At 35.7% G+C, this 265,963-nt stretch overlaps 10 protein-coding genes and 1 long non-coding RNA gene across 13 annotated transcripts; 6 read left to right on the top strand and 5 right to left on the bottom strand.

Annotated features, from left to right (window-relative positions):
- Positions 1-12,074: 12,074 nt before the first annotated feature.
- LOC132544985 (ankyrin repeat, PH and SEC7 domain containing protein secG-like) lies at positions 12,075-20,689 on the bottom strand. The gene is made up of 5 exons (XM_060208651.1): positions 20,627-20,689; positions 17,987-18,234; positions 14,630-14,823; positions 14,175-14,303; positions 12,075-13,592 (listed from the first exon to the last, which is right to left on the bottom strand). The coding sequence occupies exons 2-5, from the start codon at positions 18,162-18,164 to the stop codon at positions 13,386-13,388; spliced, it is 708 nt and encodes a 235-aa protein (XP_060064634.1). The 5' UTR covers positions 18,165-18,234; positions 20,627-20,689; the 3' UTR covers positions 12,075-13,385.
- A 281-nt stretch (positions 20,690-20,970) lies between these two features.
- On the top strand, positions 20,971-38,614 carry LOC132544978 (sugar phosphate exchanger 3-like). The gene is made up of 14 exons (XM_060208643.1): positions 20,971-21,069; positions 21,487-21,602; positions 21,781-21,873; positions 23,280-23,360; positions 24,933-25,001; positions 26,223-26,348; positions 27,872-27,931; positions 28,699-28,771; positions 29,111-29,177; positions 29,527-29,617; positions 29,958-30,052; positions 32,134-32,294; positions 33,816-33,890; positions 34,114-38,614. Exons 1-14 carry the CDS (start codon positions 21,030-21,032, stop codon positions 34,323-34,325), a joined length of 1,359 nt encoding a protein of 452 aa, XP_060064626.1. The 5' UTR covers positions 20,971-21,029; the 3' UTR covers positions 34,326-38,614.
- Positions 38,615-42,282: 3,668 nt separating this feature from the next.
- On the top strand, positions 42,283-76,925 carry LOC132544977 (thioredoxin reductase 1, cytoplasmic-like). 2 transcript variants are annotated; one of them, XM_060208642.1, is made up of 19 exons: positions 42,283-42,302; positions 49,993-50,168; positions 56,908-56,968; positions 58,089-58,175; positions 62,952-63,079; positions 63,797-63,869; positions 64,726-64,794; positions 65,662-65,712; positions 66,036-66,073; positions 66,329-66,433; positions 66,955-67,070; positions 68,219-68,444; positions 68,900-68,989; positions 70,429-70,502; positions 71,196-71,352; positions 71,697-71,804; positions 72,235-72,330; positions 72,536-72,670; positions 74,731-76,925. In XM_060208642.1, the coding sequence occupies exons 2-19, from the start codon at positions 50,064-50,066 to the stop codon at positions 74,791-74,793; spliced, it is 1,782 nt and encodes a 593-aa protein (XP_060064625.1). In that variant the 5' UTR covers positions 42,283-42,302; positions 49,993-50,063; the 3' UTR covers positions 74,794-76,925. The 2 variants fall into 2 exon arrangements, with proteins under 2 accessions (XP_060064625.1, XP_060064624.1); XM_060208641.1 differs by lacking the exon at positions 42,283-42,302 and adding an exon at positions 43,521-43,659.
- Positions 76,926-80,590: 3,665 nt separating this feature from the next.
- On the bottom strand, positions 80,591-114,415 carry LOC132544975 (copine-8-like). 2 transcript variants are annotated; one of them, XM_060208638.1, is made up of 22 exons: positions 114,348-114,415; positions 113,797-113,884; positions 112,557-112,660; positions 111,859-111,898; positions 111,461-111,537; positions 110,361-110,392; positions 108,626-108,654; positions 107,883-107,986; positions 107,561-107,665; positions 106,776-106,817; positions 106,410-106,488; positions 105,889-105,903; positions 102,780-102,833; positions 101,806-101,867; positions 99,230-99,382; positions 91,961-92,033; positions 91,658-91,785; positions 89,259-89,361; positions 87,416-87,473; positions 86,857-86,930; positions 85,713-85,974; positions 80,591-83,823 (listed from the first exon to the last, which is right to left on the bottom strand). In XM_060208638.1, exons 1-22 carry the CDS (start codon positions 114,413-114,415, stop codon positions 83,690-83,692), a joined length of 1,884 nt encoding a protein of 627 aa, XP_060064621.1. In that variant the 3' UTR covers positions 80,591-83,689. The 2 variants fall into 2 exon arrangements, with proteins under 2 accessions (XP_060064621.1, XP_060064622.1); XM_060208639.1 differs by having other exon boundaries at positions 106,410-106,485.
- Positions 114,416-129,278: 14,863 nt separating this feature from the next.
- Positions 129,279-130,232, top strand: LOC132545001 (B2 bradykinin receptor-like). Its single transcript, XM_060208665.1, has one exon. The coding sequence runs from the start codon at positions 129,279-129,281 to the stop codon at positions 130,230-130,232; it is 954 nt and encodes a 317-aa protein (XP_060064648.1).
- An 8,021-nt stretch (positions 130,233-138,253) lies between these two features.
- On the top strand, positions 138,254-153,390 carry LOC132545000 (solute carrier family 23 member 1-like). The gene is made up of 11 exons (XM_060208664.1): positions 138,254-138,493; positions 139,618-139,775; positions 144,927-145,024; positions 145,209-145,357; positions 147,991-148,169; positions 151,099-151,219; positions 151,354-151,510; positions 151,846-152,099; positions 152,308-152,581; positions 152,798-152,893; positions 153,137-153,390. The coding sequence occupies exons 1-11, from the start codon at positions 138,254-138,256 to the stop codon at positions 153,388-153,390; spliced, it is 1,980 nt and encodes a 659-aa protein (XP_060064647.1).
- A 4,763-nt stretch (positions 153,391-158,153) lies between these two features.
- On the bottom strand, positions 158,154-159,128 carry LOC132544999 (uncharacterized). The gene has a single exon (XM_060208663.1). It carries the CDS (start codon positions 159,126-159,128, stop codon positions 158,154-158,156), a length of 975 nt encoding a protein of 324 aa, XP_060064646.1.
- An 11,926-nt stretch (positions 159,129-171,054) lies between these two features.
- On the bottom strand, positions 171,055-228,426 carry LOC132544997 (cortactin-binding protein 2-like). Its single transcript, XM_060208662.1, has 23 exons — positions 228,192-228,426; positions 219,677-219,778; positions 218,807-219,046; positions 218,536-218,643; positions 217,068-218,250; positions 212,702-212,891; positions 212,453-212,462; positions 210,886-211,054; positions 197,618-197,839; positions 195,079-195,178; positions 189,243-189,393; positions 187,457-187,669; positions 186,712-186,829; positions 184,548-184,850; positions 184,326-184,421; positions 184,076-184,143; positions 183,687-183,773; positions 180,509-180,608; positions 180,238-180,387; positions 179,965-180,031; positions 178,200-178,666; positions 177,772-177,916; positions 171,055-177,597 (listed from the first exon to the last, which is right to left on the bottom strand). The coding sequence occupies exons 1-23, from the start codon at positions 228,264-228,266 to the stop codon at positions 176,934-176,936; spliced, it is 5,028 nt and encodes a 1,675-aa protein (XP_060064645.1). The 5' UTR covers positions 228,267-228,426; the 3' UTR covers positions 171,055-176,933.
- A 310-nt stretch (positions 228,427-228,736) lies between these two features.
- LOC132544987 (probable cytochrome P450 CYP44) lies at positions 228,737-242,634 on the top strand. The gene is made up of 9 exons (XM_060208653.1): positions 228,737-229,101; positions 229,945-230,182; positions 231,062-231,255; positions 232,347-232,542; positions 232,797-232,971; positions 233,394-233,560; positions 233,951-234,029; positions 240,534-240,693; positions 242,252-242,634. The coding sequence occupies exons 1-9, from the start codon at positions 228,864-228,866 to the stop codon at positions 242,404-242,406; spliced, it is 1,602 nt and encodes a 533-aa protein (XP_060064636.1). The 5' UTR covers positions 228,737-228,863; the 3' UTR covers positions 242,407-242,634.
- Positions 235,031-237,681, top strand: LOC132544988 (uncharacterized). The gene is made up of 2 exons (XR_009554023.1): positions 235,031-235,086; positions 236,909-237,681. It is a non-coding gene; the product is annotated as an uncharacterized LOC132544988 (long non-coding RNA).
- Positions 242,635-253,028: 10,394 nt separating the features above from the next.
- Positions 253,029-264,783, bottom strand: LOC132545009 (protein lifeguard 4-like). Its single transcript, XM_060208672.1, has 8 exons — positions 264,722-264,783; positions 262,372-262,493; positions 259,703-259,811; positions 259,142-259,247; positions 258,551-258,584; positions 258,153-258,270; positions 257,351-257,396; positions 253,029-256,246 (listed from the first exon to the last, which is right to left on the bottom strand). Exons 2-8 carry the CDS (start codon positions 262,472-262,474, stop codon positions 256,043-256,045), a joined length of 720 nt encoding a protein of 239 aa, XP_060064655.1. The 5' UTR covers positions 262,475-262,493; positions 264,722-264,783; the 3' UTR covers positions 253,029-256,042.
- Positions 264,784-265,963: the final 1,180 nt, after the last annotated feature.

Raw genomic sequence — 265,963 nt, 5'->3', positions numbered from 1 at the left:
GGGGAGTGAGTTTCACAAAACACTTTTATCAATTGTATCTATAGATATTTCATTGGACTTTTCGTATGTACGACATGTGCCAATTAAAAAGTAAATATGTCTTTATAAATTGATACCATGATACCATTTTCAATAATAACGACATTGTAAAAAATGTTGTCAGTAACCCCTAAAATAAAACAACTTTGTACAGTAACCCCTCAAATATAACGACATTGTACAGTAACCCCTCAAATATACCGACATTGTACAGTAACCCCTCAAATATAACGACATTATACTGTAAACCCTCAAATATAACAATGTTGTCAGGAACGCCCTCAAATATAACAACATTGTACAGTAACCCCTTAAATATAACGACATTCTACTGTAACCCCTCAAATATAACAACTTACCGAAACCCTTCAAATATAACAATATTGTTCAGTAATCCCTCAAATATAACGACATTGTACAGAATCCCCTCAAATATAACGATATTGTACAATAACTCCTAACATATAACCACATTGTACAGTAACCCCTCAAATATAACGACATTGTACTGTAACCCCTCAAATATAACGACATTGTACTGTAACCCCTCAAATATAACAACTTACCGAAACCCTTCAAATATAACAATATTGTTCAGTAATCCCTCAAATATAACGACATTGTACAGAATCCCCTCAAATATAACAACATTGTACAGTAACCCCTGAAATATAACGACATTTTACAGTGACCCCTCAAATATAACGACATTGTACAGTAACCCCTCAAATATAACGACATTATACTGTAAACCCTCAAATATAACAATGTTGTCAGGAACGCCCTCAAATATAACAACATTGTACAGTAACCCCTTAAATATAACGACATTCTACTGTAACCCCTCAAATATAACGACATTGTACAGTAAAAATGTTGACAGTAACCCCTCAAATAAAACAACTGACAGTAACCCCTCAAATATAACGACATTGTACTGTAACCCCTCAAATATAACGACATTGTACTGTAACCCCTCAAATATAACGACATTGTACAGAATCCCCTCAAATATAACGACATTGTACTGTAACCCCTCAAATATAACGACATTGTACAGAATCCCCTCAAATATAACAACATTGTACTGTAACCCCTCAAATATAACGACATTGTACTGTAACCCCTCAAATATAACGACATTGTACTGTAACCCCTCAAATATAACGACATTGTACTGTAACCCCTGAAATATAGCGACATTGTACAGTAACCCCTCAAATATAACGACATTGTACTGTAACCCCTGAAATATAACGATATTGTACTGTAACTCCTAAAATATAACGACATTGTACAGAATCCCCTCAAATATAACGACATTGTACTGTAACTCCTCAAATATAACGACATTCTACTGTAACCCCTCAAATATAACAACTTACCGAAACCCTTCAAATATAACAATATTGTTCAGTAATCCCTCAAATATAACGACATTGTTTCCCCTCAAATATAACGATATTGTACAAAACTCCTAACATATAACCCATTGTACAGTAACCCCTCAAATATAACAACATTGTACTGTAACCCCTCAAATATAACGACATTGTACTGTAACCCCTCAAATATAACCCCTCAAATATAACAATATTGTACAGTAACCCCTCAAATATAACGACATTGTACAGTAAATATAACAACATTGTACAAATATAACAACATTTTACAGTGACCCCTTTTACAGTAACCCCTCAAATATAACAACATTGTACAGTAACCCCTGAAATATAACAAAATTTTACAGTAACCCCTCAAATATAACAAAATTTTACAGTAACCCCTCAAATATAACAAAATTTTACAGTAACCCCTCAAATATAACAATGTTGTCAGTAACCCCTCAAATGTAACAATGTTGTCAGGAACCCCCTCAAATATAACAAAATTTTACAGTAACCCCCTTAAATAAAACAATGTTGTCAGTAAAGCACTCAAATATAACAAAATTTTACAGTAACCCCTCAAATATAACAAAATTTTACAGTAACCCCTCAAATATAACAATGTTGTACAGACATTGTAACCCCTCAAATATAACAAAATTTTACAGTAACCCCTCAAATATAACGAAATTTTACAGAAACACCAAATATAACAAAATTTTACAGTAACCCCTCAAATATAACGACATTGTACAGTAATCCCTCAAATATAACAAAATTTTACAGTAACCCCTCAAATATAACGACATTGTACAGTAATCCCTCAAATATAACAAAATTTTACAGTAACCCCTCAAATATAACAAAATTTTACAGTAACCCCTCAAATATAACGACATTGTACAGAATCCCTCAAATATAACAAAATTTTACAGTAACCCCTCAAATATAACAAAATTCAAATATAACAAAATTTTACAGTAACCCCTCAAATATAACAATGTTGTACAGGAACCCTCTCAAATATAACAATGTTGTACAGGAACCCCCTCAAATATAACAAAATTTTACAGTAACCCCTCAAATATAACAATGTTGTACAGTAAAGCCTCAAATATAACAAAATTTTACAGTACCCCTCAAATATAACAATGTTGTACAGTAACCCCTCAAATATAACAAAATTTTAACAAATATAACGACATTGTACAGTAACCCCTCAAATATAACAAAATTTTACAGTAACCCCTTAAATAAAACAATGTTGTCAGTAAAGCACTCAAATATAACAAAATTTTACAGTAACCCCTCAAATATAACAATGTTGTCAGGAACCCTCTCAAATGTAACAATGTTGTCAGGAACCCCCTCAAATATAACAAAATTTTACAGTAACCCCTTAAATAAAACAATGTTGTCAGTAAAGCACTCAAATATAACAAAATTTTACAGTAACCCCTCAAATATAACAATGTTGTCAGGAACCTCTCAAATATAACAAATATAACAAAATTTTGTCAGTAACCCCTCAAATATAAATATAACAAAATTTTACAGTAACCCCTCAAATATAACGACATTTTAATCAAATATAACGACATTGTACAGTAACCCCTCAAATATAACGACATTGTACAGTAATCCCTCAAATATAACGACATTGTACAGTAATCCCTCAAATATAACAAAATTTTACAGTAACCCCTCAAATATAACGACATTGTACAGTAATCCCTCAAATATAACGACATTGTACAGTAATCCCTCAAATATAACAAAATTTTACAGTAACCCCTCAAATATAACAAAATTTTACAGTAACCCCTTAAATAAAACAATGTTGTCAGTAACATCCTAGTACGTTAATTGATTTTAATTTGAACATGACATCCATCATTGACACAACAACATACCTGGTATGATATAATTTAGGATGATCATTAGTGGTGCAATATTGTAGTTCGTTCCTGATCGACCTGACCACCTCGGATTACTTGGGTACCCTATATATATTATAGGATCCTATTACTAAGTGTGTCTAGTTCACTTAGACACAAGTTAGATATCAAGTGTTGTACTATTCTTAGGAAACTGTTCACTCTACTTGTACTAGGGAAAGCACTGTACTCGGAATAGTAATTAATACAGCTTAAATGTCCATCGGCATTATATAGCGCGTGTTCTGTAGTTGTTGCTGTGGTTTTGTGTTTCTTAAGAACCGTCAGTTCCAAGTAGATGGGAAAACTATTTTGATTTATTTGTTTAAATACCGCTGGTATTTTAGACTTTAGACCCATTGGAACTAGTCAGGGTTTTTTTTGTATGGTTTTATATTTAGTTTTGTTTTTAGGTTTGTGTGTGTGTGTGGTGGGGAGGGTGGGGGAGAGAAGGAATATTTCTTAAACCTCCTCCTATTGTTTATCGACATTAGACAACACGAGTAGGGAGTGTAGATATAGATATTAAAATGTCTTGTTATGGCATTTTAAGGTAAAGGTGTAAGGGATTTTTGAAGGCAAGCGTTCTGCCATTAAAGCCCCAATATACGTAACATTCACCAAATATTTAGTGTAAAATCACACATAATTATTGAGATATTCTCTAAGATGTAGTTAGAATTAAGTTATTCAAACAATAGTTACCATGACTTTCTGCATAAAGTATTGATATATGAGCAGTTGAAACTCGCTGTCTGTAAACACACCCCCATTTTAAACACGCCGCCATCGAAATTACGATTGTTGCCGAACCACGTCGGAAAGTTCATGACCTGATCTCGCGAGAGTTGAAGTTTCTACTTATAGAGGAAGCACATGCTGATATGTCTACGGTAAGATTTTGTTTACAAGCATTGTTTACGAAGTCTTTTCGTAGTCTTAAGGTATTCCTGTGATAAACGTTCAGTTCTTGGGAAATTATTAGAAGGAATAATTAGTTTAGAAACGATACGACGCACAATTATAACGTAAAAATTAAGAACTGGCCTGATGCATGATTAGAAAAAAAGGAAGCGACTGGTGGACGTCTGTACTGTATCTGCCATGTTTACACACGCGGAATATGCGCATGCGCAATGTCATTGCTACGAGCGGTAATGTATGAATTATTGTGGGTCCCACATTGTTTATTTTCCGATTTTTTCAATTTTTATTTAAATTGAAAACAGTCAGTTTTATTTTCTTTAATTAAAGGAAAGTATTTGTTTTGTTACATGTATTACGGGGAAAATAAGATAAAGTTTGTTTTTTTATAGTGATTTTTACGTATATTGGGGCTTTAATACCTTACTGTAAAGACATATCACTCTATACCTATGCTTGAATTCAAATTGCTATTTTGTAAGTGTACCTAATGCAATCAGTCGCTGTGTGTTAGAAATGTTATAAAGTATATTATCACTGGTTATACAAACCTAACACTACTCTAAACTGCGGCTGAGTGAAACAGAATTTAAAGTCACTTAGGAAATACCTGATGATGATATAAAAACTGTTAGAATCAAGTGATGCTTTTACACGTGAGAAAATCTTAAATATCCTACATAATCGATGTGTTTTATATCATCAGGAAGTTGGAAATGTATTTTTTGTATCGGAACGAAACCCTCGGGGCTGTTTGTCATCGGACGAGTTACACGGAACACCAGCGGTATGAATCATCTTCTCAGTAAAGTGATCGCTTCGAGTGGGGATAAAGTTTGAAACGAAGCTCTTTGTTGTGGCACGGGTCAAAGGTCAGAAAGGAAGACGGTCAGGCCAACTGTATATTTACATGCATTTTCGAAAAGTGAGATTTTCCTGTGTATAATTATATATCATATCGGCTGATATAGTGTTACATGTTTAGTCAAGCTATGTTTTTTTTAAAACAACGATACAAGTGTTTTTAGACGGATGTAATGGAGTCTTGCTCAGATGCTGACAACCCCCCTACGTCTGCAACCGAACGAAATTGATGTAAAACGAAAGTACAAAAAAAAAAAAAAAACAATAACAGACTTTAATTATCATTCAATATAAAATGTGATCTTGTTTGGACTTTCGTTCAACACTTTCAGTCAGAACGTACTACGTATCACTGATCATGGACGAACGATGACTTAAAGAACTCGTCATATGGTAAATAGGGCACGATCAAATGTAGCCGAAGTAGTAACGCCATTCCTACAATAATGTATGTAATCGTTTGTTTCCGGATTTTCTGTAATCCCTTAATCCATACCTCTCACACGTGCACACGACCACAGTAAGTGTCCCCACTGACCGTGAATCTGTCGACATCCGTATTTACTGTCAAATCGGGTCAAGTGATGGAAAGTATTAAGTAGTCAAGGCTAGAGCTGACCATGAGATAGATATTTAGGATGTACACACAAATAACCACATGGAACCATTCATAATTGATAGCATACGAGAAATTGACATAGGAGGAATATTTTAGAGAAAGGCAAGCACCTAGTCAACTAAAGTTGGCAGAACGCTGACGTTACCCGGCAAAACCTGTCAACCATCCAACCTAGTTATCACACATACAACAAAATTGACAATATTGACATATATTGTGACAAGAGAGATATATAAAGATTTAAATGTAATATATATGTTACTTTTAACCCGAATAAGAACATAAGGAAAGTTAAAGGTGCTCTAAAAGTTAATGCTGTATTTGATACTTTCGCTCGATAGGCTTCTTATAGCGATATAAATACACATAATTACATAACCCTTAATCACCTCTACCTTCGCCAGAGACACGTGATCTACTGTATTAAATAGACACATGATATACTGTATCAAATAGACACATGATATACTGTATCAAATAGACACATGGTCAGCTGTATCAAATAGACACATGATCTACCGTATTAAATAGACACATGATCTACTGTATTAAATAGATACGTGATCTACTGTATTAAATAGACACATACATGATATACTGTATTGAATAGACACATGATTTACCGTATTGAATAGATACGTGATCTTCTGTATTAAATAGACACGTGATCTACTGTGTTAAATAGACACATGATCTACTGTATTAAATAGACACATGATAAACCATATAAATAGACACATGATCTACTGTATCAAATAGACACATGGTCAGCTGTATCAAATAGACACATGATCTACCGTATTAAATAGACACATGATCTACTGTATCAAATAGACACATGATCTACTGTATGAAATAGACACATGATCTACTGTATTAAATAGATACGTGATCTACTGTATCAAATAGACACATGGTCAGCTGTATCAAATAGACACATGATCTACCGTATTAAATAGACACATGATCTACTGTATTAAATAGACACATCACCTACAGTATTAAAAAGACACATGATCTACCGTATTAAATAGACACATGATCTACTGTATTAAATAGACACATGATCTACTGTTATAAATAGACACATGCATTAATGTATTAAATAGACACAGATCCACAGTATCGAATAGACACATGGTCTGCTGTGTTAAAAAGGCACATAATCTACTGTATTAAATAGACACATGACCTACAGTATTAAAAAGACACATGATCTACCGTATTAATTAGACACATGATCTACTGTATTAAATAGACACATGATCTACCGTATTAAATAGACACATGCTCTAATGTATTAAACAGACACAAAATCTACAGTATCGAATAGACACATGATCTACAGTATTAAAAGGACACAGATATACAGTATCCAATAGACACATGATCTACCGTATTAAACAGATGCCTGGCCTACAGTATTAAATAGACACCAGATCTACCGTATTAAAAAGACACATGATCTACTGTATTAAAAAGACACATGATCTACTGTATTAAAAAGACACATGATCTACTGTATTAAAAGGACACATGATCTACTGTATTAAAAAGACACATGATCTACTGTATTAAATAGACACATGGTCTACCGTATTAAATAGACACCAGATCTACCGTATTAAAAAGACACATGATCTACTGTATTAAAAAGACACATGATCTACTGTATTAAAAAGACACATGATCTACTGTATTAAAAAGACACATGATCTACTGTATTAAATAGACACATGATCTACTGTATTAAATAGACACATGATCTACTGTATTAAATAGACACATGATCTACTGTATTAAATAGACACATGGTCAGATAAATTAAATAGACTCATGCTCTACCGTATTAAATAGACACCAGATCTACCGTATTAAAAAGACACATGATCTACCATGTTCAATAGACACATGATCTACCCTATCAAATAGACACATGATCTACCATATTAAATAGACACATGGTCTGTTGTATTGAATAGACACATGACCTACCATATTAAATAGACATGACTGGGGTTCAGTACCAGAACTCTGTGCCTTTTGGGTATTGATAAGAAATCATTTGAAAATTTTAACAAATTTGTCCCTTGGTACCTTTAAAACTAGTCAAGGTCATTCCTTTGCACAGAATTGGTTTCTCTTCATTTCAGCATACTACAAAGATTGTAAATCAGGCAAAGAATAACAAATCTTGGTACAGTATTGATATATTTATTTGTGACATATAACTTGATTGTCATTTTACATGCAAATAATATTCCATTCAAACTGTTAGACAGTCTAGCATTGCCTTATGTGTACAGTTCTACTGCATTTAAACCTCTGACTTCACAAGTCATCTCAGTTCTACTACACTTCAACCTCTGACTTCACAAGTCATCCCATAATAAATAAAGTCATCAACTGGACAAGTTGAGTACAATATATTTATCCATTGTGAGATGTTATCACTATATATATTTATATGTATTTCAACACTGATAGTACATTTAAGCTGCCGACTACAGTCAGGGTTGACATTTGATGAACCCCCATTGCTCACATCCTACACTGCAGTTTTCAGTACCACTAACACTTTAAAGCAATACTGATCATTTATGTATAACATTTACAGCTTTAAGCAGGTAAATAATTAACACATACTATGACAGATAAACTAAACTTTGTCAATATCCATCCTAACATGTGTTAGGTTGTAATGTCCCTATATTAAACAGCTGTACCTAAGAAGATAAACATGATCCTACAATCATCAGTTACTGCTTTGTGATCCTCAGATTGTCTTAATTAGTATTAAACACACTTTAACAATACCTGGCAAGCGACCAATATTAATTATAAAATGCATTTGATATTTTTATCAATTCACCTATCAATTCCTATAGGTACCCTACCAAAAAATGTACACAGACGAGATATCCCAGGTGTAATACACAGACGAGATATCCCAGGTGTAATACACAGACAAGATATCCCAGGTGTACTACACAGACGAGATATTCCAGGTGTAATACACAGACGAGATATCAAAGGTGTACTACACAGACCAGGTGTACTACACAGACAAGATATCAAAGGTGTACTACACAGACAAGATATCCCAGATATCCCAGTGTACTACACAGACAAGATATCAAAGGTGTACTACACAGACAAGATATCCCAGGTGTACTACACAGACAAGATATCCCAGGTGTACTACACAGACAAGATATCCCAGGTGTACTACACAGACAAGATATGCCAGGTGTACTACACAGACAAGATATCCCAGGTGTACTACACAGACAAGATATCCCAGGTGTACTACACAGACAAGATATCCCAGGTGTACTACACAGACAAGATATTCCAGGTGTACTACACAGACAAGATATCACAGGTGTACTACAAAGACAAGATATCCCAGGTGTACTACACAGACAAGATATCAAAGGTGTACTACAAAGACAAGATATCAAAGGTGTACTACAAAGACAAGATAATCCAGGTGTACTACACAGAAAAGATATCCCAGGTGTACTACACAGACAGGATATCCCAGGTGTACTACAGACAAGATATGCCAGGTGTACTACACAGACAAGATATCCCAGGTGTACTACACAGACAAGATATCCCAGGTGTACTACACAGACAAGATATCCCAGGTGTACTACACAGACAAGATATTCCAGGTGTACTACACAGACAAGATATCACAGGTGTACTACAAAGACAAGATATCCCAGGTGTACTACACAGACAAGATATCAAAGGTGTACTACAAAGACAAGATATCAAAGGTGTACTACAAAGACAAGATAATCCAGGTGTACTACACAGAAAAGATATCCCAGGTGTACTACACAGACAGGATATCCCAGGTGTACTACAGACAAGATATCCCAGGTTTACTACACAGACAAGATATCCCAGGTGTACTACACAGACAAGATATTCAAGGTGTACTACACAGACAAGATATTCCAGGTGTACAACAAAGACAAGATAATCCAGGTGTACTACACAGACAAGATATCCCAGGTGTACTACACAGACAAGATATTCCAGGTGTACTACACAGACAAGATATCCCAGGTGTACTACACCGACAAGATATTCCAGGTGTACTACACAGACAAGATATCAAAGGTGTACTACAAAGACAAGATAATCCAGGTGTACTACACAGAAAAGATATCCCAGGTGTACTACACAGACAGGATATCCCAGGTGTACTACACAGACAAGATATCCCAGGTGTACTACACAGACAAGATATCCCAGGTGTACTACACAGACAAGATATTCCAGGTGTACTACACAGACAAGATATTCCAGGTGTACTACAAAGACTAGATATCCCAGGTGTACTACACAGACAAGATATCCCAGGTGTACTACACAGACAAGATATTCCAGGTGTACTACACAGACAAGATATCCCAGGTGTACTACACAGACAAGATATTCCAGGTGTACTACACAGACAAGATATCCCAGGTGTACTACACAGAGAAAATATCACAGATATTGCAGAAAGTTTAGAAACCTACCAATATAAACTAGCCTATATTGTTAATCTTATATGATTACATGTCACAACTCTACAAAGTAATAAAGCACCAGATAAAATAATTAAAGCTCTAAGTATATAACATAATAATATTGAAAAATTGCAGTACATAAATAGTGAAAGTAAACATATTTCAGGTACAATCAATGCTCATAAAATGTAAAAAAGTGCATGTTTCCAAAACTAATGTCAGATGCAAAATATATGAAAATACTAATGCATGGTATTTCAAAACTGAACTAAAAATTCAAATTATTGTTCAAGCATATATATGTATAACTTACAAAGTACCTTCAAATACAAAGGTATAACAGAGCATACAATTTAATACTAGACCAAGAGATCCCAGAAGGATCTCAGCACCCGACAATGTATGACTTTTATCTGTTATTTAAAAGCTGGATATTTTCCTTCCTTCCCCTTCACCTGATTTATCTGCTTACATCCATGAGATTAACAATATATTTCAAAATATTTTTTTTGTCCTAACTTTTGCATCCAGTATCATGACTTTTATATCTTTGTGACCTTTATAGGCTACTGCTGCTGCATCATTATACAATCTTAAAACCACAAATTCATCATTATAAGTAGGACTAGATAGAAGTTCATAATGACGTCCTGTTTGAAATGTACCTAACATAGTTATAGGCCAGGAACATGACATATTATACTGACAAAACCAAGATACACAAATGTCAGGATTATATCCTATACTGCCATGATATAAAAGACCATGTGACCTGATGTGGTCCTGTTTGAAATGTACCTAACATAGTTATAGGCCAGGAACATGACATGCCCTAGATACCCCAGATATCCATATACCCAAGATACCCCTGACACCCAAGTTGCCCTAGATACCTAAGATTACCCTGACTCCCAAGTCGCCCTAGATACCCCTGAAAACCCCCGACACCCAAGATGCTCTGGATACCCAAAATACCCCTGACACCCAAGATGCCCTGGATACACAAGATAACCCCGACACCCAAGATACCCCCGACACCCAAGATGCCCTGGATACCCAAGATTCCCCCTACACCCAAGATGCCCTGGATACCCAAGATACCCCCGACACCCAAGATGCCCTGGATACACAAGATATCCCCGACATCCAAGATGCCCTGGATACCCAAGATACTCCCCAACACCCAAGATGCCCTGGATACCCCTGACACCCAAGATGCCCAGGATACACAAGAAACCCCTGACACCCAAGATGCCCTGGATACACAAGATGCCCTGGATACCCAAGATACCCTGACACCCAAGATGCCCTGGATACACAAGATATCCCCGACATCCAAGATGCCACGGATACCCAAGATGCCCTGATACCCAAGATACCCCCTACACCCAAGATGCCATGGATAACCCCTACACCCAAGATGCCCAAGATACACAAGAAACCCCTGACACCCAAGATGCCCTGGATACCCAAGATACCCCCGACACCCAAGATGCCCTGGATACCCCTGACACCCAAGATGCCCTGGATACACAAGATATCCCCGACATCCAAGATGCCATGGATACCCAAGATGCCCTGGATACCCAAGATACCCCCGACACCCAAGATGCCCTGGATAACCCCGACACCCAAGATGCCCAGGATACACAAGAAACCCCTGACACCCAAGATGCCCAGGATACACAAGAAACCCCTGACACCCAAGATGCCCTGGATACACAAGATGCCCCAGTCACCAAAGATGCCCTGGATACCCAAGAAACTCTGATACTAAGATACCCCAGATACCTTGAAAAGAAAAGGTTTGCAGAAAATTTATTCTGTAATTACATGTGTATAATGGTACGCCATGGTTGTTATATACACAAGTTTTATATTGTAGAACCAACATTTACATCACAAAAGTATGACGCACACAATAATATACCATATGCATATAAATGTACTCCCTTCATGTAACAAGGGCTGTCGGAGACGGGTTATGCTCCCCAAATGGGGAAAAAAAAACTATGGTTCTTGTACACTGCACTTTCATTCATCAAAATCTATCCACTTAGGAGTTTTATTTTGATACTTCTTATAGTTTTTGTTTTATGCCCTGGACAAAATTTAAGTACAAAAATAACAAAGGGCAATAATTCCTAAATAATGCATAGAGAGTTATGGTTCTTGTACACGACATTTCTCCTTGTTGAGATCTATCTACCTATGAATGTTTATGTTGATGCCTCTTACAGTTTTTGTGTTACACTCCAGACAAGTGTACGATGGACAGACAAATTTACTGACAGAAAAAGCAGCCACTTTATGCTCTCTCTTTGGGGAGCAAAATAATCAAAATTTCAGTACAGAGAACACTTAGAAAATGTCATAGCTGTTAAAAGATGACTATGTGTATATTGTGAAATATTTTCTTTGGATTGCTAAATATATATTAAATAAAAGTTCATGTATTTCAACCAGTAAGAAAATTATGTGTGACATTTCAAAGACTACACTGTCACATTCACCAAATGAAAAACAGTGTGAAGTGTGTTTGCACCGACATATTCAGTGTTCAAGGTGGTAATGTATCAACAAAATGTTTAAGCTGTACATTGAAAACTACCTGATACACTAAAATCTTGTATTCACTTGTACAGAAAATAGTACAATAAGATTACATTAACAGAGAAAACAACAGGAATATTTTCTTCCTTACCTAAGTGGTAACAATTTGTTATCACATAAAAGTCGATTCGGCTATGCTTTGCATAAAACCTTGTCAGAGACTTCAAAAGTGATTGGGCCCCCTTGTCCCTGTTTACAAGCTCACTATTTTGGAATGTAAATATATTAACTCTATATGTAACATGTACAACATCAATTGAGCAGACATCGCAAAGACCAATACCAGTTTACTGGAGTAAAACAAAATACTGGCACAGTCCACTATTCTGATGTTATGAACCTTGCTAAACCATTTCTTTACAATCAAATGCTCCAAGATCTGCATATCAAAAGACACCATTTGAAGAACTTCCTATAACCTACTGGTATTATCTAAAGTAAATTGCATATAATGCTTAAGGCACAGAGACTAGCTAAACTCCTCCAGGGAAACGTATGCCTTCATTTTTGTTGGAATGTTCAAGGTGGTCATCTTAATCTTGAGTGGTTCACCGAGCCTCTCTCTGACTTTGGTACGACACAGCTGTTGAAGGGACGGTGGGTTCTTGGATAACTTCACAAGCCAATCACAAAACTGCTTATGAACACCAAGCTGTTTGGGAATATCACCCGTCTTCTGAAAAGTCAGACATATAACTTGCACTGAAAACTAGTATGATATAAAAGAGCTGTCAGTCGTATGTTTTTTTCGAGATTGATTTATCTCAGTCAAGGGCTGACATTCCACCTCATCTGAGGTGAAGACAAGAATGAGATGTTACAGAATGTCAATCCAAAACGGACATAAATTGATGTAGAACATATGCTGCTATAAGAATTAAATTCTTGAACATAATTTTGTCATTAATGCACAAAAAAATTCATTACCAATTTCCTCAATTGAACTAAATGATCTGCTTTTAGGTCATACCTAAGGAAAACAAATGGATACCATTTCATTGTGATGCTATTTGGCCACTGATCATGTCAAGTTACCAGATGTATATAGGACAGGGTCTCGCCTTATATCATATACAATTTCCTCATACATTTGTAAATAAAATGTTTCAGGTTTCAGGATTCTCAATATATTGTAAATTGTCAATTTTCTTTTAACCCATCAAATTATTCAGTTACCCATTTCTGGACCTTTAACTAAAAAGATCATGAAATAAGGGTCTAAATTTTCATGATTTCCAAGAAGGATGTTCATTCTTACCCTATTTCGGAATGTTGGTTTAGCCCCAGCTGCCAGTAGGTACCTGATGACCTCCAGCTGACCACTGGAGGCTGCTAAATACATGGGTGTCACACCCCAATTATCCACGTGGTTTACATTGGCTCCATGCTGTTTGAGATGAGAAAATTTACATTATTCTGGGAAAGTATACATAACATTGTTAACATAAGCCGTACTGTATATATTTAAACAGTAAATTAAATTTTCTTGAACCTGAACCTATAAATTCCATGCAGACTTCACTGATATCTTAACAGTTTCAATGTTATATATCTAACACTTATTAAGAATGGCACAACAGTTCCAGCAAAAAAGGTGACCTTGAATCTTATAACTGTTGTAAAAAGAAAATGTGACCTTAAATTCATACTTGCTTTTACCTGTAGTAAGGTGACTCTTAAGTCAACCTTTATAGAAGTGACCTTGAATCTTACTTGTATGAGAAATAAGGCACAATCAGGGTAGAGTCCAACTACTGCATGTAATGGTGTCCCTCCATTTCGACAGTGAATGTTAATTAATGCACCACATTTCAGGAGTTCCTCAACACAAGACTTGTAGCCCTTATAGGCAGCCCAGTACAATGGTGTCTTACCGTAGTAGTCTTGGTAGTTCACACTTTTGTTTCCTAGTCCAGAAAAGAAGAAACATTTTTACAATATTCTCAAGGTAAAATTGGCGTTGTAAAGCTTTTAGCAATGATTTCTATACAGTCAAAAACATAGTTATGATATGTACAACTACAATCGATATTGCTAATCAACCACACCCTATGCCTGAATTCAAAATAGGTGTTGGTGCTCATTTTAAATATTGAATCAATTCATGGAGAAATCCCAGAGGAACCTTGGCAACCATTATTGTATGATCTTTGTTCTTACAACTTGAATATGTTTTTCTTTCTTCTGTTTACCTAGTATTAATTATACATTGTATTGTAGGGTAAATTAATCATGCAGTAACATCCACTAACAAACAAAGGCAGTATCTAAAGAAAAAACAAAAACAAAATCCAAGATGGCTACCAATCGGCCATTTTGTTTTCACAATCAGTGCCAATGCAAATAATGCACATTTAAGAACAAAGAGGAAAATAAAATGAAATATGAGACTGATACATCAAGTACTTTATGAAAAAGTGATAACAAACTATCATTGTCAGAATCAAAATTATCTGCCATGGAATTTCTCCTATGAGTTTTTCAATGGACAATGCACAAATGTAGAGACAAAGAAGTTTGAAAATTATCCATTAATATAACTGCCACCTAAGAAGGCCATCTGTCTGCAATTCAATTCTTGCAATCAGTCAAAAAATATACAGTGTAAAACTAGAGACCAAGAGCAGCCAACATACATGTCAGTAATGATCCATTCAGTACTTTCCAAGAAATAGCCTTGTCAAACTATACTTGTCAAAATTCAAGATGGCCACCAATTAGCCATTTCATATTCCCAAACTCTTCTCAAGAAAAAGTGATGACAAATCATACTGTGGAAATCCAAGATTGCTACTTGTTAGCTATTTTCCTTTCTAATTAATGCAAACAAAGGACCAATGGCAACTTATATATCAAATTTAAGAATTATCCATCAGTACCTCTCAAAAACAGTGATAACAAACTTTAACTGCCAAAATCCAAAATGGCCATTTGTCAACCATTTTGTTTCTCCAACCCAAATTGGAGAATGCACAATGAGGGACCAGGGATATACGAGTTCTGAGAGTGATTCATCCAGTTTTTCTGAAAATATAACAATAACAAATATGACAAAATCCAAGATCGCTGCTTTCTTTATCATTTTCAATCGATCAATCAGTCACAAATTAGGCAATGGGAAAGCAGGTATCCATCAAGATCTTACCAAGAAATAACAACAACAAGTATAAGGACCATTGATGAAGAGTCAAGTAGGCTAAAAAAAGTGCTATCTAAAAAGTAGGCTAAAAAAGTGCTATCTATAAAGTAGGCTAAAAAAAAGCTATCTATAAAGTAGGACAAAAAAAGTGCTGTCTACATCTAAGACCCATTAAGCTCATGACCATCAAGTATTATCAAAATCCCTAAAATATAGTTCTTCAGAAAAAGGAATCACAAACTTATGTATCAAAATTCAAAATGGCTGACGATTCTAAACTTGAGCAAAAGTACTGTTTACAACCATGACAAAAGATCAATAGTCTGTCCTTTCATTGATCTAAAACAAGCTAACATAAAATGGGGGTGTTTGATATACTGTTCAGTGTATATGTTATAGGGTATGTTGATTCTACTTTCAGCAAATATTACAAAATTCAACTGCAAAGATCTCCTATAAATGGCCATATAAGTGAATGGCCATAAGTGACAATAATGTACACACAATTCAGGAAAAGGAAATTATCTTAAAAAAAACAAAACAGAATGACAAATTTCAAAATAAAGAAAAAGCACTTTCTGTGAACTTGGAAAGTAAGAATTACCTCCCTTGATATAATTACAAGTTGAAACATATTTTTACGAAGCAAATATGATTGGAGATGCAAAAAATACTTTGATAAGACACTGGCTGGATATGACAACTCTAATCTTCCTAAATTTGTTTTGCCGAAAAAAAAAAAAAAAAAAGAATAATAATTCAGTTCCAATGAAATCCAATCAGTGTCAAACTACAACGTACATTGTATTCCAATTTTCCAATTCCCTAGCACTATATGCGAGCACACTTCTAACTGTAAAAACATTAGCTGGATTTCTCAGTACATTAGTGGGAGTTATTTGAGAGTTTAACACTTTTTGGTGATCTCATGTGTACACATCTTTACTAAAGATTAAAGTGTACAAATCTTTACTGTATATTTAAGTGTAAATATCTTTACTGTATATTTAAGTGTACACATATTTAAGTGTAAATATCTTTACTATATATTTAAGTGTACACATCTTTACTCTATATTCAAGTGTACACATCTTTACTGTATATTTAAGTGTACACAACTTTACTGTATATTTAAGTGTACACAACTTTACTGTATATTTAAGTGTACTCAACTTTACTCTATATTCAAGTGTACACAACTTTACTGTATATTTAAGTGTACACAACTTTACTCTATATTCAAGCATACACAACTTTACTCTATATCTAAGTGTACACAACTTTACTATATATTTAAGTGTACACATCTACTGTATATTTAAGTGCACACAACTTTACTATATATTTAAGTGTATACAACTTTACTGTATATTTAAGTGTACACATCTTTACTGTATATTTAAGTGTACACATCTTTACTGTATATTAAATGTAAATATCTTTAGTGTATATTTAACAGAGAAACTTCTGATAGGAAGCTCTAGATGTTCTGACCTTATCTTTAACATGAACTACATATTTCTCTACAATTAGTCTACCACAGAGAGAAGGGAGGGCTGTTAAAATAATCTTGTTTTAAGGTATTTGTTTATGAAAAGTAGGTCTAGATCTATAGAAGCACCAGACTCAATACAATATTGAACATGTGTTGTCTCAGATTACTATTACAATTGTTAATGTCTCATTTTTTAACACCGTCCATGTAAAGATATACACTAAAGGTAAGATTACTCTGAGGTTTATGCGTAAGACAAATACTTTATAGCTGGTAATTTTATTGACCCAAAACCAGGATTTCTTTTAAAATAATTGTATTATTATCCAACCCAATTAAGTTTTAAACTTTCCAGTTCACATTTATGTACCACGGAGTAGCAAAATTATCATCCCTGTGAAAACAACTGATAGTGCGAGTGTTTAAGAAGATCAACCTGATTTATGTATGATTTCCTGAATTCTGGATGTGTTTCCATGACTGGCTGCGTAGTGGAGGTCAGTCCAATTGTAGTTAAAACTAGGGGGAGGTAACTTGAAGCTGTAGATATAGAATGAGTCTTTTGTACGACCGGTCTGGTCGTACCACATCAAATTGCTGGCTTTAACCCCCATCTCTCAACAACATCACTGACAATTTGGTATGGTAGCTGAAGTCCATTCACTTAAACACGTGTGTGAAAATCTGTAACAAAACATAAAATTTAAAATTATTAGAATACATCACACTTTGAAGACTTAAGGGGATTGTAGACATTTATCTGTCTACATATTAAGATGTAAATAATACTGTGTATCACCACCCCTCGGGTAAAGTTCCATCCTGCTATCACTGAAAGGAGAAATATATTAATAAATATAGAAATTATACCCACTCACCACAGCTGCCATCACAAAATGCTTATATAACAAAAGTATTGTGAATTACAGAAGTCAACAGTTGAATATTAAGATTCAGTAACATCATGATCTACAATTTATATTTTGATGATTGCTGCCAAATAGGAAGAGGTGTGGGAGGTGTACTTATCAAGGACTTCATAATGACAGATAAAGAAAAGTAGACTGTTTTTTGTCTGAGATTAGTCAGGCGTAAATAATACTATCCTTTTCATACAAACACTTAATGGGACTAAATGGTTAGATATTCATTTCATAACTGAAAAAAGGCATTATAACATTTAAATATGTTAAAAATTGTGTACTTTCTGTTCATTAAAATATTTTTAAATTTGCATAACCATTTAATTAACAACATCAAAAAATTAAAAATTAAATAGGAGTGACCCAACACTGATTCATATCATTATCGTTCGGAGAGTGTAAACAATGTCTTTGCACATGCAGTTTTAGATTCAGATTAATTCAAATTCATTTATTTCACTCTGTCATATGTATAGTGTGTAACAAGAAGTCAGTTTACAAAGTAAGAATTGAAACATGGCTAACAAATTAAGTTTTAGCTAACTGCATTATTACATGTAGTAAGAAATCATATCAAAATGTCAGGTTATTACAAGGCTCCAAAAAGTCACATGATGAACTTGACTATCTGCAATTAAAACAGCGATAGGTGGTAGACAAAACAACGAGTGTCGACTGGCGTTAGTTTCAAACTGATAATCATTTCTCTCAGAGAGTGTTATAATTCTGTGAAGAGTCTAATTTTAAGTATTACACTGCTTGCCCGAAAACAAACGCATGGTAAAAACTAATGAAATCTAACCATTAAATTTCCTTCATCTTTATAAAGTTGTGGATGGTTGACTGTGGTCAGAGTTCAGTTACAATATAAATTCTGCCACAGTTAGCTTCTATTCATCTCTTCCTCCTTCTTCTACTGTCTTCTTTCACTCAAGCAGGTCTGCAAAAAAAGGCCTTAATAGCAGGTATTTTATATGTTAATATGTAACTAAATAAATAAATAAAGATTGTCAGTGATGAGGGCTATCAGTGATATAACTAAGCTGGTCTTGATCGATACTCATCATGTGGATAGCTGTTACTGATGTGATTTCAAATTGAAACAATCCTAGACACAGTGGGTTGATGTCTCTCATTCTGCTGATTGTTGGTGCATTTATATTGTGAAAGGAAAGGGAAATACACATTCCTGTCAAAAGCTCCAACCAGGATTTGAACCTGCGTCTCCAGCAATACTTTCAGCCAAGTGACAGAGATCATATTTACCACCATGCAACAGCCAAACTGACAGGGCACTCCTTTTCCTGCGATTTATCAATATCAACTAGACTCCAGAACATGGCATGACAAATACACATTCCTGTTAAGTGCGCCGAACTGGAATTGAACCAGTCTTCCAAGGGCTCTACTAACTGATCAAGCCAAGGAAGCATGCTTCATCAGATTGGTGACAGAGACCATATTTAACACTGCAGTTGAATATACAAGAAGTACAAGATAAAGACTTAAGGTTAAGACAAGATTTAGATTACAGTTCAACTTCTTGTACACTAAGATATATATCCATTGATGCACCATGTCTAATAAGACCTAATACAGGTGATCGTAAATGTAATGGACAGTGTGTGTGTATATATATATATATAATGGACAGTGTCCTGTGATTTTTACTCGTGGAATGTCTTTACTCTTTACCTGTATGCCTAAGTTATAAGAATGATCTTATTTTCATTCCGTGTTTTTTTATGAATTTCGTAAAATCAATCAAACAGTTGCACACATGCAATAATTATCAACTTTGGGAATGAATGGAATGAAAGCTCTGTGATAAATGAAAGCCGTTCTGTTTTGAGGATCGAGAGTTTTATGAATGAATACTAAAGAGTTCTGATAAAATAATGAATACGTTATATATATTGCCATCATAATAAACGTATGCTCTATTCATTGGTAGCGCTAACAAGAGTTAACGTCAAAGTACTGCGACAGTCACGTGACTGACTGGGTACTTCATCGCGTACGTTGATAAAGTCGAGAAAAACCACAAATTTATGGCGACAACTTCACAGCTCAGAAAGAAAATCAGCCCAGTGAAAGTTATTTTCAAAACATCTATTTTCTGCGCTTTAAAGTAAACAGCAATATCAACCTACCTGCAGAGAAGTCAATGTTTAAAATGCGGTACCATTTCCTCGCGAAACGGTGTCTATTTGAGGGTATTTGCACTTAAAATGAAAATAAACATGAAAGTTCTATTTTTGGAGGTCACCTGACCAAATTATTTACTTCCGGTTTTCGTTTTGAATGTTGCAAATATACCATCAAGGAGTTCGACTGCCTAAATTTTGTAGCCTTTCCAGTTTGTAGTTAGTTTTGAAAAATATATCTGTAACTTTCAAGTACGTGCTCGAACATTTCGATAAACATTCTCAGGATATTACGACATACCGTAAACTAAATTGCACATGTCAACAAACTTCCTCTCGACCACTAACTCTCAGCACTCAATCTTGATATCCGTTTGCCTTTAATTCTAAGGCACTACAAACCATTGTCATGAATGGATCGCTTGATCGACCGAAAGGTCCAAGAGATGGTAGGGAATTGAATGTGACATATTCTGTCATGTGTTGAATTTACGAAAGTTACTGAATTGTGGGGTTATTGCATCTCCCCAACTACGCTAGATTTTGACATTTCTTTCAATCAAATTTTCGATCCTTACTGTAACTATCTAAATTTGTATTAAATGGTTAAAAGAACTTTTATATATTTTGTGACAATTTCCAAATTCTTATTTCCCAGAGTTAATCCCCTCGTTTATTTCAGTTTTAATTGCCATTTTGTCCCTGGACCCGAGGAGTGCCCTATGTGTTACAGCTGTACTTTGTCCCTAGCTATGTCCCTATAAACCACAAATGTGTTTTGGCCCTAGCTATATCACTATATTTCACAAATGTACATTGTTCCAAGCTATATGTATGTCCTTACATTTCTAAATTTCACGTTTTAGGTTGTTGTATCACTGCAACTTTGAAAAACCCACTGCACAGACGACAGCTGATAGTGTTTTGCCTAGGATGGATGGCCTATGCATCTACATACTTTCTGAGGAAGCCATTAGGGGTGGTAATGAATTACTTCTTGCTCTTTCTTACTTTTTAACAAATTTATTTACCTTCAATTATCCACAGAGCTCCAAAATAAGCTTGACGAGGAGAAATTTCTTTATTCCTGAGACATGTGATAAAGTATATTGTAATATTCAAACATGAATATGTCTACATGTTCATCTTTTATTATAAAGGTTAAAACAGATCTAGAAACAGATCTACATATCACCAAAACACAGTTAGGATGGTTGGATACTGCTCTTCTTCTGCCATATGCTGTTGTACAGGTAAATTTTACAATTATATCTCTTCTCAAGTAAGTCACAGACTACTAATTTACACATCAATAACAGCTAAATTAAATCTATTAACTAAAGTTAGAAATCGAGCAGTGAATATCAAAAGAGGCACTTGTAAGTTGATTGGAAAGGGAACTGAATAATTTAGCAGTGACTACAAAAATTTGTTCCCTTACATGTAGTTTTAATCTGACACAGCCTCATATTTATAACTTTACCACACATCCTTGTGGTGCATGCAAATTTTGCAATTTCTTATATTTATAGCTGTCATACATCATTCCATATCTTAAAGCCCCAATATACGTAAAAATCACTATGAAAAACAAACTTTATCTTATTTTCCCGGTAATATATGCAACAAAATACTTTCCTTTAATTAAAGAAAATAAAACTGACTGTTTTCAATTTAAATAAAAATTGAAAAAATCGGAAAATAAACAATGTGGGACCCACAATAATTCATACATTACCGCTCATAGCGATAACATTGCGCATGCGCATATTCCGCGTGTATAAACATGGCAGACACAGTACAGACATTCACCAGTCGCTTCCTTTTTTTCCAATCATACATCAGGCCAGTTCTGAATTCTTACATTATGATTGTGCGTCGTATCGTTTCTAAACTAAATATTCCTTCTAATAATTTCCCAAAAACTGAATGTTTATCACAGGATACCTCAAGTCTACGACAAGACTTCGCAAACAATGTTTGTAAACAAAAACTTACCTTAGACATATCTGCATGTGTTTCCTCTATAAGTAGAAACCTCAACTCTCGCAAGATCAGGTCACAAACTTTCCGACGTCATTCGGCAACAATCATAATTTCGATGGCGATGTGTTTAAAATGGAGGTGTGTTTACAAATAGCGAGTTTCAACTGCTCATATATCAATACTTCATGCATAAAGTAATGGTAACTGTTGTTTGAATAACTTAATTTAAACTACATCTTAGAGAATATCTCAATAATTATGTGTGATTCTACACTAAAGTTTTGGTGAATGTTACGTATATTGGGGCTTTAACATGCATGTAACCGCAGATCCTTTTAATAATTTTTGCTTTCATTTTGTCTTTTTTCATCTCATTGGAGTCACAACAATAAACAGTGTGCTTCGATTCAGGAAGAGCAAACTTGTACCATAGCTCTACAAACTTGTAACACATCTCTACAAACTTGAAACAAATCTCTACGAACTTGTGTCACTGCTATATAAACTTTATCACAGCTCTACAAACTTGTATCACACTTGTACAAACTTGTATAACAGCTGTACAAACTTGTAGCACTGTTCTACAAACTTAATTTCTAGACAAGTCACCTTAAAATATTTGCTTTTTCTGGTGATATGATATTGTTGATATAACAGTTCTTTCTATTTTTAGATGCTTCTAGGTAATGTGGGAGACAAGTTTGGAGCAAGAAAAACCTATGGAATATGTCTTATCCTGTCAGCAATATCAATGGTATGATATATTATATAAAACGCCTGATCTGTCAGCAATATCAATGGTATGATATATTATATAAAACGCCTGATCTGTCAGCAATATCAATGGTATGATATATTGTATAAAATGCCTGATCTGTCGGCAATATCAATGGTATGATATATTGTATAAAATGCCTGATCTGTCGGCAATATTAATGGTATGATATATTGTATAAAATGCCTGATCTGTCAGCAATATTAATGGTATGATATATTGTATAAAATGCCTGATCTGTCGGCAATATTAATGGTATGATATATTGTATAATATGCCTGATCTGTCGGCAATATTAATGGTATGATATTTAGTGAGTGGTGGGGAGGGCAGAAGTGATATCAGGCAGTTAAGGTAACTATGTAGGACAAAAATAATCAGTACATTGGCCAATCAGAGAGACAGAAAATCAAAGCATTTGACAACTATGAAGATAGGCTGCAAGGGTAATAGTGGGCAACCAACAGGAGCCTGCAAGTGCAAGAGTAATAAAGGCAACCAACAGGAGCCTACAAGGGCAAGAGTTATAAAGGCAACCAACAGGAGCCTACAAGGGAAAGAGTAATAAAGGCAACCAACAGGAGCCTACAAGGGCAAGAGTAATAAAGGCAACCAACAGGAGCCTACAAAGGCAAGAGTAATAAAGGCAACCAACAGGAGCCTACAAGTGCAAGAGTAATAAAGGCAACCAACAGGAGCCTACAAGGGAAAGAGTAATAAAGGCAACCAACAGGAGCCTACAAGTGCAAGAGTAATTAAAGGCAACCAACAGGAGCCTGCAAGTGCAAGAGTAATAAAGGCAACCAACCAGAGCCTACAAGTGCAAGAGTAATAAAGGCAACCAACAGGAACCTACAAGGGCAAGAGTGATAAAGGCAACCAACAGGAGCCTACAAGTGCAAGAGTAATAAAGGCAACCAATAGGAGCCTACAAGGGAAAGAGTAATAAAGGCAACCAACAGGAACCTACAAGGGCAAGAGTAATTAAAGACAACCAACAGGAGCCTACAAGGGAAAGAGTAATAATGGCAACCAATAGGAGCCTACAAGTGCAAGAGTAATAAAGGCAACCAACAGGAACCTACAAGGGCAAGAGTAATAAAGGCAACCAACAGGAGCCTACAAGTGCAAGAGTAATAAAGGCAACCAATAGGAGCCTACAAGGGAAAGAGTAATAAAGGCAACCAATAGGAGCCTACAAGTGCAAGAGTAATAAAGGCAACCAACAGGAGCCTACAAGTGCAAGAGTAATAAAGGCAACCAAGGGGGCTTACTGTCAAGGAAAGAGTAACAGCAGGCAACAAGGGGGGCAGTTGCAAGGGCAAAAGTAATAACAGGCACCCATCAGCAACCGTCTGCAAGTTTAACAAGTGTAATAGCAAGCAACCAAGGGCTACCAGCTGTAAGGGCAATTTGGTAAACAATAAAAGGGATTGTGTAGGACAAACTTGATAGCAGGCAACCAGGAGAATGAGTGACAGCTGGAATAATGGCAAGTAACCATTGAATGTTGATAATGTGTTAGATAATACAGACATTATTTCCTTTCAGTTTACTTTTGGACAATGGAGTAATTTTTACCTATTTGCTGGCTTACTATTCATGAATGGGGCTGCACAGGTATGTTGACTTTCACAATTATATATTATATATAGTCACAGGAATTCATGATTCTTTCTAGACATTTAAAAATTCAGTTTTGTCTACAAAATGTGACACGTTTTGCATGTTAAACAGATGTTATACATCAAATGTCGCTACATGTTATAATTTCAGTGCTATGTTTTACTGAAACACTATGTTTGTGTTATTCTGGCTGTACCTATAATTGTTCTGGGGATTATTTGTTCACTTATTGGCCCTGACAGAATGACGATTTAGTATAGTGTTTTGAGCAAGCTTGATTTGTTCAGAATAGAGATAGTTCAAAACATTTCCAAAACTTAGACCACAGGACAAAAACATATTGATTTCCTGAAAAAAGTGCCTAAAAACAGGAACTGTGTATCTAGTATATCAACTACTACAGTGTTGGTTCTATTTCTTGTATTTGCTGTCTAGATAAAGATATACCTATTTAACAACATGTAGTAATGCTGTTTTCTATCTAAACAACACCAATTCTGGGTGCTAATTTTGGCATCACATGCTACTGAATGTGTTTTCATCCATTTTTAAGTTGAGCTCATTAAACAAATAGAATGTTCCCAACAATTTAACTGTGGTTTCGTGGTTAGGGATAAGAGAGATTACATGACATGGCAGGCAAAATGTTAATTTCACGTAAGCAATATCCTGTTAATGTCACAAAAATAATATCCAGGTAATGTCAAAAAATAGTATTCTGTTAACGTCACAAAAACAGTATTCTGTTAATATCACAAAAACAATATTTTGTTAATATCATAAAAAACAGTATCTAGTTAATGTCACAAAAACAGTATTCTGTTAATGTCACAAAAACAGTATTCTGTTAATGTCACAAAAACAGTATTCTGTTAATGTCACAAAAACAGTATTTTGTTAATGTCACAAAAACAGTATTCTGTTAATATCACAAAAACAATATTCTGTTAATATCATAAAAAACAGTATCTAGTTAATATCACAAAAACAGTATCATGTTAATGTTACAAAAAACAGTATTCTGTTAATGTCACAAAAACATTATCATGTTAATGACAAGCACATTCCTGTTATTACCACAAAACAGTGTTATATGCTATGTCACTTATACTTGTCAGATATGGTTTGATATCATGTAAAGTGCTCCACAAACTATGTGTTTAAGTTAAGTTTTATATATCCTTAATCAATGGTCACTGTATCCTTGATCAACAGTCACAATGCTGGCCAAACTGCATGAAGACCTTGGGATCCTGGTATCCTGACAAAGTGAGAAATTCCATATTCGGAATGTTTGGAACCTGTGCCTTTGCTGGTGGTATCATGGGAACAGGGCTTGCTGTGAGTGACTTTCTATCTAACAATTAATGATCACTTAAAGGTGGTATGTATACACACAGGTGACACTATTTTCAATATAGCATTTCAGGTTGTGACACTGATTGCATTTCTTAAATATTGGTTAACACAGGGTCACAATTGTTGTAAAATAAAAGTTTATTTCTATGGCTTAGTTACATTTCTTATATACCTATTCAAAATTCTGTTATGACATATTTCATGAGAAGATAAAGTTTAATAATTTTACAACTTATTAAAAGCAATCTTTAGCAAGGGTATTAATGGTATAATGGTATGTATGTGAAATGAAATATAAGAAAATGCTGAGATATATAGCTTGGAATCCATCATAATCTCCGCTGATTATTAAACTGTTCAAATCACCCTACATCCATGGTCAATGGTCCTGTCATCCATAAACAATATTTGTAATCGCTATTTCTTGAGCACAACTACCCATCTTTATGAAATTTCGTGTAGGTGCCCCTTGGTCCCTTATATGTCCCTTGTCATTTTGGAATTGATCAGAAAAACGAAATGTCTGACAGGCGGCTGTCTTGGATTTTGATATTGAAAGATTGTTATCGCATTTTCTTGAGAACTACTGCATAAATCTTTCTCAAATTTCAGATTCCTCTTGATCCCTAGTTGTGCCCTTTTGATTTTTGCATTGATCAGAAAAACAAAATGGTGGACAGGCGGCTATCATGGATTTTGCCTAGTAAAGTTTGTTTTACTATGATGTCTTGAGAAGAAGTACTGGATTGATCTCTCAAATTTTATATGGAGGCTACCCTTGGTCCCTAGTGCCCATTTGATTTCGGGACTGATCAGAAAAAAACTAAATGGGTTCCTACAGACCATCTTGGATGTTTATGTTAGGCAGTTAAAGATTATCATACCCCGCACAATGACGTTCAGGTGTGGCAAGGGGGTGTTACAATGGAATCATATTGTCTGATCATCTGACCATCCGACCATCTGACCATCTATGCAGAATATTAAGTCAAGTGTATCTTCAAAAGTACTGAAGCAATAGTTCTCAAAACTTGGCATGCTACATCCTTATGATATATAGTTGTGCCCTTTCACTTCTAATTTAAACATGATCAAATACTACAGCTAATTATAACCTATGGTTTGACATATTAGGTATTCCAAAACCTTTACCAAGGAAATACTTTGGAGGCATCGGATTGTTTCCATTGGTTACCACTGTGACTAAATGAAAATTCTTTGAGGAATCGTGTTGGGATGACATTCCCAAAACTATTGTAGATTGGGGAGCAAGGGGTATTGGTCAGCTGTCCTGGTGACCGTTCTAGTCGTCGCTATTTCTGTAATGGATTAATGTTCAAATTTCTTATCATTAAAAACAAAAAAGAAAAAAAGGGAAAAGATGCACTGTTAAAAAAAACAAATAAAGATCAAACAATGGTAGGTGCCAAGATCCCTCTGTGATCTGTTGTTTAATTGACTCACTATATATAGTCACATGAAATAATTATACCTGTGTTTTACAGGTATTTTTACAATCATCCTATGGCTGGAGAAGTGCCTTCCTTTTACCGTCAGCATTTGTGGTATGTAATATTTACAGAGCATAAATACCTTTTATGTTAACAAACATTTACATGTGTATCTGGCCAAGATATACCTCAAGGAAATGGTCTGTAATATCACATCTTATAGAAACAAAGGCATGTATGAAAATATGTACATGTTTTGTTATGCAATTTACCTGACAATGAAAGTATTCACATCATATTTATTGATAACAATTAGTGTCCAACACAATTCTTCTCAAATGAAAGGAGGCATTATAATGTTACTTAATATTGACATGTATTTGTAATGTCACATCACTATCATAGTGAGAACATGTAATTGTGATGTCACATCACTGTTGTAGTGAAAACATGTAATTGTAATGTCACATCACTATCATAGTGAGAACATGTAATTGTGATGTCACATCACTGTTGTAGTGAAAACATGTATTTGTAATGTCACATCACTATCATAGTGAGAACATGTAATTGTGATGTCACATCACTGTTGTAGTGAAAACATGTAATTGTGATGTCACATCACTATCGTAGTGAAAACATGTAATTGTGATGTCACATCACTGTTGCAGTGAAAACATGTACCCCGTAATTGTGATGTCACATCACTATCATAGTGAAAGCATGTAATTGTGATGTCATGAAGTTTTCATTTTTTAATTAACCTGAAGAGAATTTTTATGATGAACATTAAAGCTACTTATGCATCTTTGAAGTACACCTTAATTGTACATGTATCTGTATAATACAACATATTTTCACAACTTGTTGAAAATTTACAGGGAATTCTAGGTGTGCTGGTGCTTCTGTTTTTTCAACAACCAGACGAAGTTGACATTGAGGTGCCTGGTAAAGGTGAGAAAATAGATACAAAGTTGTAAAGGACAATTGAATGACATCCTAACCTGGCACATGGTACAGGTACATAGTTATTTTATGATCATAAATGTGTATACAATGATTTAAGACAACATATACAGTAATGTTTAACTGTTCAATTATACAGATAAACATTGAAAATCCTTTGGACTGGCTGTTGATTTCCCGTTTTTTTCTCATCTAAACATCATTGGAGGTTACAGTTTTATGAGGGACCATGAGGAACCAGTTTTTCTTTCTGTACGCTGTGTTTTGCTAACAATTGATATTTGATAGCCAAAAGATAAGTATCTAATACAGAATTATTTGTTACAGCTCCTGTGAATGCAGCTTCTACCAAAAATGCTGGAAAGATGACCTGGTTAGAGCTATGGAAAATTCCGTGAGTAAATCAGTATTATCTTGACTTGAAAATGCCTTCAGAATGTCCAACTTTCAACATATTGTTATTTACCTTAATAAATTCAGCAAGACTGTAGAATAAATATGTGTTACAATTGAAAGTAATGAATCAAGGCAGAAGATATTGCAGTTGTATATCTTGAACATTGTTTTTTAATTTTTTTTTCTATGGATAGAAACATTTTTTCAACAATTTCAGCTCAGAAATATACTGCACAAGATACATAGGTGATCAGATTATGATAAAAATGAAGACATGTATGGTATGTTATCATTGATTGTTTTTGATTTCCTGCAGCTGATCAGCCATTTTCTTTATGAACTTCTAGGATGCTGGCAGAAGTAGCTGTTGCTGTTTTTTGTCTAAAAGTTGTTCGCTACTGTATGTACATGTGGCTTCCTCTATATCTACTAGACCATGTAAGTTACATATTGAATAAATAGCATATTGTGTGGATTATGTTTTAACTGTAATCTTCACTTGCCTTTTACAATTATTTTAGCAACAAATCATGCATGGCATATCTGAACTATAATTGATGTGCATTATCCAGTACTTCTATAAATGAGACTCAATAGATACATGTGAAATGTATGGAAAATGAGTAAAATGTGCTATGTTTGGTAATTGTTTGTTGGCCACTAAGATAAACTATGTCTGGTATTTGCATAGTTCAATTCAAGTAAAATTAAACTGCCTTCAGAGCTAAGTTTATGTACAGAAGTAGTAAAATTGTCTCATTTTTGGTTCTTGTTTTAGTTGAAATACTCTAAAGCTCAAGCTGGGATGTTTTCTACAATTTTCGAAGTGGGAGGAGTATTTGGAAGTGCAGTTATAGGCTTTGTTATAGATGCGTAAGTATAACATTTTGTAATATCATTAAGATACCAATTTCATACTTGTAGGTAAAGATGATGATTTCTTCAGTTGATTTGTAAGAAACAAAAGGAGAGTTTGAAGGTGTGTCCAAAATAAGGTTATTCCAACAAGTGTAAAATCTTCTTTTTCATCTAAATGTAATGTATTCTGTTTCTTGCATATTTCAACTCTCTCAAACACCCTTATGTATAGAAATTCAACTCTTCAACACACCCAAATAGGTGAAGATTCAACTCTTCCACACACCCATAGATATTGGGGATTCAACTCTCCGAAAGACAATCAGTACATACATGTACATTGTAGGATTCAACTCTACCACAGATCTAAGAATTCATGTTGCCCACACATCCATAGACAACACACTCATGGTCATTGAAGATTCCATTCTCCCACACATCCACAGACAACACACTCATGGTCATTGAAGATTCCATTCTCCCACACATACACAGACAACGCACTCATGGTTATTGAAGATTCAATTCTCCCACACATCCACAGACAACACACTCATGGTCATTGAAGATTCCATTCTCCCACACCTCCACAGACAACACACTCATGGTCATTGAAGATTCCATTCTCCCACACATCCACAGACAACACACTCGTTGTCATTGAAGATTCAATTCTCCCACACATCCACAGACAACACACTCATGGTCATTGAAGATTCCATTCTCCCACACATCCACAGACAACACACTCATGGTCATTGAAGATTCCATTCTCCTACACATCCACAGATATCACACTCATGGTCATTGAAGATTAACTTCTCCCACACATCCACAGACAACACACTCATGGTCATTGAAGATTCAATTCTCCTACACATCCACAGACAACACTCATGGTCATTGAAGATTCCATTCCCCCACACATTCACAGACAACACAATCATGGTCATTGAAGATTCCATTTTCCTACACATCCACAGGCAACACACTCATGGTCATTGAAGATTCACTTCTCCCACACATCCACAGACAACACACTCATGGTCATTGAAGATTCCATTCTCCTACACATCCACAGACAACACACTCATGGTCATTGAAGATTCCATTCTCCCACACACCCACAGACAACACACTCATGGTCATTGAAGATTCCATTCTCCCACACATCCACAGACAACACACTCATGGTCATTGAAGTTTCAATTCTTCCACACATCAATAGACAACACACTCATGGTCATTGAAGATTCCATTCTCCCACACATCCACAGACAACACACTCATGGTCATTGAAGATTCCATTCTCCAACACATCCACAGACAACACACTCATGGTCATTGAAGATTCAATTCTCCCACACATCCACAGACAACACACTCATGGTCATTGAAAATTTCATTCTCCCACACACCCACAGACAACACACTCATGGTCATTGAAGATTCAATTCTCCCACACATCCACAGACAACACACTCATGGTCATTGAAGATTCAATTCTCCCACACATTCACAGACAACACACTCATGGTCATTGAAGATTCCATTCATGGTCACTGAAGATTCCATTCTCCAACACATCCACAGACAACACACTCATGGTCATTGAAGATTCAATTCTCCCACACATCCACAGACAACACACTCATGGTCATTGAAGATTTCATTCTCCCACACATCCACAGACAACACACTCATGGTCATTGAAGATTCAATTCTCCCACACATCCACAGACAACACACTCATGGTCATTGAAGATTCAATTCTCCCACACATTCACAGACAACACACTCATGGTCATTGAAGATTCCATTCTCCCACACATCCACAGACAACACACTCATGGTCATTGAAGATTCAATTCTCCAACACATCCACAGACAACACACTCGTGGTCATTGAAGATTCCATTCTCCCACACATCCACAGACAACACACTCGTGGTCATTGAAGATTCCATTCTCCCACACATCAACAGATATGGAAAATTCATCTCTCAGACAAACTCACAGACAAGAAGAAGGCACATCTCCATTGATGTTTTGTATTTGATCATATTACTTGATTATTATATATTTTTTGTGTGCAGTGTGTTTTGGGGCCGTTCACTATCTGGGACAGCATTGTCGACCCTGCTGTCAGCCATCTCCTTGCTGGGTTTCCTCCTTACCAGCTCATGGGGTATCTGGTTCAATGGTCTATTCCTGTTTCTGGCTGGAGTCTTCAACTGTGGTCCTGACAGTATATTAGGTAATGTTTAAATGTTTACCATTCTGTCCATCAGTTTGAGTTATACCATCAAATCATTTTGTATGATAATACCATTACTAGTATTTCTGACCAACTTATTCTCCATGGGAGCGACTAGATGAAGTAAGACTGTGATGTAACTGTTTCATCTTTCCAGGGGAACTATGTGTATATAAACAATTTTATGCTTCTACCCTGTCAACTATGGAAGATTAATGAAAAAAATGCTTTTGAGTTTTCTTAAACAACGTTGACAGTTTGTAACCCACTTAATGTGGAATGTTTGAAGCTACCAAATTTCACAATATTAGTAATACAAATGTATAACAAGTTTGTGTCAATTTACTCTTGCAAATTCTGAACCACTATTATAAAAAGCAAATAGCATGGTCTTCATATAAACCCCTGTATTCTGTCACTGATTTTGCAATGACAGGTGAGCTTAACTAATTGAAGGACACAAATCATGAGTGACCTGCTCATAGACCAGGATGACTTTTGACACATTATCACATATAACAGCGTATGGTACAGAGGAATAAATCACTATTATGTGGTCTAATAAACTATCCAGTGCACGTCTGTGTCCACCAGGGGGAGTTATAACAGGACTAGTGCATGACTGTGTCCACCAGGGGGAGTTATAACAGGACTAGTGCACTACTGTTTCCACCAGGGGGAGTTATAACAGGACTAGTGTACTACTGTGTCCACCAGGGGGAGTTATAACAGTACTAGTGTACTACTGTGTCCACCAGGGGGAGTTATAACAGTACTAGTGTACTACTGTTTCCACCAGGGGGAGTTATGAGTTATAACAGTACTAGTGTACTACTGTGTCCACCAGGGGGAGTTATAACAGTACTAGTGTACTACTGTGTCCACCAGGGGGAGTTATAACAGTACTAGTGTACTACTGTGTCCACCAGGGGGAGTTATAACAGTACTAGTGTACTACTGTTTCCACCAGGGGGAGTTATAACAGTACTAGTGTACTACTGTGTCCACCAGGGGGAGTTATAACAGGACTAGTGCACGACTCTGTCAACCAGAGGGAGTTATAACAGTACTAGTGTACTACTGTGTCCACCAGGGGGAGTTATAACAGTACTAGTGTACTACTGTGTCCACCAGGGGGAGTTATAACAGGACTAGTGCACGACCGTGTCCACCAGGGGGAGTTATAACAGTACTAGTGCACGACTGTGTCCACCAGGGGGAGTTATAGCAGTACTAGTGCATGACAGTGTCCACCAGGGGGAGTTATAACAGTACTAGTGCACGACTGTGTCCACAGTATTAGTGTACTACATTGTCCACCAGGGGGAGCTATAACAGAACTTATATGTGTGCCATGAGGATCCATATATAACAGTACCAATACATCATTTTGTCCACCAGAGGGAGCTATATTAATGTATATATAACAATGCTTGTATGTTTTTTGTTCAGTGGTGGACCTCTAGTGGTACTTATTAATGTACTTGCACATCTTTTTCTATTTATTGCTTTGCCCACCAGGTGGAGCTGTACCTGCCCAGCTGGGTGAAATGGACGGACGGAATGCTGCTGCTGCCACTATTGGCCTTGTCAATGGTAAAGAAAACTTTTAAAATACAAGAATGAAAAATAATGTTTTTACATGATAATAGATTTGTTTGGAGCCTTGCATTGATACTAATACAAAGTAATAATTGAAGAAATCAGTCAATGAAACCAATACAAGAAAATAAATACATCATCAATTGTGAAAGTGTTTTACTCTTCACTAATCATTATGTATACAGGAACTTGTCACTTATCAATCCTCGCCTTGCAGGTTTTGGAAGTGTGGGAACTTTTATGGAAGGACCAATCATTGGTGTGATTTCCACATGGTATGGCTGGTCAGGGATGTTCTATTTCATGATAGCTCTGTCCTTCTTAGGAACATTCTCTGTGTATCGTGCTGCAGGCAAATTTAACAAAACTAGGACGAGGACAATTCCTGAGGCAGAACCTTTAAAACTTGATAGTGATGATGTTGTGTAAGAAAGTTCATGATAATGTGCTCAATTTACAATTTGTATTTATCAATGTCGAGGGAAAGTGAAATATGTCATGAAGATATAAATGTTTGTCATATTGGACAAAACCACTTAATACCTGAAAAAAGAATATATTGAAATAGTGAAATTTTCTATCAAATTTTAGTTTTAATACAGAATGTTTCCAAATTCTGTCATAATATCCATTGTTACTGTGATGGTGTCATTTTATCATGTCATATGTTAGAACCAGATCTTGGGGACTCTTTTGTGTAACTGGTACAATAACATTGATTATGTTGTTTCGTTTAGAGAAAATTCAGAGTGTTTGTTAGATTATACCAACAATGATTGTCTCTCTGTAGTGTTGTGTAGTGTTAGTCTACTGATTAATTTCTTAACGATACAGTACATATGATGTATAATATAAAATAGTGTTGGAGAGAATTTTTAGTTGTTTTTGAAAATAAAATACAACAAATAAGACTTTCGATGAGAGAATACCCTGATATGTGTGTAGTTATACAGTGTATGTGGTATCCACAAACGGGGTCTAAAATTGATGTTATTGATATTTGATGTATCTGTTGTAATGTAGTAGAAATGGATCAGAACAAACTTTTAATATTTATAGGAGGTCTATTACTTTATCAGATATTTGTGTATGTTTTGTTATAAGGTGATCAGCTTGGTGTTTATCTAACTACTACAGTTGCTCAGAGTCACTTTCACAAGTAAAATATGTAAAATATGTGTTGTTCAAACAGGAACCATGACATGCTATTTATTTCTAATCATCTGTATTTTGTTTGTGGACTGTAAACTACTTCATCATTACCTTACAAAGAGACTAATGGTGGCGGTGTAAACTATTAATAGTTTAATAACATTTACATGGCTAACATTAGTCTCTTTACAACTTGAAATATCAATCACAACAATGTCATGATCAATTGGTTTATTAGTGTTGTTGACCGGTTTTACCCATATAAGGGTCACATGTGTGACCTCCTGACCTTCTATAGTTTATTATAGTTGTTACAGTTCATCCTATGTACTTATATATCTATTATACATAGTGCCACTTAATAAACTAAATTGTTAGTCTCTCAAAATTAATATACAGATCACAAATAAAACCATCAATAAAACCATTATAGAGTTTATTATATTGAGTTTGATCATTTGCAGAATGTTCTATGTAGACGGTATAGTTTGTGGACCACTTCTATCAATCTATCTAAAGCTAACTTTGCTGCCCAAATTCCTTACGTATGGAGACTGTACGCATTGCTAATGGTTTTATATGTAAATCCACCAATTCTGGTATTTTCTCAGTACAGCTGCCTACTTATAAAACTAAAGGTCTTCCTGGGTTTTCAAGTTTTGGTGTATTTAAGGAAGAGTGTAGAAGATGGGGGTTTGGGAATTCTTTGGAGTAAAGCGCTTTAGCTCTTTATCTGTTTTCTTCATGTTTAACACTTATGGAAAGTCATTATTGACTTTTTGATCTGTGGGTTTGTTAATGTTAACACTCTCATAGTTCTACCATGTAGTTGTCTGTCTGCCTCGTTTATGTAGTCTTCCCTATTTTGGAGGTGCTACTATTAATTGCTGGAGTTAGTAACAATCTTAGCATCCTGCTTTAATATTTGAGAGCTGCCCTTTCCGTAGCTGTGAGGTTAGATCTATTAGTATTTTCTATGAGTGTTTGTGCACGACTTCCATTACCACATTGAAAAAAGTGTCTTTAAAGTATCATTACCACCTGGAGGAGTCTGGTCTGCAGCATAGGTTCTTGTCTGTATTTCAGGGTCCTGTGTATCTCGTAAGTGATGTGAATGAGTGACTATGCTATTTGATTGTTAGACCCCCAGAGTAGGGCAAAAGTTTAAACCTGTGGATGAAATATCTAATTCAGTTTTATTTAATTTCCTATCAGATAAGTTAACAATGCTACTTTGATCATTGATGTTTAGTTGTGCCTTCCTGAAATCATTCCACCGTTTGTACCCAGTTTCCATTCTGTAGTTTTCTCCTTCAGTTTTTCCTGTGCGCTGTTCTTTGATTCCGTGATGTGTATAAAGGTTAATTTTGTGAAGGACCAGGCTAGATGGGCAATGTCTGGTGTGGTAGTAGACTTGATCAGTTCTTTCACTTCATTTTCTTTTTTTGGCCAGTTCCGTAGTTCGGGCATAACTGGTCAACAACACTAATAAACCTAAAACCTACTTCTCCTGACCATGTTGCGATTGATATCTTACATTGCTTGTCCCTATTCCTCAATTTCTCTGCATACCATGTAGTATCCAAGCAAGGGATATCAGGAACACTGAACCCCTACCAAGAATCACTCTTGTCCCTGGAATTTATTTTAAAATTAATTGTTTTATCACATTCTCATCCTGATATCAACTCCAGGCTTGAGAACAGGTATATGCACTGTTATTTAATCTTTGTAAAATTAAAGGCTGAACTCAACAATACAAAACAATTCTTTCTATATGTATCGTTTTATACTCTGAAATAACCTCCCTTTGAGCTGTATATGTCATTCAGACAATGCAGTCTCCATTTTGTCCTTTGTTTACTGTATACTCATTATTCATTGTGTCTTTGGTAACATATCAGAATGCTGGAATGTTGTGTTTTGTGACGTAATTAAATGTTCCCCTCTTTGCAGTTACAGCCCTTTTTTATCTAAAAGATTATTGATTTCTTACCTTTACTGAGGTTTACTATAAGTAATTGCTTCCTCTCTATAAAGTTTAAATGTATTGTGTCCCATTTTATTTATAGTAAGTGCTAATTTGTGTATAGCAAGAAGTGTATAAACAGTGTATCAAGACTCTGAAACTGCTGAAATCAAGGATTTGTAAACAATACATGTGCATTCAGTGACTGTGATAGCTGAGTCAGTAGAGCACTGGCCTACTTAACCTGAACACCTAAAGTGCATGGTTCTGCCCAGTTTGTGTTTTTCAGAAAGTTTAAAAATGAACCAGACTGTGCTAAGTGGTTGTGTCCTTTGGAAAGATGCTTTACATGAATTGCTCTTGATGGCATATGGTTGGGCCTTCCAGTGAGGTAGCCACCTGCTACTACAAGGAGAACAAGCTTCAAATTGACCCTGGCTGTTCATGGTGCAATGAAACCTACAAACACTGGCATTCAGAATGTAGTTATCTATTTTGATTTGATAAATGATCTGTATTTCATTGTCAGATATATTCAGGCTTGTTTCATTTTCCCCCAACAAGTTTTAATTTGCTGGGTATTTGATTCTCTGAATAAATGAAGTTCTAATAACTTTTTGCAGTGGTAGTTTATTAGTGATAGCTATGAATGGCTAGTTAGTATTATCACAATGTCCTGACACACTTGTAGTAAATTTAGTGGTATTTCGTTTTTAGAATGATAGATAATTATCAACTGAATGGTGGATATTAGTACTTTACAGATTGTTTGATATGGATGATTTTGAGGGAAGAATGGTGTTTGATTATTGTCTATTTTTGACATGTCAGATGTGATATTTTTTATCCTGTCCTGCGAGTTACTGGGGTACTATGGTTTTTAGCTCACTTGCCACAAGGTATGTGTTAACTTATATTTGGGAGGCGTGATTTCTTTAGCTCACTTGACACAAGGTATGTGTTAACTTATATTTGGGCGGCGTGATTTCTTTAGCTCACTTGACACAAGGTATGTGTTAATTTATATTTGGGAGACGTGATTTTTTGTTTATGTTTTGTTTTTCATAACAATTATAGTTTACAATGTGCTTGTTAGAGCAAAAGCCTTAAATGTGTGGTTTTGTTGCACGGGTGAACAAAGTAGGGATGAAAATTATCAATATGATAATAAGTAACTCTTGCATCATATACAGTGTACATGTAGTTTGTTTATGTAAGACATTTTCAGGGTCACTGGGGTCAAAAAGGTTAAGAAATGTAATAATTATGGTCCTAATCATTTGTGTTTGTAATATCTAAAAGGTATACGCTCGACAGAGAAGTTATATCTGGTTTGATCAGAAATATGACCTTAACCAAATTTTTATGGTTCATCTATGCTAGAATTTTCTAGCGGCTTATTTAAGTATGCAGATAAATTTTATGATAATTTTCCCATAGCTAGATGGGAATAAGTTCTAGCAAATAAATTCAGGTCAATGATCTTAATCATTTTCATTGTCACTGCAGTGAAACGTATTTAAATTTTCAAAATTCTAAATATTCCATCAAAGAAGAATATCATATTTTCGGACTTTTTTCTTTTCTTTTTGTTTTAGGAGAGGGATGTGGGGGGAGGGGCGTTTCACGTGGGGAGTGATTATAGGACTTACGTATATTTTTCATCATTTGTAAAGATATCTATTTCAATTGTTAACAGTTGAAATTTGATTAAAAAATAGATTTAATTAAAATATTTTATTCAAATTAGTTGGTTTTGTTGTTCATCCTTCTACATGTTACCTTTTATGTACTGTAACATTGCAGGTAATGCCCCTGTATTAGAAAATGTCATTGTTACACAGGAATATTCTTGTACTGTCATAGAAATAATTTTGTCTACTAAATAAGATAACTATTTTGTACAAGTAATTGAAATGTTAACAGTGCATCTAATATTAAATGTCGTCCCATGGAGGATACTAACCAGAGTTTAATTAAAAGAAACAAATTTATTGTTAGTGTTGTATCAACACACGTTCTCTGCCCTGCTATAATTAGCATTTTTGAAGCAACTTTTCTAATACTTTGATTGAAACATGACATGGGAATTTTAGCTAGTTTCTAACCCATATGATATACATGTCAATTTCTTTCTGATGTATGTTTGTATCAAATGGTATTGATTAGAAATAGATTACTGATAGAAGTACTTTCTTCTTTGCAGAATTTGTCATCATCAAACAAATATGTGTTACAAATGTATATTTTCAGGCATCACCAATAAGCACTGTTGTAACTAGATATTGTGAAATGACAATTCATTAAGGGATATCTTGATTTGATGACAGCAACATGGAATACAATCAGACTCTAGAACTGATCATAAACTAACATAAGTTAAATTGTATCACATTTCAACCTAATTAGTCATCCTTAACTCAAGTTAGCATCTGGAAATCAAAAATCTATTTTTAGCAACTGTGAAATTTGTAGTTGACTTATTAACCCCAAACAATCCCACACTAGATCTACTAAACTATCATTGTATTAAGTTTCAACCTAATCGGTCATCCCTTACTCAAGTTATCGTCTAAAAACCATGATCCTTTGTCTTGGGTGACCTAACAAGAGACACTGTTAACTCAAACGTTAGATTTAAGTTGTTGTGCTGTTTAATGCCAAATAACACATATACCAAATGACCATGGTGTCATCAAAATGACCGTTCTATACCGTCCTATGGGACAACGACAGTGGGTACAAGAGAACAGGGTAGCAATGTAGTTCAGGTTGGTGGCTGGAGAAGGGAAAGAACACTGCGGTTTTTTTCACATATTGTATCGCCGGAGTTTCTCTATTCAGAAAAGACATAAGTAACGTTTTATATTTACCTATCGAGAAATGAGGACACAGCATGAACAAATCAATATTGTTTATTTTGATAATTAATTTTCTATAACTGCTCTTTTTGTGAGAGTCTACTTTTCTCTCTAGACATTGTATGTTGTGATCTGTAGCAAGAATTCTCACCTGATAGATAAAACACGAAATGGTAGTTCCCCGTGCATAGGTCGGCATTAAACTGGTATTTTATATATTTTTTAAACAGAACAATTAAGCAGCACTGATGAAAGCGACAGACATTTTCCTATTAGCCAACGCATTATCATGTAACCACTAGCACGGCGGAACAATACTAATATTCACCTGTCCTAAACGCAATATCACAATGTACAACTGGAATACAAATACATTTGAAACCATTACTTTTAATCGAAATGCTACCGGCAAAACACAATCCCATGTCATTATGATAAAGGCTACCAACTTTCATTGGAATAATTCGGCAAAAACTGAGACTCACCATACACAGGAATGCTGGAAAGTACAAAGGGCACTAACTCTTTCAAAATGTGTGAGTAAGGAATCGTCCTCACTCCTAGTACGCTCCAAACTGATCATTTATCTGATGAAGTTGACCGTGTAGTCATCGAAATCTATTTCACCACATGACTTTGAACCTTCTGTCCAAAGAGTCATAAACTGAATTTTTCAAACAAGACTTCCATCCTTCTGCCAAGGAGTAACAACCTTCGTTTATCCCACAGGACTTCCATCCTTCTGCCTAGGAGTAACAACCTTCGTTTATCCCACATGACTTCCATCCTTCTGCCTAGGAGTAACAACCTTCGTTTATCCCACAGGACTTCCATCCTTCTGCCTAGGAGTAACAACCTTCGTTTACCCCACAGGACTTCCATCCTTCTGCCTAGGAGTAACAACCTTCGTTTATCCCACAGGACTTCCATCCTTCTGCCTAGGAGTAACAACCTTCGTTAATCCCACAGGACTTCCATCCTTCTGCCTAGGAGTAACAACCTTTGTTTATCCCACAGGACTTCCATCCTTCTGCCTAGGAGTAACAACCTTTGTTTATCCCACAGGACTTCCATCCTTCTTCCCCAGGAGTTACAACTTTTATTTAACCAAAGAACTTCCATCCATCTGCCGTAAGAGTCACAATATCTATTTCTCCTAGATAACTTCAATTCATCTGCCCTAGCTAGGATCATAGCCACTATTTCTATAATAGGACTTCAGTCCTTCTGCCCTAAGAGTCACGATCTCTATTTCTCCCCAATGACTTCTATCATCTGCCCTAGCTAGGAGTCACAGCCTCTATTTCTTCAATAGGACTTCCATCCATCTGCCTTAATAGTCACAATCTCTATTTCTCTTACATGACTTCAATTCATCTGCCCTAGCTAGGATCATAGCCACTATTTCTATGATAGGACTTCAGTCCGTCTGCCCTAAGAGTCACAATCTCTATTTCTTCCACATGACTTCAATTCATCTGCCCTAGCTAGGAGTCACGGCCTCAATTTCTTCAATAGGACTTTCATTCATCTGCCGTAAGAGTCACAATCTCTATTTCTCCCACAAGATTTATATACTCCCACGGAACTTCCATTCTACTGCCTTATATAATGCACATAAGATTTATTTCCCCACATTCATGTTGAAGTTTCCTTGGAAAGCATGCAGTTACATGTTGATCTTTTAATTAACGGATTGCGACACAACCAGTTCAAAAAGACACGAACATTGCATATGCTGTCGCTGTCGGTGCTATTTACTTACTTCCGAATGTTTATTTGATTTGTAAGTAAGATAGGACAGTATACATAAAAAAAATCAAATTTAAATATCGGAATTAGTAACGTTTCTTTGACTGGCACTATACATCATGTCTATATATCTCTAAAGTCAATAACAATTGCGTGAGTGTTGAATGGGGCCGAATTTCGTCCACCTCAATATCTCAACTGAACATGCAAGAAAATAACTTCAAGTCATAAGTCTTCGCCTTACAGTATATAGCTAAGAGGCACGTTCTGATCAGTCACATAGGGACATGATCAAGCGTTTTCACTGCATTCACGTAGGAATACAAAACCATACCCTAATGTACTAGTTGCTCATGAAAGCTACATTATAAGATCTGTACCGTTTCCGACTGCGTTAATAGTAACGTAAACGCAACAAAGATAATAAAAACGCTGTTCAATAATGCTTTCCAGGTGATTATAACTATTTTGTGATTTGAAGCAACTCTCTTTACTTAATATATTACGATGGTTATCAGAGACGTAGATAAAACATTGTATGTCCTTGTATTCACAATGATAAAGCCGGATATGAGATTGCCATGACTGGACGTATCTGTTAGATCCGGTATGAGTGAGCAAGCTGATTTTAAGAGACTCAGTAGAAGATTAGAAAATTGTGTTAATTAAACGGTACGTATGATTAACTTGTTTGAAACTGTGAAGTGTGAACGTATCTGATTTTTAAAAAAAGAGACATACGTTGCTACCAGTAACAACCATTATATAATATCCTATGTTTTTTGTATGTGATGTAATTTATGTAATATTTGTGTCTTGATAAAGTGTCAGGTTGACTCAAAAATTTGACAATTCGCTTGTCCGTACTGTTGCTATTACTTCATTGATCATATATCTATTCCAGTAATACGCATCCAACGAACATTTGTTTGTTAGGATCCAGTACAAATATTGGACCATACCGTCGATATTACTTAATAAATTATATACTATATATACATCAGGGACGTATAATAAATCTGTATTATACGTCCCTGATATACATATACATATAATGATAATTTGATTATATTTGCTGTCACTCCTTTGTCAGCGTATGTTTTTTTAAATGATATCATGTATATGCAAACAATTCTTTAAAATAAAGTAATACTTGTGTGTATTTTTAAAAGACGAAAGCTGTAAATCTATTATCCTAGATATAATTTATGACATTGTGAAATTGTGTATAAGCAAGTACTTATATACTCAGATATATATACACCTATCTTATATATCTCATTCCGTGGCACAAGGTTATAGAGATTTACAATTATTTCAATAAGTACATGGTATAATGAGAATAGCACTTCGTGTACCTTTTACATGGAAGTTACGTATAATAGACACTTTTCAAAATATACCGAAATTATGAACCGTGTTCCATAAAACCAAATCTGATCGTTATGCACTAACATTATCAAATTTAGTTGATTGATGTCGTGCTATCTTAATGCATTTACTATTAATTGAAATGATTTAAAGTATGAAGATTTCCCTAGAAAACTCTTATATTTTCACAACTTCTTTTGCATAAGATGAGATATATGCTACAAAATTATTCTCGAATGGGCAAAAATTGAGAGCATTTTTGACAACTAGACTGGCTTCAAAATATGGGTAGAAATGAAAGTACAATTGTTTATGGTAAAATTGTTGGAAAATATTATTTGATGAAATAAAGAAAAAGTAATCCCTGCCCTCCTAAGTATCGAACGATCTCATCCTGTTCGATTTTCTAACCTTTCTGGGAGGATTCCCCGTACGATGAATTTGCACTTTCACTTCCGGATGACGTCATTATAAAATCAGTTCTATAATTAGAATCACGTGGTTGGCGGGATATGACAAGGGATTTACATAGCTCGGTTACGACGGTGGGTGTACAAGACAAGTATCGGTCATTCTCTATAAATAGAAGCTAATATAATAATTCGACTGTAATCCGCCATATTTACAGCGGAGAGGTGCTAAGGAGATTTTTACTCAGGTATATATATTCTGAAGTTTTTTGACCATTTGGCCATTCATTCAGGTGTTCGGCCATATTTATTGTAGAAAATTCCCACATGATTGCGTTTCGCACTCTACAGAGAAGAACGCGGATTTGTCGCAATGTTTGTTTTGTTGATATATTTCGTTCAATTTCAGAGCTGTCTGTGTTATAACATAGTATGTTGGGTATTAACTTCATGAATTTACACACACACTTTGCTTATTAACAATACCAGGGACGTATAATACTGTATTATACGTCCCTGACAATACTATACATAATACATAGTACTGATAGTTGTGTGTCATCAACATTTGATAGACCTGTATTACCAGGACGTGTTTCATGTCATTTGTACTTGTGTGAATTTTAGCTTGATCAATATCTTACCTCAAGTGTGAATTTTAGCTTGATCAATATCTTACCTCAAGTTAAAAGCAGGATTCTGACAGACATGACATGATACAATATAAGGTTTCTTTGTACCTCTTAAACTGCTGTGGTAAACATACAGAGTACATGATAGATTGGTACTATACAGCTAGCTCACCAAAATTCATCTGTAGAGTCAGTCAAGTGTTTATCCTTGAAAATGAATATGCATCTCTCTATTTCTTGAGATGTTTCTTGGTTTAGGTGTTACCTTATCCCGTGGTGTGGCATCCAACTTCTCAACTTCTCAATATCCTAAACTGGAAAAAGGCCAAGAGTCAGAATATTTGGCTGGAGAGTACCTTGGATGAAGCCCACAAAATATTAGTGGTGACCTTGACATATATTAAAGGTCACAAGGGTCAGACTTGATTGAACTGGCAGATTTTATTTCCACATATATTGTACATATAGATAGGTTCACCTATCTTTGCTAGATAAAATTTCCTTTAGGCTTGGTCAGTAAGATGGTGGGCTAGTAAGCTGAGAGTTGCAGGTTCCATGCCTGGTGAAAGCACACTACTTGCTCTCCAGTCAGATAGTTCTTCTAAGTCTCTATCACAAATTGAATCCCCATATAAATTTATCTGTTCTTTTCCACATAGCTATGTGGGATAATTCTCCCCAGTGGGTCTGATCTTGCTGATACACCCACATTGATCAATCTACATTTTATTTTCATGAGTCCTTTTCAACATTATTGCTAATTACAGTTGGTCCAATGACAGATCTTGGATATAATCATGGCTATTTATTGGAAAATATTTAAGGAATCTTGTTTCATGAATTATAGATACACACAGTCTGTCAAATGTCTATACAACAGATATTCACACTATCCGAGCATAGAACAGAAAGGAATCAAAAAAGAGAAAAGATCACACTTACAATTAATTCAGATCATTTGTGTGGTACTAATGTAATGGTCATGACATTTCAGAGAGATAACACTTTAAACTGCATTTGATTTTATCTGGGGATGCTGCCCTCATTGAGTATGATAAATACTGTTATGCTGTACACTTTGATAAATAGGATGTAACATATGTATATACACACACTTGTCTGGCTGTCGGCTGTCATCTCATTTAGTATTACACAACACACTTGTGCCCATTCTGGTATACAAATACTAATTACAGGTATTTCTTGTTTGAAAAAATTTAAATTGGAATAGATAATTATATGATTTGGCAAAATTAAATACGAGGGAAACCTTGAGAAGGTAATAGCTGTACCAAACAAATCAGACAGACCAATTAGTGTGTGATTATGAGACTTATATTTTGTGTTTAACTGGCTGTGGTAACCATTTGGCAGCCCTGTTATTGCTAGATTCAATATCACAAAGGTCAAATATTAAATCAATCAAACTGAGGATGATAGGGGCTGATGGATCTTGTTTGTACATTTTCTCATCATCCACTGACTATGCAGCAGTAACCCTTGCCACTGGTATTTCCCTATAGATTTCAATGTCAATATATGTGTACACATACTGATAGGAGAATTTGCTTGTCATTGATTTCTGATGATGGAGATTGAAATAGATGTATTAGCTTTAGTAAATATGTTCTTGTTGACTGTATCATATCAAATTCTCAAGATCAATTACTATATGAAACAGAAAGGTAACACTGCTGTATGGTATGTAATCATTCCATTTAAAAATCACATGGAAATTAACGACAAAACTTTCTCAACCCAAACAAAGTCATCTGAAGAACAGTAAATAATAGCTGACACTTGTTTTCCCGTCTAGCTACTGAATGAACCTGTCCATTTGCCACACCTACTTTTTTGAGAAGCTAACATTTGTCTGATTTTCATACTGACCAGAAAAACAAAATGGCTGCTAGGTGCCTATCATGGAAAATTTGCTATAAAATTTTGGCACCCTGAGACAAAATCTCTGGTAACCTTTTGCAATCTCCTTTTGTGGGGCAATATACCTTGTCCATTGAAAACAATTGACATTTTCAACTTTTTGGAAACCCATTAACCAGTATTGATGGAATTTTGCATAAACCTTTCATGGTCAAAGTTCATAAAAATTGTGAATTACCTGGTATATGATCCCCAACCCCAGGGTCTAAAGAGGTCAGATGGAGTCAAGCTTTAGATATCTTGTAGGATCAAATACTCTTTATAGTTGGTAAGGTTTTAGGGTGCTTTACAAAATTGTGAATTTCATCAGCCAGAATCTCATTTTTTTCCCTGGGGAGAGGTATAATTAACTTTGATATATATAGGAAAACCTTGTTTATTCTCCATTGAAAATATTTCTAACTTGGTTACAATTATTAGTATAGGAAGGTGGTTTGATGAATATACATGCATCCAGACTGTTCAACCCACAGGCGCTCATGAGAAGGACCAAAAGGTGTCACATGGATAAAAAGGATTAAAATTTCAAATATGTTCTTAATATCCAGATGTATGGTAGAATCAGATACTCTTGATGGATGGAAAGGTCTTAGCTGCTTTAGCAAAATTAGGACCACGTGGGGAGAGGGCAATGTTTTCTAAAGCATATATAAGAAAACTATATTTTTGAGTATTTGTTTCTTTTAATTCAGATGTAGTTAGAATTTTTAACATGGGATGGGAGTAAATGTTATGCACAGTTTATGTTTGCATGACATGTACAATGTAGTTCAAGTTTTCTTATTTTTGTTAACAAGATTATTTCTAGGAAAACAGCATTTAAAGAATATGGATAACAGTAAAGGGCCTTGAACCTGTGGCTTAATTTTGAGAAGTACTGGATTGTTCTTTCTCAAATTTCATACATTGTCCTTGGTAAGATGTTTCCTTTTGATTTTTGGACTGATAAAAAACAAAATGACTGACAGGCAGCCATCTTGGATTTTGGATATGAAAGGTTGTCATAGCTGTTGCATGGGAAATATTGGATGGATCTTTTTCAGATTTCATATGCAAGTCTCCTCAATCCTTAGTTCACAAAAAAAGAAAACGGGCGATATGCAACCATCGTTGATTTGCCAGTTTAAAGGCTATATCTTTAAAGGAATTTTAAAATTTCATATAATTCTGAGCAAATATGAGTAAAGAAGAGAAAAGAAGGGAAAGATCAGACTTTCAAAGAACAAATAAAAATTTTAAAAATGGTGTCAAGATCCCAGTGATCTCTTGTATCTATTTATTATCAGCTGACCATTTTTAAATATATTTTAGACAGTATGTTATGCTCATCAGATCTATCTATATATACTGCTTAGAATTGATACATCTGATTAGTAATCATAGGTAATGTTATCTTCACACACAATCTCATTTTATATTTTTTTCTTTTAATAAAAACATGATTAATGCTTTGATTTATAAAACATAAGTTATCTCAAGATAATTCTTTAATGTATTATACATACTTGATGTACATCAGCAGTGTTGTCACTTTGTTATGTGGAACTATACTACAAGCAATGAAAACATAACAGTATCATTAAAATTATCATGTATGAATATCGTTAAAAGCTTTAGCCAAGCAGATAAGCATAAGAAATGTATCTGCAAATCATCAGAGAGAGCTTAACATGGGATCCTTGTTTCTTTTTTTTATCCGTAAGATTTGTTTAAGCTCCCTGAAAATTTTTGTGGGGAGCATATATTTGCCTATTTGTCTGTCTCTGTCCTTCTGCTTTTCCGTCCTTCCTTTTGTTGAGAACATACCTTTAACCACGATCAAACAAGGATCATGAGACTTGGTGTATACATTGGTTACACTATAATGAGGTGTAATTACATGTATGCCTTACTAAGTCATAAAAATGATATGTTTATGCTCTCAGCTTGTTACTCAGTATTGAGTGGAATATACAAGGACTGGTTAACCAGGTATTGAGTTGAATGTACTTGGACTTGTTAAACAACTTTCAGTATTGCATGGAATGTACAAGGACAGGTTAGCAAACTCTCATTATTGAGTGGAATGTACAAGGACGGGTTATCTGACTGTCATTATTGAGTGGAATGTACAAGGACTGGTTATCTGACAGTCAGTATTGAGTGGAATGTACAAGGACGGGTTATCTGACTGTCAGTATTGAGTGGAATGTACAAGGACGGGTTATCTGACTGTCAGTATTGAGTGGAGTGTAAAAGGACGGGTTATCTGACTGTCAGTATTGAGTGGAATGTACAAGGACGGGTTATCTGACTGTCAGTATTGAGTGGAATGTACAAGGACGGGTTATCTGACTATCAGTATTGAGTGGAATGTACAAGGACGGGTTATCTGACTGTCAGTATTGAGTGGAATGTACAAGGACTGGTTATCTGACTGTCAGTATTGAGTGGAATGTACAAGGACGGGTTATCTGACTGTCAGTATTGAGTGGAATGTACAAGGACGGGTTATCTGACTGTCAGTATTGAGTGGAATGTACAAGGACTGGTTATCTGACTGTCATTATTGAGTGGAATGTACAAGGACTGGTTATCTGACTGTCAGTATTGAGTGGAATGTACAAGGACGGGTTATCTGACTGTCAGTATTGAGTGGAATGTACAAGGACGGGTTATCTGACTGTCAGTATTGAGTGGAGTGTAAAAGGACGGGTTATCTGACTGTCAGTATTGAGTGGAATGTACAAGGACGGGGTATCTGACTGTCATTATTGAGTGGAGTGTAAAAGGACGGGTTATCTGACTGTCAGTATTGAGTGGAATGTACAAGGACGGGTTATCTGACTGTCAGTATTGAGTGGAATGTACAAGGACGGGTTATCTGACTATCAGTATTGAGTGGAATGTACAAGGACGGGTTATCTGACTGTCAGTATTGAGTGGAATGTACAAGGACTGGTTATCTGACTGTCAGTATTGAGTGGAATGTACAAGGACGGGTTATCTGACTGTCAGTATTGAGTGGAATGTACAAGGACGGGTTATCTGACTGTCAGTATTGAGTGGAATGTACAAGGACTGGTTATCTGACTGTCATTATTGAGTGGAATGTACAAGGACTGGTTATCTGACTGTCAGTATTGAGTGGAATGTACAAGGACGGGTTATCTGACTGTCAGTATTGAGTGGAGTGTAAAAGGACGGGTTATCTGACTGTCAGTATTGAGTGGAATGTACAAGGACTGGTTATCTGACTGTCAGTATTGAGTGGAATGTACAAGGACGGGTTATCTGACTGTCAGTATTGAGTGGAGTGTAAAAGGACGGGTTATCTGACTGTCAGTATTGAGTGGAATGTACAAGGACTGGTTATCTGACTGTCAGTATTGAGTGGAGTGTAAAAGGACGGGTTATCTGACTGTCAGTATTGAGTGGAATGTACAAGGACGGGGTATCTGACTGTCATTATTGAGTGGAGTGTAAAAGGACTGGTTATCTGACTGTCAGTATTGAGTGGAATGTACAAGGACTGGTTATCTGACAGTCAGTATTGAGTGGAATGTACAAGGACGGGTTATCTGACTGTCAGTATTGAGTGGAATGTACAAGGACGGGGTATCTGACTGTCATTATTGAGTGGAGTGTAAAAGGACTGGTTATCTGACTGTCAGTATTGAGTGGAATGTACAAGGACTGGTTATCTGACAGTCAGTATTGAGTGGAATGTACAAGGACGGGTTATCTGACTGTCAGTATTGAGTGGAATGTACAAGGACAGGTTATCTGACTGTCATTATTGAGTGGAATGTACAAGGACGGGTTATCTGACTGTCAGTATTGAGTGGAATGTACAAGGACAGGTTATCTGACTGTCAGTATTGAGTGGAATGTACAAGGACTGGTTAAACAACATTATTATTTTCTATATAGCTACCACTGCATTATTTTTAAATGATGACAACACTTCTTTCTTTAGATTCTTGTATATGCTTTTATTTTATAATCCAGGGTCTGTTAAAATTGCAGGTGTTGCTGTGGTAAAATAATTCAAGATTAAGCGGTCTGGTTCTCCCGTGATCAACTCTACCCCAGTCAAGATGCCCCCTTTGGGCCCTGGTGACCTCAAGAAAGAGGTCAAGGACCAGGTGGAAAAAAACAAAGTCATGATCTTCAGCAAGACAACCTGTCCTTTCTGTGCCAAGGTAAGGTCATGTGTAGGATCACTTGTCCCTTCTGTACTAAGGTAAGGTCATGTGTAGGGTCACCTGTCCCTTCTGTACTAAGGTAAGGTCATGTTTAGGGTCACCTGTCCCTTCTGTACCAAGGTAAGGTCATGTTTAGGATCACTTGTCCCTTCTGTACTAAGGTAAGGTCATGTGTAGGATCACTTGTCCCTTCTGTAATAAGGTAACGTCATGTGTAGGGTCACTTGTCCCTTCTGTACCAAGGTAAGGTCTTGTGTAGGGTCACCTGTTCCTTCTGTACTAAGGTAAGGTCATGTGTAGGATCACTTGTCCCTTCTGTACTAAAGTAAGGTCAGGTAAATATGGCCACCTATCCCTTCTGTACCAAGGTAAGGTCATGTGTAGGGTCACTTGTCCCTTTTGTACCAAGGTCAGGTCATGTGTAGGGTCACTTGTCCCTTCTATACCAAGATAAGGTCATGTGTAGGATCACTTGTCCCTTCTATACCAAGATAAGGTCATATGTAGGGTCACTTGTCCCTTCTGTACTAAGGTTAGGTCATGTGGAGGGTCACTTGTCCCTTCTGTACTAAGGTAAGGTCATGTGTAGGATCACCTGTCCCTTCTGTACTAAGGTAAGGTCATGTGTAGGATCACCTGTCCCTTCTGTACTAAGGTAAGGTCATGTGTAGGATCACCTGTCCCTTCTGTACTAAGGTAAGGTCATGTGGAGGGTCACCTGTCCCTTCTGTACTAAGGTAAGGTCATGTGGAGGGTCACCTGTCCCTTCTGTACTAAGGTAAGGTCATGTGTAGGATCACCTGTCCCTTCTGTACTAATGTAAGGTCATGTGTAGGATCACCTGTCCCTTCTGTACTAAGGTAAGGTCATGTGTAGGATCACCTGTCCCTTCTGTACTAAGGTAAGGTCATGTGTAGGATGACCTGTCCCTTCTGTACTAAGGTAAGGTCATGTGTAGGATCACCTGTCCCTTCTGTACTAAGGTAAGGTCATGTGTAGGGTCACCTGTCCCTTCTGTACTAAGGTAAGGTCATGTGGAGGGTCACCTGTCCCTTCTGTACTAAGGTAAGGTCATGTGTAGGATCACCTGTCCCTTCTGTACTAAGGTAAGGTCATGTGTAGGATCACCTGTCCCTTCTGTACTAAGGTAAGGTCATGTGTAGGATCACCTGTCCCTTCTGTACTAAGGTAAGGTCATGTGTAGGGTCACCTGTCCCTTCTGTACTAAGGTAAGGTCATGTGGAGGGTCACTTGTCCCTTCTGTACTAAGGTAAGGTCATGTGTAGGGTCACTTGTCCCTTCTGTACTAAGGTAGGGTCACATGCGTATGTATTGTAATCAGACTCAATGAAGCACCTGCTGCGTCATGTTCACTTTTTATTGTAGGAGGCACAAGCTTTCCTGATCATGAACAGAAATTTTATAATTTTGCACAATAATGTCTTTCAAAAGTTATGTGTATCGGCTAATGGTTAGGTAGGCAGTTTTATTTTATCATTTCATGGAATTACATCAAAAAATAAAATATTCTGACTGACTAGGTGACAATAAAAAAACTTTTCTGTCTCCAAAATTCACTCGTGAGGACAATAGACAAGTGTTTTTACTGGGGCTGATTATCCTGTAATCTATGAAAGAAAATGTAGCTAAGTCAGTAGACCAGGAAAATAACTTTAAGGGTTATGTATAGATATGGACATGTTGAGAGTGATTGTGTGTGTGTCATGATTACGTTTATTTATGACACCTGTCATGTTGAGGAAAAGGTGAGACCAAATTGATATCATAGACACCATTGGACATGTGTCTCTATAATTGATATTTTTAGTCTAAACGTAATGCAGTTACAGTTTCAGCATATTGTCACAGCCCCTGGAAGTAGATGTTACTACCAATCTTTTCTGACTGGTTCAAATTGTCTGAGGTACCCAAGACTTATGGTGGCAGTCATGTGCTGTAGATAATGCTGCCATCTTTCAAATCAGTGTCATGCATGCGTATGGTCACAGTGAGACGAGCAAGTGTTACACCAAAAGGGACCGACTAGGTGTTGCTGATGCTATTCAGATTGAGATTTTTTGTCAATTGCAAACTAGCATTGTTCTGGTTTGAAGTTAATTTTCATTAGATGGGACAAGATGGTGTAGTATGCATGGGATTATGGGATCACTGACATCTATTCTATTAGTGACAAACAGCGACAGTATGACTTTCCAAATATATCTTATAAAATTATCAGAAACTATTGTGCCATGTTTCATGTTGATATTTGTAAAGTTGATTGAGTAATGGAGAGTTCAATTTTCCTTGATGGCCAGCAGCACTGTACATTGTGTATCACAATCATCCATCTTAAAATACTAAATAAACTCAGACACATCATAAGGTATGTACTTTATATGATTATAATACATTAATATATTGAGTTTCAGTTACATTTATGAAAAAAAATGACCAAGATATGATGAGTGTTGAGATCGACAGTTTGGCACAATTGTGTACACATGTTTTATACAAATTGCATGGGTAATCAGTATCTTCAAACATTGAAATACTCAAACAAATTAGCGACATCAAAAGATGTATTGTTATTGTTTATAATTCATCCTTGTACCAAGTTTATGTTGATATTTGTAAAATTGGAGGAGTTACAAAACCAAAGGTTTCCCTTGATTGCTGACTGTATATGCATGTATATCACACATCAAAGCAGCATAATCTTTTTGTTAGTTGTTTTAATTACAAGAAAGAATGGATCCCAGTGTCATTTTATGATATTTATCAAAGATGTATATAACAGATAAACATGTCCAGTTATATATTCCTTGTCATTACCAAACCAGGTAAGTACAATCTCTGTGAATGAGGTTTTCTGTTATGTCATCTATCACATCTTGTGCGAGTTGCTGACACAAACTATAATATAGGCCCCAACACTGTATTGTATGCAAGCGAGGTATGTGGAGCGTGAAATGTTGACATGTATATTTTGTCAAAGAGTAACAGTGTTTCACTACACTTTTTGATAATATCATTGCATCCCAACAAGGATTTAGTAATCATGTGACTTAATAAACACAAATGAGAGGTATTTTAATGAATGAAAAATCTGTAGTTAGAAGTTTCAAAATATGTCAATGATTACTTCTGCCAAAACACAAGCAGACATATGCTCATGGCTTCTTTGTTGTGATTCCCAACGTGAAGGAGAATAAAATGAAATGTGTCATTTCTTAACAGTTGAATATGTAAGTGTTTCAGAAAATATATATATATATAATTGACATATTTTTCAATGTTTCACATGCGTCACTGTCTTTACCGATCAGTAGTTTCCAGTCTTGCTAGTTGCTAATCATGTTTTTAAATACTTTGTCCTGGTTTTCAGTGATGTTGACTTGGATAGTTTACATTAATATATACTTTATTTATCTATTTATCATTAATTGTTGTTCATAAATAAATCATCAAAATCTTCCTCTGCTTTGGACGTTCAATTTTTCATGAGAAATTGTGCATTGTACGTGGATTTTTATGGTTAATAAACAAAACCCTTTATAATCTGTTATAGAGTTTTAATGTTGTTCTGTTTCAATTATCCAATACCAAAGTCATTGGCAATCTCTTGATTTGGGAAATGTTTGATTGAAATATATCCAAAATTTCCAATTTTGCTTTTGATAGTAATCTCCTATAAAAGTGCTTGATTATTTTTCATGTGATAGATTATATTTTGCATTTAAAATTATACATTATCAACATGTTTAGTCTTTCATTAATTTCAGTACTTTGATGACTACAGCTGAAATAATTCCGAGCTGAAACACCCACCATTTTTATAGGGGGTGGGGGATCAGCATGTCCAGCACCTTCCACCATCACATTCTGTACCAACTTGAATTAATGTTGTATACCTTGAGAACCTCTAACAGTTCTACCATAAATGGTGGCAGCATTCATGTCTTACAGTCATTTTCTTGTTGAAGAATTAGCTAGATCATCAAATCTGACCCGTGACCTCTTAAGCAAAAGTAGAAACATGTTTTACTTTGACCTGATGATTGGTTACAGGTCCTACATGTCTGTTGCTAAGGTATACGGCCTTTAGAAATCGTTTCGTATTGAGACTAATTACAATTAGTCTTGGACTACCTGAGTAATGCACGGTATGCTACTCTCATCAATTTGTGTCTTACTCTGTATCTCACGTTTAGGTTCATTAAGGAAAGTATCAGATTGTATAATGTAAATCAATATTATCAAGTGCTTACCTGTCAATACCCGGGATCTTGTGATTACCACAGTGTTTTAGGTCACATGAACTAAGGTAGGAAAAATGGATTTCTATTGTACATGGCCTGTCTGGACCAAAGCTGAAAATGAAAGGTTAATTGTGCAGAACTTAGTAGGTCAGGGTTTCATCTTCTTACAGAAAGGAAAATAAGTACAGATGTCAATATATATTGGGTATGATTCTCCAGACCAGCTTGATTTTTTTAGCTCATCTTGCCTGAAAAGCAAAGTGAGCTTATGCCGTGTACATGTCAACTTTTTTCTTTAAACAAAGTCTCAATAACCAATAGACCAAATTTTTGTATATTTTGCTGGTATGTTCCAAGGATAAAGCCAGACAAAACTTCCAAAAAAAAAAATGACCTTAAGAGCTATTCAAGGTCACAGGTAGCAGATTTGCTAAAACCTTTACACGACTTCTTCTCATTAACTAAAAGTCTTAGAGCCATGATCTTTGGATAGTATATACAAGGGGAGCGTTGCAGGCCCATTTGGACTCTTATTTAAATATTCAGGACTGAGTTGCAAGGCCAAATGAAGGAAATAAGAATTCAAAATTGATCCTGAAAATCTACATGGTCCTATACCAGATAAGAGATGTTAGCAAAGTAGAAACAATAGCATTATCAGGATCTGGTTCAGTGTTTCAGAAAATTATAGAAAATGGCCAAATATGATTGTATTAAAATTGGTATTTAATTGTTTTTTCTTGTGGCTATGGATGAAATAAATATAAATAATCTGACTCAAGAAACTTACTCCAAGTATGAGCCACATACTTCCTCCCTGTATGAGCCAGATACTGCCTCCCTGTTAAGGCAGATACTTCCTCCCTGTTAAGGCAGATACTTCCTCCCTGTATGAGCCTCCCTGTATGAGATCAGATACTACCTCCCTGTATGAGGCCAGATATTGCCTCCCTGTATGGGTCAGATACTGCCTCCCTGTATGAGCCACATACTTCCTCCCTGTATGAGCCAGATACTGCCTCCCTGTTAAGGCAGATACTTCCTCCCTGTTAAGGCAGATACTTCCTCCCTGTATGAGCCTCCCTGTATGGGTCAGATACTGCCTCCCTGTATGAGCCACATACTTCCTCCCTGTATGAGCCACATACTTCCTCCCTGTATGAGCCACATACTTCCTCCCTGTATGAGGCAGATACTGCCTCCCTGTATGAGATCAGATACTATCTCCCTGTATGAGGCCAGATATTGCCTCCCTGTATGGGTCAGATACTGCCTCCCTGTATGAGGTCAGATACTTCCACCCTGTATGAGCCTGACACTTCCTACTGTTTTAGGCCAGATACTTCCTCCCTGTATGAGGCCAGATACTGCCTCCCTGTATAAGGTCAGATACTGCCTCCCTGTATGAGGCCAGATACTTCCTCCCTGTATGAGGCCAAATACTGCCTCCCTGTATGAGGCCAGATACTGCCTCCCTGTATGAGGTCAGATACTGCCTCCCTGTATGGGTCAGATACTTCCTCCCTGTATGGGCCAGATACTTCCTCCCTTAATGAGGCAGATACATCCTCCCTGTTTGGGCCAGATACTGCCTCCCTGTATGGGCCAGATACTTCCTCCCTTAATGAGGCAGATACATCCTCCCTGTTTGGGCCAGATACTGCCTCCCTGTATGGGCCAGATACTGCCTCCCTGTATGAGGCCAGATACTTCCTCCCTGTATGGGCCAGATATTGCCTCCCTGTTAAGGCAGATACTGCCTCCCTGTATGAGGCCAGATACTTCCTCCCTGTATGGGTCAGATACTACCACCCTGTATGAGCCTGATACTTCCTCCTTGTATGGGTCAGGTACTTCCACCCTGTATGAGTCTGATACTTCTTACTGTTTTAGGCCAGATACTTCCTCCCTGTATGAGGCCAGATACTTCCTCCCTGTATGGGTCAGATATTGCCTCCCTGTATAAGGTCAGATACTGCCTCCCTTTATGGGCTAGATACTTCTTCCCTGTATGGGCAGATACTACCACCCTGTATGGGATCCCTTGGAAAAAGAAAAAAGGGGGACATGTCCCTGTTTTGGTAAAATTTTGTTCCTACTTAATACTGAATAATGCTGGTAGATAGTTCGGAAAATTATTTCCAATTTTTCTATTACAAACTATACCTTGTTTTGTTCAGAATACATGGTCTTAAAATGAATATGATGTGACAGTTTACCACTCTTTGGTAAATATTTTTAACAACTTGTGGGCAATGTTGGCAATATAGACCTCTTATCCTAGAGCATCTAATGAATTCAACTGTTTTAACATAAAATATCTGTAATGAATGAAAAACGGATAGAAGATCGATTTCATCAAGAAAGAGTCAAATTTTATCCTTATACTATATATGTATTGCACACAATGATACCTTTTTATTCTACCTGCCTCTGAATGGTATTCTCAGCTATACCTATTTTTCATTTTACAGGTGAAGGATTTGTTCAAATCCCTAAACCAGGAATATGGGGTAACAGAATTGGATAAGATAGGTGAGTTTGACTATTTCAGATATCTATAGTATTAACTAGGTTCTGGTCGGTTGCTGTACTGTCTAATACGATTAATGGATGAAGCCAATGTATAATGTGTCAATACCTTTGAGGTAGATTTACCTGTGAGCCTTGGTTGTGTGATGGCTGTGACAGATAATGGTCTTGGTATCACTTGTGAAGATTGTCAGAGTGGTAGTGATAGAGTTCATTTTCTAGGACAGATCTTGGAGAAAACATCATTATAGATTTTCTGCATGTAACTTGTATCTTCCATGATTGGATAGTTCTGTTAGTGTCTATAATTACTGCAAATTAAGGTTTGAATAACTAGTCAGCCGTATTAGATTGACATGTTGTTGTGGACAGAAAGTGTTGATTCACAGACATGTTCACATTGAGTGTTAGCGTTGATTCATGGACATGTTCACATTGAACAAAAAGTGTTGATTCATGGACATGTTCACATTGAGCGTTAGTGTTGATTCATGGACATTTTCACAATGAACAAAAAGTGTTGATTCACAGACATGTTCACATTGAACACAGGGTGTTGATTCATGGACATGTTCACATTGAACAAAAAGTGTTGATTCACGGACATGTTCACATTGAACACAGGGTGTTGATTTACGGACATGTTCACATTGAACACAGGGTGTTGATTCATGGACATGTTCACATTGAACACAGGGTGTTGATTCCAGGATTTATTCTGACCATGAAAACTTTGCACAATGTGTTCTGATATGGAGGTAGTGTAAGATATATTCAGAAATATACAGATGTTGATAAGACTGGACAGATATGAACTCTTCACACAAAAAAGTTATGGGATCTGGGACTTCCTCAACGGCTGTCTTAGCTTTAAAACTACGCAAAAGAAAGAAAATCAAACAGACATGTATGTAGGAAAAGTTCATTTCAGTCTGAAATTATCATTATCACCTAAAATATTTATTATAAATTATTTTTAAACTTTAAATGTCTATTATTTGTGTCATTGATTACTGTATGGCTTATTTTGTGAATTCTGTTTGTTATGAGAGATTTTTAAATGTGTCCTGATTTTGTTCTGATGTGTTATTAGGGTATCCTTAATTTTGTGTATGTTTTACAGCCAACGGGGCTGAAATACAAAATATATTGCTGGAAGAAACTGGACAAAGAACTGTGCCAAATGTGTTTATCAATGGTAACCACCTGGGTAAGTTGCATTCTGTTACCATTGAAAGGAGTTAAAATTCCATTATTGCATGATTAATAGAAATCTGAATTCAAATTGCCCTACATCAGTGGTCTGTCATCTGTCTGTCCATATGTCGTCCATCAAATTTCATATGTAAGTTCCCTTTGGTTTCTAGTTGTGATTATTTAATTTTGGGACTGATCAGGAAATCAAAATGGCAAATAGGTGGCCATCTTGGATTTTGACTATGCAAGTTTGTTATTGCTATTTCTTGAGAAGAGCTTGATGGATCTTTCTTAAATTTCATGTATGGGAAAAATTTAAGTGGCTTTCAGGTAACCATCTTGGATTTCACAGTTAAAAGATTATTATCACTAATTCTGCAAAGGATTAATTTCAAATTTCTTGTTGGTAAGAGCAAAAACAGGGAAGAGAAGACAAAAGAAGGGAAAAGATCCAACATTCGAAGAGCAAATGGTAGGCACCAAGATTTCTCTTGGATCTCTTGTTATATTCATGCTTTGTCTGTCTGTTAATTCAACTGAGATTGGGTAGGTTAATTCAAATTTAGATGGGACTGTACATTGTACACATTAAAAATTCATTATAAGTTTAAAAACAAATGACTTCCAATTTTTGTCCTTCGATTGCTCTACACATATCTGGTTGGATATCATGTTACCAATCTCAGACCCAACATCACACCACCAATCTCAGACCCAACAACACACCACCAATCTCAGACCCTACATCACACCACCAATCTCAGACCCAACATCACACCACCAATATCAGACCCTACATCACACCACCAATCTCAGACCCAACATCACACCACCAATCTCAGACCCAACAACACACTACCAATCTCAGACCCTACATCACACCACCAATCTCCGACCCAACATCACACCACCAATCTCAGACCCTACATCACACTACCAATCTCAGACCCTACATCACACTACCAGTCTCTGCCCCTACATCACACTACCAATCTCTGCCCCTACATCACACTACCAATCTCTGCCCCTACATCACACTACCAATCTCAGACCCTACATCACACTACCAGTCTCTGACCCTACATCACACTACCAATCTCCGACCCAACATCACACCACCAATCTCAGACCCAACAACACACTACCAATCTCAGACCCTACATCACACCACCAATCTCCGACCCAACATCACACCACCAATCTCAGACCCTACATCACACTACCAATCTCAGACCCTACATCACACTACCAGTCTCTGCCCCTACATCACACTACCAATCTCTGCCCCTACATCACACTACCAATCTCTGCCCCTACATCACACTACCAATCTCAGACCCTACATCACACTACCAATCTCAGACCCTACATCACACCACCAATCTCCGACCCAACATCACACCACCAATCTCAGACCCTACATCACACTACCAATCTCAGACCCTACATCACACTACCAGTCTCTGCCCCTACATCACACTACCAATCTCTGCCCCTACATCACACTACCAATCTCTGCCCCTACATAACACTACCAGTCTCTGACCCTACATCACACTACCAATCTCAGACCCTACATCACACTACCAGTCTCTGACCCTACATCACACCACCAATCTCTGCCCCTACATCACACTACCAATCTCTGCCCCTACATCACACTACCAATCTCTGCCCCTACATCACACTACCAATCTCTGCCCCTACATCACACTACCAATCTCTGCCCCTACATAACACTACCAGTCTCTGACCCTACATCACACCACCAATCTCTGCCCCTACATCATACTACCAATCTCTGCCCCTACATCACACTACCAGTCTCTGACCCTACATCACACTACCAATCTCTGCCCCTACATCACACTACCAGTCTCTGACCCTACATCACACTACCAATCTCAGACCCTACATCACACCACCAATCTCAGACCCTACATCACACTACCAATCTCAGACCCTACATCACACTACCAGTCTCTGCCCCTACACCACACTACCAATCTCTTCCCCTACATCACACTACCAATCTCAGACCCTACATCACACTACCTATCTCTGCCCCTACATCACACTACCAGTCTCTGCCCCTACATCACACTACCAGTCTCTGCCCCTACATCACACTACCAGTCTCTGCCCCTACATTACACCACCAATCTCTGCCCCTACATCACACTACCAATCTCTGCCCCTACATCACACTACCAATCTCTGCCCCTACATAACACTACCAATCTCTGCCCCTACATCACACTAGCAATCTCTGCCCCTACATAACACTACCAGTCTCTGACCCTACATCACACTACCAATCTCAGACCCTACATCACACTACCAATCTCTGCCCCTACATCACACTACCAGTCTCTGCCCCTACATCACATTTATTGATCATACTCTACTCAAGCTGCCAGGTTCTTGAATCCTGATATTATTACCCTGGTGATTTGTGCACTAAAACTTTATTATTATAAACACATATGAAAGTTTGTTAAAGGTCTGTTAATAGCCTTAAGCTTTTAAAGCCAGGAAGGAAAGTGAAAGTACCACATACAGGCATGAGTAATGAAAATCAATTAGAATACCCAAGAAATACCACCCACATATAGGAGTAATTATATTCAGACACAGGTATCTAATGTGCTTTCTAAGACTCCTGGTTGTTTTTTTAATGACCATGTGGAGTATTAATTACCAACAGAATTGAATGACACACCTGAAGTCAAGTGTCATATTGTTACCTTGGTTACCATGTTAACTGAATTAATGACATTTAGCTAGACATACAGTGTTAGTTATTTTATAGGCCTGATCTCAATTAGTGGGTTATTTGTGACAAATTGTTCATGGAGATACAGGAAAAGCAAATCTTTGGGATATTGGGGTATTCAAGACATACTTGAAATGCCTTTCTTGGAAAACTTGAGTAAGGTATAAATGGTGTATTTTGAAACAATGTCAAACAAAAAATAGACCCTTAATTCATCAAAAAGATTGCAAATACAAAAATTTAGTACATAGTATTTTAGGTTATCAAAAACTTCTCAAGAACCAAAGGCTAATATTTTACCTGTAACCAGGTAAAGTGCTACAAAATTTGTCCAAATGAAGACCTTGGCCCACTTTTGCAGTCACAGGGGTCAAATGTGTTCAATTGTTTAAGCAACTTCTCACTATCAGAAAGACTTGATATTTGGCTTGTAACATGATGGGATGAAGGGCTACCAAGATTGTTCAAACAAATGACCTTGACTCACTTTCAAGGTCATAGGGGTCATTTGTGCTAAAATCTCCGGATTTCAAGTTTGCAGAAATCAACTTCATGAACAAAGTCTTCTTTGAAAGCTTTAGAACAGATGAGCAATTCAGGCCCATTGGGCCTCTACCATCTACAAATATTGATAGTCTAATGATCATTAAGGTCCCTGGCTCTTGTTGGAATGGGAAATCATGATCAAAAAGTATTGAAAATTGTCTTCGATCGAAAAAAAAGATTAAGCTATATTAACATACATCAAATGATTACTTGCACAGTAACAAATTAGCTCCATAGCCTCCGGAAAGTATCACAACATTATATACAGCAGATCTAAGGTTGATTTTTCAATCAATATTTGCTTGTTGAAGCCATAGAGCTATCATACAACTTAAGTTGTCTCATTGACAGACAGATAAGATAATTACTTTGCACAATTTATTAGCTCACCTGACTTTTCCATACGACTTTAGTTCTAAAACACTGCTTAAGTCCACAGGAAGGTCTGATTGGATTTTGACTTAATTGAGATTGGGTAAAAATTTCACAATGGTGTATAAATAGTGACTTTTACTCTTAGGTACAGCAAAGTGAGGTCCAGTAAGGAAATTAGAGGTTAAATTCTTAAAATTCTTACTCTGTTGCAAGAAGGGATTTTGATGAAATATGTTCTAGAACATCATTGGGTGAAGGGGGCTCAATTTTGTATGAAGGGAGATAGACAGACCTCCCTGGCTATAGACCTGAGGGCAAAGTTTCATAATGAGAAAAACCGAATATATTTTTTAAGAAAATGTCTACATATTTATGTCTGATTACAGGATTTAGTCGAAATTTTTTCTACAGGTAAGGATCTTCATGTAAAGTGGAATTTATTTTGTGTATCTGTAAATGGTAGGTTTAGGATCACTTGGGCTGTAAGACAGGAAGGGCCCAATAAGGGAATAAAACAGGATTTATAGGAATACAAGATTTTATACATCTCAAGCATTCTCAGGCAAAATTCAACCCAACTTCGGTGTAAATAGTTGGTCCAGAGCTAGAGAGGTTGGGCTCTATATGGGAAATGGGACAAATTCTTTGAAAGCCTTGTTTTTTCAGTATGGATTATACAATTTTGTCTAAATTTGGTTCATAACAATCTTCAGGTAAAATTTAGTTCTTAGTTAAAGGAAATAGGTTCTGTCTTAAATGTTAGTCTGCACCTTTTGGGGTTCAAAAGGTTTGATGAGTGATCAGACACAGAACTGTTCTGCATCCTGAAATGTGCAGTTACTAAGGAACTGTATTAACACATTTTTGGCTGTTGCTGCTAAAACTGAGTGAGAAATTCAGGCCCTATGGGACTTTTGTACTGCATGTTATTCTATATGTAGATAAGGAACATATTGTAATACTTAACATTCTAAGTACCTATACTATAACATATGAGATAAATAAATTGTATAGTACAGGTGGTTGTGATGACATTCAGTACACGCTAGTAATTACAGATAAATTATGGATTTATTCTGTTCACTATTTCAGGAGGTTGTGATGATACACTTAAAGCACACAAGAATGGTAGCCTACAGGCGATGCTTCAAGAGGCTACCAACTATGACTATGATCTTATTGTGATAGGTGGAGGCTCCGGAGGTTTGGCTGCATCCAAGGTAACACTTTAGTTAAACAAGAAAATTAACTCCCTTATGATATTTATGATTGATAAACAAAGTATTTTTGTCTTCAGGAATCAAAGATGTCATGAATTTTTTTCTGATATATTCCTTTGCTGGTACTGGCAACAAATAGATATTTTTCCTTTACTTATAAACCTGAAATTTGTTTTTGGGGAGTGAAATTCTTTCATGATATTTTGAAACACAACACCTTGAATGGTCCATCATCCTAGGTAATATATTGTGCTTCCATTACCCATCATTTACAGATACAGTCAAACTTTGTTATCTCAAACTCAATTTACTTGAAGACTCTGTTTAATTTGAAATATTTCATCGGTCCCTGCCTAACTTTTCACAAAACGTTCGAACCCACTTAAACCAAATACTTGGTTATTTCGAAGTCCCATGGTTCTGCTGAATTTGAGACAGTGAGGTTTAACTGAAATTGTCCAGTCATTTTGAAGACAAGGGAGGTAATCCAGTTATTGTTTACATTTAACAAATAGTTTTTGTATCATGATGCTAGTGACTGGCTTATAATCCATCAATGTAAATTATTTATAACAATCATTAACAGAAAATGAAGGAAGGGGATAAGAATTGATCAAGATTTCCTCAGCAGTACGACTACATTACATATAATTATTTAGAATATAAACCTTTGTGGATCAGATGTATCTTAACATGATGATGATGGCTATCTTGTAGGAGGCAGCATCACTGGGGAAGAAGGTTGCTGTGTTTGACTTTGTAAAGCCAACACCAATGGGGACAACTTGGGGTAGGTTTATATCTCTGTAAAATTGAAGTAGATATTGTTATAGATCAATTTAAATTTCAGCACTTTGCTTGTCACATACTGGCCATAAATTAATACAATCTCTGTCCATCTGTTGATGTTATAAATTTATTGACTTGTCATACTTACTGAGCATCTAAAAATCAATGTGACAAGGAATAATCAAACTTTATAAATATCATATCATATTTGGATTTGTTGACTAATTTATAAGTATTACCATATTTAGATGAAACCTGGTTTGCAGCTTTTTCAAAATACAAAATGTTATTGATACCATATAGAGCTTTACTTTAATTGAAGTAATAGTTAAGGTATATATCTTACAGACATTCTTTTTATTCATGAAGTATTCAGCTCTAAATATGTTGTATATGAAGTTGAATTGTATTGTAAATAATGTTTGGTAAATGTATGTTGTGTGTGATCATCAGCTGACACTATATCCGGGCTGCTAGGTTATGATGAAGCTTTTTCCACTTTCATCAAACATGTAGCTGATGAAACATTTTAGATTTATACAAGAATTAAGTTTATGCTGATAACACTTCTGATAAAACTTACAAAGTTGGTAAATGGTTTCTTGGTGTTTACTTTTATACATCTGCTGATCATGTAGATAAAGATATCTATATGCAGCATATTTCTATCCAAACCCATTGTTTAATGTGATCCTTGACAATTATTTTTAATTTCCTATTTAATTAACGCTACAGAAAGTTTTAAGTTTGTAAACTTGTTTAAACCATGTTGTACATCAATGTTCATTGTTTACACTTACACTGCCAGCAGTCCTGTAATTCAGACTACACTTATAGATTTATATTTTATTAACCAGGTCTGGGAGGCACATGTGTTAATGTTGGATGTATTCCCAAAAAGTTAATGCACCAGGCAGCTATTCTAGGTAAGTCACACAGACAGCTATTCTCAGTAAGTCACACAGGCAGCTATTCTAGGTAAGTCACACAGACAGCTATTCTCAGTAAGTCACACAGGCAGCTATTCTAGGTAACTCACACAGGCAGCTATTCTAGGTAAGTCACACAGACAGCTATTCTCAGTAAGTCACACAGGCAGCTATTCTAGGTAACTCACACAGGCAGCTAATCTCAGTAAGTCACAACAGATGGCTATTTTCAGTAAGTCACACAGGCAGCTATTCTCAGTAAGTCATAACAGATGGCTATTCTCAGTAAGTCACACAGGCAGCTGTTCTAGGTAAGTCACACAGGCAGCTATTCTAGGTAAGTCACACAGGCAGCTATTCTGATAAAGTCACTGCAAAGTAATGGTGTTATGGGGATATATTGGTCCAGCTTTCAGTAGTGCCCTTGCTTTATGTGGTCTTTTTGGATATTATATACAAAATTACACATGCGAAGTGCCTGAAGATTCTGCAAAGAAGTTCTGGAGCTTTGTGGCATGCTGGTTGGTACTGCTACATGTTGTCAGTGTTTGTTTAATCTTAAAGTTTGATGGAGACTTTTCTTTATTATCTTCAGTCTGGACTAATCCAGTAAAATATTGGCAAGGACTTCCAAGTTTTGTAAAGGGCTCTCACACCTAGAATTAAATTGATAACTTGAATAGAAGTAATAGGCTGGAATCAGAATCATTGATAGAAGTGAGTTTTTTTCGTAGTCCTTCTGTCCTGGAGTCAGGTAGATGTTTTACTGGTACAGCCCTAAAATACAATTACTTATAATGCCACTTTTTAACATATATCAAATCTTATGAACAAATATATTTTGGAACTGTTGATATTTTACAGGTCAAAGTCTAGTGGATGCTAAACATTTTGGATGGGAAGTTCCAGAGAAAGGTAGTGATGATCAATATTTATTTCAATTACATGTCTTCATTATTTTCCATTTACCCTAAAATCAGAAATTGATTTGCTCGGCCTTATAAGGAAATCCTATAAAAATGTATACATACAGTAACAAAGACCTGTTGTTGCTGCAGGTGTAATTAATGGATAGATAATTGAAGTAGATTTTGTGTGGAAAAATACTCTGTACATCTGTCATTTCATTACTTCAATAGTGCCTGCATGAGGTACAAAATACAATAGTGTTGTGATGAATTGTCCGAAGCAGACTATGATTTTGAATTAAGTTTCACTTTTGATCTTAACTTTTTCAGTTGAACACAATTGGGAAACAATGAGAAATGCAATTCAGGTGAGGAACATTTTCTGTAGATTATATCTGTTAAAGTGAATTTCTTGATAAGTACCACTCTATCTTTTGTATATCTCACTTCCCGTTAAAAAGGCAAAGGAAATCCCTCAGACAACTTAATAGGGTGTTAGTACAGCCAAATATTCCAATAGAAAAAGTGGTGCAACAAATGTATTAATATAGCCAAGACAAGGACATGTTGTGACTGTTAGTTCTGTAATTAGTTTATGTACAAATCTTTTGTTTTCTTTTCAGGATTACATCGGCTCTCTCAACTGGGGATATAGGGTTCAACTTCGTGATAAAAAAGTGGACTACCAGAATTCATATGCCGAGTTTATTGATAACCACACAATCAAGGTAAAAAGGACGGAATTTTTGTGTCATGGGAAATATTTAAAGAATGTAGTGCTTTGTTCATACATCTGAAATGACTTGGAGCATGAAATTGTCAAATCACATGACTATACCCAGGTAATATTTCAGAATAGGTCCTATGAACTATTTTTGAGTTCAGTATTTGATAATGTTACCTTACATTAACAGATTACATTGTTACAATGGATACCATAGACATACAGTTGAGGACATGAAGAAGGACATTTCTGCAATATTTTCCTAAATAACAGATAATATGATGAAAAGGATTTTAAAGTCATCAATGTTCCCTTTAACATTGATTTATGAAAAACTATTTTTTCATTATAGCTTGATAGATTGGTGAAATGAAAAACCTTAAGACTCGTTTCATCAACTTTATATGAAATGGAAAGTCACACAAGGTCCTTTTATGACTTCTACAACATGAAAACGCTGGATTGATTTTCCAAAGAAGGATATTCTGGTTTGATATGAAAGCTGACTTAAGTCTTATTGTTTAGGGGGTCAACAAGAAGGGGAAGGAGGTGACAAAGACAGCTCGAGATTTCATCGTAGCTGTAGGGGAAAGACCACGTTACCCTGATATACCAGGCGCAAAGGAGTACGGCATCACCAGGTAGGTTGTCTTGATATACCAGGAGTAAAGGAGTACGGCATCACCAGGTAGGTTGTCTTGATATACCAGGAGTAACGGAGTACAGCATCACCAGGTAGGTTGCCTTTATATACCAGGAGTGACGGAGTACGGCATCACCAGGTAGGTTGTCTTGATAAACCAGGAGTAAAGGAGCATGGCATCACTAGGTAGGTTGTATTGATATACCAGGAGTAACGGAGTACTGCATCACCAGGTAGGTTGTCTTGATAAACCAGGAGTAAAGGAGTACCAAAAAAATAACCAGATGGTAACAGTGTACTTTAGTCAATTCAACTACACTTTGTTTAACACTTGGTCATAGAAATGCGAGAGTCTGTGGCCCCCCTCGTCCCTATTAAGTACTGACCCGCTGCAGAGTATCCAGATGGTTTCTTTAACTTTGTTACTATCTGGTGTATTTTTTTGTCTATTTTCTGTTTACCATCTCATTACATTATTTTGGACCTTAGTGTACATTGGATTACAGTGCAGCCGCAAAAAATGATAAATTCTGTACCATCTTGTACACTGTTTAGTCATTGAAACGTCACTCTCTAATCTTCTACTGGTGGTGTTATAAGAACTTCTATTCTAAAGGAGTACTGCATTACCAGGGTACTTGTAGGTTATCAGATGATTCTTACACCTACGGTAATGGTTTCTAAGTAGTACTGAAAGTCATACCAGTTGACTCTGATAACCATGTCTTAAATCTCTACAAATAACTGTCAAGTGCTGCCAGATCTATATTGTTTCATACCAAAGAAGCATAAAGGCATGATGTATGGGTAGATTTCTGAATGATCATTCAAAGAATGTGTTATTCTAGTAATTTGCTTTGATGTATGATATTCTGTGTGTATTTATTGAGACTGCTGTAAGCTGATAGGCTAATTCTTCTCCTAATAAGTGTATGATTTTTAGAAAAAATGACAGATTGGTGATGAAAATAAGTACTGTAGTTTTGGGATTCATGATTGAAATCTCAGCAACACAGACTTAAATATGTACCAGTTAGAATTATAAGTGAATTTGATGGCCAAATATTACACAATTCTATTGACATATGAAAACAATAACGGCACATGTGTGGAATACGAGTGGTAGATATAGATTTCTTGTTCCAGTGATGACCTGTTTTCCTTGAGCTACTGCCCGGGAAAAACCCTGCTTGTCGGAGCCTCCTATGTGTCACTCGAGTGTGGAGGATTCCTCCATGGCATTGGACTAGACGTCACAGTGATGGTTCGGTCCATTCTGCTCAGAGGCTTCGATCAGCAGATGGCAAACAGGATTGGAGATTACATGGAAGCCAGTGGCATCAACTTCATCCGACCATGTGTCCCAACTAAGGTAGGTCATGTCATAAATATACATTGATTTGTAGGTCTTAATGACAAAAGTTTTAAAAAGATTTGTCATATTTTATTCTTTAGAAAGTGTTCCATTAACAAGTTTTCCAAATTTAAGAACAAAATGCTGGTATCAAAGCCAGAAAGAACAAAAATTTGGGAAAATTTTGTATTAAATTTAGGCTATCTCTGATTTTGGATGCTGAACCTAAGTGTGCTGTGACTCTACAACCAGATTCATGATTTCAAGTTGCAGAGACTTGTTTTTCATGATGATTGGTTTCAGTATCTTACATCTGTCTTTGTTAGCATGTGTGAGTTACCAGACTGATGATACAAATTAGTCTTTCACTTTTACAAATTCATTCTGCATTACTCTTCTGAAAAACTGGGGAATTAATTAATATTTTTTATTGTAATCCTGTGTTAATTTGTATGTCTCTGGTTTCCCTTCAGATAGAGAAACTGGAAGATGGCCAGCCCGGAAAATACAAGGTGTATGGCAAATACTCTGATGGGACGGAGTACAGCGATACATTCAACACTGTAAGTCATTCCTTATTCTTTCCGACATTAAAGGCGATATAAGGGTACGTTGAGGTATCCTCACATACTAGGAACTTTGGTTACTAAGGAGATATACAGATATACAGTGAGGTGTGTTCTAGGTGGTCTGACTACTAAGGAAATATACAGATATACAGTGAGGTATGTTCTGGGTGGTCTGACTACTAAGGAAATATAGAGATATACAGTGAGGTATGTTCTGGGTGGTCTGACTACTAAGGAAATATAGAGATATACAGTGAGGTATGTTCTGGGTGGTCTGACTACTAAGGAGATATACAGTGAGGTATGTTCTGGGTGGTCTGACTACTAAGGAGATATACAGATATACAGTGAGGTATGTTCTGGGTGGTCTGACTACTAAGGAAATATAGAGATATACAGTGAGGTATGTTCTAGGTGGTCTGACTACTAAGGAGATATACAGTGAGGTATGTTCTGGGTGGTTTGACTACTAAGGAGATATACAGTGAGGTATGTTCTGGGTGGTTTGACTACTAAGGAGATATACAGTGAGTATGTTCTGGGTGGTTTGACTACTAAGGAGATATACAGTGAGGTATGTTCTAGGTGGTCTGACTACTAAGGAGATATAGAGATATACAGTGAGGTATGTTCTAGGTGGTCTGACTACTAAGGAGATATACAGATATACAGTGAGGTATGTTCTGGGTGGTTTGACTACTAAGGAGATATACAGTGAGGTATGTTCTGGGTGGTTTGACTACTAAGGAGATATACAGTGAGGTATGTTCTAGGTGGTCTGACTACTAAGGAGATATACAGTGAGGTGTGTTCTGGGTGGTCTGACTACTAAGGAGATATACAGTGAGGTATGTTCTGGGTGGTCTGACTACTAAGGAGATATACAGATATACAGTGAGGTATGTTCTGGGTGGTCTGACTACTAAGGAGATATAGAGATATACAGTGAGGTATGTTCTGGGTGGTCTGACTACTAAGGAGATATACAGATATACAGTGAGGTATGTTCTGGGTGGTTTGACTATTTAGACAGTAGTTGTTGATTTTATTCTTTTAATTTACTAAGATAACATTGAATTGTCAGTCTGATTTTTAGGAAAACCTTGGTAATGACTATGAAGTCTTATACACAGTTTTTATATCCATGACATTTCCAACTGAGAAATAGTGGGATGATAAGACAACACATGAATTAAAACCAAAAGAGGTTAAGATGATAAAAAAGGATAAAGGATGTTTCTGATGGATCAATGATAGGTTTCCCAGAAATGTTGGAACCTTTTTTAACCTCTGATTAAACTAGAGCAATATGATAAAGTCTAATTAAATAAACAACTAATTGTAGTTCCCAACTTCTGTAAGTAAATATATTCCTGTTATGGAAATAAGATATTTGTGGATGATGACCTTTCTACATTTTGTCCTGTTTTCAGGTGATATTTGCCATTGGCAGAGACCCTGTCACATCCACGATTGGATTTGACAAAGTTGGTGTCAAACTCAACAAGTGAGTTAATATACAAAGATATTGTCAGGTCATGCTCCTGTATCATTTGATAAAGAGACCATTTAGAATTGTCTGGTTTTTGTTTTTGTTCGTAGATATGTGTGATTTACACAACTGATGCTGATTTATTAACAACTAGAATTTTCCTCTTTTGTCTTTTTTTTTTTTTTTAATGATAGAAAATTGAGCGCTGTTTACAAATATTCAAGCACTTTGACTTACATTGGAAACAAGAGGATTGCCCCGACATGTTGGGAGCTTTCTAAAGTTCAGCTTTTTTGATAAATTAGTTAATGTGGTGGTATTAGATTTATTTATCATAATTAGGCTTCTTATGTCTGCTTGTAGTATATTTGATTCATGAGAAAAAGTAAGTTTATTGTGTAAAAACAGGATAGATTATATACTGATAATGATGTTTCAATCTTCTCTCAAGGTTTTGATGTTAGACAATACCAGAAACATGTTAATTATACCCTTTATAGTAAACAGGATCTTTTATTTATTTATGGTTCGATAAAATGTATTTATTTAGATGTTTCATACATCTTGTATGAATAGAACACCATGTAAGATCTTTGTACATAGTTCTGTATTGTCAATACAAATTGACAAATAATAAAGTTTTTTGTAACTAGTTTTAAGATAAGAATTGATACCCTAATGTTGCGGTAATGATACATTTGTTGACAGGAACGGTAAAGTTATTGCTGATGAAAATGAAGCTACTAACGTGTCCAACATCTATGCAATTGGTGACATACTGGAAGGCAAACTAGAGCTCACACCAGTAGCGATACAGGCAGGCAAACTCCTGGCCCGTCGACTCTACAACAACAGCAAAGTTCTGGTATGTAAGCTGTGTTTAATTGAACTGATCTGTTATTATGATATGAGGTCTAGATTTGTTTAGAAATCATTTGCAAAGATGTGGAATGATCTAATGATTTTCTATATGAAGATTTTTTGTGTATGTAAATGTACTGTAAATCTATATGTGGTATTGCAATACCCTTTGCATCCTGTCCTATCCTGGTCTAAATTATTTCAGGCTTCATGCTTGTCAACTTAATCATCTTTCTCTTCTGGTTGAGATCACCCTTTCATGTCCCAAGTACGTGAAAGATTCTAGTTATCGTCTCATTAGTCGTGATCAGAATCACTAGGCTGAATCAATGTATGGTTTCTTTTCAGACGGACTACATCAATGTAGCCACAACAGTTTTTACGCCTCTGGAATATGGTTCCATAGGCTACTCGGAGGAGGCTGCAATAGAGAAGTTTGGCGAGGCAAATATAGAGGTAGGGTGAAAGATATTTGTTCTATGTGATAATTTTGTACTCTTAATAGTAACTTCTGTTTACAGAGATGAATAGATCAAATACGGATTTGAAAAACAAAGTTTTTTGGCTCCTGAAGTAACGTTTAGAAAATATTACCAAGAAATCAGTAGCAATGTATAGCAATGTGTTGTACTTTTATTGAAAATTTCTGCTGTGTTTTTTAACCACAAACATACAGATCAGTTTCTAACTTGGACTCTGCCCAATCAGGATTTTAGTTGACAAATTTAATGTAAACAATATGTTCTTTAAATTTTTGTTAGCTAGCCAAACCCAGTGGTTCAAAGGGTATAGAACAGACAGTAATGTGTACAAATTTGTATCTATGAATGAATGTTACTTTACCTATGAAATATTTTGTTACTACAGACCTTTTCATTCATAACAGGTGTACCACACAAACTTTTGGCCGCTGGAATGGACTGTGGCCAAGAGAGAGGAAAATGTCTGCTATGCTAAAATTATCTGTCACATTCCTGACAAGGTGTGTTTTTAACCATTTTATGCAACATGTTTTTATCATATTCTGCATGTAATGACCAAATTCATTCATAAATTTACTTCTTTAACTTTTCTTTTGTTTTGGATTTGGAAAAAATATTGTGGAATTTTTGTCATTGAGCTTGAATTTGAAAATTCAAACTTTTGTCTGAACTTTCTAACACTGATTCCTCTTCATGTCTTCTAAGGAACGAGTGGTGGGATTCCATGTTTGTGGACCAACTGCAGGGGAGATAACTCAGGGCTACGCATTGGGAATAAAACTTGGTGCAACCAAGAAAGACCTGGACGACACAATAGGGATACATCCTACTTGTTCCGAAGTAAGTGAACATATTTTGAGGGAAAGATATACAATCCCAGATATTATAGAGTGGAACAGGTTAGTGCTGGTCTTCTTAATAAGAATTTGACAGAAATTTAATCTGTCATTTCAATTTTCTGTAGAATTGCTATCTCAATAAATACTAATTAGTGATGATATGATCTTAAGCAGAACAGTGACATATAATCTGTGAAACCTGTCTATAGCAACTGCCTAGAGGACCAGTAGAAATTGGTTGTCACAGACAGGGTGTTATGATCAGTGAAATCTGTCTATAACAACCGTCTAGAGGACCAGTAGACAGGGTGTTCTTATGATAACTGCCCAGATGACCATTAGAAATTGATTGTTACGGACAGGGGGTTGTTATTATCAGTGAAACCTGTCTATAGCACCCGCCTAGATGACCATTAGAAATTGACTGTTACAGACAGGGGGTTATTATTATCAGTGAAACCTGTCTATAGCACCCGCCTAGATGACCATTAGAAATTGATTGTTACGGACAGGAGGTTGTTATAATCAGTGAAACCTGTCTATAGCACCCGCCCAGATGACTACCGGTATTAGAAATTGATTGTTACAGACAGGGGGTTGTTATAATCAGGTGTGATCTATTTGACTTTGTTACGCTGAGAACTATGAGATAAATCATTACCAGGTTGGTGTCATTTCTAAACTGATGATGCATGAATATGTAGTGTATTGAATAAATCATTACACAAATCTATAAAACAAGGATCCGGAAACCAAATAAAATGAGGCACTATCTTCTGAAAACTGACAAGCTGTCACCAAAAACGTACTGGAATAGTGAATTCCTTGGTTGTAAATGTCTAATATGTATTCTATTTACAAGATAAAATCTCTTTGATAACTTTATGCATTTTGTAGGCCTCTAAAATGCCCGTTGTGTTTGTGCCAGGAGATCTTTATCTCTGAGAAGTTTATAATTCATTAAAATACTAAAATACATGTAAAAGATTTATAAGGAAAAATACTATGGAAAAAAGGTGATAAGATACTAAAAAGTGTTAAAGTGGTTTAATTTATAACTAGGTGATGGAATACTTTTTATATACTAGGTGATAAAATACTGTGGTTTAATTTATAACTAGGTGATAAAATACTGTGGTTTAATTTATAACTAGGTGATAAAATACTGTGGTTTAATTTATAACTAGGTGATAAAATACTGTGGATTAATTTATAACTAGGTGATAAAATACTGTGGTTTAATTTATAACTAAGTGATAAAATACTGTGGTTTAATTTATAACTAGGTGATAAAATACTGTGGTTTAATTTATAACTAGGTGATAAAATACTGTGGTTTAATTTATAACTAGGTGATAAAATACTGTGGTTTAATTTATAACCAGGTGATAAGATACTGTGGTTTAATTTATAACTAGGTGATGGAATACTGTGGTTTAATTTATAACTAGGTGATAAGATACTGGTTTAATTTATAACTAGGTGATAGATACTGTGGTTTAATTTATAACCAGGTGATAAGATACTGTGGTTTAATTTATAACTAGGTGATAAGATAACAGTGCTGTTATTTTGGCCTGTCACATGATGTGATGAAAATCTACCAATTTGTTAATATAAATGAAAGCTGGTCAAGAGGCCAAGGGCCTGGATATTGGCCTGTAGCATGCTTTTTCAGCAAGCATTATGTCCAGAGTAATGGCATTGGTGTAGTGTATCTATAAAGAATATGGTTTCAAGTTTGCAGAAAATGTCTTTTTGATCCAAACAAGTCTTCTATGTGAGCTGTAGTTTAGCATCTTATTTGGCATCTTTCTTATATAGGTTTTTATAGTCAGATGACCCTTACAGCCCATGGGCCTCTTGTTTTAATACTTGAGACACTCAGCATTACTTACACCCCTATAGGAACAAAATGGTGTGATGCATTATTAGGCTCTGCTGTTGTATGTATGGATTGCTGTTGACTTGTGTATCCTTTGTAAATAATCCTTTAATGAATTTTTCACAAACCAGTGCTATATAGATAATCAATTTTAATGTGAAATTTTATTATTTCAGCAATTTACCACCTTGAATGTGACGAAGAGGAGTGGAAAGACGATAGATCAAGGTGGTTGCTGAGGTTAGATCCTGCTGCTGTCTACCTAAACATTAGACCCAGAAGTTCTCTGTAAACTCACATCACATGCTGGTTCCAGTGGCTGCCCTCGACTCCTGGTTACTTTGGAGTGTGGAGAAACTGTGTATCCATTTCTGTGACTTTGCACAAGTTAATCTTACTGGACATCAATAGACATGACATGGAAAAACATTTTACAATAGTCGAACATTGTAAACAAAAACGATAGACATTTGTCGGTAGGCACATGTTTTAATCATGCCACTGGATTTTGATTATGACTTCATTGTGTTTTGTTTTTTCAAGCCATTGGAAAATTTGATGTGATAGAGATACTCTGGTCGTGTTTAGACAGCAGCAGGGTTTTTGTCAAGAGTAGTACTTTCCTGTAGTGTACTTGTGTGGTACATGGATGACGGACAAGTCTACAATCCCAACTTGGGACGGACTTGACCTGAAGATACTGGTCAGTACAGCTCAAACCATTTGTGTCCTAGGTTCATGTACTAAGGGATCCAGGTTTAATTGCCATTTTTTAATGATTATTTTTTCAGTGTTTTTTTATTTCCCATTTCTTAATTTTCAACAGTTTAACAACGACTTGAAAATGGAAATTTTCAGGTGTTGAATTGTGTATTGAAAATGATTGAAAATTGATATCTGCACAAAGTAGTTATGTAAGAATTTCTTACAAAAACCTACCTTGATATCACTATTCATCTTTCCAATACGTATAGTTTTGTTTAAGTTTGAGTTTAGAATTTTTCACACAACATATCATATTTGTTTCATTAACAGGAGCTGTGTTGTTCGTTCAATTACCAAATTAATTTTCTTTAGACTTGTGAAAGAGAAACATTGAGCTAGAGTGACGGGTTCAGGTGACTTTGCTTTTAAACAGAGACTATCATTTGATCAACTGAAGACATTTCTGAACATAAAAAAAAAACATTTTCAAAATTGCCTGAAATAATACAGAACAGATTTAAAATCCAACAAAAATAAAATAAATAGAAGTTGCAAGAAAATCTGAAATGTGTAAGTATTCACGTTTCACATATCTAAGAATAAAGTGGAGTTTCTACAGACAACCAGCAGTTTACCATCAATTTTTTTCCTTTATTAGTTTACTTTGAATTGTGCTTAAAGGCACATAGACCAATCTTGTACTTAATATTGTATAACGATATGATTGATCGTGTTTTACTGTCCAGGCATATATTAAAGAGGTATCAAATTACATTTGGATTGCCTTATAGCAAAAAAAGTGTAATCCGATTTGTAGTTTATGAAGTGCTATATAATATCAGTGCTAACTTCTAATTGTAAACATCATTGCTTTCAAATTCTTTTATAGAATAAACAATATGAGCCAATTATCCAAACTTCCATTGACTTCTGTTGATCCCAATAAACAGCATGGGGTGATACTTCACCACATAAAGGCTACAAGGCTAGAGTCATTCAAACAAGAGATAATCAGTAGTTAGTGACAAATGCTAGAACCAAATCAAACCAGATTTTAGACATAATTTGTTATTGAGCAGCAGTAGATGTGTTGAGACAGGACATATTTAGAGTTCTAATTAGGCCTTTTAATCTCGTGTTCTTTCAGTGATCAAACAAAAAAAAGAATTATTCACTAACCACCGGTTAACTCTATGTAACCTTTGAGTAACCGCGGCCAGATTGACTGCAGGATTTTAGAATATTTTCTTTGTGTTGTACTGGGGTTGGATAGTTGGCTCTCTGCTGCAATATCTAGGGTGTGAATGTTTAGGACATTATAGCATTAAAAGGTGGGAATTCTCTCCTTTATCAAATCTACTGTTTAGCATTAGAAGGGGGGAATTCTCTCCATTATAAAGTCTACTGTTTAGCATTAGAAGGGGAGAATTCTCTCCATTATTAAGTCTACTGTTTAGCATTAGAAGGGGGAATTCTCTCCATTATAAAGTCTGCTGTTTAGCATTAGAAGGGGAGAATTCTCTCCATTATAAAGTCTGCTGTTTACTCAGTTTGACTTGGTCTAACACATGTCAGTTGTTGGTTGTGATTGAACTTGTATCATTTTCCCCTGTCTCTTAATGTGCTACATCATGTACAGGCACAATAAACATTATGGTGATGTTGACTTCTCTGTTTTGTTTTTTTTAGTCTACCTTTAGCATGTGTATGATGTCAATTCTCCATTGATGTCTATTTCACTGGTTTTATATGGTACATGACCATTTGTCGTAAAATACCACAAAACCATATTGATGATGAATGGCATAATTATTCCCATGGAAGAGGTACATTAATTCTATGATAAAACCCAGTATGAATTATTGGACTCAAAACCTGGTCACTGAAGACACAGGATATTTTAATAAAAACCGAAGATCCTTTGAGTCATATATTTCTTTAGTTGTTTGAAAATTTAAGAAAAGGAAATGAAAATGATAAGATAATGAAATAGAGGACCAAAGTCTTTTCCTAATTCACAACGGCTAAAAAATAAACGAAACAATTGCTGAGAGACAAATAAACAAATGACTTCAAAATTGACTTGGTATTTTCTGGCCACCTAGGGTTTTAGACTTGATGGGCATTTCTGACATCTTGGAGCTTAGCCCAGGTCAAAACCATCAAGAAAAAAACAATATTTCAAGATAATCATAAGTCAAACTCAAATTCCATAAAACTATGGGAAAATATGAACAAAAGAAAGATTTACACAGAGACTCCTGAAAAAGTACAAGGAGAATAAGGCCAGGTGTTCTGGAAGAGTAAGCATTTTCTGTTTCATCGACGACGCCCGCCCTGTATACCTGGGTCAATTCAAGTTAGTAATATCGTATTCTCAAATGGGAACAAGATATACAACAAAGGAACCAACAGGCAAACTTACAATTTGTATGAGCATCAAACTCGTTCACCTTCATGTCGCACAAAGAAATATTTCTCAAAACTTCCCCATAAATTTCATCAATCTGCATCTTTTGAAACTCTGTGTTAAGAGTTTGTTTGACAGTTGACAACCTCTTGCACTAAAATCATAATAATGGATACTGGCACTTGAATGTTGAATCACCTGCAACATGTAAACACCAAAGGTTAGGGATGAGGGAATATTGCTATCCAGAAATGGAAAATTCACAATAGGGAAATTGAAATCATCACGTTTATCATCCAGCTTGGTGGAAAGCTGTCCATGTTGGTTTCGTTCTAGGGAAAGATCAAGATAAGCAGCTGATGTAGAAGAGTCTGTCTTATCTTTGATTTCAAGTTCTTTTCGATACATATACGATGAACATTGTCAATAAATTTTTTGTTATTTGAAGACCAGACATCATCAATGTGACCTGTTTTGATAAATTCTTTAATTAATTCAGCCTCGTATGCAAAACAAAAACATTTCAGTCAACAGAGGGGTGCAGTCAGTTCCCATATGTATGTCAATAGTCTGTTGGAAGATCTTGCTACCAAACTCGAAGATGTTATCAACCAGAAACTTGATGACTTTTATGAATTTGTCCTTATATTTCTGCTATGATTTTGACGTAAATTTAATGAAATATGCTTCAGTAAAGTTCACAACCCTTTGTTTATAGCATGGTTCAACATCCTCGGAGAAGCTCTCATATCAAGAGAACAAAGATGTTCCTTCAGTTTAGAATTGGGTATTGTGGTGTACAGGGTGGAAAAATCAAATGTTTTTACAGAAGAAATTTTGTTTAAAAGCTAGAATACAGATGCATCTGTTGGGAATATAACAAATAAGAGGGGGCCAAACACTGATCCTTGGGACCCCAGAAGTGGGATCCTTGAAGTTCACATCTGCTGTTCGTAGTGTTTATATTACATGTACAGAGAAGCCAGAATTGAATGATAAACAAATTTACAGGTACCTAAAACTTTATGAGGAATTTACACACAAGTAGTTAATTTCTGGAAGTTCTGCACCTGTTTAAAAACCCTTTCTAGTTTCTATTCAAAGTATTTTCATCTTCAAAATATCTTTACTATGGTCAGTTGTGTCAAACAATTCAAAATCAGGCCACCTAAACATAGCACAGATATCACCTGATGATTTTGAATGATTGATCTAACTGAACATTCTAAATATGTTTTACAAACCTTCATGAGTGATATGAAATCTCTGACTTTATTGTGAAACAACAGATGGCTGGCTGGCATACATTGGAAGTGCAGTTTGATGCTGGCTAATCAAAAACAGGGCACATATTTGAGAAATACTTGTGGGAACATTTATGCAATTTAAAAGTATAATTTCAATTGCAGTGAATTGCACAAAATATAAAAAAAGAAGAAAGACAAAACTGAGTCAAAATAGATCAGGTAAAATTTTAATATTAGATAAGAATAAATAAAGCATTTACAGATTTGAAAGTTTTTACAAACACAACAGTGGTCCAATTTAAGATCAAAATGAGGTAAATCCCTAAAAATAAAGACCATTCTATCACTCTTGCCTTATAGAAATCCATGCCATCTTTCTGCTTTAGGTACGGTTTCTGGGTACAAAACAATATAAATAGATAATTAAGTATAAATCATATATGATGGACCAATCCAAGAATTACTATGAAACTTTCCTTTTCAAATATGTTAGAAAAAAAACACAAAATGTCTTAAGACATTTATGCCATTGTTTTACCCCTGTGACCTTCAGACTGGATCAAAGTGATTCATTTTAACAAAATTGGTAGTGGCCTTAAAAGTGGGTTGAGGTCTTTCTTTGAACAAACTTGGGAACCTTTCAGCTCTGCATCTACAGGCCCAATATCAGTACCGTGCAGGCCTTAATTTTATGTAAAAGTTGATGCCAGACACACTGCAGGTGCCACAGTATTTGCACTATGCTCACTCGCATTTTGGGCAGATAATGATGAAGACATAAACATATTGAATTAGAAAAACATAATGATTTATATCAAATGGCAATCTACATTTCTCTGGACAAGCTCCATATTTTGAACTGACAGTTATTATGCAACAAATGGAAATGCACATTCTGTGTCTAAAAGAACAAATTATGATAAAAGAAGGATGTTCACTGTAAAATAATACATCCTGTAACATAAAGTAAGCTGCAACAGTGATTTTGATAAATAAAAGTAAATGAAATTCTTACTTAAACAAATAAATATATAAACTGAACACTATCACAAATTTTACATGAAATCCCTCGATCCTTACTTGGGTTGGAACAAAGCTTAATGGTCAGCAGAAATGCATTTCAACTTAGAGATTAACATTTGACATCCCCCAACCCCTACTTATTTCAACAATTTTTCATTACTTAAGTATATTGTATTGAATTGTAACGTATTAATTAATAATCACTCATCAATTAATAATCAATCAATTATCACTAATCAATCACTAATCACTAATCAATCAATAATCACTAATCAATCAATAATCACTAATCAATCAATAATCACTAATCAATCAATAATCGCTAATCAATCAATAATCGCTAATCAATCACTAATCAATTATTAATCACTAATCAATCAATAATCACTAATCAATCAATAATCACTAATCAATCAATAATCACTAATCAATCAATAATCACTAATCAATCAATAATCACTAATCAATCAATAATCACTAATCAATCAATAATCACTAATCAATCAATAATCACTAATCAATCAATAATCACTAATCAATTATTAATCACTAATCAATCAATAATCACTAATCAATCAATAATCACTAATCAATCAATAATCACTAATCAATTAATAATCAATCACTAATCAATTATTAATCACTAATCAATCAATAATCACTTATCAATCAATAATCACTAATAAATCAATAATCGCTAATCAATCACTAATCAATTATTAATCACTAATCAATCAATGATCACTAATCAATCAATTATCACTAATCACTCATCAATCAATAACCAATCAATAATCACTAATGATTCCGAGATTACTGGAGTTTCTTACATCAATATTGAGGTTTTTTTTATAAATTATAACCAATGTAAGATATAACAAGGTACCACCAATCCTGTGCCATGATTTATTGTATCAAAAAATATAAATGTGCTACATATATTGTTTGAAGATCAATATCAGTATCCTTTTGATAATACTGTAATAAGTTAATAATACTTGGTCTTATTCTAAGCTAAAGGCACCACCTTCCTTTCTTTTTCCAGGTAACATATATCTTATGAAGTTTTAAGAATATCTTACCTAAATTTTTTAATGAGATCAAAACAAATACTAAATTATTAATCAACAAAATTATACACAAAATGATCCATCAATTAATATCATGAAATTCTCCATAAATATACTGTATTTGCATAATTGTTAGTCTCTACATGAGGCTTACCTACATCAATGTGTGCACTTATCAATATTTACCAAGATGATTTTGTTGAGGTAATCCTTCAGGTCATTTCTTTCACCTGTTTGTAAATGCTTATATCCCTATATCTTATATAAAAATTGTTTAAACGTGAACAGACATGTAATATCATTTGATGTAATGTTACAAAGATTATTGCGTACTTCATGAACATATTATATATGTTGTATATTCCAAAGGATAATAATGAGCTACATAGAGATTGTTAGTAAATGGACCATCCTTTGAACCTCTGCCTATCCGACTTGTCTTTCTTGAAAAAACACACCACCAGCACATTTAAACATTTTGTAGCTGGACCGTTCTGCTTTAAGCTTCATGTAGATGTCTCAATCTGATGTCACAATGAAGGTGCAAGTAAACAACAATTAGAAGGCTAAATATCTGGATCCAGAAGGACAAACATAGAGCACAGATTCCAATTCTTATATAACATACCTATCCCTCTCGCACCTGACAGGTACAATATCAATAAAATCTCAGAAGTCTTATATATTCCACTTCTTATATAACATACCTATCCCTCTCGCACCTGACAGGTACAATATCAACAAAATCACAGAAACCTTATAAATTTCAGGTCTCCAGGTATGTATAAATGTTAATATTGTGGCAACAGTAATTTTATTAGCAAGAGTCCCAAAAGCCTGAACAGTCACCTGAGAAATGTTGTTGAAACATGTAATTAAGAATGACTTGAACTATGTTGTACATGTAATACGAATGTGAAATGTGCAAAACATTAAAAATATCATCCCTTGAAAGTAAATCTGACCAAGCCTGAGTTGTTTCCACTAAAAATTTATTGATAATGCCCACAATTTTGGTTACATATTCTAACATCCTTCCATTCAGGAAGAGTATTGGATTCATGAGTTAAGATTTTGAATAAGTCAATTGGATCCCTTTTTGCCCCGATCATCAGCCCATGGAGGTCAGCTATGGTGAATATGTACATACTATCAAACTGCCATACAATGCTAATAATTCTAACAAAGTTTGAATTACTCTCGTGGAGTACCAACACGTCATAATTAGCCCTGCATTGTGTACAACTCTCAACATGTGCGGACTCGCAGACAGCGAAGAATCTCATTCCTATAGATTACTTTGATTAATCATGTTTTGTCCCCCTGAAAACTTTTTATTTGAATCTGGAAATCATTGTCTCATTATGTCATAAAAAAGTGTTTGCATATGAAATATGATAAATATATCAAATATGACCTTTATCTCTGATCTTGTGACCTTGATCTATAGTCAGACAACTTCTCCTTTTATGTCACTAATAAGGCTTTATGTTGTAACAAAATATTTACCAGTAACACATTTCAACGACTGACCTGTGGCTGGGTGAATTCTCATCTGATTTTGTTCAATTATGCTCGTAAGTAGATACTGAGTGAAATTGTAATATATATTTTGCCATTTGTTTGTATGGTTAATGGTGACCCATGACCTTTGTACATGTAAACCAATTATAATTGCAATGGATGAAGTCACTATTGACACAGTGTTTTAGAAACTACCTGTGTTTTGGTTATTATGTGTTTACAGTCACCAAATTGTTGTAGATACACTTTATTTGCTGTCGTAAACAAATGTGACTGCCTCATTTTGAAATTTGTTATGAGTTTTATATTATCATTGTTATATTTAGAGGGGTTGCCCGGGGTAAGTTGAGAGGTCAGGCTCAACATCTGTGTTGGATTATGAGTATTGAGATAGCATCATGACATAGTACAGGGTGTTAATAATATGACAATTCAATTTCTAAATATTTGTTTTTATTGTGATGTCCCTTAACATAATACTGAAGTTAAACCAACACTCAACAAAACTGAATCTGTGGAACAAATAACAGGTAAGAATTGATACATAAGTTAAACTACATTGCACACCATACACATACTGATGTTTAAGTCAAATACAGAAGTACAAAGTAAGCTGAATACAGTAGTTACAGGAAGACCACAATATTTCCCACTTCTCCTGAGGAGATGACCCAGGAATCACAGGTATTCAAACGCTTATCCTTCACAGTGAGGAATGACCAGGTCACAACAAAGATTCCTTCATCTTAAGTAAATAAACATTGAACATCACTGATATAGTGAAATATTCAATTGCAATCTTAAAAATGTCCACAAGGCTAGCGACATAAAATATATTATCAATAGTAATAATAATAATGACTTTGAGTTGAAAGCTGTATAATGGGTCTTCTAGAGTGAAGACGATCACTGACAGGTAGGTACACATTACATTGCTGTAAATTTACACTGTTACACACATCACAATAGCAGACAATGGTATTACCATGAGATAAGATTAATTATATATCACACATACTATAATGAAACTAAATTAAATGTACATATTCAAAACAAGTAAATATCAACATATATGATTTAGTTAACTTTGAACTTTTAACATTGTAATCAAGCTTGGTAACAGCCAGTTTCACTCCATTCAATCTTTTAGAGTTCATTATCTAGGATATGGTGGTGCACTAGCGCCCCCTGGAGGTGGGGGCCGAGGTGGCATGGTTTTCTGTGGTCCTTCCTGGGGGTACGCTGGAGGAGGGGCTTGGGGGTAGGGACTCATTCCTTGGTTAGGCATTCCTGTTGACAAAGATTTTACAAATACATTTAAACAAGATAACACAAAGCATTACATCATTCCCCACACCCTGCTGTTTAAAAGAAAGACACACAATCATACACATATGTTGATATTACAACAAGTTTAATTTCTATTTGTTATTTTTAATTGTTACATACAAATGGTGAACTTCTACTCGAGTACTAGCTTGATGCCTGTACAAAGTTGTGAGTATCAGGTAATTACCTTGAACAATTTAAAAGAACTTGTCTGAAAAGACTGAACTTTGTGATTTGACCCATTTGTTTCCATGGTAACAGAAAAAGTATCTAAATGGAGAACTTCCCCATAGCAAAAGATACTAACTAGCTTAATAAGTGTAAAACATTTTGAGCAATTATCTTGAATGGTTTCAGTGCACTGGTCCAGAAAATGAAATTTGTGATGAGGGTTATCTGTTTCCATAGTAACAAGGGCACTAACCTAATATATACAGAAAATTTTGTGGAATGGTTTTTAAGTTGCAGCCCGGAAAGGGAAGTTAACACTCATTTTGTGTTTTTTTACTATGTTTCTATGGTAACAGAAACAAATATAGAAAATGGAATATTGTCGATAGCAAAAGGCACTACTAGAGCATTAACCTAATATATATAGAAATTTTGTGGAGCTGAGTGAAATGATTTCAAAGTTGTAGCCCAGACAGGAAAGGTAACACTAATTTTGTGTATTTTAATGATGTTTCCATGGTAACAGATAAATATAAAAAATGGAATGTTGTCAATAGCAATAGCAACTACAGCACTAACTTAATAAAGCAAGTTCTGTCAAGTTGAGTTGAACAGTTTTGAAGTAATAGCCTGGAATAGCCGTGGGAAGAAGACACACAGAGCCCAAATTAATATCATCTGCAAGTGTGTTTCACCCTACTCCTTCCCAGGTACCAGACTGTCAGTGTATACAAAAATTGTTAACATTCCACAAGGATGCTCTTGAGAAAATTTGGTCCAAATACCTTCATTAAAACAGAGAAGGATTTAAAATTTATTCTCTATTTGCCATATTGGGCCCTGCCCCTAAGGGTATAGTGTGAAGGCCCTCCATTCATGCAAAATTATTTTCCCTTCCTCTGAAGATGTCATTGTCCCAATTTGATCAAATCATCTTCATCCCAACAGAATTGGACCCTGCCCCTCTTACCCCAGACGGTCAAGACCTTCCATTTACATCAAATTGATTTCACTTTTCCCAAAAATGCTTTGGACAAAATTGGTTAAAATACTCTCTTCCTAACAAGAGAAGAAGGATTAAAGGACTGTTGGTCTGAACCTCAGATGTCATGCAGCTGAGACCCTTCATTTACATGTTAAGACATTTATACTCAAAAGGTCAAGTACTTAACAGAATAGTCTATGATAACAGCTAAGAATTTTATGCCTGGAATGTGTCTCACTTAACAGGACATCTCTCATAACATTTTTACCTAGTAAGATCTATATACAAGATAAGTGTCTCACTTAACAGGACATCCCTCATAACATTTTTACCTAGTAAGATCTATATACAAGGTAAGTGTCTCACTTAACAGGACATCTCTCATAACATTTTTACCTAGTAAGATCTATATACAAGGTAAGTGTCTCACTTAACAGGACATCTCTCATAACATTTTTACCTAGTAAGATCTATATACAAGGTAAGTGTCTCACTAAACAGGACATCTCTCATAACATTTTTACCTAGTAAGATCTATATACAAGGTAAGTGTCTCACTTAACAGGACACTTCCGGTAATAATTTCATCTCTCTAGTTCTGATTCAATATCTAATTATTTTTTAAAACAAATTCTAGATTTTAATAATACATAAGTATTGGAATGCTGTAATGAGCATTTAGTCAAGTGGATACCTTGATGTGATGGCATGTTCGCAGCGCCTCCTGGTGGTGGTGCCATTGATGGAGCGCCTCCTGGTGGTGGTGCCATTTGTGGTGGTCCCTGGCCCGGCGCACTTATATTTTCTTTGGGTGTTTTGGGTTTTATATTATTTGCTTTCATATATTGAAGAAACTGGTCTGGTATTTCCGCAAGGACTTCCTTTGCCAGGGCAGCCTGAGATATCTGCATGTTATTCCCAAATTTACCTCCCATGAAGTCACGGAAAGGAACAAACTGAAAAAGAGCGATGGAGAAGTAAATACTACATACTAATCATAATTGCAGCTTCATTTTTAATTTGCTTGATTTCCTCCATCTGGTCCTGCCCCTCAGATTCTTAGCAGTCAGACCCCCAATGTATACAAAATATGTTCCCATTCCCTGAAGAATGCTTCTGACAAAGATGCCCACTTGTCAGCCATTTTACTTTTCAATCAGTCCCACTATTAAAAGAGCACAAAAAGGGACCAGAAGGCAACTCCATATATCATTGGAGAAAGATCCATCTTGTTCTCTTCCAGAAATTGCAATCGCAAACTTAAGTTACCAAATTAAAAATGGTCACCTGTAAAACAATTTTTCCCTTTCAATCCCAAAATCAAAAGGACAAAGTCAGGGACCAAGGAAAGTTTCCATTAAAAATTTGAGTAAGATCTTTCCAGTACTTCTTCAGAAATTGTGATGACAAATATTGTGCAAGGTTGGACCATGGACTCGGAGAGATTTGAATAGCCAACCTTCATCAAATCAAAAGAAACCTACATATTGCTATAAAGTAACCCTTTCTAATCACTTAACAGGGAAACTCATTCACAATCAAATCTCATATACTTTACAACACTGAATATCTTTTAATTATACTTCAACCTGATATAAATTCAATCTTCTATAAGTCTTGTCTAGAATTTTAATTCTGTTCAGGATGCAGAGATGAAATGGAATTCTTAACAAAGGCTGAATTATATTTATTTATTCTAAAGTGGAAATGTATATATCAAATGATTTATTTTCTGAGAGTTAAAAAAGGATGAAATCGGCCAATCAGCTGTAGATTTTCATGGCTGAGAACGGTATTCACTGCAATAAAAATCTAGACCAGAGGAAGAACATTTATACCTGAACTATGTCTCTAACTGCTTGTTTTCCACGACTGGACAATCTGTTGTTGTCTGCATCTAGAACATCCATGGCTGCAGGAGAAACAAACAATGAAAATCAACTATTGTTATGTAAAAGTATAGTTATAAATCTCGATCAGATCATACCAACATTAGCAATATTTAGTAACCTTAGCTAATTATTTCCTTAAAATCAACTCTGGTTTGTTGTAACATGTTTTGAGATACACATATAAACAGAAAACATTTTTGTTTTTCAAAAGGGTTTGGAAACTATGATTTCTAGAAGATGCGGACAAACACCTTGATTTTTGCCTTAGTATTCTGAATCATGCATAACCGGCAAACTCAGCAAGCACACAAATAACCTCAGACTTATAGTAGGGAGGTGGGCTGTTAAACTCTTACCCTGGTAATCTGATCTCACTCACTCCAGGTATCATGTAAGTAATTTATGAAGCAAATTTACAATAAGACATACACAATTGTTCTCTTTGCAAAAGCTCTAGTCAACATCTGGTGTAAGATATACAAGGGGAAATTGTATTCCTACTCACCGTCAAACTCGGCATTACCCACTCCTACAATGATGATTGACATTGGAAGGCCAGAACTCTACGGAAAACAAAAATTACACATAATTACAGCTTACGTATGTGTCTCATGTGTCACTGGTTCTCAAAATTACACATAATTACAGTGTACGTATGTGTCTCATGTGTCATTGATTCTCAAAATTACACATAATTACAGCGTACGTATGTGTCTCATGTGTCACTGGCTCTCAAAATTACACATAATTACAGTGTACGTATGTGTCTCATGTGTCATTGATTCTCAAAATTACACATAATTACAGCGTACGTATGTGTCTCATGTGTCACCGATTCTTAAAATTACACATAATTACAGTGTACGTATGTGTCTCATGTGTGACTGATTCTCAAAATCATCAGAATTTAACTAGCCTTATTAACATAAAATATTCATGAAGATGGCCATGCATAGAGAAAGGTATATTTCAGGTTTTTGTTATGACAGAACATGTACTTAATGAGATATTAAGCTTTATGTAGAGCTTAACACAAAACTTATATAAAGCATAATTAATTGACAAAAATTAAATTAACAGTAAACTGTAGGTGAATTCAGGATCTGGAAAATGTTTTGGAATGGCCATACAAAGATTTATAAATATACTCAATGTTTGGTTTTGACAGCTCAAATACTTTAGGAGAAATAAAACTCAAAATAAAGCTAAATATTACATTAACAGATCAAATTTTGATATGGTCCAAATAATTAATTAAGCCCAATTTATGGTAAACCATGGGTGAAATTCATACACAGATACATGCACAAATACATGCCAGGTTTGTTATGATGACTTAAATGCTTTAAGAAAAATTAAGCTAAATTGGGAGATAAATGCAACACAGAAACATGGCACGTTTAATTAACAAGTCTAATTAATTAAACGAAGTCTGATTAATTGCTGCTGCTGCCTTCACCTCACATCTCCATCGTATTCATAACAAAAACTCACCAGAACATAAAATGTTTCCGTATAACTTGTTCATAACAAATTCCAGGGGGACCAGAGACAATATTTATAATTTGTTACAGGTTATAAAGCAGTTAATAGTACCGTTCTTTATAAACAAAGGTATTAAGACAAGTATCAAAATATGTGAATCAATCTTTGTTCAACTTTCTGAAAATCATTTGCTTTTTACTTCCATTTTTAATTTTTTTTTTTAAATACAGATCAAATGTCACCAGACTTCAAAATAGCTCTATCAGTGATCACAAAAAACTAAGCAAAGTTTTAACACATTCCACCACATCCTCAGTTTTTATTACATGTATTATAATAGGTTTGTCATTGTTGTCTTTCTTGTCATCTGGCTGGCCCATTCTTTTCTTTGATGCAATTATTTCGTCATCAAGCCGACCTCACATTATTTTCTCGTATCATTCATGTATTTGTTATCGATCAATACTTTAGAGTCCCAGCGTTCATACCCGGACCTACCTATATACCTTATTTGCATATTAAATAATTCATTGTAATGTACCCCCTTTTAAGGGCCCAAGCTTATTTATTTTTTAAAGTATTTTTAATGATGGGCTAAAATTAATACTCAGTATCAATGGAAAATGATTTAAATGCAAATAAGTTATGTGTTTGCAAAGTAAGTAATGACAAGGAAGAGCCAAATCAAGGGATTTAAATCTATTTTGTAATAAACAGTAATTTGTATCAACCCTGTACGTCTTAGGAAAAGTTTAACTATTCTTGATCATATAAAGGATACTTTTTAATTACGATGTGTATCACAATGAAGCAATGTTTTGATTACATACCAAATACAAGTCAGCTGGATTCCATCAACTTACATGTACAATAGCCTCTATCGTATTGGGTAAATCTGTGATCACACCATCAGTTAGGATCAGCAATACAAAGTAACTGTTTCCATCTCTCATAGATGATGCAAATCTGACCAAAAAAAATCAGGAATTAGTCGACCTTTATGTGATATTACAGGTCACAGTCACCCTGATATACCACATGACACTCCATCTGCCCCAGATGTTCCTGTTATGAAAATTCGGAAATCCAATATGAAGCAGTATAGGGGATACACTTAAAGACATGGTTTTGCTTTGAACAGGGTTAAAGGTCAAAATATTTTTCACACTTGACAGTGACTTTGCATACAACACTCCCCCTAACCAGGATGTTCCTGTCTAGTAACTCTGCATGAAATAGCGTTAGAGATACAGAACAACATTTTTGTTTAAACAGTTTCAAACTGACCATGGATGTAGGACAATTTCATGAAGATGGGTTTAAAGCTACCCCTAATTCAATTCTCTTGTCTTTCCTGCGAAATTGCTACATGTATTTATCTAGAACTGTATTTATACTGAACACTTATAGGTCAGCCTCAACATACAGTCAAACTTCATTGTAATGCCACCCATTAAACCGACAAATCTGCATACTGCCATCAATTTTATCAGAACAGATTTCCCACCGTGTTCATACATCCTTTGTACTGCCAAATCCACATAAATGGTTATATTAACACTATTTCACTTTATTACATACTGCCAATTAGAATCACGTACAAGTATTTGTTATTTGTAAATCATATTGTTACCAGTGAATGCCTGGAGTGAACAGAACCGATAATTGTGGTATGATTGACATGCGTGTACACATGAAATTGCTGAACCATGACTTGACTCCAACAACAATTAGTCATCTACAGGCACTAGATGCTGTGATTATGCATAGTTTTAAAAAGAATTAACACAAAATAACACTGTATTTAGTTGACTGTATACAACAAGAAGGAACCCGCTTGTGTATTTTTAGATACCACTGATCATTTTGTTAAAGTCGCCTGGGGCTTGATGACTCCCAAGACCATCCAAAACTACTGGTGTCACAGCAGTATCCTACCACTTGACAACGCAGTCAGAGATACAAGCTGATCATGAGAATCTGGATTCTGATTTAAATAATTTGCTTCAAAGAGTTTAGGACCTGACCTGGACCCTGACTTATGCCTCACAGTGAGACATGGACAAGAAACTACACCAAGCAAAGTGGAAGATGACAATGACATTATCAAATCTGTCACCACACAGACCACCTCGGACAGTGAAGATGACCATGATGACAACAACATGGACGTAAGCAAAGCCCTCCCTTCTATGATTTCCAAAACAAAGGTGGTGGTTTCGAAATTTTTGGAACAGGAAGCCTCCACAACAGTCAGACGTTAATCTTGTCAGACTTGATTAGTGACCATAAGACATAATACTACTAGAAAACCAAGTATCAGTGATTTCTTTTGTAAGAGCTTATGTAAAGTCATTTGATGTGTTCGGAACAAGAGTAACTTCACATACGTTGTACATATGTATCTAATTTGTGACACTACTATAAGAAAGTTTTTTTTCATAAATATGTCATAACAAATCCTAGTTTAAAAGTATTCTAATGTTATCTTTAGAATACAAGTATCCTGTACTTCAGACTGGTGAGTCAAGATGGTCAGTGATGATATGTGAACTCCCAGGGTCAAACAGTAAACCTGATATTCCGCCAAACTTGTTATACCACCGAACTTGTTATACCGCCAAAATCCCAAAGGAGAGAAGCTGGCCTTATGATGTTTTAGCATTAGTAAATTAATTCTCTGACATGATATTACATTGGCTTATATACTCACAAATGTCCTACTACTGGAAAATATCACATCTATCTCCATCATTCAAATATTTTATAAATAAAACAAAAAGCGAAAAATTGATGGCACATGGTATATAATATTCCCAAGGGTTCTGAATGTGTCTTCACTTCTGATTTCACATAAATATGCTTTTCAAAAGCATTTATTCTAACATTTTTTTTTAAATTCAGAGTTCAACAAGCATATCTGCTGAACAAAGTTAAATTATGTTGATATAGGAATCACCTGTAATGTGTCTGGTTTAGTCACATAAAGCACTACATAGTTACACCAAATTTCTATCAAGGGATCACAGTATACCTGCTCATGCATATTCATGATACAGGCAATATACCTGCTCATGCATATTCATGACGCAGGCAATATACCTGCTCATGCATATTCATGATGCAGGCAATATACCTGCTAATGCATTTTCATTTGCCTCTTGTATACCGATCTTTAAAATATCTCCGATATCTTTAGTTGATATGTTTTTAGAATTCATTTCCTTAAACCTATCTTTGACAATGATTTTTTCTGCGTTACCTTGCTACATGTTGTATGACGGGGGAAAAGTTTGTTGGACCGTAAAGCTGCACCTTCTGTAAAGCTCCGTAATATGCCTGCATGATACCTTGTATACCAGCACAGTAGGGGTTGGCTGAATTAAAGTTCTGAAATCGTATCAATATTATATATTATAAATATTGTTACCATAACAGTTGTTATCACTTTGACAAACTATAAGTTTAAAAGATCTACTCCTAGCTGTAAAAGCTATGAATCATCATTTCATAATCCATTTTTTCTTGACCACACAAAGGAAAGTGTTTCTTTTGTTGTACTTACTAATGGAAACTCATGGGAAACTGAACCATCTGGAAGCTTGCCACCGAACCCCAGCACAGGAAACATCTTATCACTGGAAACAAACAACTAAAATTTTATGTTTCTGTCCACAGTTATCAGTTAACAGAAGGTTTTATTCAGACAGAACCATTTTCAGTTTAAACCTGGAAATATCTTCACACAAAAACATAAATGTTTTGTGTAATGGGGTGTCCAGTGGATACATGACAGCAGAACTGGCTTCCCCATTCAAAGAATCTCAGTTAAAGACATGTATATTTTACCTATCGTAGTCCTGTATAATCCTGGGTAAAGATGTGTATATTTTACCTATCGTAGTCCTGTATAATCCTGGGTAAAGATGTGTATATTTTACCTATCGTAGTCCTGTATAATCCTGGGTAAAGATGTGTATATTTTACCTATCGTAGTCCTGTATAATCTCGGGTAAAGATGTGTATATTTTACCTATCGTAGTCCTGTATAATCTCGGGTAAAGATGTGTATATTTTACCTATCGTAGTCCTGTATAATCCTGGGTAAAGATGTGTATATTTTACCTATCGTAGTCCTGTATAATGATAATAAAGATGTGTATATTTTACCTATTGTAGTCCTGTATAATGATAATAAAGATGTGTATATTTTACCTATCGTAGTCCTGTATAATGATAATAAAGATGTGTATATTTTACCTATCATAGTCCTGTATAATCCTGGGTAAAGATGTGTATATTTTACCTATCGTAGTCCTGTATAATCCTGGGTAAAGATGTGTATATTTTACCTATTGTAGTCCTGTATAATCCTGGGTAAAGATGTGTATATTTTACCTATCGTAGTCCTGTATAATCCTGGGTAAAGATGTGTATATTTTACCTATCATAGTCCTGTATAATCCTGGGTAAAGATGTGTATATTTTACCTATCGTAGTCCTGTATAATCCTGGGTAAAGATGTGTATATTTTACCTATCGTAGTCCTGTATAATCCTGGGTAAAGATGTGTATATTTTACCTATCGTAGTCCTGTATAATCCTGGGTAAAGATGTGTATATTTTACCTATCGTAGTCCTGTATAATGAAAGATGTGTATATTTTACCTATCGTAGTCCTGTATAATCCTGGGTAAAGATGTGTATATTTTACCTATCGTAGTCCTGTATAATGATAATAAAGATGTGTATATTTTACCTATCGTAGTCCTGTATAATCCTGTGTAAAGATGTGTATATTTTACCTATCGTAGTCCTGTATAATGATAATAAAGATGTGTATATTTTACCTATCGTAGTCCTGTATAATGATAATAAAGATGTGTATATTTTACCTATCGTAGTCCTGTATAATCCTATCGTAGTCCTGTATAATGATAATAAAGATGTGTATATTTTACCTATCGTAGTCCTGTATAATGATAATAAAGATGTGTATATTTTACCTATCGTAGTCCTGTATAATGATAATAAAGATGTGTATATTTTACCTATCGTAGTCCTGTATAATGATAATAAAGATGTGTATATTTTACCTATCGTAGTCCTGTATAATGATAATAAAGATGTGTATATTTTACCTATCGTAGTCCTGTATAATCCTGGGTAAAGATGTGTATATTTTACCTATCGTAGTCCTGTATAATCCTGGGTAAAGATGTGTATATTTTACCTATCGTAGTCCTGTATAATGATAATAAAGATGTGTATATTTTACCTATCGTAGTCCTGTATAATCCTGGGTAAAGATGTGTATGTTTTACCTATCGTAGTCCTGTATAATCCTAATAAAGATGTGTATATTTTACCTATCGTAGTCCTGTATAATCCTGGGTAAAGATGTGTATATTTTACCTATCGTAGTCCTGTATAATCCTGGGTAAAGATGTGTATATTTTACCTATCGTAGTCCTGTATAATGATAATAAAGATGTGTATATTTTACCTATTGTAGTCCTGTATAATCCTGGGTAAAGATGTGTATATTTTACCTATCGTAGTCCTGTATAATGATAATAAAGATGTGTATATTTTACCTATGTGTATATTTTACCTATCGTAGTCCTGTATAATGATAATAAAGATGTGTATATTTTACCTATCGTAGTCCTGTATAATGATAATAAAGATGTGTATATTTTACCTATCGTAGTCCTGTATAATCTCGGGTAAAGATGTGTATATTTTACCTATCGTAGTCCTGTATAATGATAATAAAGATGTGTATATTTTACCTATCGTAGTCCTGTATAATGATAATAAAGATGTGTATATTTTACCTATCCTGTATAATCCTGGGTCCTATCGTAGTCCTGTATAATCCTGGGTAAAGATAGTCGTAAAGATGTGTATATTTTACCTATCGTAGTCCTGTATAATCCTGGGTAAAGATGTGTATATTTTACCTATCGTAGTCCTGTATAATCCTGGGTAAAGATGTGTATATTTTACCTATCGTAGTCCTGTATAATGATAATAAAGATGTGTATATTTTACCTATCGTAGTCCTGTATAATCCTGGGTAAAGATGTGTATATTTTACCTATCGTAGTCCTGTATAATCCTGGGTAAAGATGTGTATATTTTACCTATCGTAGTCCTGTATAATGATAATAAAGATGTGTATATTTTACCTATCGTAGTCCTGTATAATGATAATAAAGATGTGTATATTTTACCTATCGTAGTCCTGTATAATCCTGGGTAAAGATGTGTATATTTTACCTATCGTAGTCCTGTATAATCCTGGGTAAAGATGTGTATATTTTACCTATCGTAGTCCTGTATAATGATAATAAAGATGTGTATATTTTACCTATCGTAGTCCTGTATAATGATAATAAAGATGTGTATATTTTACCTATCGTAGTCCTGTATAATGATAATAAAGATGTGTATATTTTACCTATCGTAGTCCTGTATAATGATAATAAAGATGTGTATATTTTACCTATCGTAGTCCTGTATAATGATAATAAAGATGTGTATATTTTACCTATCGTAGTCCTGTATAATGATAATAAAGATGTGTATATTTTACCTATCGTAGTCCTGTATAATCCTGGGTAAAGATGTGTATATTTTACCTATCGTAGTCCTGTATAATGATAATAAAGATGTGTATATTTTACCTATCGTAGTCCTGTATAATCCTGGGTAAAGATGTGTATATTTTACCTATCGTAGTCCTGTATAATGATAATAAAGATGTGTATATTTTACCTATCGTAGTCCTGTATAATGATAATAAAGATGTGTATATTTTACCTATCGTAGTCCTGTATAATCCTGGGTAAAGATGTGTATATTTTACCTATCGTAGTCCTGTATAATCCTGTAAAGATGTGTATATTTTACCTATCGTAGTCCTGTATAATGATGATGTGTATATTTTACCTATCGTAGTCCTGTATAATCCTAATAAAGATGTGTATATTTTACCTATCGTAGTCCTGTATAATCCTGGGTAAAGATGTGTATATTTTACCTATCGTAGTCCTGTATAATCCTGGGTAAAGATGTGTATATTTTACCTATTGTAGTCCTGTATAATCTCAGGTAAAAATGTGTATATTTTACCTATCGTAGTCCTGTATAATGATAGATGTGTATATTTTACCTGTAGTATAATCCTGGGTAAAGATGTGTATATTTTACCTAATCCTGGGTAAAGATGTGTATATTTTACCTATCGTAGTCCTGTATAATGATAATAAAGATGTGTATATTTTACCTATCGTAGTCCTGTATAATCTCGGGTAAAGATGTGTATATTTTACCTATCGTAGTCCTGTATAATGATAATAAAGATAATAAAGATGTGTATATTTTACCTATCGTAGTCCTGTATAATCCTGGGTAAAGATGTGTATATTTTACCTATCGTAGTCCTGTATAATGATAATAAAGATGTGTATATTTTACCTATCGTAGTCCTGTATAATGATAATAAAGATGTGTATATTTTACCTATCGTAGTCCTGTATAATAAAGATGTGTATATTTTACCTATTGTAGTCCTGTATATGATAAAGATGTGTATATTTTACCTATCGTAGTCCTGTATAATGATAATAAAGATGTGTATATTTTACCTATCGTAGTCCTGTATAATGATAATAAAGATGTGTATATTTTACCTATCGTAGTCCTGTATAATCCTGGGTAAAGATGTGTATAATTTAACTAATCAAGTCCGGTATAGTAATCTGTAATGATGTGTATATTTTACCTTTCGTTGTCCTGTTTAATGATAATAAAGATGTGTATATTTTACCTATCGTAGTCCTGTATAATTTTACCTATCCTGTAGTCCTGTATAATGAGATGTGTATATTTTACCTATCGTAGTCCTGTATAATGATAATAAAGATGTGTATATTTTACCTATTGTAGTCCTGTATAATCTCAGGTAAAGATGTGTATATTTTACCTATTGTAGTCCTGTATAATGATAATAAAGATGTGTATATTTTACCTATCGTAGTCCTGTATAATCCTGGGTAAAGATGTGTATATTTTACCTATCGTAGTCCTGTATAATCCTGGGTAAAGATGTGTATATTTTACCTATCGTAGTCCTGTATAATCCTGGGTAAAGATGTGTATATTTTACCTATTGTAGTCCTGTATAATCCTGGGTAAAGATGTGTATATTTTACCTATCGTAGTCCTGTATAATGATAATAAAGATGTGTATATTTTACCTATCGTAGTCCTGTATAATGATAATAAAGATGTGTATATTTTACCTATCGTAGTCCTGTATAATGATAATAAAGATGTGTATATTTTACCTATCGTAGTCCTGTATAATGATAATAAAGATGTGTATATTTTACCTATCGTAGTCCTGTATAATGATAATAAAGATGTGTATATTTTACCTATGTGTAGTCCTGTATAATGATAATCCTGTAAAGATGTGTATATTTTACCTATTGTAGTCCTGTATAATGATAATAAAGATGTGTATATTTTACCTATCGTAGTCCTGTATAATGATAATAAAGATGTGTATATTTTACCTATCGTAGTCCTGTATAATGATAATAAAGATGTGTATATTTTACCTATTGTAGTCCTGTATAATCCTGGGTAAAGATGTGTATATTTTACCTATTGTAGTCCTGTATAATCCTGGGTAAAGATGTGTATATTTTACCTATCGTAGTCCTGTATAATGATAATAAAGATGTGTATATTTTACCTATCGTAGTCCTGTATAATCCTGGGTAAAGATGTGTATATTTTAACTATCGTAGTCCTGTATAATCTCTGGTAAAGATGTGTATATTTTACCTATCGTAGTCCTGTATAATGATAATAAAGATTTGTATATAATGATAATAAAGATGTGTATATTTTACCTATTGTAGTCCTGTATAATGATAATAAAGATGTGTATATTTTACCTATTGTAGTCCTGTATAATCCTGGGTAAAGATGTGTATATTTTACCTATCGTAGTCCTGTATAATCCTGTAAAGATGTGTATATTTTACCTATCGTAGTCCTGTATAATCCTGATGTGTATATAAAGATAATCCTGTAAAGTATATTTTACCTATCGTAGTCCTGTATAATCCTGGGTAAAGATGTGTATATTTTACCTATCGTAGTCCTGTATAATCCTAATAAAGATGTGTATATTTTACCTATCGTAGTCCTGTATAATCCTGGGTAAATATTTTACCTATCGATGTGTATATTTTACCTATCGTAGTCCTGTATAATGATAATAAAGATGTGTATATTTTACCTATCGTAGTCCTGTATAATGATAATAAAGATGTGTATATTTTACCTATTGTAGTCCTGTATAATGATAATAAAGATGTGTATATTTTACCTATCGTAGTCCTGTATAATCCTGGGTAAAGATGTGTATATTTTACCTATCGTAGTCCTGTATAATGTAGTCCTGTATAATGATAATAAAGATGTGTATATTTTACCTATCGTAGTCCTGTATAATCCTGGGTAAAGATGTGTATATTTTACCTATCGTAGTCCTGTATAATGATAATAAAGATGTGTATATTTTACCTATCGTAGTCCTGTATAAGCCTGGGTAATGTTGTGTATATTTTACCTATCGTAGTCCTGTATAATGATAATAAAGATGTGTATATTTTACCTATCTGTATAATCTCTAATAAAGATGTGTATATTTTACCTATCGTAGTCCTGTATAATGATAATAAAGATGTGTATATTTTACCTATCGTAGTCCTGTATAATCCTAATGAAGATGTGTATATTTTACCTATCGTAGTCCTGTATAATCCTAATAAAGATGTGTATATTTTACCTATCGTAGTCCTGTATAATCCTATCGATAGGTAAAGATGTGTATATATTTTACCTATCGTAGTCCTGTATAATCCTGGGTAAAGATGTGTATATTTTACCTATCGTAGTCCTGTATAATGATAATAAAGATGTGTATATTTTACCTATCGTAGTCCTGTATAATGATAATAAAGATGTGTATATTTTACCTATCGTAGTCCTGTATAATCCTGGGTAAAGATGTGTATATTTTACCTATCGTAGTCCTGTATAATGATAATAAAGATGTGTATATTTTACCTATCGTAGTCCTGTATAATCCTGATGTGTATATTTTACCTATCGTATTTCTGTATTATGTTTATAAATTTTTGGATATTTTTCCTTTAGTAGTTCTTTTTTATCCTGGGTAAAGATGTGTATATTTTACCTATCGTAGTCCTGTATAATCCTAATAATTTTAGGTGTATGTGTATATTTTACCTATCGTAGTCCTGTATAATGATAATAAAGATTTGTATATTTTACCTATTGTAGTCCTGTATAATGATAATAAAGATGTGTATATTTTACCTATCGTAGTCCTGTATAATCCTGGGTAAAGATGTGTATATTTTACCTATTGTAGTCCTGTATAATGATGTGTATATAAAGATAATGATAATGTATATTTTACCTATCGTAGTCCTGTATATAATCCTGGGTAAAGATGTGTATATTTTACCTATCGTAGTCCTGTATAATCCTAAAGATGTGTAGTCCTGTATAATCCTGGGTAAAGATGTGTATATTTTACCTATCGTAGTCCTGTATAATCTCGGGTAAAGATGTGTATATTTTACCTATCGTAGTCCTGTATAATGATAATAAAGATGTGTATATTTTACCTATCGTAGTCCTGTATAATCCTGGGTAAAGATGTGTATGTTTTACCTATCGTAGTCCTGTATAATCTCGGGTAAAGATGTGTATATTTTACCTATCATAGTCCTGTATAATCTCGCCTACAGCCTGAATAGCTGCTCCATACTGGTTGGGTTGATACGGACTATAGTAGTGAAGTGACGTAGGACTAGCTGGATTACCATTGGATGCTGTGAAATCAATTGCCACTGTGAAGTTGAGTTGTGTTCTGAAATGTTAAATGTAAGTCAGATAATATATGTACATAAATACAAACATCTCCTCTAACAAACTGATTATGTACGTAAAGAAATACTTCACAATGTCACTAAGACATTACTTTGAACAGCACAATAAAATAAATATAAAAGTGACTTTACTTACAGGGTGAACTAAACATGAACCCAGTGCATTTGTTTGAGTTGTCTCATCAAGAGATCCCAGAAGGAACTTGGCGTCTAATCTTGTATAATCTTCATTGGTTTTTCTTATCAAAAGGATCTTATCTCTTCTCATCTCTTTTTCACATCTCTTTAAAAATTAATTATGCCTAACTTGGGAACAAGGGAAACCTATTATTCAACATAAGAATGATCCATCTAACTATAGTGATAACCAAATAAACAGTTGTAATACAAGATATCCACCTGTCAGTCAATTTAATATTGCAATCAGTCCAATAACAGGCAATGCATGGCCTGGGACTAGGAAACCTACAAATGAAATCTGAAATGATCCATTCACAACTTAGAAGACATAGTGATGATAAACAGTGAATATCCAAGATGGCTGCCTATTGGCTGTAATATCATTCTAATCAGTCCCTGAATAGACAATGCACTACTTAAGGACAAGGGAGAACTGATATATGAAATTTGATAATGAACCATCAGTTCTCCTCAAGACAAGAGGCTCAATAGGTCTGCATTACTCACTTAATTTCAATGCTTCAAAATTCTAGGCCTTTCAGTTTATCAGAAATTATTTTAAAGTTTAAACAAATTTTGATCACTGCAACCTTGAATATGTCTTTTCTTTCTGCAATTATTGTCATGCTTCACATCAGGAACCTACCAGCCAAATATCAAAATTCTAGGCCTCCTGGTAAACATTTAAAGGTTTAAACAAATTTGATCTATGTGACCTTGAATACTTTTTAAGGTTTTTTTTCTGAACTTTGCTTGATGTTGTTCTTGGAACATATCAGTCAAATATCATAATTCTTGGCATTTTGGTTAATCACAAGAAATAATTTGAAGGTTTCAACAAATTTGACCCCTGTGACTTTAAATATGAATCAAGTCATTTCTTCTTTCAGACTTTGTCAGCACCTACCATCTAAATATCATTACTCCACACCTTTTTTTAATTGAGAAGTTGTTTGAAAGTTTCAATAAATTTGATCTCTTTGACCTTGAATAAGGTCAAGGTCAATGTTTTTCACAAACTATGTTGGGCTTTGAACAAGAGACCTACCAGCCAAATACAAATACTCTAGACCTTTGGTTCATCAGAAGAAGATGTTTAAATGTTTCAACAAATTAGGCTTTTGTGACCTTGAATATAGATCAAGGTTTCTTTTCTCAAACTTTTTTGGATTTCATATAAGAAATTTTCCATCCAAAAATCATGATTCGAAGCCTTTTGCTTATTGAGAAGAAGTTGTTCAAATGGAAGGATGACATTGGACAGATGAAGGAAACACCACAGCATAAACTCACTTAAAACAAATTAAAGATGTCAGAATTTATGATAGCAAATGGGTATGAAATTTGATAAAGATCCATTTAGTGCTTAAGATATTGGGATAACTTTCAAAATCCAAAATGATCATCTGTCCCCAATTTTCTTTTTTTTCAATCAATCCCAAATATTAGATATGCATAACTACTGCCCATGGGGAGTCAAAATAATAATGAAGTTTGGGAAAGATTAATCCAACATTTCTCAAGTGATATCAATAACGTAATTCTTCCATGGTCATTATTCAATGCCGCTGTCTCACCGCAAATCTGTCTTTTTTATTAGTCAAAACTTGCACATTACACTTGTACATGTACATGCGACCTCAGCATATGAAATTTACCATCTAGTGCTTTGCAAGAAATTATTACAACCAACTTCACACATCAAAATCCAATAACAAATATGGCCATTTGTCAGCCATTGCATTTTTACCAATCAGTCCAATCCAAAAAGGGAAACAAACACAAGGGAGTGGCCGAGGGAAGTAGGAGGGTTAGTACTTCTCTGTAATTAGCAACAAGAATCAATTAAGGACGGATAACCATTCATACAATATTTTTCAGAGACCACCAAGTGAGATACATGATTATCATAAGCAATTTTGTCAGCTAAAGAAGTTTCGCATGTGACATGTTTATAAATATTTTCACTCAGAATTAGAAACATGATCGAATCCCAAGCATAGAAATTGTTAGTATTTCAAGACAACAGACAATTCATATCAAATAAAAATCATAAACACCTGGGATAATTTTCTTTTTTTTTTACATCTTACAGCTTACTAAATACACTGTCTATTCTACCAACATTAATCCTTCCTGTCTTCCCTCTGTTTATCAATGTCTCTCATCGGTGTACATTTAACCGTACAATCACAACATCATGCCACTCAGCACAAACACTTACCCTCCTTTAACATAATCCAGGAATGACGGGTGGATCTCAATCTTACAATTCATCAGTGTTACCTGTCGGAGTAACAGTATAACAATGTAACAATGTTATTGATATTTTCCTACTTTGGTAGTGTACAAATTTCATCCACTATAATCCACTTTGAAATTATGTCAAATCAACAACAGATCCCAGAGAGATTGTGGAAACCTCTGATCTTTTTCATTTCTATGTAAGTTCAATCTTTTTCCTTCTTTTTCTCTTCTTTCCTTTTCTTTGATCATAATTATTTATTGTATTGATAAAACTTTACTATACAGCAACGAAATTAAACAAGGGAAACTGACAAATGAATTTGAGAATGAAAGGTGTCCTCACAATCATTCTCAAAACTGACAATGCACAACTGCTTCCAAGGTAAACCTCTAATTAGATTTCTGAATGATCCATCCATTTTTTATCACATCTTGGACAAGAACATACTGATATCATTGGTTAAGAGACATCACATGGTAACCCTCCAACTTTCTTTAGAGGGTTACATTGTTTCATTTAAGGGCAACATGGCAGTGCCCATGTCCATCAGTTCAAACATAAACAAGCTTGTAATATGGAATAAAGGCATCTGAAATTGTGAAACTGAACTCCGATAAAATTTAACTATTATATGGTTCTTTAGAGGGTTTGTTACTATATAACAACTGCTAAATTCCAAGATAGCCATTTGCTTGCCATTTTATAATTCTGATCCGTCAAAATATGAACAATGGACAACATGATACCTATATATCCATCAAGTACTTCTCTGTAAATACATACAGCAATAACAAGACTTATTTAAGGACAAACAATGGAAGAAGACAGAACAGCCCATACAATCTTTACAGCTGATCTACAAGACAGAACAGTCCATACAATCTTTACATCTCATCTACAAAGACAGAACAGCCCATACAATCTTTATATCTACAAACATGAAAACTTACCTGTCCAGAATTTTTATAATTTTTCTTTTTTGCTTTCTTCTTAGGATTGATTACCTGAAAGGGAAAAAAACAGAAGTCTTGCACCCACTGTTGTTTACAAGATTTTTTCCCTTCTATTCTTTTCTTTGATTCTGCTTTCAAATTTGAAAATTTTAAAGATAACAGTCTTTAACTATCAAATCAAACATGGTCACCTCTGGCGTTCATTTTGCTTTTCTAATCAGTTCCAAGATCAAAAGGGCACAACTAGGGACCAAGAGGAAATACAAATGAAATCTGAGAAAGATCCAATGTGTATGTCTGAAGAAATAGCAAACTTTCATTGTCAAAATCCAAGATGGCTGCCCTGTCAAAAAATGTCTCGCAGCCATTTTTTTTCAATTTAAATTTTCTTAATTTGAGGGTTTTCAAAAAAAGAAACTGATATTCTTAAAAAGCATACCAGTTTACAAACTTTAAAGGTTTATAACTTTTAATAAATTTTTGGTACACCACTTGATTATGGATCTTCCATCAACAATACCTCATGTTTTTTTTTAATCAGTCCAAAATTGAGACCATGCACAACTCTCAAGAAAGAGCAATAACTAAAATTGTTTAATACAGATAGACGGATGACTGGCTATTGGATAAATAGATATCTGCTCTACACTAGGGAACTTGACCTTTGGAGCACAAACCAGAATATATTATGCGATACACCTAATATAAAATGTCATCCCTCTGCTATAACTGATTACAAAGTCATAAAACAGAAATACACGTATTGAAGACAGACACAAGAAGAAACAGATATAGGGTGGTCAAATGAAATACTCCAAGTTTAAGAACTCGACCTTTGGAGTACAGACAAGAATTTGGTATATCACATATCCTCTCATAGTGATTAACAAGCATATTAAGTGTCATCCCTCTGCTGTGACTGATTATAATGACATATTTTGTTTGTGAATGTGTTTGTGTTTCAGACAGACAGACAGATCATTCAGCAAAGGGTGTCTGCCACTATGTTGTGGGACCCTAACAAGATGAAATGCTCTTTCTAAAAGAACTCTAATCATGCAGCAGTTATTTAGTTACCTTTCAGAGTCATGCAAATACCATCAGACTTTTACACCAAGAATTTTGTTATATAAAACCTCCACCATGTAAGTATAAACAGGTGATGTATGAGGGTATCTCTCCTCAACCACAGATTTTCCTGTGGGAATGCTTCCTATATATATGTATATCACTTAATTTTAATCTCAGTATCAGTACATGCATTAAAAATTTGATCGCAAGCTCAAGCTGTGTACACTATAATGACAACTAGAACAAATAATAAGTAAATTTGTGGGTATAGTGCGCAGGTATGTTATTGGGGTCATATTAAAAAAAAAGGGTATATATAACATAAATATCAATTAATGGTTACTGCAGTCCAAAAGTTGATGTTTTGATAACAAGTTGAATATAACAAACAACCAACAACTCAAAGATGTTTCCTCAGCTTCTTCAGGCGGTATAATAAAAGTTCTTCTAATGGAACTGTCATGTATAACAGGAAACACATAATCAAATACTGAAATTTGTGTGCAAGAAGAAAATGGGGGAAAAGTTTTTAATACAAACACAGATTATGAACCTTTAAACAAATCAAAAATTCAGATAAAAACATCTTTTTAACATAATTACCAGTAAATAACTGTAGTATGCTTGCAGGGTTACTATACAAGGGAACCAGAGACCTGGAGTCGTTCACCTGGTTTGGTTTAGTCATTACTGATTGATTCATACTCTATTTCTCAAACTGGACTGCTCAGAAGGGTTGGACCTTTGGTTCACAAATCAGAATCGCCTCTACCCAATCACAATATTGAAGTATTTTACAAATTTACTTTGATTTACCCTATAAGGACAGCCCTCTCTGCCCCCTGTCTCCAGGGGAGTGACTCCTCATTGAAAACAAAACTGAGTTATATTATTCCTACGAGGATTTTTTAGGATTTGTTATATATCCTATCTTGGACCCAGTCCTTCTGGCTTCAGGGACCAAGACTCACCATTTATACAAATTTAGTTAAAACATTTCATCTCTACAGAGGAACAAAAACAAAATCATATCACTGCTATAGATTTTACTATTTTGGCCATGCCCTTTTTCCTGGTTCAGACTCCATATTTACACAACACTGACTTCCTCAGCCCCAGGGTGATTCAGACTATATGCAGCCTGAATCGTTCACATGTTCTGCAGTGTAAAAAGAAGACATTGTTGGTTTTTAAAGTCAATTTTTAAATTTTTGACTCCAATAAACCTATAAAAAATCTAGGTCAATCATTTGTACACAATTTGGTAGCAGGGGGCAAAAACCTGCAAATTACTAAAAGTTGATTCCGTTTAATCCTAAGACCTTCTAAACATATTACAGAAAAATGACCGCCCTTCATCTCATACTTCAGATCAATTTGGACAAAATCCTGTCATTCCTAGAGAAGAAGTATTTCAAAGACATTGTTATGGAACCTCTTCTGAGCCTGCGCCTCCAGGTACCAGGAGGCCTAGAACCTCAATTTATATAAATTGATTCTCCTTCCCCAAGGACACTTAGAATAATAATATAGAATTAATTCTAGAAACACTTAGAATAATAATATAGAATTAATTCTATAAAAATTTCAACAGTTGACCATGACTAGTAGCAATTTTAAGAAAATGTTGACAGACAGACAACAGACAGATGCTGTCGAAAGCCATGCTAAAGCATTAGGTTTCCAGTTCTTTGGCTCAGGTCAGGTGAAAAGGCACATCAAGAAATAGCTGAAACAAACTTTTCAAAGAAATCAAACAAGATTGGCTGTTAGCAATTCTTTTTTCTGAGCTGTCCCAACAATACAATGGTACTACTAGAAGTCATTTTTTTTTCTTCTAATCTTTCTCAAAATCAAATGGACACAACTTGGGACAAAGGGAAACCTGCATGACTTCTGAAGACACAACCACAACAATATTGTTTCAAGACCGATGGATAACAGACGACGGATCCTTCACCATGCTATGAGGTCACATGCCATATAAGCTAAAAATATAACCTAATGATCTGACTAATGGAGGTGTGATACATACCTCTCTGGTGAACGGCTTTACAAACAAAAGTGAAACAATGTGTCTTTTAACATTTAACAAAATATATGACACTGCATCTATGTTATAGATTTTATACCAAGCTGTGAATCAGATTGTCAGGCATGAAATCACATAAAATCATTTCCAGGCATAAGATTAAAAGACACCCGAACATTATAGAGCTTGTTAAACATAAATGAATAAAAACATATGACAACATAACATATGAATATAAGTTAATATATTTCACAATACAGCGATATATCTGACAAATTCCACTCTATACCAATGTGATTTGTGAGTCATGTTAAAATTGCGACCCCATCGTCATCATCATCACACAATCTCCTTTTCAAGTTACCAACTACTGTTCTGAAATTTTCACACCAAGATGTTAACTAAGGTTTTTCAATGATCAGTAATTTCAGTCGGCGTTTGATAAAAAAAAAAAAAAAGTCATGTTCAATTTGTATCTCCAGACTTGAAGAGTAATCTTCTATATGACAGTGATTGTTTTGTACCTGGTAACTGCTGCCGGAGCTTCCTCCCCTTGTCATCTCTCGCAGGTTGGTGGTAAACTCACCAATTAAGTCATGGCTGCTATACAGGAACAAAGCTTTCATTAGATATGAACATTTCATCACAAAATATAATAATTTCCATTAAGTTTGAAAAAACAAAACTCAAATATTCTAAATAAATAGTGTACAGTTCTCCTTCTTTTATAGATATATTTTTCATATTTGATTTGAAATTGTCTTTAGTATCTAGATTAACATGTATGCATTTTTCTGTTGCCCATCTCTGATTTCCTAGACCTACAGGGCTATGAGACAATATTTGAAGTGTATATTCACTGTATAAAATACATTGTAAAGATCACCTACCCTCCATCACCATCCCAGTCATAGCATTCCACTCTGATGTTCCTGCATAAAAAGAAAGAATGAAAGGATTATGATAAATCTAACCAAAAAATCTTCAGGATTTACCAAAAGATACAAGAATTACACAAAATCATGTCGTCCTTGTCCCGTTTTTTTAATAGGATAATTTGTAAGAAAAATACAAAATACATAAAAATTATGTCCGTCTTTTCCCCCCTTCCCCTAAATACCAAATTTTAAAATTAATTTTGATAAATAGTATGTAACAGTCATAAATATGTTGCTGTGTTAAAATATTGATAAAGTGTATAAGATCTTTTCGTATTCTATCCCAGCCATCCACTTTCAAATAACTTTTTCTTTCTTTCCTATGTGGGCATGTACTATACAGCTGAGGTGATTTGGTTTTCATTCTCCGTGATCAAAACCATTCCGCAATCCTGCTTGAGTAATATTGCTGAACGACTTCCGTGCAGCGATGATGAATGATAGAGTTTTTCTAGTCCAACTGTAGATAATACTGTGACTATAGAACTTATCGTCAATTTCATGAATAGTCCTGCCAAGTATATAGGAAAATAGTCAACAGTGTTTCACATAATTTGCTCTCTCCACATCACGAGGCAGAATTGTTACTTGTAAGCAATATAAAATATATCCCTATATGATCTATTAAACTAGTGTTCAGTTTCAGTATTGGGCGTACAAGATTAATGTCTACTTCCAAACTACCAACACTGTTGACCATCTTTTTTATGTATAAACTTAAAAGCCATCTGCCTTACCTGTCATAGTCTCCATTACAAAGAGCTCTCGCTGGGATTGTGAACGGCCGCCACGTAGGATTGAGGGTATTCTTGATAACTTCTGTCTTATGAACTGTTGTATAACTAAAAATGAGGAAAAATACGACTGAGATCAGGAAGTTTTTAAGTGTGTAGAAAAGAAATTTCAGACTAAAATTTACACATAAATGAATTTAGGCAGATAAGACAATGTGTCAGGAATTTTGAATTCTTGGATCTCAAATCTCAGCTATGATTCTTAATCAGATTGATGTAACTGATGATTTTGTACATGTTCCTTCCTTCACAGCTTCACTCTTACCTGTTATCTTCATTAGCTCTGTAGAACACAAGGAAAGGATCTGATTTGCCAAGAAAATCTTTTTTATCAAGATGGGTAGCACAGAAATGCATTGTTACACTTTCCTGCAGAGAGACAGAAAACACCTTAAAGTTATTTATGTTTAAAGCTAACCTGATCACGTGATTGTCCCTCTATCATCATAAGTATGTCTAATGTTTCATACAAAATATACTTTGTAAACTGATATGTTTGATATTACTTTTCATCTCAGTGTTACTTCAGTTAAATTTACATTGCAGAGGTGGATCCTTGGTTCCCAGCCCCCTTGTCTGGATACCTTATGATATGCAGGTCTGTTGAAACTTAAAACAACTTTGTTGGTAGAGATCAATAACAGCAAATAAACAGGCAGATTTCATCCTGTTTTGACTTCTGCAATCAGGACACTGATTTAACTGCAATTTTACCCCTGAGATTCTAAACATGAGAAATCTATTACTGTGTATTTTGGTATATCTATACAATAGACGTTTATTACAGAAACATAGCTCTAATGCTAATTCTCTCACAGTTACTAAGAAATGAACTTGGTATACAACATAAATAGTGTTATTTTTCGGTATACCGTACACAAGATTTCTTTCTGACATTGAATTTTTTTCCTTGAATTTCGCAATTTGCGAAAAAAAAATGATAATACAGTAAAAATCCTACCGACTCACACACTAACCAACATCAATTACATTGGTTTCTTAGTTTACCTTGCAGGAGCTGATTTCTTCTGCCCTGACTGAAACACAAAATATCAACATTTTATTATACATACAGTTCTATCACTCTTAGAATCAAATTTCAAATTCTACCAACCATAGATATACATATAGAATGAGAAAAGGGAAAAATCTCTTCGATTCACATTCTCTGAATGTCTACAGTATTAAAACAGGCTAGTGTGCAACATATTCTAGTGATTTCGGTCAGTTAATTAGGGGGGGAGCAGGTACTGGCCACAGGTCTATGTTTATTTATCTAGCAAATCTAGCTTTGTTCTACCATCCAAATCTGACATATCCTTTATTGGTCCTCAGAATGTAACAATTAATAAACAGTAAAAATAAAAAATATACAGTTTAAAATGGCATCAGAGACTTTGCTAAAATCTAGTAGGATTGTAGCACTCTGAGTGATCTACAACTCTACTAACCATGATATTTGGGGTTAAGTATGCAAAAATAAACATTTTTTTTTCACAAATCTCTGTATCACTCTCCATAACTTTTCAAAGGGGAATTCTTTCATATTCATACTTCACATGTAAACCCTCCTAGTTCAACTTAAGACATTTGGCAACAAAAATAAAAAGTAGAAAAGTAGAAGTAGGAAACTCCTCAATATTGGAAGACACTACTAGACCACTCAACTGATGTCTTTAGGAACATTCATGGAATTATCTTGAAAGGTTTTTAAGATATTCGTCTGAAAAGCTGAAATCAGTGATTTTAAGTATTTGTTTCCATGGTAACAATGAAAACCTGAAATTAAAGACTGATCAAAACCCAAAGGCACTCGACCAGTCAAATGATGTGTATCAATAAAAAATAATTTGGTTGAATTTTTACAGCTGTCACTGACATTTTTATTCACAAATATAATGTTATATTTTGCCTAAAAGATAAAGAAGTTTAAAGATCCTTACATGTGACAGGTAAGCCAGTAGTGCTAATGAAATATCTTCATCCAATAAGGAAAAGAATTACTTTTCTTGTTCTTTGAATCAAGGTTCATATCTTCTTTCATTCCATTCGTAAAACCCATAAAGGTTCCACTTTCTATCACACAGCTGGTGTTATATAATACCTACTTGTACCAATGTTACACACAAATATCACACAGCTGGTGTTATATAATACATACCTACTTGTACCAATGTTACACACAAATTTCACACAGCTGTTGTTATATAATACATACTTGTACCAATGTTACACACTAATTTCACACAGCTGTTGTTATATAATACATACTTGTACCAATGTTACACACAAATTTCACACAGCTGTTGTTATATAATACATACCTACTTGTACCAATGTTACACACTAATTTCACACAGCTGTTGTTATATAATACATACTTGTACCAATGTTACACACAAATTTCACACAGCTGTTGTTATATAATACATACTTGTACCAATGTTACACACTAATTTCACACAGCTGTTGTTATATAATACATACTTGTACCAATGTTACACACAAATTTCACACAGCTGTTGTTATATAATACATACTTATACCAATGTTACACAAATATCACACAGCTGTTGTTATATAATACATACTTGTACCAATGTTACACACAAATATCACACAGCTGTTGTTATATAATACATACTTGTACCAATGTTACACACAAATATCACACAGCTGTTGTTATATAATACATACTTGTACCAATGTTACACACAAATATCACACAGAATTATTTACTTACTTATAATTTGTCCTGGTGTTCCTTTCAAACCACTGGTCAGAAATAAAATCAAATTACATGTATCATTACATTTTTTTATAAATATCTTTATATCAAAACAATACACAGATAAACTGGATTTTAATCACGATATGGGGTCTATATTTCTCACCTGGATAATTCAACTTTCACTTCTAAACCATTTTCCACTGCTAAAGTGTTGCATTTAGTGTTGCATATGTTTTGTCGGAGCTAAAGAATGGAATCTACTTCCAGAAAATACAAAAACAATACCCAAAAAAGTTAGATTCAAATCTCAAGTAAAACGTCACTTTCAAGACAAAATGAAAGAGAAACATAACAGTGATTATACTTACTATTGAGACAGATAATGGTTTTTTAATCTACATTTTGAAGGACCCCAACAGAAATAAGCGTATATTATTACGCTTTTTGGGCTATCCTTGGATAGATTTGTTTAACATATATCAGCTGTCTTTATTGTAATTTTATGTTCCGGTGTTGCATGTTTTATTTATGTCAATTTTTCACCTTATGTACTATGTAACATGTATTTTATTATCATGCTTTGTATACATTTGTGCAAATCTTTCCTGAATAAATTTATTATTATTGTTAGTATTATTTTCCGCAAAACTTGCAGAACAATGAAGCACAGGCCTAAATTTTAACAAATCCTTTCATCCTAGTAGACAAACAATGATTTTATACTCTCATATTGGGCTTTGCCGCTCTGCAGCTCCTTGATTTACAAAAAATTGAGACCATTATTTCTCAAGAAATAGGACAACAAACTTTCACTGCCTAAATCCAAGATGGCCACCTGTCAGCCATTTTGTTCTTCTGATCAGTCCCCAAATCCAATGGTCATACTAAGGGACCAAGGGAAACTTTCTTATGAAATTTGAAAGATCCATTTTGTACATCCCAAGAAAAAGTGACGACAGAAAATGTTTAAGGATGAACGATGGACAGACAGTGGATTCAGGGCAATACCATCACCAGAATGCTTTCTTATATAAATTAACAAAGAAGTTTATTGTTATTTGTTACATTTTATTACATTTCACAGCACACACATCCATCAGTTTCATACTTACGTCATCGGCTTCTCGAGTTTCCCACCAAGGGCACTAACAATTTCTCCCAAGGTACATTCAAGTCTCCCTAAGAAATCCTGTTTAAAAAGGAGGAAAAGTCTTTAAAAGAAGAAAAAATCTTTCTGATATCAAAACATTTTCGGTGAAATCACCATACAACACCAGTTTTGAAGTGACAGGGTATATATCTAGTGACAATAAGCCTATGCCTTGTAAAAGACCAATTTATATTAAAAGCTACATGTATTTAGTAACATTTACTACAAATTATTTTTTCAATGTCCATTACTTTGAGTCAGATTAAGAAGTAATTGTGTTGGCACCCTGAATTTAAAGTAGAACAAATTAAGCCATTAAATACAATTGTTAGATAAAACTTCATCACAATGAACACTTACATGTGCATCTAGTCTTTGGCTAGGAGAATCAACATCATACCTGAAACAGAAATTACCTCAAATATGTACCCAGGTAATGTATTATAAAAATGGTCAAATCTAAAACATAGGTATCAAGGTAAATTCAGTCTGGGTGTCAATTATCTGATTAACCTGTTCAGCCGAAAATCTTCAACTGAAGATTCAGTAAATATTTGTAACAAGAGGCCCAACAGGCCTGCATCACTCATCTGTCAATCACTGTTGTTTGCAAACACATTGCCTAACTGAGGTTATTTAATGACTGTTTTTTTTTAATAATAATAGGTAAACACGTTTTTTTCAGATATTGATTGACTTCCTAGGAAGGCATGCATCACATTCCTATGCCTTTTTGGGTATTTACAGGATGTTTGATCATTTGCTCAGTGCTGACAGTAGGCTAAAAAAAAAACATAGTTCTGGAATGTTAAAAACCCATAAAACAGTTGGTCATTTTGTGACGTTTCTTAGTGTTACCATGGAACACAAGAAATTTGGGAGCAGAATTAATACTACTCTGAAAATTGTAATGATGTTAACCTTTTTGAAAATTGAATGCATGCATTCAAAATTGCACTTATAATTATTTGCCCAAAGAAAGTACATTTACTGTGATGACAAAGTAAATACATTAAACGCTTAAATTTTAAAATATGACAAGAATAATGTATACATACACTTCAAATTTCAGCTTTTGACTTTCTTCAAAGAAGTAGTTCATGATGAACTTCTTCACAAATTGAGGATTGAGGCAATTCTTGATCATTTCACTTCTTCCAAACTGAAACATAATTAATGGATAACTTACATTTATTGAAAAACAATCAATATTTGCAGTAATTTGGAGATAATTCAAACTTGCAATTAACAAAATATGTGTTTTGCTACTTATCCTTGTGAGAATAAACCCATATCATATAACTTTATATGATTTCATGTTCATTTAACTGTTAGAAAATTAAATGATGGAATCAAGTTACGACATCACAATGGAGACAATAGATATTCATCTGAGTTTCAAAAAGTATTCTGAAGAATAATATCTGTTTCACATATTAAACCCTAACTATTCTGTCTCTGAGGATACCAATGTCCCCTTCATGTAGGGATCTTTGAAAACAAACTTGGATGAAATCCTGTCATTTCTATGATGGAAGAAGAGGATTGTAAAGAATTCACAAAAGAAGAAGGCTTTAAATCTTTATCTCTATTTCCCTTATTAGGGCACAACCCCTATGCCTCAGACACTCTTTTCATAAAATTGTCCATTTCCCCGAGGGAGTTTTCTGACCATATTTGGACATGTCATTCCTACAGAGGAAGATTTGTAAGAATTTGTTATAATTCATAATTAGGCCCTATATATCCCTCAGGCTCCAGGGGGTCTGACCCACCATTTATACAAAACTGAATCCCAATTACCAATAGATCCTTCTGATTATGGTAAATTTTGACAAATTCCCAGTCATTCCTATGGAAGAAGATGGATTTTAAGGAAATTACTTAATTTCTTGTACTAATCCTTGCCCATCAGACCCCCCCAGGTTCTAGACTCTCTATTTTCACAATTTGAAAAGAAATGATTTTATGAAAGACACTTTTACTTCAGGATGTTATCTCTTTTATCACTATTCAAACTTGCCTGTGTTAAGTGTCTGTGTCCCTGGAGTCACAAAAATCTCAAATGTTTCACTTCATATCAATTTTCAGTTTCTATTTTATAAAAGGATGCTTCTGACAATATTTGGTCGTATATGGCTTGTAAGTGATTTCAAGAAAAAGTTGATGGAAGGATGAGGGATGTTGTGTCATACCATGAGCTCATTTGTCATTCAGACTAGGTGAGCTCAAAATCTACTCGTTATACTTGAATGGTTCAACATTAGATTATATCAACATTGCTGAATTTGACCTTACCTCATAATATGAATTTGTTCGAACATCTTTTGTGAAAACAACAACAACTGGATCTGATTTGGAGAAAGCATCTTTGTCCCGAAGGTTTCTGAAAAAAATAGAGGGCAGAGCTACAATCAAATATTTTATACCTGATCGGAGCTGACACCACTACTGTTCATGATGTCCAAACTGATTTGAACAATCCACAAGTGTATAGTTGTTAAAGAACTTGAACTGGACGTTAAACTGTGTTGTTCTCCTTCAACTTACCATATTTCCCAGTATTTAATCAGGGGTATCATTTTTTCGTTGCACTAGCACAGGGCTGGTAGCCCGAAACATTATTCTGCTAACCCAAAATATTTCCATAACTACCACATGTCCAAAAGCACCTGCGCCTTAAGAATAGGACTGAACTAATGTTAATCAAACATGATAATATACCTTGAGACAACTTTAAATTATGTATATCAGCTGCACAGTAAATTGGCTACGTTGATTCGACTGTGCTACCATTAAAGTGTCGAGATTTCTCAAAGCCAAGTGTGAGAGAAACTGACGAAACATACTTGCATGCGACGCTAATTTCAACTTGTGAAGATGGAGCAACAGCAGTTCCTGCTTGAAAGGAAGCCATATTTTCTGAGTCTGTACGAATCGAAAGCGATCTGACGCCTAAAATGCTATCTGTCTAAATTACTTCTTCGGTGAGATAGGCCTGATACAGTCTTTCATCGGGATAATACAGGCGATAAATGGGGTCCTCGTCCGTATAGTAATAAGCTTTTTTAACCGTCATGTGGGTGAGACGATTATAGGATCGGGCAGGATCTGACAGAATCAAAGGATGAGTTACAAGATTTGGCAAAATAGGGATGGAATCGCACCGTTTTAATGTTTCCATGTGCTTATTTTAACGAATTAATGGAACAGAAAGCGATCGAAAAGTGATAGTTTTACAGGTATATATTCGGATCGCCTAGGACCTGCAAGACGTATTACAAAATCGGACAGGATTGAGCATTTAAATGTTTTAAGTGTACGACTTTTGTTTTTAAAGGGACACACTTTAATGGGTTCATTTCATATGGACTATGATTTACAGGACAGAATTTAATGAATATAATTCACTATGTTGTTAATCAATATTGACGGTTTTTTTTTTAAATTATTTTTCTTTTCATTTCATATGAAAGTCTGTTTGCAATCATTTTATTTACTCCAGAAATATTTCGGGCCAGAATGCAAAATACCGATAGTTACACGTTTAATTTTGTTTACAATACCGTATAAGATATATATTTCCATACCTCGCAAATACAGATGAATTTTAAGATTCCATTTTCCACATACAATATACACAAGTCATAATTTAGCATCTCGGTGGGGGGGGGGGGGGGTGTCTACTTACAATGTAGGTATGAACAGACAGATAACACTAAACGCATTTGCATCACGCGCTACTCCAGGGATTACAATCTCTACATCCTCGACACTCCAGGGATTACAATCTCTACATCCTTGACACTCCAGGGGTTACGATCACTACATCCTCGACACTCCAGGGGTTACAATCTCTACATCCTCGACACTCCAGGGGTTACGATCACTACATCATTGGTACTCCAGGGATTACAATCTCTACATCCTCGACACTCCAGGGATTACAATCTCTACATCCTTGACACTCCAGGGGTTACGATCACTACATCCTCGACACTCCAGGGGGTTACAATCACTACATCCTCGACACTCCAGGGGTTACAATCACTACATCCTCGACACTCCAGGGTTACGATCACTACATCATTGGTACTCCAGGGATTACAATCTCTACATCCTCGACACTCCAGGGATTACAATCTCTACATCCTTGACACTCCAGGGGTTACGATCACTACATCCTCGACACTCCAGGGGTTACAATCACTACATCCTCGACACTCCAGGGTTACAATCTCTACATCCTTGACACTCCAGGGGTTACAATTACTACATCCTCGATACTCCAGGGGTTACTCTCTACATTCTCGACACTCCAGGGGTTATTACAATCTCTACATTACCTCTACATCCTCGACACTCCAGGGGTTACAATCTCTACATCCTTGACACTCCAGGGGTTACGATCACTACATCCTCGACACTCCAGGGGTTACAATCACTACATCCTCGACACTCCAGGGTTACAATCTCTACATCCTTGACACTCCAGGGGTTACAATTACTACATCCTCGATACTCCAGGGGTTACAATCTCTACATTCTCGACACTCCAGGGGTTACAATCTCTACATTCTCGACACTCCAGGGGTTACGATCACTACATCCTCGATACTCCAGGGGTTACGATCACTACATCCTCGACACTCCAGGGGTTACGATCACTACATCCTCGACACTCCAGGGGTTACGATCACTACATCCTTGACACTCCAGGGGTTACAATCTCTACATCCTCGACACTCCAGGGGTTACAATCTCTACATTCTCGACACTCCAGGGGTTACGATCACTACATCCTTGACACTCCAGGGGTTACAATCTCTACATCCTCGACACTCCAGGGGTTACAATCGCTACATTCTCGACACTCCAGGGGTTACGATCACTACATCATTGGTACTCCAGGGATTACAATCTCTACATCCTTGACACTCCAGGGGTTACGATCACTACATCCTCGATACTCCAGGGGTTACAATCTCTACATCCTCGACACTCCAGGGGTTACAATCTCTACATTCTCGACACTCCAGGGGTTACGATCACTACATCCTCGACACTCCAGAGGTTACGATCACTAAATCCTCGACACTCCAGGGGTTACGATCACTACATCCTCGACACTCCAGGGGTTACGATATCTACATTCTCGTCACTCCAGGGGTTACAATCACTACATCCTCGATACTCCGGGGATTACGTCCACTTTGCCAAATATACATAATTCTATCCAGAAATGTTAAAGTTTGGCTTCAAGCTATCAGACACAATGGTACATTGGTGTTGTTGGAACACCAGATCGGTGGCTTCTACGCCAATGAACCGTCTGCTTTGTACGTACTTCATACTTTCGCAATGGTTATTCGTCCATTTTATTCCATCCTTTTCGTTCAAGTTCGCAGACCTTTGGCAGTAGAAGATCTTTCAAACGCATGTTAAAACCTTTCACTAAATTCAGACATGTCAATTGAATTAAGGTTTTACAGCGCTCGTCGAAACACTGTGCTGCCTGGGGATTCAGAGTCAGCACGACTCTTTCACCAGAGTTTGTCAGCAGTACTCACCTGTCGTATTTGTCTGACGGTCGTACCGCACTCTCGGCCACCGGTCTTCGAATTCGATCGTGTGGGCATAATGAATCGGAGAATCTCCCGAGTAAAGTACTTTCAAGGTTGTAATGGAATCTTAAAAGCAAACGAGCGGACATTTTTCTGTGACGCATTCACCAGTCTTCGACAGTTAACCCAAGAACAATAGGTACCTGTTACAGAAATTGCTTGTGGCGAAAGATATCCTCAACGCACCTGTTCTGAAATAATACATATCCATAAAAGTAAAGACTGTATATAAATATTGCAAGTTTCTACGCAGTGATTTTTTTGTCACCGTTTGTCCTGCTTTTAAATCAAAGTTATTTTGAAGATAATGAAAAATTAGCAAAATGCTTGGGTGTGGTTTGTGAAATAATCATTGAATGTTACCATGCATATGTGCCTTCGTGTATCTACATGACTTAGCTAAAGATGGTAGACCTAATGCACACCCAAAGAGACTTTTCGTAGAGATATAATATTTGCTTTGACACAGCATCGATCTACTGAGTTAGTTACCTGGCAAGAAGTATATAAACATGACAAAGATCTGAGAGGGATGACGTCAGAATGGGCAGGGACGTAGCCAGACAAGTGTGGGTGTGGATGTGTTGTTGTACATATGTACTGAAAGTGCAAATTAAACTTATTACAGACAGACAAACCAATAGAAATACTCAGAGATCTTGGGGTTCATCCCCTTATCATCCTGGCTCACAGTACAACAGATGTGATATTGAAGAAAGTGATCTGTCAGTCCTATCATGGAACAAAGGCAAAAAGACTGAAAGATTGACTGAAAGATTATGACCTTTTAGGTACTGTTACTGGTTTCGATTTTTTGAGTGGTCGGAAACCAGGAGATACTGACGGTAAATTTACATTTTCAATGCTTTAAACTTAAGTGTTATAATCTTGCCTATGATGATTATATCGCCATTGTTGAAAATTGCAGAGTTAGAATTGGAATGAGTCTTCTGATCATACTCCAATGTTTTCTAGTTTGAAAGCAGCTACATGTAATAGCAGTTATAAGTACTGTATGAAATGGTTATTTCCACGCATCGAATTTTTTGCGATTTGCTTCCAAAACGATTATATTTCAATGAAGTATAAAATTCACGATCGCAATTTAAAGGACTTTGGATTCACACATGTCTAATTATTTCACGGATTAAAATTGTCGCGATCACGTTCATATATATAAAACATCGTATCCGCGAAAATGACCGGCTATAGGGTATTGTGATACAAGATAATGAATCCTATTGCATTTGTTATTGAGAGATTTTATTTCGCTCAGTCACACTGACGTGTGAATCAAGAGGTCACAATTTATATATCTGTTACATGGCAGGAGTACAACGGTGTAGCGAATTATAAGCTAACAGACGGGATACTACAGACTCAGCTGATAGGCTGATCTCGCCTAATCAAGGGGAGATCATCCAAGGAAATACAACCAGATAATTATATCGCCTTCAAGATCCCCTCAAGAGCAAGCAAAAAACAGCACAATCTTCTGAGCCTGTTTACATTACATATAGTCAGTAACCCTTTGAACTTTGTCATATTAGAGTAAATAGTATAATAATTAGGTATGAACTTTCTCCTATTAGTTTGTATCGCTGGATTTTCACACAATATAAATAATGATATTATATCATCACTTACGCCATTGTTACAAAGGGGACATAACCTGTCCTCTCTTCTAATACCTGTCCACCTACCAGTTTCTACTGGCAAGGGCATGTTGGAAGTTCTTAATTTACAAAGTAATTTCCTATTTTAAGGACTCATTTTCGATAAATAGGTTTCACAACCGAAATTCTTTTTGTATAAGACATACACATTTCCCCTTGAAGCATTATTTATTTCACTATATCACTTTGAATGAATTGATCATGTAAATTCTGTTTAAGAATAACTTTCAGCTCTGGTAAACCAGGTAGATACTCTCATTGTAAGGTTCATACATAGCCTGATTCATTTAGTATATTCAGTACAAAAGAAATATATTTAAATTTAACAACATTATTTTCGTGTAGTCTGAACATCAAGTTATACAATGTACTGGACAGTTTTTCATTACATGTTATCAATTTATGCCAAAAGAAAATTGTTCTGAGTTTTATGTCATATAACACAGGGAAACGCGCTATTTCTGCATACACCATAAAGGAGGCAGTGCTTTTCCTTACATTCAGCAAACGTTTACAGAACTGAAGATGTACTCTTTCTATTATATTTACATTTTCAAAGCCCCATATCTCACATGAGTAAAGCAATATTGGAAAAACTAGAGTATCGAACATCTTAAATTGTAGGTCTACTGGAAATGATTTGTTTCTTAACTTACAATAAACAGCATATAAAGCTTTTTGAGTTTGATCACATTATCTATGTTTGGCATTTACAAATGTTCCGTTATAATTAAACAATACGCCAAGATAAGAGTCTGTAATTTCTAGCTCTTTGCCATAAAGACTAAATGTAACATTTCCCTTATGTTTCCGTTTGGAAAATATTGTAATCTTTGTTTTATCGGTATTGACTGTTAACTTCCATTGATTACAATATCTTTTAAAATTGTTCAAGGCAAATTATAGTCCTTCAGGAGATTCTGAAAGGATGACGGTGTCACCAGCAAATATAATAATAAACAGTTTTAGATAAATACTAATGTGCACAAGGCTAAGGCTATCAAGATGGTGAAGCTAATTTACATTGTTTTCATATAGAAATAATTCAAGATCATTTAAGTACAGTGAAAATAAAAATGGTGACAAATTTTCGCCCTGTTTTTTTAAACCTACACTAAAAACAAACATGTCGGATAACTCATTTCCATTTTGAACACATGATTTCGTATTTTGGTAAAGATTATGAATTACTTTAAATATCTTACCAGTTATATTATTCTTTAAAACTTTTGACCAAACACCAGTTCTCCAAACTGAATCGAATGCCTTTTTGAAATCTACAAAAAGGCACAGTACAATTTTTACCAGTTGAAAGATACACACTACTTAATACATGTAGTACAAACACATTATACGAAGTGGAATAGCCCTCCCTAAAACCTGCACGAGCATCTGTTATAATTTTAATTTCATCTGCCAATAGGTCCAGCCTTTTATTTAATATGGATGTGAAAACCTTTCCAAGACAAGATACCACGGTAATCGCTCGATAATTGTCCAAGTTCTTGGGATCGCCTTTATCTTTATATATTGGTTTTATAATTCCTGTGATCCATGCATCTGGTATGATAACTTTACATTTAATGGTATAAAGACATCTGCTGTGTTTTTAATGTATTCATTCACTATCCCATCTATTCCACATGCTTTATTGTTGGGCAGTTTATGAATAACATCTTCAATTTCACTGACACTTATATTACCATTAAGTATGTCACCATAGATGTCATTGTTAAACTCAGGGATAACAAAGTCTTCACCTTCTCTGGCGTCATCAGAATTAAGTTGTTTAAAATAGTCGTATAATTCATTAATTTCAAAATCAACATTAGAATTGCTCTTTCCATCTAGACGGTTAATTACATTCCAAAATTCTTTGCTATTATATTTAGGCAATCTTCTTAACTATGATTCAGTATTCTCTTGGTATTCTCGGTAAGATTTATTTAATTCTTTTCTATAATCCTTACTCACCTTTTTTAGATGTTTACCATTTCGGGGGGTTTTGATATTTTTATAAGTTTTCTTAGCACTGTGATATGCCCGTCTTTTCTCTGCACATTTTGGTGTGAACCATGGTTTACTCGTAATATTATAATTAGGATGTTTCCTAAGAAATTTGCGTCTCGTGACACCAAATACATCTTTTGCAGACTTCGAAAATACACATGATATATTATCAACTATGTTGTCGATATCTTCTCTACTAATTGACTCTATGGGAGATTCAACCAGTCTGTTTAATGTATCATTCATTTCATGTATTACGTTTATTTTCCTATTTCTTCTATCATCAACAAATTCGTTTTTCTGGTCACTATTCCACAGTATAATGTTTTCAGTATCTTTATGCAAAACTGAAGTAGCATTATTATTAGCAAAAATTATTTCAAAACTAATTCGACAATGGGCATCTGAATAAAGTAGATCAAAATCCATCACCTGAAAGTTGTTTACACAAGAAAAAACATCAGCTTGTAATATCAAATTATCAATAAGACTTACAGATTTACATGTGCATTTACCTATGAATTTATCCTCTTCAATTCTGCCATTTGCAATATACATGTTTAAAAATTTAATAGTCTGTTACCAAAATTGTTTGGTCGACCAGTATCTTCACTGTGTCGATCAAGAGACACATTTGATTGCCTCAGTTTATCAAAGTCATACAGATATTTATTCAATCCATCATTGTTTCTCAAATCAATCACATGAGATAAATTATCATCTTGTACAATGTAATCACTGTTACAACTCGTTCTTGCATTGAAGTCTCCTAATAGTGCAAACTTATTGTTCTTTCTGGTTAAATTTAACATCTCAGTTTCAATTTCGTCAAATGCTTCATTTGATGAATACTTACTAGTTTCAGGAGGTATATACACACACCCAGTTAAAAGATTTACATAATTATTACTCAACTCAAACCATTGTACAAATGTAGAATTGGCACTGTAAAAAATTAAGAAAGGTTTTAGCTTTTCCTTGAAAATAACAATAACACCACCAGATTTCTTTTTAACATTATTTCGATGTTTAGCGAAACAAGTGTACCCTTCTGGTTGGAACACTATATCTAAATCATCAGTTTTCGTTTCAACTGGGACAATAATGTCATGTGCTGTGATTAAATCATTAAATTCAGGAAGCAATAATTTCCTTTTCACACCACACACATTTAGAAAAGGAATGTCTAGTTTGTATAATTCATATGTAACACCCGGCGGGCGACCTCCTGTGGTGTACCCATAGCGCTGCTGGTTTCCGCTGGAGCTTGGTCCCCCATGACTCTGACCCTGTCCGGCATCAGAGGGCGCACCGTCCCAATGTTGGCCGGAAGCTCACTCCAGTGATGGAGGTGTCTTCTGTTAGGTTCAGGGGGGTAGTGAAAGTCTCTCCGTGGGACTGAGACCGGCAGGTGTGGAGTATGTGACTGTGGTCGCTGGATTTGACCGTCAATTACTAGCTGATCCGCTTTGAAGCTAACCTGTCGTTTCTACCTTTTGGCCTCTTTGAACATAGGAAAATGAACACGGCGCCGTTCATTAATTTTTGAGGGAAACTGTTCGTTCGCACTAAATCGTTTCCCCACCAGTTTCCTGGGGTCAGCGTCGAGACCTTTTCGCGGTCTTTACGATGGGTGAATACAGCTATGATAGATCGCGGTTTCCCATCACGTCTCCATCTGAGACGGTGGACTACTTGGAAATCAATTTCCTCTTCAATCTCGAGTTCCTCCCGAATAAAAGTTTTAACAACCTTTTCAGTATCCTCGTTTGGGTCACTCTTGTCCTGGAAACCCCCAATTATAAAGTTTTTACGCATAGATCTAGTCTGAGTTTCGAGCATTTGTTTCATTGAGATCATCAAATGCTTGTCGAGCTCGGTCCCGTTCAACCTCAACTTTCTCTATACGTTCTTCCAGGATAGTTTCGTCAAATTCAGCCCCATGTATTTTCTCACTATGTATACCAAGTTCTTTTTTAACTTCAGATAGCTCATTGTCTGTTTTACCAAATTGTGTTCAATGGTGGTCAATCTGTTGACGATTGTATCTAATATGTCAAGTTTACCTAGTTTGCGGGAAATATCATTTATGACAGATTCCATAGATGTTGGCATAGCCGAGGGAGGCAAGTACTTCGAGTGGTCAATTTGGGCAAATTACTGTAGTGTGTAGTAACATGGTACCGACGATCCCTGTACATTAGTTGGAGGAGATGGAAAGGAAGGAACCATAATGTCATGTGCTGTGATTAAATCATTAAATTCAGGAAGCAATAATTTCCTTTTCACACCACACACATTTAGAAAAGGAATGTCTAGTTTGTATAATTCATATGTAACACCCGGCGGGCGACCTCCTGTGGTGTACCCCTAGCGCTGCTGGTTTCCGCTGGAGCTTGGTCCCCCATGACTCTGACCCTGTCCGGCATCAGAGGGCGCACCGTCCCAATGTTGGCCGGAAGCTCACTCCAGTGATGGAGGTGTCTTCTGTTAGGTTCAGGGGGGTAGTGAAAGTCTCTCCGTGGGACTGAGACCGGCAGGTGTGGAGTATGTGACTGTGGTCGCTGGATTTGACCGTCAATTACTAGCTGATCCGCTTTGAAGCTAACCTGTCGTTTCTAACTTTTGGCCTCTTTGAACATAGGAAAATGAACACGGCGCCGTTCATTAATTTTTGAGGGAAACTGTTCGTTCGCACTAAATCGTTTCCCCACCAGTTTCCTGGGGTCAGCGTCGAGACCTTTTCGCGGTCTTTACGATGGGTGAATACAGCTATGATAGATCGCGGTTTCCCATCACGTCTCCATCTGAGACGGTGGACTACTTGGAAATCAATTTCCTCTTCAATCTCGAGTTCCTCCCGAATAAAAGTTTTAACAACCTTTTCAGTATCCTCGTTTGGGTCACTCTTGTCCTGGAAACCCCCAATTATAAAGTTTTTACGCATAGATCTAGTCTGAGTTTCGAGCATTTGTTTCATTGAGATCATCAAATGCTTGTCGAGCTCGGTCCCGTTCAACCTCAACTTTCTCTATACGTTCTTCCAGGATAGTTTCGTCAAATTCAGCCCCATGTATTTTCTCACTATGTATACCAAGTTCTTTTTTAACTTCAGATAGCTCATTGTCTGTTTTACCAAATTGTGTTCAATGGTGGTCAATCTGTTGACGATTGTATCTAATATGTCAAGTTTACCTAGTTTGCGGGAAATATCATTTATGACAGATTCCATAGATGTTGGCATAGCCGAGGGAGGCAAGTACTTCGAGTGGTCAATTTGGGCAAATTACTGTAGTGTGTAGTAACATGGTACCGACGATCCCTGTACATTAGTTGGAGGAGATGGAAAGGAAGGAACGGGCGAAGGTGGGGTTCCGTACATATCACCGTGTGCGCTCGCTAATATAGCACTAGTGGGCACGTGCGCGGTGATAGGCTGTCCATGTGTCTGTGTACCTGTCCTAGGTGTAGAGTACATATTGTTACTTGTGCCGGTCTCGGATGATTGCTTATGAGGTGTCACTGACAATTTACGTTTGTTTGACTTTTTCCCCATATAACACTTTTCAAGTTAAAATATACACCACATTCGTTATACAAAGTCTACTCCTCTAGAACTATGTAGGAAAAAGTTCACCTGAATCCCAATAGCGTCTGTATCACTCGTCATAGAGTCGGAACCTTCAGCACGCACCTGTACTCACTCTGCCATGATGTATATTCTCTGAAAATATGGAATTAACTGCTAGCTCATTAAATGGGTTTAAGTATACCACATATACACAGAACATATAAAAATACACAGTTATAACTCACTCCGAGGACAATAGTCTACCGGTACATCTCGGCCACGTTCTAAATGAGGAATTGCTTGATTAAAAATAAGAAAATGTATTGTGAAAAAATGCTAAAATGATATAAAAAATATATTGATATAAAAATATCATTTTTAATATGGTCAAATACTGAAAATTTCAATTTCCGGACTATTGCTAGTAAATGATGCCAATCTCAAAAATGAAGGAAAGCTGATGTAGTAACTAAATAAAAAGTGCAATAAATAGAGCAAGTAAGTTTATTCTAAAAAAATTCTAAACGGGGCGGATAGGTGGGTGATATTATACTAGTTGTCTCAGTGGTAGCTTGAGATGTACCGGCAGACAGATTGATTGACCGGACCTGTATGTAGTAGCAAGATCATCTCTCGTTCGTGCTGAGTGGGTAGCAGGTTTGGAATTGGTTGATCCAGTGTTGTTCCTTACTGAGGCATTGCTGGTCACCCCAACATCTGCAGTAGTCAATGGTTACCACCTGCATGTCCTGCCACGAATGACTTGGCATGTTGAAATGTCTTGCTACAGGCAGATCCGGGCGTTTCTGTTTGAAAGAACATCAGTGATTGTTGATCCTGAGATTAAGTGGTGTTTTGGTCTCCCTTACATATTGCAAATGGCATTTGGCATATATAATCAAGTATATTACATTGGCCGATGTACATGATACAGACTGGAGGATGTGGTAGTTTTGGCCGTTGACCTCAGAATTGAATGCATTGGTACTGTGACAAAACCTGCACCTCTTACTGTTTCATGTTTTTGAAACAGCCAGTTGCAGGAGTGTTGGAAGTTGTTGGTAGCTTACGGGTCACCACCAGGTCTTTGATGTTTTTCGGTCAGCGATAAGCTAGTATTGGTGGTTCCGGGGAAATATTCTGCAGTTTAATGGACGACAGCACGATTTTCCAATGATTCTGGAAGATTGTTGACAGTGGTGGCATGCTGGGGTGAAAGGTTACCACACATGGTACTCTCCCAGGTTTTGGTCTGACCTGGCATTCAAATGTCTATCGTGTCGACGTTATAAGGAAGGAACTTTTATTGAATATACATATATATGTAGTAATCATATTCCTTGTAGGAGTTAGTGTAACCCTACCATGAAATTATATATTTATTTGATAAGATTGTCTTCTGATCCTCAACAGCGTGTGGCCAGTGTGTTATGTTTATGGACTGTACATGGCCTGTATTTGCTGGGTGATGAATCCAATATCACCAAATAGCTATGCTTACCAGTTTACAACAATAATGAATGTCAGTAAAATGTGTACTTTGTACAATATTCAATATCAATCATGCATTAATCTTGATGAATTAAATGTCCTTAGTCGAAGTGTTACTATATGTATATTATATGTGATTGACCTATTCTATAAACATCAAGGAGTTACTTCCCCTTAACTCTACCTCAATACTTTATATATATTACATGTCTCTTACTTTCCTTTTCCTGTACTACCTGTTCCCACTATTAGGCGGTTCATTCTCACTTAGCCAACATAAGTGAGAAGACACCTATTAGGCGAGGACTGACAGACAATGCCTCATGTCCAGTCCTGTTGACATTTGTTTTTTGTCAATAAAATTGGTTGAAATTGAAATAATACATTCATCATCCTCATCATCATTATCATCATCATCATCATCATCATCATCATCATCATCATCATCATCATCATCATCATCATTATCATCGAGAATTTGACGAAAAAGATATAGAGATGGTAAATCAGTGTTGTTATGTATGCTTGGTATTTAATCACAACGATAAACTTACAGTGGTACAAAATGATATTTCTTTATAACAACGATAAACTTACAGTGGTACAAAATAACATTTCTTTATAATAACGATAAACTTACAGTGGTACAAAATGATATTTCTTTATAACAACGATAAACTTACAGTGGTACAAAATGATATTTCTTTATAACAACGATAAACTTACAGTGGTACAAAATAACATTTCTTTATAACAACGATAAACTTACAGTGGTACAAAATGACATTTCTTTATAACAACGATAAACTTACAGTGGTACAAAATGATATTTCTTTATAACAACGATAAACTTACAGTGGTACAAAATGATATTTCTTTATAACAACGATAAACTTACAGTGGTACAAAATGATATTTCTTTATAACAACGATAAACTTACAGTGGTACAAAATGATATTTCTTTATAACAACGATAAACTTACAGTGGTACAAAATGATATTTCTTTATAACAACGATAAACTTACAGTGGTACAAAATGATATTTCTCTATAATAACGATAAACTTACAGTGGTACAAAATAACATTTCTTTATAACAACGATAAACTTACAGTGGTACAAAATGATATTTCTTTATAACAACGATAAACTTACAGTGGTACAAAATGATATTTCTTTATAACAACGATAAACTTACAGTGGTACAAAATGATATTTCTCTATAACAACGATAAACTTACAGTGGTACAAAATGATATTTCTTTATAACAACGATAAACTTACAGTGGTACAAAATGATATTTCTTTATAACAACGATAAACTTACAGTGGTACAAAATGATATTTCTTTATAACAACGATAAACTTACAGTGGTACAAAATGATATTTCTTTATAACAACGATAAACTTACAGTGGTACAAAATGATATTTCTTTATAACAACGATAAACTTACAGTGGTACAAAATGATATTTCTTTATAACAACGATAAACTTACAGTGGTACAAAATGATATTTCTCTATAATAACGATAAACTTACAGTGGTACAAAATAACATTTCTTTATAACAACGATAAACTTACAGTGGTACAAAATGATATTTCTTTATAACAACGATAAACTTACAGTGGTACAAAATGATATTTCTTCATAAGACAGAAAGACTTATTACCTTCTCGGTCGTAAGATAAAAACGTTTTCCTTGAATGAAAAAAAAACAAGTAATCATGCGTTTTGAATTCTGTGAAGTCTATGGATTCGAAACTGGAAAAATATATTTGTCATTTTTAAAAAAATTCTATGGTTAATTTTGAACTTGGCCGTTTTCCTGGTCACAAACAGCGTAAGGTTTCCTTTGTTGACTGAAAATAAGTAAAGCTTAATACAAACATGCGCAACTGTAAGGCTGGATTTTTCATTTGAAACGTGATACACATAGATTTGTTTTGGTAATGTATGGTTGGCACAGCAGGAACCCACAGAAGAGATTGTTTTTATCGTTATATAAACAACGGATACAGGTGATGTTTCAAACCCTTGAATATTCTATCATTCGATATGAATTTAACGGAAATACGATTGTCATAAATGGCGAGTACAAGGACGGGGTCAGATTTAATTAAAGACTAGATGGATAAGACGATATAAATTTTTCTCGTATTTTTTGTAATGTCTGTATGATATATCTTATTAGTTATAACAATTACAGAAGTTATAAAAGACACATATTGTATAAATAAGCTTTGTGTTTATTCCCGAATACAACAGATATAGGTATAACCGACTGGGTGATACTATTAACTTAATCTCAAAAACATTATATGTTCAGGGATCATTATTTGCATTGCTTCTTTAATTTGTACAAAAAAGATATTTTAGTTCATAAAGATTTCAAACCAACTACCTGTAATGTATAAAACTAATTCTATACTTCCGACGTATATTTTAACAATTTCATTTTCCTTATTCTATAAAACCACTTAATAAAACATCAGAAAATTAATGTTTGAAATTTAATTTTAATAAAAAAAAACCCCACAATCCTATTGTGTCAAGTCTAAGTATTCTATGAGACTCTTGTCGGTAACTCTATTGACACACAACTCGGGTGTCAGTAATTTACTGACACAAACAACTCGGGTGTCAGTAATTTACTGACACACAACTCGGGTGTCTGTACTCTACTGACACACAACTCGGGTGTCAGTAATTTACTGACACACACAACTCGTGTGGCGGTACTCTACTGACACATAAACATTGTCACATTATCCTTTAAAGACAAGCAGCACGTGGTTTCCCCTACATTATCAATCACCTTCACTCACAACTGTTTTCACACGACACACCTAACACTATTTTGTTCCATTTTATTTTCTAAGTTTTTTAATAGTACAATTTTTTTTAAGTAAATGAACTGAGAGCGTGGCTAATAAGTTTCATCGTTGACTGGCGAGTATAAAAAGTACAAGTGATACACCTTCATTTGTCTACCGTTCTTAATAATAAATTATATGTCAGATTTGCTATAGTGTTTACTGTATATATATATCCAATTTGTCCATGCCCTAACATTATACTCTGACTCCCACTATTATTAGAATGTGGTGCTCATGGATTTCTAACAAAAACAGAAAAATTCTAGGAAAAGTGGCATAAACATTCACTTTTTATTTCGGAACAGTTATCTGCATTAACATTCGGAGCTTGCACATCAGAAGTTACAGCTGTATCGGAAAAATATCAATATCGTTCTCCATTTCGTTAGATATCTTCAGTTTGTTGTGGATCTTCGAATGCACTATTCTGAGGGAAGTGGTAGCTTGCATCGATATTATTTTGTAGTGTTCCACAGTTACTTCAATTTGGACTGTGATAAGTTTGCATTTTTGTGCTGGAATAACCATGGATAATTTCACATCGGCGGTAGATAAGGACTTTTTCGCCCACGGTGCCTGGGAAAATGAAGTGACAGTCGTTAGTCTGTCGTTCTGTATCATCTTCATTGCCTCTCTCGTCTGTAATATTCTCGTCATAACCACTTTTGGATTACATCGATGTCTACGATCCATTCACGACAAGCTAATTATCTGTTTGGCCGCCATCAATCTTTTTATTTCGATGGGCGTTCCTTTTTATATGTTTTACTCTGTCGCCCTGGATTACATTTCTGACCGGAAGTGGATGTGCCTAGTTGTATTTTCGTTTTCGTACGGTGGGATCATATCGTCGCTTTTCATACACCTTGGATTGGCCGTCGACAGATATATCTGCATAGTTAGTCCGACCATTCACAGGAAGATTAAATCATACCACGTTATCATATGGTGCCTGATATCAATTTTCTTCGGACTATCAATAACTTTACTTCCGGTTCTTGGTTGGAACAACTGGGACATGTACGATAGATGCGTCATTGAAGTGTTTCCAAGTTCGTTTTCGTTAATGTTGAAGTGCATTGCGTTATTGATTTTGACAACAAATGGAGTAATACATATCATTCTTCTCAGTATAGCACACAAACACTCAAAGAAGATTATCGGCGTCATCCGTCACATACAAAGTCTTCACACCTCCGATAAGAACTTCACCGTGAAAACCTTCAGTTCTACAGCTGTCGTGACCGTCTTCATTTTGTGCGGAGTTTCAACTCTTTGTTGGCTTCCGGTCCTAGTGATGACAGGTTTCTATCATCTTCCAAACATGGACCCTCTGCAGAAGATTATGCTCTCGCAAATTCTCTTCATGCCCATTCTGCTGAATACGTGTCTTAGTCCAATCATTTACGTGACCCGGAACAAGCACTTCCAGAATGCACTGAAGTCCGTGTTGCTAAGGCGACAACATGTCTGTCTCTGAGCATGACGCCATTATTGAAAAAAAGAACAAGGAATGGTATGAATTTATAGTTTCACATGGTTTCACCGCGATGAAGACATTTGTAAAGGAAAAGAAAATGGCCGCATGTACAGTTTTGTGTGTTTTGAAGGTTAACACATGACATATATTTTCTATGTATTGAAGATGTAAACAATTTTCATTTTTTTGTAATATTTGAAATATCGTAGAGGAGATCAATAGGTTAGTCGTTTCTAGACAGTTTTCGTAGTCAAAGTCGAAATCCATTTTCCTGGTAAGTAGTTTAAGAGCGAAGATTGTATAAATATATAAATGTTAAGATATATTTACGTTGTATCTTTACCAAACTTTACCAAACTAAACACATTTTAATTAATAATGTATATAGATTTATGTTTGTCGTCCATTTACTTACTAACCATAAATGTCCCACACACCTCATGTCATACGTAGACGTGGGTGATTTATACAGAGGAGTTTCTGGATACCGGACAACTATTGCCCCATGGAATATTCTTACAATAATTGTCATAAAGGTATTTAAATTCATCATTTTGTGTGTTATTTTTAACAGTCAGGTTATGAAATATACGTGATGCGTATTATTGTTGTTTACTCACTCCCAGACCATAAAAATTGTGTCACCACATTTATCGTATATCATGATGAAGAGCCATGACTGTAGATTTTACGCTCTATATTAGTATAACTATATAATTGTAGATCTAAACTGAAAGGCGCTGTTTACTTGTGCGTTTTTAACGCGATGGAGATAGCAGAAGCTTGATACTGCCGGTGGACTTCCCGATCTAGGCTCTGACATAGAAGGACAAAACAGCTGTAGGATACACTTTTATTCCTTGTTTGACTTCACCATTTCAACTTATTTTTTTAAATTAAATTTATAGGGGCTAATTACTTGCTAATCACATTTATATGATTACTTTACATAACGGAAATGAGAGAAAATGAGTTTTTCTTGAAAGATTTTTCAATGGGTGAAAACAGAATTACAGACTTGTATATTGTTAGAAATCGTAACAAACCTACTACACGGTATCTAATATACTGGTTTTTAATCTTTAAATCATAAAATTGTGAAAATAGAACACTAATAGTGTAACTGTAATTGGAATTGTATAAATTTACACAAGAGTGTGATATAACTTATTTTTTCAAAGCGGTAAAATAAAGCATTAAGTATCATGAACTGACTACACAATACTTACTAGACATACCACTAAGGAAATATCTAACCAAAGAAAACAACATAACATTAATACAAACACGCAACATTCGTGTGATAATTTAAACAAAATGTTCTGTGGTCGCCATCTTGAATCCATAGGGAAATATTCTGTTCCCTTGATCGCTATAAAGTTGGACGCGTGTGGTGCTCCTTAATTTCCCTCGTCCATTGTTGTTCACCGTGTTTTCGTTCCAGGAAATTACATTTCTCCCTCGGATTGACCAAGATTTGCTTGACGATTGTTGTAGGTATCCTTCCGGAACACCTGGTCCGATTATCTCTGTATTTTGTTCAGAAGATTGCGTGTAAATCTTTCTTTTGTACACAGATTACCATCGGTTTAATAGAATGTGCCTTTGAATTAAGATTCAATTAACATGTTTACATTATCTTACCCGTTACAATATATAGACAACACAAGCTATGTGATAATGCCCGTATATTTGATATGTAAGCCCTCGAAGATTTGATTTATTGATGGAGCCTGAAGTTGGTTCCCAGTTCTGGAGTTTGAGTGTGAGTTCTGTATAAAGCCTGTTCCCTTTATGAAAGCTGTCGTAGTCTTAATTTCTATCCGAAAGGTTGTGGGTTCGATTCCTGTACCGAATTAAATTTATATTATGCATATTGGACTTTTCGTTTTACCAACACATATGTTATTACTAGACGGAATTGAGATCTGGTTCCCAGTTCTGTTTGTCTTAAACGGAACTAGGATCTGGGAACCAACTTCATGCCCCGCTATTGATGGCCTACATAGTATAATATGTATGGTAATACGCTATATGATACACAACAGTACATGTAGACCGATTTCTTATACAGTCACTTTCTGTGTAGTGTAGAATAACCATTGTTTCTGACCAGGTGACATACACCTGTTAAACATTTATCTTAAGTAAACCTCCGCTTCATCACTTGTGATTTATTCCTGCCTGCCTTAAGATGACCTTACTAATGGGTCTGTGGTTACCTTAAATGTCACTTGGGTATAAATATTGTCATATCCTAGTGAAAAGAACTACAGAGAATGCAACCCCTAGGTATTTCTGGCAATTAAATCCTACAGCGTTAATAACACGAGTATTTGTCATATACACGAGTAATCTGTTACTATCATGACATTTGTATTGTGTTTATACGTGTATATTTTACTACGTTCACTGTAGACAGCTGATGACGCACGCCAGAAAATACTCGAATTTTTACTGGAATATCTCAAACGTCACGATAAAATATCTGTATATACTAAGAATTCTATATTCATTTAAAAAAAAATAAAAAGTAGGCAAAAACTTTCCCGTAAGTTAAATGATATGTCAACAGCGAATCAAATGGATTTATGAGCTTAGATTTGATAATGAAACATGGAAACAGTCATTTCACAGCAGTAAAACAAAAATATCGTCATTTCACTCAAATGAAACAAAAAAAATTCGTCATTTCACTTCAATGAAACAAAAAAAAAATCGTCATTTCACACTAATAAGAAAAAATATCGTCATCTTACTTCTAGAAAACAAAAAAATCGTCATTTCACACTAATAAGAAAAAATATCGTCATCTTACTTCTAGAAAACAAAAAAATCGTCATTTCACTTCAATAAAACAAAAACAAAACCATCGTCCTTTCACACCAATGAAATAAAAATATCGTCATTACGATCCCTTAAAACAAAAATATCGTCCTTTCACACCAATAAAACAATTCTCCACATGTACTTAGATAACATATCAGTAGCGAGAAATCAATTAAAGTAGGTTATCTAAATAGAATATGAAGTATTACGGTTATTCATTCAGTAGCAGAACAATGGACAAACAAATATTGAGCAACGTGCATCTAGTATTCCTTAACGGACAGTTTCTTCTGTAGCTTTCTCGCCTTTTCCTACAGTTTGGCAAGTCCTAACCTTTTGAAATTACAGCAGTACCGCCAGAATGGGTTCATCATGCTGACCAATATGACAGACCCCTGTTTAGTAATGATAATAAAGTTTATTTTTTGAGGATATAAAACATGTTTAGCCAACAGCTAATCTTCCACATGGTCCTCTGGTTAGTAAAATAATGTTAGTTAAAATCTACAAAGTTACATACATGAATCAAGTTTAAACTACAACTACATATTAAACAACAATGTGATTTTCATCAACATCTTTAAAAAAAATCTGTGATTAGATTATGTTGTATATGACCTAATTTCGTATTGTTTTTCTGGTGACCGAAATTCCTTACAACATTTCACAACTAATTTTGACACAGAGATGCCTATGACAAACACCCTTGTCAGCTTTTCTGTGTTTTTTTGTATCTCTATCTGACGAATAACAGTTATCTAAGCAGGCCCAGTAGGTACTGTTTATTAACTGATGGGCGTGGTAAACAGGATATTAAAAGATGGTGAAAATGTTAGTTTGCCAATGATGTATTGCTTGTACTAGTATGATTACATCAAGTTCATATTAAACCGGTTTTAAAGAATGTCACTTCATTCATATATACAAGCCAGATGTACAAAGAATATTAGACTTATTTAGTACAATATATTACCTGTGTTACATATTTCTGTAGAGAAAAATGTTTCCAAATTTAGTAGTTATATAAAATTGCATATATTACCATAATAGAATGTAGATATGCAAGGGACAGCTTTCACAAAAAAATATATAGACCATCCAATACAGCGTTTTCAGGTAAAATTCAAGACTGTCGTTATACAATACTTGACTGAAAAGACAAGATCAGTTTACGAATGACCTGTCTACTCATGTTTTGTATAACAATGCCAAAACATTTTAATTAGATTGCCTTAGAAACATGGAAAATAAGACAGCTGTCAAGGAAGGGACCATGCATCAATCATATAAAACTTTCAAAATACGACAACAAATCATTCTCTTCCATTCATACGTTATAACGTTCAAGTTAACTCTCACTTATCAAACCTGTTCACTGATGTTGTAATTACTTTATATTCTACATAGATCACAAGTAACAAGGAATATTTCGAATGACGTATATTAAATATCGATGTCTTGAATTTTACAAATTAAATGGATACAAGTGACAAGATGTGCTGAAATAGTTTGGATTTACTCGTTAGATATCTGTTCGTCATTTTCTTCTTTCTATTAAACCCCTTTATAATAAGTACAACATAACTTTTGTGATTAGAATTGTGAGAAATTGTTTCATTCTTCTGCATTTTAAGTAGTTGTCTCCAGAATTTCCCATGGTATTTGGACGTTAGTGGTTTCTCTACCTCTACCACTTGTCTATCTCGTCATTTACCGGTTTGATAACGTCTTGAACACGTTTACTGAAAGCCCTGAGCGTTGTTTACATTGTTCTCATTTTGAGAACGTGACATTATTTACTTGGATTGACCAAATTTTACATGGCGGCAGTCGTCAATGAAGAAGACACTTTCTGTTCCGGAACACCTGGTATTATTCTCCTTGTACTTTTTTAGGATCCTCAATATGAATCTTTCTTGTGTTCAATTGTAACTCAGCATGAAGGAATTTGTGCTTGAATAGTGATTCCATTAAATATTGGTATTTCCTTGCAGATCATGCAAGATTAAAATGGAATTAGTGCACCTCTCAATACATAATGTGAAATTTCTTTTTTTAAACAACCTTAATTTTCCTATTTCCACAATCGTTACTGACGAGTCCAAACAGGATTCATTACTAGACTGAACGATGTCTCTAATTATAACTATGTTATTATGTTATGCGCTATTTTAAAGAGGTAGCCTCTGATTGTGGACGTTAGACCACGAGATGTTCCGTAACCTCGCATGCAACACCCTGCACCATATGCATGCAGTTGACGTTCTTTTGAAATATAATATCTAAAACCGTGAACATTTATTGACTGATCGGGTCAGCGTATATTCCAATCTATTTTCCATAGAGTATACAACAGTCATCCTGTATACAGTATACAACAGTCATCCTGTATACAGTATACAACAGTCACCCTGTATACAACAGTCACCCTGTATACAGTATACAACAGTCACCCTGTATACAATAGTCACCCTGTATACAATATACAACACTCACCCTGTATACAGTATACAACAGTCACCCTGTATACAATAGTCACCCTGTATACAGTATACAACACTCACCCTGTATACAGTATACAACAGTCACCCTGTATACAATAGTCACCCTGTATACAGTATACAACAGTCACCCTGTATACAGTATACAACAGTCACCCTGTATACAATAGTCACCCTGTATACAGTATACAACAGTCACCCTGTATACAGTATACAACAGTCACCCTGTATACAACAGTCACCCTGTATAAAACAGTCAGCCTGTATACAGTATACAACAGTCATCCTGTATACAACAGTCACCCTGTATACAATAGTCACCCTGTATACAACAGTCACCCTGTATACAACAGTCACCCTGTATACAGTATACAATAGTCACCCTGTATACAGTATACAACAGTCACCCTATATACAATATACGACAGTCACCCTGTATACAGTATACAACAATCATCCTGTATACAGTATACAACAGTCACCCTGTATACAACAGTCACCCTGTATACAGTATACAACAGTCATCCTTTATACAGTATACAACAGTCAACCTGTATACAACAGTCACTCTATATACAGTATACAACAGTCACCCTGTATACAGTATACAACAGTCACCCTTTATACAGTATACAACAGTCACTCTGTATACAGTATACAACACTCACCCTGTATACAACAGTCACCCTGTATACAGTATACAACAGTCACCCTGTATACAGTATACAACAGTCACCCTATATACAGTATACAACAGTCACCCTGTATACAGTACACAACAGTCATCCTGTATACAGTATACACCAGTCACCCTGTATACAGTATACAACAGTCACCCTGTATACAACAGTCACCCTGTATACAGTATACAACAGTCAACCTGTATACAACAGTCACCCTGTATAGAGTATACAACAGTCACTCTGTATACAATAGTCACCCTGTATACAGTATACAACAGTCACTCTGTCTACAGTATACAACAGTCACCCTGTATACAGTATACAACAGTCGCCCTGTATACAATAGTCACCCTGTATACAGTATACAACAGTCACTCTGTCTACAGTATACAACAGTCACCCTGTTTACAGTATACAACAGTCACCCTGTATACAGTATACAACAGTCACCCTGTATACAGTATACAACAGTCACTCTGTCTACAGTATACAACAGTCACCCTGTATACAGTATACAACAGTCACCCTGTATACAGTATACAACAGTCACTCTGTCTACAGTATACAACAGTCACCCTGTATACAGTATACAACAGTCGCCCTGTCTACAGTATACAACAGTCACCCTGTATACAGTATACAACAGTCACCCTGTATACAGTATACAACAGTCACTCTGTCTACAGTATACAACAGTCACCCTGTATACAATAGTCACCCTGTATACAGTATACAACAGTCACTCTGTATACAATATACAACAGACACCCTGTATACAATATACAACAGTCACCCTGTATACAGTATACAACAGTCACCCTGTATACAGTATACAACAGTCGCCCTGTCTACATTATACAACAGTCACTCTGTATACAATATACAACAGACACCCTGTATACAATATACAACAGTCACCCTGTATACAGTATACAACAGTCACCCTGTATACAGTATACAACAGTCCCTGTCTACAGAATACAGTATACAACAGTCACTCTGTATACAACAGTCACCCTGTATACAGTATACAACAGTCACCCTGTATACAACAGTCACCCTGTATACAGTATACAACAGTCACCCTGTATACAGTATACAACAGTCACCCTATATACAGTATACAACAGTCACCCTGTATACAGTATACAACAGTCACCCTGTACACAACAGTCACCCTGTATACAGTACACAACAGTCATCCTGTATACAGTATACACCAGTCACCCTGTATACAGTATACAACAGTCACCCTGTATACAACAGTCACCCTGTATACAGTATACAACAGTCAACCTGTATACAACAGTCACCCTGTATACAGTATACAACCGTCACCCTGTATACAGTATACAACAGTCGCCCTGTATACAGTATACAACAGTCGCCCTGTATACAGTATACAACAGTCACCCTGTATACAGTATACAACAGTCGCCCTGTCTACAGTATACAACAGTCACCCTGTATACAACAGTCACCCTGCATACAGTATACAACAGACACCCTGTATACAATATACAACAGACACCCTGTATACATTATACAACAGTCGCCCTGTCTACATTATGCAGCGGTCAAACTGTAAACAATCACTTTGTAACGGTGTACAACAGCCATCCTGTTTTTACTTTACATCACTAGCCCTGTATAAGTTTATATCAGTCACATCAATATATTTACTATCCGTCTGTTGAACTAGGTGTTCTGCTTCATAACAATTGAAGGACTTTCTGCTTTCATGTAGATGATGAAAATTCTAGCCCGCATTGTTCATGTACACCAAAAGCAGTCTAACAATACCTCTTTTTATAGTAACATGTGGTCCTGTCAGCATTTCTGTGCGCATGTGCTTCTTACCGTAGTCAGAGATCGGACACAATACGGATCATTGTAACTATCATAACAACGTAAACTATTCGCCGTTTATATCACAGAGCTGTAGTAGAAACGGGTGTGTCTAATAAAACACTGTTATTTTAAAGTACTATTTCATTGGAAAATCGGAATGTCTGATGCATCGGAAACCATAAGTTGTCCTTCTAAATATAACGACGTACTTGGACAGGTAGCTATGAGTAACACGGGCAGTCAATATCTGACGGAGGATGAAGACGGGGACAACACAACAACTGAGGACAGTTTGCAAACTGACAGCAACAACTCTCTGGTGAAACAATTGCCTCCTCTTGTGTACAAGATCAGCGATAATCCACCATTGCATCTAACTATCATCTTTGCTTTCCAGGTACGTACTATCAACCAAGGCCGCTTCATGTTTAATACCAAAGTTATGATTACAAAATATATATCTTGGTTGAACTGTAATATAATTACATATTTCTAAACAAAACAAGATCAACATATATCGTAAGAAAGAGGAAACCATATAGAAATGGCAGCAAGATGCATCGGAAACAAATTAATATAAAACAGAAATACTCGTCGTGACTAAATCATATTTCTAAAATAGATTATCCAGGGTCGTAGCTTCCATAGAAAGAAAAAGCCCGGGATTACACATAAAAAATCCGTGCATAGAGTATATCGGACAAAATTACAAAAGTAAGGTTGAAAATAAATATCAGGGGTTGAAGTTTGTTGTTAAATAAATAAAAAAAACTGTCTCAGAAAACGATTCAAAACATCTTTGAAAGCATGAAATTCAGACCCCTCGCCTGGGCTTACACATTTCTGCTGGGCTTGCTTCGCCCCTGTTATCCGTAAGACAACATATAGATAATTGATATTGAAGTCCAAATTCCATTGTCTTTACTGTTTCTCAGATGGTATTACGTGTAAAGTCACATTGCTATAACTTTTCTCTTAAATCATCTTTCTTTAACATTCAACAACAAAGAAAATACCGACAATGCTTTTTTAAAACTTGTTTGGCGAGTCAAAATCGTTACCTTTATTAGTCTTTTTAACTGTAATTTGTCTGTGATATCACTTGTTCAAAGAATGTACAAAATACACACGATTGCATACCAACTTTGAAAAACAATTAAATACAGCAGAACCAAATAATGAATGTAAACTATATCATACAGTTATTTCGTTCGTCTTAGATTCCTCAGTAATGCTAAAGACCTAATTCTAATTTTTGAAACTCAGATTTTCTATCATAAATTACCATATTAAATTCGCTTACAAAATAGTTGGATTCATTATTTGAGTCAGTTGCCTTTGTATGAACATCAGTTTGCGGTGACATGGCAAAATCAGGAAACGGTTGTATATAGAAATCACCATTTTTCATGTGAAATGCGTATTATTTTTTTTTTTTTTTACTTAACTCGAAACAAATAAATTTATACAAACAATCGTAAGGCCTTTCAGTATTGGTATCATTTTGTTTTGTCGTTTCAGCAAGGTCTGCTGTCATTCGCCAATCAGCTGGCCCTGACACTGCTTGTGTCACAAGTCGTGTGTGGCGAACATGACGCCATCCTCCGCACCAACCTTCTGGGCTCCACCATGTTCATGAACGGTTTCACCACCTTCTTTATGTGCTGTTTTGGAGTCAGGTAAACTTATTTATTAGCAATGGTCATGTGTTGTTATGGAGACAGGTACACACCTTTCTCCTATCGGTTTTCTTGTGTTGCTTGGGAGTCACTTATATGCATGTCTTTCTCCTATCAGTGTTCTTGTGTTGTTTTGGAGTCAGGTAAACTTATTTATTAGCAATGGTCATGTGTTGTTATGGAGACAGGTACACACCTTTCTCCTATCGGTTTTCTTGTGTTGCTTGGGAGTCACTTATATGCATGTCTTTCTCCTATCAGTGTTTTTGTGTTGTTTTGGAGTCAGGTAAACTTATTTATTAGCAATGGTCATGTGTTGTTATGGAGACAGGTACACACCTTTCTCCTATCGGTTTTCTTGTGTTGCTTGGGAGTCACTTATATGCATGTCTTTCCCCTATCAGTGTTCTTGTGTTGCTCGGGAGTCAGTTATATGCATGTCTTTCTCCTATCAGTGTTCTTGTGTTCCTCGTGAGTCAGTTATATGTGTCTTTCTCCTATCAGTGTGCATGTGTTGCTGGGAGTCAGTTATATACATGTCTTTCTCCTATCAGTGTTCTTGTGTTGTTCGGGAGTCAGTTATATACATGTCTTTCTCCTATCAGTGTTCTTGTGTTGTTCGGGAGTCAGTTATATGTGTCTTTCTCCTATCAGTGTGCATGTGTTGCTCGGGAGTCAGTTATATGCATGTCTTTCTCCTATCAGTGTTCTTGTGTTCCTCGTGAGTCAGTTATATGCATGTCTTTCTCCTATCAGTGTGCATGTGTTGCTCGGGAGTCAGTTATATACATGTCTTTCTCCTATCAGTGTTCTTGTGTTGTTCGGGAGTCAGTTATATACATGTCTTTCTCCTATCAGTGTTCTTGTGTTGTTCGGGAGTCAGTTATATACATGTCTTTCTCCTATCAGTGTTCTTGTGTTGCTCGGGAGTCAGTTATATACATGACTTTCTCCTATCGGTGTTCTTGTGTTGTTCGGGAGTCAGTTATATACATGTCTTTCTCCTATCAGTGTTCTTGTGTTGCTCGGGAGTCAGTTATATGTGTCTTTCTCCTATCAGTGTTCTTGTGTTGCTCGGGAGTCAGTTATATGCATGTCTTTCTCCTATCAGTGTTCTTGTGTTGCTCGGAAGTCAGTTATATACATGTCTTTCTCCTATCAGTGTTCTTGTGTTGTTCGGGAGTCATTATATACATGTCTTTCTCCTATCAGTGTGCATGTGTTGCTCGGGAGTCAGTTATATCCATGTCTTTCTCCTATCAGTGTTCTTGTGTTGCTCGGGAGTCAGTTATATACATGTCTTTCTCCTATCAGAGTTCTTGTGTTGCTCGGGAGTCAGTTATATACATGTCTTTCTCCTATCAGTGTTCTTGTGTTCCTCGGAAGTCAGTTATATACATATCTTTCTCCTATCAGAGTTCTTGTGTTGCTCGGGAGTCAGTTATATGTGTCTTTCTCCTATCAGTGTACTTGTGTTGCTCGGGAGTCAGTTATATACATGTCTTTCTCCTATCAGTGTACTTGTGTTGCTCGGAAGTCAGTTATATACATGTCTTTCTCCTATCAGAGTTCTTGTGTTGCTCGGAAGTCAGTTATATACATGTCTTTCTCCTATCAGTGTTCTTGTGTTGCTCGGGAGTCAGTTATATACATGTCTTTCTTCTACCAGTGTTCTTGTGTTGCTCGGGAGTCAGTTATATACATGTCTTTCTCCTATCAGTGTTCTTGTGTTGCTCGGGAGTCAGTTATATACATGTAGTTCTCCAATAAGTGTGCATGTGTTGCTCGGGAGTCAATTATATCCATGTCTTTCTCCTATCAGTGTTCTTGTGTTGCTCGGGAGTCATTATATACATGTCTTTCTCCTATCAGTGTGCATGTGTTGCTCGGGAGTCAATTATATGTATGTCTTTCACCTATTAGTGTTCTTGTGTTGCTCGGGAGTCATTATATACATGTCTTTCTCCTATCAGTGTGCATGTGTTGCTCGGGAGTCAGTTATATACATGTCTTTCTCCTATCAGTGTTCTTGTGTTGCTCGGGAGTCAGTTATATGTGTCTTTCTCCTATCAGTGTTCTTGTGTTGCTCGGGAGTCAGTTATATACATGTCTTTCTCCTATCAGTGTTCTTGTGTTGCTCGGGAGTCAGTTATATACATGTCTTTCTTCTATCAGTGTTCTTGTGTTGCTCGGGAGTCAGTTATATGTGTCTTTCTCCTATCAGTGTTCTTGTGTTGCTCGGGAGTCAGTTATATACATGTCTTTCTCCTATCAGTGTGCATGTGTTGCTCGGGAGTCAATTATATGTATGTCTTTCTCCTATTAGTGTTCTTGTGTTGCTCGGGAGTCATTATATACATGTCTTTCTCCTATCAGTGTGCATGTGTTGCTCGGGAGTCAGTTATATACATGTCTTTCTCCTATCAGTGTTCTTGTGTTGCTCGGGAGTCAGTTATATACATGTCTTTCCCCTATCAGCTGTTTTGGGGACAGGTTTGCCTATCCTCAGTGAGTTTGTGTATGTATTTTGAGTATCAGTAATTTGTTTTAATCAGAAGTGTTTTGTTTGATTTCCGCTAATTATTCTAAGGTATTGATAAATTAGAAACTGTGTATCTGTAGTTTTGTTTTTTCACAGGTAAAAATTCGTTATTGATCAGTAAATAAATAAGGAGATATAGAGTTTATGTATGATATATATATAAACACCGGTAGAACCTTGTAGAATTATCATTAAATAATCCGCTGCACAGCTTCAGTGTAGACTTAAACATAAAACAGCTCAAATTCACCGTAAACAAGTCGGCTGTCCATACATAGGTGTGTTTACTAAATTTATTCCCAATGCCTTGTACAGGCTGCATAGCGAACGATTATCTTATTATACTTGTATATAGTACATAGTATATCCTGTTGCATATATGCACATATATTGAAGCATGCTTATTCTTGCTGAAGCAATACATGTCCCTTGTCGGCTCCACAGAGTTAAAACGTAACGATTAATAAGATTGTTAGCGTTGATTGTTGAATTCTAGAGATAAACAAAAAAAAATTTTTTTTTGTAATACATTGTTGTAGACTCGAATGAAACAACACCAAACAAAAAAATGATATAAATTTACAAAGTTTCTTGTCTGTATGCATGAAGAACATGAAGGGGATTAAAACAGGTAACCTCATGTGGGAACGACTAACCTAGCTACCGACCGACCGATCTGTCCTCCGGTAGGGTGCTGAACTGTGTGCGTGTTATGTTTCATTCTTGTACCTATCACATTACTCCGTCTAACAAATAAACACAGTTTACGTGTGGTAGCCAGGAACTGACAGGCCTACAAATGTTTGTTTGGTAGAATGAAAACCTTGTGTTAATGACTAAAACTGACACTACAGATAATCTTACCCAGTGGTATGTAATACGGCAGAATTAACTGATGAAAACCAGCAGCTTTTCGTTCATAGCAAATGAATGATGAATAGAGTTTACACAAGGAGTGCTTGTAGTTTACGATATCTATTTCACTCGAGTTAGTAATTTTTCAATGTTACAACATACACACGTTTTTGTAACTTTTTAAAAACATTTTCATAACGAGAGGTAAAGACACTCTAAATAAAATGATCACGAGCTTCTGTGGCCTGTTTCTACCACAATCAAAGCTATTCCGAAGTCAATAGGATCTGTTCTGTGTCCACGCGTGTATTGTTTACGGCGTAAGTGTTTGTCTCGTCCTAAAATGAACATAGCTGTTGACAGGGCGTTAATCATTGAAAGACAAACATCATCTTGTAACATAAATCTTGTCCATTGTCGTGATTTTGGACATTTTCATTAAACATACAGTTATCTTAGACGTTCCGATGAAATCATCCAATTTTGAAATAAATGAAATTTCTTGAATTTTGAGGCAGTCTATAATTCTAAGTATGAATTCACAATTGTTATTTTATGACAATCTTCTTAGTCACTCAATCGATTATAACTTGGATGTTATTAATTCAGGATCCTAGCCTCACTTACGAGTACTAGAATCTTTAAAAAAGACGAAACAGCTGTTATGATAGGCTCTATTCACCTGTGAATCTTTTTTGTAATACCGCGCTAATGGGACTTCTCTCATAGCCTGACTTTTCACATGCATCCCGAGTATAAAGCTGACGTGTCACTAAAGCGCATGTTGTTGTCCTGTAATCCGACAGATGTAGATTTCCCAGGATGTTACACAGGTACTATAATGATTTATTAATTGGCCGATCGACAACGCAAAGATAACCACACCTACCGAAAATAAAGGGAGGCTACTCTTACCATCTCCGACAAACAAAGTGTCGTCAGCATTGAACGTCATTCCCAATGATATCGGACTTAATTATACTTCTAACGTGTCGTTGAAGAAAAAACTAAAAGCAAACGGTTTCGTGTCTGGGTCATACTTTCAACGAGCGTCCTTCCAAACAAGAGACGATGATACAGTTAAAATTAGTGGCCATGTTTTCCCCAGTCAGCGGAAAAATTTGGGGATATACCCGTTTTCAGTCGAATATTTATGAGGTTTTCCTTTTCAAATAAGGTTAACATGGCAAATCACTGCATTTATTCAATATATATACCAATCAATAGGGAATTCAAAATACTAAATTTGTATCTGTGAATTACAGCCCTTTCCGCTATTGAAGGAGTAAAAACTGTCTTTTTCATTTGACGCATATTGCCAGGACCCAGTAAGTCAATCAAAAGCTGTCGATCGGCCAATTGGTTATAATAAACAACATGTCGTCGGTAAACCGCACAGTCAGGATGTCTCTTGCATTTTCAAACAACATGAAAATTCATCAAATCCTATTTTCATTCCGAGGTTAGCGTTACATACAAAATAGATATTTAAACCATGACTACTAATACATGTAGAAATAAAAATCTTGATCTCGCATGTGACAGCAATTCTTATAAACAATATAGATATTTTTGTAAGCTGTTTAAGGCCCATCCCCAAAGCAAATAATACCATAAATCTATCTGAATTACAACAGTGTGAAGAACAAGCCTTGCGTAAATTTTTTACAGTACTAAAAAAATAACGATAAAAAACATATTATACCAAATATCTGTCTGGAATCAATAAACATAGTTATATGTTACAATCCTAGATTGCCGATGTTCCAAGGCGGTTCGTACGAGTACATTGTGCCACTGGTGGCGTTACAGGAAATCAACCCTGGTCGCTGTAAGGCGGCCTTCACAACTGGTATGCATTACCCAGTAGTAACGTGCATCTCAAAATTCAAAATACAAACTCTTATTAGACCTTCATTTTAACTGATTAAACATTCAAAGTATATTTAATTACCTGAAGTAATGAGCTAAATTCTGATTTTCCTAACACCTTTATTGTAACTTCACATAAAAATAACAAATTTACTTAATTGCAGGACCTACAAACAACAACAGTGTCCACTATTTCGATTTCGACACAGACAACACATCCTTTCACTTAAATAGTTCACAAGTTCTGTCGTCTATGAAAATCGGCACGACCCAGCATGTCAGCCAGGAATTCATCTACCATAACTTACAAACGGTATGTTATACTTACACTTTATATCTACCATAACTTACAAACTGTGTGTTATACTTACACTTTATATCTACCATAACTTACAAACTGTGTGTTATACTTACACTTTATATCTACCATAACTTACAAACTGTATGTTATACTTACACTTTATATCTACCATAACTTACAAACTGTGTGTTATACTTACACTTTATATCTACCATAACTTACAAACTGTGTGTTATACTTACACTTTATATCTACCATAACCATAACTTACAAACTGTGTGTTTATATCTACCATAACTTACAAACTGTGTTATACTTACACTTTATATCTACCATAACTTACAAACTTGTGCTATACTTACACTTTATATCTACCATAACTTACAAACTGTGTGTTATACTTACACTTTATATCTACCATAACTTACAAACTGTTGTATCTACCATAACTTACAAACTGTGTTTTATACTTACACTATATATATACCATAACTTACAAACTGTGTGTTATACTTACACTTTATATCTACCATAACTTACAAGCTGTGTGTTATACTTACACTTTATATCTACCATAACTTACAAACTGTGTGTTATACTTACACTTTATATCTACCATAACTTACAAACTGTGTGTTATACTTACACTTTATATCTACCATAACTTACAAACTGTGTGTTATACTTACACTTTATATCTACCATAACTTACAAACGGGATGTGTTATACTTACACTTTATATCTACCATAACTTACAAACTGTGTGTTATACTTACACTTTATATCTACCATAACTTACAAACTGTGTGTTATACTTACACTTTATATCTACCATAACTTACAAACTGTGTGTTATACTTACACTTTATATCTACCATAACTTACAAACTGTGTTATACTTACACTTTATATCTACCATAACTTACAAACGGTATGTTATACTTACACTTTATATCTACCATAACTTACAAACTGTGTGTTATACTTACACTTTATATCTACCATAACTTACAAACTGTATGTCATACTTACACTTTATATCTACCATCACTTACAAACGGTATGTTATACTTACACTATATATCTACCATAACTTACAAACTGTGTGTTGTACTTACACTTGATATCTACCATAACTTACAAACTGTGTGTCATACTTACACTTTATATCTACCATAACTTACAAACTGTGTTATACTTACACTTTATATCTACCATAACTTACAAACTGTGTGTTATACTTACACTTTATATCTACCATAACTTACAAACTGTGTGTTATACTTACACTTTATATCTACCATAACTTACAAACTGTGTGTTATACTTACACTTTATATCTACCATAACTTACAAACTGTGTGTTATACTTACACTTTATATCTACCATAACTTACAAACTGTGTGTTATACTTACACTTTATATCTACCATCACTTACAAACGGGATGTGTTATACTTACACTTTATATCTACCATAACTTACAAACTGTGTGTTATACTTACACTTTATATCTACCATAACTTACAAACTGTGTGTTATACTTACACTTTATATCTACCATAACTTACAAACTGTGTTATACTTACACTTTATATCTACCATAACTTACAAGCTGTGTGTTATACTTACACTTTATATCTACCATAACTTACAAACTGTGTGTTATACTTACACTTTATATCTACCATAACTTACAAACTGTGTGTTATACTTACACTTTATATCTACCATAACTTACAAACTGTGTTATACTTACACTTTATATCTACCATAACTTACAAACTGTGTGTTATACTTACACTTTATATCTACCATAACTTACAAACTGTGTGTTATACTTACACTTTATATCTACCATAACTTACAAACTGTGTGTTATACTTACACTTTATATCTACCATAACTTACAAACTGTGTGTTATACTTACACTTTATATCTACCATAACTTACAAACTGTGTGTTATACTTACACTTTATATCTACCATAACTTACAAACTGTGTGTCATACTTACACTTTATATCTACCATAACTTACAAACTGTGTTATACTTACACTTTATATCTACCATAACTTACAAACTGTGTGTTATACTTACACTATATATCTACCATAACTTACAAACTGTGTGTTATACTTACACTTTATATCTACCATAACTTACAAACTGTGTGTTATACTTACACTTTATATCTACCATAACTTACAAACTGTGTTATACTTACACTTTATATCTACCATAACTTACAAACTGTGTGTTATACTTACACTTTATATCTACCATAACTTACAAACTGTGTTATACTTACACTTTATATCTACCATAACTTACAAACTGTGTTATACTTACACTTTATATCTACCATAACTTACAAACTGTGTGTTATACTTACACTTTATATCTACCATAACTTACAAACTGTGTGTTATACTTACTCTTTATATCTTACAAACTTACTTTTGATATCTTTCAAAATGAAATATTTTTTCAAGGATTCAGATTTTGACGGTGTGACCTAAAGTTTTTTGGAAAACGTTATATTATTTATATCTACCATAACTTACAAAATGTGTATTATTGTCACTTTATCACTAATTATCATGTGTGTATCTTACACTTTATATCACTCTATCTCTACAGCTGATGTTATACTTACACTTTATATCCATCCACAGCTTAATTGGTGCCACAGGACTCGTAGGCACCTTACTTCGTTTCATCGGGCCTGTTACTATAGTTCCTGCAATTTTATTGGTTGGACTGTACATGTTTAAAACGGTCACAAAATTCGTCTCCGTCCACTGGGGAATGGGACTCATGTAAGTCAAACACGTTCTGTTCAGACTAATTTCTTTTTATCTGATAAATATAAATATAGATCAATACCAATAAAACTATAACTGACACGACAGGTTGAAATCAAGAAATATCAATTTCTATAACATTCCACCATGATAATAACAGTCTTCTTTTGTATAACTAAGACATTTTTTTTACTTACTGAAGGTGAAAATTGTTGTATTCTTGTACCTATCAACACATAAGAATTTTAATATGATATACTCTGTAAAATAATGGAAGTTAAAACTGACACAATCTTGTTATTTGTTTGTAGAAGTCATGCTTGGCTTTGCTCCAATGATTCCGTGTTATAATATCGAAGCTTTATTTCTTGCGAATCTTGTGATGAGTTTTATCTCTATAGGTTCTTTGCTGATGTCTAGAAGTGGAGTGATGCGGTAGGTAATATATTCAACGTATCAGTATTACTATCAGACCTGCAGCAACAGGCAATTTACCCAAAACAATATAATTCTTCACTAAACATGTCTTACTTGCAGGAATATCGATATCAGAATTTGACCAGATTTACCTTCAGGTACAGAGTATCTTACCTCATAGAGTACATGTACTCAGCTATAGTTTGAGATATGTTTGTTACATTTCTCTTATTCATTGGCGAAATAATCTCCGCAATACTTTTTCATTGAACCATTATTCAGTGGTAAATTTATTACATTGATCATGATTTTGTCGTGAAAGGCCAAATTTAAGATTGATTATAATATAAACAGTAGAAACATTGTTTAGTAAACATTATATAAAAATAAGGAGAGAAACATATCCTTTATAGAATATAATAAAGCCTCGATAATCCATCAAGTACAATTGTTTGTACAGAAACAAGTTCCATTTGTCCAAAAAGTCATTGGCTTAACAGGGCGCTACGAAGGCAAAGGCGATAGTGAGACAGTAAGATTAGTGGTGACTGGATAGTGAGACAGTAAGATAAGTGGTGACTGGATAGTGAGACAGTAAGATCAGTGGTGACTAGATAGTGAGACAATAAGATCAGTGGTGACTAGATAGTGAGACAGTAAGATCAGTGGTGACTAGATAGTGAGACAGTAAGATCAGTGGTGACTAGATAGTGAGACAATAAGATCAGTGGTGACTGGATAGTGAAACAGTAAGATTAGTGGTGACTGGATAGTGAGAAAGTAAGATTAGTGGTGACTAGATAGTGAGACAATAAGATCAGTGGTGACTGGATAGTGAGACAGTAAGATCAGTGGTGACTAGATAGTGAGACAGTAAGATCAGTGGTGACTAGGTAGTGAGACAGTAAGATTAGTGGTGACTGGATAGTGAGACAGTAAGATTAGTGGTGACTAGATAGTGAGACAGTAAGATCAGTGGTGACTAGATAGTGAGACAGTAAGATCTCAGTGGTGACTAGATAGTGAGACAATAAGATCAGTGGTGACTAGATAGTGAGACAGTAAGATCAGTGGTGACTAGATAGTGAGACAGTAAGATCAGTGGTGACTGGATAGTGAGACAGTAAGATTAGATAGTGAGACAGTAAGATTAGTGGTGACTGGATAGTGAGACAGTAAGATCAGTGATGACTGGATAGTGAGACAGTAAGATCAGTGGTGACTGGATAGTGAAACAGTAAGATCAGTGGTGACTGGATAGTGAGACAGTTTGATCAGTGGTGACTAGATAGTGATACAGTAAGATCAGTGGTGACTAGATAGTGAAACAGTAAGATCAGTGGTGACTAGATAGTGAGACAATAAGATTAGTGAGACAGTAAGATTAGTGGTGACTAGATAGTGAGACAGTTATAGAAATGATGACTGGATAATTGGATAATAAGGTCAGAAATGACTAGATCGTCACTTCTGATCTTGTTGTCTCACAACAATAAACAATAAATTGAGTGGTGAAAGGACGGAACATGTGGTTACTGGATAGGGCAATATACAGTATGTATACAGACAACAGGAACGATACAGACGGGATAGGGACAACAGGAACAACAGGAACGGGATAGAGGCAACAGTAGCGACAAAGTCTGGATATGGCCAACAATAGTAACAATAACTGGATATTGGCAACAGTAGTAACAGTGACTGGATATTGGTAACAGTAGTAACAGAGACTGGGTATTGGCAACAGTGGTAACAGTGACTGGGTATTGGCAACAGTGGTAACAGTGACTGGATATTGGTAACAGTAGTAACAGAGACTGGGTATTGGCAACAGTGGTAACAGAGACTGGGTATTGGCAACAGTGGTAACAGAGACTGGGTATTGGCAACAGTGGTAACAGTGACTGGGTATTGGCAACAGTGGTAACAGTGACTGGATATTGGTAACAGTAGTAACAGAGACTGGGTATTGGCAACAGTGGTAACAGTGACTGGATATTGGTAACAGTAGTAACAGAGACTGGGTATTGGCAACAGTAGTAACAGTGACTGGATATTGGTAACAGTAGTAACAGTGACTGGATATTGGTAACAGTAGTAACAGAGACTGGGTATTGGCAACAGTAGTAATAGTGACTGGATATTGGTAACAGTAGTAACAGAGACTGGGTATTGGCAACAGTGGTAACAGAGACTGGGTATTGGCAACAGTGGTAACAGTGACTGGATATTGGTAACAGTAGTAACAGTGACTGGATATTGGTAATAGCAGTAACAGAGACTGGGTATTGGCAACAGTAGTAACAGAGACTGGATATAGGCAACAGTAGTAACAGAGACTGGATATGGGCAACAGCATAATATCGAGATTAGTGATGACTGTCGAAGCTAGACGTGATATAGGGACAACAATTGAATTCGGGACAACTGAACTAGTTGTGACTAGATTACCGAGGCTTTACTATCTACAATGACATGCGACATCTCACCATGATATATTTTTAAGACTGCTTTTTATTACTTGCAGGACATGTGCTGTATCTCTGATTCTATCGCTTTACCTGGGACAATGGAAGGTGCCGCTGCCATTTTGGACCAGATCAAAAGGGTTTCACATTATACGTTCACAGTTTCATCAAACAGCAGCAGTAAGTGATATAGTTTGTATTATAAAGGTATCCTACCAACTATTTCGAGTTGTCTTTGTTCGTCCTAGTTTTGTTCATCTGTTTGGATTTCAGATTTTATGACATGTTGGTATTGCCTATTTTATCCTGAACAGATTCTGATAGCACTTTTGTTTGGATGGGCTGTGAGTGCCATACTTACAGTTTGTGGTGTGTTTTCCAATGATCCAAAGGCTACTGACTATTTTGCAAGGACAGATGTCATGTCAGGTGTCATACAGAACGCAAGCTGGATATATTTCCCTTACCCAGGTAGATAAACAACGTTGCCATACCTGTCAATTGCATTCACTATATTTATTACCTTATGTATATTTCGCCCGTATATACTGCAGCTAAACAGCAAATTAGTAAAAATGTGTCATGTTTAATGAATATGGTCTCTAGGTGACAGTTGAAAAATATCAAATATTACATGTTTTTGTTTACATGCATCCAGTATACGGTCAATACATAACAAAAGCAGCGATCTTTTTGACTTAAAGTCTGTTTTATCTTACCTATTACGTGTCAATGCCTAAATCAGTCAGAATATGATTTTAATAAAAGATGTTAGTTTCAGAAAATTATTTTAAACAATTTTACAGGCCAGTTCGGCCCGCCATCATTCAGTGGTAGCGCATTTATTGGTTTTCTCATCGCAACGCTGATTTCTATCCTTGACTCGATTGGTGATTACTACGCATGCGCACGCACATGCCGGGTACCCACACCTCCGACGCACGCTGTAAACAGAGGCATTGCAGTGGAAGGTTTTTGCTCTTTCCTTTCTGGAACAGTAGGATGTGGCCATGCCACCTCCACTTATGGTGGCAATATTGGGATCATAGGTCTCACAAAGGTATGCACAATTGTGATTTATTACCATCAATGACTGGTCTCTTTAGAGTAAACAGAAAATTGTATTGATCAACAAAGTTTGCTGTAAATAACAAATCTGATCTGCTAACTGTTAAAATGATAGGGATAAACTATTTCGTTTTGTTGCAGTATTAGCGTGAAATGCACAGGATAAATGTATAAAAATAGTTTGTTATATAACTGTACAGGTAGCCAGCAGGCGTGTGTTTATGGTAGTCGGTATTTTATACATGCTGTTTGGAACACTAGGAAAATTCTGCGCATTTTTTATAATGATCCCGTATCCAGTGTTAGGAGGGACAGTGCTGACCATGATCGGGATGTTTACAGGAGTTGTACTTTCCAATCTACAACACGTCAGTCTCACGTCCAACCGGAATCTCGCAATCATTGGAATCTCTCTGATACTCGGGTTAATGGTTCCCTACTGGGTAGAGAAGAACTCTTCCGGGATCGATACAGGTAAGCCTTTTTCTTGTGGACGTGTTCTGTACACTTTTGTGGTAACGGAGTTGTAATTGAGGCTGTTAGAATGTTAACACCAAATGTTCGTTGGATTAGTCGTTTCCATTTCATATGATTTCCTACTAACTTTCTACTTAAAGACTGAATTTCTGAATTAGTATGGATATTTCCCTGTTCCTCCACTTGTACTATTGCGTTGATGTTATTATTCAGGAAATGCCAGCTTGGACCAACTACTCATTATGTTAATGGGGAATGCAAATCTGACTGGAGCTGTGACGGCCTGTCTCCTGGACAACACTGTACCAGGTATAACCGGATGTATACTGACATAATACCTACCTATTGGAATTACATGTCGGTTTCCAAAACTGACCTTGATTTTCACATTAAAAGTCACTGATACCATGTCGTAATAAAATGATGACAGTAAGATCTGGTTTCTTCACACTGAAGACCATGCTGATAACACAATCGAATATGATGTGTTTATTTCACACATTTTGAATAACTTACCTAACCCCCTTTTCTGCAAAATGATTGTATTTCCAGGTACTCGCGAGGAAAGGGGCTTAGCTGCATGGGAACATAAGGCTATGAAAGGAGACGATCCTCACACAAAAACAAATGAAGAAATGGGATACCTGGAGGGACTTGATGTTTATGACCCTTTGGTCCCCAAATTTCTTCGAGGATGGAAAGGTTTCAAGTACATCCCTTTTATGCCGGATCACTTGTGTGAAAACAAGTCACCTAACGACACGACAGAGATGAATGGTGACTGTACAGCGTGTTCGAATTGTTGAACACTATCGAACGTTTGGTATACGGTGAAATAGTATGCAATGATGTTATTAATGTTGTACACTTTTTAAATGAATTGCAGGTCTATTGAATACGTATTACATAAATTTAAATAACAACGGTATTGGAAAACATTTTTTGTGAAATGATATGCATTCACAAGTCTATCCATGTCATTGGACCCCGTTGGTACCAACTATATGGCTTTATTGTTGATATGAATATATAACCAGAATTTTTATATACACCATAATCATTATAATGTGTATTTATATCATACACTTGTAATTCCTCGTATTTAGGTCTCCTGTTGCCGCTTAAATATTGTTTTTTTTATGTAATTCAAAATATCCTTGCAGTCACATGACCTTATATTCATGCATTTAGTACAGATTTCCCGTTGGAAAATGGAAATTAGTATATAATTGTAAACAGCCAGCAAAAGGTGCACTATCGTATTCCCAGGAGACACACATGTGAACTATAGTAGAAAGATGTATCATGTGCTGTCTCTACAAATTAAGCAATGTACTATGTAACTATGTAACGGAGATTTGTTTTTTATGATAGTATTATATTCTGATATGATTATAGAAGTCACTAAAATCTGGTGTTAGGTTGTCATGCTTTTACGTTACAAAAAGATACACGACTGTCATATTTAAACAGAGGAATCTCCATAATTATGTTGTGTCATACCAATGTGACATATATATATAGAGTAACTAGCTAATTTATTGTGCAACTACCCGAACAAGCATGGCTCGAATACAGTAACGCCATTTTGACATGAATTGTTAAAATGTAGCTTTCGAAGCAGCATAAATTTTCTCTTAATATTTAGGGATTTGACTGTTTTTTATCTACGCTACTTCCTAATTACATGTGTTGTCTTATCCCTCCTTAAATATGCTCATTTTGGTGGCTTTTAGTTGAAACGTACCTAAATGCCGTTCATTTTGTGATATTTCTTCAAAGTCTATGAAAAGTTATTTGTGTGGGGTGTACTGAAATCCTACTGTCCAGAGGAATAACAACTAACCTCAGAATTTGTTGTTATTATTAGATACTGACGTCCTGTTGAGAAATAAAACAAATTGTTATTGTAAATATGCTTATATGAGCCAGCGTTTTCAATAAAGCAAATATGATTTTAAGCCTATGTGTGTAATGTTTTGAAATGTACATTATATAACAACTGTGCCTGATTTTCATGTTTTAATATCTTGATTATCTTCTTCCAAAGATACTGCTCAGAAGATTGTAAAATTATTTTGTATGGAGGCATCATTTATGTAGGAGGCAATGAAGATATTATATATGATTTTACAACAGTTAATAAATGTCATTACGCAAAGTCTAATCCAATAAAAGTGTACTGTAAAATGCCAAAGTGAGGCGAGTAATAAATATTTTCGTTTGATATACAAAATGTTAAAAACTTGCTATTTCTTGCCGTGAACTTTCAAAATAACTGAATTATTGGTCCTGTTTTTTTATTAACTTGTTGACCAGAGATTATAAAAACCTTATCTTCAGCTAGAGAGAGAGAGAAGTATGTGACCTCCATGACTCCATCGGTCTTGTGAAGTACGCGCTAAACCTTCATTAGCCATCTAGTTTCCTAGACATTGAACGGTCCATATTCATCACATTTCTCACGTCGGTCGGCATTATTGGAGTTTAAATACAATACAACACAATATAATTATATTTTAGTGTCACACATCAGTATCATACTCAACAAAAAATGAAAGAAACGAAATTTCCCCTGCAGTACACCTTAGATTCTCATGGCAGACCCATTAGCACTCTGCCAGGAACCGCGTTTCGTGCTGAGAGAACCATTGCGCGCCGACCTTATGTCGGGCCACCTCTGACACCACGGTGGCGGCACTTGCGTCTAGACTGGAGGCGCCAGAATAGGAGTAGGATGCGTCGGTGGGGGCGTGTGATTTTCACCGACGAGTCTGAATTCTGTCTGTATTGCTCAGACGGAAGAAAAATGGTATATAGAGGACGCGGTGATCGTTTCGTTGACACATGCGTGGTTGATCGCGATAGATTCGGTGGAGCTTCTGTCACAGAATTACTAGATTAATGGTGCCTTTTATTGAATAGTTTGGGGAGGCATCTCCTATGGAGTAAAATCCCCCTTAGTGGTCCTGGATCCAAACTTCAACGCCGTTCGAAACAGTGACCAGATCCTCGAAACACATGTCCTTCCACTTCTAAGACAACAAGACAATGATTTTTTCACGACAAACAACGTTCAGCCTCTGGAATGGCCCCCATATAGCCCCGACATGTGTCCCATTTAGCATATGTGGGAGGAGCTGGACAGGCGTATTAGGAAACCTCGAACCATACAACTAACAAGTTGATCGCAGCATTAAGACAAAAATGGAACAAATTTCCTCAAGGCGAATAAATGTTTTCATGAATTCAATGCATAGGAGAATCCGTGCAGGGATTCGTGCAAGAGGTGCCTACATTCTGTACAAATTTCCCAACACCATATACTATTAATTGTATTATCTAATTGTTCGTTTCTTTTATGTTGTTGAGTATACAAAAAAATACAATCAAATATCACAAACTCCACTACAATGGCTAATGATAATGGAGACACTTTGAAGCTGTATCAGTTACTTTATTATAACATAAAAGAGCTAATAATTAGTATTTATTAAAATGATTAAGATTAATGCTTGATGATTAAAGTGTACATATAACTCATCAGCTCTCGTATCTACAGGAATATTTTACTTACTCTAATATAAAGTGGAAAACACATATGTCTCATCATAACACAAAGAGTTTGCAACAGTAAGTATTCATTAGTATAATGTATAAAACTTGTCTCTTATACTTAGAGAATAACACCCATGCCATAGCAAACAAGCTTGAAACAATAAATCGGCACGGATATCTCGGATATATCTGTAACATTATAGGAAGACGTCCGAGTCGAAATTTGGACTGTTTTTTCATAACATTTATAAGTTTATAAGTTCTGAGTTTATTTCCTTGGTTAAATCACATTACTGCGTCTTCTGAATCGAGTATAATATTATTGTTATACATCTTTTCTCTCACATCATTGCTTTTCAGTGTATCAAAGCACTATTGTTACACAAGATGAAAAAGATTGGGAATGAAAGCATTGGTCACGTGATCCAGTCAAGAATAAATCCGAAAGGTATATAGTATCAAATATTACAGAAGAAACTAATAACATTTAGTTAGCATCATCATAAATAGTTTCAACAGTTAGGGTTAGAAAATGCGTACTTCTGTTTAAACCATAGCTGATAAACGTATGTTAATCATTAACACGACTACCCCATTGTGTATTTTATTCAAGTCTGGGTGCACTACTACAACATATCAATTATACCTGCCAATCGGTCCCTTGTGGATTGTTAGGGTAGAAACCATTGCATGCTGTACCAAGTCATGCAAACATAATTTTGTGATGGAATTATTCATATAATCAATGAAATTAATTACATAAAAGGTGGTGAATAAAACGACAAAATTGGATTTTGTATCATGTATCCATCACTGAGCAAGACGACCGAAACATGGTATAAATAGTCTCCCACGCTCTGGAAGCTTTACGTAATATGTAAATGTTTAAACTGTGGTAATTCAATGCTGTACAAAGAACTCTGTGTAGGTTCCTTCAGCAATCTTATGCACTTTAAGAAACAGTTCACGAAAAAACACCTTTCGACAAAAGCAACTCGATGAAATCCAATCGTCGCAAGTCTTGTTGGTAAACCTTTTTAAGTGTACCCTGAACGTTTTGCTATATTTAGCTGTGAAATATGTAATTCATATTATACGATAAAATGACAAGACAGTGCGACCGCCGTAGTTACTTCCTTAATGCACACTTTACCTTCGTATATCTGTGACGTCACAAGTTAAGTCAGTTATACAGCAGACACCAACATAGAAGTTATTTATAAATATTTTGAAGTCATACATTTCTATATTTGGGACAGTAGTAGTATCATAGTATATAGCTTTTGAAAATAGAAATTTTGGTATGAAATACGACAAATTCCTCACCAGTGTTTAGAAACCGTATACAATGTTTAGTTTCCATTAAACTCACCAATAAACAATGCTTTTGAAAAAATACTTTCACTACTTTTTATTGTGTCATTTTTATACCACTTAAAGGAATATTAAGCTAATTTATCATTACTTTGAATGAGGATTTCCGAAGAAAATTATATTTAAATTGAACATTTTACCACAGACCTTAATTCAGATACCTTCAGACATGTGCAGTAATTTATTAAGTCTAGTAACATATTTTGATTTTTAAAGTAATAATTATTGCAAATATATGTATGTTTCCATGATAGTAATCATTTACATATGTAAACATATTTCAAGAGAAGGTGTAAAATTGGTGTAATTTGTGTCTCGTCAGAATTATCTATAAGACATTCATTTGCAATCTGACACCTCATAATAAGGCTGCCCTCGGTTACGAGTCGTTTAAACTTGTGACGTCACAGCCGATATGTTTCGCTAATGCCGATTAATAGAAGGACAGGTGAAAATCTTACTCTTTACATGTCATATTTTTTTTTATTTTGAATCATAGATAAAAATATATATTCATTGTTATTTTTATCTCAGAGTACACTTTAAATATAAGGCATTGTTCTTGACTTCTCTTTGCGGACATGTATTTTTCCTGGTTTTTAATTTGAAATGGAACAATCGTGTATGACAATTTATATCATTTCAAATGTTTCCGTTTCCACGTGACGTATCCAGGCCATGCCCTTATTTCTGAGTCCGTCAAGTTGCGGACGTCATGAACAGACGGTAACATAGGAGTCATGCCGTATTTATCTAAAATTTCTATGATAGATCTACCACTCGGTCTGGTGCGATGATACCCAAATTCCATCAACAGGTAGTCCACTCGTGCCTCCGTGAAAAACTTTTTACCGCCTTTTAGGATTTGTTCTTCAAATGTTTCTACGTCCATTTTGATGACAACTTTTTGAAACTTGAAAATCTCCAACAAATCATCTAGTAATATAGCTGGGATGATTTTGATGCCGTGTGCCGTTTGGACGCCGTCCAGTTTCTTTACAAATGTTCCTCCGACATTTCCTCTGTACGTTTTATATGTTACGTTCCCTCTTTCATCGGAGAGTGCGTTTTGAATTATGGTAACCTGGTCCTGGAAGTGACCTGCTAAACTAGAAGCACAAAGTCTTTGTATATTTCCTGCTAGAATATCCACAGAAAATACCTTGCGACCGATTTTCGCTGCCATTAGAGAAAACACACCAACATTTGATCCGAGGTCAAGAAGCACACGCTCCCGATCCTCCATAAGAAAGTCGCGTGTTTGATTAACAAGGTCTCCCTCCCACATTCCTTCCGTTAAGATACTTCCGGAAACAAAAACATCAGTCGCCTTGTTGTAAACATATATAGGTGTATTTACTGGCTCCTTCAGCTGAGCACGAATAAAATCAGGCTGCATCTCACACGTGTCTGTCTGTTCAAACCATTGACCATGCTCTCTTCGTGACAAAACACGTACCTTTTTTTCAGTCTGTCCTTTAGAAATATTATCAAATTTGGCACTACGGTAGGATTCAAAAACCGGTATGAAGTGTGTTGATGTAGTCTTCACAGCCACTAATGTTGTGTTAGTGTTAATGCTCAATACTTTTATAATGATTAGTCTTGTCATGAAGATCAGGAAAATTAATAGGATCATTTTAAGTGGTCTGGAATTCATCCTAGACTCTGTATTAAAAAAAATCAGTATATATAAAGTTATAAACACGAAAAGGATTTGATAACATTAATTTTCTTATCAGATATTTGCTAATCATGATTTACATACAACAGCAATTTAATATCACGTAAATAAATCAAGACATCATTCATGGCATGAGACCTCGTGCAGAATGTGTAACAAAGGAGAGGTGCCAACATGTGCTGTCATGCGACCATTCAATGATAAGCCTGAACACACAACATTTAATACAAAGCCGCATGTAGATTGGTTCACAAAATATTAGATGTTGTATAGGTTCATAGATAATTTGGGGATTAAAGTAGAGGGGGAAGGAGGGGGAGTAGGGGTGTGTGGAGGGGGCATCTAAATAATAATCTTATTGTTACTGATCTCAAAACTAACATGATAATAGAAAGTGAAAATTGTAGTTTTTGTGTCCTCTGCAAATAAATTTACACAAGATTGTAAAAATGCAAATAGAGTAGGTGATGTAATTTCTTTTTGGTCTTTGTATGATTCTTTTAATATCATAATATACTATATACAGTTAACCTGAAAATTGTCTTCTAGTAAAACAATAAGTTAAACATTATGTCTCCGCAAAATGGTCCTACTTTATCGTCTCCAATAGCTTAGCTGATCACTGAAGATGAACACGTGTGAATAGAAGAAGTGAATCTAATTTGGTTATAGATACAGAGTATGCCGAGTTGCTCCTTTTATCATCTACGACTCATTGGTGGTGCTAGGGACATACAGAGAAGGAAAGCCAAATTCAGCAGGCCCGACCATTAAATGCGGAGTGTGGATTATCAGATTTCTAAAACATTTATCGATAACTTTATCCTCAAATGTTTTTGGACTAAGCATTAAAGAGAAAACATAATAAACAATAAATGCGTAAAAATGTCGTTGTTTGAGATTAAAACTGTTAAGGATAGGTTAGAGTTTTCAAAAAGTGGCCTAATGGGCCTGCCTTACTCAACCGATATTCTATTTGTTTTACAATTACCGTTATACCACATGTATATTGAAAGCATTTGCAAGTATCATGCTTACACTGCTAGCTAAACCTTATTTGTCTACAACTGATGGGTTGTGCAGGACGTTTGCTGGTCCCCGAGAATCTATTAGCCAAATATCTTGATTCTATATCCCTTATAAATCTTTTTAAACAAATGCTGCAACTGTGGCTGCCAAGTTAATTTCTTTTCGCAAATTCTATCCACAAAACCAACCCGACAAATAGGATAAGTCTTAATCGTTTGGTTATTGGTTAGAAGGCTGTTGTCTTGCAGAGGCTTGCAGACAGCATTCTCGTGAAATAGAATTTTCAGCTTCTGATGGGTTGTGTAAGTGGCGCAACTAAGAGTATAAGAACGGTTTAAGTAATGCATAACACAAGAGACCCAAATGAATCGGTCAACTACTTTGCAGCTTACGCAGAAGTAAAGGACTTTTGTCAGTTTTTTTTTGTTTAGTCAATTTCCTTAACACATTTTATCCATATGACCATAAAAATAGCTCAAAACCATTCCTTGGACCTGCCTTGGTACCCCTTAAACAAAACATGCTACAAGCCCAATATCCATGCTACAAGTTTAAAGATTTTTAAAATAAAAATATTTTACCTGAGTGACCTTGTAAGTGAATCTAGGTCAATCATGTTAACAAACTAGGTTTACCTTCAAGTCAGCATGCCAGCATATGTGACCGCTTTTACCTTGAAAGTTAGTCATTCATTTAAACAAACATGGTAGATCTTTCATCCCAACATGAATCAAGTCAAATAAGAGGTCGTTTAAAATCATTTGACCCCTGTGACCATAAAAGTGGTTCAAGATAATTCGTTTCAACAAACTTGTATTCTTGAAGCTATTCTGTGTGATTTTGCAATGCGTTTTTACTTAGAGTGAAAAGTCATTTGTAAACATACCTTTAAATTTTCTGTGAATACAGAACTGGTATCGTACAAGATGGCGACAGCACATCCTCCTCTCATTCCCTTGACTCGTTATGTGCAGTATTTAAAATGTTTCAAAACAGGTAACTTTAAACCGTGTATGTTTAGTCAGCAGTTAATTAAGCGTGTACATCCGCATAGCATGGTGACAACGACACCCGTCATGTTAACCTTTGTCAATCTTAGTAAGTGATTTCACGTTGCCAAATGAAAACTAGGTATACAATAAGCAAGAGTGAAACTAACGAGCATCAAATACGTCCAGCTTCATGTTACACACAGAAATATAATAGAATATTTCTCCGTGAGATCGCTATGGCAATCATGATTATCATCAACCTGCAACTTTTAAACTCTTTTGTTACGAGTCAGTCAGTTGACGTCTTCTTGCACGATGTTCGTGATAATGGAATAGGCCCTTGGATATCAAATCAACTGTCACATGTAAACATCATAGGTTGGAGATGCAGGGATTTTGCTATTCAGAAATAGAAAATTAAAAATAGGAAAATTGAAGTCATCACGTTTATAAAACAGATTGATAGAAAACTGTGCATGTTGGTTTCGTTGTAGGAAAAGATCGAGATAAGCAGCTGATGTAGGAGAGTCTGTCGTTTCTTTGGTTTACAGTTCTGGTAGATATATACAGTAGACGTAGTCAATTGATTTCTTGTTATTTAAAGACAAGACGCCATCAATATATCTTAAGGTGAAACTGGACGGCTTTGCGTGGCCTCTGTGACCTGTTTTGATAAGCTCTTCAATAAATTCGCCTGGTATGAAAACGAAAACAAGTCAGCCAACAAAGGGATTTCTTTGTTCAGATGGATTCTTTTAAAATTCGATAACACCTTAGCTAAAACGAAAACAATAACTCTCGTTCTCAAAATTTATAAAGTGAAAAATAAATGTATAGTCATTTACATATATATAAATTAATAAATAAAAATACGTACCTGTCTTTGCAAGTTTGTTTCCTATATTTGGTCGGTCATCACTAATAGGTTCTAGCCAAATGTTTTGTACTCCTTACACGGGTTTTGATATAAATGTTTCATTGTGTAAGTACCTAACACAACCGATACAGAACGCCATTGTAACAAGAGAAAGCCCTTTATGTGGTGTGTTCATAATCAGCCTGTAGCTGTAGAACGGTGTCCTCAATAGATATATAAAATAACATCAAGGACATGCAAATGTTCTTCAACAATTGAAAGTGATTTTTAAATGGGAATATTTTAGTCAGAACATTTCCCTTTTTCTCTGCAATAATGAAGAGTTACATTAAAAGATAACAACAATTCGAAAAATATTGAAAAAAAACACACACACACACACATTCGCACACTTAAAGAGACTCATACACATACACTCGTTCACAAGCTTACTCCTTACATTATATAACTTTTCAAAAAACACTTTATTTCTAAATTCGTCCCATGATTTTAAGTATCATCTTACTAATCCAGGCACGTAACGATATCATATATAGTAGATGTCACTTTGTTCATCATATAATGTTATATAGTAATCTGAGCGCATGAAAACGCATACTCAACTGTCACAGACAATGCTTATGTAAAATTTATTATAGACAATGTTTATATATAAAACTATCATAGACAATGCTTATGTAAGATAAATTATAGACAATGTTAATATGTAAAAAGTATCACAGACAATGCTTATGTAAAATATATTATAGACAATGTTTATATAAAAACTATCATAGACAATGCTTATGTAAAATCTATTAAAGACAATGTTTATATATAAAACTATCATAGACAATGCTTATGTAAGATAAATTACAACACACCGCTCTATTAGAGGATTTTAGTGATAATGATGATATGGAGATAAACAATAGGTGAGGGTACCGCCAAGAAGAACAGGAAGTAAACGATAATTCGACATTGTTTCAAGGTAAAATATCAAATCGTATGTCTTTGATCACGTAACATCTCTTTGTGTGAATATTGAAGTACAATATGGATGATAATATCTTTGTACATATAACCACAATAGTGACATCAGAGCATTTATAGTGAAATATACAGAAAAACCTCATTGATAAAAGTGTTGTATTTCACTAGTAAAAAATAACACTTTTTTTGCTATTTTGCAGCCTTACACCGACGTAGAAAGATCAATCAAATCAATTCAAATTGACAAATCAAAATGTCAGATTCAAAATATCACAAACAAGAAACCTGAAGAGGTTGTTTACTAGTAACCCGACATTAAATTCCATGGTAAACTTTCACTTCCATAAAAGTGAGCAAACAAAGCAAAACAACTTACTTTATCATACATCAAACCCAGTCCCCAACCAAACGTCTTGAATGTGGAGCTAAAAATTTAGAGATTTCAAGAAGATTCGTGTCATCAACAGCGACAGCTGCAGGTTGCCATCATATTTCCAGCGGCGTAATAACTTGACTCAGGTTAAACTCTCTGAACGTTTTACAGCAAATTTTGTTAGTGAACATTAATACAGCCTCAAACAGCTTCCAACTTTTGATGGATAAGGTTCTGTGTTACTTTTAATTTTTTTCAAAAACTTTCCTTGTCATCTCATTGATTTAGCACAGGTTTCTGCTCGTCTCCGTTCTGCAGGTCTTACATTAGACCCCAAGGAATGCATGTTTGCTCATAAAAAGTGTGCGTTCCTAAGGCATGAGATTTCTCGTGATGTCGTCAAACCTCCACCTGATCGTCTTCTTGTTATCAAGGACTACCGAACTTCATAGACTACAAACGAGCTTCATCGTGCTTTAGGACTTATAAGTTGGTTTCGGAAATTCACAGCACGTTGTAGTGACATAGCTTACTCGATCAACCAGTTGATGAGAAAAGGAGCGAAATTCCACTGGACTTATAGTCATGAACTTGCTTTCCAAACTTTGAAAATAAATCCCATCTGACCTCGACAGCCCTGTCATTTCCAAACTGTCACTGCGAATTTCACTTAGCTGTTGACACATCTTCGCGGGCTGTGGGTTATATACGTTGTATCAGGTATCTCCAGAGAAAGACATAGGCATCATTCGTTTTGGGTCAAAGGGATTACAGAAATGCCATGTATTCTATTTATTCTGCAACATTAATTGATAATCAGACTATTCAAACTTGAACAGTTTTGGTGTTTTGCCGATATTATCATTGGCACAGAATCTTGGCTAGACCCGTCCATGACATCAAGTAGTTCTTTTCCTCCAGGTTATACAGTATTTAGGAAAGACCGGAACAGCAATGGAGGGGGAGTCTTCCTGCTTGTATCCAGCGATCAGCATTGTGATCAACCGCAGGAACTCCAAGTGGAGCAGGAAGTTGAACTCGCATGGGCAAGGGTTCGCATGAAAGGTGCTAAAGACCTACATATCGCATCATTCTACAGACCACCAGACAACAGAGATCCATCGTACCTGGAGATTCTCCATAAATATATCTGTAGGATCCCTAGCGGAGCACACATATGGATTGGAGGGGATTTCAACCTAGCGGATATCGACTGAAAAACCGGAAGTGTCAAGCAGGGTGCAGTTAATTCCACCATATGTAGGCAACTTCTTACCCTTGCAGGAGATGCGTTACTGGAACAGATAGTGGACAAACCAACCAGGGTCACTGAAACATCACATACAATACTGGACTTACTCTTCAACAATAACCCATCTTTACTTAACAAGAAGGAGATCATACCAGGCATATCTGACCATGATGCTGTATTTATAGAGTCCAGCTTAAGACCAGCGAAGATTAAGTTACCACCAAGGAAGGTATACCTGTACAATAGAGGAGATTATGATAGTTTGAAGGAGGACCTGAAGACCGCATGGCAGGATTTCGATCCCAAAAGTAAAGACATGACCACAGAAGATCAGTGGAAATATTTTAAGCCCACCACACTATCACTCATGGACAAATTTATCCCAAGCAAGATGCTGAGAGGTGGAAAGTCAAACATGCCATGGATAGATGGAAAGATCAGGAGAGAGATTAGACGCACGGACAAGCTCAAAAAGAGGCAACAGCAGACACGACAGCCTAACGACATCAGGAGGTACAAAGCCACCAGATCAAACACCCAGAAACTTATTCAGCAGTCCTATTGGAAAAATCTAGGGAACATCTTAGTAGGAGGGGATGATAATAAATAGCCCAAATAAAAAGTATTTTGGAAATACTTAAAGGCACAAAGGAAAGACAACTCTGGCCTTGAAGGATGATGGGAAGTTATATTCGGATGCTTTGGACAAGGCTAACATCCTCAATAGGCAGTACCAATCAGTATTTACTAAGGAGGACCAGTCATCTGTCCCAGGACTGCCAGGAACACCATATCCTTCCATGGAGAACATCACCATAGAAGAGAGAGGGGTTACAAAGTTACTGCTTAACATCAATCCTAGTAAGGCCAGCGATCCAGACAACATCTCTGCCAGGCTACTAAAGAATCTTGCTGAGGAATTATCACCATTCCAGACAAGAATATACCACAGCTGCTTTAGCACTGGAATATTACCATCTGAGTGGAAGAAGGCGAACGTCACAGCGGTCTACAAGAAAGGAGAAAGATTTAAGGCTAGTAACTATCAGCCTGTTTCCCTTACATGTATCTGCTGGAAGATTCAGGAACACATCATCGTGTCCAACGCCATGTCCCACCTAGACAGGCACAGCATCCTGAATGATTGTCAGCATGGATTTAGGGCCAGAAGAAGCTGCGAGACCCAACTTCTCACCCTATGCCATGACCTGGCAAATAATATCGACAGTGGACTCCAGACAGATCTCATTATCCTGGACTTTTCAAAAGCATTTGACCGGGTACCTCACCGACGGTTGCTTAGGAAGTTAGACTTCTATGGTATCAGAGGACCGACACATTCCTGGATAAGGAGCTTCTTGGAAGGACCAACCAAGCAGGTCATGGTAGAGGGCAAGTTGTCGGAGGAAGCCCCAATTGTCAGCGGTGTCCCTCAGGGGACTTGTCTCGGACCTCTTCTCTTCCTACTGTTCATCAATGACCTTCCCAACAACATAGTGTCCTAGGTAAGACTTTTCGCAGATGTCTACAGAACAGTGAGAGGAGAAGAAGATGTTGACATACTGAAAACAGATCTTTCAGAGCTGGCAAAGTGGAAAAAAAATTGGGGGTATGGAGTTCCACCCAGACAAGTGTAGTGTTCTGAGGGTCACTAAGAACAGGAAGACCATCCAAGCACGGTACCATCTTAAAGGACACTTACTTGAGGAGACTAATTCCAGCAAGTATCTCGGGTGGATCTCTCAGCAGACTTAACTTGGAACCATCACATAGATAGAGTATGCCAGAAAGCAAACAGCACTCTTGGCTTCCTCAGAAGAAACCTGAAGATCTCCAATGAGGATATAAAGGCACGTGCATACTATACACTTGTTCGCCCAACCTTAGAGTACTGCTCATCAGTGTGGAGCCCACACACTAAGAAACAAATTGACCAACTTGAGATGATCCAAAGGAGAGCGGCGCGGTACACCACCGACAGATTTCGCAATACCAGCAGCGTATCTGACATGATGCAGACTCTACAATGGGAGACACTGAAATCAAGACGGCTTAAGATCCAGCTCACCATCATGTACAAGATTGCCCACAAGTTAGTGGATATCACAACAAAAACCTACTTAACACCATCTACAACTTGTACTCGTAGGAACCACTCACTAAAGTTCTCTCATCTCCCCTCACCCAAAAACACTTTCAGGTACAGTTTCTTTCCATCTACTATCCCAATTTGGAACTCTCTCCCAGTCACTGTAGCTGAGGCACCTGACTTGGTATCCATTAAGCAGGGGTTATCAACTCTTTCTTTTTAATACACTATCCAGACTATCTCCTCTGAAACTGGTAGTGAGAGCTGTGCCGGTTGGAGTTTATCTCCTGAGGCCGCTACGGTAGCCGGATTGGTCAAGCTAGCAGTGGGACGAAGAGTTAGTTACAGGAACTCACACATTCAGTACAAATATATATCTCTTCTTAAATATTATCTTATCATACTTGTTTTTATAATTTGTCAGATGAAACGCCGCGCACACACTGTATAATGGTCAGCCAAATGACAGAACAGTGGACGATGTAGATGTAGATGTTTAATCTGTATTTACCTGACATTGACGTTACACTGAATTTTGCCTAATGACGGGCGCCAAAATAATTGCTCCGCGCGGAGACATAGTTCCAAACTTCATCTCATATAGCAGCGATTTTTTTCTTATTTTAATATATCGACTTGTTCATTACAACATGTAAAATTGTCTATTTCAACAACTATTTATAATTCTAAACATAAAATTTAAGTAAACTGAGAGAGTAATTCTGTCGAATAACCGCACGTGCTAAAATACAGCCGTTTTTCGTCACTGTCGAATACAGCAAAAATATATGTGGCAGGTGTATTCCGACAACGACACTGCCAGTTGCAGGATAAAACTCTAAGGAAAGGTTTACCGTATAACCGTGGTTACCGTATAGCTTTACATCCTCTTTTCCAAAAGAAGATATTTACGAAAGATGGTTGGCTATCTTGCAGCATTTTTGATGTTGAAATTCAGTTTGTCTGCTGTGGACATGGTTGTCTCAAACGCATTGTCGCGATGACACCAAGATTTCCCAATTGGAACTTAAGATGCGAACCCTGCAGAGGATAACCGAAATCTCCCTTCTACAGTGAAACGTCCAACAGGTCATAATCTAGCGTCCCATGTTCATGTCTCTGATACCTAGTCAGACATGGAAATAAATTCATTTATTCCTCGGACGGAGTGTTCCAATGAGTTACGCTCTGTGTATAATGCAGATTCGGAGGAGGAACCAAGCCCTGCCATCGTATGCACCATTTTGAACATCACAAACGCAGACTATGTGTTACCATAAACAGTGAAAAAGGGCCTAGTGACATTCAAATTGTCGGAACATAGAAATGTGTAATGGATTCTAACCTCGTGTCGCCCTTTGAGTGCTCGCTCAGAGTATCATCTGTGAAAGTCTGATGCATGTGAGAAGGCGACTGTGATTGTCAATACATGTACATGTTAGCAACCTTGTGACAAAGAGACCACCACTAACGTCTTAACTCCTCACCTAGAAGTAGGGTCGACACCAGGTTCCATGTCTTCGTCTACAAGGAAGAGACTCAGTTGAACCTATCAATGTCTAGTGCAAGTTTATTTGAGACAGTGACTCAAGTGGATCATACCGTGTCAAGGGATAACATGTTTGAGGCAGATACCTAGCTAAATGTTAGTCATAACACAGTATTACACAAAGTGGACACTCAGGTTGACTCCATCTCTGTATCAGAAGGTGCTACAAGCAGTGATAACCAGCTACCTTTAGAACAGTCTCCAATTTTCCAACAACATGGATTTAGTGTTGACGATCTCGTTAGACTAGAGAGAAGACACAGACCATGAGAAATAGATTGAATATCTTTTCAAAAGTTGGTGTGGAAATTTTTCCTTTATAGTGACTCTGCTCTGATAAACTCGTTGCTACTTCACTCCAGAGTTACCGAGTCTTGCTCAGACCTTGGCTCATTATCAATTAATTTTACCTCAAAGTGTGATACCCTCTGTGCTAGAACTGTACCATGACTCTTCAATAAGTACTGACTGTGGCATGCAAGATACTCTGGACTGTTTGCGTGAGCATTATAATTTCCATGGATGTCTATCCTTGTTACAGACTTTATCAAATCATGCTCTGGGTGTTAACATAGTAAAATCACAAACACTAAATTTAAGAACACCATTATTACATAGCCAACCCCTTCTTGTCCATTCAGAGTATGGGAGGGTGACTTCCATGTACCACTTTCAGAAAGTTATTCAGGAAACACTTATGTGTTTACGGCAGTTGACATGTTTTTGAAATATATTTGGACGTGTCCTATTGTTTATTCGGATGCATTGACTGTTGGAATGGCTATGTTTGGTACCAGTGATATTTTGGTGTCGGACAAGGGTTCACAATTCATAGCGACAAAGGCAACTCGGGGATCTTGTTGCTTACTCCAAATCCAACAGAACTATACTCCCAGCTTCGTTTATAAATGTTTAGGAGCCTTATCTTAGCTGCGAGACTTACTCCTAATATGAATAAGACTAAAACAAACTGGGAACAACTATTGCCATCAATTGTGCTCTCTATGAATACCTCAGTACACTGGATGACAGATTACTCACCTTTTGAGTTTTTGTTCGCATAGCATCCAGCTTTTCCATTGTCACATGTATCCGCAAATATAACCTCAACATATTCTAGTGTTTCTACATATGGTTTGACCTACAGAAACGTCTGGACCTTATCCTTACACACACATCGGAGATCATTGCTCATTCACTATCAGACATGTTGAAGGGAAATGAAGATTTACGGACAGCTAGGATACTTCAGGCAGAATATATGTTTATCTACACAAGCAACCAATTGGTGTGTAACATAAAACATAAGAACATTTATTCTTAGGTCATGGTGGTAACGGAAGTGTTGTTGATATTCTCCGAGCCTCTCTCGGGGAAGATTGTTTCCAAGCTGGTTAATATGGACAGAATTAAACCAGCTCACATTCGCGCACCAATTCCGACCAACTATTTTCGTATCTAATATCAAAGTAGATCAGTTTGTACAAACAGAGGATCATCCAGTGTCTGAAACTGAAAATGAGTCAAGCAAGGTTCTGATGACACAGGACATCATTATGATCATACAGACATTGCTTCTGGAGCTTCAATCTGTCATCTTCATCTGAGCATGAACCTTCACCTCTTTCTCATCGGTGACGTCTTATCTGAAAACAAAAACGTTTCTGTGACTCTTATTTTTTGTCAGTTCAGAAAGTTTCACCCATCAGAATTGTCTGATAATACCTGAAACTCTCAATACTCATGCCCAAGAAAACTGTCAAATGGTGAGAATATGTCTTTCAATGTATTGTGCCCTATTTACATACCACAAAAATAGACATTACTTTGCACATATAGTTATTGTGCATTCTCATGAAACTATATGTATAGGGAATATGGATATTGGAAAATACTGTGCTATAATTCCATTCATATTAAATTGTTTTCAGAGTTACTGGTTCATGTTGATGGAATTGTGTCTAATTATGATGTTTCAGTTCTGAGAAGTTGTTTCAATTGTAATGGATCTGACCCATGCAATCTTGAATGTGGATCAAGGCCATTCATTTCCATAATATTGTTTGAAGTTTTAAACACATAAGACTCTTGTGACACAAGAAAACTTGTAAGTCTACTATGATAGCTACTACTGCCCAAATATCATAACTCTCGGATATTCTGATACTTAATCTGTCATCTTGAGAGTGTGTCAAAGTCATTCATAGGAACAAATTTGAAAACACCTCATTAAAGCATGTTACTTGTCAAATATTACGATCCTGAGACTAATGATGCGAAGATATTTGCAGAGTTCTTGTCTTTGGCCCCCTCAATTACCATGAAGTTATACTTCCAAGTATGATTTAGAATATTCATGCAGTAGAAGAGGCACCTATCAATAGGACCCTGTTCCTCTGCCTCAGAAGGGCAGGCCACAGATGTACACAGAATTGAGTCCACTCATGATTTGGATGAAATACATATGTACCCCCATCAAGACAGAAGAAAAATCATGAAGTTGTTCTTCTATTTCCCCTCCTAAGCCATGTCCATTTGTTCCCAGTAGAGTCTTTTACACAAAACCGGTTTCTTCACCAGAGGATGCTCCTGACCCAAATTTTGTCAAAATCATTTATGACCAGTAGAAAAAGTTGACAGCTGACACCACTTCACCCGATTCCACTATATCACATGGCCCTTTGGGCTATTTGAGCTGAAAATAATAACAGAAGCTGTTAGCACTGTAACAATATTTTTTATTCTGGTTCTGTCTGAAGCAGGTAAAATTCAACAAGTTTGTTTTGTTGTACAACATAAGTAAAACATTGACTGTACAGTTCTTTGGAATATAAGACAGCCAGGTACACAAACTCTCATGTATACCTTTAAATACAGATTTTAATTAACACCTTGTGTCAAAATAACAGCAGAAACATATTTTATTTAGGACAATGAATATTTTATACAAAGAAATTAAATTGTTTTCAAATCACAGTGAATTTGAAATTTATGGAAAAGACATTTAGACAAAGGAGTTGTTACATACAGTCAACAAAGCAGTTAACAATCCTCTATATATTCTTTCCAATAAAATACATCAAGCTTTTTGCAAAATTTCAATTGCACTGAAGTGTTAAAATGATGTCCAAATGTTAAGTGAAATCCATTTTTGGAACACAAAATTTAGAAAAGTTACACACACAGGGTAAGAGACAATTTAGTACACGAGTGCCCACTGTTGTATGTGGATAGCACTGGTACAGTGGTATGTGTGTACTAGTCATCAGGATAATTTGAAAGGTAAAAATCAGTTTTATATAACATTAAACAATTGCAGGGATGCCGACTTAACATGAAAATATTTTCACAAATAAATATAATTCAAAATGCTTCAGTTAATTTAGGAACACTTCAGTGTGAAAACAAACCTTCAATGTTATTATTTTGACAATCCACTCATGATATTGTGAAAATGAAATTTCAAAACCAAATTATTTAACAAAGCGAAGCAAAAGGACTGAACAACTGTAGAATTACTAGTGAAATTATGGAATCTCAGCCTAAGGAACTGGATCTCTGAACGAGGCACACATTGCTGGAACAATAACGTTTGTGAGACAAGACCTAACAGAGAGAAATACATATAAATAAAAACAAACAAACCAACAAACTGAAACTAAGGGCATTAACACAAGATAGAACAATCTGAACACCAGAATATTGTTAAACAACGGTCACAATTAACAGAGTATTGCTGCTAGACCCTAACCCTAATCCACCAGATAATAGGACCTGAACCAGCAATGAACGATGAGACAGAAAATTTTGAACTATAAAAATTGAGGGTATGATAAAATTCCTTACTAAACACACATCACCTTGTATCCTGGTTCTTCCTAACATTACAAGAGTAAATCTTCTAAACATTTTGTTTATTGAGAATCTTGTCAAAATCTCTTTTCAATGCACATTTGAATAACTGATTAGAGTTTTTCAATCTGGCATCCATTGATCAAAATCAACTATGTTGATATCATTCTGATACTGTCATCCTAGTTTCACCCACTAAAGGTGTTTCTACAAATTTCTCAACAATATTTGTTCTTACTTTTGTTAACAACATACTCTCATATATGAAATGATGTGAAGTTTTGTTTTTATAAAATAAGAAAAAAGTTAGTCTTTTGAAAGAATAAGATATCCATCATTACTTTGTGAAAAAAAATGACTAAACATAGTTACAATTTTGTGTTCCAAACACAGAAACGTTTTATCAATAATTCATGAACGACAAATCGTCACCTTTAGTATGTACCTCTAAATTGTCCAGAGCTCAGTAAGTTTTGGGGCTTCCTTTCAGATATATGAAAAATCTGTTTAATGAAAGGATGGACAGAGCATGGGATTATCATTGATAATAACAGTATTATGTACATGAAATCTTCATCACTTGCTTGACATATAGTTAGTATAAGCTGCCTCTCCAAAAACAATATAGACTTTTCCTTAAAAAACAAACAAAAAATAAAAAACAGTTTGGAAGACATGTAAACAATCACTTTGGAATTATACAAGAGCCGATATGTATGATGAGTTAAAAAAAAGTTCTGTAATATAATTATGATAACCTTTCTTTCCCCATCAATCCAGATATTGTCCAAAAAGCAAACAGAGTTCATAATGATGCAGCATTTGTAATAACACTGGCACCACAAGTGAATCTGAACTTCAATATTTGTTGGGTCAGTCTAACTTCAATCCTATTTATCAAGTTATTCTATGATATCTCAGGATTTTGTTATAATCTTTATATACTCAGTGTATGGTACCACTAACGTCTGTAGCTGTGAGATCATTACTCTCGTGATCTAGAAATTCAGAACGACAAGAGTGTAACTAGGAAAGTTATGCTTTCGTTAACAACATCTGAAATCAAGCCAAAAGATAACTTTTCAATTTATTTAGAAGTTCACTCTACAGTAGGTAAATCTTCAAAAACTTATAAATTTTGTCAAAATATGCCAAAATAATCAAGTGTGGTTATGTGGTATATCCAGAAATATGGCCTTCACCTGATGAAGTCACATGGCAGTCACGTGATGTAGTAGAATTGGCTGTCATGTGATGTAATAACAGCCATTATCTGATGGAGTCACATGGCCGTCATGTAATTTAGTAATTATAGTAATCAATTTGCCACCACCTGGAGGACTTCATTCACATGGCAATCATGTTTGTTATTTTGTAATTTTAAGTAATGAGATGCAGTTCAATTGGCAATCACCTGATGAAGTCACATTGTAGTCATGTGATATGATGAAGTGAAGTACTGATGGAGTCACATGGTAAACATATTACACGTCTAAGTACTTCAAACATGGATGTATCATTTATGTAATGAAAGCAATATATCTATGGCATGTGATGAAACTATGCACTGCAATAATTACATCAGGGCTACTGCAGATCTATTTAAAATCTCATTGAACCTTTTTATAAAAAAAAACAATACATATATATGTAAACGGTATACATTTTCAGTGTGATCATTCAAATTAAGCCACAGTAAATTTTTTCATCAGGCTAAAGTTTGGGGATTTTTTCATAAGGCTAAAGTTTTGGGATTTTTCCAAGAAAATATTATTTTGTTGACATGATATTTTGAATAAAAAAAAAAAACCCAAAATTCACCAAATACTTACATTTAAAATCAAATTCTAATAACACAACCAGTAGGAGATTAGAGTATGCTGTTTCGATGATTACAGTCACCTTCATCAGGCAAATGACTGACATACGTAGTGTATGAGATCTACACGGTCACCTTCACCAGACAAATGACTGACATACGTAGTGTATGAGATCTACACTGTCACCTTCATCAGACAAATGACTGACATACGTAGTGTATGAGATTGTAAGGAATCAACCAACTTTTTTGGTTGTACTTTAATCCTATGTACACTAAGATAAAAAATAATGTGACAAGATGGTAAACAGATTAAACAGACGAAAAAGTTGGTCAGTTCCTCACCATCTTGTACACTATGTAAGTCAGTGCTAGTACGCTCCACACTTGGTCAGTTCCTCACCATCTTGTACACTATGTAAGTCAGTGCTAGTACGCTCCACACTGGTCATTTGTCTGATGAAGGTGACTGTGTAGATCTCGTACGCTACGTAAGTCAGTGCTAGTACGCTCCACACTGGTCATTTGTCTGATGAAGGTGACTGTGTAGTCATCAAAACATCACACTCTAATTTTCTACTGGTTGTGTGATAGGAACTTCCATTCTACTGACATTACCAACCTGAAGAAAATGTTTAAAATTCTCATTAATTGTCTACTTAATAACTAACATTACCTAAAAATTCAAGGAAAATCATACCATTCGTTAACTTTACTCATTTTACAGTCAATGTTTTCAGCTTTTCACTGCAACAGAATTTGTAGGAATCAACCTGTACACTTGTACCACTATACATAAAAACACAAATACAAAATTTCAATTCAATCAGACATTATGATACAAGTAAAATTTACAATTGATTTCTCTGATGAACACAATGGAAGGCAGTTATAAATGGCATCAGGCAGAATCTGGGAGCAATGTCGCATCTATCTTTGTCTATAAGATGTAGATCTGATACAGATTTGTTGAACATCTTAGTAAAGCTACAACATTTCTTCTGTTTTACAAGGAAGCTATATCTTTTGGCACCTTCTGTATTTGCATGTGTTTTCTAATGTCACATGTAACTTCAGATCTCTCACAATACCAAGTATCATACAGAAATTAGAACACAGGTTTTGGACAAAGCATTATATCAGAAAAATAGTACAGTGGAAGAAATGTTTGAGACACAAATACCAAACCAAATCTCTGGATTATTGCTAAATGTCATAAAAAAGGTATCACAGATCTCCTGTTAACTTTAGCCTCTACCAGGCACAATAATGGGAGATTCTATTTGTTTATAATCATCATAATTATGGGATCTACCCAATCAACATGTAAAAACTTGTTAAATAACATACATCACCAGAAACATTTTTGTTCTTGAATACATTAAAAATAGTAAATTATTTGTATATAAATCATTTTCAAAAATTAACATTTCACTTGAAGATGAGACATTTTACACTAACTTTGATTTTAAAGCCATTCTTGTGATCAGCACAAAACTCTCTTTATGTATCAATATTAAAGTTTAAAATATACAAAATCAGGTATACATATCAACAGGTATTGTTTAAATATTTTTCAATGTAAATACATATATTTTACACTGACCAAGAGGCTGTATAAATTTATATACTGTTGATACAGGGAAAGTTTCACCGCAGTATGACTTTCACTATTTCAACTTTTTTACAAATAGGGTGAAACTGAGAAGTGGGCTGAAGTTTAATGTTAGAACCAAAACACATGTCTTTATTTTTTCAAGGTGAATTTAACATTCGGCAAAAGTGAACAATTTGAATCAAAGGTGAAAAAACCTGGAGTTAAATGTTTGCCCAACATACAGTATAATGATCCTGAATGTAATTTAAATAGTCCTTTAGCAACACATCATCAACTTAGAAATAATATTTGATGTTTTTGTTTCATCATTGCACAGGTGATATAATGGTATATGATAATTTACTACAAATAATGTTTACATATAGCATAGTAACATGTTTCTATACACGTATTGTAAAAATGTTTCTATGAACACATGAAATTTCTGTTTAATCAGCTTAATTTATAAAACTTGATGATAAAAATACACAGTTGAGTATCCTCAACTGTATAAAAACAATATACTTTCATAAAACATCAGCTTTACAGCTGGTGGTTTTTCTTAAAATAAAACACAGACTGAATCCATGATGCAAGTTGTAAAAGTTCAACCATAAAACACAGACTGAATCCATGATGCAAGTTGTAAAAGTTCAATCATAAAAATACTATTGTAATTCCAACCATGATTTTGTAAAGTGACATTTCATTGTCTTTTTTTTCAAGTCAGAAGATATTAATGTGATCAAAAATCAAAGTTTGCATTCTGACAAACGAGTGTAAATTCTGACAAACAAGACTGAATTCTGACAAACAACTCTGAATCTTAAATGACATTGTTATAACATGGTTAATCTTGCTGAAGAAAGCCTGCTGGTAAAATCACATAAAATATATGAAAGCTTAAAGAGAACCACATTGTGAAAAAAGTAAACAGTAATTATGAATGGCTTGAATGACTCAGATATCATTATATGTTGTGACTGAATGAACCCTCCACCATGTAAGTAAACCCACAGAGCTCACACCCAGCTGCCCATATACAGCCTCTCTTCGCAAAGGAGATAACTTGAATGTCAAGACAATTTATTATGTCCAAATCCATGATAACTTTTATAAATATATCAACTGTATGGTATTCTTCAAACCCATAACATATTCTAAAGCAAAGAATGCTTTCCCTGAAATAAGCCCTATTTAAAATAGTATTGAACAACAACTGGAGAAAAATCTACTGATTTTCCAAATAAAGAAATAGAATAAGTGTCTTCAATTGCAAGTCAACATTCTATCACAACTGTTATAAACCTCGGAAACCCTGTATACACTGTGTCAGCATTCACTTTCCTGATGACTGCCTGAGGCAAGTTGGCTTTTGGAGGGTTCTGAAATCTTGTGAGGTCGATCAAGAGAAGAATCTAAACTTCTACGTGACCCAGACTTTGCCTGAGTCACTTCTGTTCTTGATTTCACCTCTAGGAATTTGAAAGAATTCAAAGCTGAGGTAGGGGTTGTCAACGAGAAAGAGAAGGGACTTGGCGACCGAAGTCGAGGAGTCATCCGACTTTGACTTGATCCGGAACCATATGTTGAAGAAAGATTTTCTGATGACCGAGACTTTCGTGTAGCTATCGGTAAATGGGAGGTAAATTTCTTTCCATCAGTGAGGGAAGAAGACTGTGATGACATAGAAAACGAACGTACACCACGCTCAGAAGTCAATCCTGAATTACTGAAAGTCTGGACTGGTGCAGATGTTGGAGTGTGAGAGGTGCTAGCTGTTGATGATCCAGGAGCAGGGAAAGGTATGGAAAGGATTGGGGAGCGGATCTCTAGTTTTGGAACTTTAGCCAAGGAACTGTTACTCCCTTCCTCCATTTTTATATTTGTCATGTCGAAATCCTCCTCTGACCTATTAGAGAGTGATGACAAACTACGACGTTTTGGATGAGGTTGGAGCTGGGACTGGTCTCGACTATCAGCATCATAAGAATTCCTGTCATAGAAAATGTCTCAAAGAATTAAAAAATAACAAACAAAAAATTTCAAATTGTTTCCATTTCATTTTGGAATGACTTAGATGGATACACTACTTGTAATGGTGTGTTAAAAGACACATAAGAACACAACCAATCAAATTTAATGCCTTGCAAATTTCCAATTGGCTCACCTGTGTTTCATTCTGCTGAAGATCCCTTTAGAGGAGTCGAGTGACCGCCGATGATTAGAGGAGCTACCCACCTTCATCTTCTCCTGCTTCATAGGAATGTCTAGTTCATTACTACCAGCAAATGTAGACAAATACTGTTCCTTACCTGTCAAAAAAACAGTACAGGATACAAAGCTATGGACATTCATTAAGACTACTGTATATATTCAAAGCAAATCAGCAAATTGACTTCAAAATCAACTGATAATTCCAGTAATACTGAAATCATACTGTTACAAACATGGTTATCTAGTTATGTGTGTTTTGACATGTCAGCTTTGAAAGACTTCTTTAAATGCAGCCAATGTATCTGATAGAAATGAAAACACAATTTCCACATTATTGAAGAGAAGTTGTTCTTTCCCTGCCAGAGATACTTGCTGACATACCTGGACCAGAGAGTGGACAGCCTGGTACAACAGCTTTCTGCATTAGGACATACAATGCAGTGTTAGCCACCTTCTGTTGACCGTCAGACGATGTATCTTTGCCAGTGCCTTTGACCACAGCGACCTTGACTGTAGGTGCTATAAGGTTGTTCCAGAGTCCTGACAACCAGTTATAAATAGTATTCGGGTCTTTGGAGTGCAGAGGACACATAATAAACTGGTATGGACCAAACATTACGTCAGGTAAGCCCAGCTTTGCCACACCATCATTAAGTCTCTGCCATACACAAACAATCCATTCCACTGCACGGAACATCATACTGTCCATCACAGGCAGTTGGCCATCACCCATGTGGATAAAGTTACGTAGAAGATGTCTGGCCAACAGGTTACGCACTGGTTCTATATCAATTCGAAAATGTACCCAGCGAAACCTTTGTTGTATGTTCAAGTCTAATCCTGTGGATCTGAAACACAAGAATAAGGTGACCTATTTCAGAACTTGTGTTTATTTAGAACGTAACCAAGCAACCTGTAGCCATGAACATTTGTAAAGTCCTTCCGAGTACAGAATACAAACCTTTGCATATCAAAACCAGTCAAAAATCTTGTTTTAATTATAACATCATAGAAGTCTGAAGATATATTCTGATGTCCTGCTACAGTTTGCATGGTGACATAAGATACATACTGATGTCCTGCTACAGTTTGCATGGTGACATATGATACATACTGATGTCCTGCCACACTATCCCAAGGGACATATGATACATACTGATGTGCTGCCAGTTTGCTGGGTGACATTTGATACATACTGATGTCCTGCCACAGTTTGCTGAGTGACATATGATACATACAAACTGGGTGACATATGATACATACTGATGTCCAGCCACATTATGCTGGGTGACATTTGATACATACTGATGTCCTGCCAGTTTGCATGGTGACATGATACATACTGATGTCCTGCCACACTATGCCAAGGGACATATGATACATACTGATGTCCTGCCACACTATGCCAAGGGACATATGATACATACTGATGTCCTGCCACACTATGCCCAGGGACATATGATACATACTGATGTCCTGCCACACTATGCCGAGGGACATTTGATACATACTGATGTCCTGCCACACTATGCCGAGGGACATTTGATGCATACTGATGTCCTGCCACACTATGCCGAGGGACATTTGATACATACTGATGTGCTGCCACACTATGCCGAGGGACATTTGATACATACTGATGTGCTGCCACACTTTGCTGAGGGACATTTGATACATACTGATGTCCTGCCACACTATGCCAAGGGACATCTCTGTGATTTTAATCATCATTTTCCTCATTTCAAAATTATGAAAGAAAAATAAATAATTTGAACTACAGGTAGATAGTTTATATTCTTCTTTTGAAATTGCTGGTTACATACCTCAATATTTCTAACTCATGAGACAGAATATAATAAAAGTTCACTCGTACTAACACACAAGTACCCGTATTTGACTTCCTGCACGAGACAGGATCAGTAGCAAGGTTTCTATTGACTTCATCCTGCAGCTTCAACTTCATGATTTACAAAGTTGTTTTGTTTACACTTGATTTATTGAACAAATCTTAGAAAGTAAAAAACTTTATGTTACTTTATACCTGCTTATCATGGACATATATGTGGATTAAACTACAAAATTTATGAAAATAAAAACAACATGTGAGTATCTGTTACTGTATTTAATTATCCTGTCATTTACCTACCTTGATTTATTCATACTGGCAATGATATAGAAATTATCCAGGAAATAGAACCGGGCTTGGTTTTCTCCTAAAACAAATCCATAGTAATCTGAACAGTAAGTGTTAATATTTTGCTGTGAACATAAATAAAACTGAGCTGAATCGTCTCCTTAAATGAATAACAATTATCAATAAAAAGTGACATACCATGTAATCATGTTTAATGTTAGAAACATTTATAAAGGCTTTAAGCCTGGTCATATCAGTAAACTTTGCATACTTTGACCTACTTACCCTCAACAGTGAATGTATGAAACTGTCCCCTGTGTTCTATTGCTGTAAGTAACTTTCCAAAGAGGACAGCCACATCCACCTTCTCAAGGTCATCCAAAATGAGGATTGGGGCACGGTCATCTGCCTCGACACCTTCCCGTACCATACAACCTGCAAGGTCAAGGTCAGTCAACAAAAGTCAAGGTCAGTACAGGTAACTAACTCTATTTTGTTCTTCTTGAATAGAATCACCATATATATTGTGTAATAAACATTGTACACAGCTTCTTACCTGTACTTTGCAGTAAATTGATGAGATCACGATGACAGAAACTCTCGTGTAGAACAATACTATGAATCTGTGGAACCTTCCCACTTTCTTTTTCATTTCTCTGTCAAAAAACACATAGATCATTCTGAATCAGTAATAGCATTGACTGATTGTATAAAGTGAAAGTCTTGATCAAATTTTCAAGGTTTACTTCCTTTTTTCAATATTCCATAAATTTGTTATCAACCCTTAATGTAACATTTCCTTTATCTTTTTTTTTTTTGTAATTGAAAGCAACATTTGAAAGAAAAGCTAATTTCCATCACACTTAAGGGTTATTTAGAAGTATTTATAGCAACCAAATAAGCTACTTGGTGAGCTTAAGAACTACGTACATGTAGAAAATGGGCTGGTAGGTAAGCTAGAATGAACTACATACAGTGACGAGATGGACTGGTAGGTAAGCTAGATAGAAGTACTTACAGTGACGAGATGGACTGGTAGGTAAGCTAGATAGAACTGCCTACAGCGATGAGATGGACTGGTAGGTGAGCAAGATAGAACTACCTACAGCGACGAGATGGACTGGTAGGTGAGATAGATAGAACTACTTACAGCGACGAGATGGACTGGTAGGTGAGCTAGATAGAACTACTTACAGCGACGAGATGGGCTGGTAGGTGAGCTAGATAGAACTACTTACAGCGACGAGATGGACTGGTAGGTGAGCTAGAACTACTTACAGTGAGGAGATGGACTGGTAGGTGAGATAGAACTACTTACAGCGACGAGATGGACTGGTAGTTGAGCTAGATAGAACTACTTACAGCGACGAGATGGGCTGGTAGTTGAGCTAGATAGAACTACTTACAGTGACGAGATGGACTGGTAGGTGAGATAGAACTACTTACAGTGAGGAGATGGACTGGTAGGTGAGATAGATAGAACTACTTACAGTGAGGAGATGGACTGGTAGGTGAGATAGAACTACTTACAGCGACGAGATGGACTGGTAGGTGAGCTAGATAGAACTACTTACAGTGAGGAGATGGACTGGTAGGTGAGCTAGATAGAACTACTTACAGTGAGGAGATGGGCTGGTAGTTGAGATAGATAGAACTACTTACAGCGACGAGATGGACTGGTAGGTGAGATAGATAGAACTACTTACAGTGAGGAGATGGACTGGTAGTTGAGATAGATAGAACTACTTACAGCGACGAGATGGACTGGTAGGTGAGATAGATAGAACTACTTACAGTGAGGAGATGGACTGGTAGTTGAGATAGATAGAACTACTTACAGCGACGAGATGGACTGGTAGGTGAGATAGATAGAACTACTTACAGTGAGGAGATGGACTGGTAGGTGAGATAGATAGAACTACTTACAGTGAGGAGATGGACTGGTAGTTGAGATAGATAGAACTACTTACAGTGAGGAGATGGACTGGTAGGTGAGATAGATAGAACTACTTACAGTGAGGAGATGGACTGGTAGTTGAGATAGATAGAACTACTTACAGCGACGAGATGGACTGGTAGGTGAGATAGATAGAACTACTTACAGTGACGAGATGGACTGGTAGGTGAGCTAGATAGAAGTACTTACAGTGAGGAGATGGACTGGTAGGTGAGCTAGATAGAACTACTTACAGTGACGAGATGGACTGGTAGGTGAGCTAGATAGAACTACTTACAGTGAGGAGATGGACTGGTAGGTGAGATAGATAGAACTACTTACAGTGAGGAGATGGACTGGTAGGTGAGATAGATAGAACTACTTACAGTGAGGAGATGGACTGGTAGGTGAGCTAGATAGAACTACTTACAGTGACGAGATGGACTGGTAGGTGAGCTAGATAGAACTACTTACAGTGACGAGATGGAATGGTAGGTGAGATAGATAGAACTACTTACAGCGACGAGATGGGCTGGTAGGTGAGATAGAACTACTTACAGCGACGAGATGGACTGGTAGGTGAGCTAGATAGAACTACTTACAGCGACGAGATGGACTGGTAGGTGAGCTAGATAGAACTACTTACAGTGAAGAGATGGACTGGTAGGTGAGCTAGAACTACTTACAGTGAGGAGATGGACTGGTAGGTGAGATAGATAGAACTACTTACAGTGAGGAGATGGACTGGTAGGTGAGATAGAACTACTTACAGCGACGAGATGGACTGGTAGGTGAGCTAGATAGAACTACTTACAGTGAGGAGATGGACTGGTAGGTGAGCTAGATAGAACTACTTACAGTGAGGAGATGGGCTGGTAGTTGAGATAGATAGAACTACTTACAGTGAGGAGATGGACTGGTAGTTGAGATAGATAGAACTACTTACAGCGACGAGATGGACTGGTAGGTGAGCTAGATAGAACTACTTACAGTGAGGAGATGGACTGGTAGTTGAGATAGATAGAACTACTTACAGCGACGAGATGGACTGGTAGGTGAGCTAGATAGAACTACTTACAGTGAGGAGATGGACTGGTAGGTGAGATAGATAGAACTACTTACAGTGAGGAGATGGACTGGTAGGTGAGATAGATAGAACTACTTACAGTGAGGAGATGGACTGGTAGGTGAGATAGATAGAACTACTTACAGTGACGAGATGGACTGGTAGGTGAGCTAGATAGAAGTACTTACAGTGAGGAGATGGACTGGTAGGTGAGATAGATAGAACTACTTACAGTGAGGAGATGGACTGGTAGGTGAGCTAGATAGAACTACTTACAGTGACGAGATGGACTGGTAGGTGAGCTAGAACTACTTACAGCGACGAGATGGACTGGTAGGTGAGCTAGATAGAACTACTTACAGTGACGAGATGGACTGGTAGGTGAGATAGATAGAACTACTTACAGCGACGAGATGGGCTGGTAGGTGAGATAGAACTACTTACAGCGACGAGATGGACTGGTAGGTGAGCTAGATAGAACTACTTACAGCGACGAGATGGACTGGTAGGTGAGCTAGATAGAACTACTTACAGTGAGGAGATGGACTGGTAGGTGAGCTAGAACTACTTACAGTGAGGAGATGGACTGGTAGGTGAGATAGATAGAACTACTTACAGTGAGGAGATGGACTGGTAGGTGAGAGAGAACTACTTACAGTGACGAGATGGGCTGGTAGGTGAGAGAGATAGAACTACTTACAGCAACGAGATGGGATAGATAGAACTACTTACAGCGACTAGATGGGCTAATCGATGAGCAAGATAGGTCTTGCCAGTCTTCTCAGGTCCATAAAACACAACACTCTTGTAGTGTTCCAGCTGCGGATGATAGGATGACACTTACTACTCATTTATACAAATACATGTTACAAAGATACATTCCTTAGTCAATGATTGAAGCTTTTTGCTGCCTAACCTGTACAATCTAGTGTCACTGTGTCCAATACTACTGGAAACAAAGCACACAAATTAAAGGAAATAATATTTGAATTTTCATCAAAAAATTACAAAACTATATACATGGAAACAAAAACAAGATAAATTACAATCTAATTACAAAATGAAATATATAATTGGTTTTAAATACTGTTATACTAATAAGGCTACACTTAAGGACTCACCAGTCGTATGTAGTTATGTACAACCGAAACAGGAAACAATACATCCCAGGCTACACATTCCACAGAATCTACAAACAATAGAAATGAAATCAGAGCTCAAGATAGAAAATTGCTCGTGATTGTTTAGAGGACTGATAAAAGTTACCTCTGTCAGAAATCTACCTTTATACCACTACATATAGCTTATACTACAGGCTTTTGAGTTTGTATGTGCATATTATATTTTGCTTTAAAATATGTATCAACATACTTGCAAGAATAATGGTTATCTCCCTTCGACTACTTTCCCGGATCAGAGTATGTGGTAGTGTGTTGCTATGGGACCCGTGAACCCATCTGTAGTCTCCTGTAAAAGAAAATACAGACATTATCTTACAGACAAAGTGTTTCATTTTGTTAAATATCTACACTTCTATTAAAATCAACACTTCTTAATTCATTGACTGCCCCACTTCCACCTGACAAAACTAACCTATAGAGAACATGTGTATACACTCGGAATCCAGACCCAGGCTGTACTGTATGTTATCCATGCCAAGGTCTGGGTCCAGACGACTGGTGCGTTTGGTGCGAAGGCCGGTATCAATTTGTGAAAAGTAGTTGGAAAGAGAGTGTTTGAGACGTGTTTCAAGTCCGGCCCAGCTTAGACCTGCTTCCACTGACAGACTCCCTATGACAAACTTCTGGCTGGGTAGGTGTAGCGTTGTGAAATCGTCAGACAGGTTAGGGTACTGTATCTCTAATGTGATAGTCAAAAGAAGATCCTTTCCTCCTGCTGATATCAAAGACAGTCAAGGTTATAATCTGTTACACACAAACCAGGATACAGGTTATTTAAATATGATAGTATAAATAGACCATCTGGGTACACTGGGGGAAAATGTAAAGCAAAATAGCAACTATTCCCTATGTAAGGAATGTATTAATTGTTATACGTAGTAATTAACCATACAAAATTTAATAAACATCCAACTTTGTTTAAAAGAATGATAAAGACAGCAGTATGAAGATCTGAACATAGGCTATACTCATCTCCCTCTGGGCTATATTTATCTATGTCAGGGCTATACTTATCTCCCTCAGGACTATATCTATCTACGTCAGGGCTACATCTATCTCCCTCAGGGCTATATCTATCTCCCTCAGGGCTACATCTATCTACATCAGGGCTACATCTATCTCCCTCAGGGCTATATTTATCTATGTCAGGGCTATACTTATCTCCATCAGGGCTATATTTATTTACGTCAGGGCTACATTTATCTACGTCAGGGCTACATTTATCTACGTCAGGGCTACATTTATCTACCTCAGGGCTATATCTATCTACGTCAGGGCTATATCTATCTACGTCAGGGCTACATCCATCTCCCTCAGGGCTATATCTATCTCCCTCAGGGCTACATCTATCTACATCAGGGCTACATCTATCTCCCACAGGGCTATATCTATCTCCCTCAGGGCTACATCTATCTACGTCAGGGCTACATCTATCTCCCTCAGGGCTACATCTATCTACATCAGGGCTACATCTATCTCCCTCAGGGCTATATCTATCTCCCTCAGGGCTAAATCTATCTACATCAGGGCTACATCTATCTCCCTCAGGGCTACATCTATCTACATCAGGGCTACACCTATCTCCCTCAGGGCTATATCTATCTACATCAGGGCTACATCTATCATCTATCTACATCAGGGCTACATCTATCTCCCTCAGGGCTATATCTATCTCCCTCAGGGCTATATCCATCTACATCAGGGCTACATCTATCTCCCTCAGGGCTATATCTATCTCCCTCAGGGCTACATCTATCTACGTCAGGGCTACATCTATCTCCCTCAGGGCTACATCTATCTACATCAGGGCTATATCTATCTCCCTCAGGGCTATATTTATCTATGTCAGGTCTATATTTATCTATATCAGGGCTACATCTATCTACATCAGGGCTACATCTATCTCCCTCAGGGCTATATCTATCTCCCTCAGGGCTACATCTATCTACGTCAGGGCTACATCTATCTCCCTCAGGGCTACATCTATCTACATCAGGGCTACATCTATCTCCCTCAGGGCTACATCTATCTACATCAGGGCTACACCTATCTCCCTCAGGGCTATATCTATCTACATCAGGGCTACATCTATCTCCCTCAGGGCTATATCTATCTCCCTCAGGGCTACATCTATCTACATCAGGGCTACATCTATCTCCCTCAGGGCTATATCTATCTCCCTCAGGGCTATATCCATCTACATCAGGGCTACATCTATCTCCCTCAGGGCTATATCTATCTCCCTCAGGGCTACATCTATCTACATCAGGGCTACATCTATCTACATCAGGGCTATATCTATCTCCCTCAGGGCTATATTTATCTATGTCAGGTCTATATTTATCTATATCAGGGCTACATCTATCTACATCAGGGCTATATCTATCTCCCTCAGGGCTACATTTATCTCCGTCAGGGCTATATTTATCTACGTCACGGCTATATCTATCTCCATCAAGACAGATGACAAGACTAGATATATACACAACCAGAGACAATTTACAGTATAATTACACTTATGTCAGTTTGTAAAGATCTATGATACACTGATGGTATTGTAGGTAACAATGTCTTACTTCTTTGCTGTATAAACTCTTTGCATGGCACTGAAGCAATGTCCATAATGGTGCGTCCACATCGATCCTGATGCTGGAGGTTTACTTCACATCTGTTCATTATAACACCAAGGCAATCCTGTTAACAGAGTAAAACAATTAAATCACTCAGTCCCTGTAGTATACACAAAATACTACTATGTTAAAAAGGGTCAGGTGGTTGCAGTAATTCGGTTTGGTTTTGATTTTCTTTGTAATAGCAACATGAAAATTTAACACAAAACCTAGTGCTGTATTTTTCTGTCATAACCAATCTGTGTGGAACCTATACATGAAATCTGTGATAGGTAGCATGATATTTAAAATGAAGTCATTTCCAATTGTCTAGCTCACATACAACCCAAAAGGGAGGTAAGTTAGCTGAATTTTAAAATTGAATATCAAAATTTTTCTACAGTTTTGACGCAGGTATGTATGAGGGAAGATATCTATTACCAGCTTCTGTTCTAGTTTGCTCAGCCTAAAAAATTTTAAGTCCTTGACTGAAACAAAGTGTTCACTGATTCCGAATGCTTTTCACTGTTGCTAATACTGCAACCATGTAGTTTTAAACAATTCTAACTTATATGTAGCATTCAGAATAAATAGATGTGATACATTATCACTTTTGACACAGATTTAAAAAAAAATTAGAACTCATTTTTTAATGCTTCCTTTACATGACAATTTTACTAATGATTCTAAAAGATTGAAGAAAACTCCTTACAGGCAATGGTCTGATGGCAGCAACATATGAAACTGTCCAGCCGTCCTTGTCAGCCATATTGATGGCTCTCTGTACAGTGCCCTCACTCTGAGAGGCTGTAGAAGGGGATCCTGGAGGGTCACGATGGGGGCTTCGGGGGTTATATGTCAGAAGGGCATGCAGACATTCAACATGTCCAGGGTGAACAACACAATGGAGTGGTGTCCAACTGGTCTATAAAAAATACATAATTGGTAACTATTTATAGAGCAGAAGGGGATTAACCTTCTATTAATAGCACAATTAGGAAGCAATCTCTTTATATTCTTGAATTTAAATGGGTATTTATAAGCACAGAACGAGAAGAACAATTTATGAATAGCATAGATAGGAAGTAACAATCCCAGAATTCCAGATAAAAGGAAGTAACATTTCAAAAGAAAATGAACAACCTTTTCTTAGTAGAGCAGAAAAAACAGTTTTATAGTGTAACTGTCAATTAATCTACATTGAGTAATTATATGCTATATATCCTGAAGTATACAGTCAGCTGTGCCCCATAGTCCTGTAGTATCTTGGTGACTTACATTATACAGTCAGCTGTGCCCCATAGTCGTGTAGTATCTTGGTGACTTACATTATATAGTCAGCTGTGCCCCATAGTCCTGTAGTGTCTTGGTGACTTACATTATACAGTCAGCTGTGCCCCATAGTCGTGTAGTATCTTGGTGACTTACATTATATAGTCAGCTGTGCCCCATAGTCGTGTAGTATCTTGGTGACTTACATCATACAGTCAGCTGTGCCCCATAGTCGTGTAGTATCTTGGTGACTTACATTATATAGTCAGCTGTGCCCCATAGTCCTGTAGTGTCTTGGTGACTTACATTATACAGTCAGCTGTGCCCCATAGTCCTGTAGTGTCTTGGTGACTTACATTAGAGTATACAGTCAGCTGTGCCCCATAGTCCTGTAATATCTTGATGACTTACATTATACAGTCAGCTGTGCCCCATAGTCCTATAATATCTTGGTGACTTACATTATACAGTCAGCTGTGCCCCATAGTCCTGCAGTATCTTGGTGACTTACATTATACAGTCAGCTGTGCCCCATAGTCCTGTAGTGTCTTGGTGACTTACATTATACAGTCAGCTGTGCCCCATAGTCCTGTAGTATCTTGGTGACTTACATTATACAGTCAGCTGTGCCCCATAGTCCTGTAGTGTCTTGGTGACTTACATTATACAGTTAGCTGTGCCCCATAGTCGTGTAGTATCTTGGTGACTTACATTATACAGTCAGCTGTGCCCCATAGTCCTGTAGTGTCTTGGTGACTTACATTAGAGTATACAGTCAGCTGTGCCCCATAGTCCTGTAGTGTCTTGGTGACTTACATTAGAGTATACAGTCAGCTGTGCCCCATAGTCGTGTAGTATCTTGGTGACTTACATTATACAGCCAGCAGTGCCCCACAGTCGTGTAGTATCTTGGTGACTTACATTATACAGTCAGCTGTGACCCAAAGTCCTGTAGTATCTTGGTGACTTACATTATACAGTCAGCTGTGCCCCATAGTCGTGTAGTATCTTGGTGACTTACATTACACAGTCAGCTGTGCCCCATAGTCCTGTAGTATCTTGGTGACTTACATTATACAGTTAGCTGTGCCCCATAGTCGTGTAGTATCTTGGTGACTTACATTATACAGTCAGCTGTGCCCCATAGTCCTGTAATATCTTGGTGACTTACATTAGAGTATACAGTCAGCTGTGCCCTATAGTCCTGTAGTATCTTGGTGACTTACATTAGAGTATACAGTCAGCTGTGCCCCATAGTCCAATAGTATCTTGCAGCAGTCTGTATGCCCCTGAGTTGCGGCCAGATGCAGTGGTGTCCATCCTTGGTGATCTGTTAGGTTTGGTATGGCTCCTCGTTCCAGTAGCACCTGTACACACCTATAAAGAAATAGTGTCAATAATTACAGTTATAAAAGGTACAAATTGTTTTTAATGAACCAATCAACCTCTTAACATCCAACCTAAGATTAAAACAAGAAGCAAGAACCAATGTCATTTCAAAATATGTGGGGTGATCAGTGGGGTGATCAGTGGGGTGATCAGTGGGTTGATCAGTGGGTTGATCAGTGGGTTGATCAGTGGGTTGATCAGTGGAGTGATCAGTGGAGTGATCAGTGGGGTGATCAGTGGGGTGATCAGTGGGGTGATCAGTGGGTTGATCAGTGGGTTGATCAGTGGGGTGATCAGTGGGGTGATCAGTGGGGTGATCAGTGGGGTGATCAGTGGGTTGATCAGTGGGGTGATCAGTGGGGTGATCAGTGGGGTTATCAGTGGGTTGATCAGTGGGGTGATCAGTGGGTTGATCAGTGGGTTGATCAGTGGAGTGATCAGTGGGGTGATCAGTGGGTTGATCAGTGGGGTGATCAGTGGGTTGATCAGTGGGTTGATCAGTGGGTTGATCAGTGGGTTGATCAGTGGAGTGATCAGTGGAGTGATCAGTGGGGTGATCAGTGGGGTGATCAGTGGGGTGATCAGTGGGTTGATCAGTGGGTTGATCAGTGGGGTGATCAGTGGGGTGATCAGTGGGTTGATCAGTGGGGTGATCAGTGGGTTGATCAGTGGGGTGATCAGTGGGTTGATCAGTGGGGTGATCAGTGGGGTGATCAGTGGGGTGATCAGTGGCTTGATCAGTGGGTTGATCAGAGGAGTGATCAGTGGGGTGATCAGTGGGTTGATCAGTGGGTTGATCAGTGGGGTGCAGCCAGTTTAGTATGGTATCACTAGGTATGCAGAGCCTTGAAATAAAACACAATATTCAATACAAGTAGTTATAATTACAACATTACCAAACATCCCAAGCTAATGTTTTATTAATGGTCTACTAGTTTTGCCTCTAAGGGTGAGGATTCATCAGGATGACCTGCCACTGGTAATGTATGGGTATGTTGAAAAGAAACTACTTGTATTTAATATAAATTTGCAAGTGTTAATAAGCCCCCTCATCTCTAATCATGATCCTGTAATGGAATAACTTGATATCTACAGAGTAATTTGTATCTGGATGAGCTGTGACTAAAGTAGGCATGTAGACTAATGCATGTTGTAACAAGGAAAGGAAATATCTAAATAAAGTGTCAAAACTATGGAGAAAGCTTATCTGCAGCCAGGGAAACAACATTGAGCTCATTTTTGTTTTTTTGTTTTTTTTTAACTTTTATTTTCTGGAAAACATCAACAGTATGAAAGCCAAAGATTTTTATTCAAAAGGTTACATAATATCCTTTTCCAACTCTGAATAAATGTAGGATTTTACATGGTTTTCTATTTCATGTGTGATTTGAGTTTTTTTATTTTAGCAGGCCTTGAATTCACATCTATAATACAATAAGGCCATGACCATCAGTATTTGACATCCTTTACTGACAAGTATCATTACAAATACTTCTGAGAGAGTCAGAGGCAATGTGTTAGACCCCTAGCTTTACATAGTTTTACAAAACAGTAGTGCTATACTTCTCTCAACACCCAAAGTAAACAACAACACACACTTTATCTAGAACATGACAGGACTTAAGGCTGACGAGAAGCTCTAGCCGAAACACGACAGTACTTGAGAATGAAGATGAGCATATAAGTGTATATTGTTGAAATAAGTTCAAGGGTCCTTTAGCCTGAGTGTAAGTAGTAAGAATGATAATGATTTCAAGAATGTTCCTGAACAGCCACAGAAATAAATAAAACAGCAGTAGGCCATACTGATCCCTATCTGTACACTTGAAGGGTGTCAGAAATTGCTTGGATAACTTAAATATGGTCTAAAAAACCTGAACGCAGTAATTACAGTATACAAAACAAATCCTTTATGTAATAGATAGCTATCCCTAGACATACCATTGATAATTACACTTTATTTCAAAATCAAGTTCAGTTGAAACTCGTCTCGAAATCGCTTGAGTCCAAATTATGTTTGAGTCATAATAATTTGAAGTCCCAATTTTTTTCCCTTCTATATCTTTGTAATTTTAGTTTGGGTGACTTGAATTTCATTGAGTTAAATTAAGGTTGAGTCAAAATGATTTTTCAGCCCCTTTAATTGTAAAGCAAAGGAAAAGTCATTCATTGTCTCAAAATTAATTTTTGTCAATACATCAGCACCTCTTTTGACATGTGCGTGTTTTGTTCTTTGGATGAATAAAAAATAAAAGGAGAAGATAAGATAAATTCATTTGTTTATTTACAGCCATTTCAATTATCAGATTAAACGTTTATGTGCTATCGTAACCCTACTTCGTTCAACTGTAATCAATGTCAGGAAACTGATATTGTCAACCTTATTTATACACTTCATTTGAATCAAAATATGAATAAGTCAACATATTTTCCACGGACCCTTGAATTTTGAGATAACAAGTCTCAACTGTAATTTCTGAGAGTGAAAGTAGATACGGTTGTGATTCGAGAAGGGAGGCAACTACTTTTCAGATATGTCGTCTCTAAAACTGTATACATCAGATATGTCGTCTCTAAAACTGTATACGTCAGATATGTCCTCTCTAAAGCTGTATACGTCAGATATGTCCTCTCTAAAACTGTATACGTCAGATATGTCCTCTCTAAAACTGTATATATCAGATATGTCCTCTCTAAAACTGTATATATCAGATATGTCCTCTCTAAAACTGTATACGTCAGATATGTCCTCTCTAAAACTGTATACGTCAGATATGTCCTCTCTAAAACTGTATACATCAGATATGTCCTCTCTAAAACTGTATACATCAGATATGTCCTCTCTAAAACTGTATATATCAGATATGTCCTCTCTAAAACTGTATACATCAGATATGTCCTCTCTAAAACTGTATACATCAGATATGTCCTCTCTAAAACTGTATACATATGTCCTCTCTAAAACTGTATACATCAGATATGTCCTCTCTAAAACTGTATATATCAGATATGTCCTCTCTAAAACTGTATACGTCAGATATGTCCTCTCTAAAACTGTATATATCAGATATGTCCTCTCTAAAACTGTATATATCAGATATGTCCTCTCTAAAACTGTATATATCAGATATGTCCTCTCTAAAACTGTATATATCAGATATGTCCTCTCTAAAACTGTATATATCAGATATGTCCTCTCTAAAACTGTATATATCAGATATGTCCTCTCTAAAACTGTATATATCAGATATGTCCTCTCTAAAACTGTATATCGTCAGATATGTCCTCTCTAAAACTGTATATATCAGATATGTCCTCTCTAAAACTGTATATATCAGATATGTCCTCTCTAAAACTGTATATATCAGATATGTCCTCTCTAAAACTGTATATATCAGATATATATCAGATATGTCCTCTCTAAAACTGTATATATCAGATATGTCCTCTCTAAAACTGTATATATCAGATATGTCCTCTCTAAAACTGTATATATCAGATATGTCCTCTCTAAAACTGTATATATCAGATATGTCCTCTCTAAAACTGTATACATCAGATATGTCCTCTCTAAAACTGTATATATCAGATATGTCCTCTCTAAAACTGTATATATCAGATATGTCCTCTCTAAAACTGTATATATCAGATATGTCCTCTCTAAAACTGTATACATCAGATATGTCCTCTCTAAAACTGTATACATCAGATATGTCCTCTCTAAAACTGTATACATCAGATATGTCCTCTCTAAAACTGTATATATCAGATATGTCCTCTCTAAAACTGTATATATCAGATATGTCCTCTCTAAAACTGTATATATCAGATATGTCCTCTCTAAAACTGTATATATCAGATATGTCCTCTCAAAACTGTATATATCAGATATGTCCTCTCTAAAACTGTATACATCAGATATGTCCTCTCTAAAACTGTATATATCAGATATGTCCTCTCTAAAACTGTATATATCAGATATGTCCTCTCTAAAACTGTATATATCAGATATGTCCTCTCTAAAACTGTATACATCAGATATGTCCTCTCTAAAACTGTATATATCAGATATGTCCTCTCTAAAACTGTATACTGTATACATCAGATATGTCCTCTCTAAAACTGTATATATCAGATATGTCCTCTCTAAAACTGTATATATCAGATATGTCCTCTCTAAAACTGTATACATCAGATATGTCCTCTCTAAAACTGTATATATCAGATATGTCCTCTCTAAAACTGTATATATCAGATATGTCCTCTCTAAAACTGTATATATCAGATATGTCCTCTCTAAAACTGTATATGTCAGATATGTCCTCTCTAAAACTGTATATATCAGATATGTCCTCTCTAAAACTGTATACATCAGATATGTCCTCTCTAAAACTGTATATATCAGATATGTCCTCTCTAAAACTGTATATATCAGATATGTCCTCTCTAAAACTGTATATTTCAGATATGTACTCTCTAATACTGTATATATCAGATATGTCCTCTCTAAAACTGTATAATCAGATATGTCCTCTCTAAAACTGTATATATCAGATATGTCCTCTCTAAAACTGTATATATCAGATATGTCCTCTCTAAAACTGTATATATCAGATATGTCCTCTCTAAAACTGTATATATCAGAATGTCCTCTCTAAACTGTATATATCAGATATGTCCTCTCTAAAACTGTATATATCAGATATGTCCTCTCTAAAACTGTATATATCAGATATGTCCTCTCTAAAACTGTATACATCAGATATGTCCTCTCTAAAACTGTATATATCAGATATGTCCTCTCTAAAACTGTATATATCAGATATGTCCTCTCTAAAACTGTATATGTCAGATATGTCCTCTCTAAAACTGTATATATCAGATATGTCCTCTCTAAAACTGTATATATCAGATATGTCCTCTCTAAAACTATGTCCTCTCTAAAACTGTATACATCAGATATGTCCTCTCTAAAACTGTATATATCAGATATGTCCTCTCTAAAACTGTATATATCAGATATGTCCTCTCTAGATATCAGATATGTCCTCTCTACAACTGTATATATCAGATATGTCCTCTCTAAAACTGTATATATCAGATATGTCCTCTCTAAAACTGTATATATCAGATATGTCCTCTCTAAAACTGTATACGTCAGATATGTCCTCTCTAAAACTGTATATATCAGATATGTCCTCTCTAAAACTGTATACGTCAGATATGTCCTCTCTAAAACTGTATATATCAGATATGTCCTCTCTAAAACTGTATATATCAGATATGTCCTCTCTAAAACTGTATATATCAGATATGTCCTCTCTAAAACTGTATATATCAGATATGTCCTCTCTAAAACTGTATATATCAGATATGTCCTCTCTAAAACTGTATATATCAGATATGTCCTCTCTAAAACTGTATACATCAGATATGTCCTCTCTAAAACTGTATACGTCAGATATGTCCTCTCTAAAACTGTATATATCAGATATGTCCTCTCTACAACTGTATATATCAGATATGAGGAGCAAAGATATGTGAGAAATTGGGGCAGTTGATTTGTTTACTGGAGATAATCTGTACCTGTGGCCAAGGACATTGTCTTTTATTGATGGATAGAGATTAAGTGTCCATTACTTAATGGTGCAGTTGTGGTGTGCTAACACTTACATTTTGTGTCCCTGAACTGCAGCAGCATGGAGAGGACTGTACTTGTTATCACGGCAGGAATTTGGGTTGGCACCCTGATCCAGGAGAATTGACACGCACTCTGTAAAACAGCAAAATCACAATCTGTCCTCACTGTGATCTCTATAAAACGCCATATAAACAACACATAGAACATACTATAAAACGCCATATAAAGTACACATAGAACATACTATAAAACACCATATAAAGTACATATAGAACATACTATAAAACGCCATATAAAGTACACATAGAACATACTATAAAACGCCATATAAACAACACATAGAACATACTATAATACCCCATTTAAACAACACATAGAACATACTATAATACCCCATTTAAAGTACACATAGAACATACTTAAACCACACATAAAGGGTCCTAAAATACCCCATATAAACAACACATAGAACATACTATAATACCCCATTTAAAGTACACATAGAACATACTATAATACCCCATTTAAACAACACATAGAACATACTATAAAACGCCATATAAAGTACACATAGAACATACTATAAAACGCCATATAAACAACACATAGAACATACTATAAAACGCCATATAAAGTACACATAGAACATACTATAAAACGCCATATAAACAACACATAGAACATACTATAATACCCCACACAAACCACACATAGAACATACTATAAAACGCCATATAAACAACACATAGAACATACTATAAAACGCCATGTTACGTACACATAGAACATACTATAAAACGCCATATAAACAACACATAGAACATACTATAATACCCCATATAAACAACACATAGAACATACTATAAAACGCCATGTTACGTACACATAGAACATACTATAAAACGCCATATAAACAACACATAGAAAATACTATAAAACGCCATATAAACAACACATAAAACATACTATAATACCCCATTTAAACAACACATAGAACATACTATAATACCCCATTTAAACAACACATAGAACATACTATAAAACGCCATGTAACGTACACATAGAACATACTATAAAACGCCATATAAAGTACACATAGAACATACTATAAAACGCCATATAAAGTACACATAGAACATACTATAAAACGCCATATAAACAACACATAGAACATACTATAAAACGCCATATAAACAACACATAGAACATACTATAATACCCCATTTAAACAACACATAGAACATACTATAAAACGCCATATAAACAACACATAGAACATACTATAATACCCCATTTAAACAACACATAGAACATACTATAATACCCCACACAAACAACACATAGAACATACTATAATACCCCATATAAACAACACATAGAACATACTATAATACCCCATTTAAACAACACATAGAACATACTATAATACCCCATTTAAACAACACATAGAACATACTATAAAACGCCATATAAACAACACATAGAACATACTATAATACCCCATTTAAACAACACATAGAACATACTATAATACCCCACACAAACCACACATAGAACATACTATAATACCCCATTTAAACAACACATAGAACATACTATAATACCCCATTAAAACAACACATAGAACATACTATAATACCCCATTTAAACAACACATAGAACATACTATAATACCCCATTTAAACAACACATAGAACATACTATAATACCCCCATTAAAACAACACATAGAACATACTATAATACCCCATTTAAACAACACATAGAACATACTATAATACCCCATTTAAACAACACATAGAACATACTATAATACCCCATTTAAACAACACATAGAACATACTATAATACCCCATTTAAACAACACATAGAACATACTATAATACCCCATTAAAACAACACATAGAACATACTATAATACCCCATAGAAACAACACATAGAACATACTATAATACCCCATTAAAACAACACATAGAACATACTATAAAACGCCATATAAACAACACATAGAACATACTATAATACCCCACACAAACAACACATAGAACATACTATAATACCCCATAGAAACAACACATAGAACATACTATAATACCCCATAGAAACAACACATAGAACATACTATAATACCCCATATAAACAACAGAGGTAAAGTCCTTTTAATACCCCATATAAACAACATATAGAATGTATTATAATATTTATCTAGGTAATCACCCTTGTTTGTTTGGGGTTTCTTATTGTGGTAAAACCAGTGAACCCATGAAAACCCATGTGGTCAGGCAGACGACCCTACAAATTTGCATATTAAGGCAATTGAGAGATTCAATCAAACCCTATAAGTAAAAAGAAAGTTACCAGTCCACACCAGAATCTCACATAGGGACATGACAAGCTTATAATGTCAACATATTGGTATATAGTAACATTTTTTTCCAATTACATAAAAAATAGCTAATCTATCACATATATCTTGGTTTCCAGTCAGGAAAGGTCATCCAATTAATTTTCTTCCTGATCAGCAAAAAGGACAGAAAATTTTGCTATTAGATAGAACATAGTGTTACCTACCCTGGTGTCCAGACTCCGCAGCACAAAGAAGGGGTGTGGTCCCGTCCTTGAGGGGGAGGTTCACATCAGCCTCCCTATCAAGAATGAGTTGGCGCAAGGCATCCTGGTCACCATCATGAGCACGCTTGTGGATTGGTGAGAAGACAATATCGGCAGGGGTAGGGGAGCAGTTAGGCAGAGCAGATGTAGGGGGAGGGGCTAAATGATGTGAACTATCCGTATCTGTAACAAAATTAGTACACTATGATGTGTTTGTTACACAAAACATTTTACAATTAAACTTCCATGATTAGAGAGTACAATAGATACATTGTTTATATGTCAATTTCAAAATATGAAGTAAATAAATATACAAAAATAAAGACTCATATTAGGTATGGTCTATCCAGTCATTAATTCATTTTGTAAAATGAGTAAACTTTGCATAGTTTTGCCTCTAGTCTGTATACAGGAAAGATTAACCTGACAATCTTTGGTAAATCTGATCTGACATTTGAATGATGTAATTTATAAAATAAAACTTGTAAGTTTATCTTAAGAATTCCAACAAATAAACATCAAAACTTTTCCCTCAGTTAGACACTGTGTAATACAGCTAAGATAAAATGTGATAGCTATCATTCCTAATCTTTCTCTCCGGATCTCTGTGTAACTAGGTCAACACGTTTAGACATTTAATGTTGTTTTAGAAGAGAAATATGTCTGTTAAAATTCCAAACTTGAAACAAGCCCAGGGCCATGCAGTGAAGAACATGCTGAGTGTAATCCCTACTTGAAGCAAATTAAACATGTTGGTAGTCTTAGACCAACAAGATGGAGAAGATAAGAGGGATGAAATAGATAGGACCATACTCAGCTATAGACATGCATTCTGCCCTCCACACTAACCAAAATATGATAGTCATTGCTAAAAAATCCAAAAATTTGGACAAAATTAAATGAGTGATATATCACTACATGTATATACCACCTGTAAACTCCAAATACACGGATGTCTTACACCATAAATATTCCACATGTAGTAAACATGCCTGGATGTAAACAAGGTTTTTTAATCTGCGTTAAACATTTATATAATTCAACCTTGAGTCCACTGTAAAACATTCACATTGCGGTTGTACAACCTTTTGATGATACATGTTACTCTGGATATGTTATCATTCTCAGCTGAAAATATAGAGACCAAGCATAAATTTAGACTACCATACACATCCTCCATTAAGCCCATGTCCTGCAATAAGCCCACACATATCTATTTCTGTTCTGTATTTATAAATATTTTTCTATGGTCCTGTAATAAGCCCACACATATTTATTTCTGTTCTGTATTTAGAAATAGTTTTTTTCCCCTGTCATAAGCCCAATCCCCTGGTTTTGAGATACAAGTGTGCTGCTCCCCATCCTCTAGGCTTATTACAGGACACATGCAGTTGTATGAGTATCCAGTCCAGAACAGATGGCTAACATCATCACTTTGTTTGCCATCTCCACATCTTCCTTGAAATACACACAAAAATCCCTTATAAAATTGAAAGGAATGTAAGATTCTGTTCATCACATAACTTTGATACTTTCATATCAGGATACATTTGGGAAAGCATTATTTTATCCTACTGATACAAAATCTTATTTTGTGATGTCACCATGGAAACAACAGGAACTTTCAGCCAATCACAGCTCTGCTATCTCATATTACACATGGTCCATCACAAAAACTTACTGTAATAGTCAGGTATAACAATTTTTTTAGCATCTCCTTCCAAGGAATCATAACCATGTTACGTTACATTGATTTATATACCTCAAATATATGTTTATAAGACTTGATCTTAATTGCTCATGTATTTTTTAAGGTAAACTACCGATGCTAAATGTGACCATACTTGTTTTCATAACCACATATTCCATAAACGTGGTTAGAGAAGGATAATTACAACATGGTAGGAACTTATACATAACTTGTTGGCAACAGGTAGATTTTGACAACAATTAAGAGATAATGGAATATATACATACTGGTCTTATCACTCAGAAATACTTCTCAATACTGAATGGTCCTAGACCTTAATCAGAACAATACATGCCTGGCAGAACAATCAAAGGGTTTCACTTGAAAAGCTTAAAAATCAGATTTTACTAAATTTCTAATAAGTTTTTCCCCAAGCTGCTTGATGACTTTACTACCATATTAGCAAAAAGCAGAAGCTAGAAATTAGAAGTTTTCCTACAGGAATGGCACACCAGAAAGTATGCAGTATACAAGGTTCTAATCTAACTACAGGATGCATGCAAGTGCATTGAAATTAAAAGCAAAAATACGAAGACTGTTGGAGACATAAGTCTAACTGTACATGTTAATCGGAGATAATGATAGAGAAGGATACACTGCTGACAAAACCATCAGGGATTCAGTCAGGATCAATATTCTGAAAAAGTAAGTGTTTAGGAAAAGGCTGTCATGACTTACGCAGAATTACACCTTCATTACAACACCCTTAAACTTGTTCTCAAACTTTTTAATTCTGAAGTTGTTGGAACTGATATACTGTGATATCATAATGACATCCTGTTTGACAATATTATATCACTTCCTTATCTCATCTCTATCTGCATAGGATATAAATGATAGATTTCAGTGAATTAAAAGTTGTCCAAAGTTTGATGACATAACATTTAATATAAGTTTGCAAATGAATTATACACAGATCATAATTCATTTTACTGATGTGTTTCAAAAATGTAAAATAGCAATTATCGAACTTATTTGGCTTAGGAGCCTTATAAAATTGTTTTTCTAGATACAGGACCTGATGTTAAGAACGGTTTACTTTTTCCATCTGTGTCAGTACTGTTAAATATTAGCGAAGGCCCTTACATGCTGACAAATACTTATAGTCCCATATTGTTTCTTGTAAGTTACATGAAGCCATCCTCATCGTAAACAAGCATGGCAGTCATTCTAGAATTTTACCTACAACCTGATGACCTATCGTTCCCAGGATGCAACAGGCTAATGCAAACTACCGCTTTGGCTTCCGAATCAACCACGAAAGTCCTTGAGATATTATTGTGATTTATATTACAAGGTATGATTAATTAAATCCCTGAAAATTGTGTTTTTTATTCCAATCCTAAAATCATCCTGTATACCATTGCAAATGACTGTTCTAGACAATCTGTTTCAACATCTGATGGATAAGTAATAGTAATTTGTTGTTTTTTTTCCATTCTGCAGATTTTTTTTGTCCACATATTAGTTGCACTGGTACATAAGCTGAACTCCCGACCGCCTAGAAAAAGACTGTGGCTTATAATCAGGAAAATACGATACGTACAATGTTGGTATAATTTTGGACATGCAGCTATGTAAAAATGTTACAATGTTTTTGGTTTTTTTCAAAAATATGCAAGTTGAGAACCAGTTATTTTTTAGATGTGGTTCATGATGGTGTATACTGTAAAACATATTTTACATGCAGGTACACAATATCCAAGTATTACATTGGGCATACAGCTACCTAGTGATGTCTAATTCTCCACACGTGTACGTTGTTCACTTACCTGTAAAATACCTGTTTTATTAAAAGCTCATTTAAGATGTGCAGAGAGAGGTAAGCTTAAGTCATGTGCTGAAAAGTCATTCCATGGTGTGTTACAAAACCAAAAATAAAGGCACAGAAAAAAGCTGCCTACTGCATATGAAAAGAGTCTTGTTAAGGCCATCAGATTTCTGGAACAACTTATCATTCATCCTATATACATACTGGAAAAAAGCAACCACTTGTGTTTTATTTACCTTTTGAAATGCGAGTCCATGGGTTCAGTGTTGAGGTAGCTCTGTCAGATAGATACATTTTAAATCTTGTGAAATGATGGGATAATTGTGCCGTGTACATGATACACAGAGCTGCTGTATAGAGGTTGTTGTTACATCACAAATCATGGTACATGATGCACATAAACAAATATAATGGATGCTGAAAACATGTCCCAGTGTAAACAGCCAGCTAATCACAATGCTTAAGTGGACATGACTAAACTTTACAGTACTACCATACAGTTCTATATCAAACATTATCATAATGCAGTCACTGTAGAGCCAACTCTCTACTTACTCTCATTGAATGGCCACACCAGATACATTAATGGTGCAACATTTACTAGATTAGGGATCTGATCACACAACTAACAGCTGGGAATTATCCTAATTTGATAAACTTGAGGGGAAAAAATCTACAGATTGATACAACTGGGTATTAGCTATGATCAAGAGCCATTCAATGGGAACTTACACTGGGCTTGAGAATTCTACAATTGTAATTAAAAAAAAATAAGTCAGGTAGTGAGTATTCTGATGTAAAATCCTAAGTACTGAGTGAACTATATCCAGCAGATTTCAGCTATACAGCAAACTTAAATGAGCACCTTTCAGTTAAAATAGTAATAATAATAATGATAATAATAATAAAATAGACACAGGCTTATTAAGCCTATATATCCAAATCAGAGTTAAGAAGAATAAGTATGGAGTGGAGTTTACCTAGCAGACTTTAGCTACCTGGTAAGTATGTGAAGTTTACCTAGCAGACTTTAGCTAAGTATGTGAAGTTTACCTAGCAGAATTTAGCTAAGTATGTGAAGTTTACCTAGCAGACTTTAGCTAAGTATGTGAAGTTTACCTAACAGATTTTAGATAAGTATGTAAAGTTTACCTAACAGATTTTAGATAAGTATGTGAAGTTTACCTAACAGATTTTAGATAAGTATGTGAAGTTTACCTAGCAGATTTTAGTTAAGTATGTGAAGTTTACCTAACAGATTTTAGTTAAGTATCTGAAGTTTACATAACAGATTTTAGTTAAGTATGTGTAGTTTACCTTACAGATTTAAGATTAAGAACCAGTAACCTAGTAAGTGTGTTGTACACACTTCAGTAACATCTATACTTATAAATCTGATGTCACCTCTAAACCTCAAGAGACCTGATGGGCTTACACCACCACTGTAACTAGTTCTGACATCAACAAGAGGCCTGATGGGCTTACACCACCACTGTAACTAGTTCTGACATCAACAAGGGGCATGATGGGCTTACACCATCACAGTAACTAGTTCTGACATCAACAGGGGGCCTGATGGGCTTACACCATCACAGTAACTAGTTCTGACATCAACAGGGGGCCTGATGGGCTTACACCATCACTGTTACTAGTTCTGACATCAACAGGGGGCCTGATGGGCTTACACCATCACAGTAACTAGTTCTGACATCAACAGGGGGCCTGATGGGCTTACACCATCACTGTAACTAGTTCAGACATCAACAAGGGGCCTGATAGGCTTACACCACCACTGTAACTAGTTCTGACATCAACAGGGGGCCTGATGGGCTTACACCATCACTGTAACTAGTTCAGACATCAATAAGGAGCCTGATGGGCTTACACCACCACTGTAACTAGTTCAGACATCAACAAGGGGCCTGATAGGCTTACACCACCACTGTAACTAGTTCAGACATCAACAAGAGGCCTGATAGGCTTACACCACCACTGTAACTAGTTCAGACATCAACAAGAGGCCTGATAGGCTTACACCACCACTGTAACTAGTTCAGACATCAACAAGAGGCCTGATGGGCTTACACCATCACTGTAACTAGTTTAGATACCAACAAGGGGCCTGATGGGCTCACACCACCACTGTAACTAGTTCAGACATCAACAAGAGGCCTGATAGGCTTACACCACCACTGTAACTAGTTCAGACATCAACAAGGGGCCTGATGGCCTTACACCACCACTGTAACTAGTTCAGACATCAACAAGGGGCCTGATGGGCTTACACCGTCACTGTAACTAGTTCTGACATCAACAAGGGGCCTGATGGGCTTACACCACCACTGTAACTAGTTCTGACATCAACAAGGGGCCTGATGGTTTACACCACCAAGGTAATTAGTTCATTCAAAGTTGGGGTCAAAGTCAACATTTAATATGAGAGCAAACTACTGGTTTAATATATGGCACCATGTCTCTAGGCCTTTGGCTTCTGTCCTTCAACAAATTTTACATCGTGACTTAGGTTGAAGGTCATATTTATATACCTGATGCAAAGCTGTTTAGCTACGACACCAAGTTAACAGATCACTGCCTTTTGTTTTGTTTTTTTAAAAAACAGAGAAAAATTACGTTTATAGTAACTTTTGTTTTACCTTTCTACCTTACAAAAAAAACCCCATTTATTTTCAGATATTTAATGAATAAGACAAAAAATGAATAACATCTATATTGTAGATTGGCAGAAACAGAATTCAAAAGACATGTTTACCCTCAAGTCTGACTTACATAATGTGGTCTAAAGCTGTGCCTTATATCTAAAAAGCAATCATTATTCTTATCAATATAAACAGACTACCTACAGCAGAAATGTATTAGTATCCAACACAAAGAATTGTGGGCACACCAAGCTTATAAGCATCCTCAAATGGATATTTTATTCCAATGTATAGAAAGGCATCAATTCTTTATCATGTCTTTACACTCTAAAGCAGTCTACAGTATAAACAAGCTAAAGCAAAGCTGATAGTAAACTACATTTATATCACACACATAGCCTGGTGAGAGAATAAGCAAGTCATTATATACTCTGGAGACTAGCCAGAAAAAAGAAGGTTTTCTAATTATTTACATCACCCAATCAAATATGTTTAACAAACAAAATAACACCTCACATAAATAGACATCCCATAGACTAGTCTATAAACATCCCACAGATTGGCCTATAATCATCTCACAGATTGGCCTATAATCATCCCACAGATTGGCCTATAATCATCCCACAGATTGGCCTATAAACATCCCACAGATTGGCCTATAATCATCCCACAGATTGGCCTATAATCATCCCACAGATTGGCCTATAATCATCCCACAGATTGGCCTATAATCATCCCACAAACTGGCCTATAAACATCCTACAAACTGGCCTATAATCATCCCACAGATTGGCCTATAATCATCCCTATAATCATCCCACAGATTGGCCTATAATCATCCCACAGATTGGCCTATAATCATCCTACAAACTGGCCTATAATCATCCCACAGATTGGCCTATAATCATCCCACATATTGGCCTATAATCATCCCACAGATTGGCCTATAATCATCCCACAAACTGGCCTATAATCATCCCACAGATTGGCCTATAATCATCCCACAGATTGGCCTATAATCATCCCACAGATTGGCCTATAATCATCCCACAGATTGGCCTATAAACATCCCACAGATTGGCCTATAAACATCCTTCAAACTGACCTATAATCATCCCACAGATTGGCCTATAATCATCCCACAGATTGGCCTATAATCATCCCACAGATTGGCCTATAATCATCCCACAAACTGGCCTATAAACATCCTACAAACTGGCCTATAATCATCCCACAGATTGGCCTATAATCATCCCACAGATTGGCCTATAATCATCCCACAGATTGGCCTATAATCATCCTACAAACTGGCCTATAATCATCCCACAGATTGGCCTATAATCATCCCACAGATTGGCCTATAATCATCCCACAGATTGGCCTATAATCATCCCACAAACTGGCCTATAATCATCCCACAGATTGGCCTATAATCATCCCACAAACTGGCCTATAATCATCCCACAGATTGGCCTATAATCATCCCACAGATTGGCCTATAAACATCCCACAGATTGGCCTATAAACATCCTTCAAACTGACCTAAAAACATCCCACAGATTGGCCTATAAACATCCTACAAACTGACCTACAAACATCCCACATATTGGCCTATAACCATCCCACATATTGGCCTATAATCATCCCACAGATTGGCCTATAAACATCCTACAAACTGACCTACAAACATCCCACATATTGGCCTATAACCATCCCACAGATTGGCCTATAAACATCCTACAAACTGACCTACAAACATCCCACATATTGGCCTATAACCATCCCACATATTGGCCTATAAAGATTCTACAAACTATAATCATTCTTTGGACTGGCCTATGAACAACCAATGGAGAGACCTATTTTGGAGTCAGGAAATCAATACTGGTTAAGTCAGGAACAAAAAGCCTACACCAGTACATGTTTGGTCAGGTTTCACATCCTGTACCACTGAATGCTCATCAATATCATTGACAATCTGCATGCTGCAGTTGTCTTATGTACACCTATACAAAACAAACATGGTGTCAGACTGCACTCTCTCAGAAAAACTTTGATCTTCTGTAGTGCAGTAAGTAGGCATCACACAGTACAAATATTAGTTCACAAAGAGTACAATAATATCAGTACATATATACATAGTTAAAATATCACTCCTCACATCCATGGTTTATATCAATATAACAGAATACCCACAATATAAAACTGTTGCTCAGCAACATCACCTCCATCATCTTATTACCTTTATAATACTATGTAGTCCTAACATGTTACAGCGTTGGGTATCAGATAACATACATTTGTCAGTGTTTTAAAGTTTCTTACATCCAAAAAAATCTCTCTAGATAAGATAATGTCTTATCTCATACTGACCTGATCAGAAGGCTATTAAACAACTGACAAGAACTTCCTTCATCACCAGTTACACACACTATTAAAACCCATGACAGACACTTGCCTTGTACTATCAACATACAGTCTGTTCTAAAGTTCTCACAATATTGTTGGAGTATATACTTTGGGTGTATCATGTTCTTTAGCCTTTACATTTAGCTTAAATTTATTTCTTCTTTGAAAAATAAATACAATAATTCTACAATGTTTTTGTGTAGGATCATCAGCTGTCTTGATATGAGAATACAAAATACAAAATTCCTGTGGTGGAGATCAAATAAAACTTTAAAGAAAGGGGACATCTTTATTGGTTTTCTTGATCAAAAATAGGGGTAACATGGTGAATACCAAAATGGTTGCTAGGTGGCCATCTTGAATATCAGACCATGCTGAAAATATGGCAAGCATAACTAGGACACATACTGAGATTTTTTATACAGTTTTAAGAAGATCTCTTCAATAGTTCTTCAGAAAAAGCAGTAATAAATTCTAAAGGCAAGATCAAGGTACCTTAAAATAAAACTGCATGACTCTGCCAAGTTATGGCTACCCTCCCATATATGACCTGTCAAGATCTAGCTACCTTAACACAAAAGTACATGACCCTGCTAAGAGCTAGCTACTTACCATAAAACTACATGACCTGTCAATATCTAGCTATATATATAGCTGTCTTACCATAAAACTACATGCCCATGCTAAGATCTAGCTACTTATCATAAACTACATTACCCTGCCAAGATCTTGCCTTACCATAAAACTACATGACCCTGCCAAGATCTTGCCTTACCATAAAACTACATGACCCTTGTAAGATCTAAACCATCAAATAAAAAATTTACCATGAGTCTACATGTCCCTGCTAAGATACACTCAACAGTAAAACCATGCAACCTCTCTAAAATTTATCTAGATCTATACAAAATATTTCCCAGAGAAAAATTTCACTTTTAATGTCAACCAGTTGACAAGCCAAATATCTCCTACTATCAAACTACTAAGGGCAGCCATTAAACATTCAAAAGTAATTCACAGCAAAATGTTTGAATGTATCTGTTTAAAAGCTGTTTGAACACTAAGAGGTAGCCAAATTGACTGCTCCAGGCAATGTAAGGTTGACAGCAATGTGCGATAAGATGGCTACATGGGAACAGTGACACAATAAGAAATATCACCTTTCTGCATCATTTTCACAACTACTTTTTCTACAATACTTTATAGCTTATATCCAGATGTACAAGTTAATTTTTAGATCTCACTATCTCACTACTACACAGGCCTAGAAAAGATTTTGTCTCTATACAAAAATATAAGTTATGGATTGTTGTAATCAACTGATTCCTCCTGGTGCAAATGTCTTCATGAAAAACAGACTAATTCCCTGGAGATATGACAAAGAGTGCTGATGAGCTATAAAGCAATAAATTTCCCACACAATTGGCCAGAACTCATGTTAACTTTAATATTTAGTAGAAAATAATTGTGTATCCATTTCACACCATCTAAACAGCTGATAAGATATATGAAATCATATCTGACTCTTCCTATGTACAGTTATATTAAAGATAAATTTAACCAAAATGTTTCTTTTAAACAGAAATTTAGCTGTATAAGTGAGAGTCAACAACTGCTAGAAAACATATTTAAATTGTTTGGTTCAAACAGCTATCACAATTAAAGAAAAATGTAAAATGGACAGCCATTATGAGATTAAAACATTTCTTAACAGAAAACATGGAGTAAAATAAGGAGACCAACGGCTCATTTTTTATGTGTGTGCCAAATTTACTGTTTTAGAATTCCAATAAATAATATTCTGAAATTTGTGTCAGTGAAACAAAGCAGATTAATGCTTTAACATAGATTTTAACTTGTCTTTCTATCATTTAGATTTTTCTTAGTCATCTCATAGGCTTCAAAATTAAAACCCTTAACATCACTGATAAGTCCTTGAAGAACAAAACAGCTGTATGATGCAGTATAATTCAATGCTTACCTCTACTGTATCTAATTCTAAATTTGTATCAAAAGGTGCTTTTCACTTGTGTGTCTTTTGTACAATCATCTAAATCTGTTTTGTATTCCACATTTCTTTCTAAAAAAAAACAAACTTTTTCAAAAGAAATCTTGTTACGACACACTTGAGTGAATTGTGACGCAGCAATCTGATGGAAAAAAAAATAGTCATAGTAACTAAATCAAATTGGAAAGGGGTCATCTGACCTCAAATGATACAGATAACTTGTACCTTGGGACCAGAATATGGTAGGTTAAAAGGGTGTGGTTCCTTTATAGATATTGTCCCCTAACAGAAAAAAGAACAGACTGACATGATTATGGACAGTACTATGTTTGATGAACTACTTTCACTACTTTGCAATACCATCATTTTTTTCAGTCATGAAAAACTACCACACTAATATATCAGTTGCTATGGTGACCTGGACCTACACTATATGTCATGAACTTGACTGACCTACAAAGTCACCTCTAGATATACCTGGCATTACTACAATAACACAGCATGGGGAATCCTCTACAATGTCACCTCTAGGTATGTCTCCAGACCCAGTAGCATAATTTATACCTGTCAGATGAGGTACAATACCACAGGGAAAATTCCAAATAAAGTCACCTTTATGTACATGTGACAAAACAGTGTAACATATAAAAGTAGCACCTAAACCAGACAGATTTGACCGGTGCATAAAACTCCGTCAAAACACACCATTTCCTCCCGTTTTTGTGGATATATCCAAGATCTGATGTGTTAAAAATTAACTTATCTATTGTGGTGATGTTTGACATGACCAGGATATATGATATAATCTTTTAAAGTGTATTTTCCCTTACTACAACTTATCAACCTTTTACCTTGATACTTTTCCTGATGAATTGTCAGTGTCAAGGAAACTTCCCTCCTCACAGTCACACAATGAGTCAGAAATAAATCTCCCCTCCTCACCATCAACACAATGAGTCAGAAATAAATCTCCCCTCCTCACCATCAACACAATGAGTCAGAAATAAATCTCCCCTCCTCACATTCAACACAATGAGTCAGAAATAAATCTCCCCTCCTCACCATCAACACAATGAGTCAGAAATAAATCTCCTCTCCTAACCATCAACACAATGAGTTAGAAATAAATCTCCCCTCGTCACATTCAACACAATGAGTCAGAAATAAATTCTCCTTACGATCAATAAAGCGAGTCAGAAATAAAATTTCTCTCTTCAAAATAAAAACCAAGTCAGGAATAAACTTCCCTGCCTCACCATCAACACAAAGCTTCCCCTCACACAATCATCTCAACAGTCTACAGGGTCACTTGGAATCAGATACTGGTCACAAATAAACGTAAGGAAATAGATAATTCTATAAGACCTTCCCTCCTAAAGTAATTGGAAAGCAATCAATCACTAAAGACAGGTGGATGAAAGACCAAGATGAGCTACGGCTGTGGCCCTCCAAAACCAAACTATATTAAGTACCGTAAATGTCCAGCATAGCTACCTCTACAGATCATAAGCAACATTCTCAAATGAAGAAATGATTATATATACCACAAGCAATCTGCAGTCCCATCTATGCTCAAACACAAATATCAAAATGTACAAAGGTCATACACTCTCTATCATGTGGGCAAATCATTTGATTTTGTGTACGACTCTATTTTTCTAACAGGTGTCTGCATGCACAACTCTGAAATAGTCTGTGATATGTAATTTATGTCTTACGAAAATATGCATGAAACTTTGTATTTATATAGTACATTTCAATGCCTCATGGAAAAGCATTACAGTAATGATAGCAGGACACAAAGCTCATGCCAGGCAATATTTCATCTGAGTCAAACTTATCCAATCTCAACATGGGACCAATTCAATTGCATGCTTTAGAGTACTATACTTTTGATGATAACATGTAATAAGCTATTACTAATTCATTGGTAGGCTTTGGTTTCATTCGTTTTCATATCAGCCTTTCACATGCATGTAAAAAATGTTGCTTCTACAAATAAGAGCAATACACAATGAGCAGTAATACTCAACAATTTTTGTTTACTCCCAGATTTATATTTGTAATCCTGTTTTTATATGAGTCAAAATAACAATATAAATAATATTAAATTCTTGACCAAATTTTCTCCTCTTAACAGTTTTCTTTTCATTACTGGATTTGTATTTTAAATAACAGAAAATAATTAAAAGTTGTTGCAGACTAGATGATCTTGGAATTAATGTAAGATACCTAGGGATGCAAGAAATGAATTATGTAGTGTTAACATGTACATTGTCAACGGAAAAACAGGAGCCTTCACAACATACCCTGCCATAGCATTCATACAACTAATATAATTACTCAAAAAACACCATCTTGTCGACTCGTGTACAAGTTTCATTGAACAAATTACACATCTCCGTTCAGATATACCAAAATTCCAATATGTCTCTTATGTATAATAAAGACAAATAAACATGTGCAATTAAGACGCGAGGTACACAAAGGGTAAGGTTTGTAACCAAGGTAACAAGTCACTAAACAGGTGTCCCATGAGGTATATTTGTGCCACCTGTATGATTATTATCTACATTTACCTGTAATCAAAATGTCTACATCTACTTGCAATCAAAGTCTATAGAAATAGGTTACCTGTCATGATGGAGGATAAAAGCTGTTGAAGGTCCGCCATTTCTGGCCCCAGGAATTCAAGAGCAGTAGCTGGTAACTGCGAGTGCACTGGTGCATGACCAGGGGACTGAGAGGTTAGAGGAGGCGCGACATCAGGGGTAGTAACAACATCCAAAGCTTCGGGAGTCAACTGCAAGAGAAGTGTATGCTGTGCATGCCACGAAAACCACTCATAACAACAGAGCATGACGGAGATAAAAGGTTTGGTGAATAATGCTGAGGAGTAGAAGGAAGAGGAGGGGGAGGTGGAGGACAGGGAGGAAAAAGGAGGAAGAAGAAGAATAAAACAAGCAAGAAGGAGAAGCTAATGGAGGTAGAGAAATGGTGTTAAGTACTATTGGTCCATCATGATCAGGCTTGACCGACAGGATCAATCATGCTTAGTACATATAAATGGTGCAACGACAAAACATTCCAATCACAGATATTAAAATACTGATAATCCATGCAGCATTCTATCTAGATTGTATGAACAAGAAGACAAGAGGCCCAAATGTGCCTGCAGTGTTCACCTAGTTTATATTTGTTAGCCAAATGTCTTGCCTCTAGACCAATTTTTTCATGAAGTCATTTAAATGTTTTAACAAATTTGACTCCTGTGACCTTGAATATAAGTCAAGGTAATTCATTTTCACAAACTTTGTTGGACTTCATAATTGGAACATACCAGCCAAATATCATGCCTCTAGATCTTTTAGTTCCTGAAAAGAAGTTGTTTAAATGTTTTAACAAATCTGAACCCTTGAATATAGGTCAAGGTCATTCCTTTCACAAACTTTGACAGGCTTCATCCTAGGAACATACCAGCCAAATATCAAAACATTTGGTTCATTGGTTATTCAGAGGAAGTCGTTTAAAGGAAAACTTTGACACCGGATGGACTGGTGGATGAACAGACAACAGACAGTGTCACAGCATAAGCTAACTTGGCCCTTCCGGCCAGGTGAGCTAAACAAATAAAGTCAGGCAATGTAGACTGATACAAATACATACATATAGTGCACATGCTTATATGTCCATATATTTGTGAGCAAAGTACAATACAATCTGTTTGAACTTCTTTCAGTATGTGCATTAGACATAGTTACTTAAACCCAATTCCAGTCATATGTTGATGAATAAATTACGAAATCTCTTTGATGTTTATCTGATGTGTTTATATACTTTCAGTCTGGATCAATAAAATGTATTATAGACTCCAGACTTCCAACTGGGATTTAAGTATCTATTAACCTATACCGCAGTGTAGTCATGCAGTTTATCTCCAAATGATGTGGAGTCACAATATCTTCATCATATGTCATTACATGTTTTTGAGAAAACATGCCAACTCATATTTCAATATATGTAAAGACTGGTAATATAGTTATGAACTTAAAACCGTAGAAAAATAGAAAGCACATCATGTGTTCTCAAGAAAGGTACCTACACATTATAATAAGTTTGAAATTTAAAGGCCAGTATTTTGTTTATAGCACAAAGACTTTCCTGTTTCAAATAATGTTTTTTGTTCATGCTTTTTACAAACCCAAATTTCCCTGTTAAAAGGACAATAATTGTTTATAGTCCTCACATAAAACCCACAACTCTTTAAAGTACTGATGTCAACTGCGTTAAAAGCATTCAATTGTAAGATGTGTGATAAAAAAATACATAACACTCTAGAAATAGAGGGTCATGTATTTATTACTAGTTACATCCTGTGCTGTGTATAGAGCCCCTTGAAGTCAGTCAATTTGAGACGGGGTCTCTTTGTAATAACTTGTAGCTATCCTACTGAACAGCATAAAGGAGAAGTTTATTGCCATCCACTGCATTTTGGAAAGTGTTTTTGTTAAAGGACATGGCGACCATGTCAGCATAGACCAGTCCCTGTCTCAGGTCTGGAGCAGCACCTGAGCTTGCCAAGTTTAATGCAGTACCAATTGAGTTGTCAATACTGAGGGTCATACACAGTTCCAAACCAGCTAGAGATAGTAAAATATGTTGATAAAAGTCAATTCATAATTGTTCTGAAACAAAAGTTTATCAGAAGTTTTCTTAAGGATACCATGATTATGTGAATTTTCTGTTTGGCAGCTACTTCTGTGACAGAATTTGTGATTCGATACCTGTCAAGGTTCAGGTGTGTTATTTAACAACTAGGTCTTCCTTTTAATACTTGAGATATTGCATATTTAATGGATTGTTAAGAAAGCATGAAGGATTCACAAGTTTTTTTCATTTGAACAGCTTTACAAGAAAACATGTTTTTTCTAACAATTTAAAAGTTATTTATTACTGACCTCATAGGTGTGGGTTACATCTCAAACGTGTTCAGTATTATCAACAGGTATCGCACTTAACTGGCAAATCAACTGTGTTTACTAGCCTACAATATACTTCTACATACTAATGGTCATCAAACGCCTGTCTTGTAATACTCTACCTCTTTTTAACTGTGTGGATCTTTGGGCATTATCAGCAAACTTCAGTAATAATAGAAGCAGTTTTCATTTTCCTAAAAACCCCAGTGATATCCTATCACTTCCAGTTTAGTGATTATAAATAATCTTAGGCATTCTCAGCTGCATGTGAAAGTTACAGCTTTTCTTCATTTATAGTATGCCAATCAAATGTTTTACAGGAATCTATTGTAACATCCCCCTTTCTCCCCCAGAAAATAGATTCATCTCCAAATAATCTTGGAGAAAAAGACAATATACACTCCAGTAAATTTACACAATAGACATACACATTTATATGCAGAAAAATGATTCATTTGGTTATGCATGGAAGGCTGCATTTTGTTCTCAGCTTTATGACTATACAACTGCACAACAACAAAAGCATAAACATGTAACAAACTAAAAATACAAATAACAGGTATTTCAGGAGTGTGGTACACAACCACGGTACAAACATGTCTCCAATTCCAAAATACAACACCTTTATACTAAACTCTGAGGTGCTATCACAGTACAACACTTCCATACATCATGTGCAATATATATACCCATCTGCTTGCTGATCTGTTGTAAAAAAAATTGAGCCACAGTAGCAGCTGTTAAACTGAAGTTGAGATAATCCAGTGTATAGCCACAGGTATGATACATACCTTATTCTAGTTACCATTTAACAAGTCCACATCAATATAATAGAAAGATCCATGGTTTGTCATGTTGAGAATAACTTGTTAACAGTAACATGTCAGGAATCAAAATAGATTAAAATTACATTAAATATCAATGTTTCATTATCTTTTAATTTTCAGTTTTTTAGAAAAAAAATTACATAATTTTAACTCTGCATATTATTAACATGAGGGATATATTTAATATAGGTTTTAGAATATAAGCTAAGGGGAAAAATTGATGAATTCCTCCACTTGAACCACTAGTAAATAGATTGAAATCTCTGGAGAGATATGTGTTTACACTTAATGCCTGCCACAGCTGTGGATACTATATATATAATTGAAGTACATACGTTAGAAAGCTCTGTGAGGCTGACTGAATCCCCACCTGTTGTTCTTCTCAGTCTAGAAAGGTCTTCTCCATAACCATCACCGGCTTATACACACAGCAATATATATCAACTTTTTAGCATGCTTCTGATAGGATACTTCAATAACTTCACCAAACGTCCTTTGTCCTTTTTTCTTTATTGGGACTCTACTTTGGAGCCAATCAAATATTTAGAGGTCAATATTTAGACACTTTCATCCTTAACTTTGATACAAAATGTTCACTATAACATGCTAACAGTCCCATATTGTCTTATACAGGAAAGAAAATATTGAGGTATGTACATGTATATAAGCTGGAGTGCACCCAACAATAATCCATTACCTTGACGTTTTATAGTACTTTGTATATGTCTATATATAGACAAATGTGTATTTTACTAAAGATAACAGATTCATGTGATAGAACTCTGGTTAAAACAATAGTGTTTAAAATACTCTCCTTGGTCTTCATAAAAATCACACATTTCAACAAAAAGTAACACTTTTATTAGTTTTACTTTAGTAGCTTCCTCTCAGTCAGATCCCGGAGATAGATATATCAAAATGTTTGGATAGCTTACATACACCCCCGTAAGAATATGCATTCAGTTTGTTAAAGTATTTGCTGTTGTTTGTTGATCTTTTAAATTTGAGCTTGTCAATTTCTCTTGATGCAAAATAGGAACAAACAAAAATGTTTTGATTCTCCAATAATGATTTTCCTTCCTTTAAATCTTTAGATTCAAAATCTTGCTTCTACAAGTAGATATGGCCGTATATAATATTGACCATTTGCTAGTCATATTTGCACAATTTTTTAGTCTGGTTTTTTTTTTTTTTGCAAATAGTATACTTTGATGTGTTTTTGTTACATTTACCTGATAAAAAATCATTATAGTGAATGTCATGCACATCCAATCACCCGTTCGCATACCAGATGTATATAACTTTGCTTACAATGCCTAACATATACACAGCAATATATAATATAGTCTTCAACACTATAATCATCAGCAGATATAATTTTGTATCTTGGGAACTGGCCTACAGTTTCTTTTTTGTTTTTTTTTCACCAAACTATTTTAAATACAATATTCTAGCATAAACACTCCGGCCTCATTTCATTCATTACTACATCACAGATCAAATTGACAAGAGTACAACAAATTGATGTTACTGTTATATTAACATGTTTAAATGTATTTAGCTCTGTTTATATATCATTAGTATCTGGTTACAAGTTCTCTTTAGGGTAAATATACATGGATGATCTACAGAGGCGAGTACACTAGCACTCATACGGAGAAAAATGAGAATCTAGAGAAGAGATATTTATAGATTAGAAAACTATGATATCTAAAGTTGATGAATCTCGACATTTCCCATGCAGAAAAATGCATTGGTGATGGTGATATGATATAGTTGTAATCATGGTCATTGTAAAGCTTGATCACTATCTAAGTGAAAGTATGACACGACTGATCAGGTTGCTTTTATTAAAGCTTGATGATAGATGTCCAGGTGAAATAGTGAGTTCTGGTTAATATTTCCGAATTATGCAGATAAATCTTGAGAAATTAGGACAACTCAAAGTTACATTTATCATAATTACAGATTGTGAAAAGGACTTTCATAATTATCTTGACAGGATCATTTCTTTAATTTTCAATAAGAAATTGTCCATATTTCTCAAAATCATCTTGTAAACTTCCGGTTTCCATTCTTTGAACAAAGCAGAAATCATTAAGTCTTCAACACCTACATTTGTATATCTTTTCTTTCTTTCGATCTTCTTTGTATTTATTTCAAATTGATAATAAATTTAGGTACCTCCATCTGAACTCCATGCAATACTAGCCAATTACATTGAAAAAACAGCATTAACATATAAATTAGTTTTAAAATCAGATAATAATTTATCAATTTAGAAATAAATAAAATATCCAGTACAATTTTCTGCTTTAATCAAGGGAAGGAACACTGAAAACGCTGATCAATGTCAGTCATCAGTGATGATGTATGGAGCAGGACGCAGCAAATGATCAATAGAGACAGCCAGCCACTGCACTTCAACGCAGCAGTAGGTAGTACAGGCTATGTCAGTCAACAAGGAAAGATCAAAAGTAAATAGGACAGAACAAAGCAGGTTGAACAGGAGGAAAAGACATATAACAAAATATTTCAAAAAAAGAAAACAAATCATTTTAAAAAAGAAACAAAAATGCAAATAATCCACATAAAAACCAAAAATGGGGAGGTAAAACAAAACAAGGAGGAAATGTCAAACAAACAAATAAAAGGCTAATTAATTCTAAAACAGAATGAAGGGAGAATGCTGTCAGATATAAGTCAACATTGTCAACAGTCAATCCTGTCCAGAGTTGGCACATACATCAATTTCCTCACAATTATTTTGAGCCAGAGAAGTTATTTTTATCAATAACAATAGGAATTCATCTCACAACATAAAACATACTTTATTGCACATAGTGTCAAATTGTGAATTTTATCAAAAAGGAGCAAATATATTGCAGCTATCCAAAAAGGCAGCTATGTCCTCTAAGGGAAAAATAAAATAAATAATAGGGTTATGATAAGGATTAAAAGCTAGGAGTTTGAAACAGTTTGCATGTCAAACACAGTCCCTCCCTTCATTTTGCATTTACACAAACCTGCGCGGGCTTCCTCATGGGAGAGGAGGAATCTGTACCAGCAGACTGCCGCCCCGCCCCGCCACTCCCATGCACAACACTCACAGGTATGTGCACAGCTTTAGGTGTTGCACGATTACTTGAGTCATTGGGCGTGTCTTTGCACACAGAGACCCCAACTTTGGGGGGAGGGGCCGGCTTCCCCGGAACTGGGGAGTTCAACACAGGCTTGTTAGGGGGCAGAGGGGGTGGTGTTCCCCTGCCTAGTGGGACCATTTTGCGTGGAGAGGTGTTGGCAGCACTGATATTTGGATTGTTAGCATTTTGTGAGGCTACATTCACAGTCAACATTTTGCCTCCAGACGATATAACAGCTGAGGTCCCTGGGGCAATACCAATTCTTGTACCAGAGCCTCGGTAGTTCTCTGACTTATCAACAGATACAGCCCCTACGGGGCCTACTCTCATTTCAGATGTATCTGATCCAGCCATTGCACTCCTCTCGGGGGACCGAGCAGGAGAGTTAACTCCATAACGAACAGTCTTTAGAACAGCGTTTTCTCCAATCCCTGCTGGAGAATAGGGTCTATCTTCGGAGATTCGAACTCCTCCATCCACAACCACTGGCTTTGAAGATTTTGGCACAGGTTTACCTATCGTGGGACTAACTACTGTTAGAGTGGCTCCTCCTAACCTTTCTGTACCTCCTCGAGCAGGAGAAGATTTTATCTCTATGCTTTGTTGAGAATCTTTGGCAGTGGAAGCTGACGACATCAACTGTTTCTGCAGTGCATCTACCTGCATTTGTAGAACATCCACCTGGGACTGTAATTCTTTGTTTTTACTATCACTTTTACCAAGACGATTTTTCAGTTGTTCTCTCTCTAGATCAAAGTCATTCAACTGTTTCTCCATTGAAGCCTCCATCTTAAGGGATTTTTTACTCTCTTGCACAAGGCCCTCTGCCATTGTTATAGTTTTATTTTTTTCATCTTTCAACAATTGGTCATATTGATTACACTTCTGTCTATCAATAACAAGTCTTTCAATTAATTTCTTTTGTTCCTTAATAAGCATAACCGCCACCTGTTTATGTTTCACAGAATTTGCACGTTCTTCCTCTAAACTTGCAAGTGTCTTTTTAAGATCCTTCTCTAGTTTTTTATTCTGACCTTTCTCATAATCAATCTGTGAAAAAAAAGACTTAGAGTACTTATTTATATTTATACAGGAAAATATTATTGTGAACACAATTTGTTTAAATACAGAACAACCTTTTCCCAATTATAGAGCTTCATGCATACATTACTGGAACAATTCGGAAAAAATACAGAAAAATCTATCTGCCAAAACACTATTGGGATGGAAGTCAATGGGACATCTGATGGCTACTTTAATGAATACCTCATAAATTGAAGTCAACATCCCAAGACTTATTTCCGTTATAAAAGTCATTTTTTGTATAGGCCGTACCTCCTGGCGAAGGCGTTCTCTCTCTTTCTCCAGCATGTACGTCACATCATCACCCTGGGCAGTGTCCTGAGCATGCTTTCGCTTCTCATCTTCCAACTCGCTACATACCTACAACACCATCAAAACCATAAAGCGAGTCTTTTCAGCCATCTTATGCTGGGAATTCCATCGAGAATATTGCCAAAATGACTCCACTTTTCAAATCTATTAACCTATTTTTAGAGAGTTTCAGGTCTTGTAGGTTTGTCATAGAACATTTTTAGATACATACCTTGTGGTAGCGTTTCTCAGCTGTAGCTAACTGCTCCCTCATCTTTAGTTGTGCCTTCCGTTGTGTAGCAATGAGATTCTCCAGTTGTGCCAACTGGTTGTCGTACATAGATTTGATAGCGGACTCATCAAAGGTGTTATCTTTCATATTGTCAGAATCCCTCTGCAATGCCTGGAAAGGATCACCTAATCCAAACCGTCCATATTTGGCCTGATAGAGTAATTGTTTAGCTTTCTCTGCCTGTAAATAAAACAAATAAAATATATATCAGAAATATGTTACCTACATCACCTACATGTTTGAATAACCTTAACCCAGGCAAGATTTAAAGTGATCATGATGTATATTTTTGATGGTATATTTTTTCAGCATAACATATCATCCAGTCATGTATGATAATATATTCATCACCTTAAAAATTGTTCAAATATCAAATCAAAGTGTTCAAATATTCCGTACAAGCAAATACTGACACGCTACAAAAGTTCAATTTAGCTAAAATAAGACTTTTGAGGAGTGGAAAATTGAATATGAAACATTCATTGGTAAGTTTGCTCTGACAACAGGAAAATATATATAGCAGATATATTGTCATCAACTCTTCAGTTGGTGTGGTGTACATAACCTCATGTTACTCGCTTCTGTATTTCTACATGTTCCAGGGAACATTTCTTTGTAATCCTATTAGAAAGCATATTACAAGAGCTACCATATTTTAATGGATCTCCTCGTTGTACCTGACTTATCAAACTTAATGAGGCTACATCAGCCTGTACAAATGATACAAAAAATAGACAGTCATTATACACAACTAAGAGTCAAACTGCTTAAATTACATAGCTGAAGGGCACAATACCAGTAAAGACTAACCTTCAAGGTTGCTATGACAACATCCCTTGCTTGGAGCTCTCCTTCCAGGTAACTTAGTAAACGTAACAGGTCAGCTTTGTTCAGGTCCATCTTAGGATGACGCTACAAGATAAATCAAGGTTTAAGAATCTGTGTACACTTTTAAAGAAAGTTTAACATTCAGAGTCATTTTACAGTCCTTGTCTAGTCAAAAACTGCTTCCCGAGGTCTATTTTCAAATAAGCTGTTGCTTTGATTTGTGTGTACAAAAAGATGTGATGTAATATAATACACAGTACATGTTTCCTTCATCTCTTTTCAATCACATAAATTACAAATGGACATACTGTTGTTGACAAAAGTTTGTAATTATAAGAAAATATCTGCACTGGTTTTTTCCGTCTTGGCTTGATGGTGATGTGACAGTTCTAGTACACCAACCTAACTCTCCCAATGTTTGGAATGTACTGAACCTTCCGCATTCTAATGTATATAATTAATTGTGTTACATGTATGTATACCCAGTAATGATTTGATAATTTCTCTGAGAAAATGTGACATATGTACAGCTACTGACAGAGCTTATTGTAGTTAACAAATATAATGCATGTACACACACTGAATAATAACCTACTATATCTATAATTAGTTACAAGCAAGTTTAAGGAGTGTAATCAAATATACACTTGTATCACTGTATGTGACCCTATACACTTAATACTTTGTTATTTGTTCACATAAAAAGTATCAGCAACATATTGTTGTTATAATTAATGTGATCGTATCTTCCATCTTTTGTCCTTTGTCTGTTGTAAAGACATATCCCATAAAAAGTATCATCAGACATGCATGTTCAGTTATGAAATTTCAATTATGTTACAGGATGTGTAAACAGATTGAACAATATTTGAGACATCCCATGCATTGTCCTGCATGTGTACATGTATATTGTTTATAAATTTACAACGTCATATCAACAACGGATCAATGAATGCATTATGTCTGTGATTGGTATCAGACATCACGCATCAGATACATATGTATTAGGTCTCTGGTAACTGAAAAACATCAGAGTGTTATAATATATATCTGTAATAGGTCTCCAGATCTCTAATAATTGAAAAACATTGGAATGTACTAACATCTACACATAATGTATTTGGTCTCTAGTGATTATAACAACTTATTTATATAATGAAGTGAAATTTATTTACCAATGATGAACTTCCAAATATGTACAAGTCTCTAATTAAAAGACCTTATGTATTTATCATTACAAATTAACTACAAGCAAGGGTCTTGTTCCAGCATCTTTTCTAACTAAATAAACAAAAGAGCTTCAGTTTAAATAGACCCTTGGTCCTTAATGTGAATTTACATCTTCATATATTCTACACAACTCCTTTCTTAGCAAACCTTTGAATAAATTTACAACCGAGTATTGCAAACTAACTTTCCTTCATGTCTTATATCTGTTAACATTATGATGCAAGAAAAACTAGAAAATGTCTGTAAGACATGAATGCCCCCCTCCCCCCCCCCATGTGAAATAATAGTGAAAGGTCCGAATGAAGTTGTTAGGTGGTATATACTGATTTGGGACGGGACGGAAGGACATGGGCAACGCTATATGCCCCCGGCCATAAATGGCGGGAGCATAAAAATCAAAATACAAAGTTGCCCACACCCCCTAAAAACTTGCTAATTATGTGGAATCCAGAATTTATTCATGGGTTTTGTATATTTCATATACCTTTAGTATGCATTTCTGATTGCATTCCAGAGATTTTAAACTTCAAATGAACAGAGCAGTGAAGGCATTCGGATGAATTGGATGTTGACAATAACATAAAGATAGGGAAGACCATGTTGGAATTTGCGTTTAGGGATTTTAATCAACAATGACAGCATGAATATAATGATAAATCTGATAAAAATTAAGCCTTTATTAAGTCAAAAGTTACAATCAAAGTACTGAAATGTTAGACATGTTGGCAATATATATATATTTGTCACTTTAAATGCAAGATATAATCCATTTATTTTACAAAAGAAGCAAACACATAAAAAGTCTGGTACTGTTATATTGTTCCTGTTTCTCTTCTCACAACATCATTGTATGTTACCTATGTCGCATGTGAAGAAGAATATGAAATTTTGATACCAATGTAGTTTTGCAGTAACAAATATGATTCATCCCACAAATTAAATTTTTCACTTCTACCCAAGTCCTGGCCTGAATGACATCATCTTCCAGATGATTGTACAAATCATGTGTTTAGTACGGACACCTAAGTATGCAGCATGCTACATTATCACTGGAATCAAACCTTCACACATGTCTGATTCCTGTGCAGTGCTATTACAAAAACATTATGTATGCTCAAACCTAGTGTCACAGTTACTCAAACACTGTCCACATCTAAACAGATGGACAAGGTAGGAAAATACTAGTTTTGAATCAAGTACAAAGACACTGTTCACATCTAAACAGATGGACAAGCTAGGAAAATACTAGTTTTGAATCAGGTACATAGACACTGTCCACATCTAAACAGATGGACAAGCTAGGAAAAAACTAGTTTTGAATCAGGTACATAGACACTGTCCACATCTAAACAGATGGACAAGCTAGGAAAAAACTAGTTTTGAATCAGGTACATAGACACTGTCCACATCTAAACAGATGGACAAGCTAGGAAAAAACTAGTTTTGAATCAGGTACATAGACACTGTCCACATCTAAACAGATGGACAAGCTAGGAAAAAACTAGTTTTGAATCAGGTACATAGACACTGTCCACATCTAAACAGATGGACAAGCTAGGAAAATACTAGTTTTGAATCAGGTACATAGACACTGTCCACATCTAAACAGATGGACAAGCTAGGAAAAAACTAGTTTTGAATCAGGTACATAGACACTGTCCACATCTAAACAGATGGACAAGCTAGGAAAAAACTAGTTTTGAATCAGGTACATAGACACTGTCCACATCTAAACAGATGGACAAGCTAGGAAAAAACTAGTTTTGAATCAGGTACATAGACACTGTCCACATCTAAACAGATGGACAAGCTAGGAAAAAACTAGTTTTGAATCAGGTACATAGACACTGTCCACATCTAAACAGATGGACAAGCTAGGAAAAAACTAGTTTTGAATCAGGTACATAGACACTGTCCACATCTAAACAGATGGACAAGCTAGGAAAAAACTAGTTTTGAATCAGGTACATAGACACTGTCCACATCTAAACAGATGGACAAGCTAGGAAAAAACTAGTTTTGAATCAGGTACATAGACACTGTCCACATCTAAACAGATGGACAAGCTAGGAAAAAACTAGTTTTGAATCAGGTACATAGACACTGTCCACATCTAAACAGATGGACAAGCTAGGAAAAAACTAGTTTTGAATCAGGTACATAGACACTGTCCACATCTAAACAGATGGACAAGCTAGGAAAAAACTAGTTTTGAATCAGGTACATAGACACTGTCCACATCTAAACAGATGGACAAGCTAGGAAAAAACTAGTTTTGAATCAGGTACATAGACACTGTCCACATCTAAACAGATGGACAAGCTAGGAAAAAACTAGTTTTGAATCAGGTACATAGACACTGTCCACATCTAAACAGATGGACAAGCTAGGAAAAAACTAGTTTTGAATCAGGTACATAGACACTGTCCACATCTAAACAGATGGACAAGCTAGGAAAAAACTAGTTTTGAATCAGGTACATAGACACTGTCCACATCTAAACAGATGGACAAGCTAGGAAAAAACTAGTTTTGAATCAGGTACATAGACACTGTCCACATCTAAACAGATGGACAAGCTAGGAAAAAACTAGTTTTGAATCAGGTACATAGACACTGTCCACATCTAAACAGATGGACAAGCTAGGAAAAAACTAGTTTTGAATCAGGTACATAGACACTGTCCACATCTAAACAGATGGACAAGCTAGGAAAAAACTAGTTTTGAATCAGGTACATAGACACTGTCCACATCTAAACAGATGGACAAGCTAGGAAAAAACTAGTTTTGAATCAGGTACATAGACACTGTCCACATCTAAACAGATGGACAAGCTAGGAAAAAACTAGTTTTGAATCAGGTACATAGACACTGTCCACATCTAAACAGATGGACAAGCTAGGAAAAAACTAGTTTTGAATCAGGTACATAGACACTGTCCACATCTAAACAGATGGACAAGCTAGGAAAATACTAGTTTTGAATCAGGTACATAGACACTATCCACATCTAAACAGATGGACAAGCTAGGAAAAAACTAGTTTTGAATCAGGTACATAGACACTGTCCACATCTAAACAGATGGACAAGCTAGGAAAAAACTAGTTTTGAATCAGGTACATAGACACTGTCCACATCTAAACAGATGGACAAGCTAGGAAAAAACTAGTTTTGAATCAGGTACATAGACACTGTCCACATCTAAACAGATGGACAAGCTAGGAAAAAACTAGTTTTGAATCAGGTACATAGACACTGTCCACATCTAAACAGATGGACAAGCTAGGAAAAAACTAGTTTTGAATCAGGTACATAGACACTGTCCACATCTAAACAGATGGACAAGCTAGGAAAATACTAGTTTTGAATCAGGTACATAGACACTGTCCACATCTAAACAGATGGACAAGCTAGGAAAAGACTAGTTTTGAATCAGGTACATAGACACTGTCCACATCTAAACAGATGGACAAGCTAGGAAAAAACTAGTTTTGAATCAGGTACATAGACACTGTCCACATCTAAACAGATGGACAAGCTAGGAAAATACTAGTTTTGAATCAGGTACATAGACACTGTCCACATCTAAACAGATGGACAAGCTAGGAAAAGACTAGTTTTGAATCAGGTACATAGACACTGTCCACATCTAAACAGATGGACAAGCTAGGAAAAAACTAGTTTTGAATCAGGTACATAGACACTGTCCACATCTAAACAGATGGACAAGCTAGGAAAAAACTAGGTTTGAATCCTTAATCAATCAAGTGTCTTAAGAAAATGTAATTTCATTTCATCAGAAGCAACTAACTTGTAATCATAGCAGAATTAATTGCTAATGTTATTTCCTGTCTTTTAATTGGCGAATAAGAAGACTCTAATCTAGATTATTTCCTATCACAACCATTTCAATTATTGCATCATGAGCACAATATGGTATCCTCCAAATCTTTAATGCGTACACTTGTGTTTTTCACACGAAATGTGTTGTTCACGCAACTGCACCGACACATAAAATTTCACATCAGATGTTAAAAAAAAATGTGTATTATTTATCCCAATCCCAAACAGGCCCTTTTGTTAATTGAACTTTGCCTAAAATATTCTTTCACTAAGATCAGTTAATGCATAACATTATGTGATGAGAAATATAAAACCAGAGGCGTTAATATGTGAAACATGTACATGATGACAGTAATTAAACAATATTAAGCTGATTTCTTTCCACATATAACTATGTGATACACAATACAATCTTTACTTAGTATACATGTATTCTGACTAGACCTAGATGAGACATGAAGGGAGACTTTAATCAATTGGTTGACTACAAATTTATAAGTTATATGATGTTAGATATTTCTCTGAGAATAAATTGTGCCTTGAGTGTTGTCTATGAGAAATATATTCTTCCGATATCATACAGGATTGCGGACACTAAAAGGAACCAGTAGGTATTTTTGGTGCATACTTGTTCTTGATTTTCCAACAATCTCAATGATATCTCATTGCTGGTTGCACCAGATTTGACAGATATCATTGTGGTCAAAGTGTGAATAGTTTAGAATTACTTGAAAATTGTTTTTCTGAATACATCATTGTTTTTTTTATCAAGAGCAAGTAGTCATGTAATCGTGTCAAGGTCTGCTTCCAGACAAAATGGCCACTGATTACCAGGTAGATGGGAGTGGGCAACTCTGGCCAAATTTTAGGAACTGCTGGCTGCAATAGACAGGTGGCTGCTCATTCAAGGTTTGTTATTTACAGTTGAAACTCGTTGTCTTGAAATCGCTTGAGTCAAAATTCCAAGTCCTGATTTTCACCCTTCTATATCTGTAATTTTAGTTTGGATGATCGAATTTCATCGAGTCAAATTTCGTTTGAGTTGCAGTGATTTTTCAGTCCCTTTAATTGTAAAGCAAGGGAAAAGTCATATATTGTCTCATACTAAATTTTGTCAAAACATTGGCACATCTTCTGAAGAAATTGATCAATATGTACACGGAGTTGAAAGTCACCTGTGCATAACACATGGCTAATTACATCATATATGTCTATATACACACAACACTTGGTCTCTGACAATTAATTACCACTTCAATTATCCAATTAAATGTTGGCTTCTTAATTAGTGTCACCATCCTGTAGTAGTGACTTACCTATATGTTAAATAAGTAGCACATTTACGTAAGACATGAAAAGTTAGCATGGTTGTGTGCATCTTAAGAAACTATCAAAATAAAACTGTCAAGCCAGTACAATTTTTTTGATGTAATTTTATTTAAGCCATTCCCAGAGAAACTAAGTTTTGTGCTCATTACTACAGGACTGCGAACAAGTATGTTGCTAGATTTGTACCTTGACAATGCAGTGATGATAGTATTTTTTCATTGATAAAGTCTATGTCTGTGCATGATTTAAGTCTACCACTTTTATAATGTTTTCTATAAAAGTGAAAACTGTCCAGTGCCTCGTTTTTCGTGTTTATTCATTCATTGTAAAGTCATGCTAATATGATCTGTAGCTTCATACATCATTTTGCTTATCAAAAGCAATTTTTAGTTTTGTATTATTGTCATTCTATATGTGCTTTGTCAATAAGAGTAGTGTACACAGAACACAGTAAATACAAATGTATTGTTATTACATTTTTTGTTATTTGGATAATTAAACAATGAATGGAGAAAGTAGAAATACATTTTTCTTGTTTATTTAATGCCATTTCAAATAATAGATTAATTTATGTGGTTTGTACCATGATGCACTGTGCTATCGTAGCCCTACTTCATTCAACCATATGTAATCAACATCTGGAAACTTATGTCGTCAACCTTATTTAGGCACTTTGAGTCGAAATTTGGATAAGTCAAAGTATTTTCTACTGTAGCTTGGATTTCAAGATAATGAGTTTCGACAAAAGTATTTTTCATCAGGCAGATCACAAACTGGCCACATAAGGGAGGTGACTGCTTATTTAAAGCTCGTGCTAACACAAAGTTTGACTGTACCTGTACTGAATATACCCTGTTGAAACAACATCATTTTCTAACCAACAGCAAGTGGTCTGTAGCAAAATTTACACTCTGAAAATTCAAACATTTTTTTCCAAAAAAATGTACCAGTTTATAATACGTATTTACACCATAGTATCATAGTAACATCAAATTTTACACCTGATCAGATTCTGTATAATAAAGCAGTCTGAGTAATGAAGCCACATTTGACAACTTCTACAATAAAAAAACTTGTGCAAATTTACATGGATTTTTGCTTGTGTCGGAGTTGGGGCATCTGTGGTCCATTTCCAGTTGTTTTATTATCTTATCCTATCATATTTAGTGTTTACTCTTTGTGTGTTGTTTTTCAGTTTGTTTGATAAGGTAGACCACTGTTTTTATTTTATTTGCTGATTGAAAGATAGCTTTATTTTCATTTAAGGGCACTCAACCTCGTATCTGGTAATAAGATATGTCTCATTTAATCAAATCAAACATAATAAAACTACGTGAATTACAATGAAAACTGCAGACCAAAAAATGACTCGCCCTTTAGTGAAACCTCTTCACTTGATTGGACGTTTTATTAAAAACAAAAAACAATCACTTCCATCCTCCACTGATTTTACAAGATTTCCCCCTGAATTTTTTAATGGCCTTAATAACCAAATACCAAGATATTACTAATATTGCAGGGTTGTGCCATACCTGTTTGCTACAACTTGTGGACAATAATAAAGAGAATTAATCCAATAGCAGTCCCAATGGCAATAAAATTTTCTAAAGCTTAAATACTTGAGCTGAGTTCCAATTAATAATTCTATCTCACTGAATCTTCTAGCTTTATTATTCTTTTAAATAATTTCATTGTAGATATCTAAATATAGGATGAAGTGATATGTAATTCTCCTACTAACAATCTCGGGGATCGATGCAAGACACATTAAACTGCTCTACATTTATGTAGTGATGAAGTTAACAGAAGATTAGTTTTCAATTTAACGAAAGTAAAAGATCGTGACAATAAACATGTACATACATTTATCCTGCAACCATCGCAAAACAAAACGAATACATATGCACCAGACAGTAAACGTACAGAAAAGAAAGAAAAAAAAGAAATTGATGCAGATGTTGTGTATTGGAATCGAAGCCACAATACACAAACATCGCATCCCGTTCATTTTTTCTTACTCACTTCAGTCGATGATGGGACGGAAGAACACGTCTTCAAATATTGTTTTATTGTCTTTATGTCACGATATGCTTACCTTCAATGTGTTCGACTGCAGTTTCTCCGCGGGGTCGTATAACCCCGCGGCCTGTTTGACATTTCTCGCCGCCATGTTTGACGGGTAAAAGTGGCAATTTTCACAATTGTCTCAAGACTTTGCCTCCGTTCATCGAATCAGGTCGTCATTATTGGATATGCATTTGAGAATAATGAATGTCAAATCCTCGAAATATATACATCTAAGGTGAACGGCTAAACCCTTCAACGAGACAGTTTATCGCATTGTCCGGGAAATCTAATCCTAATCATGATCACGTGACGTCAAGTTACAAGTGCTTGGAAAAAGTTTCGTATTTTATATGGTGGATTTTTTTCCCATCGGATATTATTCTTTACGAATAATTTGGATACCAAATTGATAGAAATGTTGCTTGAAACTAAATAAAAATAGCTGAAGATCGTTAGGACATGACGGTGTGCTTTTTCTATATTTACATACGAAACTAAGAGCTAATAAAATAGTAGCTCTACATGCTCTCAAGTGTCAAGTGTCACCACTTCGCCCTCGGAAGTTGTTGTTTACGAGTGTTCCTGCTGTCGAGGAGGATGCTTTGAGATAATTTTTTAAAACGGCGATTTACAATTTAAACATTTAAAAGAGATGTCTTGATGTTTATAGAACAGGATTATTAACGACTACTTTTTTAAAATGGCATCTCTGGCAGTCACCACATGTGGTCCCCGACCCCGGCTTCACACTATCTCAACGGAACTTGGAAGGACGTTTAACTGTTACACTTTGTTCCGGAAATCGTCAACAATTAGCGTTAATTACAATGACCTCGAAAATTCGGCTGCTGATAGTGTTTACGACAATGCTAAATCATTTGATGATATTCCAGGACCAAGAGGCCTGCCATTTTTGGGAACATTGCATCATTACAGGGGTTACTATTCCTTTCTTTCTTATTTTCAATAGGTAACAAAACATAAACTTGATTGAAATGGATATGAGAACTCCTTAATCCTGACTCATCCTTAGTGGCATCAGAACTTGTCACTAACTCAACTTCAATTACAGGCATATCCGCTCATTCAAAGGCACCATAATATAGGGACACCCCCATCCCGTTGCCTTACATATTCTGTGAATGCATTACATTAGCATACAAAATTCAAAACCAAAGCAATACGCACCATCCACCTACAGAAAATACAAGTTAGTTACTTCACTTTCGGCCACTTTTTTTTTTTATATCAAAGCAAATTAAGAATTTTGAATTTTTAAAAACAAAAGCAAAACAAAATTGATGGGAGTGGGGGGAGAGAATGTGGGAATGTGAGTATTATTACTGTGATAAGCAACATCACAGATCATATGTACTAATCCATGAAAGAAGAACCATGAACAGAAAGTTATAGAAAATCAAAGTTAACACCTGACATAAGATGCCTGTTTTGCTAGATAAATTACTTGTATAGAAGAAAAGTTGGACTGTCCATTTTATTCTGATTTTCTATGTTTTCTCAAACACCTGAACATTGATCTGGTTTTGATGAACTCTGGCCCTCTAACAAATGCAATGGTAATGAATGACCAATGTACAGTATATAGAGGACTTTTTATTTCTACAATCATCTACTCAGCTGAGGATCATTTCATTTCCCTCCAAAATGTGTGTGAATTACATGGTTAGACCAACAAATAAGACATTTGGCTGGAGGGATGTCCGTCAGTTGTTTTTTTCTTTACTGCCTTTTTATTAACAACTGTTATCTTTTGTTTTCAGGACCATTTCAGAAGTTTAACATAGATCGTTTCCAAGTTGCCTTACATGATCGATATCAGAAGTATGGTCCCATCATGAAGGAAACAATAGCTGGAGTAACTGCAGTTCGTTTGTTTGATCCAGACTACGTTAGAATTGTATATCAGAATGAAGGGAAAGTACCACATGTTGCTCCTCTTCTAGATACAACTCGTTTGTACAGGAGTCAGAAAAATATGTCTCCTGGCCTTGGTAACACGTAAGTCATTTTTTATGTCCATTATTGTTACATGTAAATATATTGGTTATGAAATTAACACCCAAAATATTTTGAACTATGAAAATTCCTTTAATTTTACAAGTATTTTTTCACACAGTATTTATAACAGTGTTGATGTTTCTTGGGGATTAAAATCACCTGCGAAATTGTTTCTATTTCAATCACATGCAAAAAAGTATAAAGTAAAAAGAGTGATCTATAAATTAAAAAAAAAATTCAAGTAGACTGGATCAAGAACCTACAAAGTGGTAAAAAGCACTAGACTGATGCAGACCAATTGTAATTAAGTGTACAGTGTACAAATGTTTTCCTTTGGCTGTGCTAATCAGGTCAAATATCAATTGTGAAATCATTTTGTCTTCAAGATTTAATATTTTCTTGTCAAGGCTTGCAAAAATAAAAACTTCCGAGTTATTCAATAATGTTCCATATGAAAGGAAAACTCATTTAAGGCTTCTATATATGAACCATTGCATATATATCCCCAGCCAAAAGTATATATATTTGATGTAATTGTATTTGTATTGTGGGGGGAGGGGGGAGTAGAGGATAATGGGTTTGAGCACAGCACAGCACTGAATGATTACTATATACATAGAAACATATTTGAGGGGGAAATTTATCGTAAATATTTAGAAGTTTTTTGGGTTCGAAAATTTCACCCATCTGTATGAATTTGCAACATGTTACATACATAATGAAATATTTATTTAATGCAAAGATACCTTTATAAAAAAAATACCCCCTTAAGTACAGTTTACAGTACTACAGTGAATAGGATAGTAATAGTTAATCATTTGTATATATATATAGATACATAACCAGTGCATTGAATTCCCTCTTTGCCTATTTATCCAGGAATGGGGATGAATGGTACAGACTGAGGAGTGCTGTACAACAGATGATGATGCGTCCGAAGGAAGTCACTGTTTACCTCCCAAATGTACAGCAAGTTGCTGAGAAATTTGTCAACAAAGTAGGCAACACCCTCCGCGACAAGGACGGACACGTACACAGCTTCAGAAGGGAGCTAGCAAAGTGGAATCTAGAGTGTGAGTGGGTTTAAAAAAAATCCTTTCAAGATTACGTTTTGCATGAATTTTTTCTGGTTCTGAGGAAAATATAAAATGAGGCAAATTAAAGGGGGAAAATAAAAGATGGAAGGAAAAGAACTTAGACTGTTTTGGTATGATAATATAATGGGATCACTTGAATATGGATACAATCATTATGTAGAGTATTTAATCAATAGTAAATCTGACATTAGAAATATTAATATGGCTTAAATAAACTCAGTTGCAATCCATCATCATTAAATGTTTCAACTATTTTTCTACACATTACATGGAAGAATTGACAGAATAAGAAAACTTTGTAATGTTTATAGGTAGCTTATCATAATCATAACATTACCAACCAGCTAACCAGACATGATTTTATAATAATAATAAACTTTATTTATTTTACAACATTGCGAAGCAAGTTTTTCCAACTTATATTAATCACTCTTGTTGGCTCTGATGGAAGCACGCGAGGGGTCTTAGTGTGGGAGGAAACTGAAGTACCCGGGGAAAACCCACGTGGTTGGGCAGGTGACCCCATACCTTTTCACATCCATTCTGGGAATTGAACCACTGCACCACTCCACCACCCTTAATTTTATCTCTAGTCTGGCATTATGGTACCTGGAGGGGGAAACATGTTCACTTGAGAATTTTGATACAAATGTTGCAAGATGCTATACCAAACTTTGTTGAAACATTGTTGTACATAAACATCCTTTTGAAATTATATCAAAACCTTTTTGACATTTTATGCTTGAATTCCTTAATAGATTAAGTTGATGAAATTACCAGTATTTCTGCTTGCATTCTTTTATTTGACATGGATAAGTAAAATTTTGTTACTCGTATTACTGAAAAGAAATCTCAATTTCTTTAACCTGTTTGAGATTGAATTGTTTATCTTATTTGTTTTTGTGATATTTATTAAAGCAGTCAGTTATATATCAATCAGTCAATGATTAGTGCAAATAATAGGATAAAAAAAAACAAAAAAAATGAGGAAATTTCATTTTTGATATAATCTGTTGATTTTTTTTATATCAATGCTAATGCTAAAGCGAAAATGCTTTTGGTTTCAGCATCAGGCAGCACCTGTTTTGAGACAAGTCTCGGCTGTTTAGAATCTGAGAAAGGATCATGGACAGAAAAAATGATAACTGCCAATAATGATATATTTGCTCTGTCTACCAAGATAACCTTTTCATTGCCTTTCCACACACTGTTCACTACACCGACATGGAAGAAGCTTGTTGCTGCAGAAGACTTCTTTTTCCTGTAAATGTTTGATTTTTTTTTATGAAAAATTCTTTTCTGAAAGATAATATTCTTGAAACTTTTCTGCAGCATGTAACAAGTTATTTTAATTCACTAGGTACATGTAATTCAAATATTGATTCTCAACATTTCCTTTATTGTTTTACTGCTTTAAAGATGACCTTTTCTATCTGATGAATAAATACTTTCAATATGTCTTCCTTATGGTATTTCCACACTAACAATCTGACAAATGATATCAACATTTCACACAGAAATGGTCAGAAGTTGGTTGACGAGACTTCAAAGAAGATTGAGGATTTGATATCTGAAGGTGAGATGGATGAAACCAAGTATAACTTTTTAGCCTACCTCCTCAGCAGGAAGGAACTCAGCTACAAGGACATCAGCATCATAACACTGTCACTTTTTGGAGATGGACTAAATACGGTATGGGATTGATAATAGAAAAATTAAAAGGTGTTTTCTCTCTCTCTCTCTCTCTCTCTCTCTCTCTCTCTCTCTCTCTCTCTCTCTCTCTCTCTCTCTCTCTCTCTCTCTCTCTCTCTCTCTCTCTCTCTCTCTCTCTTTTAAATTTTTTCTTTTAATTTGAACTTTTTGGCAAGAATTAATCAAAATCATTTACAGTTGACCATCTTCAAATCAAATATTGACAGTACCTTGTAACCCTCATACAATTTGATTTTTATTCATATTCTTCAGTGTTTTAGATCAATGTAAAAGTACAACACTGTAAAGAAATTGGTTTTATAAACATATATTAGGTTGATATTACTATACTCAAGGCTATTATAACTGTTGGCTTTAAAAAGACATATGAAAATACACAATATAATATTTCATGTTTTCAGACTGTCCCAGCAATAATATTTGCTTTGTATTGTTTGGCGAGGAATCCTAATGCACAGCAGTTGGCATATGAGGAAGTGTGTAGGGTGATTCCAGAGGGCGAGACCATCACGGCTGATATGGTAGCACGCTTACCCTACTTAAAGGCATGCGTAAAGGAATCATCAAGGTACAGATATAAACCAATATTTTAAAAAAAACATTCAAAATGACACCAGGTCACTTAGATAAATTCAAAATGGTTTTTGTTTGGCTTTTTTAAAACCAATTTGTTGGGTTTTGAAATAGAGTGACTCAATTGTTTGATTCAAATTTTGGTAAGACGGATCTTCAATACTTAATGCATGGATGTATTACAAGCTTTATTCTTGAAAAGTCTATAAAAACATAATCATTCGGTTAGCATTAATGTGAGCTTGCTTTTATATTGAATTTCCTAAGGGAGGTAATTCATCTAACACTGCTTTATGTCAAGACAGATGAGGTACGGTACACTTAATACTAAGATTAACTGATAAGTTAGCATGGCTGAAATTAAGGTTTGTCTTCATTTTTACAGACTTTATCCTATTGGCCTGGATATCAAAAGGATACCACAGAAAAATTTGGTCGTTGGAGGTTACAAGGTGCCTGCAGGGGTAAGATTTTTGTTGGTCTGGTGTGGGAGGTTACAAGGTGCCTGCAGGGGTAAGATTTTTGTTAGTTTTAGTGTGGGAGGTTAGAAGATGCCTGCAGGGGTAAGATTTTTGTCAGTTTTAGTGTGGGAGGTTACAAGATGCCTGCAGGGATACGATTTTTGTTAGTTTTAGTGTGGGAGGTTACAAGATGCCTGCAGGGATACGATTTTTGTTAGTTTTAGTGTGGGAGGTTATAAGATGCCTGCAGGGGTAAGATTTTTGTTAGTTTTAGTGTGGGAGGTTATAAGATGCCTGCAGGGGTAAGATTTTTGTTAGTTTTAGTGTGGGAGGTTATAAGATGCCTGCAGGGGTAAGATTTTTGTTAGTTTTAGTGTGGGAGGTTATAAGATGCCTGCAGGGGTAAGATTTTTGTTAGTTTTAGTGTGGGAGGTTACAAGATGCCTGCAGGGATACAATTTTTATGCTAAGAGCATTTTCAATGCTCTTCAGCATGTTGCTATCGCCCCTGAGGCTGAGTATCAGTACTTCGTTTTCATTGGTTCATAAATCGAAAGTTTACTCCTACTCCATCTGCCGGACATTACCGTAATCATTGGATTATCGCCCCTACAAGTTGCTGATGCTAGTCATTAAATGAAACAACCTTATCGACATTTTCTTCATTACCTGTATATCAAGAAAATGTTTTGTGTTGTGTATTAATGATAATCAGACATCGAAATTTGTAAATACAATGACAAAGACTCACGTTTATGGTGGTAAATTTTGCGAGGCGATGCCAATATGGCGGCTTAACTTTCTTTTCCGCGCGATGCATTGTGGGAGTCATATACATTTGTATATCTTTCTGTTTTTCTTTTTTCGAAAATTTACTTCCCGTTTAATACTGTTGATAACTATTAAAAATACTTATATATGTAGTTGAAAATAAAAATGAAACTAAAATAAGAATGATTTAGAGTAGCATAAATTTTGACGGAAACAGCCGGGGTGCTCTGTGCTGCTGGACCCTGAAAGAAGACGGCGGCTGAAAGAAGATGGCGGGTAATTCATGTAGGTAAGTATCACTATATATATATATGTTAGCTGAATTTGAAGTCAATACTTATACTGAACTATCAATTGCATTTTTTGCAACAATTCATTTGGAATGAGCCTTCGCGTCTATTGAATTTAGGCTGCACTTTTTTTTCAAAATATTTTCAAGACTTTTCCCTTGAAGCAGTATGCATTTGAAAAATGTTATGTAAGCATCTAGCACATTTTTGTTGCTTCCGTAAAGTATTTCAGTATTTTGAAATGGATTTATTTTGGAATGATCGTTTCATAATGGTCTCATCGCAGTCACTTCTGTCAGTGGCCCAACAGATCGGAAATTAACCAGAAAAAAAACTTATCCGTAATATTGTACTGTACTACTTACGCTACCGTGAATAGATCTAGGAATCTGTCTGGGTAATATATCGATTTTACTTTAAAATATCTGTCACTGTCCGCGCTATTGTATGTCTAGCTCTTTCAAATTTCTGATCGGAGATAATTTATAAGTACCCCAACGGCCCAAGGCCAGAGTATGAAATCGTACGGGAACTCTACAGCTATGCTAATTTTAAGGTTTACATGTGAAGTTAATATATATAGTTTTAGCTTAATTTTAGTTTTTGTCTTTCTGACATGATGTCTCGTTGATTCTGTTGAAGAGTGATGCATGTGAACGATTACAATATGAAGATTAGGAATAATGAAGATGTCAATTAACATCTGATTCCCGGAAAGTATTTTAATAAAGATTAGGATAAACCTAGCAAAGTGTTAGGTCCCAGTGTGAATGTGTAAAGTTCCAGTGTGAATGTGTAAAGTCCCAGTGTGAATGTGTAAAGTATTATTGGTACAATTGAACTTTTTGATATATGTACTGTATTTGTTCATCTCAGAAATTTCAGTATTATGTCAACTGCATCCACTTTCAGTTCAACACTTTTGATTCATCAATTTTACCCAGCCCTAGGCTCAATATTTGTCATTAATTGTCGACTGTTTTTTAGAGTTTTGTTTTCATGGTGAATGGAATGAAATGAGATAAATAGTCTAACCAATACCCCTCGAGAGCTAATTAAGACATTGCAGTATTATCATTTTGGGCCTTATTAAAAGTCAAATTGCAACTTTTAAGAAACTCAAGTGACTGTAAGTACAACAATAAGATGTCAATAATCAATGAAATTGATTAATTGAGAAGACATTTTCTTAGTACAGTTAACCAGGCTTTGTAGTGGTTTGTTCAGAACTGTAGTTCTGGTTAAGTAACCATTAATTGTGTCCTTTCAGTTACAATGACATACATTTTTGAAATACCTCTACTGTAGCTAAATATGGCATTTGTAATAGACAGCCAACATTAATTTTGTGATAGACATAGCCAAATTTAATTTTAGGATCAGTTAGGACAGCTACTGTTTGTAACAGGCATGGGTTCAATTACATGATGACGTAATTAATGAAATTACAATTACATTATGAAAATGGCATTGCCATTGCATGATGGTCCAATGTAATTAATTAAATTACACATTACCTTTCAAGTCATAATGATTTTTGAAATACAAACGTCAAAATAAATTATCATACTGCACAGATTTATCTCATGAATTTAACTTTATGATTCAATCTCTGTATGACCATGGTCAAGATATTCTTATTTTCTAGCTGTCCATCACTTCATAATTTGACAGTCCTGAATGTCAAAATAATTAATTATATTTAATATAGACTCCTATTGGGAAGTTCAAGACTATAAGCTTATACAGAAGTGTATATTTCTTGCACATAATCATAGCAATAAAGAAATATAGTTATTTATTTCCCTTACTCTCTTTCAGCAGGTGGATGTCCCTGAAGAAATGAAATCTGGAATGGTAGAAGGTATCTCTTGATTCTTCTAACTTGGAATTGGCCATTGTGACCAACAATGGATTTGAGGACCTTATGGTGGAGAAAAAGGTCCTTCTTTCCGACCTCCAATTAGATGTTGAAGATGGTTAATCACTTGAGGATATGCTAACAACCATGTTGCCTTTTAAGGTCACAGTACTCTCTAAAGGCGGCAATATATTTACCATCACAAAAGAAGAATCAACAAATGGCAGAAACTAAAAAAATGTGGAAAAGATCATTGTATGCTGCATTTGTAGTAAATTTCTTTACAATCTTCAATTTACTTAAGTAGAAAGATTCACTAGTTATACCAAGTTTATGTAGAAAGGCTCACTGTATACTGAGTTTGTAGTGTACATAGAAAGGTTTACTTATTTTTTTTTTCTGAGTTATGTATATACAATATATATAAAAACTTTTTGTAGAAAAGATCACCGCATACTGAGTTTGTTGTTTACAAATGTGTAGAAAAGATCGCTGTATACTGAGTTTATAGTTTACAATTGTCTAGAAAAATCACTGTATACTGAACATAATACGACTTCTGTTTAAAACCTTCATTTAAACTTAGACATGTATTTTTTTTTATTTATCTTAAAAGTCTACCTACAACAATTTTGTGTATGCAATCTTGTACTAGGATATTGACATGACAAGATTACATTGCTGATCAAAGCATGGAAAGAATACTGAATAAAGAAAACAAGATATAAGCATCTTTATCATGTTTTTATTTTTATTATTATCATTATTATTTTTCCATGATGTCTGTCCACATGGAATTTGTAAGCACTCTTGTGCATTCTTATACCACCAAAAGGGTGGGTAAATCGAATCAAGTTGTCTATCTGTCCATCCATCTGTTTGTCTGTCTGTAGACACATCATGTCTAGACAACTCCAATGAAACTACAGTAATATTCGGGACAATGTGTAGATGTGCATGCACCATTTTCCCCTGGAAATATTGATTGCCATGGCATCTGGTCAATATAGACAGGTTTTGCATGTCGGTCAACTTCTAAACCTGTGGACCAATTTCAACAAAACTTCGCAGGAATATTAGGGAACATGTGCACATGCCGCTGTGTTTCAGAGGATGTTTTTTTGCAAAAGGTCACCATGGGGAGATAACTAAGGCTGTGGGTGATGGGGGTATTAGCTATTTGGATTACAGTTTCAGTTATCCCTGGGCAATGTGGAGAGGATATAGTAATGATTTTAAGGATTGAATGTAGAGGTCACAGTACTTGCATAAGTACTATATGATTACCTTGTAAACGCATTGAGACCAAGACAGTTAGTATACCTTAATCAAATTTGGAACATGTATCCCTTGTGAGGAGAAGTCGGTTTCTTTAGAAATTCAGGGTCAGATATCAAAGATCAAGGTCACAGTCAAAAAACGGATAGTTGCATGGGGGTGTTTTTCCATTGTATTACCCTCGTTTTTCTATCAAATTTCACAACCTAAAAGATATTCACATCTTGTAAATTTCAAGGTTCAAGGTCACTGTAAGGATGTTAAAAAAAATGATAATACAAGAGGAATAAAATATCTTGTGACAAGTTTTAGAGAACAAAGAATATATAAACATGAAAAATTGGAACAAAGTCAATATCTACTTGAAGATTCCCAGAAAAAGTACAAGGAGAATAAGACCAGGTTTTCTGGAAGAATAGGCATCTTCTATTTTAAGTTATGGTGACAAGTCATGTTTGTTTTAGAAAATTGGCACTCTTATGCAGTCATTTACAAACAATCTGGAAAATGAAGCTGTCCAATATTTGTATGTAGCATGTTATTTGCATGATGGTCTAACTAATGGTCTTAAACCAATAGGATACACAGTCTTTAAAGTGATAATATGGTGTCCATGATCAACATTCCCTACAATGTATCCAAAGAAATGGACAACTTCCCTATCATTGCATCTTGGAGCCTACTTGGGACATGTATTACATAAGTAATACTACTATGCTTGTTATTTCTGATATCTGCTGGTCATTTTTTATGGGCTGCAATGATTTATTGATTGCATATAGTTGGTTTCAGTATATAGCAAGCTAATAACAAAGAATTTATTTTTTAATGGTCTTAGCATACCAGTACTTTCAGTACTTTGATTGTTAGTTTTAGTGTGGGAGGTTACAAGATGCCTGCAGGGATACGGTTTTTGTTAGTTTTAGTGTGGGAGGTTACAAGGTGCCTGCAGGGATACGATTTTTGTTAGTTTTAGTGTGGGAGGTTATAAGATGCCTGCAGGGGTAAGATTTTTGTTAGTTTTAGTGTGGGAGGTTACAAGATGCCTGCAGGGGTGAGATTTTTGTTAGTTTTAGTGTGGGAGGTTACAAGGTGCCTGCAGGGGTAAGATTTTTGTTAGTTTTAGTGTGGGAGGTTATAAGATGCCTGCAGGGGTAAGATTTTTGTTAGTTTTAGTGTGGGAGGTTACAAGATGCCTGCAGGGATACAATTTTTGTTAGTTTTAGTGTGGGAGGTTACAAGATGCCTGCAGGGATACGGTTTTTGTTAGTTTTAGTGTGGGAGGTTACAAGATGCCTGCAGGGATACGATTTTTGTTAGTTTTAGTGTGGGAGGTTATAAGATGCCTGCAGGGGTAAGATTTTTGTTAGTTTTAGTGTGGGAGGTTACAAGATGCCTGCAGGGGTGAGATTTTTGTTAGTTTTAGTGTGGGAGGTTACAAGGTTGCAGGGGTAAGATTTTTGTTAGTTTTAGTGTGGGAGGTTATAAGATGCCTGCAGGGGTAAGATTTTTGTTAGTTTTAGTGTGGGAGGTAACAAGATGCCTGCAGGGATACGATTTTTGTTAGTTTTAGTGTGGGAGGTTACAAGGTGCCTGCAGGGATACGATTTTTGTTAGTTTTAGTGTGGGAGGTTACAAGATGCCTGCAGGGGTGAGATTTTTGTCAGACTTCATAGGAGTTTTTTGAAAATATTTAAATTGACTGTTTGAATTCACTACTTATTTTGAATACACCTTCATTGAACAATGCTTCATTTACTATGTAAAACATGCCTTTTTTGATCTGATTGATATTTTCTGTGATTTAGAACTGGGTGTTTCAGAGTCAAAATGGAGATGAAGATATACATAATTCTGAGGAATTCTTACATAAATTATCTAGTGTAACACCTCTTTCAGTCAGGAAACAGTAGTGTAACATATCATTAAAACCTTCTGTAAGTACCACTGTTTCCATTCAGTACTCCAGCTTTCTGAATCTATAGGTAAAACTAGCAACGCAACTTTCCACTCAATCTAGGTTGCCATTGAAAAAAAGAAAACAATGATGTTAACTTATTAGATGTAGTTAATAATCACAAATGATGTGATATGTAGAATTAAAAAAAAGGAAATCAATGTTTATGCAACTATTAATTGTAAACTTATCATCAACAAGAATTGAAGGGCAAGATAAAAGAGGGAAAGATAAAACGATGCACATCTATGGAATGTTAGAGTGTATCTAGGTGAATATACATCTTTACTCTGATTGTCTGTTGGTGGGAATTCATCCATAAAACTGATTCTGATATTCTTGATATACAGACAATTGTGGAGCTGGTCCCGTATGTAATGTTCCAATCACCAGAGCATTTCTCTGAGCCTGAACAGTTCAAACCAGAGCGATGGTTGAGAGATGGATCCGCCCTGAACATTCATCCCTATCTACTGACACCGTTCGGTCACGGGCCAAGAATGTGTGCAGGTATTGTTTATGAATTAATAAAATGTAATATAAAAAAATATGTATAGTTTTAAAAGGTAGTAATTCTCATACACTATATTTAAGCCCACCATCATCAGTTGGTTGTCTGTTTATATTGCTATTTGTCCATCATATCTCGTCTGTCTATCAACAGTTCTTGTCATCGCTGTTTCTTTAGAAATATTGAAACAGTATTTTTCGAATATGATTTGTTTGTTCCCCAATGTCCTTGGTTGTGCCCATTCAGTATTGTTTCCAATCAGTGAAATGAAATGGCAGACAGGCAGCCATCTTTTTTTTTATCAAATTCCTCATTAGTGATCAGAAACTATATACAATGCTATAAGGCTTTGTTACTCTTGAGTTCTCTGTTTGGTTTTAATTACACTTATTAGTAAATAAAGCTTTGTGTATTTGTGTGGTTAGCCTTGTGAAAATGTATTTTAGTACTTTTCATAGTATCATCTTGATACCGATTAAAGGAATTTTTATGTAAAGTTTCACTTCTTTGACTGTTGCCTTCAATTTGGAAACAGTTTTGTTTAGAAATCCACGTCTTACCATAGACCCAAATTCAAATACGTTCATACATGTGCAATCCTACATTAAGTCTAGTTACAGCTTTTGATTTTAACAATAATGATTATTGTAGATATATGCATGTTCCCATGACAGTAATTACTTTCATATATAAATATATTTTGGGAGAAGGTGTTCTGATGTTCTAAGGTTGACAATAATTATGCTTAAATCAATCACTGTCTGAATATTCGGGCAAATTTCATATGGCTGGATACCACTTACATAATGTTATCATCAAAATGATTTAAATCCTCAAAACTTTAAAACTTTCATTTGCAATCTGACGTTGCATAGTATGGCTAATCTTGATCTCACCTATTACTTCCATAGAGGCTGCTACAAGTCATAGAGCTTTAGACGTCACAGCTGTGGGGTCCCATTCGCACATGGTACACTTATACTGATTAGTAGTAGTAGGACACGTGAAAATTGTGTACTTTACAGGTCAATATCTTGGTATTGGGCTAGTCAAGTTTGATGCAGTTTTTCATCTGTTGAATTTGGATCATAAATAGCAATACTATATTCATTTCTTTTTTCACTCCTTTGAGAACATGTCATTTCTTACTGAGATTGTGCAAGAGTTGCTTGGTGGGAGTACCTGGTTTTATTCTTCAAGTCTTTTCAAGGGTCTCATTGTAAACCATCTTTTGCCTTCATTTCTTTGATTTGGAATTGGAATTTAGATTTTGTGGCTTTTTCTTGTATTTATTCAGCTACGCCACCTATGCCTACACGCTGATGAATACACTGATGCTTAAAAAAATCTGCAAAAAATGCACGTAAGGGTACTAGACAGATCAGGCAAGATAGAAAAATCTAGGATGGGGTATTACATGGGATTTCCCAGTCTGAGGTGCAAAAACATTGAAGATTGTTGTTTTATTATTTATGCTGTATATTTCATGTTTATACATCACCACTGACATTGTGAGCAAGAAGTCATATTCAAAAAGAAAAAATTGTTGTATTCCAGGGAGACGATTCGCAGAACAGGAGATGTATGTGTTGTTATCAAAACTATTGCAGAGATTTGTCATTGGTTGGGAAGGGGAGAACCTGGAACAGAAATTTCAGATGTTGATGGTTCCAGATAAGCCAGTGACTGTGTCTTTCAAGGATCGTCAGTGAGGGAGGAATTTCTACAGTAAAAGGGAAACTTAAGCCAGTTAATATTTTTAATGATGGTATCGTATCAATGATAACATTTTAAAAATGTCAATTTGACTTTTATGTTGCTGCAATGTAAAAGGTTAAGCTTAATTTCAAATGAATTCTGTTGAAGTGTGGTAAGGTAATTATCATTTTGTAACGATTCCATTATAGCTAACTGGAGAGAAATTCTCTTTTTGAGCAGTCTGTGAGATAGACATGTTAACAAAAAAGATTCATCTCCCAACAAATAAAAATGATCCTTAGCTATCAAACAGCAAAATTTAAATTAGAAGGAATTTTATAAAATCTTTTATATTGTAATCTTAAGTTGGACTGTAGGAGGAAGAATTATGATCACAGATGGTTACAGTCACAACACTATTACAGAATGAAAATTGAGATCACAGCACTGTTAGATAGAGAGGGAGAATGTCTCTGTTTAGTATTGATCACAGATAGTTACAGTCACAACACTGTTAGATAGAGAGGGAGAATGTCTCTGTTGAATATTGATCACAGACAGTTACAGTCACAACACTGTTAGATAGAGAGGGAGAATGTCTCTGTTGTGTATTGATCATGTATGGTTACAGTCACAACACTGTTAGACAGAGAGGGAGAATGTCTCTGTTGTATATTGATCACAGATAGTTACAGTCACAACACTGTTAGATAGAGAGGGAGAATGTCTCTGTTTACTATTGATCACAGATAGTTACAGTTACAGAGAGGGAGAATCATATTGATCACAAATGGTTACACTGTTAGATGGTTACAGAGAGAGAGGGAGAATGTCTCTGTTGTATATTGATCACAGACAGTTACAGTCACAACACTATTAGGCAGAGAGGGAGAATGTCTCTGTTGTATATTGATCACAGACAGTTACAGTCACAACACTGTTAGACAGAGAGGGAGAATGTCTCTGTTGAACATTGATCACATATGGTTACAGTCACAACACTGTTAGATAGAGAGGGAGAATGTCTCTGTTGTATATTGATCACGTATGGTTACAGTCACAACACTGTTAGACAATGAGGGAGAATGTCTCTGTTGAATATTGATCACAAATGGTTACAGTCACAACACTGTTAGATAGAGAGGGAGAATGTCTCTGTTGTGTATTGATCATGTATGGTTACAGTCACAACACTGTTAGACAGAGAGGGAGAATGTCTCTGTTGTATATTGATCACAGATAGTTACAGTCACAACACTGTTAGATAGAGAGGGAGAATGTCTCTGTTGAATATTGATCACATATGGTTACAGTCACAACACTGTTAGACAGAGAGGGAGAATGTCTCTGTTGTATATTGATCACAGACAGTTACAGTCACAACACTGTTAGACAGAGAGGGAGAATGTCTCTGTTGTATATTGATCACATATGGTTACAGTCACAACACTGTTAGACAGAGAGGGAGAATGTCTCTGTTGAATATTGATCACAGACAGTTACAGTCACAACACTGTTAGATAGAGAGGGAGAATGTCTCTGTTGTATATTGGTCACAGACAGTTACAGTCACAACACTGTTAGACAGAGAGGGAGAATGTCTCTGTTGTATATTGATTACGTATGGTTACAGAGACAGCAGTTGATAAAAAAAATTAATGTTGAAAACTAATGCCTTAGATAAACCATAGTTTTTTATGTTGTATTGGAAAAGCTTTTGTGATTTACTATATTTAATAGTGATGATGATAAAAGTGTTTGTGATAACCGTTTATAACATGTTTGTGTTGATCAATCACATAATTGCTTTACATTAATACTGTTTGTTGATTTTTATTATTTGATTATTATTTAGAAGCCCCAATGCTAAACTTGACCTTTACATTTTTGCCATTTCATTTTTATAATTTGTTATGCCATAGTGTATTCTTAGATACTACATGCATAATATGACCTAACTACAACATTACTACATCCAGAAAAAATTGATCACATGCTATCGTGTGCTGTCATTTATAGGCAGAAAGCAGCAAAATGAATACTATTTTACTGTGGAGAACAAAAATACATTAGTATTAGCGTAATACAAAGTCCAATGATATTTAATAGTATGGTTTAAAATGTACATAACAATAGCTAGTGCATTACATTTGATTTATGTGAGGGGTTGTTGTGTTTCAGGTTCATAGAATGTAAATAAGCTATATATTTAGATTTCTTGATTAATTTAATAGAAGTCATTATTATTTCAATGACTCCACTAGAAACCAAATTTGGAACCTTTGGCTTGCTAGTCCGATGCTCAACTGAACCAGCTGAAGAAAAGTTCTGTATAGGCGCAACTTAGTACCCGTATTTCCATCACTACCTCCTGGGCACTTATGAGGGCACCACTGTAGCATAAGGCCTCATTTATATTAGTGCCTTTGGTACAGATCAAACCCAGAACCTCAAGTTTACTAGTCTTGTGTTCAACAGATTTGTTTAGTATTTACAAGGGTTACCCAGCCTTCAGTCTACTTTAATAGTTTCTAGTATACAAGATAAATATGTAACATATATCCATGTTTTGGACTGAAATTATAGCAGCTTTTTGTTTCACATTAAAACTTTCTCAAGTATTGGTAATTCAGACACTATTAAAGATGATCAAAGACAGCATAGGTATCCTGATAGTGCCCTCCTTAGTGTTGGAGATATATTTCATTTTTGGGAACCTTGGTGAGTTTCCTAAAATCTCATATGAAATAAAAACAAGTTTAAGATACTTTTTATCACAAAAAATTGAAAAGTTTCATTACATAGATGTGTACATGATGTAAAGTCATTGTAGTGCCATGTTATAATACCACAATTGATTTCTCACTGACATGGCCAATTAAGAAAAGCACCAAGGTATATTACACTGGTGAAATATATTAAAGCTTTTACATTGGTAAATTCAGCAGATAACGGGTAAACTATGTATTATTCATTGTACCAGCACTATATCAGCACTGTACTCGGGTTTTACTGTTGAATTCACAACCAAATACTTTCCAATTGTGATATATCAGGAGTATTGTTGTACATGAGAGGTATAAAGAATGGTTTGTGGTATTTCTGTGCTGTATGCCAGGTTGATGTATTTCAGTAATTATTCTTTATATAATTTTTTTATTTATGAGATCATTCTACGCTGTTTAATTGAATTATAAAGCTATTAAAAAATATCAAAATACATATCAGCTTTAACAGTCTAAAATATTTTTAAAAAAAAAGATTATTTTTTTGTGGGAGATGTCTCTGAAATGAATTGATAAAGATTTTGATGTTATAAACACAACTTTAGATAATATATCTAGTTCTTCAGTATCAGCTGGTATTTTACTATCTGTGTCTATTGTTATTGTGTACCAGTGTACTGACTATATATATAGATTATTGCCAATGATGTGAGATGTTACGTTCCAGTTCATTATATACAGTATTTAGGCCAAGTATACAGATTATTAAGTGTGAAATAACAACGTTAAATTGATAGAATTAATGGTTTGTATCTAACCAAGATAGCATTTTGTGTTTATATATTAGTATGTATGTTATTACAATATGTATATTATAGGAAATTGGATTTTTACTGTCCCGGTTTTGTCTTAGTGGTTAGAATGCCAGTCCATTTTTTTTACATGTTCTTTTTTTAATAGTTGTTGTAACATGCAGTTTGTAGTGTTAATAGTATACTGACCAGTGATGGGAAGGATGTGATATGATGGTATTTTTCAACCTATTATTCATATACTAATTATATAATATGTTTTTACTTCTTTTTTCACATGTAAGCTACATTGGGGCTTGTACATGTTGATGCATATCTTAGGCAAACTCACTATTTTCCTGATATATGTCCACAGTGATATCAACTAATCATACCGAAACTGTAGTAACGTATCTACTGTAAACCTTTATTTTACAGTCATTGTAAAACAGTCACATTAATCACTCCAGTTAGCTCTATTGAGGAAAGTCATCACTTACCGAACCAGAGCAGTCTGTGTGTCCTGTGGTAAGGATCACATACCAAACCAGAGCAGCCTGTGTGTCCTGTGGTAAGGATCACATACCAAACCAGAGCAGTCTGTGTGTCCTGTGGTAAGGATCACATACCAAACCAGAGCAGTCTGTGTGTCCTGTGGTAAGGAAGGTGATCACATACCAAACCAGAGCAGTCTGTGTGTCCTGTGGTAAGGATCACATACCAAACCAGAGCAGTCTGTGTGTCCTGTGGTAAGGAAGGTGATCACATAAAAAACCAGAGCAGTCTGTGTGTCCTGTGGTAAGGATCACATACCAAACCAGAGCAGTCTGTGTGTCCTGTGGTAAGGATCACATACCAAACCAGAGCAGTCTGTGTGTCCTGTGGTAAGGAAGGTGATCACATACCAAACCAGAGCAGTCTGTGTGTCCTGTGGTAAGGATCACATACCAAACCAGAGCAGTCTGTGTGTCCTGTGGTAAGGAAGGTGATCACATACCAAACCAGAGCAGTCTGTGTGTCCTGTGGTAAGGAAGGTGATCACATACCAAACCAGAGCAGACTGTGTGTCCTGTGGTAAGGAAGGTGATCACATACCAAACCAGAGCAGTCTGTGTGTCCTGTGGTAAGGATCACATACCAAACCAGAGCAGTCTGTGTGTCCTGTGGTAAGGATCACATACCAAACCAGAGCAGTCTGTGTGTCCTGTGGTAAGGATCACATACCAAACCAGAGCAGTCTGTGTGTCCTGTGGTAAGGAAGGTGATCAGATACCAAACCAGAGTAGTCTGTGTGTCCTGTGGTAAGGATCACATACCAAACCAGAGCAGTCTGTGTGTCCTGTGGTAAGGAAGGTGATCACATACCAAACCAGAGCAGTCTGTGTGTCCTGTGGTAAGGATCACATACCAAACCAGAGCAGTCTGTGTGTCCTGTGGTAAGGAAGGTGATCACATACCAAACCAGAGCAGTCTGTGTGTCCTGTGGTAAGGAAGGTGATCACATACCAAACCAGAGCAGCCTGTGTGTCCTGTGGTAAGGATCACATACCAAACCAGAGTAGTCTGTGTGTCCTGTGGTAAGGAAGGTGATCACATACCAAACCAGAGCAGTCTGTGTGTCCTGTGGTAAGGATCACATACCAAACCAGAGCAGTCTGTGTGTCCTGTGGTAAGGAAGGTGATCACATACCAAACCAGAGCAGTCTGTGTGTCCTGTGGTAAGGATCACATACCAAACCAGAGTAGTCTGTGTGTCCTGTGGTAAGGAAGGTGATCACATACCAAACCAGAGCAGTCTGTGTGTCCTGTGGTAAGGATCACATACCAAACCAGAGCAGTCTGTGTGTCCTGTGGTAAGGAAGGTGATCACATACCAAACCAGAGCAGTCTGTGTGTCCTGTGGTAAGGATCACATACCAAACCAGAGCAGTCTGTGTGTCCTGTGGTAAGGATCACATACCAAACCAGAGCAGCCTGTGTGTCCTGTGGTAAGGAAGGTGATCACATACCAAACCAGAGTAGTCTGTGTGTCCTGTGGTAAGGATCACATACCAAACCAGAGTAGTCTGTGTGTCCTGTGGTAAGGATCACATACCAAACCAGAGCAGTCTGTGTGTCCTGTGGTAAGGAAGGTGATCACATACCAAACCAGAGCAGTCTGTGTGTCCTGTGGTAAGGATCACATACCAAACCAGAGCAGCCTGTGTGTCCTGTGGTAAGGATCACATACCAAACCAGAGTAGTCTGTGTGTCCTGTGGTAAGGATCACATACCAAACCAGAGTAGTCTGTGTGTCCTGTTGTAAGGATCACATACCAAACCAGAGCAGTCTGTGTGTCCTGTGGTAAGGAAGGTGATCACATACCAAACCAGAGCAGTCTGTGTGTCCTGTGGTAAGGATCACATACCAAACCAGAGCAGCCTGAGTGTCCTGTGGTAAGGATCACATACCAAACCAGAGTAGTCTGTGTGTCCTGTGGTAAGGATCACATACCAAACCAGAGTAGTCTGTGTGTCCTGTTGTAAGGATCACATACCAAACCAGAGCAGTCTGTGTGTCCTGTGGTAAGGAAGGTGATCACATACCAAACCAGAGCAGACTGTGTGTCCTGTGGTAAGGATCACATACCAAACCAGAGCAGCCTGTGTGTCCTGTGGTAAGGATCACATACCAAACCAGAGTAGTCTGTGTGTCCTGTGGTAAGGAAGGTGATCACATACCAAACCAGAGCAGTCTGTGTGTCCTGTGGTAAGGAAGGTGATCACATACCAAACCAGAGCAGTCTGTGTGTCCTGTGGTAAGGAAGGTGATCACATACCAAACCAGAGCAGTCTGTGTGTCCTGTGGTAAGGATCACATACCAAACCAGAGCAGTCTGTGTGTCCTGTGGTAAGGATCACATACCAAACCAGAGTAGTCTGTGTGTCCTGTTGTAAGGATCACATACCAAACCAGAGTAGTCTGTGTGTCCTGTGGTAAGGATCACATACCAAACCAGAGCAGTCTGTGTGTCCTGTGGTAAGGAAGGTGATCACATACCAAACCAGAGCAGTCTGTGTGTCCTGTGGTAAGGATCACATACCAAACCAGAGCAGTCTGTGTGTCCTGTGGTAAGGAAGGTGATCACATACCAAACCAGAGCAGTCTGTGTGTCCTGTGGTAAGGAAGGTGATCACATACCAAACCAGAGCAGCCTGTGTGTCCTGTGGTAAGGATCACATACCAAACCAGAGCAGCCTGTGTGTCCTGTGGTAAGGAAGGTGATCACATACCAAACCAGAGCAGTCTGTGTGTCCTGTGGTAAGGATCACATACCAAACCAGAGCAGTCTGTGTGTCCTGTGGTAAGGATCACATACCAAACCAGAGCAGTCTGTGTGTCCTGTGGTAAGGATCACATACCAAACCAGAGCAGTCTGTGTGTCCTGTGGTAAGGATCACATACCAAACCAGAGTAGTCTGTGTGTCCTGTTGTAAGGATCACATACCAAACCAGAGTAGTCTGTGTGTCCTGTGGTAAGGATCACATACCAAACCAGAGCAGTCTGTGTGTCCTGTGGTAAGGAAGGTGATCACATACCAAACCAGAGTAGTCTGTGTGTCCTGTGGTAAGGAAGGTGATCACATACCAAACCAGAGTAGTCTGTGTGTCCTGTGGTAAGGATCACATACCAAACCAGAGCAGTCTGTGTGTCCTGTGGTAAGGATCACATACCAAACCAGAGCAGCCTGTGTGTCCTGTGGTTCGAAAGGTGATCAGTTACCTCTCCATGTCTAGGAATGTTGGTACAGGTAATAACATTTATTTACAGTTTGGGTACAGATCTTTAGATTCAAAGACACTCATGTTATGTACTGGTTCAATTTTCTCATCCTGCCATATATTGTTAAATATGTATCCAGATAAATATTTTTTAGAGTTTATATATATGTGTGTGTGTGTGTGTGTGTGTGTGTGTGTGCGTGCGTGCGTGCGTGCGCGCGCAGGCATTTTTGGGGTTTTTTTTATACGCCCGTCAAAAGACTGGCGTATTATAGTATGGCGCTGTCTGTCCTTCCGGCGTCCGTCGTAAACGTTTATTTGTCCGGAGATCTTCTCCTACATTTTTCAGTCGATCTTTATGAAACTTGGTAGGCATAATCACCATAATATGAAATTGTGTTTTCCTGAATGGGGTTATGATTAGACAATTTGAATAAGAGTTATGCCCCTTTGCTGTTTTGGATATTCACAGGCGTATTTTGTTCTGCTTTGCGGTACTCTTGTTTCCATAGAAGTGGAAAGAGTTATATAATGCATGTATAGATACTGAACTTGTATGATTTTCACTTACTACCTTAAATCCTGGAATGTTTATATAGATTCATAAACAATAATTCAATATATTAATGAGCTGTCAATCGAACTAGTCACAATATGTTATTTAGATTCATCACAAATGTTTTGATATTTGTTGCATCTTTTAAAACTGTCACAACAGCCTAAGCAGAAAATATTCAATCAATTTATCAATTGAAAGTGTTAAATTTTCTTTCAAAAAGTATTTGTTAAATGCACTCTTTGACAATCATTTTTTTATGATTTTTTAATGTCTATCTCCCTGGAGTTGAAAGAATATAAGGTATGCTTTCGCGCTTCATTCAAATTGGTTACCAAGAGGAACTGGTTGACCTGGAGCTGTTGTTTCAAAATTGTTACAAATTAAGATCTCATCGGTAAGCTCCAAATTCAAACTTGTTTCAAACTGAAGCACATTCCTACAGGCTCCCATTGTTTAGCGTTGTAAACTGCAGCTCATTGGTACTCCTGTTTTAAGCTTGGATTGAACAGAGAGTCATTGGTACCAAACTCTCATGTTATACCAAGTTCTTTCATTATAACCAGAGGTTTTTGTACTAAGATCTCATATTAATTTTCTATTGTAGGTTACATCTCTTACATGAATTGTCCAGTATTGATATGTTATAAATATGGTAATTCAGCATTGGTTGTTTAATTGATGAGATAATTAGCCGTTAAGTACTTGTATATCAAATGAGTGTGTTGTGATGATCACAGGCATTTGTTAAAATGTCCAATTTTCTTTTCCTTTCAAAAATCAATCAATTAATCGCCTTTTCCTTTCAAAAATCAATCTATCATTCACCATTCCTTGCAAAAATCAATCTATCAATCAATTTATCACCATTTCCTTACAAAAATCAATTAATTAAACATTGGTATTTATGTTGTTTTTTATGTTTCTTTTTGAAAAAAAAATAATGAATCAATTTGTGTAGTTACTCAAGTAAGTATGCCATGTTCTTTACTAAAAGTTCTTAAAACTTTATACAGTGTTAATACTTCAAGATAAAGAAAATGTGGAATGGAATTTTGGGGATGAATTTGTACATAAAACAAATCTCTTGTGATGATTTGCTTGGTAGGTGTCAATTCAATGTTGACTATCTGTTAACTATCTGTTAAAATGAAACTTCATTTTGTCTTCTCCAATAAAGTTCTGTTGAGTATGACTACCTGTTAGTAATTTTTATTCCTGTTTCTCCTTTACATGGACCTTTAAGTATGAAACTTCATATATTGATGCTTTTCTCTACTTTAATCAAATGAAGGAATTTGTTTCAACTTTCACCACGAGACAGGATCTGGAAAAGATTCAAGATGTGTAGTTTGATCCCTACATATTGACTGAGTCTTTGGCAAGCCATTCTACTTCAATTACTCTAAGTATTATGTGTTGGGCCTCAGTCAGATCACCTACGTCAGATAAAAAGAAAAGTCATCATACACACTGTCAGACAGGCATAAATATACCTGTAATTGATAAAATACATTACAATGTAATACAGCACAATATAATATGATTTAAGATAGTATGGTACCGATCACTCTGGTTGTCTCCAGTATTCATCCAATCAGGTTTCAAAAGTTTTCAATGTTGGTGAAAACACAATATAATTTGGCAAGGAGTTGGATTTTTTTATCACTCCTTTAAATGTCCATTTTCTTGCGTTACCTATTCCTTTCCAAGTGCCAGACTAGGCCTTCTTGTTCTTTTACTGTTGCTTCTTGTATGAAAGATTATCCAACCATGTTCAGGAAACCTGTATTTTGTCTCGATCACTCATCAGATTATTTCAGTAATTCATGAAAAGGTTTTTGTTCACAGCTAAATAATCAAGAATTTCTTAGATGAAAAGAGATTTCAAAGATTTACTTTTATTTTCCCATTTGGGCCCCACCAATACATTCCATGGCAGATGAGCCTGATAAACCAAGGCAAGATGTCTACATACACACTATTTTTCATCTGCAAGCTAAGTACCTGTGCTTTGACCTGCACTGATGCTTATAGACCAAATTTGGTCAAAATCCATTGACCCAAACTGAAGACTGTTGGGGGAGCAGCAGTAATGCTATCCAGAAATGACAAATTCATAACAGGAAAATTGAAATCATCCTGTTTATCATACAGCTTGGTGGAAAGGGGTCCTTCATTGCAGGAAAAGATTGAGGTAAGCAGCTGATGTATTAAGAGTCACATGTATCCTTGATTTCTTTGAAATGTTTACAGATATTCCTGAAATTTGAGTATGACATTAATGAAATTATACAGGCAAAGTACTGTTTTTGTAAATGACAGTAATGAAGCTTCCTTTTTCCTGCAGAAACAATGTTTTATGCACCTTAATGTGTGTAAACCACTGAGTGTCTGTACAGGTAACCACCATTACATAAGCAATGTAAAACATTACATGTGTACTGTTACACCATTACATGAGTAAAGTAACACCATTACATGAGTACCATAACACCATGAGTACCATAACACCATTACATGAGTATTGTAACACCATTACATGAGTACTGTAACACCATTACATGAGTACTGTAACACCATTACATGAGTACTGTAACACCATTACATGAGTACTGTAACACCATTACATGAGTACTGTAACACCATTACATGAGTACTGTAACACCATTACATGAGTATTGTAACACCATTACACGAGCATTGTAACACCATTACATGAGTACTGTAACACCATTACATGAGTACTGTTACACTATTACATGAGTACAACATCTCATGATCAAAACAAACAAAGTGATCCCATTTTCATTTACTTTATTTCCATAATGAAATTTATTTCACAAATAAAATAAAATTCTATACATAAACATAAAAAGGAAAGTAACGTATTAACAATCTTTGTGTGATTCAATCAAGGTGTACAACACCATAAAAATCCATATAAATCTATATAAATCTACATAAATCTATAATCTATAGGTCTACAACATGTACATATCACGGCTCCGACACCTATATAACAGATGTCCGACACCTTCAAACCAGGTCTCCAACACCTACATACCAGATGTCCGACACCTACATACCAGGTCTCCACCACCTACATACCAGATGTCAGACACCTACATACCAGGTCTCCGACACCTACATACCAGGACTCCGACACCTACATACCAGGTCTCCACCACCTACATACCAGATGTCCGACACCTACATACCAGGTCTCCGACACCTACATACCAGGTCTCCGACACCTACATACCAGGTCTCCGACACCTACATACCAGGTCTCCAACACCTATATAACAGACGTCTGACACCTATAAACCAGGTCTCCAACACCTACATACCAGGACTCCGACACCTACATACCAGGTCTCCAACACCTATATAACAGATGTCTGACACCTACAAACCTGGTCTCCAACACCTACATACCAGGTCTCCAACACCTACATACCAGATGTCCAACACCTACATACCAGGTCTCCAACACCTACATACCAGATGTCTGACACCTATATAACAGATGTCTGACACCTACATACCAGGTCTCCAACACCTATATACCAGATGTCCAACACCTACATACCAGGTCTCCACCACCTACATACCAGATGTCCAACACTTATATAACAGATGTCTGACACCTACATACCAGGTCTCCAACACCTACATACCAGGTCTCCAACACCTACATACCAGGTCTCCAACATCTACATACCAGGTCTCCAACACTTATATAACAGATGTCTGACACCTACATACCAGGTCTCCAACACCTATATACCAGATGTCTGACACCTATATAACTGATTTCCAACACCTACATACCAGGTCTCCAACACCTACATACCAGATGTTCAACACCTACATATTAGGTCTCGGTCATCTACCTATAAGGTCTTCAACACTTGACACAACTGAATCATAAATGATCAGACAAGAAAGTACCACTTCAAAAATAAGATTGTATCTGGTTAAATTTGTATTCAACATGTTTTCAAAGTTGAATGAATTCATTCATTAATTAAATATGCCATCTATTTCAATAATTCTTTATCACAATGCTATGCAAGTGGATTTTACAGCTATTAACCTAATCAATAGCTATTACTACATTGTTTTAAGGTTTGAAATCAATATAAATGACTGTAAACTAGTAATCAAATCTCTATGTGTTATAAAACTGAGAAATGATTTTGAGTTTATTTCATTTTTTTTTACCTCTGATCAATAATTCAAGGATCAAAAACAGCTTTTATTTGAACAAAAATTCCTTAACATCTAAGTTGACAAAATTTACAAGTTCTGTACATACTGGGATAAAGACAGTAAGTAAAACTTAACTTTACGTTTCACAAAAGTCTGAAAGATATATCACAGCATCAAATCAACTGATAAAGGAACCCACTGAAGTCGATTATTAAAGCAAAATGACTTTATTTACATCTACTTATTAAAATCTGAAGATTAAAATAACAAGTTGGACAACCAAAATGTCATCTGGACTATTCAAGGAAATACCAAACAGGAAGAGAATGCATCCAATAATCTTTTCTTTTTGAAATTTCAAAATCTTCGAACTGAAATGTCAAAACCTCAGTACCAATGCCTCATATACCTAAAACTGAATAAGTGTTTAAAATCTAACAGTATATGTGAATGAGTAGGATGTTTGCCCACAATGACTATGACCCCATCACCGCTGCCAATGAATGCTTTAACAATAAATTGTCACTTCCATCAGACAGGCCTAACAATTATAGGATTAAGGCTGTGCCACAACTTAGAAATATTAATTACATATTCATAACCGAAATTTATTATGTTAGTCATAAAACATTTGACAATAACACACATGGGAAAGGATGATGTCAGTTTAATATCTCTGGACAATGGAATACATGGTAAAAACAACAATTTTACATCTGTTTGGGAAGGTGAGACCAATTAAGATTTATTTTCAATAATCTACAACACATAAGATGTTAACCTCCAGAGAGAACAATAATGACTATACAGATGTGTACAGTAAAATTTCATTGACAGTGTTTCTATTGGTAAATCACCATACAATCTGTCCACCTAGAAAACAGCCTGATATCATAAATAACAGGTTTCCCTGTCGCATATTACCTAGACTGTGACCAGTAAAACAAACACCCTGATTTCACAGGTAACATTATGGTTTCCATATGATACAACCTAGGCTGTGATGAGAAAAGAATTTTGTGTTGTTTTCGAACAAATATCTCTGACTGGCACGGACAATAAACTATCAGTAACTAGACAGCTTTAGTACTTTACAAATTTTTAAGACAGGCTTAGTTTACTGATTATAACTGTACATCAGACATGTAACATCGTTGGCATCTGCTATGTACATTATTCTCACACTTGGACTTGATCATGGTAAGACAGTGAAAAAGTTCCACACTCAAAGTAGATAATGTAAAGTTCTCATGCTTTGGTTTTTGAAAAGCTTCAACTTGCCAGATCAGTCCTGAAAATTCTGACTGATAGATTTGTATTAATGTTAAGCATAACAACTCAATCAAAACTCATGTAGATCGAAATTGTTAGTCTTGAATCTTGTAAATTTCTTACTTAATTAAAACAAACTTTTGAAGGTTTTCTGGATTATTATTTTCTGTAAAATGTTCTGAATATCATATAAATGTATCATGCTATTCACAAACTTCCAACGTTAACATGAATAAAAAAATTTGATTGTTTTTTGGTTCCTCACAAATGGATGAGGGGGAAGTGGAAGATCTTGAAGAATTTTGGTGCCAACATTTTAACTAACTAGTTTTTTCGTTCTCCAAACAGCCTGAGCAGGTAGAGGAAAAGGTTGAGGATGTCCAGGTAAAGATTGACAGCTGCCACAATATACTCTTCTGCACTCAGCTTGTGCATCATCATGTGGGTATCGAAAATAATAAATAGAGAGAAGACAAGAGCACCACCCACAGCAATTGCCTTGTCCATCATCACAGTCGGGAAAAGGATCTACAGAAAATAACGGACATAATATACATCAATCTGCTAGAACAGTATCAGTAGTCCACTTTCAAGTGTTCAATATCTATAATCAAGCTTCAGAACTTTACAAAACTGACTACAAGGATTTTACTCGAGTATTTCTTTCCGAAACATAAAAACATTTTGTAAAAACATCGAAACAAAGGAAAAGTCAGCAGGAATGGAGGGCAGATAACTCAATGAGAGCCATTCTAGATTTTCCCTTCAAATTTTGAGTATTGTGTACACTTCTCACAATTTGATTAGAATCTGTAATACAAGGTTTTATATTCAATCTAAAGTAAACACATCTTTGTTTCTTATATTAACTGTAAATCACTTGTACACATTTACATGAACTAATATTAACAGAAGCTGTTTTAAGTCCCCTACACTTCCTCCATAGTTGTTGAGAATATTTGTAGAAGTTGTGTTCATAGTATAATAATACACTTGCATACAAAATGTTATCCTAATTGGACACTATTTGGTTTCTGGTCTATCAGATCACTGCATTTAGCTTCCATGGTAATTGATCAATAAAAAAGTTTATTTTTTGTACTCAGTTTTGCCATCACACAGTTTCACTGAACTCTGACTATTAGCTTTCTTCAAGAAAAGTGACGAAAGAAAGCAGAAGAAATAAGAAAATTACAATAAGAAGAAATAGAGCAAAACCAAACCACTGGTAACTTGTATTAGAAACCTTGGTTCTTGGGAGATTTTTCCTTCTGTTTTGAAGCTGATAAAAAATCTGACTTGTACAAGTATTGTAATAAGCCCCCAGCAGCTACTGTCGCTATTTTTTCTTCAGAAAGATAGACTTCACAAAAAATATCTAGTTTTATAATATTCAACTTTTAAATTACCTGGCTCAATGTAACTAGCATCAAAGTAATGTGGCTGAAATTTACAATCTGTTTCCAATCTTGTGTTTTCCACTAACAAAGTTTAACGTTTCAACACATTTCACATGGAAACTTTTGCATTTGGGTATGTATACAGTGCACTTCTTTGTTAAAAATGTAATGAAGGGGTTGACAGTCAGTAGAACGTAGAGAATAACAAGTGATTGTGTAGAAAAAATTTTACCTGAAGAAGTCCAGCAAGGATGAGAATCCAAAGTGCAGCAAACAACCTTCAAACAAAAAAAAACATGAACTATAAACACATGCATTGCAAAAATCTATTTTTGATTACAATGGGTGTATGTGTTCTAAATTCATTTCATGCTGATATCATTTTTAGCACAATGTATTTCAGTAACTGTCTGTCCGAGTTAGCATACAGAACAGGATTTTGTTACTGAAACGTCATAAAATCCTTAAGGATATATATATCATAACTCAGAGCATGACATTATCCCCAACGCCCCGCTGTTCAAAAGACACACAATCATTTATATATATGACAATGTAACACAATTAATGTAAAAAGACAATTTTTGACTGTGCCCTGTCCAGGCCTTGAACTTGTGATCTGTGGCACCAAATTGCCTAGACAAAAAATTCCACACTACCTAACTATTACACCACCACAACATCCCAATATATACTAGTCTGGAAAAACTGAACTTTGTGATTTAGCCTATCTTTATCCATGTTAACAAAAATGTAATTAAATGGAGAACTTCACCATATTAAATGGCACTTCTACAATACTAGCTTGATTACTGTACAAAGTTTCAAGCAATTATCTTGAAAGGTTTCAGAGCACTAGTCTGGGAAATGACCTTGCAAAGCAAACAGAACACAATTTAATATCTCCTGCAAACTTTTTTTGCAGGGAATTATGAAGAACTTCCTACACTTTCCAAAATAAAACAGAATATAAAACCTGATAAATGCTGACTTAAAAATTACAAGTTATAGACATTTCTATAGATAGCACCTACCCTGCTCCCCAGGAACTGAAGTCACGTTTGCTCTGGAATGTGTATGCTGTGAGAGCTGTGGTCACTGCTAGTGTCAAGACAAAGGCTTCAATCACACTGTGTACTTGGTAGAATGTTACTGAAAACATAATACATACTCATAATTGATAAATCCAAAATTTAAAACTATATGTATAGATTGACTTGTCAAACATGTCCTCCATTCCTCACATACTAACATACACATCATGATACCATTGAAATATTGCTTGTACACTGCATAGATATATTGTAAAAGAGCACTTTTTCATCTATTTACATAATTCTTGCCAATATTACACTATTGCTAATACGTTGCTTGCTTGAATCCTCATTATTTGATATTGTGATTTAAATCATGTTTGACAAATATTACATACCCACAACTCCAACTGTGTATGCTTCAAACAGTGTCTGAAATTGACAGAAACAAATTGTACAAAGATCTCTGAAAAAAATACCAGGAAAATGAAGTCAGGTATTTCAAAAGAAGATAAATGTTCAGCATCATTACAAAAAGAAAGGGAGATAACATTACAGAATCATATTTGAATGATGTTGTTTACTCTTATCTGATGGACGAACTTCTAGCACAAGGTCTCAAAAGATGCAGGATGAAAGAAAATTATGGGGAATTTTACAGCTGGATGTGTTTGATGTTCATTAGTTTGCCTCTTGGTTCCATTGTTGTAGACCTTGTTGTCATTTGAGAATGTGACATTACTTCCTTTGATTGACCAAGATTTATGTAGTGGGTGTTGTCATTGTAGCATAAGGTCCTTAATCTTCCAGAACACCAGGTCCTAGTCTCCGAGTATTTTTTCAGAGGTTGCTGTTTAAATCTTCTTGTTTATATTTTGCCCTAGTTTTAATGAAATTGATTTAGATCATGATTCTGTTGATGAGTAGATATTTTCTTGTTGTTTTTAAACAGACTCAGAGATAGATGTTACTTGGAGGTATTTACTTACAAATATGCCAAGAAGGATGTAGTTTGTCGGAGTTTCTTGTCGCTTCACCATCAGGGCCATCAGAACACCTATCGTTCCTATAAAGGCCACCAACAGCATCCACTGACTTCAAACATCAATAAAAGATCAGTATTTATACACAACAGAGTATTGTAAATAACATATAGACTATACACCAACAACAACCAAACAAAACTTAAGGATTACTTACCTATTACAGTGATACTTAAAACTATATATGTTTTTATTGATAAAGTTTCTGCATCTAGAGAATGTGAAAGTTAAAACAGTAGTATATGTAATAGTGTTGGCTTGCAGTCAACAGCGGTATTTTTTCTTCATTTCCTTTTATGACATTGTATCTAATGTACATAATCAGCATAATAGTTGAAATTTTTTTTTTTCAGATATATCATATATGTCAGTTTCAGTCTGTAATTTTGAATAATTCTGAAGTATTTATTTGATTAAACATACCATACATCCCATAATAGTCTACTCATTCTGAAAATCTTCATTTAACAGTTATAATTAATAGAATTCTGAGTAACAGTGACCTACTTTGTCTGTACAAACTTTTCCAATCCTTCACTCAACATGAAGAGTGCTGCAACAACAGTAGTGACAAGTATCTGTGCGGTGAGAATACCATAAACTTTCCTCAGAAAACCTGCAATACAAATTCACAAGTCCTTTATCAGCACTGTTTTAACAGTGAAATGAATCCTGACTGACATATCTAACATCAGGAAGATATTAAAGACTGTCTTTCTCTACCTGACCTCTTTGTTGTATATGTGTATGACAAATACAGCCATGGAAGCAGTCTGTCACAAAAAGCTCTCCTTCTCCTACAACTGTGACATAGCTGTCGTACTCCTACAACTATTTTTTACAGCTGTGACATGACTATTCTACTCCTATACAGGTGTTTCCTATCACTATCAAGGTTTCCAACAAATGTGACATGGCTGTCCCACTCTTCATCTGTTTCCTTCAACTTTGCATGGCTATCCTACTCCTATAGATGTTCCTTACACCTGTGACAAGGCTATCCTACTCCTACAGATGTTCCCTACACTTGTGAGAAGGCTATCCTACTCCTACAGCTGTTCCCTACACCTGTGACAAGGCTATCCTACTCCTACAGATGTTCCCTACACTTGTGAGAAGGCTATCCTACTCCTACAGCTGTTCCCTACACCTGTGACAAGGCTATCCTACTCCTGTAGCTGTTCCCTACACCTGTGACAAGGCTATCCTACTCCTTTAGCTGTTCTCTACACCTGTGACAAGGCTATCTTACACCTACAGCTGTTCCCTACACCTGTGACAAGGCTATCCTACTCCTATAGATGTTCATTACACCTGTGACAAGGCTATCTTACTCCTACAGATGTTCCCTACACCTGTGACAGGGCTATCCTACTCCTATAGCTGTTCCCTACACCTGTGACAAGGCTATCCTACTCTTATAGTTGTTCCCTACACCTGTGACAAGGCTATCCTACTCCTATAGCTGTTCCCTACACCTGTGACAAGGCTATCCTACTCCTATAGCTGTTCCCTACAACTGTGACAAGGCTATCTTACTCCTACAGCTGTTCCCTACATCTGTGACAAGGCTATCCTACTCCTATAGCTGTTCCCTACACCTGTGACAAGGCTATCCTACTCCTATAGCTGTTCCCTACACCTGTGACAAGGCTATCTTACTCCTACAGCTGTTCCCTACATCTGTGACAAGGCTATCCTACTCCTATAGCTGTTCCCTACACCTGTGACAGGGCTATCCTACTCCTATAGCTGTTCCCTACACCTGTGACAAGGCTATCCTACTCTTATAGCTGTTCCCTACACCTGTGACAAGGATATCCTACTCCTTTAGCTGTTCCCTACACCTGTGACAAGGCTATCCTACTCCTGTAGCTGTTCCCTACACCTGTGACAAGGCTATCCTACTCCTACAGCTGTTCCCTACATCTGTGACAAGGCTATCCTACTCCTATAGCTGTTCCCTACACCTGTGACAGGGCTATCCTACTCTTATAGCTGTTCCCTACACCTGTGACAAGGCTATCCTACTCTTATAGCTGTTCCCTACACCTGTGACAAGGATATCCTACTCCTTTAGCTGTTCCCTACACCTGTGACAAGGCTATCCTACTCCTGTAGCTGTTCCCTACACCTGTGACAAGGCTATCCTACTCTTATAGCTGTTCCCTACACCTGTGACAAGGCTATCCTACTCCTTTAGCTGTTCTCTACACCTGTGACAAGGCTATCCTACTCCTATAGCTGTTCCCTACACCTGTGACAGGGCTATCCTACTCCTATAGCTGTTCCCTACACTTGTAACAGGGCTATCCTACTCCTGTAGCTGTTCTCTACACCTGTGACAAGGCTATCCTACTCCTGTAGCTGTTCTCTACACCTGTGACAAGGCTATCTTACTCCTACAGCTGTTCCCTACACCTGTGACAAGGCTATCCTACTCTTATAGCTGTTCCCTACACCTGTGACAAGGATATCCTACTCCTTTAGCTGTTCCCTACACCTGTGACAAGGCTATCCTACTCCTGTAGCTGTTCCCTACACCTGTGACAAGGCTATCCTACTCTTATAGCTGTTCCCTACACCTGTGACAAGGCTATCCTACTCCTTTAGCTGTTCTCTACACCTGTGACAAGGCTATCCTACTCCTATAGCTGTTCCCTACACCTGTGACAGGGCTATCCTACTCCTATAGCTGTTCCCTACACTTGTAACAGGGCTATCCTACTCCTGTAGCTGTTCTCTACACCTGTGACAAGGCTATCCTACTCCTGTAGCTGTTCTCTACACCTGTGACAAGGCTATCTTACTCCTACAGCTGTTCCCTTCACCTGTGACAAGGCTATCCTACTCCTGTAGCTGTTCTCTACACCTGTGACAAGGCTATCCTACTCCTGTAGCTGTTCTCTACACCTGTGACAAGGCTATCTTACACCTACAGCTGTTCCCCACACCTGTGACAAGGCTATCCTACTTCTGTAGCTGTTCTCTACACCTGTGACAAGGCTATACTACTCCTATAGCTGTTCCCTACACCTGTGACAAGGCTATCCTACTTCTACAGCTGTTTCCTACTGTAACATGACTATCCTACTAAAACAGCAGTGACATGCCTGTCCAATTATTCTTTAATGCTTTCTCCAAATACAAATACAGCAACATAAATGAACACTTACCCATACGAATGTAAACATGTGAAGTAGCCACATTTGAACCATACATAAAGTCATCAACGATCGACTGCTTTCCATCTTTTTGTGGTTCAGTCAGTGTTGCCATGGTTGCAAACTTGTTTGTGCTGAAAAGTACATAAATGTAAACGATGCATACATACTTTCAAATAAATCAACAATTACTTTTTTCTAATTACAGATATAAAAAATATGTTGTATCCTGATAAAAAAATAACTCTTTCAATTTCATTTTCTTAGAATTTCTACAAAATTTAATAAACTAAGTACATCTTTAATATTAAGACAAATTTCCGTAAAACATAGTTTGAGAACATTCTTGGATTTCTTAGGATGCTCTAAACTCCAAATCAGCCTCTCATCTCACAGGATTATCTCTGAAACCCAACACATTGGTGTACTGGTAAGTTAAAAATTGACATATAGAACATCTCAACATCGGTTTTCTGACCATTATGTAATTGGGAATGGCTATTTTGTCAAAAAGTATCACCTGAACTTTTGACCAGTGTGACCTAACACCCTGATAATTTTGGTTACTGTTACATGTTACACTTCCAGAAAGAATAAAAAATTGTTATTTAATCATTAACCATAGAATGTCAGAAGTATATCTTTCATTGGCATTTGTGTATTTTTTCCTAATATACATTTTATATGTCAAACATGCTCTCAGATATGATGAAATAATAACCTATCAATCCATCTTTAGAAGCAAATGTTTTGTTGTCATCTGTGAATAAAAATTGGCCAGGAATAAAAGGCCATGTCTTTTTGCAATAGCTTGGCTACATATGTCCAAACACCCATGCCTTATAATGAAAAAAAATAATGATGATTCTTAAATCATCATGTTTGATGACTCATTCCTGATTCTATCTTATTACCAAGTTGTAGAACGAGAGATGACAAAATCACTTTATTTAAATAGTTTTTGTTATAGAAAGACTAAATGAGCTTGAATCTAACCCTTTAGAATTGGTGCACACATCAACATTTATCCATGATATTTCAGCACCATTATTTTATTGTGTACTTCTAGGTCACTCTCAGCTAACTCAACCATCTCTGTGATTTAGTGATGTCATTGGAAACAGAAGTGCAGTAACATGTTTGATATACATGTCAATCATTTCAGTTGAGCGAATTTGAGTGGCCCGACGATTTACCCAAATACACCCAAATTTACCCAAATACACCAAAATCTTTTCTCGATTTACCCAAATAAAACCAAATTGTACCCAAATGCATCCAAATAAAGCCAAATTGTACCCAAATATACCTAAATCTTACCCAAATTCATTCCCGCTTCATTTTTGTCTGTTTTTGCCCATTAGCCTATATGGTATTACGGAATTTATATGAATTGCTTTAGTAAATGGAAGCTAAAATTAGACAAAGATAATCTATTTGATCATGTGTATATCGTTTATTAGTAATAAAATATAATACCAGGAACGTATGTGACAGATATACGTCACTGATAATACAGAGCCCGTTATAGCATGTTCCTGTCAATCGATTTGGCTTTATTTGAGTATATTTGGGTAGATTTTGGGTATATTTGGGTAAAATTTGCCTTTATTTGGGTATATTAGGGCATATTTGGGTAAGATTTGACTTAATTTCGGTATATTTATAAAAGATTTGGGTGTATTTGGGTAAATTGTCGCGCCCAATTTGAGGTCGTATCTGTGGATACTTTTTAGAAAAATACTGGTCTTTCACCATTCAGTTTACAATTTAATTCACCAATACACCACTGTGTAGTTCAATGGAGTGCCACATGCACAAGTAAGTGAATCTATATTTAGAATGTACTCATACATGTACTGTATATGTGCTTTTCTGAAAGATTAAAGAGGTATGGTTAATCAATGTAACGGAGAGTTCTCTACTGATATAGAACTGTAATTTGGTATGAGGGAGTTTGCATAAAACTCACTTTTGTTTGGGTCTTTTGAAAAAAATAAGGCATACATTCTATATTTATGACTTAAGCCAAGGTGCATTTGTCGGAGTGAAAGTAAATTTAGATCTACCTCTAATCAGACATGAAAACAATTTAGAGTTACTAGTATTCTATTATTTCAGACTTTTTGATCCACTGTAAAGATGTAAACAGCCATGGCCATAATCAAATGGCTGACATGACAATATAGCAACAGGCCGTTCGCCATTAATAAGGCAAGCAAGCGTGTACAACAGAACTAGAGTGCTAAACGGTCTAATAAGGATAAACGTCTCTGTTAAGATATTAACAAGATAAAAGAAGTTACTTGCAACTAAATACATTTCAACTAGATTTAGCATATTATGATAAGTTATACAGTACCGTAGAATCTCTCAGATTTCCACCGTAATTTTCCAAAACAAACACGTACAGCTAAGGCTATTTGCCAACTACCGGTTGGAACAGGAAGTAATATCATTATTACTCGAAGTAAAATAGTGCACTATAATACTATCAATACCTTCCATGTTATCTGATTAATTGTAAAATATACATTAATAGACTATTAATAAGAACCAAGTGACATTAAATATGCACAATGATAATGCAAAAGGTATGCTTCCATATCCGCGCATGAATATTCTTTTTGGCCATATTTGTTACTTTCACTTTCGTATTGAATGTGTAGTATTGAATTGAGTTGCTTGTTTTAATATTTTTTTCAAAACGGATATAGATAAATTATTGTATATCCAAGGCTGAAATTATGTCTGTTTTATTATTTAAACTTCTGTCATTATTTAGACCCTACAATATTTTGTTATGGATAATGAACATGTATTAAATACTTTATTTCATCGTGTAACAGTTCCTTTATTGTTACAAATATTATCTAAAATCGATCATACATACCACAGGCCTTTCCTGATTGGTCATTCTATTCCAAATTGTTGATAATGATTTTTTCTCATATCATTATTTACATGTCATCCAATGCAAGTTTTTCTCAGTTTCTTATAATTAGCTCACCTTCCCTACTGTTTCCATCATCCCCATGGCAATAACTTCAAACAAGTTATTCCCAAGAGGCAAAGGTAAAAAGTATTACTCCAGTATACGAGGGTGAATGACTTTCAAATCTATTCAAATAAATAGCCTTGACCTCCTTTCAGGGTCACAGAGATGGAATGTGTCTAATATCTAAATTACTTCTTAGTTATCAAATGTCCAAAGGTTATATTGAGCCAATAAGCATGCTGAGATTAAGTGTGACTGATCAAGCATTCGAGGAGTCAAGGATGAATGATTTCAAAATTTTGAAACTATGTTGTACCTTTTTTTTTTAATTATCTTGATCATGGAGAGTCCTAGGGTCATGAAAATACAACTGTTTCAAAGATTTACATTTTCTAAAAATCCATTCCTAATTTTTAATGGAATTATGTGGCGGGAGCAGCTCTTGATTTTTTATGAACAACTAAACTTTACTCATCTTCATGATTTTGATACATGATAGCCAGCAGTTGTGACACTTTGGCTGGTGTAGATTTGACACTCTTTGAAGAGTAGACTGAAAACTGACATTTATTAGGTAAAGTATTTTATTGTTACATGTTTCTTGAA

Source organism: Ylistrum balloti, unplaced genomic scaffold, assembly GCF_031769215.1.
Source record: "Ylistrum balloti isolate Yb309-2 unplaced genomic scaffold, AGI_CSIRO_Ybal_v1 Utg369818, whole genome shotgun sequence".
Classification (NCBI taxonomy): domain Eukaryota; kingdom Metazoa; phylum Mollusca; class Bivalvia; order Pectinida; family Pectinidae; genus Ylistrum; species Ylistrum balloti.
The sequence above is the reverse complement of the archived record's forward strand: the minus strand, read 5'-3'. Positions and strand labels throughout refer to the sequence as shown.

What these genes read in the sequence shown, in the direction of transcription:
- LOC132544975 (XM_060208638.1), bottom strand. Translation starts at nt 114,415, where the DNA reads ATGGCTTCCTTTCAAGCAGGAACTGCTGTTGCTCCATCTTCACAAGTT. An exon ending in AAGAAATCAGCTCCTGCAAG is followed by an intron (nt 107,987 to 108,625) that starts GTAAACTAAGAA and finishes GTCTCTCTGCAG; the next exon opens with GAAAGTGTAACAATGCATTT. An exon ending in CGATAGAGGCTATTGTACAT is followed by an intron (nt 87,474 to 89,258) that starts GTAAGTTGATGG and finishes TGTTTTCCGTAG; the next exon opens with AGTTCTGGCCTTCCAATGTC.
- LOC132544987 (XM_060208653.1), top strand. Translation starts at nt 228,864, where the DNA reads ATGGCATCTCTGGCAGTCACCACATGTGGTCCCCGACCCCGGCTTCAC. An exon ending in AACATTGCATCATTACAGGG is followed by an intron (nt 229,102 to 229,944) that starts GTTACTATTCCT and finishes TTTTGTTTTCAG; the next exon opens with GACCATTTCAGAAGTTTAAC. An exon ending in GTTACAAGGTGCCTGCAGGG is followed by an intron (nt 234,030 to 240,533) that starts GTAAGATTTTTG and finishes CTTGATATACAG; the next exon opens with ACAATTGTGGAGCTGGTCCC.
- LOC132544977 (XM_060208642.1), top strand. Translation starts at nt 50,064, where the DNA reads ATGCCCCCTTTGGGCCCTGGTGACCTCAAGAAAGAGGTCAAGGACCAG. An exon ending in TATCAATGGTAACCACCTGG is followed by an intron (nt 58,176 to 62,951) that starts GTAAGTTGCATT and finishes TCACTATTTCAG; the next exon opens with GAGGTTGTGATGATACACTT. An exon ending in TTGATAACCACACAATCAAG is followed by an intron (nt 66,434 to 66,954) that starts GTAAAAAGGACG and finishes CTTATTGTTTAG; the next exon opens with GGGGTCAACAAGAAGGGGAA.
- LOC132545009 (XM_060208672.1), bottom strand. Translation starts at nt 262,474, where the DNA reads ATGGCAACACTGACTGAACCACAAAAAGATGGAAAGCAGTCGATCGTT. An exon ending in ACATCCTTCTTGGCATATTT is followed by an intron (nt 258,585 to 259,141) that starts GTAAGTAAATAC and finishes TGTCAATTTCAG; the next exon opens with ACACTGTTTGAAGCATACAC. An exon ending in ATACACAGTTGGAGTTGTGG is followed by an intron (nt 258,271 to 258,550) that starts GTATGTAATATT and finishes TTATGTTTTCAG; the next exon opens with TAACATTCTACCAAGTACAC.
- LOC132544997 (XM_060208662.1), bottom strand. Translation starts at nt 228,266, where the DNA reads ATGGCGGCGAGAAATGTCAAACAGGCCGCGGGGTTATACGACCCCGCG. An exon ending in GAGAACGCCTTCGCCAGGAG is followed by an intron (nt 218,251 to 218,535) that starts GTACGGCCTATA and finishes TTTTTTTCACAG; the next exon opens with ATTGATTATGAGAAAGGTCA. An exon ending in TTCAGCAGAATGAAACACAG is followed by an intron (nt 177,598 to 177,771) that starts GTGAGCCAATTG and finishes TTTCTATGACAG; the next exon opens with GAATTCTTATGATGCTGATA.
- LOC132545000 (XM_060208664.1), top strand. Translation starts at nt 138,254, where the DNA reads ATGTCTGATGCATCGGAAACCATAAGTTGTCCTTCTAAATATAACGAC. An exon ending in TCTACCATAACTTACAAACG is followed by an intron (nt 145,358 to 147,990) that starts GTATGTTATACT and finishes CTATCTCTACAG; the next exon opens with CTGATGTTATACTTACACTT. An exon ending in CCTGGACAACACTGTACCAG is followed by an intron (nt 152,894 to 153,136) that starts GTATAACCGGAT and finishes TTGTATTTCCAG; the next exon opens with GTACTCGCGAGGAAAGGGGC.
- LOC132544999 (XM_060208663.1), bottom strand. Translation starts at nt 159,128, where the DNA reads ATGACAAGACTAATCATTATAAAAGTATTGAGCATTAACACTAACACA.
- LOC132544978 (XM_060208643.1), top strand. Translation starts at nt 21,030, where the DNA reads ATGAATGGATCGCTTGATCGACCGAAAGGTCCAAGAGATG. An exon ending in TTAGAGCTATGGAAAATTCC is followed by an intron (nt 29,178 to 29,526) that starts GTGAGTAAATCA and finishes ATGAACTTCTAG; the next exon opens with GATGCTGGCAGAAGTAGCTG. An exon ending in CACTATTGGCCTTGTCAATG is followed by an intron (nt 33,891 to 34,113) that starts GTAAAGAAAACT and finishes CTCGCCTTGCAG; the next exon opens with GTTTTGGAAGTGTGGGAACT.
- LOC132544985 (XM_060208651.1), bottom strand. Translation starts at nt 18,164, where the DNA reads ATGGGGGTTAAAGCCAGCAATTTGATGTGGTACGACCAGACCGGTCGT. An exon ending in GTGCCTTATTTCTCATACAA is followed by an intron (nt 14,304 to 14,629) that starts GTAAGATTCAAG and finishes CATCTCAAACAG; the next exon opens with CATGGAGCCAATGTAAACCA. An exon ending in AACCAACATTCCGAAATAGG is followed by an intron (nt 13,593 to 14,174) that starts GTAAGAATGAAC and finishes CTGACTTTTCAG; the next exon opens with AAGACGGGTGATATTCCCAA.
- LOC132545001 (XM_060208665.1), top strand. Translation starts at nt 129,279, where the DNA reads ATGGATAATTTCACATCGGCGGTAGATAAGGACTTTTTCGCCCACGGT.